The sequence below is a fragment of the Macaca mulatta genome, chromosome 3 (genome assembly GCF_049350105.2).
Source record: "Macaca mulatta isolate MMU2019108-1 chromosome 3, T2T-MMU8v2.0, whole genome shotgun sequence".
NCBI classification, from domain to species: domain Eukaryota; kingdom Metazoa; phylum Chordata; class Mammalia; order Primates; family Cercopithecidae; genus Macaca; species Macaca mulatta.
The window spans coordinates 131,904,265-132,180,467 of NC_133408.1; the positions used below are offsets into that span (position 1 = coordinate 131,904,265).

Below are 276,203 nucleotides of genomic sequence, written 5' to 3' on the forward strand. Positions count from 1 at the left end.
ATTGATAAAGGCTTGCCTAACTTGTTCCTTGGTTAAAGGAACAACTATTTTGTCTGGGTCATTACCACACAATTTTATTATCCGTAATCTTGCCTGACCAATTAATGTAGCTATTTGATCTAAGTACAATGTAAAAGTCTTAATTGTACTGTGAGAAAGAAATGACCACTCCACAAGATCAGTGTTTTGAATAATGATGCCTGTTGGAGAATGTGTAGTAGCAAAAATCAAAAGTTGGAGTGGGGCTAAAGGATCTATCCTATTTATTTGCGCTGACTGAATTTTTTCTTCCACTAATTTAATTTCTTTTGTTGCCTCTGGGGTTAATATTCTTTTACTATTTAAGTCTGGATCTCCTCTTAGGATAGAGAACAAATTTGACATGGCATAAGTAGGAATGCCTAGAGTTGGCCGAATCCAATTAATATCGCCTAACAATTTTTGAAAGTCATTTAATGTTTTTAAAGTATCTTTTCTTATTTCTATTTTTTGTGGCTTAATTTTTCTATTTTCTATCTGCATCCCTAAATAATGAAAAGGAGCAGAGGTTTGGATCTTATCCGATGCTATTGTTAGTCCTGCGTTGGCAACCTCTGCTTGCAGAAATGTGTAACAGTCAATTAATTTTTCTCTTGTTTCTGCAGCACATAAAATATCATCAATATAGTGAATGATATAACAATCTGAAAATTTGTCTCTAACTGGTTGAAGGACTTGACCTACGAAAGTTTGACAAATAGTTGGACTATTAAGCATTCCCTGAGGTAGTACTTTCCACTGAAACCTGGTGGCTGGTTCTTTATTATTTATGGCTGGTATAGTAAAGGCAAATTTTTCACAATCTTGCTCTGCCAGAGGAATGGTAAAAAAGCAATCCTTAAGATCAATTATAATTAAAGGCCAGTCTTTTGGGATCATGGCCGGAGAGGGCAATCCGGGTTGAAGAGGCCCCATGGGTTGAATTACAGCATTTACGGCTCTTAAGTCCATTAACATACGCCATTTGCCTGATTTTTTCTGAATTACAAATACAGGAGAATTCCAGGGTGAGAATGAAGGCTCAATGTGTCCTTTTTTTAATTGTTCCTTTGCTAATGAGTGTAAAGCCTCCAGTTTTTGCTTCGGTAGCGGCCACTGATTTACCCATACCGGTTTTTCTGTTTTCCAAGTTAATGGAATGGGTTTAGGAGGCGCTACAGTGGCCGCCCCTAAAAAGGATACCCTATTCCTTTTCTTTCTTGATTTTTCTTAGTCTCAATTGGGACTTTAATGCCATTTTCATTTTTTCCTAACCCCTTTTCTGGTATATATCCCATCTTAGTCATGATTTTTTGACTCGTGGGGCTGTATAATGGAGCAGGCATAATGATTTCCGCACCCCATTGCTGTAATAAATCTCGACCCCATAGATTAACAGGAATTGAAGTAATCATTGGCTGAACAGTACTTTCTTGATTATCTGGTCCTAAACAATGTAAAATCATTGTACTTTCGTACACTTCTGAAGCTGTGCCTACGCCGACAAGTCTTGTAACAGCCTTTTGTTTAGGCCAATTTTTTGGCCATTGATTTAAAGCAATGACAGAGATATCTGCTCCAGTGTCTACCAACCCTTCAAACTGTTTTCCTTGAATAATGGCCTTACACACAGGTCTGCTCTCAGAGACCAGATTTGCCCAATATGCAGCCTTTCCTGTTGGATCAGTGCTTCCGAACCCTCCTGTTCTTTTTATCTCACTGTTTCCAACTTTAATATAAGGTAGGAGTAATAATTGAGCAATCCTGTCTCCTGGACTGGCACTCCAAGGAATTGAGGAACTAATAACCAATTGAATTTCGCCTTTAAAGTCTGAATCAACCACACCAGTATGAATTTGAACTCCTTTTAGATTTAAACTTGATCTTCCTAAGATTAGTCCTACAGTCCCCTCAGGCAATGGGCCATATACCCCTGTGGGGATTTTTCGAGGAGGCTCCCCTGGAAGCAGAGAGACTGCTTGTATGGTGCATAAATCTACTGCTGCACTGCCGCTTGTGGCGGGGGATAATTGCTGTATTGTGATAACTGGCTTATTCCCTGAGACACTTGTGGCAGTGGGGGTTGTTGTTCCTGAAAACCCTGAGGAACAAAGGGCTGAATTTGGAATGCCCCAGTTTGTTGCGGGGCCTGAGGCTGGCCCCTCCTCTCGTTTCCCGACAGTGGTTGCCCATTTTTATCAAATTTAGAACGACATTGATCACCCCAATGTTTTCCCTTTTTACATCTTGGACATAGGCCAGGTGGCTCTTTATCTGTTCTTGTAGTAGCTTGAGTAGTTACATTTTGTTTATTTGAGACTAGGCAATTCTTTTTTAGATGACCAATTTGACCACAATTATAACATCTTCCCCCAAATGTTCTAACCTGTCCTCCTAAAGCAACTCCTGTGATTGCTTGAGCCATAAGCATAGCTTTATGCATAGCTCCTCCAATTCCATCGCAGGCCTTAACGTACTCTGAGATTACATCTGATCCTGCGGGAACCTTTCCTTTTAATGGCTTAATGGCTGATTGACAATCAGGATTGGCGTTTTCATATGCCATCAACTCCACTATGACCTTACGGGCATTCTCATCGGTAATTGACTTTTGAGCAGCATCTTGAAGTCTTGCTACAAAATCAGGGTAGGGCTCTTTAGAGCCTTGTCTTATTGTATTAAAGGAGGGGCAGGCGGTTCCTGGGTCTTGGATTTTCTCCCAGGCCCTAAGGCAGATAGCCCTGATTTGCTCAATGGCCTCATTTGGCATTATTACTTGTTGGTCAACAGTGCTCCAATTTTGACCTATTCCTAATAGTTGATCTGCATCTATGTCAATTGGAGGATTGGCAGTCCTATTTTTTCGGACCTGTACTTGTGCCCCATCAATCCACCAAGTCTTAAATTGTAAAAATTGAGAGGGTGAGAGTGAGGATTTTGCCAGAATCTCCCAATCATAAGGAATGAGTCTATGTCCATGAGCAATGGAATCTAATAATGTTCTCATGTAAGGAGAGTTGGGTCCATACTGTTTTACTCCTTCTTTCATTTCTTTTAGCATTTTTATAGAAAAAGACTTATATCTGGCTTCAGCTACGGGAAACTCTCCCTCTTGGGCCCCTTCTCCAGGTGGTCTTGCTTCTAATATTACTGGGAATTGCCACGCCTCAATATCTCCTTGTTTTCTTGCCTCATCAATAATTTTATGTAACGCACTACCCTGTGTACTAGGCGGTGCTGTAGGATTAAGTCTCATGGTGGGCGGCTGAGGATATGGCGACCTGCCCTGTGGCACTGGAAATGTTCCTGGCTGTCCATACGGATTTTCTGGGGGCTGCTGATACTGTAGTTCAGCTGGCGGCCAGTATTGATAGGCTACTGGCGGCTGGGTCTTATTTTCTACCGGCTGATATTGTGGACACTGTATTTGGATTGGCATTGCCATGACAGAAACTCTATCTTTTTCTATTTGATCTTCTTTTGGAGTTTGTACTTGTTTAACCTGCATTTGAGGTTGTAAAGTTACAGGCATCTGAGCTGCTGGAAGAGGAGTTGGCCATCGTGGTTTAGACTCTGATGGCTCTGCTAATTCTGGATTTTTTTCTTCTAATTTTAACGTTTCAGGATATACTACCTCCTGTAATTGATTATTGTCAACATTTTGCGTTGACCGAGCCATAGCCGGCTCTGATACACATTCACAGTGTGAACTTTCCTTTCCTTTCCAGGATTCTATCCCTGCCTCTTTTTCACAATCTACTGCACAGCTTTTAGGGACATCAGAAATTGGAACGCTATCTTCTTCTGTTTGAAATGGTTCTAAAGCTACTTTAATAATGACCCAATCATTCCATACTGTGAGCGGAATGATTTTACCTTCCCTGCTTGCTTGTTTTAATTCTTTGCCAATTTTTTCCCAATCTTTTAGATCTAAAGTTCCCTGTTCCGGAAACCATGGACAAAACTGCTCTATTGTTTGAAACAGCGTAATTAGATTTTTGGTAGAGACTTTAACTCCCCCTCTTTTTAAGAGAATTTTAATAAAGCTGCGATAAGAGGCATATTTACTCTTAGTTTGCCCCATTGTTACCCCAGGTTCTTCCGAGCGCACAAGCTTACCGCAAGGCTGACTGTAGACGTACTCGGGAGTCTTTCGTCGACTTGTCCTCAATGACCACGCTCCAGCGTACCTTCACCTTAGAGAAAAGCTTCCACGTTGGGCACCAGATGAAGGGGTGGCCTGCCCCTCCACACCTGTGGGTGTTTCTCGTAAGGTGGAACGAGAGACTTGAGAAAAGAAATAAGACACAGAGACAAAGTATAGAGAAAGAAAAGCGGGGGCCCAGGGGACCGGCGCTCAGCTTACAGAGGACCCACGCCGGCCCCGGTCTCTGAGTTCCCTTAGTATTTATTGATAATTATCTTTACCATCTTAAAGACAGGGGAGTGGCAGGACAATAGGGTTAAACAAAAAAAAGAGGAAATCGGCAGTAAGACATATGAACAAAAACCTCTGTGACATGAATAAGTTCAAAGGACAATGCTGTGCCTTGAGATGCATATGCAAACATCTCCATAAACCTTTTGGCAGCATAGTTTCAGTCTATCACATGGGGAGAAACCTTAGACAATACCTAGCTTATCTAGGAACAAAGTCACACCCTGCACGCCCAAAATCCATTAAACCTTGAGTTACCACAGCACATGTCTCTTGCAAGGACAAGGTTGGGGGTAGGGTCACAGACTAACAGCATCTCAAGTACAGAACAAAATGGAGTCTCTTATGTCTACTTCTTTCTATATAGACACAGTAACAGGCTGATCTCTTTCTTTTCCCCACAATTTTAACTGGGGTGAGATGATATCACAGTGTAGTTTTGATTTGCTTTTCTCTGATGATCAACGATGCTCATATGTCTCTTTGCCATTTGTGTACCTTCTTTTGAGAAATGTCTATTCAGATCTTTTGCTCATTTTTAAATTGGATTATGAGTTTTTTCCCTATAGGTTTGTTTGAATTTCTTATATATTCCAGTTATTAATCCCTTGTCAGATGGATAGTTTGCAGATATTTTCTACCATTCTGTGGGTGTCTCATCACTTTTTAGATTGTTTCCTATGCTCTAGAGAAGATTTTTAACTTGATATGATCCCATTTATACATTTTTGCTTTGGTTGACTGTGCTTATGGACTATTACTAAAAAAAAATCTTTGCCCAGTCCAGTGTCCTGGACAGTTTCCCCAATGCTTTCTTTGGGTAGTTTCTTAGTTTCATTTCTTAGATTTAAGTCTTTAGTCCACTTTGATTTGATTTTTGCATATGGTGAGAGATAGAGGTCTATATTCATTCTTCTGCCAATGGATATCAAGTTTTCCCAGATCATTTATTGAAAAGACTGTCCTTTCTCCAGTGTATGTTCTTGGCATTTTTGCTGAAAATGAGTTCCCTGTAGATGTATGGATTTATTTTTGGGTTCTCTATTCTATTCCAGTGCTGTATGTGGCCAGTTTTTTTTTTTTTGCCAGTATCATGTTGCTTTGGTTACTTTAGCTCTGTAGTATAATTTGAAGTCAGGTAATATGATTCCTCTAGTTATGTTCTTTTTGCTCAGGATAACTTTGGCCATTCTGGGTCTTTTGTGTTTCCATATGAATTTTAGGATTTTTTTTTTTATTTCTGTGAAGAATTTCATTGGTGTTTTGATAGAGATTGCATTAAATCTGTAGATTGCTTTAGGGACTATGGACATTTTAATAATATTGATTCTTCCGATCCATGAACATGGAGTATCTTTTCATTTTTTGGTGTCCTTTTCAATTTCTTGCATTGATGATTTGTAATACTTATTTTAGAGATCTTTCACTTCTTAAGTTACTTTTTAGGTGTTTGATTTTATTTGTAGCTCTCATAAATGGGATTGCTTTCTTGATTTCTTTTTCAGATTGTTTGCAGTTGGCATATAGAAATGTTACTGATTTTTGTATGTTGATTTTGTATGCTGCAACTTTACTGAATTTGTTTATCAATTCGAATAGTCTTTGGCAGGCCCTTTAGGTTTTCCCAAATATAAAATCATATCATCTGCAAACAAGGATAATTTGACTTCTTCCTTTCCAACTTGAATGTTCTTTATTTCTTTTTCTTGTCTGATTGCTCTAGCTAGGACTTCCAGTACTATGTTGAATAACAGTGGTGAAAGTGGGCATCCTAGTCTTGTTCCACATCTTAGAGGAAAGATTTTCAGTTATTCCCCATTCAGTATGATACTAGCCATGCATCTGTCACATATGGCTTTTTTGTGTGTTGAGGTATGTTTCTTCTATACCCAGTGTTTTGATGGTTTTTGTCATTAAGGGATGTTGAAATTTGTCAAATGCTTTTTCAGTATCAATTGAAATGATCATATAGTTTTTCTTCATTCTGTTGACACGATGTATCACATTGATTGATTTGTGTATGCTGAACCATCTTTCTTCCCTGGGAAAAATACCACTTGGTCGTGATGAATGATCTTTATAATGTGTTTTTTTAAGTCAGTTTGCTAGTATTTTGTTGAGGATTTTTTTTATCAATATTCATCAGTGATATTGGCCCGTAGTTTTTTTTTGTTTTTTGTTTTTAATGTGTCTTTGGTTTTGGTAGCAGGATAATACTGGCCTTGTAGAATGAGTTTGGAAGTATTCCTTCCTCATTATTTTTCAGGATAGTTTAATAGAATTGATATTAGGCATTCTTTAACTGCTTGGCAGAATTTAGCAGTGAAGCCATTGGGTCCCAAGGTTTTCTTTGCTGAGAGACTTTTTATTATGTCTTTGATCCCATTACTTATTATTGGTCTGTTCAGGTTTTGAATTTCTTTATGGTTCAATCTTGGTAGGTTTTGTCTGGGAACTTACCTATTTTTTTTCAGATTTTCCAATTTATTGGCATGTAGTTGCTCCTAGTAGCCAGTAATGATACTTTGAATTTCTATGTTATCAGTTGTAATATTGCCCTTTTCGTCTCTGATTTTGTTTGCTTGGATCTTCTTTTTTCTTAGTCTGGCTAAATGTTTGTCAATTTTGTTTATCTTTTCAAAAAGCTAATTTTTGTGTTTCATTAATCTTTTTTCATTGTTTTCTTCATCTCTGTTTCATTTATTTTTGTTCTCATCTTTATTATTTCTTTTCTTCTACTAATTTTTGGTTTGGTGTGCCCTTGTTTCTCTAGTTCTTTAAGATGCACCATTAGGTTACTTATTTGAAGTTTTTCCTTTTTTTGATGTAGGTACTTACAGCTTCAAACTTCCCTTAGTACTACTACTTTTGCTATATCCCATAGATTTTGGTATGTTGCGTTTCCATTTTCATTTGTTTAATAATTTTTTCAGTTTTCTTCTTAATTTCTTCATTGATCCATTAGTCTTTCAGGAGCATATTGTTTAATTTCTATGTGTTTGCACAGTTTCCAAAATTCCTGTTGTTATTGATTTCTAGTTGTATTCCATCATGGTCAGAGAAGATATTTAATATTATTTCAATGCTTTTGAATGTTTTAAGACTTATTTTGTGATCTAACATATGGTCTATCCTTGAATGATCCATATGCTGAGAAGAAAAATGTGTATTCTGCATCTGTTGGATGAAATGTTCTGCAACTATCTATTAGGTCCATTTGGTCTATAGTGCAGATTAAGTCCAATGTTTCTTTGCTAATTTTCTGTCTGGAAGTTCTGTTCAATGTTGAAAGTGGGGTGTTGAAGTCTTCAAGTATTATTGTATTAGGATCTATCTCTCTGTTCAGTTCTAAAAGATATGTGCTTGATATATCTGGATGCTCCAGTGTTGGGTGCATATATATTTACAATTGTTATATCCTCTTGCTGAATCAACCCCTTTATCATTATATAGTAACCTTGTTTCTTCTTATAGTTTTCGTCTTGAAATCTATTTTGTCTGGTACATGTATAGCTACTCCTCATCTTTTTTTTGTTTGTTTGTTTACATTGGCATGGAATATCTTTTTCCATCCCTTAATTTTCAGTCTATGTGTATCTTTATGGATTAAGTGTGTTTCTTGTGGGCAACAGATCATTTGGTCTTGCTTTGTTTTGTTTTTATCCATTCAGTGACTCTATGACTTTTGATTGGAGAGTTTAGGCCATTTATATTCAATGTTATTATTGATAAGTAAAGACTTACTTCTGCCATTTTATTATTTGTTTTCTGGTTGTTTTGTGGTCTTCTCTTTTTTCTTTCCTGTCTTCCTTTTAGTGAAGGTAGTTTTCTCTGAAGGTATGTTTTAATTTCTTGCTTTATATATTTTGTGTACCTGTTGTAGGTTTGTTGATTTGATGTTACTCTGGGGTTTGTAAATACTATCTTATAACCAATTATTTTAAGCTGATAACAACTTAACACTGTTTGCATAAACAAACAAGCAAAAAGAAAACTAAAAAAAAATCTTTACACCTTAAACTCATTCTCTGCTTTTTAATTTTTTGTTGTTTCTATTTATACGTTATTGTACTGCCTATGTCTTGAAAAAAAGATTTGTTCATCTTTTAGTCTTTCTACTTTAGATAAGAGTAGTTTACACATCACTTACATTGTCAAAATAGTCTGGGTTCTGTGTGTTAATTATTACTGTGAGTTTTGTAGCTTCAGGTGATCTTATTGCTCATTAACATCCTTTTCTTTCTGATTATAGTACTCCCTTCAGCATTTCTTGTGGGACAGGTTCAGTGTTGATGAAATCCCTCTTATGATTCCTTTGAATAAACTTTCTACCCATATTGCTCTCTCTACCTCCTTTTTAAGGCCAATAACTCTTAGATTTGACCTTTTGATGCTATTTTCTAGATCTTATAGTTGTGCTTCATTGTGTGTGTGTGTGTGTGTGTAGTTTTGTGTATTCACTGTGTATTTTCAAATAACTCACTAATCCTTTCTTCTGCTTGATCAATTCTGCTATTAAAAGACATCGATGCATAGTATGTCAATTGCATTTTTCAACTCTAGAATTTCTGCTTGATTCTTTTAAATTATTTCAATCTCTTTGTTAACTTTAACTGATAGAAATCTGAATTCCTTCTCTGTGTTATCTTGAATTTCTTTGAGTTTTCTCAAAACAGCTATTTTATTTATTTATTTATTACTTTAAGTTCCGGGAGATAAGTACAGAATGTGTAGGTTTGTTACATAGGTAGACGTATGCCATGGTGGTTTGCTGCACCTATCAACCCATCATTCTAGGTTTTAAGTCCTGCATGCATTAGCTGTTTGTCCTAATACACTCCCTCTCCTCACCTCCCACCCCTAATTGACCCTGGTGTGTGTTGTTCCCCTTCCTGTGTCCATATGTTCTCACTGTTCAACTCTGGCTTATGAGTGAGAATATGCAGTATTTAGTTTTCTGTCCCTGTGTTAGTTTGCTGAGAATGATGGCTTCCAGCTTCATCCATGTCCCTGCAAAGGACATGATCTCATTCCTTTTTATGGCTGTATAGTATTCCATGGTACATATGTACTACATTTTCTTTATCCAGTCTACTGTTGATGGGCATTTGGGTGGGTTCTATGTCTTTGCTATTGTAAATAGTGCTGCAATAAACATATGTGTGCATGTCTTTATAGTAGAATGATTTATATTTCTTTGGGTATATACCTAGTAATGGAATTGCTGGGTCAAATGGTATTTCTGGTTCTAGATCCTCGAGGAATCACCACACTGTCTTCCACGATGGTTGAACTAATTTATATTCTCACCAACAGTGTAAAGGTGTTCCTATTTCCCTTTCTTTTTAATAATCACTATTCAGACTGGTGTGAGATGGTATCTCATTGTGGTTTTTATTTGCATTTTCTCTAATGATCAGTGATGTTGAGCTTCTTTGTATATGTTTTTTGGCTGTGTAGATGTCTTCTTTGGAGAAGTGTCTGTTCATATCCTTTGCCAACATTTTTATGGGGTTATTTGTTTTTTGCTTGTAAATTTGTTTAAGTTCCTTGTAGAGTCTGGATATTTGACCTTTGCCAGATTCTATAGGTTACCTGTTAACTCTGATGATAGTTTCTTTTGCTGTGCAGAGCTCTTTAGTTTAATTAGATCCCATTTGTCAGTTTTGGCTTTTGTTGCAATTGCTTTTGGCATTTTCATCATGAAGTCTTTGCCCGTGCCTATGTTCTGAATGGTATTGCCTAGGTTTTCTTCTAGTGTTTTATGGTTTGGGGTTTTAAGTCTTTAATCCATCTTGAGTTAACTTTTGTATAAGTTGTAAGGAAGGAGTCCACTTTCAGTTTTCTGCATATGGCTAGCCAGTTTTCCCAGCACCATTTATTGAATAGGAAATCCTTTCCCCCATTGCTTGTTTTTGTCAGGTTTGTCAAAGATCAGATGGTTGTAGATGTGTGATGTTATTTCTGAGGTCTCTGTTCTGTTTCATTGGTCTATAGGTCAAAATAGCTATTTTGAATTCTCTCTCTGACAGGTCACATATCTCTTTCTTCAGTATTGTTCCCTGGTGACTTATTTAGTTCATTCAGTGAGGTCATGTTTTCCTGGATGGTATTGATACTTGTGGATATCTGTCAGTATATGGGCATTGAAGTGTTAGGTATTTATTTTGTTCTTTGCAGACTGAGCTTGTTTGTACCCATCTTTCTTGAGAGGGCTTTTCTAGGTGTTTGAAAGTACTTGGGTATTTTGATCTAAGCTGTATCTGCATTAGGGAGCATCCTTAGCCCAGTAACACTGTGGTTCTTACAGACTTATAGAGGTGCTGCCTTGATGGTCTTGGATAAGATCCAGAAAAATTATTACCAGGCAGAGACTCTTGTTCTCTTCTTTACTTTCTCCCAAACAAATTCTCTCTCTCTCTCTCTCTCTCTCTCTCTCTGTGTGTGTGTGTGTGTGTGTGTGTGTGTGTGTGCGCGCGCGCTGGACATCCTGGAGCTTGGGGTGGGATGACACAAGTTCCTCTGTGGCTACCACCACCGGGGCTGCACTGGGACAGACCTAAAATCAGCACAGTACTGCGTCTTGCTCAAGGCCTGATGTAGCCATTACCTGGCAACCAATGTTTGCTCAAGACCCTGGGGCTCTATAATCAGTTGGTAGTAAATCCAGCTAGGTTTGTGTCCTTCCCTTCAGGATGGTGAGTTCTCCCAGGCCCTGGGTGGGTTGAGAGGTGCAGTCTGAGAGCCAGAGACTGGAGTCAGAATTCTTAGAAATCTACTTGGTGTGCAGCTTGGTCGGCACTCAAACCACGAGACACATTCTTACCTCCCCTTTCCATAGGCAGAAGAGCCTCACCCGCTGGCCATCATCACCACAGGCCCGTGGGGAGTATTTCCAGGCTACTGCCACGGTTCACTTAAGGCCCAAAGGCTTTTCAATCAGCTTGTGGTGAAGGCTGCCCAGCCTGGAACTCATTATTTAGGGCAGTGGGCACCCTCTGATCATGGTGGGTACAGAAATGCCATAAAAGAGCCAAGACCTGGATCCAAAGAGCCTGCTTGGTGCTTTGACCTCTGTGACTGAATTGGTACCTAAGGTGCAATACAAAGTCTCCTTTACTTTTCCACCCACTTTTCTCAAGCAAAGAGTCTCTCGCCACAGCCACTATAGCTGGTAATGTGCTGGATCTCACCTAAAGCCAGCACATCTCAGAGTCCTACCCAAGGTCCATGTCCATGGCATACTATCTGGGTATCACTGATGGTTATTCAGGGCCCAAAGTCAGCAAGTAATGAGTCCTGCTAGGACTGGCTCCTTCCCTTCAAAGCAGTAGGTTCCCTTCTTGCCCAGGGTATGTCTAGAAATGTTGTCCAGGAGCTAGGGCCTGGGATGGGGGTCTCATGACTCTGACCAGTCCCCTACCCTACTGTGGCTAAGCTGGTAACCAAGATGCAAAACAAAGTCCTCTTTACTCTTCCCTCTCCTCTTCTCAAGCAGAAGGAAGGAATCTCTTTTGGAGCCATGAGCTATGCTGCCTGGGGTTGGGGGAAGGGTGGGGCAAGCCACTTCCTTAGCTGTCCCAGCTGATGTCTCAGTAGGTCATGTGCCTCCCCAAGTCCACTGGCTCTGAGATTTCTAGTTAGTACTAGAAATCACCTACGAGTTGCAGTCCTTGTGGCCTACACTGACTTTCAAGTTTATTTAGAGCCCCAAGGCATTTTAGCCCACAGTGATGAGGCTTGATGAAACTCAAATTCCGACCTCTGGGATGGGTGATTCCCCTCTGGCTAGGACTGATCTAAGTGCTCCCTCTGTGGGCAGGTATCAACTGAGTTCGGCCCAGCTTTGCTTTTTGCTGTGACAGGGAAGCACTGAGTTCAATGCAAAGTCTCACAATCTCTGAGCTCTCCGTCTCCCAAACACATAGCGTTTCTCTCTGCACAATGTGGACACTGCTGGGGGGATGAAGGGTGGCATTGGCAATTCAAGACTGTCTTTCCTACCTTCTTCAATGCCTCTTTCAGTGATATGAAGTTAAAACTAGGTACTATGAGTGTTCACCTGATTTTTGGCTTTTATGAACGTGCTTTTTGTGTATAGATAGTTGTTAAAATGTAGTGTTCTTGCAGAGGGGGACAATCAGTAGATCCTTCTATTCAGCCATCTTGCTCTCCTTCTCTAACTGTGGTAGTCTTGACTATATCTATCTGTGTAGATTTTCTAGTGGTTCTCTGAGTATTGCATTATATATAAATAACTTATCATACTTTACTGTTTTCATCGTTTTACCTGTTTGAGTGTAGTGTAGAAATCTTATCTCCCTTACATCCCTTTACTCTCTCTCATTCACTTATAATTGTCTTATGTATTTCCCTTACTAATATTTAGAACCACATCAGACAGTGATATAATTTTTGCTTCACGCATAAAAAATAATTTGGAAAACTCAATAGGAAGAGGAAAGTTTCTTGTATTTACCAATATTTTTCTTGACCGTGTTCTTTCTTCTAGATATTCTAAGTTTCTCCTGTTTATAATTTTCTATTTAGAGAACTTCCTTTAGTCATTCTTTTATTTTGAAAAACATTAGCTTTAGAATAACTTTAAGAGTTGGTAAATGTCAATAACCTTAAGCCTAGTGACCCTACTCTTGCTTATCCATTTCATCGTTGGTCTTGGCACCTTGCAGCCCTCCCTGTCCACCCAGTGGTTTTCATTACTCTTACAGAACACAAGAATTTCATTAGGCAATGTGACCTTGGAACTCTGAATGTGCCCATTAATCCACGCTGGCAGAAATGATGTAACATAGTGATTAATAGCAAATTCTTCTAACTACTTCTTGTCATGGTACCTTTGCAAGTCCACCCTGGTTTATGAAGGTATAAGGAAGAGTTTAGTGGAAAAGAGAGGAGATAGCTGAATCAGTATTACCCTTGTCTTCAACATCTTCATGAGTGCCTTTGGATGTGCTGGGCCAAATTACATGAATTTTATAATGAGCAAAATAAGAATGAAACCAAAAGGAAATAATATTTTTTAGAAGAAAGGTCAAAGGCAAAGCAAAATTTTTCTTTTTTAAGTCAAGCAATGCGAAAGTTTAAAAAAAAAAACTTTGGGAGAATTATAAGATGTAACATGGGTTGAGAGAAGTAAAGGCAGGAAAAATTAAGATCTATAAACTCTGAGAAGGTAGTTTGAGCAGAAGTAAAAACCATTAGTGACAGAAGTTTGGAAATGATTCAAGAGTAGTTAAGTGCAGCCAAGTGCAAACACAATAGTCAAATTTTCACTATCTTCAGACATGAAAATTTGGAGAATTGTTAGATAGCCACAAATATAATATAGTGGGGGAAAAGACCACAAAGCATATTTGGCAAGATACAAGTCAACAGGACAGAGAATAGAGTCCATCATAGCACCCTCTTTAGGAAAAACTGTTGCTAATTAATTTATATTTAAATATAATTTGAAAATACTTTGGTAGATGGAATTTGTTATTCTCTGTTGACTCTTACTTATAGGAAATTCTTTTTTTACAAACCTTTTTATGCTATAGTTCAAAAATATTGATCTATTCACTACACATTTATTGAGCCCGCTGGTGCTGTGGGAACTAGAAATGCAACAGGTACAGCTTCTGCCTAACAGTAGTCTTTCATAGGGATACACAATGAGAAGCCGCAGTCACATGGCCAGAGTTGGAATCCTAATTCCATTGTTCACTGTGTAAAATTCACTTTGATATCCCCACCTTGAAACTGAGAATAATAGTTCCTCACTTATTTACCTTGAACATGCTTCTTGTTTTGAGAATCAAATGAGATGATATATATGTGTGATAGGCTCTGTAAATTCATAAAATACTATATAATCTGAGTAATTTTTGTATTAGCCTTGTTTAAATCCTTCTTTATATGCCTAAAACTTTTTATCCTAAAACCTTAGCCCAGGTCCTTGCACATAGTAAGTGTGGGCAGCAATTATTGGATATTCCAGCGAATAAAATGAAAACATATTAATATTTTACTCTCACAGCTCTTACATGCTGCTGAGATGACAAGAGACAATAAGCATAATAAATTCATTAATTATATAGTATACTAGAAGGTGATAAATGCTGTGGAAGGGAAAATCAAAGTAGAATAAGAGGAACTGAGAGTCTGAGGGTACAAGGTCCAACTTGTAACTGAGAAGGGATTTTTAGGAGGTGAGAGTGTCCTCCATGTGAGTACTTTAGGGAGGATAATTTTGGACATGGGGAACAACTGGTACAAACACCCTGAGGTGGAGTGCTGCCTCTCTTGTTTGAGGAATATCCAAGAGGCCAGTGTGGCTGGAGTGGAGTTAGGCAGAGACAAAATAAATAAAAATGAGATCAGAGAGGTCATGGAGAGGGCACAGCACTGCAGACCATGACTGAGTGAATTGGGGGCCACCACAGAAATGTGAAGAGAAGAGTGACGTGATCTGATTCACATTTCAAAAGAATCATCCAGGCCACGCTTTTGACAATGGACAAAGGCAGAAGAGGAGGAAAGGACAGAGGCAGAGAGACAGTTAACAAGCTATTACAGAAAATCAGGTGAGACATAATAGTGACTTGCATATGGTGATAGAGCTGGAGGTGCGGGTAAAAGATCAGATTCTGGATATATTTTGAAAGTAAAGGCAACAGGATTTCTTGAGAGACTGATTATAGTGTGTCGAAGAAAGAGGAATGCAGGATGATTCCAATGTTTTTGTTGACAACTGTAAGGCTGGAACTGCCAACTGGAGGCAGAAGTTCACTGGTGGGCCCAGCTTGGGGAAAAGATCAAGATTAGGTTGGGCATGTTAAGTTTGAGATGTCTATTAAACATCCAGATAGAAATGTCAAAGATGCACTTGTGTTTAAGAGTCAGGAATACAAGAGGGAATTCTATGCTAGAAACAAAAAGTTGGAAATTATTCAATACAGATGGTACTTAAAGCTGTGTGACTGACTGACATGACAGAGGAGGTGAGAATAGACAGAGAAGTCCAAGGAACGAGCCTTGGACAACTCCAGTGTTAGGTAAGAAGTTGAAAAAAAAAGAGAGGCTGAGGAAGAATGATCAGGAAAGCACAGGAAAATCCAAGAAACATATGGTGTCCTGGAATCTATGTGAAAAAGGTATATTCAGAAAGACAGAGTGATAAATTTGTCAAATTCTTGAATTTGTCAGGTAAGGTAAGAACAGAGAGTTGATCTTTGGACTTAGCAAAGCAGAAGTTATCAGTGACTTTTATAAAAGTAGTTTCGGTAGTGTGAAAAGATCAAACTTCTGTTTAGAGTGGGTTTCAGAGAGAACAGAGGAGGAATTGAAGAAAGGAATAAACTTTGTCAAGTAGTTATCTGCAAAGGAAAAGAGGGAAATGTGATGGTAGCTGGCAGGGAAAGTGTGGTCAAGAGAGGTTTTTCGTTTGTTTTCCAGGATGGAAGAAATAACAGCATGTATGTAAGCTCACAGGAGGGACCCAGCAAGGATGGGGGAATGGATGATATAGGATAGAAAGGGAAGAATGGCTCCTTATGAAAGTGAGAGGGGATGGGATCTACAGGATGAACATGCAAACAAAGACTGGCTGCAGAGAGGGGCATGAATAGTTCATTTACAGAAACAGCAAAGGCATAGTGTTGGGTACAGATGCTGTTAAGTGGGCAAATATCATGGTGAGAGGTTATGGAGTTCCATTCTAAACACTTAAATTTCATCAGTGAAATAAGCACAGTAATTTAGCAGAATGTGAAGATGAAAAAGAACAGAATTTGAGAAAACAGAAGATACGAAATAATTATTAGAAAAGCAGGTGAGTGAATGAACTAAGAAAACATCTTATGACTATTGGGCAGTGAATGTTGGGATACACAGTGAATTTTTAAAAATCTTTGCCCTCATATGTCTTACATCCCACAGAGTGGGCAATAAATAATAAACATTATAAGTATGTTATGTATATATTATAGGGCCATTTAAGTTCATGGTGAGGAGAGTCAAATGGCTTTTTATTTGTCTTCAGACATGTTCTGCTGCATGGTGTAGGTTCACAGTAGCTCAGTAACTTGAATTAGCCAGGACTGTGGTTTTACTAAGCAAGCCTGGTAAAGAGAGAGGGCTAGAGGTTGTGGGTGTTTTCAGGCTGAGTTAAGAAAGGAGAGAGGACATGAAGGAGGTGAGGAACAGTAAAAAGGTGGTAAGATCAGTGGACTGAAGGATGCATTAAAGAATGACTGTTTAACTCTCTGATACATCTGACATATGTTCTCCATCTCCACTTCCCTGCTAGTCATAGTAGATAAGAATACTCCCTGGATTTGAATTCTAGTTCCATCAATTATAAGATCTTGATTCTGTTTTACTTTGTCTATCTCATTCCAAAACACATGTCCTTAATGACCATAGTTTGATAATGAGTTTTGATATTTATTTGGTAAGGCAAACCCATAAATAACTGACAATTTTTCAAGATAAAAGTGAAATAAATTTTCAGGAAAAAAAGAAGCTGAGAAAATTTGTCACAAACTAAAGAAAACATGAGAGACAGTAGATGAAAGAGTGCTCATTAGGTGAAAGGCAAATGATCCAAGAGGCTAGCTTTGAGATGTAGGAAGAAACAAAACGCAAAAAAATAATAAATGTCTTGATAAAGCTAAATAACTATCAACACATAAAGAAAAAATATTCCCATAAGAGTCATGAATATACAGAGAAAATTAAAGTACATGACAATGGCAGTGTAAAAGTTAGGGATGAATAAAAAAGAGATTTAAGAGTTCTAAAATCCTTGCATTGTCCTGGAAGAGGAAAAAGTACAATGATTAGTCAAAGATACATGTCATAATCCCTAGAAAGGAGACGATTATTAAACAGAAAATAAAAGAATACATCTTAATAATCTAATAGAAAGGAAATCTAAATGATAATATTAAACAGATCTAAAATAAGGCAAAAATGAGGATAAAAAAGAAAGATGGAACTAATGGGGCAAATAGAAAAAGTAAGATACTGTGGTAGGGCATTAATTCCAGTCTTACATCAATGCATAAGTATCTCAATATTCTACTGTAAAGGGAAAGTTAAGATTTCTTACAGCCTGAGTGTAATGGAGAAATCCAGCTTATCATAGTGCTTTAAATATTGTAAGTCTTCAACTTCTAGTTGATGAATAAATGATGAAATTATCAGTGATACTGCATTGTTATAAAATAAATATAAAAGGAGCTTCTAGAATTGGCTCTAATACAGGTAAAGAAGTAAACACAGCCATATAGGCATGGCTTCTCTGTCCCCACAAACACTCATTTGTCGTAGGGCCTCACTTCTGTCCTCACATGCAGAAAACATTTGATGACCTCTTCTTGCAGGGACAACTTTGTGAATGGGCTCAGACAGACCGGCAAATACACCTCATTGCCTCATAAGTGTTTTTATTTGTTTCAGTTTTTGTTCTGAACCTTCCTACTCCTTCAAGTATCTGCATTTACTTTCTCAAATTCTCTTTTATTGGAGACTGAAGAAACTGTCATCTCCTTACATGCTAATGAGTTTAATAATGTCCTCCAGTCACCACAAGCCTTCTTTCAAACTACACAATTCCAACTGCTTCAGTCTCAGAGTATCTTGAAATAATGATCTGACCACCTGTTAGACTCGTGAAGGGAAGGAATTTGGGTTGATTGAAGAAGATAATCCTCATGGTCATGGTAGACTGATATGGACAGAAAACATTTTAAGGAAAAATACTCAACTAAATTCATTTCTACTCCAGTATGCAGTTTCAAGTCAAGTTTCACCCTAGCTCCAGATGGCAGGCAGAGCAAGATGGAGAGGCATAGCACAAGTGAGGGGTGAGTGCGGGAGCTGCTGGCTCCTGTTCCAGTCTTTCTTCCTTGGCCTCACCTGAACTTTTACTATAATAATAGTCATCATTTATTAGGTGCCTCCCGTGTGCAGGACACTTTACACACAGTATCCCTAATCTTATTAACACCCTTATTTTATAAATTCAATGACTAAGTCAAGAGTTACATAACCTGGCCAGACAGCTAGTACATGGGAAAGGTGAGATTCACACCAGGGTCCACCCAGCATCTCTGCTTATACCATGCTCTGCTTTAAGGTTCTCTGAGAACTCACACAAGCCTTGGGCTAACAATGTGTTAACAGTACATAGCAGGAGCAAGGACCCACTGGTCATCCTGCTACCTGATCAGAAGGAAGGAAAGTTGTATTTGTTGAACACCTACTATGTTTTAGGCATAGTACTAGGTGCTTTTACCTAGAACTTAATTCACTTATCCTCAACTCATTTATTCCTCACAATAACCTGATAAGGGAGATGATTTTATCCTCATTTTACATATAAGGAAACAGGCCTAGAGAAATGAGCACAGTGTCCAAAGTCACATAGTTAATAAGATGTGAAACTCTGAGTTTGAAAGTCTCTGGTTTCAAAGCCATGAAATTTATCGCTGCCCATTTTAGACACTTCGTTTTGGGGACAGTGTGGAGGAATTAATCAGAAAGGATAAGAAAGTCATATTCAAATAGGTGGTAGGAGTAGAGACAATTCAATACAGAGAGAAGTCTTAGATGAGAGCAGTGAACCAGGGCACTGGACTGGGATTCAGGAGGCTTCCCCTAGACTCCAGTTCCACCGATGCAGCCTCAGGCAGGACTTCACCTCTCTGGGCATCGGTTTCTTCATATGTTAAACACACGGGGTTTTAATTAGGTGATCACTAAAGACCCCTGTAGCCCTAAAGCTCTGTGTCTCTAAGTGCTGAGAGGGCACCGACAGCATTCCTCCTCCCTAAGGAGCATAATGTGATGGTTCCGGCCGGCCCTGGCTGACTCTCGCCGTCACTGGAGATGACTGGGTTCAGTGCCACCCGGACCAGAACTGGGGATGCGGAAGCAAGAGGCGAGTCTACTGCTCTCTCTCGGTCCTGGGCCGCTCTGTGATTGTTGGGCGTCCGGAAACTGTCTCCCCTATGGGTTTAAAAAGAAAACTGAGCGCTCAGGGGGTGTGACAGTCATCTGCAGGGGCTTGGGTGGTCCATCAGGCGAGGCTCTCTCTCGGCACCCGAGGCTCCAGGCTGATCTCGGCCTTATCCGCCGCAGCTGGCGCGCCCGGGCTAGGGCTGGCGGGTCGCCAGGGTGGGCGGCGGCCCCACCCGTGCGCCCCGGCGGCGAGAGCAGCAGGCTGGGCCCCTGGCCCGCGCCTGGCCTGGGGAGAGAGACTGAGCGGGCGGCGGGAGCTGCTCCTGCCGGCCGGGGCCCTAGCCCTGGCTGCAGCGGGAGGCGTCTCCGGGCCGGATGCCCGTGGGGGGCGGGGGCGAGGCCGCGGCGAACAAAGTCCAGGCCCCTCTGCTGGAGCGTCCGCGCGCCGGGAGGTTCTGCCAGACACGCGCGAGGTCCGAGGTGAGAGAGTCCAGGGAGCGCGTGGCCGCGAGGGGAGACCCGGGACACGGGGCACGGGGCGGGAGTGGCGGGACCTTCACCCAGTGCCCCCGGGGCCTCGACCAGTGCGCGGGTGCACTTGGACCTGAGGCTGCGGTTTCTCCTCAGGCTGAGATGGATCTTGAGGCGGCAAGGAACGGAACAGCCCGGAGCCCCAGGAGCGCGGAGGGCGACTTGGAACTGGGCGTCAGCAGGTACATTCCCAGCAGCCACTGGCTTTTCCGTTACACGCGAATCAGCAGGACCAAGTTCACCCTTGGAAAGAAGTTGTAAAAATCGGTTGATGCCTTTGAAGACTTTTGTTTTGGAGGCTTCTTTGAAAGGTCTTGCATCCTTCTGACCTTGGAGCAAAAGTGTTACGTGGCCTCAAAGAATGTCACTGAGGCTCCTTTTGGAACAGATTCAGGAAGAAAAGGCTGCCTTGAAAAGTGCTCCCTTCCCTTTGTGCAGGGGGATTCAATGAATATCTGTGTTGTGTAGCATTCCTTGTATTACGTAACTCTTGAAACTTTTACAAATGACTTTAATATACATCACCTGGTTGTTCAGACCTATAGGGTGTCAGACATCTGCTGTTGATGGCTGTGCTTTTTGAACGAGGGTAGTGAAACAAAAACTCCCTCCCCTGCTGCCCATCCCCTGTTATGTCTCTTCCTCCTTGTCTTACCCCTCCCCCTCCTCTCATCGCCAGGCTTGTTTGTATTTCTCCTTTCTGGGAGAATCGGTGGGGAGGGGGAACTTCCGTACATCCGAATCAGTTTTGTTCAAGTGCTAGGGGGAAACAGCGCTTCCTTTGCCTTCGCGTCTTTCTCGGTTCCCCTGGCCCTTGTTAAACTCACTTCACAGGCTTTATGAACGGCGCAGAAGCTCCCAGTCAATGGCATGTGTCTTTGTTTCCTCTTTCACTGTGGGAATAGTGAATCATTTTCGCCTTTGGCCTGAAATAGTTTATGAGGCTATTACGGTCTCTGAGTTCATGCCAGGCTACCCAGAAATAATTGACCTGTGTCAAGTCATCACCCAGAGGGACAAATTTATCAGTTTCTGTAGTTTGTCCTCAAGCTGCTAGGGGCTTGATTAGCTAACTGAAAACATGCCTATCTGATGCTTAAACTGAAGCATTATTTTAGCCTGTTAACGTGTTTGTGCAGTGACCTTGCTGTATTTCTTCTAAGTACCATGGTATTTTTTCATAGAAAATTTAGTTTTGCCATATAGAATTGAAAAAGTGATAGATGGTGTTACTTCCAATGGAAGTACTTATACACGCAATAGAAAAATATGGTTTTCATCAGCTGGCTGTTTAGGCAGGGATTGACTGTGAGTCTATTAATAGATGGCATTTTCATGAAGAAGTCTATTTATGTATTGCACTGGCTTAACATTTGATGCATGTACAGAGGAGCTATTCCTACAAAAGGTGTAGTAACACTTCAGAACCCAGGAAAGTCCTCAGAGGGGAAGCCCACAGCTCCTGCTGGGAAGAAGAAAGCAGCTCAAAAGAGAAATACAGAAAGTTAACAATAAGTTAAGACCAGAAGATTACGAAATAAAATGTAATGAAACTAATTTTTATAAAAGCAGACCAAAGATAATATATTTAAAAGAAGTTAAGCCTGCTTCAATCAAATTAGTTTTATTCTTGTTCTATTTATGTTGTTATTGCCCATGGCACATTCTTTTGAACGTATTTAGTGGCAGATGTTTGTCCAGTGATTTTAGTCAATACTTTACATAATTGGGAATCATCTTATGAGTAAAACTTTATCATTTAACTGGAAAAATGTATCATATATATGTAAAAATCATCATATATATAAAAATCACACACACACATACACTCCCTCATGGATTTTATATTATAGTATGGAGGACAGACATAAATAATGCACATACTAAATAAGTAAGCCACAGCCAATGTTAGAAGGTAATTAATGCTATGGAAAAAAACATTAATCGAGGTTAAGTAGATCAGGAGTGCAAAAGGGGAGTACTTAGCAATTTTAAGTAGGATGGTTAGGGTAGATCTTATTTTAAAGGTAATATTTGAGCAAAGACTTGAAAGAAATGAGAGGAAACAGCTGTGTGGGTATCTAAGGGGAGAGCATTCCTGGAAAAGGTAACTGGCAGTGCAAAGACCCTGAGTTCTGAGTTGGGTACATGTTTGGTGAGTTCATCACAGCAGAGAGTCCAGGCTGGTTGGAGCAGAGTAAGCAGGTTTGGGAGTAGGGGTGTGGTAAGAGAGGAAACAAGCAAACAGATCATGTGGGGCCTCAGAGGTTAATGCAAGGATTTTGGCTTTTATTGTAAGAAAAAGGAAAGCCATTGTAGGTTTTTGAGCAAAGAAGTAATTTATGGCTTGCGTTTTGAAATGATTACTCTGACTGCTGGTTGAAGATAGACTGAAGCAGCATAGGTGGAAGTGGAGAGACTAGGCAGGAGGCTGTCCTACTGGGGACAGCAATGAAAGTAGTGATAAGTGGTTAAATTCTAGATGCACTTTGAATGTATCACCAACAAGATTCCCTGACACCACTCTCCACAATCCTTCAGAAGAATGGACATTCCTAATTTTAAATCAAGATTTTTTTTTTTTTTTTTTTTAGTTTTAGAAAACAAATTATTGACTTAGCAGACACTGTTAACATACTTTTCTTTCCTGTGTATGTGAGCTCTGTAAGGCAGGCTACCATTTCTTGTGTATCCATATATCCTTGTAGTACCTTGGACAGTTACTTTTGTACTTGCTGTGTTTGTTGAACTGAACAATTTTGACATTTTGTGAACATCACTCTTATATTTGAAAACATTATAATAGTTGAATATTGTAACTAAATATATTTATGTTCAATTGATTGTAAAACATTTTGTAACAGTTTTAAATTCAAGCAATTATATTTTTTACAGCAACCAAAAAAGGAAAAAAACGAAGAAAGTGAAATTGATTGGAGTATTAACATTGGTAAGCTGTGAAATGTTAAATGTGAATAATCCTACCTTTTATTCAGATTTGATGTATTGAATCAATTACCTTTAAAGCAAATAACTTTAAGATTGTCCAGCTAGGCGAGTTGACTCACACTTGTAATCCCAGCTCTTTGGGAGGCTGAGGTGGGAGGGTTGCTTGAGCCTAAGAGTTTGAGACCAGCCTGGACAACATAGTGAGATCTCATCTCTACAAAATAATAAAAATAAAAATCTTTTAAAAATAGCCATATGTCATGGCATGAGCCTATAGTCCCAGCTACTTGGGAGGCTGAGGCAGGAGGGTCTTAGGAGTCTGAGGCTGCAGTGAGCTATGATCACACCACTGCACTCCAGCCTGGGTGGCAGAGCGAGGCCCTGTCTCAAAAACAACAAAAAAAAAACTGTCTGCAGGCAGCAATAAATTGTCCTTGCTGCACCTGTGCTAAGTTTGGCTTATTATAGTCAGTGACCCACATTCTCAAGATGGATGATTTTTTAAAAAGTAGAGACAGGCTGGCGATGACACAGGGCAGAGCTAACTGGTGTGCAAGCAAAGTGAAAATGTGTTAGTAGCACAATGCAAACTAAACAAAATTTCAGGAAATTGCATTTCTGCATTTGCTTCACAAACACCCACCCTAAATTTAGCTTTAAATAAGCTTACATATCAAGAAAGTAATCGTTAAGTAAATTTTAATTTAAGGAATCTACATTCACATTTGGCTTCCAAAAATTGGCTAAATAGGGGATAACTATTAGGGATTCTGATTATGCTTAAAACAGTTTTCGGTGCTTTTCTGTTGGTACAAGACAAGACAATATTTTTTGAAGAAGTCTCCTAATCTGGTTTTCATTTGAAATATGTCTTACAGAGGCAGCTCAAGAAAGCATTTGCCCATTTTTGGTAAATATGATGTGTTTCAAACTGTGACAGCCATTAATTTGATAGCAAAGAAGTTAGAATTGTCGTGTCAGCTGAAATCCAACTTAGTAATTAAATGGATAAAAAGACACCAAAACCTCCACACTCTCAAACTCTGCTGCGTACTTCTCATGTAACCACGAAGCCCCCATTCATTGTCTTCCCTCCTCTTTTTTTATTTGTTTGTTTAAAAAGGCTCAGTAAGGGCAATTAAAAAAATTACTGCTTTGGAGAATAAATTGTTTATCAAATGAAAGCTGGTTTTAATGCATAGGTTTTAAATCTGCCTCCTACAGAAAATAAAATCCTATAAACCTTAATGTAGAAACAGAAATTTTCATTTGAATTTAAAAGTTTTAGCTTAAGTTAAATTTAAATTTAATCTTTATTTTCACCTCTTAATCGATATCTTAATAGATATTTTTTGTTGAGGATAAAGTTGTGCTCTAACAGGAGTTAGAAATATATTATTTTGTGTAAAATCACTGAAAACAAACCTAGGTTTACTTAGGATGTTGCTGTGAAATTCACTTCATTTTACATTTATGCTTAGAGGCTGTAAAATTGTATTCAGTTAATATGAAAACATTTAAAATGCTTTTTAATGTTAACAACCTGACCCTGTGCTTTTAACTGTAGCTGACAGACCCAAGTGTTCTGTTTTCCTTTTCCCGGAACCATTAAAAATGAACCTTTGGGACACTGGTCCCTTTGTGGCAATTTTAGGGACCCAGCTCCATTGGCTCTTGATTTTACCTGCTCCCATTGTTTTATACAAGTTCTGCCTGGCTTCTGACCCTTTGTCTCTTTCAGTTCCCTTGCTTGCCCTGCGTGTTTGATGATGGAGTTTGCCCCGTCCCTGAAACCTTGCCTGAACTCCTGGAACTCTTTGAGAACGGTTACACACATACCCACTTTCCACCATGTGCCTCTAACCTCAGCCTCGCCCGGGTTATTGATGCAGTTTGACCTAGCTTCAGCCCTCAAAGGCTCCACTGTGCCAAGCCTGACTCATCACCCACTCTCCCAATAACTGTTCCTTGTCCCCAAAAGGGGCTGGGGAGGGGGGAATGGGCAGAGTAAAGCATTTTAAAAGAGAGGAGAGAAACAAAAAACAAGACAGGAAACTATAGAAATGGAAACATAAGAGGAGGAAAATGTAGTCTAGAAGGCAAAGGAGGAAAGAAGAACAAAGAGAAAGAGTACCGTAAATGGGTCAATCAAAAACAGAAAGAAAAGGTGAGAAATGGAAGAGGACTAATAAGACAGTAACAAAGTCCTTTGAAGTGTTAGGACACTGATCTGCTGGTTAGTTCTTGGGGGTTGTGCACTTCACTGTGACAACTGGTATCACCCTTCCCCTCTGTAGGTAGTACTGTGTCCAAGATTCTTGGTGTGGCTCACCAGCATAGGCCTTCTATCTCTCTCTAACTTCCTCTCCCACACTTTGTACTGTGCCCTTCAGGAATTCCACTGCTAGGGGTTACTTAAGCATTCCATCTAGTTTCTAGTTACCTTCTTGTTATAAGCCTAATTCTTCCTACTTCTTCTACACTCGCCGATTCTTCTCCAGGGAACTCCCTCTTACCTTCAAGGTTCTGCATATTTGGCAGGTGACACTGGTGACAAATAAATTTTTACAAAAGGTTCTACATAAGGATCTCTATGAGCAAGACTTCCCTAAGGTGCACATATAGACACACTGTAATGTTTGTTGTGCTTCACTACTGAGTTGCCTTTTTAAAGCTAAGTTAAACCTTTTAAAGGGATCTTATGTCAAAACTCAGAGCATCTATTTTCCCCTATTTTAAATTCTCCCTCTGAAATATTCTGAATGCTTTTTTAAAGGAGGTGGTGTGTATGTGTGTGTGTGTCTGTGTGTGTGTGTGTGTCTGTGTGTGTGCGTGTTTAAACTTAATGTCTTTTCCTAGCCATTCTTTATTACTGCAGGAGCTCTGGGAGATCAAATAATATTTCTTAAACCTTTATCCCTTCTGATTGTATTGTAATTATTTATTCAAATCAGATACTGATTAACCATAATTAGATTGATTTCTTCACAGAACACAAAATAAACAGAATCATGAAATTAAGGCGTTAATGATTTGAAGACCTCCTTTTCTAAGACATTCATTTGCAACTCTTAAAAAAGTACTGACTTTAAATAAAAATCCAAAGAACATATAATTAGGGAAGAGGAGAAATTCCATTCCACAGCTAAGTATTATTTTATTTCCTTTTTTTAGTTTCGATACTCTGATTGGCAGGATAAATTGTTTATGTCGCTTGGTACCATCATGGCCATAGCTCATGGATCAGGTCTCCCCCTCATGATGATAGTGTTTGGAGAGATGACTGACAAATTTGTTGATACTGCAGGAAACTTCTCCTTTCCAGGTAAGCATTTCTTTACCTTTTAAAAAAATCCATAGCATTTCTTTAACTGGGTAAACATTTGGAAGTTGATTTTGCTATTCATTACCATCTTACTTAATGATTTGGATATCTGGATGACGCCAGATATCATAGAAGGAGTTGTAAAATTCTCAGAAAATTGTTCAAATACTCATTTAAATTTAAAGAAATACATGTATTTTTGTTTGACTTTTAATACAGGTGAAGCTTCTAAATAAAGTAAAGAAGTCACTCTACTTGAGAACAGTGGAAATGTAATGAGTGTATATCTATGCAGTATCCATCCTATTAGTAATTGCTGATGAGTTTCAAAACACATCAGTTAAACATGGCAGTACTTCTGAGCTGTATTTAGCTTGCAGATCTGTTTCTGGGTTTTCTTTTCTTCTCTCCCCTTCACCTTAAAAAAATTATACCCATTTCTGTCTCTAATTTTGGATCAACCAGATTGACTGGAACTTGAGATGGCACTTCACTAAAGAGTGAATGGATTCAAAATGTCCCTTGGAATTCACCCAAAGGACTATAATTACTGAAGAGCCAAAAGAGTCCCATAAGTTAATGTTATCAATAAGAGAGGCCCTGACAATAGCATTAGAGTGGGGTTCCAATAGACGTACTTATTTTCATAGTAACCAAATTCAACATAGAAATGAAGATTTTCATGCTTTCTACCAAGCCTGAAGCCTCTTTTCTCTAACAGACCTTTGGGCACTGGGCTGGAGAAGACTGAGTGAAACTTTACTGTTGCACAGATGGTAGAATATTTTCAAAACACTGGTAAAGGAAAGGCAGCTTTCTTAGCAAAGATATCTAAGACAAATTATCATTTAGACGGCATTGAATGAGAATTTACAATGTTCACTGACTGAAAACTACATATTTAGTTACTATTGTAGGCCTTACGTGTAAGTTCCTAAGAGAATAGGATTGCTTAATTAATACAACAGAATATGTTTACATAAATATTCATAAATATTAATGCCTTTTAAAAATCTGATAAAAGCATCCTTTGAATATTTAAAGCAAACTCCTATAAAAAGTTTGTTTATTTATTCTCAAGTAATATTGTCTCTGAAAAAATACCTCTTCATAATAAAAATAACAGAAATGGTGATTTTTCATTGTGCTTACTATGTGCTAGGTCCTATGCTGAGCACTTTACATACATTATTCCACTTTACCCTCACAAGAAAAATACTACACAGTAGGTAATGTTATCTTCTGTGATACATGTTAAAACCAAGGCTTGGAGAGGGCAAATAACTTGTCCATAGTTACACTGCTGGTGGATGTTAGGACAGAATTCAAACACAGGTCATTCTGCCATCCAAACCATGCTCATTGTCATATATATTATAGGGTCAATATAGATGATTAGGAAAAAAAGTGCTTGGGAAAGTTTTAAATGGGTTGCTTATTTGTGACTAGTGACCAAAAGTTTAACATAAACACTATGAAGTTGTGATAGGACAGATAGTTTAAAAAGTCTTTAAAGAGGCCGGGCACAGTGGTTCATGCCTTTGGGAGACCGAGGTGGCGGATCACCTGAGTTTGGGAGTTCAAGACCAGCCTGACCAATGTGGAGAAACCCCATCTCTACTAAAAATACAAAAGTAGCCAGGCATAGTGTCTCATGCCTGTAGTCCCAGCTACTCTGGAAGCTGAGGCAGGAGAACCGCTTGAACCCAGGGGGCAGAGGTGGCGGTGGGCCAAGATCGCGCCATTGCACCCCAGCCTGGGCAACAAGAGCAAAATGCCGTCTCAAGAAAAAAAAAAAAAAGTCTTTAAAGAAATGGGAGAGTAGGAATTTTCTATTGTCTATTTGTTTTCCTAGAAAATCTATAGATCTACAACATATTAATTTTATATACATATAGAGCAGGATGATGCCCATATTAAGACACCTCAGTTAAAAATCTATTTCTCATGGAATACTACACATCTATAAAAAATACAAAATCACGAGCTACTCAGGAAGCTGAGGCAGGAGAATTGCTTGAACCCAGGAAGTGGAGGTTGTAGTGAGCCAAGATCGTGCCACTGCACTCCAGCCTGGGCGACAGTGCAGGACCTTTCTAAAAAAAAACAAAAACAAAAACAAAATTGTGTCCTTTTCAGCAACATGAATACAGCTGGAGGCAATTATCCTAAGCAAATTAACACAATAACAGAAAACCAAATACTGCATATTCTCACTTATAAGTGGGAGCTAAGTATTGGGTACACATGGACATAAAGATGAGAACAATAGACACTGAGATCTACTAGAGAGGGAGGGAGGGCAGCAAGGGTTGAAAAACCAAACACTAGGTACTATGCTTACTACCTGGGTGACGGGATCATTCATATCCCAAACCTCAGCATCACACAATATGCCCATGTAACAGACCTGCACATATACTCCCTGAATCTAAAATAAAAATTGAAATTATTTTAAAAAGAAGAAAGAAATGCAGACTCCCAGGCCACATCCTGGACCCACTGAATTAGCAATGGTATTTTAGCAAGACCTTTCCTTCCCCACAGTGAATCAGAGATGCATTTATGCATATTAATGTTCAAGGGTCTATTAAGTGGTCTGACCTGCCAGATGGGGAGCTGGGTTTCTCACTCATCCCTTTAGTAGCAGGACAATGACGCCATAGGAACTTACACCAGCTGTCTTTGATTTCCATCTTATTTCATCTGGAAAAAAAAAAATCAAAGAAACTACAAAGACGCTTCTCCAGCTCCTGAATTGTCAGCATCATATTTCCACTGCCCCTACTTTGAAATTATCTTTGAGTTTCACATTTCCTGATTTTCAAACCATAAAGCACCATTTATTAGAGCACCAATAGAATATTTTTGTGGAATAAGACCCAACTTTATCTGTTCATGTATGGTCTAGCACCTCTTTTCAAGTGTTGCAGATATTATCTCTTGGTGACTCACATTAGCCTTCCAGTGAAGCACTTGTATGTCCATAAAATATCTGTGAAATAATATAGAGAAACTGGTGATTACTTCTAGGGAGAGAAAGTGAGTGGCTTTGAAAATGGGTGGCTGTGATGTCTCCCTGTATTCTCACTTGTAACTTTTGACATATACACCTTTACCAAGAAAAAATAAATTTAAAGTAATTTTTTTTTAAAAAAATGGCTTCTACACGTGGTTAAAAATATCAGATTAACAGATGAATGGAAAAATAAAATATGGTAGATACATATAATGGAATATCATTCAGGTTTTTGAAGGGAAATAACTTCTGACACATGCTACGTCATAGATGAACCTTGAGGACATGATGCTAAATGAAATAAGACACTCAAAAAAAAGATAAATACTGTTTGATTCTACTTTTATGAGGTATCTAGAGTAAAATTCATAGGAACGCAAGTGGAATGGTGGTTAGTAGGGGTTGTGGGGAGGGACAGTAGGGAGCTGTTGTTTAATGGGTATAGAGTTTCACTTTTGCGAGATGAAAAAGTTCTGGAGGTTGGCTGGACAACAGTGTGAATATACTTAACAGTACTGAACTGTACACTTAAAAATAGTTAAGATGGTAAATTTTATGTAACATATCACAATTAAAATTTTTAAAGTCAGATTAAAGCAATGCAATTCACTTATCACAGATCATTTCTCTTTTGGACCAACTTTATTAGTTCTGTTTTTGTTTTTACTAATACCAGAATAATTCCCAACTTTCTTACTTGGAGAACTTTTCTTGTTTTTTTTTTTTTCTTTTTTAACTTGTGCCTAATTATGAAACTGAATGGCTTTGTAGCTGGACATGGCAGAGAGGTGCCAAATTCAAGGTCTCTCTGGGGAATGGCACAAGCAAGTCACTTACAGACCTGTGGTTGACGCAGAGATAAACTCATGAGAGTTGCCAACTTTGTTTTGGTAGCCTCTGAATTATAAACACTCCTGTTATGACACTTGGTACCCTGTAGCCATGTTTCTCGTTAGGCTTACTGGATGGATTTAGATTGGAAAGTTCCTCAAATGTTATGAATTTCCAACATCCACTCTTTGGTCGTTTGTAAAAATAATATTCTCATACCTCTTTGAAGACAATGAAATCTTTAAAGGATACTTACTCTAAATCCAGACTGCTTATTGATGTGTTGAGAGTTGTAGAGTTTAGCAAAAATCATGGGGATTGGGAACAGATAGAGTGAGTACTTAGCTGAGGTTCCAGCTTATCTCATAGAGATGTTTACTTAGTCTATTCTTTAGAATTGTTGGATGCTTGGACAACCAGACTTAATAGGAGTCAAATGAGAAGGGCATGTTAGAAGAAAAAAAGGTTTATGTTACAAGAGGGTCTGACAATGACTTATTGTGAGCAAAGCCCGTCCTTGTCAACAGAATAAAGCTACTCCATGACAGGGTTGTTCCCTCACAATGAGTCAGTTGTGCAGAAACTATGCACACAACATTCTGTATCCAAAACATTAAGGACAGAGTTGGAGAAAACAGTTTTTCTGCAGAGTGTCAAGGACTTGATATCTTTTATGCTGTCTCTGTGACTGTAATAATCTAGAAAATTCTGTGGGGGAAATAGCTGCATCCTGATTGTCCTTGCATTGCCTCTTGGTTGAGGGAAAAAATGCCATTTTGAGCCCCAAGGCACCTTCACTAATTGTCCATCGTGCCTAGGGTGCCTGAACAAACACCAGCTCTTTATTTTGAGATGAATAATTCTATGTGGTAAAAGAAGTCCTAGGCAACATTTAAAAATAACTAAAAGCATGTAATTGGATTGTTTGTAACACAAAGAAAGGAGAGATGCTTGAGGTGATGGAAACCTCTCCTTCTTCCCCTTCGAAGAAAAGGAAGTCTTGGGCAGATTCAGGAAAGGTGGACACTGACTTACTTTGAGACTCAAAAGTGAAAATGAAGACTATGTTTCCCTATCTAATCCTTAATGTATACACTGCTTATTCAGACCCTTCACCCATGAGCTGTGTGACCATGGGCAAGTCTCTTAACCTCTATAATCCTTACTGTTCTCACCTTTGAAAGGTAAGCATAAATTTACTGATAGAATTAAGTGAGATGATTTGTGTAAAGTGTCTGGAACATAGTAAATGATCAATAAATATTGGGAGAAACTAATTATAAGAACTTGGAAATGAAACAACCTACTCTGTTTCTTCATTTATAACATGTACAGGTTATATAGGTATTCTCTAAAATGAATAGGTAGCTTCAGGACTTCCCCAGTTCCTTACCATGGGAGGCATTCAGGTGGACTGGGGTGTAAGTTTTACATCCTGGCATATTAGAATCAACCAGGACACTTTTTCTTTTTTGAGACAGGGTCTTGCTCTGTTGCCCAGGCTAGAGTGCAGTGAAGTTATCATAACTCACTCCAGCCTTGAACTCCTGGGCTCAAGTAATCCTCCTGCCTCAGCCACCTGAGTAGCTGGGACTGCAGGCACCTGCCACCATGCCCGGCCAACTTTTTGTAGAGGTGGGTTTCACCACGTTGCCCAGGCTGGTCTCAAACTCCTGGCCTCAAGTGATCCTCCCACCTCAGCCTCCCAAACTGCTGTAATTACAGGTGTGAGCCACTGGGCCTGGCAGGAGGCACTTTTAAAAAATGTGATGCTTTGGACTCAACCAGAGATTCTGGCTGCATTGGGCTTGAGTGGAGCTGGGCATCTGTAATTCTTAAGCTCCCCATGTAATTCTAATGCACAGACAGCATTAAGAACCACCAAGCCAAATGACCATGTAGATATCGTTTATGAGACTGAAGCAGAATAGGTAGCATCTGACAAGACCAGGACTAGGCTCTTTTCAGATCTAGCATGCCGTGACTCTCCAGGCGACACACCAACATACATTTAGTTCACCTTTGTCCCAGGCAACAAAAAGTCTGAGTTTCCCCCGGGGATTCTGGGGCTCCTCAGGTTACTAACCCAGCACTAGATTTCCATTCTTAGGACTCTGAGAAAGGAGGGGGTCCAATCTGGAATGCTCATAGATTCTTTCCTAGGAGGGAGAGTCAATTTGAGTTGATATGTGTGTTAGTCCATTCTGTGTTGCTATGAAGGAATATCTGAGACTAGGTAATTTATAAAGAAAATGTGGTTTTTTGGCTCATGGTTTGGCAGGCTGTGAAAGTATGGTACCCACATCTGTTTGGAGCTTCTGGCGAAGCCTCAGGAAGCTTTTACTCAATGAGGGAAGGTGAATGGGGAGCAGATGTGTCATATGGAGAGAGAGGGAGCAGGAGGGAGAGGCCAGGCTCTTTTTAACGACTAGCTGTCACATGAACTGAGTGAGAACTCGCTCATTATCTCAGGGAGGGCACCAAGCCATTCATGTGGGATCTGTCCCGTTGACCGAAACACGTCCCATCAGGCCCCACCTCCAACACTGAGGATGAAATGTGAGATTCGGTGGGAACAAACATCCAAACCATATCAGTATCTTTATTGAGAGAATTTAAAAGTTTGAGGTAGGTGTTGAAAGAGAGGAAAAACTTATTTCAGATTTCACTCAATTTTTCAGTTCAGGGAAATGAAAAACCACAATGAGTTTTACAAATGCCACAGCTTTAGAATAACTTGTCTGCCTCTAGTTCCAAACACTATTATAATTTGCTCTATTTAAAACTTCAGGATGGAAATGAACACACAGAAATGAACTGATAAGATGAAAAGTAAAATAGGGCATGAATCTTCAAGGTTCTGATAGCTTATAAAGAGCTAGATTCATAATCAGAAATTTCACTGTGAACATCAGTAGAATTTATAATCCTGGGGGTTTTAAAAGTTATGCTGCAGTTGGGGCCAGATGCCTGGTAATTTATCCTGACAGTAGTTTGAGTTTTAAATAAATTTCAACCTTATCTTTCTTTGGAAAAAGATAAGGAGGATACACAGCACCATGAAAACATGACCCCTGGGCTATTTACACATGGCAAAGGAATAAAGAGACCAATTTCTCTCCTAGGACCATGGAAAATGAGAAATATGTACCCTGATGTATTTTCTCAACAATGCTGTGGTGATATTTTATCCTATTATTTTGTGAATGCAGTAGATGTCAGCTGTTTCTTATTTTTTCATTTGTGTTTTCTAAAAAGTAAAAATAAGTCATTATCACATGAATAAATCAGTACAGTATAGTGTTACGAGCATAGGCCAAATTGCCTGGGCTGACTTTCAGCTCTGCCACTTACTAGCTGTATGACATTAAGTAGGTTACTTTATTTATCTGTGCCTCCATTTCCTCTTTTATAAAATGGGGTTTGTAAAATAGTCTCACCTCATAAGATAATTCAATGAATTTACACACTTAAAATATTCAGAACAGTGCCTGGTATTTAATAAACGCTCAATAAACATCAACTATTATTAAAACATGAAAATCAGGAAAGATACATTGACATTTTATCAAATTAGCTCAAATTAATAGACAATAGATTTCTTTCCAATTAACGCTGCTTCAAAAATACTAGAATACAGCAGTGCTGGTAAACAAGAGGTAGAATGCAGGATATTCATTTATTGCCAGTGATCACTGACGTGCCTTTGAGCAACCAAGTTATCTTCCCTTTCTAGTTTTTCCTCCTTTGCGATGGATGAACTTAGCCTTTCCCTTACTTATGTCATATGAGTTGTGTAAAGAAAAAACACACAGATATAAAAATAAAATTTATTGAAGTACCTATAAAGTGCTTTGAGCCACCAAAAAAAAGTGCCTCTTAAATCCTGTGTTTTCTATTTTAAATATTTCTTAATCCCTTCTCTGTCTTCTGTGTGTCTTGTGGCTTCCTCGTCTCTTCAGTGGCTCCTCTATGCCTCCTTAGAAGGCTGCTTTGCTAAAGGCTGAGACTACCAGGATGGGGGAAAGACCTGGGAGGGCTTATCTTCCCTTTCTTGGCCCTTAATGTCCAGTACCTAAACCCTTGGGCTCTTTACTTGAGTAAAGTGAAAATAATGCACTTGAGTGTGCAAAGAAAAGAGTGTTTTTTAAAGAGAACCTTAACAACAGCATCTTCTAGCTTTCATACATTTAAATTAACAGATTTTTTAAAACCTGGCAATGACTATAATAGTTTGATCTTTTAACATGTTTTATTTTATTTTTTAATTTAGTGAACTTTTCATTGTCGCTGCTAAATCCAGGCAAAATTCTGGAAGAAGAAATGACTAGGTAACTCATATATATGGTGTACTTTTTTAAAGTTTCATTTGAAAATAATTTCAAATTATAGAATTATAAGAATATACAAATAACATGTACTCTTTACCCAGATTCACCTATTGTTATCATTTTTTGCCCCCAAATCCTAATTTAAATTAAGATGCACACATCATGGCCTTTTACTGCAGTATGACTCCTAAGAATAAGGATATTTTCTTACATAATCACGGTACAGCCATTAGCTTCAGTAAATTTCAATACTTTTATCTAATATAACATCAATATTCCAATTTTGTCATTTGATCCAATAATGCCATTTATGGCATTTTCTCCTCCTTCTAGTTTCTCAGTAGAAATCTCTAAAGCCTGTAAGCATGATGTTTGTATGTCTGCATAGCAGTGTTGCTGATTGTAACAAGTGCTGTCTGTACACTGAAAGGCCTGAAAGGTGTCTATCTGGAAGCAGTTTGTAAACTTAGATAATAAAAATTTGAAAGTATTGATATGTACTTATTATTTTTTAAAATACTAACTTTCTACTAATTTGGTAAAACCTTCATTCCAAATTAGTTTGAATTCATGACATTTTACCATGTCATTTTTAAAAAATATTTCAAATTCTGACAAATAGGAACAGAGTTTTTGGTCCTTTGTATAAAGAATGTGGAAAAACCAGTATGGAAAGGATGATTTCACATGTTCAATCTGCTTATTACTATATATGCAATATGTAAATAGTAGTGAACTTTTCAGTACAATAAGATATAATTTAAGAAAAGAAAAAATGTAATGTCTGTTTGTTATAATGTATACAGTTTTTGTTATCAGTTTAGTAAATTGATTAATTTCCAGTTCTGAAAATTTCTCCTGAAAGAGATGAATAAAGGATGGTAGGGTGGGGGCAGTGGCTCACGCCTGTAATCCCAGCACTTTGAGAGGCCAAGGTGGGCAGATCACCTGAGGTCAGGAGTTTGAGACCAGCCTGGCCAACATGGTGAAACCCCATCTCCACTAAAAATACAAAAATTAGCTGGGCATGGTGGTGCATGCCTGTAATCCCAGCTACTCGGGAGGCTGAGGCAGGAGAATCACTTGGATCCAGGAGGCGGAGGTTGCAGTGAGCTGAGATAGTGCCACTGCACTCCAGCCTAGGTGACAGAGTGAGACTCAGTCTCAAAAGAAAAGAAAAGAAAAGAAAAAAGAAAAGGAAAGAAAAACAAAGGTATTTAATAGAGCCTTTCTTTTTTTTTTTTTCCAGATATGCATATTACTACTCAGGATTGGGTGCTGGAGTTCTTGTTGCTGCCTATATACAAGTTTCATTTTGGACTTTGGCAGCTGGTCGACAGATCAGGAAAATTAGGCAAAAGTTTTTTCATGCTGTTCTACGACAGGAAATAGGATGGTTTGACATCAACGACACCACTGAACTCAATACGCGGCTAACAGAGTAGGTACATTGTTAATGTCACACTTTCATACAGAAATTAATTACTATGTGAAAATTTGTAAAGGAAAGTTTTTAAATGAAAAATGTGACTAGACTGAGCATCTGACCTGTATTAGAAATTGATCATCTGGCAGCCATGTCTGGCAGCATCTGTAGCCTAGGCCATTGCATGTTGGCTTTCCCCCAAGGTGCACAGCAGGTTTATTTGAGGACTGAGCTCACATCTTATACTTGTTTATTTCTCATGGAACTTTCTACTGCAGGACCTGACAGGTGCTAGACTCTTAGTAAAGATGGTTGAATGAATGAATAGATGATTGAATTAATTTACAAAGAGACTTGCTTTAGCAATTGTCGACTCTTCACTTATTCAACAAATATTTGAGGGTGTTTAATGTGCTAAGTACCATTCTATGTGTTCATAATGTATCAGTGAACAAAGCACAGATCTCTGTTCTTTTGGTGCTTACATTCCATTAGGGGGAGATAGATGATAAACTTTCCTGACTGAGAGTCCTGGCAAGGGCATCCTGAGCAAATAAGTCAAAAAAAAAAAAAAAAAAAAAGAGGGAAGAGCAAGACATTTAGGGTCTTGTAAACCACAAAGACCTCAGCTTTCACCCAGTGAAATGGCAGCCGTTGGTAGTTTCTGAGCTGAGGAGTAACATGACCAGACTTGCATTTTCAAAGGATCACACTGTCTGCTGTGTTGAGAATAGACTGGGATGAGAATAGGGACAAGGGTAGAAGCAAAGATCTTTTCCCTGTTACTTCCCTATAATAAGAAATGCAGTAATCCTTCCCTATTACTGTTGCTTATTATTGTTGCAATGTTCTTCTTAATTCTTGCTTTTAAACAGATAGATTTATATGCTCAAAATGTTAATGCTTCTCTCATAGGATTGACTCATTTAATAGTATCAACTTTAATGATACTAACTTATTAGAAGCATTGATTAATCCTGAATTTCTTCCTTTGTGCGGTGTTTAGGTGGGGAAGATGTTATTCAAGAGGCTAAGACTCTCAAAGAGACTTGCAGTCAGTGAACAAATTTTACTTGTCTATGTGTTTGTTGGATGTCTACTTCATCTTTCTAACTGAAACCTCCTGCCTGTAACCACTTAGGTGTGATCTTTTTTAGTGACATCTCCAAAATCAGTGAAGGAATTGGTGACAAGGTTGGAATGTTCTTTCAAGCAGTAGCCACGTTTTTTGCAGGATTCATAGTGGGATTCATCAAAGGATGGAAGCTCACCCTTGTGATAATGGCCATCAGCCCTATTCTGGGACTCTCTGCAGCCGTTTGGGCAAAGGTATGTTTGAAAGCTGGCCATTTTTGTGTGTGTTAACCCCTGCACACAGTTATCTTTAATATGCAGAAGTCTCATACTTGTACCTGTGCAGGTCTGCATTAAATGTCAGTTGAAACTACATCCAGTAACATGGTGTTAATATGGTGCTTTAGTAAGGAAATTAATTTTTAACATAATTCAAAATGTCACAGCCTGGGTGTGGTGACTCATTCCTATATCTCAGCACTTTGGGAGGCCAAGGTGGGTAGATCACTCGAGGTCAGGAGTTCAAGACCAGCCTGGCCAACATGGCAAAACCCTGTCTCTACTAAAAATATGAAAAACTAGCCTTGCATGGTGGTGCATGCCTGTAATCCCAGCTACTCGGGAGGCTGAGACAGGAGAATCGCTGAACCCAGGAGATGGAGGTTGCAGTGAGCCACGATCATGCCACTTCACTCCAGCTTGGGTGACAGAGTAAGACTTCATCTCAAAATAATAATAATAATAATAATAAAAGAATTCACAGTTCTTACTTCAGTTACCCTTAGTTAAGGAAGTGCAACTTTAAAATATAACATTACCTTCAAATTATTGCATGAACATAAAAATTTTAAATAGAGTTTGGATTTGTTCTATTTATTTTAATTATTACCTGTTATGGGTAAGTGGCACTCTGCCAGTTTTGCCTTGCAATAAAATACACAAAATGTATTCTGCTTCAGTCAACACTTCAGAGTCGAGAAATTTTACTGGCAATTTTTGCTCATCCTGGGGTTGATGATTTACATAGTGAACTACTTGTATCTCTTTTGTTTTTATTTTTCCTTTGCTTTTCTCCTGAAACGTCTTGTTTGGCTATCTTATTATTCAGCAGAATGCCCATGAGGAGGTCTGGAAGTATTGTTTTTATAGTGATTAAAAATTGTGACACAAGGCCAAGGTGGGTGGATCACGAGGTCAGGAGATTGAGACCATCCTGGCTAACACAGTGAAACCCCGTCTCTACTAAAAATACAAAGAATTAGCCAGGCATGGTGGTGTGCACTTGTAGTCCCAGCTACTCGGGAGGCTGAGGCAGGAGAATTGCTTGAAAACGGGAGGCGGAGGTTGCAGTGAGCCAAGACCGTGCCACTGCATTCCAGCTTGGGCAACAGAGTGGGACTCTGTCTCAGAAAAAAATGTGACACAATAAAGGAAAGAATGGTAAATCCTTTCAAAGCAGTAAAGCTTTATTTTACCTTATAACTAACAGAGAAAAACAGTAGATGTGGAACTTGACAGTGTTCCCAAGAATGCTATTAAGAGAATTATGTGTGGATTTTCTTTTTTCCTGAGTACTCTTTAGGAGCCTATCACCTGGGTGGGTCAGATATAGCCTTTGAGGGATGTGGACGCAGTCATTGGATCTAGAACACTGGCATTTGCTATGTGACTTTAATATTTGGTAAAGGAGAGGGTTTGAGAAGAAAAAGTAGGTTAAAGAGTTGACCAGAGTGCCTTTAAACTTTTCTCCCTATACAAAAGTGATCACTGTTTCTTTTCTGTCCAGATACTCTCAGCATTTAGTGACAAAGAACTAGCTGCTTATGCAAAAGCAGGCGCCGTGGCAGAAGAGGCTCTGGGGGCCATCAGGACTGTGATAGCTTTCGGGGGCCAGAACAAAGAGCTGGAAAGGTCAGGAAGGTTCTTTAGCCACTGGTTTAAAGAATGTGTTTTTACATTTCGTTGCTTCTTCTTTTGTGGTTTGTGTTTATTACCTTCCCTTTCCTAATATTAACCCTTCTCCCATAAATTATAAGCACCCTTTACTGATGGCTATAGTTGAATGTCAGACTCTAAAGCAAGGTTCTTAACTTTTTATGCTCCATGGACTCTTTTGGCTATGTGATAATACAGTGGACTCCCTTGTTTTTAAATGCATAAACCAAAATATGCTAGCCCTTTGGGGAGCCAAGGCAGGAGGAGAGCTGGAGTCCAAGAGTTCAAGACCAGCCTGGGCAACATAGTAAGACCCTGGCTCTGTTTTTTTTTTAATTAGCCGGGTGTGGTGGTGTTTTCCTGTGGTCCCAGCTACTCAGGAGGCTGAGGCAGGAGAATCACTTGAGCCCAGAATGTCAATGGTGCAGTGAGCTGAACTCCAGCCTGGATGATAGAGTAAGCCTCTGTCTCAAAAAAAATAAATAAATATATAAAAATTTAAAAAAAAAACAAAAACTAAATAAATAACCACTCCCCCCCAAAAAAACAAGTAGGATTACAAAGGAAAATAATTATATTAAAAATACTTATCAAAATATTTTTTATTTTTACTCCCTTAATGACTATGAACTGGAATATAGAAGAGAAAAACCTGAGAAAAGATTGACTTCCCAGTTATGGCCCAGAATTCTTTGTAGGGCCTTGTGGGTCCTCCATGACAATGAGGTAGGGCTTCCCAACCAGGCCTCTGGCTTTCAACTTTAATAATCCAGAATAAGCCTGGAAAATTGACCAGTGTCTGGGGGCATGTTGCAAACTCTTCTCTGAAAAAATTATCAAGGTATGATTGACATATGAAAAGCTGTGTATACATCTTTAATGTGTATATCTCAATGAGTTTGGGTATAAGCATACACCTATGAAAGAGGCTATTCTGCTCTACTTAAATGAAAAGAATTACTTAGGGTTTTATTTAAATAACATTATCCCCTACTATAGTTGAAGTATGATTCCATATAAAGCATTTTCTTCGGCTGTTCTATGGGACTCTTGATACCCAAAACTCTTGGATATAAAAATTCTCTGGAAATTCTCTAGCATTAAAAACAAAGTTTCCCTTACTCCCCCCATTTCATTTTCTACTTTTCTATTCCTTAATCCCTCTTCAAAGCCAACATGTTTCTGGTCCTCTAACCTCTTCCTTTTTTCTCTCTCACTGCTGTTTTCTGTACACAGTAGTCCACACAGACCCACACTAACCCTCAGTTGGACCTCTGGATGTCAGTGTAATCTGTGCCACTCCATTAGTCCCGGTAAGCGAGCCACCTAAGCAAAGGTAATTACAGTGTGTCCGCTGCTGTCACTGGAGCTGTGTGTCACACTGGGCAGACCCAAGTCTTCCTGCCACGCCTTGAGGCTCAGCCATGCAGGAGAAATCACAGTGCTGGCCATGGCCTGCTGGCTACCCCCAGAGATGCGGCTGTGCTCTATGAATGCAGCCCCCAACCAGAGAAAAGCACCCTGAAGAGCTGGGTGCTTTATGCAATAAAAAAAGACAAACTTTCTGGTGGCAGAGTATGTTTTTTAAAAAACTAATGAATTCTCATGTTTTATTTGGTTCAACACTAAAAGTGGTGTTGCTGTGGTTTTTTTGTGTGTTTTTTTGTTTTTTTTTGTTTTTGTCACAAAGAGAAATACCCTAATTTGTGTAATATTTTCCCCTTGAAGTGAAGTGTCATTGCATATCATCCATTGGATTTTTCTTTAAATTTCAGGGAGCCCAAATTAAATTTTACATACCCTCTGGGTCTAGCATGGAAAAGTAGATTTGATTTAACTTGATGAAAAAAATATTGTAATTTAACAGAATCATTCTAGATATTTTAAACTTTATATCAAATGCCAGCAGCCAGTAATAATGCATTTGAATTATGATTCAAAGATATGATAGTAATAGAATGAGCAAAACTCAGGAAGAGATAAAAATTGAACACAATGATACTAATATAATAGTAAGAGAAATGATCAGGCTTGCTAACTATGAACCAGCTACTGTACCACTTTCTATAATTATCTATCAACCTCACAATTATCTTGCAAATTAGGCATTATTAAATCCATTTTACATATGATGAATTAAAGTCTGGAAAATTGAATAAGAACTCATATTGCATAAGTAGTGACTACCTTATAACCTGTACCTACCTTGACAGATGAAGGTCACCCTGATTTTTAAAAGAGTCAAAGAGAGAAGCCTATGTTTATGTACAACAACATGTAAAATTTTCATCCCTCACCCAGTGGGCAATAGAGGGAGGATTTTCTTTTCTCCAGAGAGAAGACATTGACCAGAATTAAGAATCTAACTGTTTATGAGTTCTGGTAGTGTTTACAGTCAATTCTGGTTTGACTTGGTTTCTCTCATTCCCTCTTAATGCTGACTTGTGATGTTGCCGTGAAGGTGATGGAGAAGCTCTTACATATCCCAGGATGAGCCCTCAATTCTGGAATAGCCACAGGAATGTTGGTTGGCCTGCAAGGGATGAAGGGAAATGGAGCCAGGCCAGTAAAGAGAAGGCTTGGATCTGTTCTAGGCCTGGCTGATCCTGGATTAGTTCAATTCCCAAAGAGCTGGGTCTCACCATGGGTTCATTACCTTGACTGATTTTGTTACTTAAACCTCCAACTATATAGGAGCTGAGTGTGACTCAGATTGTGGATTGTTATTCTTAATTATAACGTTTTCCCTCTCATTTTTCTGGTAGGTATCAGAAACATTTAGAAAATGCCAAAGAGATTGGAATTAAAAAAGCTATTTCAGCAAACATTTCCATGGGTATTGCCTTCCTGTTAATATACGCGTCATATGCACTGGCCTTCTGGTATGGATCTACTCTAGTCATATCAAAAGAATATACTATTGGAAATGCAATGACAGTAAGTAGTTCTCCTAACATTTATGAAGAATATGAAAATCTTATTTCTCCATCTACCTTCTCTTCTCTTTGATATCCCTCCTTTGTGAAAGATGAGCATGATTATAGGTTTTTGTTTTTGGTGAATCTTTCCGCTGTCCAGTGGGCAGGGCTGACTTCTAGAATATACAAGTCATAATTATGAGTGTGGATAAGAAAATAGCATGTGGTTAGACCATTTGTGAAACATATACAATGTATAAAAGGAAATTAAAATGGGATGAATTTACGAATAAACAAATATGGATGGGAGCCATCCTCCCTCTGCCACTGAGTTTTATTATATAAGAAAGTAAGCATCATTATTATAGAATAGGTCATTACACAAGAGAATTTACATTTGTAGCACTTAAAACAATCAGCTCTCTGAAATACAAGAAGAGAGGTTATGTTAGTTTATTTTTCTTATTTATCAAAATGAAGATAGCTTCATTTTATGATTATTAAAATAATATATACTAATTTTACAAAGGATTAGGATACAGAATTTTTAAAATTAAAATTACTTACAATCTAATAATTTATATTCTCTTGATGATAATTTTTGGCATATATCTTCCAGGTCATTATATATATACATACATACATATTATTCTCTTTCAAAACTGGGATCATACTATGTATACCTTTTTGTAACCACATTTGTGAACTACCATTATTTTGTGACCATCTTTCTATATCGGAGACTCGAACAATATGTAACTATTTAAATAGAAATCTTTTAAAATCTTTACTTCCCTGTCTTACTAAAGTGAGGATACTGAGCATAATTTGGCCCTTTGATGATGACTTGGGGTCATTATGAAAGTGAATATTTTCAGAATGCTTTATGCAGTGGTATATTCAGACTTCATTGAAGGGTTGTGGGTGTTTGACTTGGTGAGCCCTCATTAATGCTGAGTCTAGTTTTTGTCACTTCTATCTTCTCTCTGGCAGTCGGTTTGGAAGCTTGACACCCTTTCTTCACTTCTTCATTTACTATTGATGTTTTATGAAGAAGGGAGGTTGAATCCTGACTCTACCATTCACCTTTGGTGATGAGTTGGTCCTCTCTGGCCTTAATTTCCTCATTTGTAGTATGTGGACAATGACACCTATCCTGTAGGGCTGAGAGTGCTATCCCCAGAGGGAGCCCAAGCAAAGCCCTCTGCATAAGGGGCAGGGACTCTATTGCATTAACCTTATAACATCTATTATGGTCAACATTATTTTTCTTTCTTATTGGTCTTTATCTGTATTGCAGAAGGGGGATAGATATTTAACTGATATTTGAGTTATGGGTACATGAAGTGTTATTGTGTTTTGAGAAAAGCCAAATTATATGTAGAAGTTTTACCATGCCCTGAGAGAAAAAAATAATTTATCTTCACTAACGTCTTTCTCAGTTAAGTTATGCTAATAATCTGGATTCCTGAAGCTATATTCTGAGCTTCTTTATATCAATTCATTTTCCTAGTGAAAAAATACTGTGAAGGTAAATGTGTTAAGTTTTGTATGCTATAGTACAGAATAACTGTGTAAAGGAATTGCTAACCAGTGCACACTGGAGTGATTTTACATTTTATGATGTGGAAACTGCTTTTAAGTTAAAAATCTTCTAAAAATATATGTGACATGGTGCTTTTTAGGAGCATTACATGGGGCCAAAATCTGTCATGTTTTATATTGAACCATCTATGTAATTCCATACATAGTTAGAGAAAATCATATAGGTTGGAATAATAATACTGATTGAAAATGTTTCTCTCTGGTGGCATTTGTGAATGAGTCAATGAAATAGGTTTGAAAAATCTTTTTAACTCTATATATTCAGGAGAACAACAGGTAGTGTGAGAAAATAGAAACATTCAGGCAATAAAATGCTATATTAGCCTTGCAAATGTTGCTCTTCTGCGAAAAAAATTAAAGGATAAACCTAAACTTAGTCCTTTATGTAGTATGTTACATATAAATCACATTTTAGATAATAATGAATGCCAGAATGTGACTTAAGCTTTTCCTCATGTTATTTTGCTCAGGTTTTTTTTTCAATCCTAATTGGAGCTTTCAGTGTTGGTCAGGCTGCCCCATGTATTGATGCTTTTGCCAATGCAAGAGGAGCAGCATATGTGATCTTTGATATTATTGATAATGTAAGTCATTTATTATTTTAATGCCAAAAGAAGTCTTTGAGCTTGTATAATTAAATCTGGCTTTAGGTTGCATATTTTTGAATCAATTACATTGAATAAGTTGTACTGACTAAAGTGACATTTAATTATATGAAATGAATGACCTGTTAGTAATAAATGAAAGAAAATACCTCTTATTAATATTTTAAAATGTATCTTTAGATAATATAATAATACTGATCTCATTTTGGAGAAGTACATCTGCACTAGTGCAGAGCAAAGATGTTTCTCTTCATAGTTTTTAATCTTGATTTTCACTTTCATGTTGTAGCCAGACTGAGAATCTTACAATTTCTATATAGGATGGGGGATAGATAAATTATTGGTCGGGCCAAAACTGACAGTATATTTTGCTGTGGGTTGGCCCTCTCCAAAAAATTATCACCGCATGTTTGGTATGATTTTAAATAAGCTACATTAAATAAGTTAAAACTGACTACAGTGAAAAAGAAAAAGTTTGACATAAAAAAGTATGTCACTGCATTCAAATATTGCAAAGTAGATAACTGAAATTTGATCATTTAATCTAAGCAACATTTCCTTTTTCATTGATCCAAGTCATGAGAAAATTTCTCAGTTTCTGATTGTATTAAAAGTTGGCATTATTTCTAAATAACTGCTATAATCAATCATAACTGCTATAATCAATCATTCAATCTTCTCAGTTCAATCTATTACATTTATTATTTAGGAATGAGCTAATTTTCACTAAATGCTGAAATACTTGGCTATAATATATATCAATTATTATATTTTTGTTATTGCACTTGTATAAATATGCATATCTGACCATTTAGAAAATTTATGAGGATATGCCAAAAGCTTAAAGGGAAATATTATATGAAATGAGATGAATATCTCTTATGTACTCTTCAGGAAAAGACTATTTTCTGAAAAGGAGTATTTCTTTAAAGAGCACACATAGATATACACACAATCTTCATCTTGGGTTTTTCTGATATATAGGGGATTGTGACATTTCAGGTCCTATTTTTGGAATTTGCTGAATCATATTCCTTAAAAATGCAACTTGTTTGTACTATGATGGAATAGTCATTAAATTTTGTTTTATTTAGAATCCTAAAATTGACGGTTTTTCAGAGAGAGGACACAAACCAGACAGCCTCAAAGGGAATTTGGAGTTCAATGATGTTCACTTTTCTTACCCTTCTCGAGCTAACGTCAAGGTACTGCAAGTAATATTTATAGGAATTCCTAACTGAGGTTGATTGTTGAATCATTTTAAAGAATAAAGTCTCTATTATTTTGATACTTATGTGCCTTTTCCTTTGGGGGTTATATTCCCTTATTTGATTTTTTTTTTTCAACTTTCAAACTGAATTGAACTATTCCCATTTTAGGGCTTTGTTGTGAAGTGTGTTCTTTTTTCTCATTTCCCTTACAGATCTTGAAGGGCCTCAACCTGAAGGTGCAGAGTGGGCAGACGGTGGCCCTGGTTGGAAGCAGTGGCTGTGGGAAGAGTACAACGGTCCAGCTGATACAGAGGCTCTATGACCCTGACGAGGGCACGGTAAGTGGGAAGAACCAAGCTTTCCAGAGTGGGAAGCTGGATACAAATTGGCCCTTTGAGATTGGTTTTTCAGTAACAAATTTGCATGTGAATCCAGTTTTGGTAAAGAGCCTACAAAATGGCAATGCCTATGGATAATGCCTTCACACCGTTGGGCTGGTTTCACAAATGTATTAAATGAAAGTCATAAAAGCTGTGGAAGCTGGACAAAGCTCTCCTCTGTTCTGACTAAGCTTTCATAACACATTAAATTACTGCAAAGCAGTCTACAAAACACTGAGAGGATTACTTTCAACGAGTTATTGGGTTTGGTCAAACATATTCCATATAGCAATTGTTGGCAACAATTGATGACAGTTAGGGTCACCACATATTTTAGGACAGCAATTAAATTCATCCAAGACAGTTGAGTTTTCTTAAACTTTGGAATATCAAAGGGGGAAAGTGGAATGATCTCTTAAGAAACTAGTCTCTTGAGAAATTTCTGGAAACACAGGGACAGTAATAGCCTAGGGTATGTTTTTTGCTGTTTAAAAGTTTTGTTATAAATTTGAATTTACAGAAAATTTAAACTAGAGAACTCACAGATCCTTCACCCAGATTTAGATTGTTTATATTTTGACCCACTTGCTTTATCATCTTCTCTTTCTCCGTGTGTGTGTGTGTGTGTATGTGTGTGTATGTGTATTATGTATACCCTTATACTTCAGAATATATTTTCTAAAAAGGACATTCTCTTAGATAACCACAAAACAATGATAAAAATCAGTAAATTTAACATTAATGCAATACAAGTCCACAAACTATATTCAGAATTTCCTCATTTGTCCCAACTTTAGAGCATTGAGTTTATCTGATATTAAAATGGATTATAATTCAATAATTCTGAAAACAGAAGATTATAAGGTAAAAAGTAAAAATAATGACATGCCAAAACCAAAAATCATAAAAAGGCATTGGGAAGAACAGAGATCTCCAGAATTAATATATGATTTTCTATAATATGTGGAACTATTTATTTAATTAAAGAAAATTAATGTTATTAGAAAAATCTGATATTACTATGGGGGAACATAGGCCCATTCTCATTTACTCTGGGTTGGTTCAAGTGTAAATATTTTATTTTTTAAAAAGAACCTAGTAAAATACCAACCATTGAGGATTTAAATTATTATTGAAACAATTCACATTTTTAAAGAAAACATATGTTAACAGAAAAAAAGATCTTCAGAAATTCTGTAACTCAGAGATATTCACTGTGAACATCATGATTTAATAATTTTCTTACCACTGAAATAATGGAAAAAGTGCCCAGTGGTATAATTGATTAATTCAGTTGTTCCTGAAGCCTCTTTCCAATAAAAACTGATAAAACTATGATAAAAGAAAGCAATAAAGGCCTGACATGGTGGCTAATGCTTGTGATCTCAGCACTTTGGGAGGTTGAGGTGGGAGGTTCTCTGGAGGCCAGGAATTTGAGATCATCCTGGGCAACTAATGAGAATCTGTCTCTACAAAATATTTTTTTAAATAGCCAAGCCTGGTGGTGTGCACCCATAGTCCTACTTGGGAGGCTGAGGCAGGAGGATCACTTGAGTCCAGGAGTTCAAGGCTGCAGTGAGCTATTGTTGCACCAATGGTTGCACTACTATGCTCCTCCAAAGCCTGGGTGACACAATGAGACTCTGTCTCTAAAATTAAAAAGGAAAAAAATAAAGTAATAAATTGGAGCAAAAGATTTATTATATATGGAAAAAGTATTATATTTATTATTGCAGAAGTTAATATGAATATATGAAGGCAACCTTGCTCATTATGAACATGTGACTGTCTGGAATATAAACGGATTTGTAAAAAGTTTCAAGAAATGGTCAACTTTACTTATAAATATATACAAATGAAAACAGATATAAGCTATCACCTCATACCTATTAATTGGAAGAAAACAGATTAAAATGATAAAACCCAGTGCTAGTAAATTACAATGAAACAGATATATTTATATATTCCTGTTGACATTGTAAATTATTAAAATGTTTTAAGAGAATTATTTAGCCTTTTATCAACAAGCAACAAATGTCAGCAAATGCAGTCATGGTACATGTAAGCAATTGTCAAGGGAGAAAAAATAAATCATAATCTTCAACTTAGTAATTTTCTACTCTTGCAATAAATATTGAAGGAAGCCAAATATTGAAAGGATTGGAAATAAAGTAAATTATAGTATGTAAAAAATAGCAAAACATCACCTGTGCGCAGTGGCTCACGCCTGTAATCCCAGCACTTTGGGAGGCCAAGGCGGGCAGATCACCAGGTCAGGAGATCAAGATCATCCTGGCTAATACGGTGAAACCCCATCTCTACTAAAAATGCAAAAAATTAGCTGGGTGTGGTGGTTGGTGCCTGTAGTCCCAGCTACTCGGGAGGCTGAGGCAGTAGAATGGCGTGAACCCAGGAGGTGGAGCTTGCAGTGAGCAGAGATGGCGCCACTGCACTCCAGCCTGTGCAACAGAGCAAGACTCCATCTCAAAAAATAAAAAATAAATAGCAAAATATCATAATGCCATCAAAATTATATGTAGACCAGGAAGGTAAGTATGCATTTTTATTTAAATTTAATATTGGAACATAAAAATAATGGTATGCAAAAAACAAAAACCCAAAATAGTTTATGACAAATAATCCTTCCATGAAAAAAACTGTATATATGAAAATAAATATCAGGAGAGAGCAGAAGATTTTTATTTTTGTTCTTGCATATTGGTGTTTATTTCTAATTATTATTTCTAAACACTGAACTAAGTTAAATATTAGGTAGGATGTTTTTCATAAATGGTCCTGATACTTCAGCTATTAGATGGTTAAATACCTAATATGAAATATTTCTTTCTTTCAGATTAACATTGATGGGCAGGATATTAGGAACTTTAATGTGAGCTATCTGAGGGAAATCATTGGTGTGGTGAGTCAGGAGCCAGTGCTGTTTTCCACCACAATTGCTGAAAATATTCGTTACGGCCGTGGAAATGTAACCATGGATGAGATAAAGAAAGCTGTCAAAGAGGCCAATGCCTATGAATTTATCATGAAATTACCACAGGTAAAACCTCTGATAATGTAGTTGTCCTTGAAATTAGAATTTCACCTCACAGGACTGAGTTTGTTCTTCAAAGGTTTAGCTAATAATGTTTGAGATGCATGATTGTCCAACTTTGCTAGGTAAGTCCCCTGAATGACTCAGTTAGGGGTTAAAGGATTATAGCCTGGTAGATGAGTAATATAAAATTTTATACAGAATATGTCAGTTTTTTATAATTCAGAATTCATTTATCTTATCATACTTTATGATACATTAAAATAGTTAAGACAAAGCTCCATGTTGTTTTTATGTAGTTCTATAGAATTCCTAGCCTTTTTAAATTTAAGTTACTTCAAGAGCTGATCCATGTTTTCTGTGGTAGAAATTTGACACCCTGGTTGGAGAGAGAGGGGCCCAGCTGAGTGGTGGGCAGAAACAGAGGATCGCCATTGCACGTGCCCTGGTTCGCAACCCCAAGATCCTCCTGCTGGACGAGGCCACGTCAGCGTTGGACACGGAAAGCGAAGCTGAGGTACAGGCAGCTCTGGATAAGGTCAGTAGACCCTAAACAGCTGAAGGACCACCACATTGAAACCTATTAAAAATTCTTGCCAATGCTTCCAGAGCCTGGATTGAGAAACAGTAACATAAGGGCAAATGAAGCTACCTTGTGGAGCTGTATTGATTTCTCCTTTCTGTCAGGTTACATTGTCTTCAGAGAGAGGTGAATGATACTGACTTGTTCTGACCATGGTGCAGTGAGCCCAGATCCAGGTCTGTGCAACAAGCCATTTAGTTTTGTTTATTTCTTGCACATGGGCTATTGCAAGACTACTTCTGACCAAAAGTAGTCAAATTAAAAAAAAAAAAAATATATATATATATATATATATATATATATTTATATATAATATATTTAAATCTGGTTACCCAGACACTGGTCCAGCTGCAAACTAATTCAAAATATTCACCCTATTTTGTAGGCACATAATCTTTATCTATTCATGTAGGTGACCAGGTACTTTTCTGGAAATAAAGTTCAACTCTGTACTTCTCTAAGCATATAAATAAGCAATTCATTTTAAGGGTGCTGAGTTCATCTGTCTAGTTCAGATATTTCTAAGTCTCTCATTAGCATCTTTACTAAGTTGAAGTATCACAGAAAGGACCTTATCTTAGTACACTTTTGGGGTAATGCTGATGTCATCTGTATTAACAACACAATGTAAATACCAGAGTCAGAGGACACCATAGAAATTAGTTTCAAACACATAAATATCATAAATATATTTGATTTAAGACAGTTTAGTAATAACATGTGTAAGTTCCTTAAGGAATTCTATCGGAACCACCTCTTACAATTTAAGAGACAAGCTGCATGAACCTTATTTCCTCAGGAAAATTTATATGTGAATCCTAAGTTAACAGAACTCCCTTGTATGCTGTAAACTGTAGTTAGTTAATGCTTCATGGTTTATCAGCTTAATATCTTGACTCTTTTCGTTGTATTTTAAGACAGGGTCTTGCTCTGTCACCCAGGCTGGAGTGCAGTGGTATGATCACAGCTCCCTGCAACCTCCACCTCCTGGTCTCAAGCCATCCTTCCACCTCAGCCTTCTGAGTAGCTGGTACTACAGGTGTGCGCCACCACACCTAGCTAATTTTCGTATTTTTGGTAGAGATGAGTTTTTGCCATGTTGCCCAGGCTGGTCCCAAACTCCTGAGTTCAAGTGATCATCCTGCCTCAACCTCCCAAAGTGCTAGGATTATAGACATGAGCCACTGCACCCAACCAATATATTGACTTACTTTATATAATTTAATAATGATTAATAAGACAATAATAATTATTCCTTACAAATTCTTGCACTGAATTATATTGCTTTTGTGTATATTAAATCACGATATGAAGGAGTCAAAATACAATGCATATGAGATTGGTATATGGCTGGTTATTCTGAAGTTACTTAAAGCAGGACATTATAAAGTAATACATGCATAAGTTAAACTATTAATTCTAACTTAAAAATATAATTAGACATTCATGTATTGACATAGACTTTTTAGAGTAGAGTCGGGTAGAATGAGAGATATATTTACCAAAAAATCAAAAACAAGGAAGAGTCCTATTCAGCCCTGGAGTCTAGGTTCCAATCATTTCCAGGATACAGATATTCAATATACAATATTAGTTCTTGCTGTGCTAAAATAATAGAATTATTGGAGATGACCAGTATGTATTGCTTTTCATAATATGACCTCTGCCAGAAAAACTGTGATCTCACAAGTTTCAGTATGTATTTGGACAAGTCACTTCATTCAATTTTAGCAGTTTCTTTGTGTTCCATAGGATCATAGCACACTCCTTAGTTGATAACCTTTTATATATTTACTTTAAAAATAGCTGATGAACCACTCATAACTTTATAAAGTCTCCAAGAAAAGCTATTAGCAGCTTAGGGTAATGGTTAAGGGCGCAGGCTTTGATGCTAGGCTGGGGTTGGAGTCCTGGCTCTGTTCTTTTCTAGCTGTGTCCTTGGGCACATTAACTAACCTCTCTAAGCCTGAGACATGTCTAAAGTAATGGGGGAAGAGGGGACAGAAATAGTATCATAGGATTATTTAAAGAATAACCAAGATACTACATGTAAATTTATTAGCACATGCCTAGCACATAGGAAACACTTGATATTGTTGGCTGCTGCTATTATTATGGTGATTACCATTACAAAGATTATTATTATTATTATTTTGGTTGTTAAATTGGTTACCTATTGCTACGTAACAAACCATCGTGAATCCAGGCTTAAAACACTTCCATGTATTGGCTGAGTAGATCCCCTGTTCTTCCCACCTGAGCACATGGCTGCATTTACCTGGAGGGCTGGCTTCATTAAAATGGTCCATGGTGGCCTCACTCACATGCTGGCTGTTGGCTGGCCATCTCAGTTCTCCATGTGACTTCTCACACTCATACAATAGGCTGACCTGGCTTCCTTACATGAAAGTTTCAGGGCAGTGTACCCAGAGAGCAAAGACCAATGCGTGAAGTGTCCAGAGGACTAGACTCCAGAACTCATCTTGTTGGTCACAGCAAGTCACAGGCTAGCCCAGATTTGAGGAGAGATAATAGACTGTGCCTCTTAATGGGTGAGCAGTAAAAAATCTGTGACCATATTCAATCTTCTAAAGCATGCCCTCTGTCACAATTATTTACATTTCTTCCATATGCAAAAGAAGATCACCTCTTCCTCAGACTGTCAAAATTTTGATACAGTGATAGCATCTGGCTCAAAGACCAGTGTCTGAAGATGTGCATGTGGTCTAATACAGATGAGGGTCTTCATTTTCAGCTCATCTTGACCCAGAGACCTATGAAAAAGACAAGTTATCATCAACACATACTCTCAACATAGAGTTGCGGTGCAGGGACAGGATAATCATAGCAGATACTCATTCAAACAGGAAGCTCATAGCAGTCCTTGGCCACAGCGATTCTGACATGCAGCCAATTATCCCACTACTCCAGGGAAATGGAATGTTTCTTGATTAAGGCCCGATTCTGTTCCCCGGGAGTGGGTTCCCTAGTCTATTGTTCTCTTTAGTTCCAGGGTCTTTTACCTTCCCTCTGAGAGGGCTTTCCTTTTTTATAAGAAATGGTCTGTGTCTGCAGCTGAGTGGCTTTCTTAGCATGTTTCTGCCCATAGAAATTTAGGGCCCTTTTCCTTTTGTACTTTTTTCAGTCTCTTTTAGACTAAGCTGAAGGACTCTTTTAAAGACTTTGTGAGTTTACTTAGAATTTAGCTGTCATTTACTCAAGCCCCAGAAGTTATGCCTATATATTTTATTTTGAGACAGGCCCCTCTCTTCTTTTTTTATTTTTATTTTTTATTTTTATTTTTTATTATTATTATACTTTAAGTTCTAGGGTACATGTGCATAACGTGAAGGTTTGTTACATATGTATACTTGTGCCATGTTGCTGTGCTGCACCCATCAACTCGTCAGCACCCATCAACTCGTCATTTACATCAGGTATAACTCCCAATGCAATCCCTCCCCCCTCCCCCCTCCCCCCTCCCCATGATAGGCCCCGGTGTGTGATGTTCCCCTTCCCGAGTCCAAGTGATCTCATTGTTCAGTTCCCACCTATGAGTGAGAACATGCGGTGTTTGGTTTTCTGTTCTTGTGATAGTTTGCTGAGAATGATGGTTTCCAGCGGCATCCATGTCCCTACAAAGGACACAAACTCATCCTTTTTTATGGCTGGATAGTATTCCATGGTGTATATGTGCCACATTTTATCAGGCCCCTCTCTTCTTTGGGCTGCAAGTGAATCTGCCATCAGAAAACTCTTAAAGAGTTTTTAAGGCTTTGTGTGTGTGTGTGTGTGTGTGTGTGTTTGTAGCTGAAAGTGTCTACTAGGCTCTGCCTAAAATCTTTCAGAGATTTTTGCTAAAAATCTTACACCCACACACTGATTTTTGCCCTAATTTCACTGGATGACTAACAACTTCACTTTCCAACTGAGTACTGGGGTCTGCTATATTGTCTTTAAATTCTCCTTGTAACCAAGTAGCTCATTCTTTAGCTGATCATTCTCTTCCCAAATCTCATTGTACACAGCTAGGGGAATCCACTTGTCTCTCCTAGAGATGTCTGGAATCTCCTCAGCCAGATGTACAGATTCATTAAATAAAATGTCTTTCTTCCTAGTCACTGCAGGAAATATTTTTGTCAAGTTTTCCAAGGTTACATAATGAAGATACTCCTTTTCTATCCTCTTTACTCTCCTTTCAGTCTCCACTAACAATATTATGACCTTCCTTTCAACCACCACCTACCACTCAATCCCAAAGCCAATGTCACATGCTTTAGGTTTTTGTTACAGCAGCATCCCAGTGTAATTACTAATTTCCGTACCAGTTGTTTTAAGCCAAGAATTTAGTGGCTTAAAATACAAACTTGTATTGCCCACAAATTTGTGGGTTGGTAAAGTGGTTTTTCTGTTGGTTTTGCCTAGTCTTACGTCAGCTCAGGGTCACCTGGGCTGGAATGTTCAAGGTGGCTTCACTCACGTGCCTGGCAGTTGGGGATAGCTGTTGCCTAAGGCAGGTTGCTTTTCCTCTCCGAAGTCAGTTATCCTCTAGGAGGCTAGAGAAACTTCCTTTCACTGCGGTTCCAGGGTGACATCTGAAGATGGCAAACAGACGAGCTGTGTGAGATCGCTTGAGGCCTGGGCTCCAGAAATTGTAGAAATCAATTTCTTTACATTTTCTTTGTCAAAACAAGTTACAGGGCCTGCCCAGATTTGAGGAGGCAGAGAAATTGACTCCACCTCTGTACAGCAGAAGCCACAAAGTGTTTGTGGCCATATTAATCCGCCATAGTTGCTATGAACATAGTTCATAATCTACACTAATTGGCTCCACACTGCAAGGTAACTATGCTAATATTTTTACAGACAATAAACCATACCTTTAAAGATAAACCCTTTATGACTATATCCCCAAAGATGATACCAATCAGTCAGTTAGCCAGTCACTCTAATTTACAAGCCAACTTTCTTTTTAATGATGAAAAGTTGAATTTCATAAATTGTAGTCTTGCTTCTGAGGACCATAAGGATATATCACTATTATATCTACTGTTATTTCTACCCAATTACCCATCCTGGAAGAATAATATTTTTCTTTTGTGGATCCTTATACATTGATCAGTTCTTCCTTGTGTGGCACCAGCTTACTGTAGTTAGCTACTTATTTTTATGCCACCCCCAGGAGGTAGAATTAATAAAAAGATTCATATTTGAATCTCTACAGCAGCCCAGTGCCTTGCAGATAGTAGAGGCTAAATATTTACTAAATTGAATATGATGGTCCAGCTCATTGAGAAAATATGTCTACATTAAAATAATATTTCTTTTTTGAGACAGAGTCTCGCTCTGTCTCCAGGCTGGAGTGCAGTGGTGTGATCTTGGCTCACTGCAACCTCCGCTTCCCAGGTTCAGGCAATTCTCCTGCCTCAGCCTCCTGGGTGTCTGGGACTACAGGCACATGCCACCACACCCAGCTAATTTCTGTATTTTTAGTAGAGATGGGGTTTTCCCATGTTGGCCAGGATGGTCTCAATCTCCTGACCTGATCCGCCCGCCTCGGCCTCCCAAAGTGCTGGGATTACAGGCATGAGCCACAGCGCCCGGCCCTAAAATAAATTTTAATAGTGATGACCATATTAGCTTTTGACTCTACAGATAGCAACTATTTGTCAAAATAATTAAAATGCTATTAAATATAAGATCTTGAAGAAAGATATAACAGCAGATTTGGTATTTTGACTCTTTTAAAGAAAGTCAATACAGTTTCATACCTACACGCACACTCCTGATCATGGCATTATCATACAAGAACAGGAAAAGAAACAAAATGGTGGCTGGGCACAGTGGCTCACCCCTGTAATCCCACCACTTTGGGAGGCTGAGGCGGGCAGATCATGAGGTCAGGAGATTGAGACCATCCTGGCCAACAAGGTGAAACCCCGTCTCTACTAAAATACAAAAAAAAAAAAAAAAAAAATTAGCTGAGCATGGTGGCGGACACCTGTAGTCCCAGCTGCTCAGGAGGCTGAGGCAGGATAATCGCTTGAACCCAGGAGGCGGAGGTTGCAGTGAACCAAGATCACACAACTGCATTCCAGCCTGGCAACAGAGCAAGAATCCATCTCAAAAAAAATAAAAATAAAAAAAGAACCAAATTGGTGATGCTGTGGTGATTTTTATAAAAAGATTCCAAAAGGTTTCATTTTGATGCTGTTTTACCAAAGTTCCAGAAAGGCTAGTAGATTAGTCCTCCCTTTGTTTAGGCCCGCCTTTCATCCCTGCACATCCCAAATTAGTCTAAGGTCTAAATTTCATAATAGTTGGTGTACCTAAATCTAGGATATTTATTTGCCAATGTCCTGTCATCATCAGGATGTCTGGGAGCTCTGGAAAAAAAAACTCTTTTGTGTGTGTCAAAGCTCTACTTTGGCCAACTTCTCTTGGTCAAAGGTGACAGTTGCTTACTTTTAAATTGATGAACACATACTTTATTTCTTTCACATAGCAATCATTCACTCATGCATCTGATTCCAATTCCTTTGTGTATATATGTTGACATATCATCAATCTATTATCATCATCATGATAATATAGTCATTGTTAGCAATTTATTCATCACTATTAGCATTGTGAATATAATTACAGTAATCAAATTATTTCTTATATGCTTTATTATATATGGACTAAACCCAGCTTCCATATAAGTAAATATTTGTGAGTGCTTCTTTGGGGCTTATATACTAAAAATGAAAGAATAGTCTTAAATGTTGTCCAAGAGAGCTGTGTTCTAGCCTCTCTCTCTTTTCAGTGATTTTTCTCTTTTATATTTACTTAAAAACAATTGATTCATCTGGATTTATTTTAATGTAAGGACTAAAATAGAAATAGCACATTACTTTATTAAGTGGCTACACAATTGTCCCAATACCATTTATTGTATAATTCACCTTTTCTCCACCAATAGGTAGTACCGTATTTATTATAATTAAATTCTTAAATGGTTTATGTCTATTTCTGGGCTCTCCATTTGGTTCTGTTGATCAAATTACCCATTCACATGCTGGTTTTCCCTAGATTTTACTATTTTAATTGCTGTAGCTTTTTATGTACTAATATCTGTTCGAGATATTTCCTTCTCATTATTCCTCTCATTGACTTCTTTTTCAGAATTTTCATGGCTATCTTAAAAAAATTGATATACAAATCACATGCCATAAAACTCACCCCTTAAGAATATACAATTTCAGGGTTTTTAGAATATTCACAAGGTTGTGCAACCATCACCACTATCGAATTTCAGAACATTTACACCACTTCATTAAGAAACCAGTCACCCTGCATTCCACCCTCACTCTAGCCCTTGGCAACCATGAATCTACCTTCTGTCTCTATGAATTTGCCTATTCTTAGATATCTCACATAAATAAAATCATACCATGTGTCATCTTTTGTGACTGGCTTCTTTCACTTAGCACAATGTTTTCAAAGTTCATCTATGTTGTGATGTGAATCAAAATGCATTCTATTTTATGGCCTAACAATATTCCATTGTATGGATATACCACATTTTTTTATGTTTGCCAATTGATGAATATTTGGATTGTTTCCACTTTTTGCCTATTATGAATCTAGCCTCTCATTTTTAATTTATATGTTAACCATTTAGGTGAATTAGGCTATTCTCTAATAACCATCCTAATGATGTGGTTTGATTGTCTCAGAGTAGGACTGATCTTAAGCTATTGGGTAAAAGGGCTAATGAGTGTCAGAAAGAGTAGCTATTACTAATGACATAATATCAATACTTTTATTGGCATTATCTAGGATTTAAATGCCCATTTATAAATCCACCAAGCAAACATATGAGGCCACTAAACTAGTTAGACAGGTGATTTGTAGATTTTAGCATGCATAAAAATCACCTAGCGCACTTGTTAAAGAGCAAAGTTACTTGCCTTACTCCAAAGATTATGCTTTGGATGGTTTTGAACCATAATTTTAACAGTCCTGATCCCAAGGTACATTTTCACCTAAACTGCCTGCTTTCAGTTCATCAGAATCAGTTACGATCAGGTTCCTAAAAAGGGACCCTACAGCAGTGCTCTGGAAAAGGCTGTCACTTGGCAACAACTTCCCTAAAATATTTCTGGTAATGTCTCTAGCATTCCATATAACTTAGAGCTAGGGATTCTCAGACAAGTGTGAGCACACTGAAGAAGGATCAAACCCCTGTTTTTCTTAAGTAAACACTGACACTACCATGGGTTTCTGGAGAAATCATCCATCCTGCTACTGAAGGGGTTAGCCACTTGTCTGGTCCCAAACTCAAGTCTGACTTTAATTTTGCGTCAAGAGTGATGCCTTTGCCATAATCACACAAAGATCTGGAGTATAAACTACTCTCTAATCATCTACAAACAGCATTCGTCCAAGTGCTTAACTGTGCATGTTAATTGACAGTGTGCCAATATTGTAACCCTGATGCATCACATTTTTGTTCTTTTAGGCCAGAGAAGGCCGGACCACCATTGTGATAGCACACCGACTGTCTACGGTCCGAAATGCAGATGTCATTGCTGGGTTTGAGGATGGAGTAATTGTGGAGCAAGGAAGCCACAGCGAACTGATGAAGAAGGAAGGGGTGTACTTCAAACTTGTCAACATGCAGGTACTTGCTTTTCAGGAATTTTTTCTGCTATTTGCTCCTCAATATAGTGTTCTTTAAATAATAAAATATGATCCAATGATTGCTATACTGAGCAAGAAGAAACTTCGATGAGATGCCTAAAAGTGTGTATCTGAGACTTTAAATCAGAATCTGTAAAGAGGTGGCAGGTGAGAAAATAGGGGAAAGGGCCAAAAACATCATGGATATATTCCTTAGGACAGAGATTCCTAATTACCTGGGGAATATGATCAAACTAAAAGGTCCTTTCTACCAAAATGGAATGATCAGAGTTTTGGGAGTCAGAGGATGAGAGAAGTGTTTCACACTTGTCTGAGGAGTCCTGGCTCTGAATTATATGGAATGCTAGAGACTTTACCAGAGACATTTTAGGGAAGTCATTGACAAGTGACAGCCTTTTCCAGAGCACTGCTGTAGGGTTCCTTTTAACGAGCCAGGATCTCTAGTGGTTGAGGGAGGTCTCGTGTGATCTAAAATTGTTTCCCAGATGATCCTAATAAGACCATCATCAAGATTCATGGCTCTAGGAAGTGAATAGTTTGTCTTTTAAAAGGAAAGAGCAGGCTGGGTGCAGTGGCTCATGCCTGTAATCCCAGCACTTTGGGAGGCCGAGGTGGGCAGATCACCTGAGGTCAGGAGTTCGAGACGAACCTGGCCAACATTGTGAAACCCCGTCTCTACTAAAAATACAAAAATTAGCTGGGCATGGTGGCGTATGCCTGTAGTCCCAGGTGCTTGGGAGGCTGAGGCAGGAGAATCACTTGAATTCAGGAGGTGGAGATTGCAATGAGCTGAGACCACACCACTGTACTCCAGCCTGGGTGACAGAGTGAGACTCCATCTCAGGGAAGAGAGAGAAAGAAAGAGAGAGAGAGAGAGAAGGAAGGAAGGAAGGAAGGAAGGAAGGAAGGAAGGAAGGAAGGAAGGAAGGAAGGAAGGAAGGAAGGAAGGAGCATTCATTCACTGTAGTTCCTAAAACAGGTTATATTGATAACTACTGGTTTTTCTTCTTATTAAGACATGTTATTATACTCAGTCACTTGAGCAACATTGCAGAATAAATAACCTAAAAATATTTTATTCTATGAACAGATTCTGTTTGTGAAAGTATATACATTTGCTTTGATACAACTGTGATTAGTATGTACACACATAGTTTTGTTCTTTTGTCTTAACATTTCAGATATATGTCATCCACATACTATTATTTTAATGGGTGCTCAGAAGTTCATTTTATTAATGTGTGAAATTAGTCATTTTTCTAAAGTTAGATATTTGGTCTGTTTCCAGTATTTCTCTATTCTTAATTTTGCCATTGTGAGCACAAGTAGATCAAAAAAAGTTGTCAAAATTTTGCCTTGTTTTCTGACAAGTAACTTAACTCTTCTGAGCCTTTGTTTCTACATTTGGAATACCAAACCTACCATGAGAGGTTGCTATAAGTTTATAAAAATAAACATCTGAATATTTGTGTACCAAAAAAAAAACCCACTGAAATGTTTAAAAGGGTAGATTTTGTGATATGCTAATTATATTTCAAACAAGCTGTTTTTCTTTTTTTAAAAAAAATTAGATGGTGATAAATGGTGGTTACTAAAACTTGCAAATTCCCCCAAATGAAAATACCAAATGTAATGACGAAAAGTTTTATAACTCAGGCTTGCATTTGCCAGAGAGTGTTCTCCAGTAGGAGGGAATCAATCACGGTGTCTTTGCCGAATGCTACCATATGGTCTAGCCACCATAAAGGATCTTTGTCATTTCACTAGTTAGGAATGCATAAAATGTTACTTTAAATCCATTTTAGTTTTCATTTCATGAATGGTTACCAAGGGTCTGTGATTTTGCCCATAATGACATGTTGAATCCTCAAGTGAGATAACCACTTGGCTGTCCTATTGCCATAAGCTCTGTAAGAATGATCTCTGCTTCCATCAGGACTTGGATTGGGAGACTGCTAAAGAGATACAGACAGCTCTCACCTTTGTATATCATATTCCCAAGCTTACTTTCTTAGGAAAAGTTTTACATTTGAAGACTGAACAATGATAGAAATCTGGCATGATAGAAATCTGTCACCAACTAGGCAACAGCTTTGAGCAAGTCATTTAACCAAATTGGGTTTTGGTATCCTCACTTGCTAAATGAGCATGAGCTTGAAGTAAGATGACCTCTGATATTTCTACCAGCTCTGGCATTCTGTGATTCTCAGCCCCTTTGAATGGTTCCACCTGGTACTCCCAAATTTCACATTTCTGATTTGAGTTTTGCCCTCCCACTTACTTGGTAAGGCTGGAGAGATGAGGGAAAGACCCATTGTGAGCCTGAGAGTCAGCAGATGCTCAAACTAATGCAGTACTCTTTTCTCAAGTCTCAAAGACCAACCTGGTTTTCATTCAACCTTGTTTTGGTGTTGTTTCTAAGAAGTGTCACTGCTTTTCCATTAGGTAGACTGTTGGCTCTTAGTTGTTTCTCTTAAGTGTATCTTAATTTTTTTCTGATTATAAAGTAATGCATTCTTTTAAAAAATCAAGCATTTTTAAAAAATCCAAACATGTACATTTTAGAAACTTGAAAGTCATCATAAGCCAAATCCCTACAAATAGCCGCTGATAGCCATTTCATATTTATTTTTCATCTTTGCCAGTTTAAAGAGTTAAACAGTATCTTCAAATTTAACTATTTATAAGATTGAGCTTATTTTCACATTTTTATTGGCCATTTATATTTTTCTTCCTCTGTGAAAGTATTTGTTCCTGTATTAGGACATTTTTCTGTTGTGTTGTTCCTAATATTCTTATTGATTTGTAAGAACTCTTTACATAAAAAGGAAATACACTCTTCTCTTACATGTATTGGAGAGATTTTTTTTTTCCTGCTTCGTTCCTTTCAATTTCACTTTGTTATATTTGGCTACTATAAAGAAGCTTTAAAATTGTATGTAATTAGGTTGTCAGTTTTTTCCTCCATGTCTTCAGGATTTGAGGTTGTTCTTTGAAAGGATATTCACCCCATTTCCTTTCAGAATTTATTGTTCTGCTTTTTACAATTAAATCTTTGAGACATCTGAAGTATATCTGGGTGGAAGAAATGAGGGCTACTGGTTTTAAATAGATACTTTTTAACACCTGGTGGAAAAGTGGCTATCTTGGCTTGGAGCTTGATGACTTTCAGCTGAAGCACCCAACACCAAGTGAGTGTTTTAGGTAAGGCACAGAAAAAATATTATGAAAGAGAAAGGTAATGTTCATTTGGTCATAGAAGGAAGCTAAAATCTGAATGGGCTTATTGGAAGAACTGTCCGTTGAGATGGACCTCTTGATAGCATCGATGAGATTACAAAAAGAGGAAAAGTTCCGGGGAAGTATTCATGAGAGGTGGTCCGGTTTGACTTGCCATGAGCTAGATTTTTGGGAATCCAGGCTTGGGCAGGTACTGGGAAGCTGGGGATGATTTTGAGCTGCCCTTTAGGAAAATAAAGCTGGTAGCAGTGTGGGAACAGATGGCAGTGAGAATGCAAGGGATAAGTTACAAAGTTTGTAGCCTAGATTGGTTTTTGTTGAGAGATGGTATAAAATTGATTCAGTAATGAGCAAATAAGGAAGTCCACCAAGCAGAACATATCATTGCAATGCGGTTCAAGGCAATATATAAGCACATGGGCAGTGTTCTGTCAGATGTTGAATGAGCAACTGGAAGAGATCATAATTGGCTAAGAGATCATAATTGGCTATTGTAGGTACAGTAAGGCACTAGCCATAGGATTGGGTTCAGGGCAAGACTTGAAGGGAGGAGCAAGAACAAGACACTACTACAAGGACTAAGACCCTGAACCAACCATTAAGATGTGTAGTTGGACATAGATGAAGCAAATAGGGAAGCAGACCAAAGTCCAACTCCAGCAGGGCTTGATGTTCCCTCACCCTTACTAGGCAGTGAACTAAAAGTCCTTAGATGACCACTCCCCATCCCCATTCCCATTAAAAAGAGAGTTGATCTCACAGTCAGCAATGAGGCTGAGCCTGCATGTTGGGTCACGTGGGTCAAGGTGTGCGTCAGAGCAGGACTGTGAGGAAGGAAGATGACCATATTCAGCCAGTCAAGGAAGACAGTTTTACCTCCCTAGTGATCAGGCTCTTTGATTCAGCTTTCCTTGTTTGTAGCTTTAAAAACAAACCCTTGATAGCGTTTCCATGTACTCCTCTTCCCTTTCTTGGTGGCCATGACTTGTTCCCTGGATTACTGCATATTGAGTAAATTCCTGTATACTTTCTGGATTATGAAAAATGTGTCTTTAAATTTTTAGAAAATATTCTTATACTCCAATTTTCTTATTGTTCAAATTGAATTTAACTTTTCTATAGTTCTTTATAGGTTTTTAGTTATTCTTGATTGAGAAGCAGTTAGGAAATCTGAAAAGCTTGATACATGTAATATTCCAAATTGCTTTATGATTCTAAACTTGGAGGTTACGTCCATTTGGACACACACACACACACACATACACATACACTTTAATGTCTTGATATTCTTTCAGATATCAGGTAGCCAGACCCAGTCAGAAGAATTTGAACTAAATGATGAAAAGGCTGCCACTGGAATGGCCCCAAATGGCTGGAAATCTCGCCTATTTAGGCATTCTACTCAGAAACACCTTAAAAATTCACAAATGTGTCAGAATAGCCTTGATGTGGAAATCGATGGACTTGTAAGTTGTTTTTCACTTAGATTAAGTCTTTTACTTTGTAGTTTTGCTACAATTGTTGAAATTCTTAGCCTTGCAAATATTTTTTAGGCACAGATGACTGCAACTATGAGCCATACTCTTTGTAAAGAAAAAAAATTCAAATTTTAAATGTATTTGACAATGAATTGAAATCAGTTCCAATTATAAATGGATTTTCAAGGAAAAAAAATCCAGAAATGTAGTCTTTGTGCTGAGAGGCTTAATATTAAAATTGAATTTGACATTCATCTTTGAGGTCCAGAGATAATAAGACTGGTCCAAAACGAGAGGCCCTGATATTTGCATACTCGATTGGGTAGGATTACATTTGATTATCTTTATTAGGAAACCCAGAATAGCATCCGTTTAAGCAAATAAGAGCTTTTATTTCTGTTTCACATACCAAAATCTTAGAGGTGAAAAACTCAGGGCTAGAACGGTAGCTCCACAGTCCCCATAGACACAAGCTCCCTTCATCTTTATCTGCACTACCCTGGCATCAGGTTTCCATCCTCAGGGTCACTTATGATCTAATGTGGCTCCTGAAGCCCTACCTATCACATCTGTGGTCCAAGCAACAGGAAGAAACAAAGAGGTTTTCCAGAATTCCCATATAATACTATTACTTATAAGTCATTGGTCATAATTCAATCACATGGCCATACTTAGCATGAGTATGGAAAATTCAATTTTTTTTGGTTTTTTGCGGTATGCATTGACACTCTAAATTAGATTGGAATTATCTTACTTAGAAAAAGAGGAGAATGGTGAGAAATAGCAACGTTGGATTTAGAAGATTATTAATTCCAGTTAACAATTTTATTTATTTATTTATTTATTTTTAATGTTATTTTTTGAGACAGGGTCTTGCTGTGTTGCCCAGGCTGAAGCACAGTGGTACAATCGCAGCTCACTGCAACCTCTACTTCCTGGGGTCAACTGATTGTCCCACTTTAGCCTCCTGAGTAGCCGGGACTACAGGTGTGTGCCACCACACCTGGTTAATTTTTTTGTGCTTTTTGTAGAGACAAGGTTTTACCATGTTGCCCAGGCTGGAACAAATAATTTTATTACAGAGAGGGAATCCATTCCAAAAAAAGATTTCCTTATTTCAAGATATAGTTTTGAGATATTTTGATGTTGTTTGTTGACGAATGCTGAGTTTATTTTTACTCCTGTGTTGGCCTGAGAAAACTAATACTACCAAGAATGGAGTGTATCTGTTTTTATCTGTGTAGGCTATTACTGCAGAAATTACAAGGCCTCTTTTAGAGGTCTTAATCTTGGTATATTTATAGAAAGAAGAATAACAATTGTACCATTTTGGAGCTTCATTATTATAAGTAAGATAAGCAATTTCTCCTCTTTTGGCTATGGAATTATCCACTTTTCATTTCCTCATTTATTTTGAGAGTTATTTTACTCTCTCTTTAAACTCCAGTATTTCACAGGAGCACGTCTCTTGAAGAAATGAACATAGAAGAGGGGGAGGCAGGAAATGCTGCAATCAACAACATTGTCCCAAGTACCATCATAGGGAGAAAACAACGTGCCAAAGGAGAGGGAGAGATTAAGTCTGATTAGAGGGACCTGGGTAGACCTGTTTGTGTGCTGAAGAGCAGTAATCCAAGAAAAAGATTCATTCATTATGCTGGAGATAGGGACTTAAAGATAAAGTTAACTAGAGAGAAAAAAAAAAAAACCCTGAAATACAGAAAAAATGAGTAATTTGTAAGAAGAAGGCTGAATAGAACCCACTTCTATATTCTCTGTTTTTTAGAGATATAAATATAACCTTTCTCAGCGACCTCAAGCTTTTGGGATTCCATAGTCACCTATGTCTCAAGTTTAATGTTAAACTGCTTCTATCATCAGAACATTCTTTATGAGACCTAAATCCTGCATGCTTGGTCGGACATTTAATTAAACATTTGCTGAGAATCTTATATGTGCCAGGAATTGGATACTTTCTAGGAATATAAAGATATAATATTTACGTTTAAAAAAAGGTTACATACTAGAAATGGAGATATGTAAACAAAAAAATCACAAACAAGCTAAGCTATGAAATAAGAGAACTCTGCACAGGGAAAAGTGTGATAAGAGAAAAGGAATGTAATTAATTTGGTTTTGTGAGTTGAAAACATGGCACAGAAAAGGCAGGGTTTTGGGGTGAGGAGGCCAAGCCCATGTTCTCCAGTTAGTAATGGTTTCCTACATTTGCAAAGATGTTTATCCATCTACTCAGGTGTATTGTCTCATTTGACCCTGATATCATCCCTGTTAGAGAGGCAGGACTGTGTCATAATATATGAGAAAACTGCAGCTCAGCTCATGTGGCCCAGCCATGACTGTCACACCAACACAGTGTAGTGTAACTCCAGAGCTGGATGCCAAGGTGTTTGTGCCCAGAGCCTGCTACCTCACAGTCTGCTGAGGCCAGAATAGGGACGGGCTAAGCACACCATGAAGGTTGCTTCTTGGCCGAACAACCTATACTCAGCTTATGATGTGTAATCAGTAAACATTGTTAACATGTTATAATATACTGTCCTACTTTCTAGTAGTTTGCTTGTCATTCTCTGCACCTAGTTTGCAGGTCCCTTGAGGGCAATGGCCATGCCTTTTCTATGTCTGCGGACTCTGGTAACTGTTGCGTCATCACCAGTTTGCCCTGATGTTTGTATGTTCTAGGAAGCAAATGTGCCACCAGTGTCTTTTCTGAAGGTTCTGAAACTGAATAAAACAGAATGGCCCTACTTCGTCGTGGGAACAGTATGTGCCATTGCCAATGGGGGGCTTCAGCCGGCATTTTCAGTCATATTCTCAGAGATCATAGAGGTAAGTTTGCAAACATCCCATAACAGCCTGAATTAAATCAGTTCATCAGCTGCTGCTTCTCCCAACCTCACTAACTGGCTCCATTCTGGGATTAAGCAGCCTTAAATTAAACTAAGCCAAAGTCCTTAAATCCCTTTTGAGAAAAGCTGTGAGGGAAAAGATAAGTAGCCTTTGAATCACTCTAAGTTATGATATTAATGAAATTATAAAATGTAAAATCAATGAAGAAGGCATTCTAATGAGCTCTCTTCATTTGGTGAAACTGGTGTCAGATAATGATCCCCAATCTGTTTGTGTAGAGAAGCTGGTACACGTTGCACAGTGAGGTGGGGAGAGAGTGGAGCAGAGAGGGGTTAAAGTCATAGAGTTTAGTAAGAGTCCAGGCACTGGGTATAGACTGGCCTTACCACTCAATAGCTCTCGGTACCTCAGTTTCTTCATCTATACAATAAATCTACCTCATAACATGGCTGAGGATTAAGAGATTATATAGGTAACTATCTGGAAAGCATTTAAGAGTGTGTGCCTTGTAGTAAGTATTCAAAAAGCAATAGCCACCCCATTTTAGCAATCCTTCCAAGGCTTGAGGAGTCCAAGACTAAGAACGAAAACATACTAGTCAATCATTCAATTAATTGGGGGATATTTAAAGGAAGTTATCACAGATATAAACCCTCCATCAATTCCATGAAATCCAGAATTCGTATTCTACAATTTTAGTCAACCTCTAACATTATTGGAGAGACTTTGTTGTTGAGGATAAATAATTCTCCATCATGTTACGAGTTTATTATTTTGTGATGTTGAGCATTGATCCACAATTAAGACCACAAGCCAAAAAATAAATAAATTAGAAAGGATCCTCCTCCACATCTTTTAAAGTTTCAAAACAAAGCAAGCTCTGGCTCTCTTGCAATTCAAGGCAATGTAGACTATATATTTTGGGGCATCTATCTGCCTAGTGCTTCTCCAGGCACTGGAGATACAGTGGTACAGAAATAAACCAAGTCATGTCCTCAAACAGCATGGTTTCTGTTGGGGAAGATATGCAACAGACAAACAAAAAAATAATCCCACAAACATGTAACGTGTTGAGGGATAACAAGTGTTTTAAAAGATGGGTAGGGTAATAGAGAGGGGTTAGCTGGGGGTGCTGTTTCAGATAGAATGCTCAGGAGAGGCCCCTCTGGGTAGAAGCCTGATGGAATGAGAAGTGGAGGGCTGGGGCAGGGAGGAATCAGAGGGAGAAGGGGACATATAGGAAGAGGAACAAATGCTAAAATGTGCAGCCACTCACAGTCCATATGCAGTATGTCAACCTATGTTAATAACCATGCAGTCAGAAAGTAGAATAGAGATTACCCGGAGCTGGGAGGAAGGAGGGAATGGGGAGTCATTGTAATGGTATCAAGTTTGAGAAGTTTGGGAAGGTGAAAAGTTCCATAGATGGATAGTGGTGAAGGTTGCACAACAATGTGACTATACTTAATGCCACTGAATTATACACTTAAAAATGGTTAAAATGGTAAATTTTGTGTTATGTATATTTTATCACAATTACCAAAACCCTACATATTTGAAGCCTAGTTTTAAACATGTGACAGTCAAGCCACTATTTATGGAAGGAATGAACAAGGATCAATCATGTAATCCAAGTGGGCATTTTAAATATTCTTTTGTAGATTTTTGGACCAGGCGACGATGCAGTGAAGCAGCAGAAGTGCAACATGTTCTCTTTGCTTTTCTTATGTCTGGGAATTATTTCTTTTTTTACTTTCTTCCTTCAGGTAGGTACCCATGATTTGCCTTTCTCATCAAGTTTATAATTTAATTAGAGAAGTTAAATTAAACCTAATGGAGCGTCCAAATTCTTACAGTGAAATAAATTGCAAACACAAGTGGCATAAGGCTCTGCTGGAGGGTAGACTCCTTATCAGGGGGAACTGTGACTTCCCTGTGTCCTAATTATATTACATTACGAGTTTGCCCTCAGCAAACATTCATTACCAAGGAAAAAGAGACCTCAGTTTACTGCAGAGCATAAGAGTAACTTAAATTCAACAGGTTGCGAACTGGGAAAGTACAGTCCAATAGCATTCTCTTTCCTGTTGTTACTCTTTATAGAATAACAAGTAACTTCTCTGATCTTTTCCTACTTAACTGATGAACTATTTGAAAGAACACAATATTTTGCATTCTAATATTGTAGACCTGGCCAAAATAAACTAGTCAAACTCTCTAATTATACTTTTCTACCTAGTTAGACTTCTCTCTAATTTCTTTTGTCTCTTTAACCCAGTGGGCACCACATAGGCCTTTCAAATATAATACAATCCAGTCAGCAAAATAGTGTTTCCTTGTCGTGCCAGCATGCTTCTCTTTTATTATTGTTGAACCAATGGCAAAAATAAACCAAGCTTTTTATTTAGAAATCATTGCCCTACTAGACACAACTCAATGATCAATCCAGCCCCAATCCCTGGGATGCTAGGCAGTGCAGCTAGAAAAACGTGTTTCAGGGGCTGCAGGAACGGTGGGCTGATGCACAGAACTGTATTGCCTGTAGCAATCTGCCAGCAAATGGAGGGGGAGGGCAGGCTGGTCCTGGACACGGAACACCTGGAGCCTATTCACGAGGTGCACTGATCACCCATCCCCCTGGCTTAGTAAACAGTTCTGATGTGCACTCCCCCACGTGCCCTCGGCACGGCTACCCCAACACTCACGCTGTGGCTGGAGACACACACATCCCAGAAGTCAGCCCACTTCTGGACATCTGGACTCCTCTCCAGTTTGGGTGTGGTAATTAGAAAGAAGGAAATTGTCCCAAAGAGGCTGGAGAAGGAAGAGTACCCTGATTGTTCCCCAATTTGAGTGCAGGTGGAGCTGTGACCAGGCACCAGCATACTCATTTGGATCTTATTTTTAAGGACATCCTTCCTCTACACTGCACGAGCCAAAATGAATTCCTGTGTAGAACTTTGTTACTTCTGTATTTAACTGCTTTACTGGAAGTAGTAGGAACATTCCAACTGAATGTTGTAGTTACACACAGTATCTTTGTCACTGAGATGTTGCCTTTCAAAGTTTTGAAAAATAAACTTATTTAGAATGGTTTAGAAGTCAGGACTGGACACCTTTAAGATTTTTGGTCTTTGATTCTAATGCATACTAATGATTTTGCAGTACATGAATTTGACATGGGAGCTTTGAATTCATATTTTGTCCTGGACTTTTGTTATTTAAATAGATGATTAACATACAAATAATATAAAATCAATGTGAATATATGCACCTGTGTCAGAATACTAGGAACTGTTACCCACACAGGAAGTGGGTTTGGTCACTTGGTGGGTTTCAATCCAATGACCACATCAAGGAGGATTTAGCAAAGGAATTTTATAACTTGTCACAAGTGAGGAGCTCACAGGGCATAGTTCCCAAAGCAGTATCTCCCCAAGCTGGAGGCTGGGTCAGGTTTTATAAGCATATGGTAATGAAGTGTGATCTGATTGGATCTTGCAATGAGGTGATGCCAGGAAGCGCCATCTGACAGGATCCTGCCATGGGCTGATGTCAGAGTTCGATCTGATTGAATCCTGCATCCTGCATTGTGGTGTCTGCTTCTTCATTCAGTCCCTGATTCTTGGTTTGGAGCACTTAGGTTCCCGCTATGGTTGCATGTTTGATTCATCTGGGGTTGCTCAGGTTATTAACATGACTTGAGGGTCTGTGGCAACTGTAAAACAACTCATAACTTTGCCACATAAAAGTTGAACAGGATTGGTCTGGTGCAATTACATACATAAAGATCAAAAGAGACCATAGCCTTTTTTCTCAACCAGGGTTTCACGTTTGGGAAAGCTGGCGAGATCCTCACCAGGAGACTACGGTCAATGGCTTTTAAAGCAATGCTAAGACAGGTAGGAGTGTGCGCTGGAAATGCCTTCTGGTTTTTCACATTTCTTCCATATTAAGCTTCTTACTGTTCTTATTGCTATGTTGATAGGCATGTTTTCCACCCATGGAATTCATGCAAGGATGGGGCAGAGTCCTGCAAATTGTCCTGGTCCTTCAAGAGCTAAAGACCTCTCATGATTTATTTTTCACAGAAATAGGCTTTGTTTGGGTAGCTTTGGCTTATTCTGTAAATATCTCTCTCCATGTAGACACTATCATTTCAAAGACCTGTATCTCTTTTCTGGATCCTGTGCAGGCCCTGGTGAGTCCATTGAGACTCCAGGATGTCTTTAAACCAAGAAAAAGCTAGTTGGTAGCATTTAATCTCATGTACCACAATCTACCATACTAACTGTAGGTATTCTCAAATGTTAATAATTGTTTTGTTTATTTCTTATTTGAGGTCTATTTTCACATTAATTCATGTGTTGGTTTATTCAAACATTACTTATCGTGTACCAGACAGTGTGCTGGTGGCTGGTACTGTACAATCCATTATTTGCTCTCCTGGTAAGTTCACATTCTAGTGCATGACAGAGGAAAATGTGCAAACATGAATTATCTATTTTTATAGAAAATGCCTAAGAGAGGGCCAGAATATTATCCATTCAATTGACAGGAACTGATTACATTTCTTTTCACAAACGGGCACATAGTAGGGAGTATATTCTAATTAAATCTGTTTACAAATCCTATTTCAGTATCTCCTAAACTCTTGCTATGCAGGAAAAATTATTTTATGTGAAGGTAAAAGATGCCATGGATGAGTAGCTTACAATTAAAATCAAGTCTCAGACACGCTTCTTTTTTAACCTGCGGCTAACTGGATATAAGACACACTTTTAAATCAGTGTTTTTTTTTTTTTTTTTTTTAAATCAAACAAAAGCTTGGTGAGAAACCAGGGCTTATTTTCTCCTGCCTAGAATCTATCAGAACAAGATGCCCAAGACAGCTCCACCACCCTTTATGAGAGACAACACCATATCAGGGCAGAAGTGTCCATAGTGAAAGACGTGATGGTTGGGTGAATGGAATGCCCACCAGCCTCCCAGCCTTGGGCGGAGCTGGCAAAGAGCATGGCAGCCATCTGGGTGAGCCCTGCTCCCCTAGACCAGAGATGGTCTCCCTGCTACCACAGAGCAGTCAGGAAGCTGGGTTCTGCCAGATTCTGGGGGAGTGTGCTCAGAGCAAGGCCAGGGACTACACTGCATTTGAGGTCTCCCCTAAATTTCCTCAGCCTTGGAGCTTTGGGAGGCTTTGTCTGGTTTTCTTTGCTTGTTTTAATTTTGAACTAATATAAAGGTATATTTTATGCCATAGGACATGAGCTGGTTTGATGACCATAAAAACAGTACTGGTGCACTTTCTACAAGACTTGCCACGGATGCTGCCCAAGTCCAAGGAGTATGTAGACTGCACTCTACTTGGATTTTTTTACAAACATGGTTTTAGATAAGCATATAGCATACCCAGACTTGTTAAGATGCTTCCAGCTAGAAATAGCAGAAAGCTCAAATCAAAACTGCTGTAAACAATAAGCAGAAGATTAAACTTCAGGGTTGGTTGACCCACTGCCCCTCCAGATTTAATCCAGAATCCAGGTTCCCATCATTGGCTTTGGCTTTATCCCAAGGCTGATTCCCTGAAGTCACAGGATGGCTGCTAATAGTAAGTAGAACTACAAGCTTCCTTATTTCCCATCCAGTGAAAGAGAGCACACACCTCTACCTCAACCACCAAACAAAACCCTTTGCTGAAATCTAATTTGGGTCACATGCCCCACCCTGAACCACTAGCTGTCTCCAGGGGACAGTGGTGTTCTGAGTGGCCTACGTCCCCACCCCTGTAGCTGAGGTGGGTTACTTTGCAGCTCACTGCTTCCACACAACAGGAGAAGGAGGAATGGATGCAGAGAGCCGACGGTAATGTCACTACAGCCACCTTTGTTTTCTGAGCAGTGAGCAGTACAACACTAATTCATCCTTATATGTGCTTTGTGGTGGATTGTCTCTTAGGACACGTACCCTTTGTAACAACAGATGGTCTCTGGGAGTGTATAAATTTCCCTTTTACACTTTTGAAGCAAATGGTCTTTAAAATTACCCAGGTACATTGGAGTTAGTTTCCTCTTTGAACATTGCATCTATGAAAAAATACATGCACCCCCAGTGCCCATCCACAAAGCAGAGAAGTTGATTATTTGGTTGTAGAATGTTGGTTCAGGTGGGCAGGAGAGGAATGAGAGTGTAAAGGCACAATGAAGAAAAGTCTGCAGAGCCTCGTGAGTTAAGCACAGGTGTCGTGGGTTTACTGTAATGAAAGTAAGCCAGTGTAGCTCAGGCACAGAACCCACTCATCATTCTGACCAAGAGGCTAAGGCTGGAGCGCATGCATTGGAGCTTAAAACTTTCTCTGTGCTTTTTCTCTTCCAGGCCACAGGAACTAGGTTGGCTTTAATTGCACAGAATATAGCTAACCTTGGAACTGGTATTATCATATCATTTATCTACGGTTGGCAGTTAACCCTATTGCTATTAGCAGTTGTTCCAATTATTGCTGTATCAGGAATTGTTGAAATGAAATTGTTGGCTGGAAATGCCAAAAGAGATAAAAAAGAACTGGAAGCTGCTGGAAAGGTAGGTCAAATAAGGTTTTAATTGGTGTAAGTGTTGTTTTTAGACGTGTTTTATTTGAATTATTTATCATGATATGCAGGCTTTAAAAATTAAATGTGCTCACTACAACTAATAATTGTCAATTGTGTATGAAATATTTTACTGTATTAATGTCTAGAACTTAAATATAAGGTGATTCACATAAAACTTTCAGCCTATAGAAAGCAGTTAACATAGTTATGATAAAGAACTTCTGAATATTCAAAGTGCATTTCATTTTACTTCATATCCCAATGCTACTGTTTGGACAAATGTCATCCCTGTTTCAGAAACATTCATACAGAAGACTGTAAGTGAATTGTTCAGGGTCAGACATGTGCTGGTATTTAAGAGATCCTCTTCTTCTTGGCTGTGATTTCTATAATTAAGGTGGCAGCCACCAGATGGCAGTAATGCCTCAATTTTGTGGTTCGCACTATAATGGCTCTTGGGCTTAACATTTACTTGAGCCTTACTATGTGCCAGTTATTGTGCTACGTATTTATATGCACCAATTTATTACATTTTCACAATAATCCTATAAGGCAGGCACTATTGTTATCCCAATCTCAGAAATGCAGAACCTGAGATTCAAACAGAAGTTAGAGATTTGGCTGGGATTTAAGTTCAGGTCTAGTTTCAAAGTTCTTATCTCTACTATATGGTCGCTTTATATGTGTTTAAGTGTGTTTAAATCTACACATAAACATTTTATTTACATGTACGTGCACTTAAATGTTCAAATGTAGATTATACTCATGAACATTTTAGTCTGATTTATGTTATTATCCTTTATTGAAACATGAGGAAGTGAAGCAGATGATAAATATAAATTGTGATATAGTTTTTATAGCATTGCACTTTACAAAGCCCTTTTATGAACATTACTGCAACTGACCTTCACTAGTTATGAGAAATGGAACAGACAGTATCTCTATAGGGAAGAAGGTGTCAGAGACTAGGTGAGTGACTAGCTTCAGAGGTACCATATTAAGGGGGAAGATTAACATTTGGACCAACCGTGTTCCCACTAAACCAGTTATGTCTGGTGAAATCCTTTCCTGTCCTCTTGTAACCGGCGTCAGCTGCTGCTGTGTGCAGTGTTAGGTGTAATAGTATCTCCAGGTTTCCATCAGAATGCACTCTCCTCATTTTCATCCTGCATCCTCTCCAGGACTTGGAGCTTGCTAGGACAATATGTGGTTCCCAGGAGTTGGGAACCCCTGGGTGTCCAGAGTTCTTGAAGATTCTCTTGGCTGCTGACTGTGGGTACTTTAGGGCATCATTTCCTTTACTTCTGAGCATCTCAACTAACTGTTGAAGAAACACTGTGTAGCTCTGTTTCCTCCCCTGCCCCTCAATCCTGCTTCTTTCCACATTTCCTATGGGAGAATGGTCAGTTGGATGGAATGAAAATCAACTTTTCTTAGACAAGTTAACATGATAGAAAACATCTTGAATCTAGTTAATAGTCTTAACTCCATTAATTGTTAGAATTTTGTCAGAGTAAAGCAGGTAGAACTGAGCAGTATTGAAACAAAACAAAATCTTGCGTTATTAGCCTTGGTCTTGCTACTCAGTGTGTGAGGCTGGAGAAGATGCCCAACTTCTCTGGTCCTCACGCTGCACTTTAGTAAAATGAGAAATTGTACCAGATACTGTCCCAAGTTCCTTCCAGCTAAAACCCTGTTATTCTAGGGATCAGAGATTGAATAACTCAGACTGGCCAGTTTAATTTTTTTTAGTAGCTACTTTGACCTACTAGGGCTTTTAAAAATACGAAAGATTAAAAAATTTTTAAATGTTAGTATCAGCAGTTCAATCATAGTTCAATATTGTTTACTCAGCACTTGATTGAGAGTGAGAGTCAGAAAGAAGGTTCTAGAAAAACCCTAAATCACTGTTTATTTAAAAAGAAATGCTCTCATTTACCTGGGTACAGTTTCATCATTGTTAAAGGACAACAGAGTTTGAGGTATTCCCATCCCAATTTTCCAAAAAGGGCTTGGTAGTGAGAGTGTTGGTTGCTGGGCAGGGAGTGGGGAGGGAAGACTGCCTCATAACCGTCTTGATCCAGGCCCTGTCTGGTCACTGAGATTAAGGGCCCTCTGTGCCTGAGCTAACCCGCAAAGCAGTTGACCCATGACTAGAATGTCAAGAGAAGTGTCAAGTCATTACTGGTTTCTCCTTGTGTAAATTACACAGCAGGGGTAGCAGAATAGCATAATGGCTTAGGAACGTGGACTCCACATCAGATAGCCTGGGTTGGAATTCTTGCTTTGCTACTTATTAACTTTAGAACTTAAGGCAATTCAGTTAACTTCTCTGTGCCTCGGTTCTCTCATCTGTGTAAATAGGAATACTATTTACCTTTCAGGGTTGTGACGCTAAATGAGATCATATCGGTGAATGAGGTAATACTTGGACATAGTAAAAGCTCAGTAATTTTTCTCTATTCTCGTAATAGCTATCTGTTATATCTTTATTACAAATGAAAAATCTATGGTTATTTAGTCTCAAGCATCAAATATCTTCCTTTTAGCTCATTACAGAAGCTAAGAACTGAGGTAAAAAAAGTCTTAAAGCTGTTAAAAGCCTAAAATTAAGATCTTATGCTCTGTGTGCTGATGGTTTAGATGACTCAACTACAGAACTATGATTTCGACTAAATAGCTAAGTCACAGACTGAACATTTGTCAAGGGTGGTTTGGCTATAAGAATCAGAAAACTTCTCTGGCTGGTTTGGGTAAAAGCGATTTGATGTAAGTACACTTCGAAGTACAGGAAATACAGGCAGTTTGTGTTTAACTGGCTCTTAGAGCCACAGGCTCTAATATCTGAATCTTCCTATATACCTATTCCATTCCTCAGATGCTATATATTCAGACCAGCTTCTTACACATACCCAATGTGACATCAGCCTCTGAAGCCACAGGGCCTCGCAGTTCAAACTTGTATCCAGGGCCAGGAAACCAAATCTGATTGACCCAGATTAGTCAGATGTCTGCCTCTGATTTAACCACAGATTTAAAGCATGCTCATGTTGTTTACAATTGGGATCTCCTTCCCATTGTGAGTGGACAGCTTTTATAAGAAGTTATACTCAGGGAGGAAATAATTGGCAGCTCCAATAGGCCCTTAGAAATCACAGCCTAATCCTTTCTTCTAGGACTCTGCCCTGCGAAGAAAGTCAGGCCACAAAGGGGTTGTGACTAAGGCCAGTCATGTAACTGTCTGGTGGCAGGCTGGGAATAGAACCAGACCCTTGGTTCCCAGGTCACAGTTCTTGCCCTAAGCTGATCAGCCTTCCTGGGCATACAAAGACTTGCCTACCATACTTAGCAGAACCAGAAGTACCAGTTTTGTCATAAAGCTAGTCTTGAACATATTATACCTTTTGTTTTTAATGTAAAGAAAATTAAAGCCTATCAAAATAACCTTCAGGGTGCTTTTGACAGAGCCCTAGGGCTTATTTTTCATTATTTCAGAAGTAAAAACACCACTTTTAATGAAGGTCTATTCTGTGTTACAGATTGCAACAGAGGCAATAGAAAATATTAGGACAGTTGTGTCTTTGACCCAGGAAAGAAAATTTGAATCAATGTATGCTGAAAAATTGTACGGACCTTACAGGTAATGAACCATATGATTCCTGCTAAGAACCTAGTGCTTTCCTAAGGCTGAATTATTATCCCTTATAAAAGATAATAAAAGCTCTGCTGCTCCAAACAATGATATGACTATAAGGGTGACCTTTTTTCAATAATTCTATCACTGAAAATAAGTAACTTTTTGATATGACTGGGACACAGAATTATATTTTTTACATCTTATGCAAACAATAAGAATAGGTCTCCAAGAGGTAAAAGATATAGAGAATTGCACAGTCGTTGGTCATCAGTGCAGGCAACAGAAATAACCTATCTGGGTGACTTAGAACAAACATTCCTTTAAGGAAATGCTCAAATCTTCCTTTGCAGTGTGTAGACTGAACCCAAAGTGAGACTTGCTATTGAGTATGTTCCAGAGGAAAGTATTTCATTTGTTCTCTGAATGAGGACCAGATCCAGCCTACTCTGAAGATAAAGAAACACAGCCTATTTCAGTGGTTTATAGTTGAGCAATTCAAGAAACTCCTAATGGCACCATTTGCCACTCATTTCCACCGCAGCCTGATTTTATAAATGAGTATGTTTTAACACAAACAAAGTTGAACACAACTTAGATTACAATTTTGCAGACTGGAACAGTAGTTCTGAACACTTGCAAATTTGAACAGATATCTTCAAAAGTCTGAATTGATGCCATCTCCTCAGTTATGCACACTTCATATGACACTAAAGAACATGCAGCTACATCTTTGTGTCCATTTGATGTTGGACATATAAACATGTATGCACCATTAATGATAACCTATTTTGAACTTCAAGGAGGGTTAAGGAAGAATAGAAAGCTGAAGCTAATTATGAACTTGGTTATAATTTAAAGATTCAATATTATCACAAATTGCTCAGTTAAGTTTTGTAACACCATGTTCACAGCATGTAAGTTAAACCATCCAAATTAGTAATACTTTGAATTTTTCCTTTTGCCAAAAATGCCCTCATATTTGAGAGTAACTCAATTATAGTTCTTTTGGAGGATTCAGAAGCCAATAAAGTATAGCATGAGGTCAAATTAGAAACTGTACAAAATAAATTATATACAGGGGCTGGCAGGATCTAGCTTGGGAAAGGACTTCTGGTGTATATCTATGTAAACTTCAGGGACTCAACTTTTGTGAATCTGAAACATGAATTTTAACCTAACAGAGTACAACTAGTTACAGGAAACAACATAATAGTAGTAAATCACATTCAGATAATTCAAACTTAAATTCAGATCCTGACGTTTTAGGCATTTTTGAAACAACAGCTATGCTTACATAATAGGAGTTGAACATTGGAGTCATCAGATATTAATATGTAATAACAGTTATCATTTGAGGAACCGCTATGAACTAGGCACTGAGCTAGACATTTATATGGTTTTTAATTGTCAAAACAATTCTGCATTACAGTGATTATTTCCATTGTATAAATGTTTAGAGAAGTTATCATTTACCCAAACTAATATAACTGGAGGTGGAACTTAAACCTGGTTGGCCAGACTTAGAAGCTGTGCTCTTTCCACTACACAGCGCTAACGGAGGCTGAAGAGATGGTTACGAGTATACTGATTTGCTTTTCAGGAATTCCGTGCAGAAGGCACACATCTATGGAATTACTTTTAGTATCTCACAAGCATTTATGTATTTTTCCTATGCCGGTTGTTTTCGATTTGGTGCGTATCTCATTGTGAATGGACATATGCGCTTCAGAGATGTTATTCTGTAAGTAGTTTTAAAAATATTAAGATTATTCTATAGTAAGGTTTTAGTAGGTTTATGCAAAAGTTTAGAGTAGGAAAAAAACGACTCCTGTGTCCAAAGATGAGGTCAGGGATTTAAATCTACCATCCTGGTGGGCACAGAGATCTGATCTTGTTAATACTCCAAGTGCAGTTTCATTTTGTGGACTACAATAAAGCTTATGAAAATGATCAGAAAGCACAGTTTTAGTTGCACATATAACCCTGGTCAGGATGATGCAAATTTTCTCATTATGGAATATAGGCAGAAAAAAATCATAATTAGAAAGTTGCTGGTGACCATGGACTCAAAACAGGGTTATATAGCTTACTATTATCTACAACCAAAACATGGCCTGGAAAACGAGATGGGAATACTCGATGGAAGTCTGGCAAAGGCACTCTCTCCCTAACCAGGCCTGAGATGAGATGGCCCTGCCAACATTTGCCTCTCAGCTTCTCCTTTTTCCTTGGTTTCCAAGGCAAACTACTGGTCTGTTTGATGCCTTCTTTTCATAATGTGCTCAGTACATTCCATTAGGCTGCAATCTAGGCTTGAAAGAGGGAAGCCACTCTTTTTAAGATCATTTAGTATGTTTCTGCTCTGGTGGGATGATTTTAAAGCAGTGGTGAACGGCCATTTTTGAAACAGGGTCAAGACAAAAAAGCAAAAGTGTATAAGAGCTAGTATTTTTTTTTTCCTCCAAAATTAAAATTACCATGAAAAAATGTATCTGTATAATCTTTGTATCAGGTTCCCAGCAGGAAACAAATGGCACAGCAAATGGGTTAATTGATGAGTTTGCTAAAGGGTCTATTTACAAAGGCCTGGGAAGTGTAAGGTAAGCAGTACCCAAGAAGGAAGTTAACACCCCAGCAATACCCAGCTAGAAACTGCTACCACCCTAAGCCTAAAGGCAAGAGGAAGGAAAGGTTGCCGGAACTCAGCATAGGTGCTTTCTGTGGTCTCTGATGGAGGGACAGCAACTGCACAAGCAATCTGACAGGAAAGAAGCCAAAGAAACACATACCCTGGCCTCACTCTTCCAGCCTCCCTATCCTCTGCTGTGCCTTCCATTGGCCAAACCCTGTGAAACCAGAGGACCAGAAAACCTTTTGATTCCGTTCATGACAGTTGGAATCCCCAGACATGGAGTAGGGAGATAGAAGGTAGAGATGGGTAAAAAGTGAGGAGTGATTTTGGGGGACAAATGGAACTAGCAGCTGGGGATTACAACTTAGAGTACAACTATTGTATAAAAAATATTGAGAACGTTTCTGAAAGTTGAAAACCGTTGGAAAGTTACATTAATCCTGCTTCCTTTCTTTTTTAAAATCATTGAAATGTTAAATTATGGAAACCTGGAAGACAGCTTTTTACTCTTTCATGCTAAAACTAAATAACAGGCAGTACAGGGAAGCTATGCAGCCACATGTGGGTTGTTCATCACTATTTTAAAACTTAGTTTTTGGCGACTAACCTTTTCATCATATTTAAAGGCAAGCCTTACTATACCTCTCATCCCAGCCCCTAGGTACTAAAAACCCATTTTTAATGTCTTAGCTTGAGAAGTTTGGGAGGTGAAAGCTTAAAGTTCTCTATTATTACTAGAGAACTCCCACTCCTTTCTCTGGGATAGTGCTAGTATCAAAAGTAAATTATTTTGTGAAGTTGTAGATCTCAGAATCTTTAGCCCTTCCTAAAAGTTGTCATAATCAATATCCATCCTTTAAAGAGCATATAATTAGAAAATAGAACTTTAGTTTAAGGTAACCTTTTTTTTCAGAGTGCTGTCAATAGTTATTTTAACTTTTATTTTAGGTTCAGGGGTACATATGCAGGTCTGTTAATACAGGCACACTCATGTCGTGGGGGTTTGGTGGTCATCAAACCCAGGTACTAAGCATAATAACTGATAGCATAGTTAATTTAACTGTAAACAAAAAGCTATTTCTAGTAAAGGCTTATTTTCCCTAACAAAAATTCTTTACAGTGATGATGATTATTATTTGTGTGGTAGTATAGAAGAAACCACAAACTGGAAGTCAGTCAGGGCCGGAGCTTTATTAGAAAAAGCTTACTTGGAACTGATCAAGGCCCTTACACACTTTGTGCTTCAATTCCCTCAACTCTAAAAAGAGTATAACCAGCAACTAAAATTAGCTGAGCTCACAAATCAGATTCAGTTATAAGCCTCTTCTTGAAAGTAAAAACCTTTGGAAAGTCATAGTAGTCCTAAGAAATTAGGGGCTCCTATGCAAAGGGAAGTCAGAAAGCAAGTCGAGAAAAGGCAAACCCTCACGAAGTGGATCTTGCCCCTCTCCTAGATTTATCTTGTTACTAGAATTTTATGGAAATGTATGTCAGGGAGAAAGGGGATGATTAAGGAGTAAAGAGGAAAAATATTGGTAAGCTCTATGCCTTTAGACTTTCAAACATCATGGAGTTAATTATATAATCTAATGTTTGAATTCCTCTCCTTCTGTCTAGGGTGTTTTCTGCAATTGTGTTTGGTGCAGTGGCTCTAGGACATGCCAGTTCATTTGCTCCAGACTATGCTAAAGCTAAGCTGTCTGCAGCCCACTTATTCATGCTGTTTGAAAGACAACCTTTGATTGACAACTACAGTGAAGAGGGGCTGAAGCCTGTAAGTTCTCTGATGCCTGATCAATTTTTCCCTAACACTTGCTGTCTGCTAGATTATAGCTACAGGATAAGTTTGTGATGATTACACCAACATGTGTTTAATTTAATTTGTAATATTTATATAGCTAATATTTGGGCAACTTGACTGGCATTTAAAAACTTTATAGGTGGTTCAAGGATCCTGAAGTTTAGCACATCAAAATAAAAAAAAAAAGGAAAACCAGATATATTAGAACTGAATAGTTTCCACAAAAATTTAGTCATTTCTACATAAAGGTATAATTCTGCCATGTTAACGCAATTAGCAATTTGACTTTAGTCACTTTTTATAATGGTTAAGTATAATTGGTAAGAAGGCAGTTCATTCACAATGAGAGTAATAATCCTATGCTTTATTATCTACAATGGTAACTTAAACTCACATCTGAGTGTTCTTTGTATGAAACAAGATGCTACACATTGTCATATACAAGCAGCTGTGCAGGTAAAGAGACTGGGACTTACACAGTCTTTCCAGGACTTTCCCAGGTATTTCATGTTCTGATAAAATTGCTGTGCCCAGTAAGTGAGATAAAGAAAGTGAACTTAAGAAACTGCCAGGGTTTGCCATCAGGGCTGTCCACTGAAACTTTAGGTAGAAACTGTTGCTAAATTTCCAAGTCTTTAGAGCCTTTTGGACACTGGCTTGATTCCAGCTTCAGAATCAGCAGTTGGGAAAGCTAAATCAATATCTTAAAGAAATCAGAAACTGAGTTAGATAACAACTCATGGTAATGACTTTTTGTCTAATCTCACCTGTACCTTTATCTCTCACCTTCATTTCACATCATAATAACTTGCTATCAATATTAACTGGCACCAGAACTATACCAAATATGAATTTTATATTTCTCTACTACGGTCTTTGGTAAAGTTTCCTTGAAATAATATTTCTTATTCCGATAATTATCAGTCCAATTATAATAGCAACATTTAAACATTTATTCAGGATAAATTTGAAGGAAATATAACATTTAATGAAGTCGTGTTCAACTATCCCACCCGACCAAACGTGCCAGTGCTTCAGGGGCTGAGCCTGGAGGTGAAGAAAGGCCAGACATTGGCCCTGGTGGGCAGCAGTGGCTGTGGGAAGAGCACAGTGGTCCAGCTCCTGGAGCGGTTCTATGACCCCTTGGCGGGGACAGTGGTGAGCACATTTCCTTAGTAACTTGATTGAAGGCTATATTTTAATTGGCCCAACCAATATTGTCATAATGGAAAATATTGGACAAATGTAGACCCAGAATCCTGTTTGATACAATGACCACATTCTATAAACCCCAAACTGGCACCATATCCGAGAAATATATGGGGACAATAGGACAGAATGTCTGGAATTCAGTCTAGTTCAGAAAATACTGAATATAAAGTTAATTTTTACCCTGCCATGGACCTTTCCAGTCAGCCTGATTTTTCTAAGCAAACACTGACTTACTGGCTTATAAAGGTGAACCACAAACTCCTGCCCAAATTCAAAGTTGACTTCCAAAACAAGGTGCTACCTGCTTATTGCCTCCCTACTGCTTTCAGTTTTTCCACCTTCTCTTATCTTGAATTCTAGGCTCTTGAACTTTGACTTTGATCCTCAACCTCCAGCTCTTTCATATTTGGCTTTTGTCATTGATTTTCTAGCATGTAGCCCTCTGGCTCTCTTCCTTGAGTGAAGACCAACTCTTACCAATAATGCTTGTATCTGCCATAACCTTGGGACGGCACCCATGACCAAGCCCTGGGAGCCTGTCCCCATTAGACAGTCACCAAAGTGTTAAGCCTTGTTTGAGTTGTTTTATTAATAGTTGTTAAGCCTAAATCAGCCTTGTGAAGCCTAAATCGGCCTTGTTAAGCCTAATTTAGTTGTTTCTCTCTGGAAATCTTATGCGTTGCTATTATAACTATTCTGCAGGTAACATAGGCAAACCAGTTCACCAAAACTCTGTAAATGTGAAGTGCTGATACTATGGTGGGAATTTTTTTCTTTATTGAGATCAAGACTAGCTGGGCTTGTGTCTAGTCCTTTGCCTGTAACCTTTACCTTACAGAAGGCTGTATTTTCAAGTACATATTACAGCACTTCCCTAGGAGCACCATGCCTCCTGCCTATAGCAAGTAAAACAAAAACAAAACCATCACTGCCAGCAAAAATAATTCTCCCACAGACACTGCCCTTTGTAACTTGTCCATTTTCCATTGGATTCTTGTCCTTAGTGCTATCAGAGAGGTGGGGGAAAGTTAAGGCTAGTAGTTTTCAGGGAAAAGAGAGGTAGAGGTAGGACCAGAGTCAACCAACTTTTGGAATCTGGGGGCCATGCTTCTGATCAGCTTTTTCACTGGTATGTGTGGGGGAGGGGAAAATCAAGTCAAGTTGAAGGGTTACGATTATTCTGGGGACAGCAGACCTGAGTGGGACACCTTGATGCAGGCTTCTTTAAGGCAGAGTAGGACACAGATGGCTGGAGGAGGGCAGACAAGGACAAAGCGAAGTGTGAAAAAAGAGGGTCAAATGTGCTACCATTTTGCCAGTTAGACCAAGATAGGGATGGCTTAATCACCATAAAAATCATCATGTTGGCCATGCTGGCCTCAATAGTATAAGTCTTGGAGGGTTGTTGTTTTGCAGCTGCTGATGCCCTCATGCAACAATCCTTCAAATGGACAATCTAGTAACTTTTTAGTTTTTTTCTTTTTTAAACCCTCCTTATAGTTTGTGGACTTTGGTTTTCAGCTTCTCGATGGTCAAGAAGCAAAGAAACTCAATGTCCAGTGGCTCAGAGCTCAACTCGGAATCGTGTCTCAGGAGCCCATCCTATTTGACTGCAGCATTGCCGAGAATATTGCCTATGGAGACAACAGCCGGGTTGTATCACAGGATGAAATTGTGAGTGCAGCCAAAGCTGCCAACATACATCCTTTCATCGAGACGTTACCCCATGTAAGTTAACGGGTAACTTCTTAGCTGGAATCAGAAGAGACTATTTTTTATCCCCCAAACAATTACCAAAGTTATGCCAACAAAATCTTGTAACCAAATATGTTGATTTTACTAACATTAACAACTTGGACAAGGCACTTGACTTCAGGATACCAAGCTTCCTTATTTGTAAATGGGAATACATCATGCCTACCTCATACAAATGGAGTGAGAAGCTGAAAACTACCATACTTCAGGTTGCAGACTGGTGATTGAGGGCTGCATTTAGACTGCAGTCATGTTTGATTTAGACCTATGGTACTTTTAAAACAATTATAGTTTTTATTTTGAAATAATTATAGATTTATATGTAGTCGTAAGGAATACAGAGATCTTACGTACCCTTTACCTAGTTTCTGCCAATGACAATATCTTGCAAAGCTGGTATACAGTGTCACAAGCAGGATACTGATATTGATACACTCCACCGATCTTATTCAGACTTACCTTGTAGACTTCCCTTGTTTTACTTGCATTCATTTGCATAAGGATTTAGTACTGGGCAGCTGTATTGCAGATGTGGATTCATAGATCCACTAATTAAGATACAGAACACTGGTGCAGTGGCTCATACCTGTAATCCCAGCACTTTGGGAGGCCAAGGTGGGTGGATCACGAGGACAGGAGATCGAGACCATCCTGGCCAACATGGTGAGACCCTGTCTCTACTAAAAACACAAAAATTAACCAGGCGTGCTGACGGCTGCCTGTAGTTGCAGCTACTCAGGAGGCTGAGGCAGGAGAATTACTTGAACCTGAGAGACAGAGGTTGCAGTGAGCCGAGATCCCACCATTGCACTCCAGCCTGGGCAACAGAGTGAGACTCTGTCTCAACAAAAAAAAAAAAAAAAAAAGGATACAGAACATTCCCATCTCCATAAAGATCCCTCATCTTGCCCTTTTAGAGCCATGCATACATCCCTTCCTCCCACCCTCACTCCTCCCAAACTCTGGCAAACACCAATCTGTTCTCTGTTTGTATAATTTTATATCTTAAAAATGTTTTATAAAAATATATACAGTATGTAAACTTTTGGGATATCTTTTGTCATTCAGCTAATTCCCTGAAGTTGTGTGTATTCATAGGCATTGCTTTTTATTACTGAATAGTATTCCACAGTATGGAGGTACCACAGTTTAACCACTCACCTGTTGAAGGATAGCTGGGTTATTTCCTGTTTCTGGCTATTGCAAATAAAGCTGCTATAAATACTTGTATACAGGTTTCTGTATGAATTCAAGTTTTTATTTCTTTGGGATAAAGACCCAGGAGTGGAGTTGTGGAGCAGTATGGCAATTTCATGTTTAGTTTATAAGCCACTGCTCAACTCTCTTCCAGAGTGGCCATCCCATTTTACATTCCTACCAGCATGTCTAAGTAATGCAGTTTCTCTGAACCTTTGCCAGCATTTACTGTTGTCATTAGTTTTTATTTTTACCATTCTGATAGGAGTGTAGTGATACATCACTGTGGCTTTAATATGCATTTCCCAATGGCCAATTATGTTGAACATAGTTTTTTATATGTTTATTTGCCATCTATATATCCTCTTTGGTGAAATGTCTCCATGTTGTTTGCCCATATTCTAATCGGATATTTTTCTTTTACTGCTGAGTTTTGGGAAGCTTTTTGTTTTTGTTTTTTTTTAACATATTGTAATTACTGTTGGATATGTAGTTTGTAAATGTTTTCTCCCAGTCTGTACCTTGTTTATTCATCCTATAAGAGGATCTTTTGCAGACCAAAAGTTTTACTTTTGATGAGGTCCAATTTATCAATTCTTCCTTGTATGGATTATGCTTTCAGTGTCAAGTCTAAGAACTCGTTGCTTAGCCCTAGGACCAAAATATTTTCTGCATTTTTTTTCTAAAAGTTTCATAGCTTTATGTTTTAAATTTCAGTCCATGGCAATTTTGAGTCCACTTTAAACATGTGTAGCCCCAGAAGGATGGCTTGAGGTCCCTAAAAGTGATGGTAGGGACAATTCATTTTATGGCATTCTTCCAGCATTCGAGGTTCCACTGGGTTACACTGACGTTGAGCTTAATTATTTTTGCTTTTAGTTTCTGCTATAGTTAGAAATCACTCACACCTACAAATAAAATTTTAAAAACATTTCATTTTGGTTAGTCTTACCAACCTTTAATGCACAGGCATTGACCTGAATCAAATATTGGATTTGATTGTGAATAGAAAAATTTACAGCTTCAGCTCTGAATATGAGTGACCACTGGACTTTAGGAAATTAATTCATATGATATACATCACTGTATAAGCCCTGCAAACTGAACTGACTCAATTTACCTCTCTATTCATGTTCTTTCTCAGCCTAGAATGTTATCTCAAAATCTAGCTCCCCAAACTTCTCTAAAAAGTTTCTTTCATTTATTTCCCCTTTTTTTCCTCCTTCCACCCTGTCTCCACAACAACTTCTATCTCCCTCTTCTGGTCTTTCATAGTGTGCTGTGTATACTACTACAGTCATGTGTTACATAACATTTTGGTCAATGACAGACTGCATATACCACAGTGGTTCCCATAAGATTATAATGGAGCTGAAAAATTCCTATTGCCTAGTGACATAGCTATTATAATATCATAGTGCAACACAAAATTCATGTGTTTGTGGTGATGCTAGCATAACAAAGCCACTGCGCTGCCAGTTGTATAAAAGTATAGCACATACTACTCTGTACAGTGCATAATACTTGATAATGACAACAAATGACTTATTGATTCATATATCTGTTATACTATTTGTTGTTAGAGTATACTCCTCCTATTTTAAAGAAAGTTAATTATAAGATAGCCTTAGGCAGGTCCTTCAGGAGGTATTCCATTAGGCAGGCATTACTATTATAGGAGATGATGGCAGCTCTGTGTGTATTATTGCTCCTGAAGGCCTTTCAGTGGGACAAAACATGGAGGTAGAAGACAGTGATATTGATTATCTCGATCTTGCATAGACCTAGGCTAATGTATGTTTGTATCTTAGTTTATAACATAAAAGTGTGAAAAGTAAAAAATAAAAAATTAATTTTTTTGAGACATCTGCTCTGTTGCCTAGGCTGGAGTACAGTGGGATGATCATGGCTCACCGCAACCTCTGCCTCCTGGGCTCAAGTGATCCTCCCATGTCAGCCTCCAGAGTAGCTGGGACAGGTGCATGCCACCACGCCCAGCTAATTTTTTGTATTTTTGGTAGAGATGGGGTTTCACCATGTTGCCCAGGCTGGTCTCGAACTCCTGACCTCAAGTGATTCACTTGCCTCAGCCTCCCGAAGTGCTGGATTATAGGCATGAACCAGTGTGCCTAGCCATAAAAAATTTTAGACTGAAAACTTATAGAATAAGGACATAAAGAAAGAATCTTTGCGAAACTGTACAATCAATGTGTTTTTAAGCTAAGTGTTATTACAAAAGAGTCCAAAGGTTTGACAAATTTAAAAGTTCATGCCTGTAGTCTTAGCACTTTGGGAGGCTGAGATGAGAGGATTACTTGAGGCAAGCCCAGCCTGGGCAACATAGGGAGATCTAGTTTCTACAAAAACAAAAACAAAAACAAAATTAGCCAGGCTTGGTGGCACACTCTTGTAGTCTCAGCTACTTGAGAGGGATTGCTTGAGCCCCAGAGTCCAATGTTGCAGTGAGCTATGATCACACCACGGCACTCTGGCCTGGGTGAAAGAACAAAACCCGATCTCTAAAATAATAATAATAATTTAAAAATCTATAAAGTAAAAAAGTCAAAGTAAGCTAAGGTTAATTTATTGTTAAAAATTATAAAATTTAGTGTAGCCTAAGTGTACAGTGTTCATAAAGTCTACAGTAGTACACAGTAAGGCCTTCACATTCCACTCACCAGTCACTTACTGACTCACTCAGGCAACTTCCAGTCCTGCAAGCTCCATTCATGGTAAGTGCCCTATACAGGTGTACCATTTTTTAATCTTTTATACTGTATTTTTACTGTTCCTTTTCTATGTTTAGATACACAAATACTTACCATTGTGTTACAACTGCCAGTATTCAGTACAGTTACATGCTGTATAGGTTTGTAGCCTAGGAGCAACTGGCCATACCACATTGTCTAAGTGTATATAGTATGTGATACCATTTAGGTTTGTGTAAATACTGTACAATGTTTGTACAACAATAACATTGTCTAATAATGCAGTTTTCAGAACATATCCCAGTCATTAAGCAATGCATCATTGTAATTCGGTCCTTACTTGACCTTACATTGAATGATTTATATGTATAGTTTTTCTCTGTAGATTATAAATTCCTTTAGGGCAGGAACAAAGCTGAATTCATTTTCATATTTTTCACAGTTCATAGCATAGCATGCACTCAGTAAATATTTAAGGGAATAAATAAGTTTGAAAGAATACACTAGTATCTACATGGATCATATGAACATTTGAAATTTAAAAAAAGACTTTGAAAGTATTCATATTTAACCTTTACAGGACTCCAGTGACATCAGATTAACTGGCATTATAACAGTAGGAACTCGAAAATTTGCTCAACTTTCTATTGTAGAATACCATTGAGAATTAAAGTCACTAGTTTTCTAGTTTGATTTTAAAAATAAACACTTTGTTAAGTTGAAATGTTATAGAAACTGTTATTGACTCTAAATGTTTTTCTTATAAATAGAACTGTCAACTGTTAAGCAACAGTTCATTCAACATCTTTATAACTTGGTTAACTTGCAGAAATATGAAACAAGAGTGGGAGATAAGGGGAGTCAGCTCTCAGGAGGTCAAAAACAGAGGATTGCTATTGCCCGAGCCCTCATCAGACAACCTCAAATCCTCCTGTTGGATGAAGCTACATCGGCTTTGGATACTGAAAGTGAAAAGGTGTGTGTGGCCTCCCAACTTATGTCCTATTCAATTTATGAAATAGAAGGGATTTTGTTGTCAACCATGAAAAAAAAAAAAAAAAAAACACAAGCACAGGGGGGAAAGCATGGAACTTTAGATAGTGAGTTTTTTTTAATTTTTATTTTTTTGAGACAGGGTCTCGCTCTGTTGCCTAGGCTGTAGTGCAGTGGCGCAATCTGGCTCAATGCAACCTCTGCCTCCCGGGTTCAAGCAATTCTCTTGCCTCAGCCTCCCAAGTAGCTGGGACTACAGGTGCCCACTACTATGCCCGGCTAATTTTTGTATTTTTAGTAGAGGCAAGGTTTCATTATGTTGGCCAGGCTGGTCTCGAATCCTAACCTTGTGATCTGCCTGCCTCGGCCTCCCGAAGTGCTGGGATTACAGGCGTGAGCCACCTTGCCTGGCCGATAGTGGTTATTTTGAAGTAATGGAATACTTTATTCCAAATTTTCTAAAATGATTATATATTTTATAAACAAAACATTCAAAAGAAAAAAGCTGCATAAATTACATTTTTAGCACATTAGGAATGAAAAACTGGAAAATACTCAAAAGGGAACTAGTTAAACAGAAGATTAGAAAATTTAAATACTTAAGAATTTTTTTACAGCATGGGAACCCATTTGCATTATATTTAAAAAGCAGAACATAACTATGTAGATTAAATGTTGATTATACAAAATACACATACATAAAGTTCAAAGATTCTAAGAGATTAGAAATTAAAAGTTTATTAGAATGGTAACATTTTCAAATTTACTTGAATGTTAAAACTAATTTATACAATTTTTATGATAAGGTGTCTGTCTGATTTATCAATAGCTTGTCCAAGAAGCCCTGGACAAAGCCAGAGAAGGCCGCACCTGCATTGTGATTGCTCACCGCCTGTCCACCATCCAGAATGCAGACTTAATAGTGGTGTTTCAGAATGGCAGAGTCAAGGAGCACGGTACACATCAGCAGCTGCTGGCACAGAAAGGCATCTATTTTTCAATGGTCAGTGTCCAGGTTGGGACACAGAACTTATGAACTTTTGCTACAGTATATTTTAAAAATAAATTCAAATTATTCTACAATTTTATCTGACTTGTAAAAGAAGTTTCTAGTTTGTCATCATAAAACATAGATATATCTCATTCTAGATCAATTTAGAAGATCCAATTTGGGGTTTATTACAGCATTTGAAATTTGAGAGTTAGAAGTGACACCTGTCTTGAAGTATTAAAACAACAGGCTGGCTCTCCCTAAGTTATTAGAAACATCCAGAAAAAGAACAAAATTCAAGATAAGTACAGGTGTAGAAATATAGAAGCCACAGACATAGGGAAATGGTCTTATGGTCCTGAATGGGTTGGGTAGACAGGATAGTTTGGGAATAATTTTCCCAAGTACAAAAGAAAAATAAATTGTTCAATAGCCTCATATCTCTTGGTAATTTTCTAAATAATTCTATTATGGAATCAAAGTTTTTTAAATGAATGAATTTCCAGCTTTATCATCGAAGACCAAGAGAAAATGAAATTGCCCCTATCTAGCTAACTCTGAAAGCACATATCAGTTCCATTAAGCAAGAAAGAGCCCTATCATTAAGTATCTCTTTAAAGTTTTAAACTCGTTAATTTAAAATGTACAATTATCAATATAATTTGAAACATCAAACATCAACGATACATGCTGAGTTTCTATAGCAACTATGTTCTCTTTTATAAATATACTACTTTCCCCAGAAAATCCGGTTTTCCTACAAGGAAAGTTATGTTTAATGGAAAGCCAAAAATATTCTAGACAACCCCTGGAAGCTAACCACACTGAAATGTTTCCGTATTTTTCCCTTTGTTTTCTCCACAATTTTCTGCAACAAATTAGTTCTTAGTGTCATATCAGGTTGTTAAATTCAGTAAATTATCCAAAGTTCTTCTAACTGTAATAAACCATATTACCAAAGAATTTTTCAAAGGTGACCACTGTGTGAGTGGATCAAATTTCAGATTAACCAAGACAAAAGTGAGGCAAAAAGTATATTACTGCAGTGACCCAAAGTAGTATTCAACCTATTCCTCTATAATGATTCCCAAACTTGCCTGGTCAGAATCATGGGGCATCTATTCCTAAACAAAATAATAGATTCAGTAGGTCTGGGTTGAGACCCAGGAATCTGTTTTTTAAAATGCACTCTAGATGATTATTCACGTCAGGCAAGTTAGGAAAAGTGGTGAGGTGTGATTGAGAGGGGGTTTCTGTGCAGGTGATGCAGTTTCCAAAATACCCCACTCATTACACATTATAGGTTGAGTATTCTTATCTAAAATGCTTGGGATCAGAAGTGTTTCATATGTCAGAATATTTGCATTATATTCACTGGCTGAGCATCCCAAGTCCAGAAATCCTAAATGTTCCAGTGAGCATTTCCTTATGTCAGCACTCAAAATGTTTTGGATTTTGGAGAATTTCTGGTGTTCAGATTTGGGATTCTTAACCTGTATTTAAACACCAACCAAATGATTCTAAATGCTCTTGCTGTCTAGTTTACAACCCTGCACTAGAGTGAGGGAAAAGGTTCTTAGTTCAGAGCTCATCTTCCTTTTCTATACCAACCATGAAGAAATGTATCAAATGTCACAGAAGCCAACTCTGAATGTTTTCACAGAGAAACAGTACTGGTGCTTTTCAGGACAGAGGCTGGCACAGTGTAAAGGGCTTAACTGTTAGTAATAAACCAGTCTTATCAAATTCAAAATATACATGTTTTTTAAAAGGGATGTATAGAATCAGTACACTGAGTATGATGTAATCTTTATATATATTAAAATGTCTGGCAGATTGCTATGGTGCCCAATAATCATGCCCTCTCTGCCCACTCTTTTACAAAGTGACTTTCTCTTATCAAGAGATTACTTTTTCCCCACTCCTTAAATCTGGACTTCCCTTGTGACTTGGTTTAATCAACAAAATGCAGCCAAGTGATGGCATGTGACTTCAGGGCCTAGGCCTCAAGGGACCTTCACCTCTCAGAACACTCTCTCTACCAAGTAAGGAAGCTCAATTTTGAATACTGGATGATGAGAGACCATGTCAGGAGAGAGAGTCACAGCCACCAAATTTGCAGATAGTGGGTGAGGTGATCTTAAACTTTCCAGCCTCAGTCCTGGCTGCCTGATGATTATAGCTGTATAAATAAACACAGGCAAGACCAGCAGAAGAACTGTCTAGCTATTATCAATCAACTGACAAAGTCATGAGAAACAATAAATGAATACAAGACACTAAGTTTTGGATGGTTAATTACACAGCAATATATAATCGAGGTCAAAAAGCACGAGAAAAGCAAACAGGAATGAATCATTTATTCAAACATAAAAAGCCATATAATTTTGGGAGTTTCATTTTTTGAGAGTAAAAACTACAAAATTGAACAGCGAGGAGGAAAAAGTTCTGATAATCTGATTCAACATTAGTCCTTTAAAAATCTAACAAGTTTAAATATAAGTGCTTTATTTTTATATTCACAAAACTAATTATAATACACCACAATGAATTTTGTTAGTTTTATGTGTGTGTGATAGAGGGTATACATCTCCATCTACTACCTAATTTGTCTGTTCGAAACAGTTCTTTTTCTTTTTTTTTTTTTTTTTTTTTTGAGACAGGGTCTCACTCTCTTGCCCAGGCTATAGCATAAGGGGCACCACCATCACAGCTCACTGCAGCCACAACCTCCTGGGCTCAACTGATCCTCCTGTCTCAACCTTCAAGTAGCTTGGTCTACAGGCACACATGCACTATCATACCCCACTAGTTTTTTGATCTTGTAGAGACAGGACCTTACCCTGTTGCCCAGGCTGGTCTCAAACTCCTAGCTTCAAGCAATACACTCCCACCTCGGCCTCCCAAAGTGCTAAGATTATAGGCATGAGCCACTGCACCCAGCCCAAAAGAGTTATTTTAGATCACCATTAAATTGTAGTGGTCTTTCCCATCAAACATAACAGGCTTGTAACCCTGTGGTGAACATAGAAGGCATTGATTTCAGGGAAATTAGCATAAAATAATGTAATTCATACCCTTTGGTAGCTAAAAACATTAAAGTGCTTGAAAGATGGACTCTACACTGATGTCCAGAGAGAGGATTTATAACCCATGTAAGTACCAACAAAAATACTTAAAAATTAGAGTAAGATTTGCATTGTTAAAATTTATAGATTTGGATTGTTGAGGCTTAAATACTGCATAGTTCTATATTCACTATGTCATAATTTGCATTGCTGCTGCATCAGAGGAGCTTAAAAATATTTCTACCTCCTATGGCAGAATAAATTTAGAGAGCATGATTCCACTATTTTCTACATTTAACAAGTTTTCTTAACTTGTTAAAGGAATGTTAGGAAGTTAACATTCCTTCCCATCTCATATTACCAACTCACTCCCAGCACCCAGCTTAATGATATGTTTTGGTAAGTGCTTAATAGATGATTCATCTCTAAAGATGAGTAGTGTTCATCAGCTGTATCATATCATAAAAAGCACAAAAAGTCAGCTGAACTAGCTTTTCGGCATCAGTCTCGGGACAGGATTTCCAGGCTGAACAGGCCACAACAAACCTGTGAAGCATAAATAATGATTAATGATTACACAAAAGGCTCCAAATAGTGATGGTGAATACAACCAGGACTTTATTTCATCTGGATATTCATACATGAAATGTGAAGTCTTGCTGACATTAGGTAAATGTAACCTGACACAACTGAAGGTAAAGCCATATCTGTAGATAATGCTAAGGAACACCTCATTCATTAGATGACGAGAGCCTAGGGACAAAGGGGAACAAATTAGCTAGAGCTCTGAAGTGCTCTGAAGTTAGGTCTTACTACGTTTAAAACAGAACAAAAAACCTCCTTCCTAGAAAATCCTTCCTAAAGTGCTACTGGAATGAGTTGGAATATAAATTCATGCTACAGTTTTTAATGAAATTTAAACTGCTTTTAAAGAGTATAGTACTTGAAGAAAGTTTGAAAAAAAAAAAACGGGAGGGAAGGATAATAGGTGAGAAAGGCTATTTCTAGAAGAGTCAAAAAGAGAAACTCTTGGGATCAAGTCAGGCCTTCTACCATCTTTCTCGAGATACTCCTAATAGGAAATCCCAGATCTGGCAAGTGAGAAAAGTGGCCCCGGGAAGCTTGAAATAAATAGGAGAGAAGCCTGCCTTAGAGCTAGTCTTCCATTTTACAGAGAGAAGTTTCCATAGCAAAATATGAATTAGGCTCAAAATTAAAATGTGCAATGTAATGCTTCTGGAAAACTACGCAATTTTCACATCACTTAAAAAAGAGTAAATTATGTCTTCAACATGTGCTTTAAATTAAGCAAAAAGAAATAAAAATAAGAACATGCTCTGGCCCAGTATATAATTATGAAACCAATGTCTGAGTGGATTATATTTGCAGAAAGATAATACAGAAACCTTTAGGAAGTCCTGCCTTGTTTTCACCTAGTGATTCATGATCACGAATCATTCTCCAGCTACACTGGGCATGGAATTCCCAGATATTTAGCAGCATCTAAACATGTTTCTCTCCACAGATGAACCGTTCTTATTCAAGTGTCAATTTTTTAAAACAATTTATCTTTCTAAATTATAAAGAACAGCCTTTCTTACATGTACAGACAATTCATGAAAGGAACACAATGCCAAAAACAATAAAAAAAAGTTTTACTTCATAGGTAAACAAGTAATTTATGTTATTTTTTGCCAGCAAATGGGTAAAGACTTTTTTTTGAGAAAGACTCTCGCTCTGTTGCCCAGGCTGGAGTGCAGTGGCACGATCTCAGCTCACTGCAACCTCCATCTCCCAGTGTGAAGCAATTCTCATGCCTCAGGTTCCCAAGTAACTTGGACTACAGTTGTGTGCCACCACACCAGCGAATTTTTGTATTTTTAGTAGCGATGGGGTTTCACCATGTTGGCCAGACTGGTCTTGAACTCCTGGCCTCAAGTGATCCACCCACCTTGGCCTCCCAAAGTGCTGGGATTACGGGCATGAGCCACCATGCCTAGCCTAAAGAATTTTTATAATAACTAGAGCTGGCAATGGTGTGATGAAATGAGAAAGGATACATTTATAACCTTATACATTATTTGTAATGATGGAAAAACAAAATAGTAGAGAAGCAGTTAGGATAAATCATAGGAATCCTAAGACTGGAAATTATACAATCATCAAAATATCGCAAAGTATACTTAAAGGCATTGCAAACTGCTTGAAATAATAAGAACGAAATTCACAAAAAAGGACACAAATATTTACAGTGTAAATATACAATCTACATACATTATAAGTTGGGAGCATCATATAATTATAGTCTTATGCCATGTAATGGAAATGTAGATAACTTTGTTCTTATGTATTTTTTATATTTAACTTTTTTTTTTTTACAATCAGTGTGTAATACATTTAAAATGCAATGGTCTTATCTTGGGGTAGAAGAGATAAAAGGAGAGGCAGGGGAGGCAGGCACACTCAGTGTAACTTTATGTAAATACATTGTAATTTCTATTTTTTTGCTTTTTCATTTCTCTGAAAATGTTTCTATATTGTACCAACCCTTGCCCCACTTGCTTTAGTTTCAATGCTCCTATCACAGAAGGGTCCAGTGCATGTCATAAAAGCCATCAAAAACAGTCTTGAATAATCAGAACACTTCTGTGAGATTATTTAACAACAGTTCTGGCACTGCTTCTACTATGTCTTCCTCCTCGTCATTTGGCTCTGGTTCAGAAGCACTCATCTCCTTCAAGTCACCTTCTGTTAATTTCTGTGGTGTGGTGACTAATAGTGCTTGATTTTTAAAAATTTTTAATAGAGATGAAGTCTTACTATATTGCTCAGGATGGTCTCAAACTCCTGGTCTCAAGCAATCTTCCCACCTTGGCCTTCCAAACTGCTGGAAATACAGGCATGAGCCACCGAACCTGGCCCAACATCCATACCTTGAAACCCTTCACCTTCCCCCGCCTTTTTTTTTTTTTTTTGGCCATATCCACAATCTGTTACATGATTTCCTAGACTGACTCTGTCGCAAATCCTGTGAAATCATGTACATCTGGACATAGTTTTCTCTAGCAGAAATTTATTGTTTTGGGCTTGACTGCTTTCATGACTTCTTCTATAACAACAATGGCATCTTCAGTGGTGTAATCCTTCCAGACTTTCATGATGCTCTCTTCCATTGGGGTAAAAGACAATCCTTGGTGACCATCCTTTCTATTGAGTCCTGCATGTAATGAGCCTTATAGGTCCTTATGACCCCCGATCTAGAGCCTGAATTAGAGACATGTCTGGGGGTAAGTAGACCAAAGACCTTGACACTTTGGGTGTTTAAATCATGACGTTCTGGGTGGCCAGTGTCACTGTTCAAAATCAAAACAACTTTAAAAGGCAGTCTCTGGCCGGGCACGGTGGATCACACCTGTAATCCCAGCACTTTGGGAGGCCAAGGCGGGCGGATCACGAGGTCAGGAGATTGAGACCATCCTAACACGGTGAAACCCCGTCTCTACTAAAAATACAAAAAAATTAGCCGGGTGTGGTGGCAGGCGCCTGTAGTCTCAGCTACTCGGGAGGCTGAGGCAGGAGAATGGCGTGAACCCAGGAGGCAGAGCTTGCAGTGAGCCGAGATCGTGCCACTTCACTCCAGCCTGGGGGACAGGGCAAGACTCCGTCTCAAAACAAAAACAAAAACAAAAACAAAAACACAGTCCCTTACTGACTAGGTACTTCCTGACTTCAGTGACAAAGCATCAAAGAAACCAATCCAGAAAAAAAGGTTATCATTGTCCAGGCCTTCTTGTAAACTACCAGCTGATGTTTATCTTTTCCCTTCAAGGCTCAAAGTTAACAGCTTTACAGACAAAGGCAGTCCTGATCATAAACCCTACTGCATTTGCACAAAACAGTAGTGTTGGCCTATCCCTTTCTGCCTTAAAGCCTGATGCTTGCTTCTTGTGATGGTTAATACTGAGTGTCAACTTGATTTGATTGAAAGATGCAAAGTATTGATCCTGGGTGTGTCTGAGACAGTGTTGTCAAAGGAGATTAACATTTGAGTCAGTGGGCTGGGAAAGGCAGACCCACCCTTTGTCTGGGAGGACACCATCTAATCAGCTGCCAGTGCAGCCAGAATATAAAGCAGGCAGAAAAACGTGAAAAGACTAGACTGGCTTAGCCTCCCAGCCTACATCTTTCTCCTGTGCTAGACGCTTCCTGCCCTTGAACATTAGACTCTAACTTCTCCAGCTGTGGGACTCAGATTGGCTTCCTTGCTCCTCAGCTTGCAGCTGGCCTATTGTGGGACCTTGTGATCATGTGATTTAATGCTTCTTATATACTTCTTATATATATCCTATTAGTTCTGTCCCTGTAGAGAACCCTGACTAATACACTTCTCTTATGAACAAATGTCCTTTGTGGCATTTTTTTTTTCCAGAATAGGGCACATTTGTCTGCATTAAAAACCTGTTCAGGCAGATATCCTTTCTCCTCAGTGATTTTCTTAATGGTGTCTGGGAACTTGTCTGCTGCCTCTACTTCTCCTGTTATCTTGACATTTTTAAAGCCAAACCTCTTTCTAAAATTATCAAACTATCCTTTGCTGGCATTAAATTCTCCAGCTTTAGATCCTTCACCTTCCTTTAAAGTTGTCATATAGTAACTTTGCTTTTTCTAGAATCATAGTAGAGTCCATAGGTATGGCTTTTTATAGCAATCCTGTACCCACAAAAAAAGCTGCATTTTAAATTGGAGATCAAAAGGTATTTTGCAAAAAGGGCAAAGTTTTAATGCCTGCCGGTGTAGCTGCAGCAACAGCTTCACAAATTTCCTTTTTTTTTTTTAATGGTACTCATACTAGATTTATTTATGTTGAAATGATGGGCAAATGCAGCTACAGATCTCAATCTATCATACTTATCAAGCAATCAACTCTTTATTGTAATATCATGACTTTTCTCTGCTTCTTGGGAGCACTTCCAGTATTACTAGAAGCACTACATATGGGTCCCATGGTATTATTCAATGTTTATAATACTGTACTACCCACAATGAAAAATACATGAGAATAGAACCACGAAAGATCACTTTTTGTGATCCACTAAAGAGACAAACTGCTTATGCAGAGATGACTAGCATTATATAACATCTTAAGGAGATACTTGCAACTAATCTTTAGCTTACCACAATAGCAACATGAGGTGACTACAAAATTATTATAGTAGTACAGTATGTACCACAATTAATTTTATGCAATTATGACTGAAAACTGCATCTTTACATTTGTTTACATTTCTCTCGACTCCAAATGGCCCCACATAAAGTCTATAAGGGCTTCTGTTCATACATTTTGAAAAATTTTAATTTTTTATAGTAGATTTGTATATATTTTATGGTAGTAAATGATGAAATAGATGAGTATCTTTATATATTTTATGCATTCATGAATACTTTAGTTTTTGGATATTTCTAAGCTACACAGTTTTGAGTTTTTTTCAAATTATCTCAATCTCTAAAAAATTTTCTCATTTATTTAAAATCTGCATATAAGTGTATCCATGCAGTTCAAACCCATGTTGTTTGAGGGTCAATTGTATGAGAAACTGAAATATGTCATGCATATTACCATTCCAATTTTTCACATTCTATCCGCAGTGCCTCCAAGCCTTCCCTCTTCTTATTCACATAGTGCTAAACGTAGCCACATAATTTTTACGAAACCAACTATGCTTTGAAAGGTCCCCTGTAAAGAGACTGCCAGACTATAAATAAGGACCTTACAAGCCTTGCTATCACTTTCATTTTATTTTGTTTTCCACCACTCTTTTTTATACTGGGTTTTGATCTTTTCGTTCTCATTCTTTCCATAAACATAAGTCAGACTCCACACAGCCCAAATGAACTGCATCTGAATTGGTAAAACATGTTTTAAAAAGTATAATTTACCCAATCTCTTTTCTCTATCTCATTAATATTGTCTATGACTACATGAACCACCATATATTTAAACATTTTATCTGAGCTTACTATAAAATACCTTGTACAAACCAAATATGTTCACGGGTATACTGATTTTGAGGATGATGATATGATTGCTGAATCGACCTGAAACAGTGTTCTGCATAAAAACACCTAAGGGACTGATCTGACAAGTGTCTCAAAAGCAGGACAGAGAAACATGAATATGCATTAAATGCCTAAGTGGAAAAAACAGATACTTATGTAGCAAGTGACAGATGGCAATATAAGAATCACCGTGTAGGAAAGGCATTTAAATAACAAAAGTAATACCTTTCTTACTCTATAGCACTGTACAAATAAAAAAGAGAAGCCTCACCTGTCATCTCTGATGTGGTAGAAAAATCCATAACCATTGTGTACCATGGGAACTACCACTCCCTGGACTCGTAAATAGCCAACCAGACTTGTTGAGAGAACAAAATTTCCACCTCCTCCGCTGTGTGGCACAATAAAAGGACATTTTACTAGGCCTACAGATGCTTATATTGTTTCTAAAACGCATTTAACATATAAAAAAATTGATGAAGTTGTTAAATACTACACTATATTACCTTTTGGAAAAAAGTGGGTCCGTAAAGAGTTCTGGAACAGGAAGACCTTCCTCTTTCGCTATGAGTAAGAGACCTAAAAGGTGACGATCAAATCCTGCAATGAAATCCCAAATCTAAAGTTAGAAAAAAATTTTTCACCATGAGAGATTTTTTAGTCAGAAAAATTTTAACATAAGTACCTTTTCCAGCTGAACAATCTTTCATCATTTTATTATGCTTTGCAAAAGCTTGTAACATCTTTTGCTGCCGCTCATGAAGCTGTATTAAAAACCGAGAGACACTTCAATAACACACTGTGCAAAACCCAACTAGAAAAAAATCCTAAGCTCATTGTAATTAGGATTTGGGTAATTTGGCAGAGGAAAGAAGATTTCTAGGAAGATCTATAATACATACTGCTATATCTTTCCCTCAGTTATTCTATCGCCTGTTCTTCCCTGTATGTCCTACTTCTTATTTCTTTCCTGGAATAGGAAACTATGAACTTGTGGGCAGCACTGAAGTGACATTAACAAGTATAAAGATAGAAGCAAGATTTCAAAAATGGAAGCATAACTAAACAAATGACAATAAAACAGTTCTATAAAATTAAGATACAGGCACTCATATATAACCACATCTAGCAAAACTAAAGAAACAAATATAATACTAAAATAACAGTGAGAAGGAAATTTGCTGTTGTCTAAATGCTTCAAAAAAAAGAGTATGAAACAAAGCATACAACTGTCCTGGTTCCAGTATATGAAACAAGAATCTGTGATTTCAAAAACATTCAACCATATCAAGAAAACCTTCCTTTTTAATGGCACCTTGGAACTTCTGCACTTTATTAGTGTTGTTCTAAAGGTAAATAAGAAGTCCTGAAATACCTAAAGTACTGAAGACGCTTTGCCTAGAAATTAACACAAACGGGGTCCTTTTCCCGCCTTCCCTGTTTCTTAGTCTTTCCAAGAAGTACACACTTAACTGGTGAATGAACAAATGCTTTAAAAACCTCAAAAAGATGTCTCAAAGTATTTTAATGATCCAGGAAAACTGAAGCAAAGAAATTAGTTACTCAAAGACCACAGTTCCTTTAGAACAATTAAACAAATCTTGTGCGTTTTTTCTTTTCCAATACTCACACTGACAGAAGGATCCTGCATGGACTGGCACCACCTGACTGCTTCAACTGTGCATGACCGCATAGTCTCTGTACGGCCATGATAAAAATATCTTGTCATAGCTGTTTCATAGCAACAACCAGGGCTACAAGAAAAAATTAAAAGAGTGTATCATAAGAAATAAAATGTTCTAATATCATTACAGATATAGTTGCCTAATAAAGCTAGCTTTGTTCAGAGAGTAAGCCCTTTAACACAGATAGGTTGGAGACTTTCAATAAAAAAGAGGCTATTTTCAATACCAAAGAGCAAAAAGTACTCTGATAATGTGGACTGTTTCAAAGGCATGGCTGCTGTCAGGTATACACTACAGCCTCTAAGATGGCCCCTGTCATTCCTGCCTCCTGGTATTTATGCTCTGCTGTAACCCCTCACTTTTGAGCGCAGGCTAGACAGTGACTTGCATCTAATGGAAAGAGTACAGCACAAGAGATGGGATATCACATCTGAAATTAGGTTACAAAGAGAGGTCTCTCTTGTTCTCTTATTTCTCATCTGAAGAAAGTCAGCTGCCATGCTGAGGCTGCCCGATGGAGAGCCCTAGTGGCAGAAAACTGAGGACGGCCCTCTGGACAACAGCTAGGGAGGAACCAAATCCTATTAGTTCCCGTGGGTGAGGTGAGAAGTGGACCTACCCTCAGGAGAGCAGATGACAACAGCCTTGGCTGATACTGACTACAACCTCATGAAAAACCTTAATTAAGTCAGAGGTACTCAACTAAGCTGTATCACAAAAAAAATGACCCACAACATTGTGATATAAAATTACTGATCCATAAAATATGTGATATAAAAAATGCATGTGTTTTAAGCCACTACATTTTGGGGTAATTTATTATACAGAAATAGGTAACACAGAGTCCTTGACCTTTAGTGCCTCCATATAGAACACGAAGGACTAGAATAAAGTAGAAGTATAATTTAAGAAGTTCCCCAAAGTGATATCTGTTTTCCTGGGTTGGAGAATGATATAGCAATTTTAGGTATAAAACTCTCTTACTTTCTTGTTGGTTAGAATTTGGAGTCAAAGAGATCAAATAAAGTGAGAGGGAAAAGTCTGTGATGTGGGTACTAAGAGGACTCAAACAGTTTTCAAGTCTCTTCAGTGTTTCTGTCTCTGGAGTGAAATGGTATCTCTTCAAAGTGTGAAGGAGAAAGTGTGAATAATATTTTTAAATAGCACTGAAATAACATTCTTGCAGGAAAACAAAAATAAAAGCAGTAAAAATTAGTAACAAAATATTACCACTGTAACCTCAAATGAAATAATGCATCTTAGCAATGATCTTCAATGACTATTAAAATGTTAGGTAAAGAAATTCAGGGAGCAAACTTTTTATAATAGATGCTGGCTGACAAGTAAACACACCTCAATCTTAAACTATGGAGTAGAAAACAAAGAGCATTAACTATTTATTATTGTAAAACATAACCAAAATAAGAAGTGATGCTTATTATCAATCCTCTAGCTCTGACTACCAGTTTATAAGACATACAGGAGACTGAGCAACATGTTAAATATCAACATGGGACTACAATCAGGAAAATTCAGAAAACTCTACAGGATAAATGACCCAGTTTCTTCATCAAATCAAATACAGTAAGAGAAAGGTAGGAAAAAGATTCCTATATTTAAAAAGGACTTAAGAGGCGTATCAATCAAATGCAATGTGTAAAATTTATTTGGAACCTCATTTGAACATATCTTCTGTATAAAAAAAAATACTATGTGAAATTTCCAACGCCAGCTATGATGAGCTAGTTTGTAGCAAGGCAGTCTTAATGCTAGGAACAAAAACAAAAACTGGACTCAAAAAACATCTATTTGAAGGCTTTGCAGAATTTTTTTTTATTATACTTTTAAGTTCTGGGATACATGTGCAGAATGTGCAGGTTCATTACATAGGTATACATGTGCCATGTTGGTTTGCTGCACCCATCAACCCATCATCTACATTAGGCATTTCTCCTAATGCCATCCCTCCCCTAGGTCCCCACCCCATGACAGCCCCCAGTGTGTGATGTTCTCCTTCCTGTGTCCATGTATTCTCATTGTTCAACTCCCACTTATGAGTGAGAACATGCGGTGTTTGGTTTTCTGTTCCTGTGTTAGTTTGTTAAGAATGATGGTTTCCAGCTTCATCCATGTCCCTGCAAAGGACATGAACTCATCCTCTTTTATGCTGCATAGTATTCCATGGCATATATGCGCCACATTTTCTTTATCTAGTCTACCATTGATGGGCACTTGAGTTGGTTCCAAGTCTTTGCTATTGTGAAAAGTGCTGCAATATACATATGTGTGCATGTATCTTTATAGTAGAATGATTTATAATCCTTTGGGTATATACTGGGATTGCTGGATCAAATGGTATTTCTGGTTCCAGATCCTTGAGGAATTGCCACACTGTCTTCCACAACGGTTGAACTAATTTACGCTCCCACCAACAGTGTAAAAGTATTCCTATTTCTCCACATGCTCTCCAGCATCTGTTGTTTCCTGACTTTTTAATGATCACCATTCTAACTGGCATGAGATGGTATCTCATTGTGATTTTGATTTGCATTTCTCTAATGACCAATGATGATCAGCTTTTTTTCATGTTTGTTGGCTACATAAATGTCTTCTTTCGAGAAGTGTCTGTTCCTATCTTTCACCCACTTTTTGGTACGGTTGTTTTTTTCTTGTAAATTTATTTAAGTTCCCTGTAGATTCTGGATATTAGCCCTTTGTCAGGTGGTTAGATTGCAAAATTTTTCTCCCATTCTGTAGGTTGCCTGTTCACTCTGATGGTAGTTTCATTTGTTGTGCAGAAGCTCTTTAGTTTAATTAGACCCCATTTGTCAATTTTGGCCTTTGTTGCCATTGATTTTGGTGTTCTAGTCATGAAGTCTTTGCCCATGCCTATGTCCTGAATGGTATTGCCTAGGTTTTCTTATAGAGTTTTTATGGGTTTAGGTCTTACATTTAAGTCTTTAATCCATCTTGAGTTAATTTTTGTATAAGGTGTAAGGAAGGGGTCCAGTTTCAGTTTTCTGCAATGGATAGCCAGTTTTCCCAACACCATTTATTAAATAGGAAATTCTTTCCCCATTGCTTGTTTTTCTCAGGTTTGTTACAGATCAGATGGTTGTAGATATGTGGCATTATTTCTGAGGCCTCTATTCTGTTGCATTGGTCTATATATCTGTGTTGGTACCAGTACCATGCTATTTGGTTACTGTAGCCTTGTAGTATAGTTTGAAGTCAGGCAGCATGATGCCTCCAGCTTTTTTCTTTTTGCTTAGGATTGTTTTGGCTATACAGGCTCTTTTTTGGTTCCATATGAAATTTAAAGTAGTTTTTATTTTAATTCTGTGAAGAAAGTCAGTGGTAGATTGATGGAGATAGCATTGAATCTATAAATTAATTTGGGCAACTGTTAAAGCAGCCAGAATATGAGGGCCAAGATCTGGAGAGAAGAGCAGCTCTTTGAAGTGAGGTACCTTGGAGTCTTGGCTCCAGGCCTGCTTGTCTGTGTAGTCTTGGAGGAAGTCCCATCTGTTTAGGGACCTGGAAGGTATCACACCTACCTGCTCCCCAGGAATAGACCCACCAAAACTGTGCATTTGACTGTGGACACAGAAGCAGCCCTTTAACCCAGCTCCAGTCCTACTCAATGGTAGTCCTAGAGACAGTCCCATCTGTCCAGAGACCAGGCAGGAGCCATGCCAACCTGTATTCTCATAACAGCCTGCTGACTATCTAATACATAAGCAGTCCCATGACTTGGCTGCAGCCCCACTCAACTGTAGCTCTGGAGGCAGTCCTGTCCACCCAGGGACCAGGCAGGAGAAAGTCCTTACCTGCTGAAACAAGTCCATAAAAACTGGAAGTGACTTATTTAAATGCATAGACATCAACACAGGACTACAAGGATAGGCAAGCCTGACTCCACTGAAGAAAACTAATAAAGAAATCAAAATGGCATACTAAAAAATTCAATAAAAAGAGTAGTAATAGAGTAATTAAGGAACAAAAACAATATAAGACCTAAAGTGATATGTTTTATTATCAGTTATATGTTTTATTATCTTATCAGTAATTATTTCAAATGTAAATAATTTCAAATGTAACTCTCCAATCAAAGAAAGAGATTGGTAGACTGGACTGAAAAAGCCTGAAAAAACATGGATCCATCTACAGGCATACCTCACAGATATGGCAAGCTCAGTTCCAGATCATCGCAGTAAAGTGAATATTGCAATAAAAAGAGTAACACAAATTTTTTGGTTTCCCAGTATATACAAAAGTTGTATTTACATGATACTGTAGTCTATCAAGTGTAAAATTCAATATGTGTAAAAGCCTATTGGTTCTGCTTTTCTGAAGAACTCCAATACAGATCCTTACCTTACACCATATACAAAAATTAACTCAAAAATGGGTCAAAGACCTAAAGTAATAGCTAAAATTATAAAAATATTAGAGGAAAACACAGGGAAAAGACTTCATGACACTGAATTTGGCAATGATTTCCTGTGTATGACATCAAAAGCACAAGCAACAATAGAAAAAAATAGATGAACTTCATAAAAACTTAAAATTTTGTACATCAAAGGATACTATTATGACAGCAAAAAAAGACAACCACCTACAAGGAGGAGCTGGTACCATTCCTTCTGAAACTATTCCAATCAATAGAAAAAGAGGGAATCTTCCCTAACTGATTTTATGAGGCCAACATCATCCTGATACCAAAGCCTGGCAGAGACACAACAAAATAAGAGAATTTTAGACCAATATCCCTGATGAACTTCGAGGCAAAAATCCTCAATAAAATACTGGCAAACTAAATCCGCAGCATATCAAAAAGCTTATCTACCAGGATCAAGTGGGCTTCATCCCTGGGATGCAAGGCTGGTTCAACATATGCAAATCAATAAACGTAATCCAGCATATAAACAGAACCAGAGACAAAAACCACATGATTATCTCAATAGATGCAGAAAAGGCCTCTGATAAAATTCAACAGTGCTTCATGCCAAAAACTCTCAATAAATTCGGTATTGATGGAACGTAGCTCAAAATAATAAGAGCTATTTATGACAAACCCACAGCCAATATCATACTGAATGGGCAAAAACTGGAAGCATTCCCTTTGAAAACTGGCACAAGACAGGTATGCCCTCTCTCACCACTCCTATTCAACATAGTGTTGGAAGTTCTGGCCAGGGCAGTCAGGCAGGAGAAAGAAATAAAGGGTATTCAATTAGGAAAAAAGAAGTCAGATTGTCCCTATTTGCAGATGACATGATTGTATATTTAGAAAACCCCATCGTCTCAGCCCAAAATCTCCTTAAGCTGATAAGCAACTTAAGCAAAGTCTCAGGATACGAAATCAATGTGCAAAAATCACAAGCATTCTTATACACCAATAACAGACAAACAGAGAGCCAAATCATAAGTGAACTCCCATTCACAATTGCTTCAAACAGAATAAAATACCTAGGAATCCAACTTACAAGTGATGTGAAGGACCTCTTCAAGGAGAACTACAAATCACTGCTCAATGAAATAAAAGAGGACACAAACAAACGGAAGAGCATTCCATGCTTATGGATAGGAAGAATCAATATCATGAAAATGGCCATACTGCCCAAGGTAATTTATAGATTCAATGCCATCCCCATTAAGCTACCAATGACTTTCTTCATAGAATTGGAAAAAACTACTTTAAATTTCATATGGAACCAAAAAAAAAAAAAAAAAAAGCCTGCATAGCCAAGACAATCCTAAGCCAAAAGAAAAAAGCTGGAGGCATCATGCTACCTGATTTCAAACTATACTACAAGGCTACAGTAACCAAAACAGTATGGTACTGGTACCAAACCAGAGATATAGACCAATGAACAGAGCCCTCAGAAATAACACCACACATCTACAACCATCTGATCTTTGACCAACCTCACAAAAACAAGAAATGGGGAAAGGATTCCCTATTTAAGAAATGGTGCTTGGAAAACTGGCTAGCCATAGGTAGAAAGCTGAAACTGGATCCCTTCTTAGACCTTATACAAAAATTAATTCAAGATGGATTAGAGACTTAAATGTTAGACCTAAAACCATAAAAACCCTAGAAGATAACCTAGGCAATACCATTCAGGACATAGGCATGGGCAAGGACTTTATGTCTAAAACACCAAAAGCAATGACAACAAAAGCCAACATTGACAAATGGGGTCTAATTAAACTAAAGAGCATCTGCACAGCAAAAGAAACTACCATCTGAGTGAACAGGCAACCTATAGACTGGGAGAAAATTTTTGCAATCTACTCAACTGACAAAGGGCTAATATCCGGAACCTACAAATAACTCAAACAAATTTACAAGAAAAAAACAAACAACCCCATCAAAAATTGGGCAAAGGATATGAACAGACACTTCTCAAAAAAAGACATTTATGCAGCCAACAGACACATGAAAAAATGTTCATCATCACTCGCCATCAAAGAAATGCAAATCAAAACCACAATGAGAAACCATCTCACACCAGTTAGAATGGTGATCATTAAAAAGTCAGGAAACAACAGGTGCTGGAAAGGATGTGGAGAAATAGGAACACTTTTACACTGTTGGTGGGACTGTAAACTACTTCAACCATTGTAGAAGACAGTGTGGCGATTTCTCAAGGATCTAGAACTAGAAATACCATTTGACCCTGCGATCCCATTACTGGGTATATACCCAAAGGATCATAAATCATGCTGCTATAAAGACACATGCACACGTATGTTTATTGCAGCACTATTCACAATAGCAAAGACTTGGAACCAACCCAAATGTCCATCAATGACAGACTGGATTAAAAAAATGTGGTACACATACACCATGGAATACTATGCAGCCATAAAAAAGGATGAGTTCCTGTCCTTTGTAGGGATATGGATGCAGCTGGAAACCATCATTTTCAGCAAACTATCGCGAGAACAGAAAACCAAACACCGCATGTTCTCACTCATAGGAGGGAACTGAACAATGAGAACACTTGGACACAGGAAGGGGAACATCACACACCGGGACCTGTCGTGAGGTGGGGGGAGGGGAGAGGAAATAGCATTAGGAGATATACGTAATGTAAATGACGAGTTAATGGGTGCAGCACACCAATATGGCACACGTATTATGTAACAAACCTGCATGTTGTGCACATGTACCCTAGAACTTAAAGTATAATAAAAAAAAAAAGACAACCCGCACAATGGGTGAAAATATTTGCAAGTCATATATGTGATGAGGGTTTCATATCTAGAAAACATAAAGAACTTCTACAATTCTCAAACAAAAAGAGAAACAACCCAATTAACAAACATGTGAAAGACTTGAATAGACATTTTACCAAAGAAGATAAATAAATGACCAATGAAAAAGCATGAAAAGATACTCAACATCATAAGTCGTTACAGAATTATAAATCAAAACCACAAGGAGTTATGCCACTTCACAAATGACTAGGAGAGTTATAATTTTTTTTAAATGGGAAAATAAGTGTTGGCAAGGACATTGAAATGTACAATGTTACAGCTACCATGGAAAATATTTTGCAGTTCCTCAGTTCCTCAAAAAGTTAAAGAATTATCATACAAACCAGCAATTCCACTCCTCAAAAGACTTGAAAATGGGGACTGAAACAGATACTTGCATATAAATGATCATAGCAGCATTATTCACAATAGCCCAAAGGTGGAAACAACATAAGTATCTATCAACAAATGAATGGATAAACAAAATGTGGTGTACATCCAATAATGGAATGTTATTTGGCCATAAATAGGAATGATGTTTTGATTCTACAACATGGATGAACCTTGAGAATATTATCCTAGGTGAAATAAACCAGACACAAAAGGATAAGTAAGATTCCACTTATTCGAAATATCTAGATCAGGCAAATTCATAGAGACAAAGAGAATAGAGGTAACCAGGAACTGAGGAATGGGAAAGTTATTGCTGACGGGGCACAGAATTTCTGTTTGTGGTGATGAAAAAATTTTGAAAATAGTGGTGAAAACTGTAAAACATTATGAATGTAATTAATGCCACTGTATTATATACTTAAAAATGTTTAAAATGGCAAATTTTGTTATATATATTTTATCACATTAAAAATTAATTGTTTAACAAATATATTAAAGGGGATTGTGTTTATAACACATGTAGAAGTACAATGTATGACAGCAGCACAAAGAATAGGAGAAGGAAATGGAGGCATTCTATTTTAAGGTTCTTACATCATACTTAAAATGGAAAATATTATTTGACTGTGTAGAGTATGATTTTTAAAAAAGTATTTTGTAAACCCTAGTGCAACTACAGTTATCTGTGAACAACGAAGGTTTAAACTGTGTGGGTCCACTTAAATGGGAATTTTCTTCCACTGCTGCTACCCCTGAGAAAGCAAGACCAAACCCTCATCTTCCTACTCCTCCTCTGCCTAACTCAAGGTGAAGATGAGGCTACAGACCTTTATGATGAGCCACTTAATGAACAGTAAATATATTTTCTCCTCCTTATGATTTTCTTTTTCTTTTTTCTTTTTTTTGAGACAAAGTCTTCCTCTGTCGCCCAGGCTGAAGTGCAGTGGCATGATCTCGGCTCACTACAACATCTACCTCCTGGGTTCAAGCAATTCTCCTGTCTCAGCCTCCCGAGTAGCTGGAATTACAGGTATGCACCACAATACCCAAATTTTTGTATTTGCCATAGAGATGGGGTTTTACCATGTTGGCCAGGCTAGTCTCGAACTCCTGACCTCAAGTGATATGCCTGCCTCAGCCTCCCAAAGTGCTGAGATTACACAGGTGTCAGCCACCACGCCCAGCCTCCTCATGATTTTCTTAACAAAATTTTCCTTTCTCTAGTTTACTTTTTTGTAAGAATACAATATATAATACATACAAAATGTGTGTTAATTGTTTATGTTATTGGTAAGACTTCTGATCAATAGTAGGCTATTAGTAATTTTGGGGGAGTCAAAATTCACACTTGGACTTTCTAATGCACTGGGGGCTTGGGGACCCCTAACCTCCAAGATGTTGAAGGGTCAATTGTACAAAAAAAAAGAAGTATAGTTGATGTTGGAAATAAAATGAAGCAATTTTTTTAAAGCTCTAAAAATTCAAAAGAGAAAGAAAAAAGAACAGATGGGATAACTAGAAAATAGAGAGTAAGATGGTAGACTTAAACACAAATTTAGATAATTATACTGAATTTAATGATCTAAATAACATATTTAAAGACAGATATTCTCAGACTTGATAAAAAAGCAAAACTGAGAGGAGTCATGTTACCACAATGGCAGAGTAGAAGCAATCTGGCTTTACTCTTCCCCACAGAAAACCAAAACAACTATCCAGTACCAATTACCCTCACGAGCATCCCAGAAACCAAAACGGAGGCTGTGATGATCCTGGGGGGCCAGAGAAAAGCAAAAAACTTCAAGCAGAAGGTTAGAGAAACAGACTACTCCATCCACAACACCCCGCCCTCAAGCTGCTGGGCCGCATGTGGAAAAACTCCCATGGACTCACAATACTACACTGAAAGAAGTCAGATAAAGGCAGACAGACATCTTTATCTCCATGTTGGGTTCTTTCACAGAAAAATCATTCCTGCTTCAACCTAAGGGAAGCATCTTTGCCTATAGGGTAAAAAAAAAAATCCTAAAGGCAGCCAAAGACAATGGGTAGAGACGGGGTTAGCAATCCCCAATGAACAAAACTCAGTGATACTCTTCATCTCAGCCAAAAAAGACACCAAACCAGAGAGGCTGTTCAGCAGTATCATGGTTTGGAAGCATGCTCCATGAGTCCATGAGGCTATGAAGCCCTAGCCAGCCTTCCCACGCTGCCAGGGTATCCTTTTGTTGTAGACACTCCCAGTCCACAACAGTAAGCATTCTGAACTTTTACAAGAGCTGCAAAAGTTAATTTTTTGACAAGATAAACAATATTGACAAACCTGTAGGTAGAATAAGGAAAAAAGAAAAGACTCAAATAAATTAATTCAGAGATGAAATGAGATATGGTAACCAATACCACAGAAATATAAAGGATCATTAGACACTATTATGAGTAACTATATACCAACAAATTGGAAAACCTAGAAGGAATGGATAAATTCCTGGACACATACAACCTAAGATTGAAATATAAAGACACAGAAAACCTAAACAGACCAATAACAAGTAATGTGATTGAAGCAATAAAAAGTCTCCCATCAAGAAAAAGCTTAGGACCTGATGGCTTCACTGCTGAATTCTAATAAACATTTTAAAAAAGAACTAATACCAATTATACTCAAACTATTCCAAAAACGTGAAGAGGACAGAATATTTTCAATCTCATTCTATGAAGACAGCATTATCCTAATACCAAAACCAGAAAAGGACACAACTAAAGAAGTAAACTACAGAGCAGTATCCCTCCCAGATGAACACAGATACAGAAATCCTCAACAAAATACTAGCAGACTGAACTTAATAGCACATTAAAAAGATCATTCACCATGATTAGGTGGGATTCAGATGGTTCAACATATGCAAATTAATAAGCATGATACATCACATCAACAGAATAAAGGACAAAAACCATATCATCATTTCAATAGATGCTGAAAAAGCATTTGATAAAATTAAACATACCTTCATGATAAAAAAAAATTTCAACAAACTCAGTAAAGAAGAAATATACATCAAAACAATAAAAGCCACATATGACAAATCCAGAGCTGGCCGGGCGCGGTGGCTCAAGCCTGTAATCCCAGCAGTTTGCGAGGCCGAGACGGGCGGATCATGAGGTCAGGAGATCGAGACCATCCTGGCTAACAAGGTGAAACCCCATCTCTACTAAAAATACAAAAAATTAGCCGGGCGTGGTGGCAGGCGCTTGTAGTCCCAGCTACTCGGGAGGCTGAGGCAGGAGAATGGCGTGAACCCGGGAGCTGGAGCTTGCAGTGAGCTGAGATTGCGCCACTGCACTCCAGCCTGGGCCACAGAGCCAGACTCGGTCTCAAAAAAAACAAAAACAAAAACAAAAAACAGACAAATCCAGAGCTAACGTCATACTGAACATGGAAAAATTGCAAGACTTTCCTCTAAGATCTAGAACATGACAAAGATGCCTACTTTCACCACTTTTTTGCAACATAGTGTTGGAAGTCCTACTCAAAGCAATTAGAAAAGAGAATGAAATAAAGAGCGCTCAAATTACAAAGGAAAAAGTCAAATTGTCCTGTCTGCAGATGACATGATCTAATACTTAAGACACCAACAAACAGCCATTAGACTGATAAACAAATTCAGTAAAGTTGCAAGATATAAAATCAACATATTAAAATCAGTAGCATTTCTATATGCCAAAAGCAAACAATCTGAAAAGCAAATTAAGAAAGCAATCCCATTTACAACAGCTACAAAGAATATAAAATACCTAGGAATCAACTGAACCAAAAAAGTAAAAAAAAAAAAATCTATACAAGGAAAACTATAAGACACTGATGAAAGAGGGAGGACACCAAAAAATGGAAAGACAGCCCATGTTCATGAATTAGAAGAATTAATATTGTTAAAATGTCCATCCTACCCAAAGCAACCTACAGATTCAATGCAATTCCTATCAAAATACCAATGATATTCTTCACAAAAATAGCAGGAAAAAATCCAAAAATTCATATGGAACCACAAAAGACCCAGAATAGTCAATGTAATCTCAGGGGGAAAAAAAAAAAAAAAAAAAAAAAAAAAAAGCTTGAGGCATCGTATTACCTAACTTCAAAATATACCACAAAACTATAGTAAACAAAACAGCATGTTACTGGCATAAAAACAGACATATACAGATCAGTGGAACAGAATAGAGAACCCAGAAATAAATCCAAGTATTTACAGGCATCTCCTTTTCAGCAAAGGCACATTAGAGAAAGGACAGGCTCTTCAATAAATGGCTCTGTGAAAACTGGATATCCATATGCAGAAGAAAGAAACTAGACCACTATCTCTCACCAGGTACAAAATTCAAATCAAAATGGATTAAAGCTTAAATATAAGACCTGAAACTATAAAACTACTAAAAGAAAACATTGGGGAAGTTCTCTAAGACACTGAACTGGGTAAATATTTCTTGAGTAATACCCCACAAGCATGGAAGCTAAAGCACAAATGGACAAATGGGATCATATGAAGTTAAAAAGCTTCTGCACTGCAGAGGAAACAATCAGCAAAGTGAAGAGGCAACCCCCAGAATGGCAGAAAATATCTGCAAACTATCCATCTCATAAAAAATTAATAATCAGAATATATAAGGAACTTTTATCTGACTTAAAATGGACAAATAATCTTTTGTTGTTGTTGTTGTTAGACAGTGTCTTGCTCTGTCACCCAGGCTGGAGTTGCTGTGGTACGGTCTCAGCTCACTGCAACCTCCACCTCCCAGGTTCAACGGATTCTCGCGCCTCAGCCTCCTGAGTAGCTGGAGTTACAGACATGTGCCCCCACATCAGGCTAATTTTTGTATTTTTAGTAGAGACAGGGTTTCACTATGTTGGCCAGGCTGGTCTCAAATTCCTGACCTCAGGTGATCTGCCCACCTCGGCCTCCCAAATAGCTGGGATTACAGGTGTGAGTCACTGCACCTGGTGACAAATGATCTTAATAGACATTTCTCAAAAGAAGACATACAGTCAACAAGTATATGAAAAATGCTCAACATCACTAATCATCAGGGAAATGCAAATTAAAACTACAATGAGACATCACTTCACCCCAGTTAAAAATGACTTTTATCAAAAAGATAGGCAATAACAGATGCTAGCAAGGATGTGGAGAAAAGGGAACCCTCATACACTATTGGTGGAAAGTAAATTAGTACAGCCACTATGGCGAACAGTCTGAAAGTGCCTCACAAAACTAAAAAAATAGAACTACTCTACCATCTGATGATCCCACTGCTAGGTATATATCCAAGAGAAAGGAAATCAATATATCAAAGAGATATCTGCACTCCAATGTTTATTGCAGCATTATTTACAATAGTCAAGATATAGAATCAACCTAAGTGTCCATCAACAGATGTATGGATAAAGAAAATGTGGGCCGGGAGTGGTGGCTCACACCTCTAATTCCAGCATTTTGGGAGGCCAAGGCACGCAGATCACCTGAGCTCAGGAGTTCGAGACCAGCCTGGCCAACATGGCGAAACTCCATCTCTACTAAAACTATAAAAATTAGCCAGGCATGGTAATGGGCACCTGTAATCCCAGCTACTCAGGCAGGGAGAATTGCTTGAACCCAGGAGGCGGAGGTTGCAGTGAACCAAGACTACACTACTGCACTCCAGCCTGGGCAACAGAGCAAGACTCTGACTCAAAAAAAAAAGAAAGAAAGAAAATGTGATATATATATATATATATACACACACACACATATATACACACACACATATGTATATACACATATATATATATACACATACAATGGAATATTACTCAGCCACAATGTAAAAAAAAGAATGAAATCTCTTTATTTGCAGCAACATGGGTAAGGCCGGATGACTTTTTGTTAATGAAATAAGCCAGAAATACAAAGACAAATATTGCAGGTTCTCACCTATATATGGGAGTTTAAAAAATTGATCTCATGGAGATAGACAGTAAAATGGTGGTTAATAGAGATTGGGATGAATGTGGGGAGAGGAGAATGAAGAAAAGCTAGCTAATGGGTATAATGGTACAGTTAGATGGAATAACTTCTAGTGTTCGATAGCACAGTAGGTTGACTATAGTTAACAATAATTTGCTGTATATTTCAAAATACCTAGAAGAGAAGACTTGGAACATTCCCTACACAAAGACATAATAAATGGTTGAGGCAGTGGATATCCCAATTACCGTGATTTGACCATTACACATTTTATGCATGTATCAAAAAAAACACATGTACCTGATAAGTATGTTCAATTATAACTTATTTATCAATGAAAAAGCAAGACTGAGGAACTTCCACTTCCTCTTAGGATGTATGAAGTCACAACATTAATGTCACATCTAAAAATGAGTAAAGGCTGGATAATTTATAAAATCACAACTTTTCATGAACCCATCAGAAAACTGACGTTGCAAGAAAACCAAGCGATCTGAATGCCAAAGAATGACCAATCCTCTTTCAGATGAGAATAGACACTTCAAAAGTCATCAAGTGGATACTGTGATAAAGTAACAAGGAAAAACTATGAAACCACCACAGATCAGAAATCTAATAATCTATTGATAGAAGTACAAATAGGACACAGTACCAGCTGGGAAAAAAGTGAGCAAAAACACTGAGGAGTTAGGATGAAACAGCTACAAAAAAGATATACCCTTGGACTTCAAGAGTGTGAAAATAGAAACTGAATGGTCCTTACCGTCCATGAAGTCTGTAATAGGCCAGCTGAAGTGCAAGCTGAATAAATGTATCCGGGTGAAGCATCTTGTTCTTGGTTAGCTTTTTGCCGAAAGATGTAAAGGCATAAGCCGCAATCTGTAGATCAGATGCCTAACAAGAAGAATTAAATGAGAACAGTGAAAAATCATCTAAGGAGAATACACCAAAGAGAACCAAATTATCACCTGCATTAAAGTAATCACCAGACATAAAGAATTAAAGGTGTTAAAGGCACAATTTTTAAATTTTTGTGCAGACATGCTTGGATGACAGCCAAATTTTTACACATGGTTGTTAAAAGAAAAAATCATGATTATTTAAGAGAAAAGTGAAAAATATACCTCCCTGAGATACTGAGCTTTAGCTTGGCTGATGTCATTTAATACTTTCTCATCCACAGTGAAAATAAGCTCTTCTGGAAGTGGTATATCTCGTACCTTCTCTGAACCCTGAAAATAGGAACAACTTAAAATATTTTATCTATAAAATTATTAGGAGAAAAAAGATGAAATACTTATTCAAACTTACCTTCCATCTTCCTTCATTCTGAAAAATTTTCTCATCCACATAATAACTGATGTTCACCATAACCATTGCATCAAAAGGGGCATGCTACAATGAGAACACACAAGATTTCTGAATACTTTATGTCAACTTAAAACTTGACCCAGTATTTTATTTTCACTTTGTGTCTATTCTTAACAGATAATAAAGCATAGAGTCTTCAAATGCCTCACCTCCTGATGATAAGATATAGGATTCCCTATGGTTCAGTAACTGCTGTATTTTATTTTTTGGAAAAAAAATTGTTTAAATTTGGAAGCACCTGGTAGGGCTCCTGGTGGGGCTTGGGGTCATGAGGGTGTATAGTGTATAAAGTAACATATAAACAATCTAGATAAACTAATTGCTATTTTTACTAGAAGTCAAAGCAAGTGTATATATGCAATACGAAGATGTTCTGGAATTGTAAGAACGGGGTGGAAAAGCAGTTGGGGATGGCAGCCTATCTGAAAGCATTTGGGATGGGCATGAACTTCTTTAGGTAAGGACTTAGGCCACTTAGTGAATATTAGAAAGCATAACCATTTTGTGTTTTTTATACATATAAGGGTCCCGATGTGATAATTCTCAGTTTAGGAAATGTGGGAAAGATAGGCTAGGTGTTACAGGGGTGTTTCAGGTTTGCCAGGTATATTCAGAGAAAGAAATTGCAGTTAGTGAATTTTCCCATCATTTATATTGAAGAACAAAGTTTTTGCCCGCATTTTCCCCATGTTCCTTAGATGAGAGTTACATCAGATGGTTCCTTGTGACTGTCACTACTTTACATTAGACACAGATATCATTCATGATCTGAACATGACACTGAGAGCTTGGGAGGGAAAGAAGGGAAGTCTCAAGATATGGGCCCAGTTTCAGAGGAGTAATTAGGTGTCTTAAATGTCACCCTAACGCTATAGCTCTGTAGCCTGTATCATGGCCCAGTGGAGCCTATAAACACAATTTATTGTTACCAGGCAACAACTACATCAGGAAAGGCTTTTGAGGGAGGTCAGTATAAGATGCCTGAGCAGTTTATCTGCCAGCAACAGCACACATGACAAGACTCACAGGTCACTGACAAACCCATTTGCTAACAGTATCTCACAACTGTGTGGTACTTTACAATTTTACAAAGAATTTTCAGATATTATCACATATACTGTTTCATTTAAGACATTTTACAACTATTTTACTGGAGCCAGTAGGAAATAGCAAGAATGAAGGATGTCTCTTTGAGTTATAATTCTAAGCACCCATCTCCTAATGGAAACCTAATAATCTCAAAAAAGTTAGAAAACATATAAAATTCCAATGCTATCCTGATGCTTTATTTGTTCACATAATTTTTGTCTTTCATTTCTTGCACTTACACAGAGGCAATATGTGTTGACAAAGTGTTTAAGAATGTAGGCTTTGGTTCTGAATTCAAACTACTTCCTAGTTGTGCAATAGTAAGAAAGTTACTTTGCTTTCTAATTAAACTGCCTCATTTCTCAGTAGAGATAATGCATACATACCTACAGATCCTGTGAAAAATGATTTTTATGCCACTTATACTGTACTTACTAAGGATCTGGCTCACAGCAATAATTAGTAACTACTGTTATTATTAACTAAAGTTTTTACGTGCTTCTGTGCACCCTCTGCAAAGCCTTACAATAAAGCCTACAATATAGAGAAGACAACATAGTTGACTTCAGGATTATAAAACATGAGGGAAATGGAATTAATATAATCACAAAAGAACATATTCAAACAATTATAATTATGGAACAGCAACATGGCTTGAGGGTAAAATAGCTTTATTTTACAGTACATATACTTAGTGTTTTTTTCTTTTCTTTTTTTTTTTTTGAGATAAGGTCTTATTCTGTTGCCTGGGTGGGAGTGCAGTGGTACAACCATGGCTCACTGCAACCTGGACCTCCTAGGCTCAAGTGATCCTCCCACCTCAGCCTCCCAAGTAGTTGGGAGTATAGGTATGCATTACTATGCCCAGCTCATTTTTTATTTTTTGTAGAGATGGGGGTCTCACTATGTTGCCCAAGCTGGTGTTGAACTGCTGGAATCAAATCCTCCCACCTTGGTCTCCCAAAGTGCTGGGATTATAGGCATAAGCTCCCATGTCTGGCCTACAGCATATGTATTTCACTAATGATGATTTACAAACGTTAAACTGCACTGTCTATAATCATCTTAGGTTAGAAGGGAAACCTCCATGGAATTTAACGCAAATTATCAGGTGGAGATAATCAGATCAATTTTATAAATATATGCATGTTAATGCACACACATAAAACATGTCCACACACTATAGAAAAGCACCTCAGTTGTGCTGAGAGATATGCTCATTATGAGCCCAGTATTCTTTATTCAGAGACAGACAATATTATCAAAATTATTTTCATCCTGAATTTGTGTGAACAGCAGGATACCAGTGCTATTAGTAAAAATCAGTTTAGCAAAAGGTGTTTTTTGGTGGGCTTAGGAATGAGCGACGGAAAGCAAGATGAGTTACTCTTGATGAGATTGATTTACTCTTATGTAACAATATAACATCCAATTTGAACAATTTAACATATAATGAAACACAACTCTCAAATGAGAATACTAGGTAAAAGCTAGAAAAGTATAACTGCGAGTTACATATATAACAATAGGTCAATCAAACTATTTAAATCAGGGAAGAAAGTGGTCAGAGGGGGAAAAGTGTCATGAGTATTAAGGTCAGTTTCAGAATCAGTAGACAGGAAAATACTGTTAAGAGAAAAGAGGCAGTGTCAAAATATGTATGAGGAGGGTAACCAACTGCAGCAGACAGGTCAAAGAGAAATCAAGGGAAGAAGCCAGGGGGCAGTTGACCACCTTACAAAGGGTAGTTTGCAAGGAATGGTAAGGTCATAAACCAGACTGAGGAATGTCAAGGAGAATCAAATGAGGAGCTGAAGAGACAAAAGCTGAGGCAATTAACAAGAACTATTCTGTCAACAGTAGACTCAAAGGAAGAGTAAAGAGAACATCTTCAAAATGACTCGTGGCAACTTTTCACTGTAGCTCTGATGAGATATTCCAACAGACATTCACTTTCAGTACCTATTAACCAATCCGCCTTGTTCTGAAATAACAGCTACTTTATTGTTCTTTAGGCAACCAAACACCACTTTGTAATGGTTTGAATGAGACTGATTCTACCCACTAGATTCCAAGGTTGGGCATGTGACCCAGGCCAAGCTCATCCAAGCACCTGATTCCCCAGGATGGGGGCATGAATCACACAGGCCAATCACAACTGATGAGGATTATTCCAGGAACTTTGCCGGAACCATTGGAAGAAAAGAAGCTGACTATTTCCTTTGGGAGTCAATAAGTTATGAAGAAAGCTATGAAGACATGAGACTGTTGGTACAACAATCATATTGGGCAGTCTACCTAAATATGAAGCCAAACAAAGGAAAGCAGCACTAAAAAATGGGAAGAGATTTCCAATGAAAGTATTTGAACACTGAAGTCAGCTTTACCCAAATTTAGCTACATCCCTTGCCAACAAATATCTTCTTAAGTTAATGCCAGTTTGATTTAGGTTTCTATCACCTAAACCTGAATACGGATTAATACAACTACTGAACCCTATTTTTTTTCTTTTTTTTTTTTTTTTTTTTTTGAGACAGAGTCTCAGTCTGTTGCCCAGGCTGAGCAGGTGATTGACCCAGTCACTGCTCACTGCACCCTCAACCTCCCAGGTTCAAGCGATCCTCCTACCTCAGCCTCCCAAGTAGCTGGGACCACAGGCGCACACCACCATGTGAGGCTAATTTCTGTATTTTTTGTAGAGATGGGGTTTCATGACATTGCCCAGGCCAGTCTCCATCTCCTGGGCTCAAGTGATTCACCTGCCTTGGCCTCCCAAAGTGCTGGGATTACAGGTATAAGCCATCAGGCCCAGCCCTAAACCCCTTTATAAAAAATTTTCTTGGTTCATAGACCTCCTGAATGCCTATCAGACAGTTAGTAGGCAGAGCTAGTAAAGACATCCATGGGAGGGGAACAGAGGAGAAACAAGAAAAGTTGTTTTGGTTTTTTTTTTTATGAAAATGGTCAAAAATGGTAGTAACTGCCATTTTAATATCCACAGCCTAAATAGTGTTCCAAAGATCATGTGTCATTTTAGGAAAATAGTTACCTAGTTACTAGGTGAATCTTAAACTCTATAAATATATCCAAATGCATTGCTCTGTGCATAGAACACATACATAATGCCATATAATACCTTTTGAAATAGGTATTCTCAGCAAGCAGATAATACTGGGTTTTAAGAGCTTACACTACATAAATACTATATGCAAATTCCATTTTGCAGATATAGTACTAACAAACTGTTGGCCTTACTACAGAAGAAAATAACTTGTCCTATACTCTACTTTCACTGAGAATTCATAACTAAACTTTTCACCAAAGTGCCATAAAACTAAATTAGTATTCACTTACACTGTTCCCCAGCACAAGTATTTATGGCTTATTGCCACTAATTTAACCTAAAAGATCAGAAGAGAAAAAAATTTCAGTAGTTTACTTACATCACAATTACAGCCAAATACTCCATTAGAAAAGGAAATCAAGTTATAGGATTTGTCACCCCAGCGTACTGTTGGATCTCCAATAAGGATGGCTGCAATAATCTAAAATAAATTTAATTTTTCCAAATTAAAAGGGTTTAATATTGGTTTGTGAGAATTCATATCTTAAACATATATATCACTTCACCATTCCTCTTCAGGTCAACCAAATTTAATAAAATGATAATATAGTTATACTCGAGAGAGTAATTCTGGCCCTGACTTTAGGGGTTTCTCAAAATCTCAAATCAAGAAAATCCTACCAGAAAAGAAAATGCTGGTACAATATTCATGAATGTTTACAGAACATAGAATTGAGAGGAGAAGGCTTTGTAACTTGAATAGGATAAAAGATCTTGATAAAAGTTTAGTCATTAAAGTCTAGTTAGGAGGAAATATTTTAAGAATTCATTTCCTACTAAACCTGTTTTTCAAACTGTATACTTTGGCCTATTAATGAATCGTGAAATCAATTCAGTGCATCACAATCAATATTCCTTATAAAAAAGAATAAAATAGACTGGAAATATCAGTGTACCTCACAGATAATAAAAGTAGTTAGTGTTCTGTGAAACTCCTATTTTATATATGTGTTTGCATGCATACACACATGTACATATAGTGGGCTGCAATCTAAATGTGTTTGTAACTAAAAATTGTGGTCAAAAAAGTCTCAACAACACTGCATTAAAATACGTTCTTCCTTAAAAAGAAGTCTGGTGATTCTCCAAAAACAACAACAACAACAAAAAAAAAACCTCTTTCCTTGCTACAAGGTTTTTCAATCCTTGATATTCTTTTCCTATTATTTAATACCAATTAATGCATTATAAAATAATTTAAGTATTTTCAAAAGACTATGAGATTTCTAATACAATTACTACCTTTTATTATTTCTTGGGAAACTGAAATGTCACCCTGGGAGTGGCAGGGGAGCATAAAATAAGGCCATATTTACCCTTAACGTCACTGACATCGATGTGTTCAGTAATTAACCAAATGATAAAATAAATGATTTACAAGGGTGACATAATTCTTAGGAGAGATACTCCCAGCTATGGTGTCAAGATACACTAGTGCAGGTTATGATTAGGTTCTCGTTTCACCTTTGGCAAGAAAAGTTCATTAACCTAGAGGTCCGCGTAAAACAGAAGATAGTTAAGTACCTCAGAATAATCCTCTGGTGTTACATGTGGACTGTCATCCTCCATGGAATATACCAGTAAACTACTCTGAATTTTTTCTAACAAGGCCAAGTTCTCTGCATCAAGACCAATCAGATACTCTCGTGCCTAAAGGGCAAGGAGATGATGATCAAATATTACAACTGAAATACAATACATCAGAAGAGTTTGTTAGAGAAAAGCTTCGTTAAGAAAAATGTAAATCAGAACCTTAGCCCATCGAGTTCGCTCCTCACTAGTTAATGCTGCAATCCCAGGTCCATCAGGTTCACTATGGCACTTCTTGTGGATATATGTCAGTTGTCTTATGGAAGATGAAAAGAAGATTCAAAAACAGTACAGGCAGAAAGTAACTACTTTGGCCTTTAAAAGGTCATAATATTGATCAATATTTAAATGTTTGGATATATTACCCAAAGAAACCACTTACGATGCCAATAGATTTCCCATAGCACATATTTTTAAGTGATTGTGTTCTATTAATACCCAAAACATATTTGACAATAATTTAATTTCAGTAAATAAATTTAGTTATTGGCTAAATTTAGTTCAGCTGATATATACTTTTGAAATGTGCATGCACTTCTAGGTTACAAGTAAATATCCTTTTTACTGTAAATATTCTGACAATAGAGAACTTGAAAAATATCCTGGTAATCAATTTCACAAATACCATGTACATCTTATCCAACTAAAAACTATGTGCATATATATTTAACCAGAGGACTTACTGTATACTCAATTAATACCTGTGTTTTACCAAAAAAAAAAAATAGAAATACCATGTAATCAGTTTTAAGTATTTTCATATGTGCCAATTTGTTACTTCTAATCATTATATTTTTAAAGAATCTACTAGCTAAGGATAAACTACTTCCCCTCCATAGTATTTTATGCTCCCAGATTGATGAGTTTCATGTATCTTTAAACATACAGCAGATAAATAACTGGGTTCTCCCATAAAGAAATTTTCATCAGTCAAAAATCCACAGAGTTTTAATTTAGCTCTACTTCTTCATGGCACATGTTAAGAAATTACTTCAATTTAAAAGCTTTCAAGGTTTTCTCAGGAAGTGAGCTAATGTAGCTTAATAAATGGTCAAAAAACAACACTAGTAGCCATCAGCTCTGACTTCATCATTCAAAACTGGAATTCATCATTTATCTACCGATTTGCATACTCTCCTCTGTTTGTTCATTATATCTGTAACACTGATAAAGAAATAATTTTCTTGCTGAAAAATCCCCCCCTTTTTATTTGCAAGTTAATGGTGTCCTGAGGAACAGAATAAGGGTTTCTTCACCAATCTGCATCTATAGCGAGAGTAACTTGCCTTGCCTCTCTTCCTGCTTACTTGTCTTTAGTAGCTACTGATTTTACTCCAATTATGAATAAACTTTTGCAGTTTGTGGTTACTAGCATAAACTCTGAATTTCTAAATAAAATCAACCTGTTTCTCTCTATATGGTACTTGTTGCTACCTTTCCCTTATCAACTACCTCAAAGCACCAGTTTTGACTATGAAACTTTTTCTTCCTCCCTGAAATGATCATTTTCATGTTCATTTTACAAGGTGGTCATTATTACGGATAAATTACAAAGGAAAGTGTGTTAAACCTGAAATGACATTTTAAGTGTGATAATAAAAGGTCACATAACTGCCCAAATCGTCACCATTAAGAGATGCAGATTTGGTAACAAGATAATCCCTCTTTTCCTTTAACTTGGCTAACTATGCAACTGTTTTTCAGCTACACATCTAATTTTTTATATTTCAAAGCACAAAGATTTGTATTAAAAATATCTGCATTACAGAATCATATATTTTTAAAAATATTCTATACGCCACACAATCTGGCTTTTTCTTCATCGCTTTCCGTTCACTCTTTAATTTACTGTCCTCGATTTTTGTTCTCCAGTGATCATCTTGAAACTGCTCTTCTGAAAGTCACCAATAATGTCCATTAAGGAAACCCAGTAGCTTTATCTAAGTCTAGTTTTCCTCATTATAGAATTTTGACACTCAGGAATGAATGTTAAAATTATCTTCTTACTTGAGTTTTTCACACGGTTCCATTGTGGTCTCCGTATCTCACTGCAGTCTTTTTCATTGACCATTTGTTCTCCTTACACTGCTGAATGTGTCTTTTCCCAAATTTCTGTCACTGGCCTTTCCAAGCTCCTCTTGTAAGTTTCTCCCTCGGTAATCTCATCTACTTCTTTAATAGTTTCAACTATCACTTTTATGTAAGAGGCAACCAACTCTTTAACTTCAACACCATTTTCCCTCTCAATTTCTGTTACCAAAGTTCCAAAGTTCCAAAAGCTTGTTGGATATCTCTACTTCAATTACTGCCAACATTTCCAACTAAATGTACATTTAAACATTATCTCCCCCCTTTCCCACAATTTTTTTTAAAAGATGTTAAAAGATAACGTATGTGTAAATCTTCATGTCCTCAGATTAGGCAATGGTTTCTCAGATACAATACCAGAAGCACATGTAACAACAACAAAAAAAGACAAAATTGGATTTTGTCAAAATGAAAAATATTGTGCATCAAAAGAGGCCATCAAAAAAGTGAAAAGCCAAGCCTAGGAGATATAATTTGCTAAATTATATATCTGTAAAAAGACTTATATCTAAAGAACTATTACAGTTCAATAATAAAAAGACAACCTCATTTAAAAATTGGCCAAGTAACTGATTAGATATCTCTCCAAGGAAGATATGTACAAATGGCCAAAAGGTATGTGAAAAAATCTTCAACATCATTATCAAATATAAACTACAACGAGATCCCACTTTACCCTTACTAGCGTGGCTACAATAAAAAAGGCAGACAATAAGTGTTGGTGAAGATGTGGAGAAACTGGAACCCTAATATACTGCGCCATTTTGGAAAACTCTCTGGTAGTTTCTCAATAGTTAAACATAGAATTACCATATGACCTGGCAATTCTACTCCTAAAATATACCCAAGAGAAATGAAAACATACATTTACATGAAAACCTGTACACAATATTCAAGGAAGCATTATGAATAATTTACTATTTGTCTATTATTCATAATAGACAAAAAGTAGAAACAACTCAAATGTCCATCAACTGATGAATAGTTAATAAAATGTGGCATATCTGTAAAATAGAATGTTATTCAGCAATAAAAAGGAATAAAGCATTCATACATGCCAAAACATGGATGAACCTTGAAAAAATTATGCTAAGTGAAAGAAGCCACACACAAAAGCCTACATGTTGTAAGACGCCATTCCTATATTAATGAAATGTATAAAATAGGCACATTTATAGAGGCAGAAAGTAGACTGGTGGTTGTCAGAACTTTTGGGGTTTTTTTAAGGCAAAAACAGAAATCTAGATGTTTATGTAAAATTTCATGATTTTTAAACAGTGATTCAAATTCTGCTGTCCAAGCAAAATAGGTCACAGGCTGAATGTAGCCCATAAAGCATATGTGTTCAATTTCTGGAAGAGTGGCTTTGAATAATCCAATTATAAGCCTGATCTAATAATTATGTGTCAAATTTAAAACACACTAACTAAAACATGTAATGGGAAGACACATAAATATTATCCAAGATATAAAAGCAAATGATTAAAAAGATAAATCTGCCTAAATCAAAATTAAGATTGGACAATTTCCAAAATTTGCTTCAAGTTAACTGGAAGAAAATGTTTGCAACACACATAATCTATAAAGGATTAATGTGGAGACCATATAAATAATTGCTATAAATCAATCAGAATAAAGTAAAATAGCCAATAGAAAAATAGGCCAAAGTAACTCACAGAAAACACAAATAAGTGGCCTATAAAACATACAAAAATGCTCAACTTCACTTGTAATGAGGGATATGTAAATTCAAACAACAATGAAAACCATTTTTCACCTGTCAGTTCACTAGATATAGCTTTTTTTTTTTTTTTTTTTGAGACAGGGTCTTGGTCTGTCACCCAAGGCTGGAGTGCAGTGGCATGATCACAGCTCACTGTGGCCTCAACCTCCTGGGCTCAAGTAATCTTCCCACCCCAGCCTTCCAAGTAGCTGGGAGCACTCCCAAGTAGCACTATCATGTCCAGCTAATCAGGGTAGAGACAGGGTCCCCCTGTGTTGCCCAGGCTGGTATTCAACTCCTGACCTTATGTCATCCTCCAGCCTCAGTCTCCCAAAATGTTGCAATTACAGGCATGAGCCACTGTGTCCCCCCGCCACCAGATGTTTTAAGTTTAATAGTACCATGTCAACAATGATTAGAAGTGGGTGTCGTCATATAAAATACTGGCAGAAAAAACAATGCCACTGTGGATGACAATTTGACTTAGTCAAAAATTTTAAATGTATACATCAGATGATGTGAACATTTCACTTCTAATATCAAACTGTAGATATTTTATCCAAATACACAAAGAGGCATGTTTGAATATGTTAATTATTTGTTATAGCAACAAATGGAAACAACTTTAATGTTATATCATAGAGAAATGGTCACATCAACTATAATATATCCATTTGATGGAATTATATGTAATAGTTTAAAAGAATAAGGTAGATGTATTTGTACCAATAGAAAAGATTACATTTATTGTTGATTAAAAGAAGCTAGTGAGAAAAATAACACTATTTTTTAAATGTGCAACTACCCCTGTGCCTCATGTCAAACACAAAAATCAGTTAACTCCAGGAAGTCTATAAATACAAATGTAAAAGGCAAAACAAAATTCTAGAACATAAGAAATTATCTTCTTGGCAATGAGTTAGGGAAAAATTTTTTAAAACAGAACACAAAATGTATCATCTGTATGGTAAAGATTAAAAGATTAATAAACTGGACTACATTCAATTAAGAACTTCTGTTCACCAGGAAGATGTGTTTAATAGAACAAAAGATCAGTTATAAACATCTTCTATTCTGTGTATTGCAACACACACGACCAAGTAAGAACTCTTACCCAGAATGTATAAAGAACTCCTACAACACTCACACACTAGTAGACATAACTACTTTGGAAAACTGGCATTATCTATTGAAGCTGAACATACACATACCCTATGACTTGGCAAATTCTCTCCTGGGTGTTTTCCAGACAGAAATACATGCATGTGTACACCAAAAGACTTACACAAGGATTTTCACAGCAGCCTTTTAAAAATAATAATGCAAACTGTAAACAACCTAAATGACTGCCCCTGGGAAGGAGTGAAAGTATGGAAGAGGGATGAGGGGAATCTTCATGTTCTAGTTTTTAGAATATTAGAAATGTTCTAATTTTTGACCTGGGTGCAGGTTACATGAGTATTTAGCTGTACATTTCTGTGTGCAGTTTTGTACATGTTTGCAATATTTATTTAAAATAATTTAAGTTATAAATACATATATATACCCAACAATTAGAAAACAATTAGAGCAACTGATCATCTGTTAATAATATTAAAATACTGTTTATTTGGCTGGGTGTGGTGGCTCACGCCTGTAATCTCAGCACTTTGGGAGGCCGAGGTGGGTGGATCACTAGGTCAGGAGATCGAGACCATCCTGGCTAACACGGTGAAACCCTGCCTCTACCAAAAAAAAATACAAAAAATTAGCCGGGCATGGTGGCGGGCACCTGTAGTCCCAGCTACTCGGGAGGCTGAGGCAAGAGAATGGGGTGAACCTGGGAGGTGGAGCTTGCAGTGAGCTGAGATCGCGCCACTGTACTCCAGCCTGGGCGATGAGCAAGACTCTGTCTCAAAAATAATAATAATAATAATAATAATAATCCATGGGAAAGTAAGGGAAAGGGCAAAAGAGGTATAGTTGAAATAGCACTGACTATGAGTTTATAACTGTTGATGCTAGGAGTTGGTAACTGTTGAAGTTAGGAGATGTGTACACAGGAGTTGTCATTATATAATTCCCTATACATTTTGAAATTTTCCATAATATACTTTAAAACATACACATAGAAAATGTATACCATATGTATGTACATATATAATATATATTATATATGTATTTTTTAAGCTAGGTATGCATGTAAATTCATTGCAACAGGCATGGAAAGATGGAACACACTAAACAAGTAACAGTGATTAATTCTGAGGCAGGGAATGGAATTGGTAATATATGTAATGTTTTCCTTTTCTCCAAGTGAACATATTTATATATGTCTAGTAAAATTTAAAAACAATTTAAATTAAAAGTACAAATAGACTTTTTTTTTAAAAAGCAAGTATAAAATTCTTATTTTTCAGCTTACTATCACCTTGAAAGGCAATTCTAAACATGTATATTTTAATTCAAGCAACACCATAAGACCTAATGAGACTCAAGAAAGTAGTCTGAAAACCTGAGAAGTTCTGGCGGGGTGACCAAACATCCTTCATGTATTACATCAAAGACAAAAGCTCGGCCTCGACACAGCACTACAATGTGGTTTGGGGAACGCCCTTCACTCTCTGGAAACAGAAACAGAAAACACAAGACTCAAATCTAATGCTAAACAGGAGTAAAGTTGCATATATCCAATAGAAGAGAAGTAGGTATTCTTCCAATATTTTAATCATATAGTCATCAAATATGTCACATAACAAAAACAATGTATTAATGGAATTGCAGTTACTATGATATAAATACATACTCCTGACACTTGTTCCATGTGAGACATCTAGCAATCCATGAGTTTCAAATACCCTGAAAACCATACAAATCCCAAACTACTACAGACCTTTCTAGATTTATTTAGAAACAGAAATGGGAAGGGGAGAAGGAGACCAGTGGAATCTTGAAGGAGAGCCATTTGAATTAACAGGTTTCTCTTTTGGATTATTTTAATGTTAATTACTCATCAGGTAATTTAATTACAGCAATATCTAGCTACGATAACTCAATAAAATAATTTTCAGTAGAGAAGGATCCAGTATGCCTGAGTAGCAAAGGAAAAGAATTTTGTCCAGTCTGGTAACATCTGGTAAGCCACTGACAATGGATTATCTCTGATTTCTTTGGCACGCCTTAACTCCCCAAGTACTATTTGTTTGCTGTAAACCTCAAATTATTGTTATACAGCCCCATCTTTAGGTACTTGTCCTTTTGCCAAGGATCTTCTTGTATGATCCCTGCCCCACCTTCTAAGAAAAGAAAACGGAAAAAGAGGAAGAAAGAGAAGACATACACTGCCGCTTGAAGGAAATATACTGGTGTGTATTATTTATGGGTCAGTATTAAGTGCTTTACATACATTATCTCATGAAATATTTTCATCAACTATGAGGAAGAACAGTCTCCTGATAACATTACTCTTTTTTCTCTTATACCTATTTCCTCAAGACCTAGAGGGTGAGGTATGTATTTTCCTTGTTCCTCATGGCTACCTCCAAACCATTTCTTCTTTCTTCCCCTTCAAAAACCTCCAGATCCTTTTATCTCTACTACCACTACTCTTTTATTGCTGTCCTCTCCTGACCACACCCCTTTCAAAGTTTAGGGCTGGGAAAGAAAAAAGAAAATAAACCTGATGCCAAATTAATCAATAAATGGTTGGAAAGGGTGAGGGTGGCAGAAGGGTGCTACCTCAGGATAAACCTGGGGGATATTTGAGCAGAAAACTGAATGAAGTGAGAAAAGTATGCCACGGAAATACCCGCAGAAGAGTGTTTCAGGCAGAGGGAACAGCAAGCACAAAGGCATCAGAATAAACATGAGTTGATCTGCTTAAAGGAAAACAAGGTCAGTGCAGCTGTGGCACAGAGAAAAGGGTAGAGTGGTAGATAAGGTTGAGACCCGATTACACTGGCCTCAGAAAGTGGTTTCCAGTATGATGGGAAGGAAATCAATGGACGGTTTTAAGCAGGGGAGTGATAATGTGATCTAACTAAAAAGATCACTCCAGCTGCTACATGGAGAACAGATTATAAGGGTGAAGAGAAGGTATGGCAAATTAGGAAGTGATTAAAGTGGTCCAGGTGAGAACAATCTACGAGAGACGGGATGGTGGCTTCGACTGGGGCCTGATACTTGAAGGAGACAAGAGGCGAATTGTTTTCCTTTTAAGATGGAAGATATTACAGATTGGAACAATCGAGTAAAGAAAGAAAACTGATAAGCAGCAGGGAGAGAGGATAATGCAAAAGCAAGGTCCCTGACTAGGCAAGAGGAACTGGGACTCAGCACAGATATAGAAGAGTTGTCCTTAGGAGTCAGAGGAGTTAATCTATTTTTCAAAAAGAAAAGAAAAGTATATGAATTTGCAGTAACATATTACACGGGGGTAGGGAATGGGCAAATATTTGAATTAGTATATTTACACTGGTTGCAAAAACAAGTTACTACTGACTTAGTAGCTTAAAACAACACAAATGTATTATCTTACAGGTCTAAGGACCAGAAATCTGAAATGCGGCTTACTGGGCTAAAATGAAGGTGCCGTCAGGGCTGTGTTCCTTCTAGAGGCTCTAGAAGAAAATTGGTTTCCTTCCTTTCTCCAGCTTTTAGAGGCTATCCACATTCCTTGGGCTCATGAATCCCTTCTTCCATCTTCAAGGCCATGAAGGGAAGATCATAACCTTCTCATATTGCCATCTCTTTGGTTCTCTCCTTTGTCTCCCTCTTCCATGTATAAGGACCCCTGTGATTATACACTTTGGGCACATGTGAATAATCCAGGATAATGTCCCCATTTCAAGGCCAACTAACTAGCAACCTGAATTCCTCTTTACCATGTAACCTAACATATTAACAATTTCAGGAATTTGAAAGTAGACATCTATGGGGGACCATTATTCTGCCCAGCACTGGAAGGCTGGTAAATGTCATCATGGGAAGAAAGCTCATATTTCTTGAGAAGAAGAAGAGTTTGTAAGCTAAAAAGGAGGGAGAAAGGCATAAAACAGTCTTCTCTGGAAGAGAAAGAATAAGCTAACCAAGGAAGATAGTACAGTAGTGCTGGAGGCCAACTTGAGATTTAACTGAGATCATTAAGTGAGGTGTTGCGGTTTTCTCTGGCCAAGTAAATTGCTAGAGTAGGTATCTTTGATATGTCGAGAAAAGACAAATTAAATTTTAAACTATGTTTAGGTTTTACCACATTAGTACTGAGGAGGGGTGACAAAGATTTGAATGTGTATGCCTGGGAGTAATGATGGTGAAGAACGAGAAAGAAGCGAAGAGTTGGGGAAGTAGGAATGGAGCCGTGAAGAGCAGTAGCATCATTAAACTGTAAATCACAATGTGGCCAAAGGAACAGCTGAGTTGGAGTACTGAAAGATGTAGTTTCCTAGAGCTATAAACTGAAGGAAATGAGAGCCTATGGATTGTCTGCAACTGAAAGCTAAAATCATCAAGAATGTGACTGAGATAGTAATGGAAAGAAAGACAGGCACTGGAGCTAAAGCAATCAATAGATGAAGGGGAATGGGCAGGAGGTAAGTCACTGCAACAAGGTAGTGGTGATATAACCTGAAGGCATTTTTTCCCCAAAAAGGCTAAAATTGTTAAGGAAGAAGGGAAAACAGAAAGGGCAAAGGGAAACAAAAAGGATACCAATACCTCCCACAGGCCCTGTAGTGCTATGTAAAAGAAAAAGAAAAATCCCCCTTGAGAGGGTACAGGGGAAGTAGTAAGCTTAATGAATAATCAAGCTTTAGTAACATCTTTCAGAGAAAAGGTTGAGGATATAATGGATTTTGCTGATCATGAGCTCCAGAAAGTACAGCAGAATGGTTTAGGGAAGTCGTGAGGGTATATCGGAGCAATGAGAAATTTGGATCAAATTAGACCATGCACAAATCCATGAATCCAGTTGACAAGGGATAACATGAACAGTCTGGGTTTTTTGTGTAAATGTGATAGAGAGAGATGAAAGGTATGACTGAATTAGTCTCAATGGTCTCTTGGGCGTAGGTAAAAACAAATACATAAACAACAACAGGCTGGGTGCTGCGGCTCACACGTGTAATCCCAACACTTTAGGGGCTGAAGCGGGCAGATTGCTTGAGTTCAGGAGTTCGAGACCAGCCTGGGCAACATGGCAAAACCCGGTCTCCACAAAAAATACAAAAATTAGCCAGGTGTGGTGGCATGTGCCTGGTCCCAGCTACTCAGGAGGCTGAAGTGGGAGGACTGCCAGAGCCCAGGAGGTCGAGGTTGCAGTGAGCCGTAATCGCACCTGCATTCCACCCTGGGTGACAGACCAAAAAAAAAAAAAAAAAAAGACAAGCAAAAAACAAAAAACTAGTTCTAATTATAGCCTGCTTATTGAGACTAACCTCAGTGGCTTAAATGCTGCCCATCCTATCAACACTCATTTTTTCAATTTTCTCTCTTTTTTTTTTCTTTTATTTTTTTGAGATGGAGTCTCACTCTGTTGCCCAGGCCAGAGTGCAGTGGCATGATCTCAGCTCACTGCAACCTCCTATTCATGAACTCAAGTGATTCTCCTGCCTCAGGTTCCCGCGTAGCTGGGACTACAGGTGTGAGCCACTGTGCCCAGCTAAATTTTCTGTATTTTTAGTAGAGATGGGGTTTCACCATGTTGGCCAGGCTATTCCCAAATTCCTGACCTCAGGTGATCTGCCCACCTAGGCCTCCCAAAGTGCTGGGACTACAGGCATGAGCCACCAGGCCTGGCCCAATTTTCACTTTACTCAGGATAGATTCAATGGTCCCAAATTATTTCGCCGTTGCAAAAAGCTTTCATCCTTCAGCCCCTCTTCCTTTGCACCTGCCCCTCCTGCCCCTCACTGATGCTGAAGAAAAAACCACAACATGTCATCTCATCTAACTTTAAATGCATGAACACACATCTCAAATGGGCACTCAGCAGTGTTCAGTAACTCCATTATTTCCACAGCATGTTTATTTTTCCCACTTTCCAAAAAGAATATTTCAAACCTCCTTTTTCTTCAAATCTTCCATCCCAGTTGATGACCTCAGTTTTTATTTCACTAAAAACATAAGCAATACAAAGTACCTCCTCATCTTCCTACAGCAAAACTGGCCAATCTGTTTGCTTCTAGATTCACAGTTCCTGCATTCCCTCCTATTGCCTCTCTTCTTTGATCCTGTCAAAGACTAACCCTCTACCTTTCTGCTCTTGATCCTCTTGCCTTTTACCTTCTCAATGACTTTGGCTCCTTATCATCTCCCCTGCAAGATTATTTTTCCTCCTCTCCTGTATCAATGCCTATGATGTAATACCACAATCTTAAAAAAATTATTTTTCATCTCCCAGTGCACATCAAAACTTTTCTTGCAAGCATTATTTCCAAATGTTACCACCACTTCATCAATCTGCTTTTGTCTCTTCCAGCTGGGCTTCCCTCTTCAACTTTCACTAAAACTGCATTTTAAATGCAAACCAAACACTTTACCTTGGTTTATAAAGTACCGTATGATCTACCTTCTAGTCACCTTTCCAATCTGCCCATCCATCTCCCTCCTGTGTACCCTGCTCCATCCGTACTGCCCTTTGAATCTGCTAAATTTATTCCTGCCCAGGGCATTCTGCCCTTAACACACACAAAAAAATAACAACAACAAAAAAAGTGAACTAAACAAAAGAAAGCCAAAAAACTCTGCAGGTTCATCTTATCATTCAGATCCTTGGAGAGGCCTTCCCTGACTATCTAATATAAAACAGCCATGTAGTTACTTATCTTATTTGAACACTCTGTATACTATTTGCCATGAATTCTGATTTTTTTTCATGTCTACCTCACACTTTATCCCTATCTCTACATGTCTTCACATGTAAGCCCCAAAATATAATAACCATGTCAGCTTCAATCAACATGTCAAGAGATGCATTATTAATGAATCCCCATTCTACAAACTATAACTCAAAAGAGTCACCTTATCTAAGGATATACCTACGAAGTGATAAAGACAATTCAAAACTAGGTCTATTGATATTAGTTCTTAACTAGTATGCATATTTGCTTTTTTTGCTATTACTCTTCTTACATTGATTTTATCTTGTTCATCTTTTACATTAAACTTCAGACCATGAATAACTCAGTTTCTCTAATCCTTTAATTGTTTCACTGGTAACATCAAGGTAAATATATGTGGGCTTGAGGACATTAAATATCTCAAGCATGTAAGTAAGTTTACAAAGAAGAGTTGAATTCCACATGAAAGTAAGCTCATATCCCTCATACTATGAGCATGATTGGCTATAAATATTTTACTTTTAAATATCATTTTATGTAAGAAAAAAAATCCATTCATAATTATACTCTTCAGTAAGTGTAAACTGAGAAAAAAAACAGTTACCCCGGCAGATATTTCCATTTCAAGATAAGCTAGGACACCAAGCAGAAACTGCCATAAACTGCCAGTTTAAAAAAAAAATTGATGAGTCAATCTGAACTCATGTGTCTCTAAGAAGAGTGACTCCAAGCCAGGCATGGTGGCCCACGCCTGTAATCTCAGCACTTCTGGAGGTTGAGGCGGACAGACTGCTCAAGCCCAGAAGTTCGAGACCAGCCTGGGCATCATGGTGAAACTCCATCTCTACAAAAAATACACAATTAGCCAGGTGTGGCAGTGCCTGCCTATAGTCCCAGCCACTCGTGAGACTGAGGCAAGAGGACCACTTGTGTCCAAGAGGTGGAGGTTGCAGTGAGCTGAGATCGCAACCTGGTCAACAGAGTGAGACCCTGTCTCAAAAAAAATAAAACAATAAAAAAAAGGAAGAGTGACTCCAGGCTTTTACCTCATATAAGGTGGAGGGACAAGCAGACTCACAGGGAGACTGTGGCATGATGAGCACATATAAGCAAACACTTAAAAAGACAATTCAGGTAATAAAAAATGACGGTAGAAAGAGAAGCAAGAGAAGCATCCAGATCGTATGTTTCAGGATTTTCTTAATACTCTGATTCTACTCTTCAACTAAACTTTAAACTTTCAAATGATGGAATATAAGCATCAGGTTTGTGCTGAACCATGTAAGACACATTTAGAAAATCCATTGCCATAAATCATATCTGAACTAATCAGAATGATTCAAATATAAGGCTCACAGAAAACCTTTCTTTGTCAAAGTCCCAATAGTAATATTCTTCAAAAGTGTATGTTCCATCACATCATAGTAGGCTACCCAAATTCCAGTGCCTTTACTAAAAAAGATACCTGAATTATTACTTACCGGTCCTAAAATAATTCATAATTGAGTCTCTAGTAATTCCTGGAACCTTGCAGGTAGAAAATAGCATTCGGAATTGATTCATATCTAGAGGAGTATTTCCAACTTTATGAACAGGCACTTTTTCTCTATTAAAAAAAAAGGATTTTGACCAAGAAGTCATTATAAAATTTAAAAACCAGCCACAACTGAAGTATTCATCCCCAAATAAGTAAATTAAGCTTCTCAACATTTTGCTACCTAAGACTTCAGGTAAGCTTGTTACTAAATTCACACGTCTCCTTACTTTCTTAATAGCTGCCAGTAGTTCAAGCTGTGCCAAAGAATTATACTTCCTCTTTCCAACTGAGTCCCTTCCTTTGGAGGCCAGTAGTGTTCAAAATGAGCTGCAGGACCCGCAAAGTTGACATTCAATTGTGATGGTATACGAACATCCAGATAGGCAACATTCAGCCACCACTCTTCCAGCTAAAAGAAATTGAGAACATCACCTTAATGTTCTTCATAATACATGAATGTGTCACTACTGGGAATTTTAAAAAGCAAGCTACATTTGTTCTTTAATTATTCTTCAACATTTAAAAACATGTTTTTTGGCCGGGTGAGGTGACTCACACCTATAATCCCAGCACTTTGGGAGGCCAAGGCAACATAGAGAGACCCTGTCTCTACAAAAAAAAAAAAAAAAAAATTTAATTAGCTGGGCCTGCATGTAGTCTTAGCTACTCAAGAGGCTGAGGCAGGAGGATCACCTGAGCCCAGGAGTTCAAGGGTGCAGTGAGCTATGATTGTACCGCTGCACTCCAGCCTTGGTAACAGAGAAAGACCCTGTCTCAAAAATAAATAAATAAAAACATGTTTTCTTGCTTTAAATCATCGTACGTATTGAGAAATGTTATTGTGATAATTTCTTTTCAGCAGGGAGCTATAGGATCTTAGGTATTATTTGGTTTAACTACACTATCAAAAACAAGTAGCAAGAAAGCACCAAAAGATACCTTCAGACATATTATTGTATTGTAGACACAAGTATGCAACAAAGTACATAGGTGTTTCTTCAGAGTACTTGGGGCATAATAGATAATCAATAAATCCTTACCTAATCATAACAATTATTAAGGTATTAACAATTTTCCTTTTCCAAACAGAAACTGAAATACTAAATCAGAAATATAAAAACTGGCTGGGCATAGTGGCTCACACCTGTAATTCCAGCACTTTGGGAGGCAGAGGCGGGCAGATCACTTGAGGCCAGGAATTTAAGACCAGCCTGGCCAACATGGCAAAACCCCATCTCTACAAAAAATACAAAAATCAGTTGGGTGTGGTAGTGCGCACCTGTAATTACAGCTACATAGGAGGCTGAGGCACGAGAATAGCTTGAACCCGGGAGGCAGAGGTTGCAGTGAGCCGAGATTGCACCACTGCACTTAAGCCTGGGCAACAGAACCAGACTCTGTCTCCAAAAAGTAAATACATGAAAGAAAGAAAGAAAGAAAAGAAATAAATAAAAGTTTTCAGTAGGCTTCAAAGTAATTTAGATTTTTCACAAACACTGTTTTCTATGTATCCCTCTTTCACAATATGCAATTGAATTCCATGTATAAGTAAGTACATCTTATCAAATTACCTAGAGTATTTTTGAAGAAAGTGATGTTATAAACTATACTCAGTAATTCAGAAAGAGACATAAACAAAAAAGACACAGATAAAACAACAACTTCTTTACCTTTGCCCCACTTTAATTAAAATAACTCAAGGCTCAAAATTGAGAACAAAGGAATCCGGAAGTGTGAAATTTTATTATTCCATCACAGATATCAATGGTTCATCAAAAAAAAAATCAGCTTGCTTTTTATTTCTAAAACTAAATGATAGGTACAATAATTATTTCTAGACCAAGGCAATGCTTTTTAATTATAAAACCTTATCCTCTGATTCATAATAGAGAATAACAGAAATGGTTGAGCTGAAGAAGTTAAAGAATTTTGAGGAAAATTATTGAGACCTTCAATAAATATTATACTAGCTTCTTCCTTCCTCAATTTATCTAACTGAAATATACAATATACGTAACCATTCTCCACTCTGATTTTTAATGATTCCCTTTCTCCATTGTACTACTAAAATATTTCTATGTCACCTACGTGACATGTCCATTTTAGAGTTTCAGATTTTTCCAGCTAGTCACCTGGACAAAATGTTTTTCTTAAGCATAGTCTACAGATCACCTGCAGCCAAACCACATGAAGTGATTGTTAAAATAAGAATCTCTGGGCCTCAATTCCAGACATGTGAATCAGAATCACTTATCCCAGCAAATCTGCATTTTAACAAGTTCCCGAATCCACCCACTGAAAACTCCCAAAGTTAAGTGATTTATTCCTTCTTTCGGATTATGAAAATGACAGTATTAAACTGTAAAAATTTTTACAGCAATAATTTAAAATAAAAACTATGTACTTTTTATTTATCATTCTTTAAACATCATCAATTATTCAATTGTAACAACAAATACCCAATTTCTTTTTCCTTTTGCCCTTTCAAGCAATTTCTGGTGCAATTTTTCTCCAATCCCACTTTGAAATTTTTGAACTATTTCTTCAGTTTTCCTATATTCTTCTTCATTTGCAAATGGTTTCACTAGAAAGGAAAAATACATATTAAGGTATTTAGACCAAGTACCACCAACTCACCTCTATTATTACTAACTTACACAAATCTTAAGACTTGGATATGTAAAACACAGTACTGTACTAAATATCAGAGCAGAACAATAAAATTAAGAGTTGACAACATGAAAGTGGCAGAAAAGAAACAAATAAAAGATTTGGAAATCCTTGCTTAAGAGAGTGGGATTAGCAAGTTGGGAGGGAGCCAGGGAGATGGGGCAAAGGACTACATTTTTCATCACAAGACTATTTACACTATTTGGCTTTTCAAACTGTGGAAAAATTAACATAAAGAGAGAAAAAAAACTTTGGATTTTTAAGGACATGGTTGACTCGAAAAACATGAGTTTGAACTGCACAGGTCCATTTATACCTAATAAAATGAGTGTGCTTGCCTCTCCTGTCCCTACTTCCACCTCCTCTACCACCTCTGAGACAAGAAGACCAGTCCTTCCTCTTCCTCCACATACTCAAAATGAAAACCATCAGAATGAAAACTTTTATGATGATCCACTTCCACTTAATGGATAATAAATATACTTTTCTCTTCCTTATCATTTTTAATAACATTTGCTTTAACTTAAATAATGCAGAAAATAATACATATAACATAAAAATATCGGTTAATCAACTGTTTATGTTATTGGTAAGGCTTCTGGTCAATAGTAGGCTATTAGCAGTTCAGAACTTGAGGAGTCAAAAGTTGTACTTGGATTTTCTAATACACATGGGTCAGCACCGCCAGCCCTGCATTGTTCAAGAGTCACCTATACTTTATTGCAAGTCTAGATGAAGAAGCAATTAAACCTTCAACTTCTAACAGTGTTGTTAAGGAAGCAGGAGCTTAGGAGAGCCAGAGTAATGCCATTTTAATTTCAGCTCCATCTGCAGACTAACAAGGTACAATTCCTTGCTGGTCGTGACCCACATTCAGAAGATATTTACAGTTGAGTGAACAGCCTATAGATATCTACAAGGACACACTCCTAAACAGCAGAAAGTCCAGGTGTCCCAATACCCACAACAATATATGTTTTCAAGATAATTACAGTTATGCTTGGATGTATTCACACACTAAAATGTCAAGGATAGTTTTATTTAAATCAATAGAATAATAAATTGTGTCATGTTGTCTGCTCACCCTCATGTAGACGTAGCTTAGTTTAGTCTTTACATAGATAAGGGCTCTATATAAGAAACACTTAAAATAAGTATGGTGCATTCCTTTGCTTGCCCTCTGAGGATGCCCTACTCCACAATGGAGTAGCTTTCAATAAGCTGTCTCTTCTCACTGCCCTCTGCAACTCACCTTGAATTCCTTCCCGTGTGAGATCCAAGCACCCTCTTAGGGTCTGGATCAAGACCCCTTATGTGGTAACATCTTCTGGTGACTACAAAGGGACATTAGGACGAGATCCCATGCTGAGGAAATTCAGCTGGCACAGCACTAATTGGCCACCTCTGACAAGTGGGGTCTGTCTTGGCATCCTATCAAGGATAGTATTTCTAGCCCAATGGGATTAGAGTCTGAAGGGTATAATATTTGGGTTAGAGTCCCAGACCAATAGGGTGAGAGTCCCTGGGGTATAATAAAAATTAAAGTAGCCTTGCAAGATGTATGCCAATATATGCTTTGCACTAATCCACTTTGTCCCCTTTGCCAGATATGGGAAAGCTACAGTTCTCATCATTTCCCAGATTGTTGCCTTTGCTTTACTGCAGCCTTACAGTGGCCCCTATGACCAGCCCAGAGGTTACTGCATTCACTTTCCACACTTGCCTTTTGTCCATCACCTTTTCGTTTGCTTTGTCATGTCTCAGGATAGCATGGGAAACCTGAAGACTTACAAGATTTGTTCTTGATATATATATTTTGAGATAGAGTCTCGCTCTGTTGCCCAGGCTGGAGTGCAATGGTACAATCTTGGCTCACAGCAACCTCTGCCTCCCAGGTTCAGGCAATTCTCCTGCCTCAGCCTCCCAAGTAGCTAGAATTACAGGCGCCCACCACCACGCCTAGCTAATTTTTGTATTTTTAGTAGACACAGGGTTTCACCATGTTGGCCAGGCTGGTCTCGAACTCCTGACCTTAGGTGATCTGCCCGCTTTGGCCTCCCAAAGTACTGGGATTACAGATGTTAGCAACTGTGTCCAGCCTGTTCTTGCTATATCATAACCATTGCAGGACTTAGTTGCTTTTACACCCCACGTTAAAATAGGCAGAAATCTTTATCTGCTTGCCCCTGTGGAGTCCCATTCTCTTGTCTGAAGTTTCAGCCTGTTAGCATTCAGGTGGTTACTTTTGCCCTGCAGCTATGAAATTAAATTGAGTCTTCTAAAGCTCTCTATTTTTCTCTTCTTTTCTGCCTGATTTGAATCTATTATTATTAGACTACTAGTATTGAAATAAAACTTGCTGTTTAGGTTACTTGGAGATTTTGTTTTTCTTCTACAGTTCAACCAGAACTGTAAAAGAAATATACATGTTAGAAACTCATCCAAAACTGAAAAACAAAATGTGAAAAGGCAAAACAAACAAACAAACAAAAACAAAAACAAAAACAAAACCCCTTAAACTTCCATGAAGACTACTTTACCCAAAATTTTGATCCATGGCTTTCCTGGAGTGACTCACTGGATGTCTGGGTCATTTCCAATTAAGAAATGTTTATAATATGGGAAACATGTTTCTAAAATTTTGGCAGCTTGGGCAACATGGTGAAACCCCATCTCTATAAAAGATACAAAAATTAAGAGGGCATGGTGGCACCTGCCTGCAGTCCCAGCTACTCGGGAGGCTAAGGTTGGAGGATCACCTGAGCCTGGAGGTCAAGGCTGCAGTGACCCGTGACTGCACCACTGTACTCCAGCCTGGGTGACAGTGAGAACTCATCTCAGAAAAATAAAATAAAGTAAAATAAAATTGTGGAATGATTTTATCTATAAAATGCTAACATCTGACAAACAATTCTAGGTTTCTTGCTTCCTAAGTTTTTGGATTCATGTATAGGTGAGTGCTCTTTGTTGTCTCTTCCTTTCCCTTTGTTATCCCTTTTCCTTTTTGCAATATACTTTGCAATATACTCAGCCTTCTAAGCCCCAGGAGACACAGGAATACTCATATTCCCCAGGTTGAGGTTAGAGGCCCCACCCAGAGTTGGATAACCTATTTGAGTCTCAAAGTTGTATTTGCCAGTACCTACTGTTTCTTAGTCGGCTGTATATTTGCTGTCTGTGCCTCTCTAGTGACAGATGTCACCCTGTGCTTGCATGCCCTGAAGTTTAAACCTATTATTTTTTCTGGTTTTGATGATTTTCATTCTCTGGGTTATTTAATTCAGCATCTCTCAATTGAGGGAAGCGAACATTCTCCCAGTTGAAAAATCATAATAATTTTATATAATTTAGAGCTAATTTAAAATTTACCTATGAAAGAAGGTAAAAAGGAACAAGTAGGGAGAGAGAAATGTGAAGAAAGTTGTGAATATAAAAATGTATTTTTGGCTGGGCCCAGTGGCTCATGTCTGCAATACCAGCATGTTGGGAGGCTAAGGCAGGTAGATCACTTGAGGCCAGAAGTTCAAGACCAGCCTGGGCAAGATGGCAAAGCTCCATTTCTACAAAAAATACAAAAATTAGCCTGGTGTGGTAGTACATGTCTATAATCCCAGCTACTTGGGAGGCTGAGGTGGGAGGATCACTTGAGCCCGGAATGTCAAGGCTGCAATGAGCCATGAATTTGCCACTGCACTCTAGCCTGGGCAAGAAAGCGAGGCCCTGTCTCAAAAAAAGTAATAATAACGTATTTTTGGTAAGAAAGGTTATACAGAAGAGAATACTTTTGCATGAAAAAGAATCTTGTATGGTAAATTTTTGTCCTAAAGTAAAATGACTGATTAGGAAAGAAAGAAGTTAAGAACAAGTCAGAAAGTCCAAGCATGTCATAGACGGTTTGTGTAAGTCATGATAAGATTTGTGAAGGGGAATTCATGAAAGGAATTTTGTATGTGATTAAATTGGTTACAGTGAAAAGAAAATCATTTATAAATAAGTCTTTCTAAATTTTGGTCCCTGATATTAAAACAAGATTTTCTTAAGGTATTAATCTGCTCTTAATAAAATTACAAGAAATTTTACTTTTACTTTTATAAACTGTTTCTTTTAAAAAGTCTCAGAATCATATCCCAAAAGTTCAACTTTTACTGTATCTCACTGCTTATTGCTTTTTTGAGGTCTGAGAGAATTCTTTCCTTCAGCTTTGTCATCAGCTTTTTTTTTTCCTCCAGTTCTAATTTTACTGTTGTTATGACCTAATGCTAAAATATTTTATCTTGAAGGTCTAGAAAAGCAATGTTTACCTCTAGTATAACTTGATTCTGTACTTTTGGCTTTTTAAAATGTATCTAAATTTTCAATGTAATCAAAAAACTAATGCTGTTCCTAAGAGTGAGGTAATCCTATGCTATACTCATAATGTTGAACATACTCTTCCTGGGTCCAGTTAAATTCAAGCACTTTTTTCATCAGGTTTGATGTCCAGGTTATCTAAATGGGCTTCCCATAAGGAGAAGTAGTCACACTGCAGAATTTTTTTTTGCCTTTTTGGTAACTGTCTTAAGAAACAAGATTTTATAATTTCTGTGCTGTCTTTATTAGTTTTTTTGTTGCTAAAACAACTAAGATTTAAAAGGGTTAAGGTTTTTACATCATGTAGCCTTCTGTATTGCTTCTAAAGCATTTTCATTATCACTTTGGCTAAATGAGTAACTATTATTTTACAATGACCTCTGCTTCTGTTTTGAGCAAGTGTTTTCAGCCTTTTAACATGTTTAATAAACATCCTCAAAATCAAAATCCTAAATTAAGTCTCTGACTTAGTCTTATTGCTGGATTTATAAAAGCTATAAAAATTAATTACTATAAGACTGTAGAATCTTTTTACAGCTTTTAGTCAGACCATGAACTCCATTATCACCATAATATAGTTTGGATGTCCCCTCCAAATCTCATGTTGAGATGTAACGCCCAGTGTTGGAGGTGGGGCCTGGTGTGAGGTGGCTGGATCATGGGAGCAGAACCCTCATGAATGGCTTGGGCTGTCTCCTTGGTGACAAGTGAGCCCTCAGTCTGATTTCACACTATATCTGGTTGTTTAAAAGTGTGTGGCAACTCTTCCTCCCTGTCACTCTCTCTTTCTTGCTCCTGTTTTCACCATGTGAAGTGCCTGCTCCTGCTTCACCTCCTGCCATGATTGTAAGGTTCCCAAGGACTTTCCAGAAGCAGATGCCAGCACTATGCTTCCTGTACATCCTGCAGAACTGAGAGCCAATTAAACCTCTTTTTTGAAAATAAATTACCCAGTCTCAGGTATTTCTTTATATCAATGCAAAAACGGCTTAACACATACTACTTCCAGCCTGATAATTACATATACTGGAAAAAAATCAGTTAAAGGGCCAGGCGTAGTGGCTCACACCTGTAATCCCAGCACTTTGGGAGGCAGGGGCAGGTGGATCACTTGAGGTCAGGAGTTTGAGACTAGCCTGGCCAACTTGGTAAAACCCCATCTCTACTAAAACTACAAAAAGTTAGCTGGGCATGGTGGTGCATGACTGTAATCCCAGCTACTCAGGATGCTAAATTGGGAGAATTGCTTAAGCCCAGGGGACGGAGGTTGCAGTGAGCCAAGATTGCACCAGTGCACTCCAGCCTGGATGACAGAACAAGACCATGTTTCAAAAAAAAATAAAAAGAAAAGAAAAAAAAATCCATTAAAGGACTCCCTCTAGTTCCTTAAAAGGGTCCTTATCAAGTGCTATTAACTAATCCTTGTGCCTTAAAGTTACAGGGCTTTGACTCCTGGGTACATATAGCTCATCTAAAGAAGCTACTGACTCCTGCCAGTATCTGATAGCAAGCTGAAACTAATCAAAGCCTTGTCTTTAGACCTGGACAATCAAAGTAAACTGTTTTCATGAGACCTACAGACAGAGACATAGAGACAGACCTGTATTCAAAACATTAAAATTCATCTAATAATTTTGTGTATATCTGAATATAATTTTTCTATGCCTTGATATTAAATAATTTAAGTATTTGGCTACATATGGGCTTCCTTTCCTGTCATTCTCAAAACTAGGTGGGGCTTATGACATTTTTGTTTAAAACATTAATTCCTTATGTTTTGTTTTCCTCCATAATTTGAAACTATTTAGTCCTTCTAGGCCCAGAGACTACCACATGAGATTGCAAGGGCTTGTTGTGGGGAATAAAATCAATTCAGGCCCTCCAAATCAAGGTCAGGCAAACTGCCTCTAAAGCTGAGCAAAATGCTTGTATTTTATATGGCTAACTGCTACAAGTCAAGATTAAAATAGCTTAATGGATAGAATTTATAAATAAGTAAATTTTGTAACCTTGCCATTTGGCTTCTGGCTCTTATGTTGCTTAAAAGGGGTTTTAAGGTTAATGAGTGCCTGCCCACCTCCATTCCCATCTGGCCTAGAATGTTGAATTGGCCATAAGTCTTTTGTTTAAGCCCCTTGGCCATAGAGGTCCCACCAAGAGACATGATGGACCCAGGGTAGGTAGCACACCACCCTGACATCGATATTGGACAAAATAAGAGCTTGGCCATTGATGGCATACCTTGACAAAAAAAGGGGGGACTATAAACTAAAATAAGTAAATTTTAAAAAGTTCTAAGCCCTTTCCCAACAAAATGGGCCCTCTTCTTGGCCAAAGGGCATCTAAAACACCTGAAAAACTAGTTTGGGCCATGAGGGGAAGCAGGGAGACTGGACATGCTTTGCTACATCTTTCGTCTTCTTGGAATTCAGTCATAACTGACTAGCTTAGCATTAAAATAGAAATCATAAGATTGACAAAACAGACCCTTTATGGCAATAAAACACCAAATTATAAATAGGATCTAAGATCACGTCAGGCAAGGGTTAAGTCTCCATCGCAGGGTTAAACAGTCATATGTTACATGCATGTTTGTTCAATATTCATGTGTTAGAACCACATCCATAAATATTCATAACTCTGCTGTTCAACCAGGAGACTTAGTCGTATTAAAGACTTGGAAAGAAGGACCTCCTACAGACAACTTTCTCCAAAGTGGAAAGGACCCTATCAAGTGCTTCTAAGTACCTCTAGTGGAGTTAAGCTTAAGGGAGTACACACTTGGGTACATTCATCCAAAATTAAACCTGCCTCTCGTAAAGTCCCAGAGGCATTCAACGTGGTGACCACTGTTCTAGCATACTCTTGTGAGCCAATAAAGAATCCTGTGGCTTCTCTTCAAAAAAAGAATCCATCCAGTAGATAAGCACTACTCTCAAAATGAAATTACTGGTTTTAATATTAAACGTGATCTATTATAATATTGGAGCTAATTTGTTTACAGAATGGGCACAAACTATGGCCTCCCTTATAAACCAGAAAAACTGTTGGGTATGCAGTGAATTACCTCTTTCATCACCCTCAGGCTTACCTTGGCATATCCAATAGGCTAATTTAAGCCACCTCAATGAATGGTTTATAATAGATAAATACTTTCCTTTTCTAATGTATCAAAAAGACACCAGCCACTATCCTTCCTTTCCTCTACTGAAACAAACAAACAAAAAAACACCTTTTTCAATTATTCTGCAGACAACTACATAACATCCCCACTTTAGGCTATACCATTTTTGATGGGTTTAGTTGATTAATGGCTACCCAAATTCAGGTGACAGGTAAAGCACTCTTATGCCTTGAGAGACATGACACCACCCACTCCCAGGCTGAAACCTACAACGTGGGGTGGTTGCCACCCAACAATGCAATCAGACTCTGGTCTTAACTAATCAAATGTGGACAGAATGGCAAAATAAATCTCTAAGATTGGGTGCCCATCCTTCACCTTGGGGATGATTATGGGCACATGGGTCTCACAATTGGCTATACCTATCTTACAAATGGACTGGACAATGTACTAGGGATCACTACCTTGTATGACATATCGTTATACATCTAAATTCCTTCCTCACCAACTGAAAACCAGTCAAGGCCCATCATAGATGATGACAAAACAGGTTCCTTTGTGGTTTTATCCTATGGCCATATTCTCTCCTCAAGCAGCAGTTATATATATTGAATCACAAATAAAGACCCTAGCAAAACATACTGGTGCAGCTTTCAATGACACTCATCAGGCTATCACCCTCCTGACAGAAGAAACTTCCCAAATAAAACCAGTGGCCTTGCAAAACCATACGGCCTTATATATTTTTTAACTGCAGCCAAGGGAGGAACTTGTGCCTTGAACAAAACTGAGTATTATATTGTGTTCCTGATTACTTCCATAATCCATCCCAGGACATGAGTTCTCTGGAAACTTGTATTTGGCAATGGATTCCCTGTCTTATGACCCTATAACAGCAGGGTTTCATGAGCTCTGCAGCACTTGGAAAGCATTTCTTTTCATTATGCTTGGTATTATAATATTCATTATTATTAGTTATTGTGCTTTTTACTTCTGTTGTGCTTATTGTACAGGGCTGCAAGATAAAATAGCTTAGCAGCTGTTTCACCTATTTACTAACCTAGTATATTAACTTTCTAGAAACGACTGGGACATCATGCAAGCAAGGAGCTCCCTGACTCCCTGAAGAGGCTTACTGCACACTATTATGAGAAGACCCTGTTCCAACAATCAACATCCACTGCCTCCCAGAAGGAGTTATAAAAGGACAACCTTCACCCTTTATCTCCCCTTAAGGTTAAGTGTTCTTTCATAAGTAGAGGGGGAAATATTGGGGAAGCAGGAGCCCAGGAGAGCCAGAGTAACACCATTTTAAATTCAGCTCCATCTTGAGACTAGCAAGGCACCTTCCTTGTCAGTCACGACCCAGTCATAAGATAGTTACAGTTGAGGAAACAGCCTAAAGATACTCACAATGACACACTCCTACAACAGTGGAAAGTCCAGATGTCTCAATACCCATAACAATATATGTTTTCGAGATAACATTATTCTTTGACATATTCATGCACTAAAATGTCAAGGATTGTTTTCTTTAAATCAATAGAATAATAAATTTTGTCATGCTGTCTGCTCAACCTCACATAGACACAGCTTAGTCTTTACATAGATTAGACCCCTATGTAAGAAAAACTTAAAGACCGTCTGCTTGCTTTCTGAGGATGCCCTACTCTAAAATGGAGAAGCTTTCAATAAATTTTCAATAAGCTTTCAATATACTAAAAGATTATTAACATACCTGATTCAAGGTATTTTTTTAATGATTCTTTGAGTGAAGGAACAGGCAGTGATGGAAGAGAATCCTGGTACTGAAATGTTCGTTCTTCAGTTGATTTAGCCAATTGATTTTCCATGATAAAATCACAGTAGGAAAACTAAAGAAAAGAGAGATAGCCCTCACAACTTCAATCTCATAGATAGTCTTATGTATCCTAGGTACAATTCACAATTCACTAAACCAGTATTTAGGGACCACAGCATATCTAGGACTTGGTACCAGTTATTATGAAATTTATAAATCTGTCAGATAGAGAAAATTAACTTAAAAAGAATGTGTAGACTCAAAGTGCTAGAAGTAAAGAGTGATCAATGAGACTGGTATAATTAGTTACCATTTATTGAACACCTAGCATTTGCCAGGTACTCCAGTTTGCATTACAGAAAATATGTGTTAGCTCCCTAACTTTTACGTTATCTCTGAAAGGTGGCATTGTTTGCCATTTTACATATGAATATACCAAAACTCAGAAATGTAGTAACTTACCTAAGGTCAAACTCAGGACTCAAACCCAGATCTCTTAAGACTACAATCTTTCCCCTATACAAAACAACATGACAGAAGGTGAGGGAACGTGCAGTAAATCTTAGTGGATAGATAATACTTGATGTATAGAAAAGGATTATGCATTGATACAGAAAACATTGGGGCGCAAAGTACAAAGAGGTGTGGAAGTGTCCAACTGTAGAATTAAAGATTATTATAGAATACATAAACCATATGACAAGCTGCTTTAATTGTACAGGTGGTATGAGGCCTACACAGAATGGTCTCAAGTGTTCCAAAGCAACCATGAACATATTGACACATGTATTCATTGTTATCAAAGAAATCTAACCCAAAATGTGAATAAGGTGTACAAATGCTAAATAAAAAATGAGATTTATCAAAGCCTTTGCAAATTATCATATATTAATTATATTAAATAATGTTATATATTAAATATAATTATATATTAAAATAGCAACTGAGAAATCAAAGAATGTTAATATTGAATTCAAATTTCCTACTCTTTCAAAAACTACTTTTTAAAACTGATAGCAACGCTAAACAAAATATTCCACTCATATAAGGTTACAGAATTGAACACTATCAAAAACATGGAGACAGCAGAGACTGTTTTCTGCTAATACCTTTTTTCCTCTGCTTTAACAGAATCGAGTTTCAGCCATGCATACAGCCCCCAGTTACATCTTTCCCACCCTCTCTTGAAGCTCAGTGTGGCTTTGTGATGACCTTGTGTGTGTCACTTCCAGGTCACGCTCCCAAAAAGGAATAATGCATGTGTTCTCCCTGCACTTTCCCTCCTTTTCACTACCTGCTAGGTAGTGACAAACTAAACAGCACTGTGGCCCCATTTATGGAAGTCATGTATGAAGGATGTCAGAATCTCCCCACTAGTCCTGGACTCCTACCTGTAGCTGTATGGAAAAAAAAAAAAAAAAAAACTTCTATTTTATTCACACCATTGTATTTTGGGCTTTCTTTTGTAGGGAGAAGAGCTTAGCCTGTACCACCAATATAAAGAGATAATTTGAAAATGAGAAATAATAATTAACTCAAAGTTCTTTAGCTTCTTGCTGTCTATTGACTTTGGCTGCACACCATTTTGACCATCCATAAACATGGGTTTGGACCTAATGGAAATGTAGATCTGGATCCAAGTATAGACTCTGCCACTTTCTAGCCAAGTGCCCCTAGGGCAACTAACTTTAAGTGAATTTCCTTATCTTAGAGTGGTTAATCATACAATTCAATAAAGTCAGAATTTGTTTTCAATGCCTGTGAAAGCACATTATAAAAACAAAATAATCCTGCCTGAAACCACCATATTGTGGTAGGCACAATTACTATGAATGACCCCCAAGATTCCACCCCTGCTAATCCCCAGAACCTGCAAATATGGTGAGATCATTACTCCTGTGACTGTGATATTCTCTACAGAACTGACCTTAAAATAGGGAAATTATCCAAGTGGAACTAATCTAATCACTTAAGTCCATAAGAGCAGAGAGCTTTCTCTGGCCAGTGGCAGACAAGTAAGACTGCTTTAATGCTTGAGAAGGATTTGTGGTGTCTTTGAAGATGCAGATGGCCTTAAAGAACTGAAAGAGGCTCACGCTGACATACAGTAAGGATATGGAGATGTCAGTGTGAATTTTGTCAACAACCTGAAATAGCCTAGAGGTGGATTCTCTCCTAGAGCCTCCAGAAAAGAACTCATATCTACAGAAACCTTGGTTTCTGTTTTGTGAAATTCTAAGCCAAGAACTCAGCTAAGCCCACCCAAACTTCACATCTACAGAAGCTATGAGATAATACATTTGTGTTGTTTTAATTGTTGCATTTGTGGTAATTGGTTAAAGCAACAATAGAAGACTAGTACACCCACACAGAGAAGATAAGCTATTCTGTTTACCTCTGTGCCACTTAATAGACTCTATAGAAAACTGGAAGCAAGGGTATTAGTTTCATACCAACTATAGTGCTTAATCCACCAACCGGTACACATTAAAAATATAAATTATCGGATTCTTTCTTGAAGAGTTTTCTTGAATTCTCAACCACAAAGATTAAATTACACAATATAGTTCCAATAGCACTAAGAAAATGATTATGCTAGATTTAATTAGAATGGACTTTCTGGGGGCAATGAAATATGAATTCACCGAAAGTGGAAAAGAACCACGAACAATAAGTGAAGGAATTGTCACATACCGGTACACCAAGAAGATGAACTGCTTAAAACTGCCAGGAGCCTGCTGCAACAATTGTTTTGGGATCACAGGGAACTAAACTAAGTTGGTGACTGTGGGAAGAAAGAAACAAGCTTAACAAACATTTAAGAGGGAAAAAGAAATGAACAAGCCAGTGAAAGAAGGTAGAATGCAGACAACCTAGGAGTTGGGAGTTCCCAAGACAAACTTTTTGTGAATCGCTGCAAACACACGCAAATAGTCCACCTGCTAGAGAGCAGGAGTAAATGATTATACAATTAACTAGGTTTCAGACAGTACACCTTCCATTAGACCTTTTCAGTGGCCGGGTAACAGGTTCGTCCAGAGTGGCAAAGGGTGGAAGCAAGAGCAGAGGGCAATGAGAGCTCGGAGGCTCCTCCCACCAACCCAAGGGCAACTCTGTACTCCAGAGGCCATCCAAGTGAGAGAAATCCAAGCACCACAACAGAGCAGCCCCGCGGCCCAACCTTGGGGGTACCCCTCAGACCCCAGCAGCCGAGATGCTTGATGACACTACTCCCCCGCCAAATCTAGGCACCTTTGCGGTTCTGCACGACTTAAGTCTGTTCTGCACGACTTAACTTTCCCCTGCCCCCGAGTTGAAGGATTAGGGAAGGGAGGGAGTGCTGCTTCAGAGGGCCTCTCCGTCCTCACCGCCGGCGCCTCGCCGCCTCTGCCGCAGCCTCAGCCTACAGCAGCGCCGGCTCGCTCCCCCTTGGGCCTCAAAGATGCGGGAATTGGACGGAAAGCTGCTAGGGTACCGCCCCTCATTAGCCGGGGAACTGGATTGGACAGAAAGTCGCGAGGGTCCCGCCCCGCACTTACCGGGGAACGGGAGTGGACGGACAGCTGCAAGAGTCCCGCCCCGTGCCTGAGGTCGGGGGCGGGCCGGGCTTGCGCGGAAGTGGGACGCGACCCTGCCTCTAGTGGGCGTCTTGGGTCCCGGCTCTATTTTGGACTGCTGGCCTGGGAAAGGCTCCTCGAGTGCCAAATGAGCGGTCCTAACTGCGGGGCTGCAGCTTCCTGCATGATGCTGGGGAACTTGGCGCCTGACCCAGGATATAGAAGGCACTCTGGGCAGGCCGCGCTCCGCCCACGAAGGTACCCAACCCTCTGGGATAGATGCAGGAACCGATGGCTAGGACCCATTTTCACCTAACTTGTCGCCCCAGCTCTGGCTTACCACACGCTCCTCCCTATTCCCAGTGAGCTGCTTTTTGCAGCACCAGACAAACACTTACACAAGTGCTTTGTAAAGGAATCTTATTGTCCACCCCGTGTCTTGGCAAAAGAACAGTGATCACACGGATTCCTACTTAGGCTCTTTCCTTTCATCTTCGGAGGCAGAGTTTGCCCAACTCAGGTATGCCGCAGCACACTACATCATCTCGGGTCTCCTTGCCCTTCAGCAGCTCTTCCTTGCTACCCAAGGTATTTGAATACCCCAGGGATGCTTACCCTGCAAGCTTAGGGGCCTATCCGATGTCTTTTACTGTTGTGCCAAGAAATGCAATCTTTAACCAGAGTGGAGCTACCCAAGTTCTAGAAGATCATAATGTGATTAACTTAGTTTCACAGATTAATTCATTTCGCTTTTATCTTCTGAAATAAAATATACTGTTTCATTTTTAATTTTAAATACACTTTCATTTTTTTGTGGAAGGAAAGACCAAATGTTTACACTGACTCTGAACTAGTTATCAAACATAAAGATTTAGATTTCAAATTAAGATGTCATGACAGGCCCCATTTCTTTGTCTGTCATTTCTAACTCCTTTAGCAGTAAAGTTTGACCTGAATGGAACTGAGGCTATGTGTAACTGAATGTTCATTTGGTGTAAATATTCATAAGTTTTCTACAGAAATATTGTGTTTGATTACAGTACAGCTTTGTGGAAGTGCTGCATAATATATGGCAGACGTACTATTCTAAGAAAAGTTCTGAATTTTGAAACATATCTAGCCAAAAAGACTTTAAATAAAGGATTAGGAATTTGTAGTTGTAATTTCTGAAGGTGTGATAAATAACTTTTTCTTTCATATATAAGTGCGATGCTCTGGATAATGTTAAAGTTTGCTTACAAGATAAAGTTCCTAAATTGAGTAACTAAAAACTACTCAGAAACCTTCGTTGTACTTTTTTTCTCCTATTTAGTGAGTTTTGGCATCTCTAAAAGTTTATGCATGTTTAATGCCTGTTGATGCATACAATTTAGAACCATTTCGCTGCACTCTTTTTCCTACCCTTGTTGTTTATTTCAATGGAAACAAGATGTTTCTGTAAAGATTCCTGAATTCTTGGATAAACAAAAAGTTGTGGGAGTGAAAAAATGAATGGAACACAGATTTGAGTATGTAGACAAAAATCTTTTAAAATATGTTATACTGATAAGCATATGTACCCCAAATCACCAAAAAACAGGTATTTTAAAATAATTTATGTTTGGCTTCAAAATATGTGATATATATTTTAATGATAGATTCCAAATTATGTTGCATTCAGGTTAAACTTGAACAAGTTTGCATTTCTTAGAGTGGAGTGGGAGATATTGACTGGTAAGGAAGATGTTTTAGACACTTGAAGTATTTCTGATAGCAAGAAGTTGTTCCAAGATTAAAAATTGACTATGAGTTGGCCGGACGCAGTGGCTCACGCCTGTAATTCCAGCACTTTGGGAGGCCGAGGTGGGCGGATCATGAGGTCAGGAGATCGAGACCATCCTGGCTAACATGGTGAAACCCCGTCTCTACTAAAAAAAAAATGCAAAAAATTAGCCGGTCGCGGTGGCGGGCGCCTGTAGTCCCAGCTACTCGGGAGGCTGAGGCAGGAGAATGGCGTGACCCCGGGAGGCGGAGCTTGCAGTGAGCCAAGATGGCGCCACTGCACTTCCAGCCTGGGCAGCAGAGCGAGACTCCGTCTCAAAAACAAAAACAAAAAAAAACAAAACAAGCAAACAAAAAAAAATTGACTATAAGTCAAAATAATTTTCTGGAGGAAAATTTGTAAGTGGTACAAGTGGTGATAATTTTTTAAGTTGCCATTAAAAAATATTTTATTTTTGTTCTTCTGTAGTTCTTACTCAGCATACCACAAACTGCAGAAGCCTTTATAGATAAGTCTAGATAAATTTCACCATTAAAAAGTATTAAAATGCTAGACTAAGAAGTTCATATTTCAATCTGCATAACTGGCTTCCTGATAAGATTTGTGACCCTAATAAGTAAGGAGATACGGTAAATAGCCCTAATCTTTGGGAGATCTGTAACCTCATTTCATCCTGGTGTATAAAATGAAAATGTTGAAGAAATAATTTTGTGATGTTTCTTCTTTTTAATGGGGGGGCAGTAGAAATATGGTCATTTTGGTAAGTAGCCAACAGCAGATTAAAGTACACTGGTCGCAAAGAGGTCAATGTAGCATTAAAAATGAACTCCACTGCCAACAGCAAATGAACAGTGTTTGATACAAAAGATCTCTTTTTAGTACTAATCATTGATTTGGGGTTGCTTTTGATGATATTTACTGTATATGAAAAGTTGCCACCAAAATCTGAGGGGAAGAGTTAACTATGATGTTTTTACATCTCAGAAAAAAATGCCTTCTTACTAAACAAAATATAACATTTAAAACTTTTGTTAACATCTTTGTTGAAATATAATTTACATACCATAAAGCTCTGCCATTTAAAGTCCATAAATCAATGGTTTTACTATATTCACAGGGTTATGCAGTCACCATAATCTAATTTTAGAACATTTGGTTTAAATATTTAAAAAGATTATTTTCTTCTTACTCAAATCTCTGTTCCATTCATTTTTTTTTCAGTCCCACAACTTTTTCTGTATCCAAAAATCCAGGCATCTTTACAGGAATATTTTGTTTCCATTGAAATAAATAACAAGACTAGGAAAAGAGTGAAGCAAAGTGGCTCTAAATTCTGTGCTACCAACAGGCATTAAACATGATTCATCAACTGATGAATGGATAAACCACTTTTTGTTTGTCCATTCATCAGTTCATGGACATTTAGGTTGTTTCTACCTTTTGTCTATTTAAATAATGCTACTATAAACATTTGTGTACAAGCTTTGTGTAAACAGGCTTTCAATTATCTTAGTATTTTAGGAGTGGAGTTGTTGGGTCATATGTTAACTCTATGTTTAACATTTTCAAAAACTGTCAAACTTATTTCCAAAGGAACTGTACTGTTTTTACATATCTGCCAGCAATATATGAGTTTCAATTTCTCTGTGCATTTAGTTACAATAACAATATAACAGCCCTCGTTACTGTACTTTAAAAAAATTATAGCCCTTCTAATGAGTGTAAAGTGGTGTCTTGTGGTTTTTATTTACATTTTTTTGTGAAGACTAAGAGTGTTGAGTATTTTTTCACGTGCTTATTGGCCATTTATATATCCTCTTTGGAGAAATGTCTATTAAGATCCTTTTCCCATTTTTTAATTAATGCACATATTTTAAAATTATATTAAAATTAGGCAATGGTCTGACCATAAAAAGGCTGCTTATAGAATACTGTTATGTTAAACTTCACTTACAGGATGTTAAATCCTTAAAACTGAGATTTTCCCCAGAAAAAGATTAATGGAAACGTCAGTTGCTTTTCAGACTTAATGCTGCTTCAAAAGATGGTTTTACACAAATAATTTTTAAAAACTTTAGCACACAATGAATCGTTTTTAGTTTGGTATGGGTCCACATTTCAGCATTTAGTAGTGGTCCTGAACAGAAGGTGAAAAACACAGCAATTTTCCAGGATGTCAAGTCTGCCAATTTCAGCGATCTGCTGTGTACCCCTATTTCTTTCTTAATCCCTGCTGAGGATCTTGAGAAGCAGGAGAAGCACCAAAACCAAGGCATGCACTGTATCCAAGGTTCTTTTTGTTCCAGTTGTCGAATTCCAAACTAGACCCCAGTGGATTGCAAGGATGACCAAATGAGAGCCCTGTTTAAAACTTCTTCAATTTTTAAAAGCAAAAGCAATTACAAGAAAATAAAACAATGCAGAGGGATCATGTATGCTTACAAGTGTCTTCATGTGGTCTTTCTCCAGGTTTCACCACCAAGGACTCTGAGAGCTGGCAGGTCTGAGTAACCCTGGTAACCATTCTCTTCACCTTATCAAAACCTGAGCTAAAACCAATGCATCAGCTGATGATGACAGCTGGCAGGGCTGATGACCCAATATTCATTTCCCAGGCTGGTGGAGAGTGAGTAAATGAGATTCTAAAACTAAACAAGGGAGGTCAGAAACTCTTTCCAACCTTACCTGATGGCTTCTGGCCAAAGCAAGGAAGTGTCTTGGAAGGTGTTGGTTGGTGATGGTGTGAAAAGACACTTGAGGAGGAAGGAAGAAAAAGCAGCACCCCGTGATAAAGGCGGGGGAGAGAAGATATGGGGAAATCCCTGAATTCCTCACCAAAGGCCAATCTCAGAGAGTAGTGGAGGGGTTACAATCTATGCTTTGGCCAAGGGAGGAAGCAGAGGAGGGGGGGGTTAGGATGATGGCTTGAAGAGGCATCATTTAGGACTTAAAGAAACCAGGGGTGCAGGTAAAGCATCCCACACACTAAGCAGTAGTCCCACAGGCTGCGACCTGAAACCTTCACATCTACTCTTAACAAGCCCCCCAGGCTAGAGGGCTATTGCAAGGGGAGAAGGCAGAGACCCCAGACCATGTAATCAACAGCAAGGTGATTGTGTGATGTGTCTTTTCACAGTTGAGTTATTAATAGATGTGCCGCACCAGCTATAATGGGAATCAATTTAAATATACTTTTTTGATCCCAGACGTTCAACTACGTGGACAGTAGTTACATTTAGCACAACTTACATGTTTCAAATGGACAAAAAATTAATATCATTTACACTATCTTAAGATAAATTTACTTTGAATGGGAGCGTCCTTTCCAGAATGTTGATATCTATAAGATGTATCCGGAAAATGTACTACTGTGGAAAATGAGGACTGCTTAAATCGAAAGGAGAAGGGCCTGTGGTTTTTCTTTTTGATTAACTGCTGTAACACTGTCCTTCAGGCAGCTGAGGGAGTTTCATATTTTATTTAGACATCATTAGGCACTGAAGCTCTTGCAGGACAACTTTGATACTATATGAATTCTGTCATTTTGCTAGCACTGATATGGCTCTTGGGTTTACCACTCCATTAGAACTATTAACTCCATTCATATTAATTTTTGTTACAAATCTTACAAAGGGGGGTGCTTCTGGGTATTTAGGTCCACATTCTATTTTAAGCCTGCATATTTGGTTTTCATAAATTGCTCTTGGAGGCCCAATTATCATCCCCGTTCATCTTTTAAGTGTTGTGTCTTCGTCACCTTCTAGACCCCAGCTAATTGTGCCATTTTCTATTCCTTTCTGACCTTCTTCAAGTTATTCCAACAGTTGGAAATTGCAAAGGACTTTTACTCCTGAGCCCGTGGTGGCTGCTATCTTGCATTGCTGTCGCTCCTCTTTACAACCCATTTTTAATTGGATTATGAGTTGTAAAGTTTCTTTATATAGTCTAGATATGAGTCCTTTGTCAGATATATGATTTGCAAATGTTTTCCTCGCCTTATTTGGGTTGTCTTTTCACTTTCTTGATAGTGTCCTTTGAAGCACAAAAAGTCTTTCATTTTGATGATCCCAACAAATCAATCTTCTCTTTTATCACTTGTGATTTTGATGCTGTATCTAAGAAATCATTGCCTAATCTAAGTTTGCAAAGATTTACTTCTGTATTTTCTTCAGTTTTCTAGTATTTGCTTGTACACTTATGCCTATAATCCAATTTAAGTTACTTTTTGTGTATTGTATGAAGTAAGAGTACAAATTCTTCTTTTGTGTGTGGAAATCCAGTTTGTTCCAGCATCATTTGATGAAAAGACTATGTTATTTGTCCATTGAACTGCTGTGGCATTTTTGTCAAAAAAAAAAAAAAAAAATCAATGGACCACAAATGGTAGAGTTTACTTCTGAAGTCTTAATTCAATTTTATCTATCTATATATATCTGTTCTTATTCAATGCCACACTGTCTTGATTACTACAGATTTTTAGATTTGAAATCTGGAAGTCTGAGCCCTCCAACTTTATTTTTTTCAAGATTGTTTTGGTTACTTAGGATCCATTGCATTTTTCCAAGGTCATAATATTTGGGAATATAGCTAGGTATACCAGAGTATAATATTTAATTTTCATTTAGTACAGAAATATTGGCTTTTTATGTATGCTATGCTTCTGAGAAGCCAATCTAACCTAGTTAATGAACTGGAAGCCAATCTAACCTAGTTAATGAACTGGAAGTATCAATGTTCTTGTTTTTCCAGTATCACCCAGGCATATTTTCATCTACACAGTTATGAGAAATAAAGTATTAACAACTGTAAAGTTCAATATGAATATTTATTAATGACACTAGGTCTATAATCCATATATTGCATAATATTCATGTTAATGGTATCTAGGGATTTTTCCAAAATATAGCTATCCAAGAAAATAGGGGAAATTATGTTTATTTACCCTCAAAAAGAAACCAGTTTTATTCAGTTTAGTTTTAAATAACTACCCTATAGCTTACATAACAAATGCTGAAACATCAGTGGGTGAGGGTTGTGGGGGAAGAGGGCTGATCAACAGGCCATATGTTCCTAAGTAAATTATATTATCAATAATCTGATTTTGAAAATCATCCTAGAACATGGCCACCCATGGAATTGTGGGTGACCTGCCCAATTATACTGCATCTTGCTTGCTGTCATTTGAACCTGACCTTTTTGAATTTGGAGAATATTCTTCAATTTTTAATTAAGTTTTAATAATTAATATGGAAATGTACCACTAGCAGTTTAAATTTATAGCCTTTCAATTAGCATTCAGTACTTAGAGAAAAATGTCAGATGTTGAGTATGGCTTGCAATTTACCTTTCTAGTACAGTATTTTGTCTTTTTAGATTTGCATAGCATATTCCGATAAATGCCTATTAAAAATGAATATACGTTTTTTGAAGTATATTGAAACTCTTGTATTATTTAAAATACTTCTGGTGACTTAGCCATCATTCTGTTTTTTTCTTCTGTCCTTAAGCTATTAGAAGGCAGATCATAAACCAAACAGAGAGAACTCCATTATGGGTTTATACAGAAGAGATCATGTTATTCTGTGTTATTTTATCATGGCATCTTTAGTAGTTTGCAACTCCTCTGAGCTCTGGGATTTGTTTGTTTGTTTGTTGCGTATCATACCTGTGAGTAAAATTAAATGTTAAAACTTAACATTACCAAATACTTTTTAAAGGTCCTAGAGTAAGTATTCTTATATCACTCATGAGATGAGGTAAAGTCTCCCTAAACTCATGAAACTTTGAAAAATGGGAAGCACAAACAAAATTTGAATTTTCCTTTAGTATATGTCAAGATAATTTATATTTATGATGATCTGAAATGTTGCATGATGAACCCTCTGTAATGGCAAAGAGATATATAATTGTTCTACATAGTGTTAGAGTCACGTCATTTATTATAGTTTTATTCTTAACAATCCTTATATTACAAAGCAGAGGCACATGAAGCATGGTTTGTACAACCATCCCTAATATCAAGAAGCTGAAGGAGGACAAAGCCCACACTCCTAAATCAGTCTTTTCCCCCCTTCTAATATCATCCTTATTCTACCATGTCAAGTTCATCTAAAAACATATTATTAATATTTTAACATATGAGGGACTTGGGAGATATACTGTGTACAAATAAGATCTCAATTTTAGGGAAATTAGTTAAACACAAAAATTGTTTTCTTTATTTTCCTTCTAGTCACTGGTTACTTTTCTAACATAAACTCCTAAGGCTACTATAGTTTGAAGAGGTGGTTTTACTTTCTATTAGAGCCCAGATGGAACTACTCTTCCTACTGAAACTTCTCACAACCGCTGATATCCCCTATATTCCCACTTCCTGCCTAGCTTTTACTTTAGTTCTACACATTCAGTATCTTTAAAATGTCTCATATCAACTAGCATATTTATGAATTCCTTCCTCGAAATTCATAGGACTTCTAAATCCATCTCTTTTCTTTCCTGTTTGTTTTATTTTGGTTGCCTCTGGCCATATCAATTCAAGTGACCCTAAAGCTCATAGGACACATAGTAGGTATAGCCAGGCTCATGCTAGCAAAGTACAAAGCACTATGTTGAAAGCTCTTGGCAATAGAAAGCCATTGTAAGTTTGTAAGCTAGAAAATATTTTAGAAAGTATAGCAGAGGGAGGGAACAGCTGTAAAGAGATAGAAACACAGAAGAGTCTCAATCAGTATTTTAATTTTTTAGAAGAAATTTATTACTGAAGGGGTAAAAGCTTACTGCCTAGGAAGCACTCCTAGCACACTGCAGCATTCTTGCTATCGTTTCTGCATTGCAAAAGGCACGATAACAATACAGAAGTCTCTCTTTATGAGGATTGGCATGTTTCTGGGAAGTGTTTTGGTTGCTCTACTTCAGTTACTCCAGTGTCCTTTGAGCTCTGTCTCGGTGGAGTTGGAAGACAGCTCATCTTCATTTCTTGATTACTTTATATTCAGAAGTCATACAAAGTAGATATAAAAATATCAATTTACACAACGATAATTTAAGGATTTTCGTAGGAACAGCTACTCCAATATACTTACTAGACAGTTCTCTTAAGTCGCAGTCTGTCCATTGTTTGGAATATATGAGTCCATGTAATTACTACTTTTCAGGAAAATGAAAGGCACTGAAAGATACCTTTTCCCATATTTAGGAGGGTGAGTTTTATGAATGACTTTAAATATTATGCACTTAATGATTATGTTTATTACTTCGTACAAAATATTTTTGAGGGCCAGGTGCAGTGGCTCACGCCTGTAATCACAGCACTTTGGGAGCCCGAGGTGGGTGGATCACTTGAGCTCAGGAAGTCGAGACCAGCCTGGGCAACATAGCAAAACCTTGTCTCTGCAAAAAATTTTTAAAAAATTAGCCTTGTATAGTGGTGCACACCAGTAGCCCCAGCTATTTGGAAGGCTGATGTAGGAGGATCTCTTGAGCCTAGGAGGTCAAGGTTGCAGCGAGCCGTGATCATGCCACTGCACTCCCACCTGGGTGACAGAGTGAAACTTGGTCTCAATAATAATGTTTGAGAAATCATTCAATTTAAGCAGGTACTAAAGAAGAAATTCAGGGCTCTTCCTTACTGAAAGTTTTTCCCTGAGAAATAGAAATTTGGCACCTTTATGCAAAACTCCAAATGACTTATTATTAGGTCAATAAAAATAAAATAATGTTGAAGCACTAAGATTGTTAAAGAAGCTTAAAGATATTATTATCATATTAGTGTTTACACAATAGTGTATCAACTTTTATTCAACATTATCACCTTGCTTTTTGAGCAAATATATTTTGTATAAAGTATTGAGAATGTCTGAGGTGTTTCCTGTACCTCTTCTGGGTTCTCAGTCTTATCTTGGTGTATAAAACCATTCAGGCTTTAGGGGTATCATTTTTTTCCAGATGTAATTTTCCAGATGAGCCTATAATATTCTGGAATAAACAACAAACCATTGTTTATAAAATTTAGAAGAACCTTGATAAGCCTCAAGATTCCACAGCAGGACCATTGCAATTCAGATGACTGGTTGAGGCACGGTAACATAGAGTGCTGAAGGGGAAGTCTAGAAACTTAATTGTGTCGCTAAAAGACATGTGGTCTTGGGCTAATCATTTAGACCCTACTAGTTAGACCTCAGCGTTCTCTTGGAAATAAAATTATTGCTCTCTGTTCTCCAGAATCCCTACTTATTTTATAGCTCTCAGAAACTCCCCGTGAGCTTTACAAGGTGTCTCCGAGTTCATTGTGGCATTGTCTCCTGCAGGGCAGAAATCCCATGGAAAAGTGGAGTAGTCATGACAAGTGTGTGATTTACAATCCACCACAGGAAACTTGTAGGATTCCTTAGAAAACAAAGTGGGTTCCACCGTCTCTTGAGTCTGCTATTCCCTTTTAAGAAACCCTTCTTCTTCTTCTCCCTTTTTTCCTCTTCTCGGCAATTCACTAGCAATCCAGGCCGACTACACAACCTGTCTTCTCAAAGATCATTTTCACTGCCTGTCTTTTTCACAACCATTATGACCTCTTCTCAGCTGCAGTTTCACCCTGAGGCCTTGTGCAACTGAAGTTGTCTAACTGGGACAGTTAACTGTGCCTGGGCAACTTGATACACTGACCACAGGCTGCCTAATATTGTTTCCTTTTTAGCATTTTAACTACTTTGGACTCTGCTTTGGATTGCACAAGGTTCACTTCTTTTTCTTTTTGTTTAATAGAAGCTGCTGTGTGACTAGTTAAAGAGGTAAAAGGCCATACAAATAAGGATTTATTGAACACTGTTCCTTGCCCAGCATTATGTTAAATACAGATACAAATCAAGGAGATAATTCTGAATTTCCCAGTTTTCTGTTTCCATGGATATGGCAGCTCATAGAAGGTGAGAGTCCTTAGGTATACTTCATTGTATTTTATGGTGAAGCAAGGATACTGTGAAAAATAATCATAGACTGTCCAAGTATATAACTTCTATACACAATACATTTGACTTTCTGCTTGTATAAATATAAGTGCTGCACTTATGTATCTTTTTATTACTTATACAGTTCTCAATGCTATCCCTTGCATTAATATTTGCTTTTGAATAAAAATTCAACATATGGCACATATCATTTTAGTAGACATACATTGCGTGTCTCTAAGACAATGTCAAGCCAAAGTGGATGCAGCTTGAATTTTTATGTGTTAAAAAAACAGACTGGATAAGAGCTTTTACCTCTGAGTTATAAGAATATAGGATATTTTTATTTCTTTGCAACCGTCTGCATTTTCCAATGGCCTAACATGAATAATAATTTTATATAAATATATATGTATGTATGTAAGTATACATATAATTGTATATTTGTGAATATGCATATCCATATTTCTAACAGACCTCAGGATATCATAAATTTCTGCATCCTGCCTTCAAAAGTGTTATGTGCCATTATCTCTATAAGAGGTCAATCATCAGAATCCCAGTAATATTAAGTGACTTCTCTAGAATTATTTACCCAGGAAGTGATGAAAGAGAGATCAGAACCAAGATTTATCTAACTACTAGTCTTGTACTTTTCCTGTTTAAATGCAAATGACAGGTGGGATTTTGGGACTTCCCTTTCCTCCAGCAGTGTAGATGTGTGCTGCCTGCTTTTTGTTAAAACTGGCATTCCAGAACTTAAAGTGTGCAGTCCAGGTTTGTGTGTTTGTGTGTCTACTGTCCTTAGTCATTTTAAACATTTTTATCTTTTTTTTGTATATTGAAGAATGTCTTACAGAGTAAAATGCTTATATTAGACCTTATAAGCATTTTGGTACCTTAAAGGAAATATAACAAAAAACATTCGCAGTGGTTGCTTCTGGGTTATTGGGTAATATTTGTCTTCTCATTTACACTTTCCTATGATTTTTCTTATTTTCTATAATGAGTACTTCATAGTTTACCAAGCCATCAAAATTGATTTATTTATAGAAAGGAGATTGATATTTCTGAGTTCATGCTTTTTACTTTTTCTTCAAGTAAGGAAGAAGTTTTATTCAACAAAGCCAAATATATATATTTATGGTAAATAACATTATAAAGTGTTGCTTTTTAAAACAAAATCTATCACAGACTCCTTTAATAATCTGTTGGAAGTTATGAAACCTTTCCTTGGAAAAATACAAATATATGTAAAGCCACAAAATGTTATAAAGAATTTCTCGAGGTTCACAGACCCCTGAAGCTCATTAATTTAGACCTCCAGTATTGATGAAAGGATGGGCTACAATTTTTATCAGAATACTTGGGATGTTTGTATTAAATGCAGATTTCCAGCCTTGCCCTTGACTTCCTGAATTGGATGGGAAGAGTGGGGCCCAGGAATCTGCCCCTTCAATAAGATAGTCCTTCCCTACCCTCTAAGCAAATGGAATGCAAAGCAAGTAAGAAAATCTCAGGACCTACATGTCTAGAGGGCTCGTATTAAGAATCCTAAATAAGAATAACACAAACTAAAATGATAGAGAATGTCCAGTGCCAGTCCTTGAAATTAGGAGTCTGAGCAGGAGTTTGTTAGGTAAAGAATGGGAAAAGGGTGTGTCTAGCTGAGGAAAGGGCAGAGTTGAACAGGTGGAAGCATGGGCACAGTGGAAAGTATGGACTAATAACAAGTTTGCCTGGGAACCAAAAGTAATTAAATAAAGGCAGCTGAAAAGGCTTATACTTAATCACGATCCTACAGGAGTGGCATATAGCAGTCATGAGGCCAAAAATAGTGATGCCAGACTCGGGCTTGTATTGTCTTGGGAAACTAATATTTAAAGCAATCTCAATAACATGTAGCTGTTAAATTTCTCATTGTGAGAGTGGAATGGGATCCCATGGACAAGTATAGAAGTAGTATTTACCTGGAGAAAAGATAGAGGCACTCATGAGATCTTCGGACTATTCCAGAATTATAAAATGTTAAAAATAGAAGAGTCTTTATTTATTATCTCTTTCAACTTTCTCAATTAAAAAAGTAAAATTCTTTGGAGTTTATCAAATCTTGTTTATTACTATTTGAGTTATTAATTCCATAAAGTAAGATAACAAGTTAATACAGCCACCAAAAAGAACAAGATCATCTCCAAGATCATTTCCTTTGCAGGGATGTGGATAGAGCTGGAGGCCATTATCCTTAGTAAACTAACACAGGAACAGAAAACCAAATACCACATGTTCTCGCTTGTAAGTGGGAGCTAAATGATGAGAACATATGGACACATAGAGGGGAACAACACATACTGGGGCCTTTCAGAGAATGGCGGCGGGTAGCAGAGGAGTAATAACTGATGATATTAGGCTTAATACCTGTGTGATTAAATATTAATCTCTACAACAAACCCACATGACAGAAGTTTACCCATGTAACATACCTGAGCATGTACCCCTGAACTTAAAAGCATAAAAAAGTTATTATAATGCATATTTCCTTATGTTATGGTTGAAATGGCAAGTAATGATGTGATTTGCCTCCAGGGCACACACTGGCAGAGCTGAGTTAGGAAACAGTTTTATTACTTAATTGCTTCTTTTCAAAAACATTTTAGAGACAGAGCCTTGCTCTGTCACCAGGCTAGAATGCAGTGGCACAAACATAGCTCACTGCAGCCTTGAACTTCTGGCTCAAGTGATCCTCTCACCTCAGCCTCTTGAGTAGCTGGGACTACAGGCATGTGCCACCATACCTAGTTAATTAAAAAAAAAAAAAAAAATTGTAGAGCTGTGGTCTATGTCATCCACACTGTTCTTGAATCCCTAGCCTTAAGCAATCCTCCCACCTCAACCTCCCAAGGAGCTGAGATTACTGGCATGAGCCACCATGTCTGGCTAGATTACTTCTTAAATTACACCATGCCCAACCCAGATCAGCAATAATTGTGTGTTTGCACATTGTACTATGTATCTGTAAACCATCTTTGTTCAGATGTATGACAGTGAGAATGAGCATTGGGAAAGCTATAACAACAGGCTGAAGCCTAGTACCTGGCACCAGGAACGAGATAAACACCATGGTAGCCCTTTGGAAACACTGCAATTTGATAGCTCATGAGGAGAAAAGGAGTAATAGTCTACAGAACCATAAGTGTTTTCAGAAAATATGAAATCAATGAGTTGGATTTTATTTGTGGTAAATGAAACCTAGGCTTTGGAAATGACATTCAAGCATTAGGAATATTAGTAGTTCTAGATAAATGTCACAAGCCCATAAGCAAGTGAAAGTTTTTGTCCTGGTTAAATGCCCTAATATGGTACATTTTAATTTTCTTGTTTGTTCATCCATTCAACAATACTTATTGTTTCCGTCATGGTACTAAGAGCAAGAAATAAATTAAGAGAATAAGACTGAAATGCTTTCTAGTCTCATGGAACTCACAGGCTAGACAGGGAGATAGCTGTTAAAACAATGAAATACACAAATTTAAAATTAAAATGTTTCACATGCTCTTCCATCTATTTCAAAGACACTTCCCACCATCTCCACCTGGCAACAATTATTCATCCTTCAGCTCTCAGCTTAGATGTTATCTCTTTAGTCTTCCTTTACCACCAAATATAAATTAATATTTTATTTCACCTAACAAACATTTTTAAATGACTTTTACCCAAAAGAAAGGCAATAACCAATGCTGGCAAGGATGTGGAGATAATGGAACTCTTGTTCCTTGCTGGTGGGAATGTCAATTAATACAGCCACTATGGAGAATAGTATGGAGGTTCCTCAAATTAAAAATAGAAATACCATATGATCCAGCAATCCCACTGCTAGGTATATACTCAAAAGAAACGAAATCAGTTTATCAAAGAGATATCTGCATCCAATGTTTATTGCAGCACTATTCACAATAGCTAAGATTTGGAAGCAACTTAAATTGCTTCCTAAGTGCCCATCAACAAATGAATGGATTGAAAAATGTGGTACATGATGGAATACTATTTAGCCATAAAAAAGAATAGGATCCCATCATCTGCAAAAACATGGATGGAATTGGAATTGGAGGTCATTATGTTAAGGGAAATAAGCCTGGCACAGAAAGACAGACTTCTCATACTTTCAATTATTCATGGGAGCTGAAAATTAAAACAGTTGAACTTATAGAGATAGAAAGTAGAAGGACGGTTATCAGAGGCTGGGAAGGGTAGTAGGGGTGAGGGGGTAGTGAGGATGGTTAATGGGTACAAACATAGATAGGATGAAAAGTATCTAGTATTTGATAGCACAACAAGGTTACTACAGTCAACAAATAATACATTGTAAATTGAAAAATAACTAAAACAATATAATTGGAATGTTTGTAACACACACACAAAAAGATAAATGCTTGAGGTGTTTGATACCCCAGTTACCCTGATGTAATTTTTAGGCATTGAATGCCTGTATCAGAATTTCTCATGTATGCTACAAATTATAAGCACCTACTCACAAAAATTAAAAATAAAAAAATACCTACACAATGGGAAAACATATATTTTCTAATGATAGATAAAATAAGACATTTAAAATTAAAAGAGATTGATATATATAATCTGTTTTAATTTTGATATATAAAATAAGACATTTTATTTAAAATAAAGACATTTTATTTAAAATGTCTTATTTATATATAAAATAAGACATGATATATAAAATAAGACATTTAAAATTAAAACAGATACAAAACCACGGGCCAGTATCTGTCCATGGCCCATTAGGACCTGGGTCACACTGCAGGAGGTAAGCGGTGGAGCAAGTATTACTGCCTGAGCTCTGCCCCGTGGCAGAACAGTGGTTGTTTTAGATTCTCATAGGACTGCAAACGCTATTGTGAACTATGCGTGCAAGGTGTCTAGGTTGTGCACTCCTTATGAGAGAATCTAAAGCCTGATGATCTGAGGTGGAGCAGTTTCATCCTGAAACCATCCCCCCTAGTCCCCATCCATGGAAAAATTGTCTTCCAAAAAACTGGTTTTGGGTTCCCAAAAGATTGAGGACCACTGAAATAAGGCTCTAATATCTAGAGTATATTAAAAGAAACTCTTACAAATCAACAGCAAAAATACAAATAACCTGATTATAAAAATTGGCAAAGGAGTTAAAAAGACATTTCTCTAAAGAAGATAGACAAATGTCCGATAAGCAGATGAAAGAGGATCAATGTCATTTGTCACTAAGGGACTGCAAATCCAAACCACAATGAGATACCTCTTCATACCTACGATGGGTATTAGAAAAAGTAAAGTAAGTGTTAGAGAGGATGGTCTAGTTATAGATGTGAAGAAATTGGAATCCTTATTTATTGCTGGTGGGAAGTAAAATGGTGCAGCTTCTGTGGAAAAAAATGGGCAGTTCCTCAAAATGTTAACATAGAATTTATGGCCCAGGAATTCCACTCCTAGGTCTATACACCCAAGGAATTCAACAGGCACTCATACAAATCTTTGTACATAAATATCCATTGCAATACTAGTTACAATAGGCAACAGGTAGAAACAACCCAAATGACCATAAATTTTGGTATATCCATACAATGGAACATTATTCAGTCACAAAAGGGAGCAAAGTATTGATACATGCTACGACACGCATTTACCTTGTAAATAATACAAGAAGTAAAAGAAGCCAAACTCAAAAAGTCACATATTGTAAGATTCCATTTCTATGAAACACCTAAAGTAAGCAAATCCATAGGAACAGAAAACTGAAAGGAGAGTGGAATGGTGAGTGACTGCTAATGAGTATGCAGTTTCTTTTTAGATTAATTAAAATATTCCAGAATTAGATATTAGTGACTATTGGCCAAATTTGTGAATATGTTAATATATTTTTAAAACTACTGAATGTATAACCAAACAGGTAAATGCTATGATGTGTAAATTATATCTTAATTTCATAATGAAAAAATATTATTAAATATAGGCATCTGCAAAATTTTTGTTTCTTTTTCTTACAACATTCATATTTTTTAGTTTTAAAAATATAAGATAAAATAATTTCAAATTTAAACTGGCTAATTTCCAAACCCATATTTATAAACTATCTGAATTTATAGAAGGATGCAATTTCAACGGTAAATTTAATTTTATGGAAAAGAGAAAAATATTAGGAGAGTAAAACGATGTTCAAAAAATGGGGAAAAAAGCAGCCTATATATCTTAAAGAAAAAAGATAAGCCACATTTTACCGATTTTGAATCTGTAAAATACAGGTTTTGAATATTCTTGATTCAAGAGAGAACTAATTAATAAATTTTTTTTTAATTTTTTTTTTTTTTTGAGACAGTCTTGTTCTATTGCCCAGACTGAAGTACAGTGGCACCTTAGCCTGGAACTCCGTGGCCCCACCTGGAACCATAGGTATGCAAAACCACACACGGCTAATTTTTTAAATTCTTTTTTTTCTAAAACTTGCTTGCAGGACAAAACACAAATTTTAAAAATGTATTTTTTGTAGAAACAGGGTTTCCCTATCTTGCCCAGGCTGGTCTCAAACTCCTGGGCCCAAGTGATCCTCCTGCCTCAGCTTCCCAGTGCTGGGATTACAGGTGTGAGCCACAGTGCCTGGCCTTAACAGAAGTTTCTAAAACATCAAAAGGTGCATCTAAAACCAATCATTCATGAGCAGTTTTGCTGAACCTTTAGAATCCATGTTGGAACAAATTTTCATTTCAAAAGGAAGCTTAAATATAGAAGCAGCCAAGTCATTTTACCAAATATACTTCAGAAAGAGTATAGAAATCCTATTTCTAGGGAAACAGAATACTGAACTTAAATAAACATTTGTGTTCCAAAGGGCAGTCATAACTTAATGACTCTCCTTAAATGATTAACAAGAACGTTTAATTTAAAGTCAATCTGTTTACAACAGAGCCTTGAAATACATTTTTTTTTCTAACAAAACAGGGAAAAATGTTCACATAAATACTAACCTGAGCTGCCATTATGGTCTAGCAATAGAACACAATTCAAATGAATTACCATTGGTAGCCTAGTGAATTAAGTGAGAGAAAAAGTCCTCCCACATCTCCTGAAGAAGGAGAGCTTTAACAAACTTCACTAATTGGAATGAGAAAGACTAGAGAGACTTATATCGTTTATCTCTGTATATAACATTAATAGAAAAACACTAGCAACATGTAGTCAGTTACTTGAAATAGCCTATTTCTGTAACCATAAAACAGGTTCTTTCTGCCTACTGCACAAACAAAATCAACTCACAGAGACCATGGCATTACAGTAAAGAAAGACTTTGATGCTGGTGATGCCATGTCGGAGACAAAGTTATTACTCAAATCAATCTCATTCAAGGCTTTTAGGTGAGGGCTTTTCAAAGGTAGTTTGGTGGACAGGGGGCTAGGGTATAGCGAGTGCTGACTGGTTGGGTTGGAGATGAAATCATAGGGAGCAGAAGCTGTCCTCTTGCTCTGCGTCCTTTCTGAGTGGGGCCACAGGAGTGGTTGGCCAATCCAGGTAGAGCCACTGGTTGACAGACATGCCAAAAATCCTGAAAAAGAAAAAATCAAAAGGCCAAACTTACGTTCTACAATAGTGATGTTCTCTGCAGGAATAATTGGGGAAGTTGCATATTTTGTGACCTCCAGAATAATGGCTGGTTTATGTCTACACCTTAGCAGAATTCAGGCACCTCTGTCCTCCTAGCCTGGTGTTCTCTCATTAGCTTTACAAAGGCAGTTTTATTTTGGAGAAGGGCTATTATCGTTTAAACTATAAACTAAATGTCTCTCAAAGTTATCTTGACCTAAGCCCAGTAATAATTAAGGGCAGCTAAAGGCAAGGTGGGGGTTGGTTAAATCAGATCTCTTTCACTGCCATAATTTTCTCACTGCTATAATTTTTGCAAAAGCCATTCATTTTGACTTTCATCTAACTATTGAGCCTGATATCATAAATACATTAAACATTAGTGATTTCTGACAACATGATGATCATCAACATCTTAGTTCTCAAATGTCAGTGAGACTAAATAATGCTTCAATCCTATTGGTGTCACTGAGATTATAGAAAGGAAGAAACCAGTCAGGCAGGCAATTAGGGAGGGTCCTTGGTTGAATTCTTTCAAACAAAAGAACAGACTGCAGGCACAGATAAGAAAACTTGCACAGGGGGGCTTGCCTAAGATGTGCCCACAGCTGCACAGATAAGAAAGGCTAAACAGGTGACTTGCCCAGACAAGCCCACAATGGAAAATTCCATCCTCTGACACACGCACAGTTAAGGGAACAAAGCAATATGGAGTAACTCAAGCTAAGGGCCCAAATGTGCACTAGGAGGACAGGGTGGAGCTACCAGAAATTCATGCCTTATGCAGATGAGATGTCCAGCTATCATCATTTTCTTATAAAAGCCTTTGCATTCAACTGTAAAAACAGCAACCCTCTTCCAGGCCGCCTCTCAGTGGTGGAGAGCTTTCTTCTTTTGCTTATTAAACTTTTGCTCCAACCTCACCCTTTGTGTCCATGCTTGTTAATTCTCTTGATCCTGTGACAAAGAACTCTGGGTGATACCTCACAATGAGAGACTTCTACATTGTGGTGCATTGGCAAGACTAACATTTGGGTGCATTGGCTGGGAAAGAAAACATCAGAAGAATGAGTAGGAGTGGACCTCCGACTCTACTTTCATTTCTGAGGCTTTTCATCCTCATTTTTAAAAGTTAAACAAAACACTGGGCCCCTGTCAGCCAGTTAAAAGCTTTTAGAGTGACTGCCAGCCTTACAAGACTCAGGGGACAGGCTTGCTCTAGAGGACTTTGTCAATACCCGATTGCCCTCGTGTGGTGGGAATGTTGGCTCTGTTCCAATCCAGTTTCCTTTCACAGAGGACCTAGCCATCTATGGGGTTGGAAGTGAGAGACAGGACTAGCTGGATTTCCTAGGCCGACTAAGAATTCCTAAGCCTAGCTGGGGAAGGTGACTGCACCCACCTTTAAACACGGGCTTGTAACTCAGCTCACACCCAGACAATCAGGTAGTAAAGAGAGCTCTTTAAAATACCAATTAGGCTAAAAACAGGAGGTAAAGAAATAATCAAATTGAGAGACAGTACTAGCTGGATTTCCTAGGCCAACTAAGAATCCCTAAACCTAGCTGGGAAGGCGACTGCTTCCACCTTTAAACACAGGGCTTGCAACTTAGCTCACACACGACCAATCAGATAGTAAGAAAAGCTCACTAAAATGCTAATTAGGCAACAACAGGAGGTAAAGAAATAGCCAATCATCTGTTGCCTGAGAGCACAGCGGGAGGGACAATGATCAGGATATAAACCCAGGCATTCAAGCTGTCAACGGAAACCCCCTTTGGGTCCCCTCCCTTTGTATGGGAGCTCTGTTTTTCACTCTATTTCACTCTATTAAATCTTGCAACTGCACCCTTCTGGTCCGTGTTTGTTACGGTTCAAGCTGAGCTTTCACTCACCGTCCACCACTGCTGTTTGCTGCCATCGCAGACCCGCCGCTGACTTCCGTCTCTCTGGATCTGGCGGGTGTCCGCTGTGCTCCTGATCCAGTGAGGCACCCATTGCCACTCCCGATTGGGCTAAAGGCTTGCCATTGTTCCTGCATGGCTAAGTGCCCGGATTCGTCCTAATCAAGCTGAACACTAGTCACTGGGTTCCACGGTTCTCTTCTGTGATGCACGTCTTGTAATAGAGCTATAACACTCACCGCGTGGCCCGAGATTCCATTCCTTGGAATCTGTGAGGCCAAGAACCCCAGGTCAGAGAACACAAGGCTTGCCACCATCTTGGAAGTGGCCTGCCACCATCTTGGAAATGGCTTGCTACCATCTTGGGAGCTCTGTGAGCAAGGATCCCCTGGTAACAAAATCATCTATTGCCTGAGAGCACAGGGGGAGGGAGAATGATCGGGATATAAACCCAGGCATTCGAACCCGATCGGGCAACCCTTTGGGTCCCCTCCTGCTGTATGGGAGCTCTTTCATTCTATTAAATCTTGCAACTACACATTCTTCTGGTCTCAGCTCAAGCTGAGCTATTGCTCGCTGTCGCAGGCCTGCTGCTGACTTCCACCCCTCCGGATCCAGCAGGTTGTCTGCTGCGCTTCTGATCCAGTGAGGTGCCCATTGCCACTCCCGATCAGGCTAGAGGCTTGCCATTGTTCCTGCACAGCTAAGTGCCCGGGTTTGTCCTAATTGAGCTGAACAGTAGTCGCTAGGTTCCACAGTTCTCTTCCATGACTCATGGCTTCTAATAGAGCTGTAACACTCACTGCATGGCCCAAGGTTCCATTCCTTGGAATCTGTGAGGCCAAGAACCCCAGGTCAGAGAACAAAATGCTTGCTCTCATCTTGGGAGCCACCCACCACCATCTTGGGAGCTCTAAGAAGAAAGACCCCCGGGTAACAGGAGACTCTGGGACAACTGAAGACATCTGATAGAGGCTACACCTCAGTGTTACCTGAAGGCCTTTGGATTAATTCTGCCCCCCAACAGCCCATCAGAGTATTGGCACAAGAACTTCCAGAAAATCGCATTTCCTTCCTTTCTTTTCACAGCTATCATATCTGCTATCCCTTCTTTGCATGCTATATTAAGGGACTATTTAAAGCCTGGGGAGATAATCTTGTTGGATAAAGTTAGCAAGTGCCTTAGTAACCAGGAATGTAACTCAAAAAAATTGCTGCTTCTGTGATTTCCTTGAGATGGGGGAATTTCAATATTTCAGTCTAAACTTTCACCTATTAAGGGCTTTTTTGTCCCCTAATAATAGGCATTCATGGCACTGTATGAGAGGATATTTTACCCTGAGTGAATATCCTCCTTTCCATTTGGGTTGTTTTCTTCTCAGTGCAAGAGCTCAGAACTGCCCAGTGAGTTTAAGCAGTTCCTTTATAAGACAAATTAATTTTTTCTTGCTAGGAAGCATATTATGGGGACAGCCTATTAAATCCAAAACCTCTCTTTCTAACCTCTCCTTGAGAAAGCCAGTTTTTTTCCTAACATTTCAAACCCTACAGTGCCACCTAGCGGGATGGGATTTTTCTCTTTGGGGAGCCTTGTCAGCCCTTTGCCCCAAAACTCTAGTTCCCTGATTGCTTTCCCTCTTACATCCCTCTCCCAGTAATCAGTCCCCATGGCCTGTTTGTAATCAGAAAAACTCCCATTTCAGCAGCTGGGAGGAAGCTACCTTGGCAAGACAGATTTTAGCCTAAGTGCTATCATCATCAGAGGCAGGATGGCCAGTCAATTCTTATGTTCTTTTGAGGCATCTGTTCTGTATCCAGCTATATTGGCATCTAAGTGAGAAAGGAATCTTATGTTTAGAAGTCAATTGGTCCCATTCTCTAGGAATTCATAACTTTGCCTGGGTGGTAGTAAGAGGAAGTAAGGGATAGATTTAAGACACTCCTCCCATTAAAGGGCCTTGACCAAATTCAACTACCATACAGTCTCTTCTGAGCCCCTGGGGTACCCTCAGAGCCTTATGGGCCAACTGGATCTAGGAAATCAGCAGGGCAGAGAGCTAGGGCCTCACACAGGCAAACATGGCTACTCCTGCTGACTAGCTCCTCCAGATCCATGGGTGAAGGTCATGCTTGCATCCATGGGTGGCACATATGTTGGTTTCCAGGACCCAGAGGAGACGGGAGGGAAGAGGAGAATGGGGATGTCCTTTCTGTCTTTCTCTCCACTCTGGGTCACTCTGAAAGGAGGAAGGAGACTTCTTCTCCCCTTTTTCCTAGATAGGTAACAACCCATCTCCCCTTGAGTGCAGCCTGGATCTTCTTTAACCCTTAGACCCTAAAGTTCACTCTGGGAAAGCTCCAACATCACTCACATATAGAGGTCTTCCAGGATTTAAACTCTCCTGGAAGGATGTGATGCTACTCTTAAATCAAACCCTAACTGCTGCTGAGAAATAGGCAGCCCTACAGGTAGCAGAGAAATTCAGAGACAAACAGCATGTCTCCTATAGCTAGTCAAAAAAGAAAGCCAGTCAAAAAGGGAAAGAAGGTGAGAAAGATTCCATTTTGAGAGAAACTTCCATTTTCCTCATGAAACCCCAGGAATTAGAGGCAGGTAGGTCCCTCTCAAAATCTGTTTTTGTCCTCCAGCAATACCTAGAAACTGTATGCTTTCCTAGCCCTGCTCTTAAACAGCACCACCCAGAGGCCAATAATTCAATTAGGAGATTGATGAACAAAAATATCTAATAAATACTGAATCTGCTTCTGTTTGCTTTTGTAGTTATTTATGTGTTGTGTGCAATGCCTATAAAAAGAGCTCTGATTGACTTAAAGAAAAATAAGTGCTTAAATCAAATTTTTAAAGGAAATATAAAAGCTGTAATGCCTTTTAGTTCACATAACTTTAATCTTTAAGAAATAAAAATAGTTTTAAAAAATAATTGGTAAAATGCAGATGTCAAAATGTAAATAGGTGGCCTAAATCATGTAACTCAGATACTAGGTTTGCTAAATGTTTCAAGGTTGTAAACTGCCTCCTTTACAACTTGGTAAGGCCTGGGTACATCCAAAATTAACCCCACACTTAACTATGCTGGAAAAAGTCAGACGTTATCTGTGCCTAGTACATAATTAAGACAATGTACCAGTTTTACATTAAAGTTAAAAATTGCCAAGAGTTACCATTGTAACACGTAAATGAGACTACTGAAATTAGATTTACATGAAAGGTATGTAAGAACAGTAAAATGTGTTTGTGGTAAAAGACTGTAAAAAGACATAGAAATGTAAATCTTGCCTAGGGATAAAGGATTGTTTTAAAACCAATGTAAGGGTAAAATTTGGCTTTCTCTGCCTTGTACAAGATTTTCATGTAATAGTGAAAGATAATGAAAATTTTTAATTTGCCTTGCAGATAAACTGCCAAGGAGAAGAGTGAGAAGACAGGAGACAAACTGTTTGGAAAGCTAAATCTTCCCTCTTAATGAGTAAAGGTTTTTGCCTTGTCTTTAAGTTTCTGAGTCCTAATTTTGGCAAAACAAACAACTTATGGTAATCTGGAATCATATTTTGTAATATTAAGTGTTTTAAACCTCTAACATTTACTTCCCAAAATCAAACTTCAGTTCCAAAATTGTCTCTCTTGACCCCTAGCTTTTGGATGCTACAGAAGGCCCCTGAAGCATCCAGTAGAGAGGTAAACAGGATTATTTAACATGTTTAGGTACATGGGATTGGCCAAATGGTGTTTAATGATCTTCAGTTGTATTTTAGTGAATAATAATAATATATGTTCCAAAATTGTATGGGGTTTCTAAAATTCTAATGTCTGAGTATATGCTAGAAATCATAATTAAGGTTATTATGTTAAGTTATTGTAAACCACAGAAAGAATAAAATTTGTCAGTCATGTTCTTGACTAACTACCTTGGACATTTCACCATTCACAATCGTCTTGTTTTAATCCTCTTTAAAGGACCGTTTATTATCAGCTATAGGACTTTGACACATGCTCTCAAATGCAAGTTTCTGATAACTTTGGAGATTATGACATTAGAATAAAGGAAAAATGTACAGGACTCATGAAGAGCTAAAATATTCATGAATATCAAGCAAAAAAAGAGTTAACAAAATGGACTTTTTAACCTTTTTGCTTAAAATGTTGCTGATCCTTGTTTTGTTTTTCAGAGTCAAGGAAACTTATTTTAAGCTATTTGTAGCCTTTAATAATTATGTAAGTATATTACTGTAAACAGAATTCAGAGCATATTTGTTTCTCTCTGTCTGGTTCCTCTAGAACTTGGAAACTATTTGTGAGTATTCTTAACTTATGACAATATAATTCTTTGCATCAGCACAATGAGAATAATTTTCTTTTACAAGAGGACACAATTGGAGAAACTGGTTGTCTTGTCAAGGTTTTAACCGGAAGGCTGTGCTTCCCTTTAAGGAATCAAGCTTGACTTGCAGAGCCAATAAAAGCCCCTTGGGAAAACTGCTTCATACTTTGTCTACACAGCCCCCGAACAGAGTTCCTAACCTGTAGCGAGTAAAGAATGTCACTTTCTATAGGCCCAGGAACCCCATGTTCTTGGGATCTCAAGGAGAGAGGAATTTACCCAACTCATAGGTATTTGAGGGTACAAACCCATGGCTGGGCTCAACTTTAAAAAGCTCTATCTGAAATTCCTGTGGAACAGTTTCATCAAAGCCAATTTAAAAACCTAGATAAAAATAATTATTCTTGCTGCACTTTGTACAAATAATCAGGCCAAGTATAAAACTAAAGTTGATTTTCCAAAAACTCAGTCCTATCATGATTTGTTTTTTAACAAAAATAAGGAGTAGAGAGAGAAAAATTATGTTTCAAAACATATCATATGCTTGTCATTAATTTTAATCTCATTGGTTGTTTTTAAGTTCTTCCCTACATTTTAAACTAATCCTGCTTATTCCTATAAGCCAACCAGCAATCTCTGGCTGCAGCTCAGAAAGTACAAAAAGGGATGGGTGATGTACAAATCTGAATCAATATTCTAGTTCTTGGCAATTATCCTATAAATCCTGTCAGGTAATGGGAGTAAATATGGTGCCCATAACCCAGAGGTTTCTTTTGGAAAATAAAACCAAGGAAGTTAACTAAAGGCAAGCCCCTTGCACCCAAATCTTAGTGGGAATAACTGTGGCCACCAGTTATCTGTACATGTCAGCAGCCTTGGGATTTTTAAGCTGTCCTTATCCCCTGCTTGTTTCCTCTACTAACCCAAATTGTTTCTTCTTACCTAAAGACTATCAAACTCCAAATGGTAATGCAAATGAAACAATACATGGATGTGCCTTTCTTCCAGGAATCCTTAGACCAGTCCCAGGAGAAACCCTAACCACTGTTCCCCACACAGTGCCCCTTTCCAGCAGGAAGTAGCTAGAAGAATCATCACCCCATTCCCTCTAACAGCAGTTAGGGTCTCCACTCCTGAGGAAGGAAATAAGAGAAAGGTGAAACTGGTCAGGGAGGCAGTTAAAGTGGGTCCTTGGTTGAATTCTTTCAAACAAAAGAACACCCTGAAGGCACATATAAGGGAACTTGCACAGGACGGCTTGCCTAAGACATGGCCACAGCCACACAGATAAGAAAGGCTACACAGGTGACTTGCCCAGACATGCTCAGCAATGGGAAATTCTGCCCCCTGACACATACACAGTAAGGGGAACAAAGCAGTTTGGAGTACCTCAAGCTAAGGGCCCACATGTGCACTAGGAGGACAGGGTGGAGCTGTAGAAATTCATGCTCTATGCAGATGAAATGCCCAGCTATCATCAGTTTCTTATAAAAGCCTTTGCATTCAACTGTAAAAATGGCAGCTCTCTTCTGGGCCTCCTCTCAGTGGCAGAGAGCTTTTTTCTTTTGCTTATTAAACTTTTGCTCCAACCTCACCATTTGTGCCCATGCTTCTTAATTTTCTTAGTCCTGAGACAAGGAGCTCTGGGTGATACCTCAAAATGAGAGACTGCTACATTGCAGTGTACTGGCAAGACTGTAACATCCCTTAAAGGCAAAGAGAAAAAAATAATAAAGAAAAGAATTCAATTTTTCAAGAGATAGTGATAAGAAAGAAGGAGATGGAAGAAATGAAAATGAGTAAATGGAATGTCAGCAGCACTTTTCTCAAATGCCACTGAAGGGAAAATTCACAGAGAACCCCCATCTAGCAACTTTTAAGTATCCCCACTAAACCACTTTATGAAAAAACACCTCAATAAACGTACTTCAGCATATTAACCATGATGATTACTGAGTGGTAAAACCATGTGTGATTTCTTTCTTTCTACATTTCCATATTCACCATGTTTTCAAAAATAAGACATTTTATAAGTTAAAGCTATCAACAGATTGGGTAATATTTTTTCTTCTTTTTTTATTTTGAGATAGGGTCTTGCTCTGTTGCCCAGGCTGGAGTGCAGTGGTGCGATCTCGGATCACTGCAAGCTCCGCCTCCCGGGTTCACACCATTCTCCTGCCTCAGACTCCCGAGTAGCTGGGAATACAGGTGCCTGCCACCATGCCCAGCTAATTTTTTGAGTTTTTTAGTAGAGACGGGGTTTCACCGTGTTAGCCAGGATGGTCTTGATCTCCTGACCTCGTGATCCACCTCTCTCATCTTTTCTTAAATTATACTTTAAGTTCTGGGGTACACGTGCAGAACGTGCAGATTTGTTACATAGCCATACACATGCCATGGTGGTTTGCTGCACCCATCACCCCATCATCTACATTAGGTATTTCTCCTAATGCTATCCCTACCCTAGTCCCCCAACCCCCAACAGACCCCAGTGTGTCATGTTTCCATCCCTATATCCATGTGTTTGCATTGTTCAACACCCACTTATGAGTGAGAACATGTGGTTGGTTTTCTGCTCCTGTGTTAGTTTGTTGAGTATGATAGTTTCCAGCTTCATCCATGTCCCTGCAAAGGACATGAACTCATAATTTTTTATGGCTGCACAGTATTCCATGGTGTATATGTGCAACATTTTATTTATCTGGGCATTTGGGTTGGTTCCAAGTCTTTGCTATTATAAACAGTGCTGCAGTAAACATACATGTGCATGTGTCTTTATAATAGAATGATTTATAATCCTTTGGGTATAAACCCAGCAATGGGATTGCTGGGTCAAATGGTATTTCTGGTTCTACATCCTTGAAGAATCACCACACTGTTTTCCACAGTGGATGAACTAATTTACACTCCCACCAGCAGTGTAAAAGCATTCCTAATTCTCCATAGCCTCTCCAGCATCTGTTGTTTCCTGACTTTTTAATGATTGCCATTCTAACTGGCATGAGGTGATATCTCATTGTGGTTTTGATTTACATTTCTCTAATGACCAATGATAATGAGCTTCTTTTTATATGTTTGTTGGCTGCATAAAATTCTTATTTTGAGAAGTGTCTGTTCATATCCTTCACCCACTTTTTGATGGGGTTATTTTCCTTATAAATTTGTTTAAGTTCTTTGTAGATTCTGGATATTAGCCCTTTGTCAAATAAATAGATTGCAAACAGTTTCTTCCATTCTGTGGGTTGCCTGCTCACTCTGATGACAGCTTCTTTTGCTGTGAAAGTGCTATCATCACTCTGATGATAGCTTCTTTTGCTGTGAATGTGCTATCATCACTCTGATAATAGCTTCTTTTGCTCTTTAATTAGATCCCATTTGTCAATGTTGGCTTTTGTTGCCATTGCTTTTGGTGTTTTAGTCATGAAGTCTTTGCCCCTGCCTATGTCCTGAATGGTATTACCTAGGTTTTCTCCTAGGGTTTTTATGGTTTTATGTCTTACATTTAATTCTTTAATCCATCTTTAGTTAATTTTTGTATAAGGTGTAAGGAAAAAGTCCAGTTTCAATTTTCTGCATATGGCTAGCCAGTTTTCCCAGCACAATTTATTAAATAGGGAATCCTTTCCCCATTTGCTTGTTTTTGTCAGTTTTGTCAAAGATCAGATGGTTGAAGATGTGTGGTATTATTTCTGAAGCTTCTGTTCTGTTCTGTTGTTCTATATATCTGTTTTGGTACCAGTACCATGCTATGTTGGTTACTGTAGGCTTGTAGTATAGTTTGCAGTCAGGTAGCATGATGCCTCCAACTTTGTTCTTTTTGCTTAGGATTGTCTTGGCTATGTGGGCTCTTCTTCGGTTCCATATGAAATTTAAAGTAGTTTTTTGTAATTCTGTGAAGAAAGTCAATGGTAGCTTCATGGGGATAGCATTGAATCTATAAATTGCTTTGGGCAGTATGGCCATTTTCATGATACTGATTCTTCCTATCCATGAGCATGGAATGTTTTTCCATTTGTTTGTGTCCTCTCTTATTTCCTTGAGCACGAGTTTGTAGTTCTGCTTGAATAGGTCCATCACATCCCTTGAAAGTTGTATTCCTAGCTATTTTATTCTCTTTGTAGCAATTGTGAATGGGAGTTCACTCATGATTTGGCTCTCTGTTGGTCTATTATTGGTATATAGGAATGCTTGTGATTTTTGCATATTGATTTTGTATCCTGAGACTTCGCTGAAGTTGTTTATCAGGTTAAGGAGATTTTGGACTGAGATGGTGGGGTTTTGTAAATATACAATCATGTCATCTGCAGACAGAGACAATTTGACTTCCTCTTTTCTATTTGAATACCATTTATTTCTTTCTCTTGCCTGATTGCCCTGTCCAGAACTTCCAATACTATATTGAATATGAGTTGTGAAAGAGGGCATTCTTGTCTTGTAGTGGTTTTCAAAGGGAATGCTTCCAGCTTTTGCCCATTCAGTATGATATTGGCTGTGAATTAGTCATAAATAGCTCTTACTATTTTGAGATACGTTCCCTCAATACCTAGTTTATTGAGAGTTTTTAGTGTGAAGGGGTGTTGAATTTTATCAAAGGCCTTTTCTCCATCTATTGAGATAATCATGTGGTTTTTGTCATTGGTTCTGTTTATGTGATGGATTACATTTATTGATTTGTGTATGTTGAACCAGCCTTTCATCCCAGGAATGAAGCTGACTTTATTGTGGTGGATAAGATGTTGACGTGCTGCTGGATTTGGTTTGCCAGTATTTTATTGAGGATTTTCGCATCAATGTTTATCAGGGACATTGGTTTGAAGTTTTCTTTTTTTGTTGTGTCTCTGCCAGGTTTTGGTATCAGGATGATGCTGGCATCATAAAATGCGTTAGGGAGGAGTCCCTTTTTTTCTATTGTTTGAAATACTTTTGGAAGGAACAGTACCAGCTCCTCTTTGTACCTCTGGTAGAATTCGGCTGTGAATACATCTGGTCCTGGACTTTTTTGGTTGGTAGGCTATTAATTACTGCCTCAATTTCAGACTTGTTATTGGTCTATTCAGGGATTCGACATCTTCCTGGTTTAGACTTGGGAGGGTGTATGTGTCCAGGAATTTATCCATTTCTTCTAGATTTTCTAGTTTATTTATATAGAGGTGTTTATAATATTCTGTAATGGTGGTTTGTATTTCTGTGGGATCAGGGGTAATATCCCCTTTATCATTTTTTATTGCATCTGTTTGATTCCTCTGTATTTTCTTCTTTATTAGTCTGGCTAGTGTTCTATCTATTTTTTTGATCCTTCACAAAACCAGCTCCTAGATTTATCGATTATTTTGAAGGGTTTTTCATGTCTCTATCTCCTTCAGTTCTGCTCTGATCTTAGTTATTTCTTGTCTTCTGTTAGCTTTTGAACTTGTTTGCTCTTGCTTCTCTAGTTCTTTTCATTGTGATGTTAGGGTGTCGATTTTAGATCTTTCCTGCTTCCTCCTGTGGGCATTTAGTGCTATAAATTTCCCTCTGAACACTGCTTTAACTGTGTCCCAGAGATTCTGATACATTGTGTCTTTGTTCTCATTGGTTTCATACAGCTTATTTATTTCTGCTGTAATTTCGTTATTTATCCAGTAGTCATTCAGCAGCAGGCTGTTCAGTTTTCATGTAGTTGTGCAGTTTTGAGTGAGTTTCTTAATCCTGAGTGCTAATTTGATTGTACTGTGGTCTGAGAGACTGTTTGTTATGATTTTCATTCTTTTAGGTTTGCTAAGTAGTGTTTTACTCCCAATTATGTGGTCAATTTTAGAATAAGTGTGATGTGGTGCTGAGAAGAATGTATATTATGTCAATTTGGGGTGGAGAGTTCTGTAGATGTCTATTAGTTCCGCTCAGTCCAGAGCTGAGTTCAAGTCCTGAATATCCCTGTGAATTTTCTGTCTCATTGATCTGTTTATAATGGACAGTGAGATGTTAAAGTCTCCCACTATTGTTGTGTGGGAGTCTAAGTCTCTTTGTAGGTCTCTAAGGACTTGCTTTATGTATCTGGGTGCTCCTGTATTGGATGCATGTATATTTAGGATTGTTAGCTCTTCTTGTTACATTGATTCCTCTACCATTATGTAATGCCCTTGTCTCTTTTGATCTTTGTTGGTTTATAGTCTGTTTTATCAGAGACTAGGATTGCAACTGCTACTTTTTTTTTTTTTTTTTGCTTTCCGTTTGTTTGGTAAATATTCCTCCATCCCTTTATTTTGAGCCAATGCATGTCTTTGCACGTGAGATGGGTCTCCTGAATACAGCACACCAATGAGTTTTTACTCTTTATCCAATTTGCAAGTCTGTCTTTTAATTGGGGCATTTAGCCCATTTACATTTAAGGTTAATATTGTTATGTGTGAATTTGATCCTGTCATTATGATACTAGCTGGTTACTTTGTCTGTTAGTTGATGCAGTTTCTTCATAGTGTTGATGGTCTTTACAATTTGGTATGTTTTTGCAGTAGCTGGTACTGGTTGTTCCTTTCCATGTTTAGTGCTTCCTTCAGAATCTCTTGTAAGGCAGGCAACAAAGGTGACAAAATCTCTCATCATTTGCTTGTCTGTAAAGGATTTTATTTCTCCTTTGCTTATGAAGCTTAGTTTGGCTGGATATGAAATTCTGCATTGAAAATTATTTTATTTAAGAATGTTCAATATTGGCTTCCTTTTAGGGTTTCTGCAGATAAATCTGCTGTTAGTCTGATGGGCTTCCCTTTGTGGGTAACCCCACCTTTCTCTCTGGCTGCCCTTAACTTTTTTTCCTTCATTTCAACCTTGGTGAATCTGACTATTATGTGTGTTAGGGTTGCTCTTCTCAAGGAGTATCTTTGTGGTGTTCTCTGTATTTCCTGAATTTGAATGTTGGCCTGTCTTGCTAGGTTGGGGAAGTTCTGCTGGATAATATCCTGAAGAGTGTTTTCTAACCTGATTCCATTCTCCCCATCACTTTCAGGTACACCAGTCAAACGTAGGTTTGGTCTTTTTACATAGTCCCATATTTCTTGGAGAATTGGTCCATTCCTTTTCATTATTTTTTTTCTAATCTCGTCTTCACAGTTTATTTCATTAAGTTGTTCTTCAATCTCTGATATCCTTTCTTCCACTTGATTGATTCGGCTATTGATACTTGTGTATGCTTCACAAAGTTCTCATGCTTTGTTTTTCAGCTCCATCAGGTCATTTATTTTCTTCTCTACATTGGTTATTCTAGTTAGCAATTCCTCTAACCTTTTTTCAACCTTTCAACCTTTATTAAGTTTCTTGCATTGGGTTAGAACATGCTCCTTTAGCTCAGAGGAGTTTGTTGTTACCCACCTTCTGAAGCCTACTTCTGTCAATTTGTCCAATTCATTCTCCATCCAGTTTTGTTTCTTTGCTAGCAAGGTGTTGTGATCCTTTGGAAGAGAAGAGGCATTCTGGTTTTTGGAATTTTCAGCCTTTTTGCACTGGTTTCTCCCCATCTTTGTGGATTTATCTACCTTTGGTCTTTGATGTTGGCGACCTTTGTTTGGGGTTTCTGAGTGGGTGTCCTTTTTGTTGATGTTGATGTTATTCCTTTCTGTTTATTAGTTTTCTTCTAACAGCCAGGCTTCTCTGCTGCAGGTCTGCTAGAGTTTGCTGGAGGTCCACTCCAGACCCTGTTTGCTTGTATCACCAGCAGAGGCTTCACAACAGCAAACATTGCTGCCTGTTTCTTCCTCTGGAAGCTTTATCCCAGAGTAGCATTCATCAGATGCCATCTGGAGCTCTCCTGTATGAGGTGTCTTTTGGCCCCTGCTGGGAGGTATCTCCAGTCAGGAGACACAGGGTCAGGCATCCACTCAAGGAAGCAGTCTGGCCCTTAGCACAGCTGGAGCAATGTGCTGGAAGATCCACTGCACAGAGCTAGCAGGCAGGGACATTTAAGTCTGCTGAAGCTGTACCCACAGCTGCCCCTTCCCCCAGGTGCTCTGTCCTAGGGAGATGGGAGTTAAGCCCCTGACGGGGGCTGCTGCCTTTTTTTCAGAGATGCCCTGCCCAGAGAGGAAGAATCTAGAGAGGCAGTCTGGCCACAGCAGATTTGCCAAGCTGCAGTGGGCTCCACCCAGTTCAAACTTCCTGGCGGCTTTGTTCACACTGTGAGGGGGAAACCGCCTACTCAAGCCTCAGTAATGGTGGACGCTTCTCCCCCAACCAAGCTTGAACATCCCAGGTCGACTCCAGACTGCTATGCTCACAGTGAGAATTTCAAGCCGGTGGATCTTAGCTTGCTGGACTCCATGTAGGTGGGATCTGCTTAGCTAGACCACTTGACTCCCTGGCTTCAGCCCCCTTTCCAGGGGAGTGAATGGTTCTGTCTTGCTGGTGTTCCAGGTGCCACTGGTGTATGAAAAAAACTCCTGCAGTTAGCTCAGTGTCTGCCCAAATGGCTGCCCTGTTTTGTGCTTGAAACCCAGGTCCCTGGTGGCATGGGCACCCGAGGGAATCTCCTGGTCTATTGGTTGCACAGACTATGGGAAAAGCATAGTATCTGGGCCGGGGTGCACTGTTCCTCAAGGCACAGTCCCTCACAGCTTCCCTTGGCTAGGAGAGGGAGTTTCCCACCCCCTTACACTTCCCGGGCAAGGCAAGGCCCCACCCTGTTTTGTCACGCCTTCCATGGGCTGCACCCACTGTCTAATCAGTCCCAGTGAGATGAGCCGGGTACCTCATTTGGAAATGGAGAAATCAGCCACCTTCTGCATTGATCTCGCTGGGAGCTGCAGACCAAAGCTGCTCCTATTTGTCCATCTTGCCAGGACTCTTAGATTGAGCAATTTATAATAAACAGAAATGTATTGGCTCACAGTTCAGGAGACTGGGAAGTCCAATATCAAAATGTCAGAATCTAGTGAGGGCCTTCTTGTTGCATCCTAATGTGGTGGAAGTTTTCACATGGCAAGAGAAGGGGACCAAAATATCTCATATATAACAGCACTAATCCCACCTGTGAGGATGGATTCCTCATGGTCTAACCACCTCTTACAGGTACCACCTATTAATACTTTTACAATGGCAGTTAAATTTCAACATGAGCTTTGGATAGAACAAATATTTAAATCATAGCAGGATATTTCCAGATGGGATTAGCATTTGAGTTAGGAGGCTCAGTAGATTGCCCTCCCTTATGTGAATGGGAACCATCCAACCTGTTGAGGGCCTGAATAGAACAAAAGCCAGGGGAAGGAGGGGTTTGCCCCTTCCTAGCTGCCTGCTTGAGCTGGGACATCAGTCTTCTTCTGACCTTTTACTGAGATTTACATCCTCAGCTTTCCTGGGTCTCATGCCTTTGAAGTTCTGACTGGAATGATGCCATCAGCCTTCCTGTATCTCCAGCTGGCAGATGGCAGATCATGGGACTCAGCCTCCATAATTATGTGAGCCCATTCTTCATAATCTCTCTTTCTGTACTTATTGTATCAGTTTCTCTGAAGAACCTTGACTAACACAGCATTTTACCACAATTTATAAACATATAAAAAATTCCTTAAGTCATAAATTCTTTTTTCTGTCACAACCTCCTGTGCCTGCACTTTTACTACTCTTTCTTCCTGTAAATCTGTTTCTTGCCCTTGGATGTCCTACAGTCTGTTTTCTTCTCCCTCTTCCCTCACTTTAACCCCCAAGGAAAACAGAGGCTATCAAATCATGAATTCCTTCAACTTCTTTTCTCTGTTATCTCTGCATTCACCTATATGTTTACTAATTCTACATTTCTGCTTTTCATTGCAGAGGGAAAAATTATCCTGACCAGTCTAACCTATGCTATTGACGCTTTTATCTCCCATCTGCTAAGAGACCTTGCCCAACTGCTTATCTTCTCTTTCATCTCAACCCTTCTTTACTGGATTCTTTGCCTTATTTATAAAAATTGCCCTTTTCCTGAACATACTAAGACATAAACCAGAGACTTTCCATAGACTATGCTTCTCCCTCAAGAGATTTCTTTTTCCACCTGCAAATTTCTTGATAGAGACTGTTTCTATTTCTCTTCTACTCACCTTCCATGTACTCCACTGTGTTGCTAAAACAGTCCATGCAAATGTTACTAATGACCTCCATCATAACCACCAAAGTAAGTAGAATTCAGTGCCTCCTTCCCTTCCCAATTTACCTCTTTCTTGACCTCTCTGCAGTGTGTGAGACTGTTCACCATCTTCCCCGCATCTTTCCTCCACGATTTCCATGGTGCCACTTTCTCCCGTGTTCTGTCTTTAAACATTCCCACTTAAACCCTATTTTAGAGTTTTTTTGTGTGGATTCTTGACTGCTTTCTCCCTAGCTTCATGTTTAACCACTCACAAGATTCTGTCATTTGTCAGCTGAGATGTCCCTCGAATAGTTTATTTCTCTCCATTCACTGCCATGGATCCAGTCCAAGCCCTTCACCTGGTCCATGCCCCTTCCTCCTCCCAACCTGCATGAAAACCTGTCTGACCCTCCGCACTGCTCCTTGAGCTATCTAAGACCCATATCTGATCAAATCACTCCTTTGAATAAAAAAATTAATGGTTCTCCAGCAATCTTGGGGTAATGTTTAGGCTTTATAGTAGTCCTTACCTGCTTTTCACTCATTTCCATGACTGTGCCTTACCCTCAAGGCTTCCCTCGAAGCCTGGTAAGCACCTCCTTGTGCTTTAAAGCCAGATCAAACGTCTCTTCTAAAACACCTTTTCTAGTCTTCCCTTTTTCTCTTTCTCTCTCCCTCTTTCGCTGTTCTTAACAACCTGAAATACATATGTACAGAGCTCTTTGGGAGTACAGAGAGTCACTTCAGTATCTTCTTCATGCTAAATATTCTTACACATTTATCTTGATTGTTATGAATAACATTGCCAAATAAAATACAGGATGCTAGTTAAATTTGAATTTCAGATTAACAACAAATTGCTTTTTTAGCATAAATATATTCCATGCACTATCTGGGACATACCTTATACTACAAAAACTATCAAATTTAACTAGTTGTCCTAAAAATATATTTGTACTAAAAATAATTTGTTGGTTATATCTGAAATTCAGATTTAACTATGTGTCCTATAGTTTTGTTTGCAAAATCTTGCAATTCTAGTTATGAACAACATTGAAGGGTAGGTGAATAATCGCAATTTCACAGTTGATGAAACTGAATGGAACAAAGAGATAAATTCCCCAAAGTCACATAATTGAAAAAAAGGGCAGAGACATGATCTGAATCCAGATTTGATTCGTTGTCACCTCTTCAGTCTCAGTAACCATTAGCAATGTTGAGAAAATGATAGCACGGAGATGGAGGCATAATTTGTGGACCTGAGGATGGAGCTAGCCACCCCCACATTCCCTCTACAAATATAAATGGGCACTACGGAGGCACCCTGCTCACCCCTGCGCAGGCTTCCCCAACACATCTGCGAGTTTCCTCTGCATGAAAAAACCAGCTCCATACTTGACTTCATGTTTGTGTTGGTTTTTGAACTTGCTGAGACCTGTCTGACTCATGACTTGCCTTTCACTGTGGCTGTGTTCTCTGAGGTCTTACATCCAGCCTGTCCTTTAGATCTCAATACCTGGAAGGCCACCTCCACCCAAGCTTCTTGATAGCGTGGGAAGAGGGAGGTAAATGAGAGACCCCAAGACTGGGCTAGCTGGCTGCTGGCTGTTGAGACACTCCCAGCAGGGATTAATAGTATGAATATTAATACAAAGAATAGCTACCATTCATTGATACTTGATAGTATTAATACAAACAGCAGCTTCCCCATCCTTGCACTGCTGAATCTTTTATGTACATCATCACATGTAATCCTCTCAGCAGTCCTAGCAGACAATGCTATTATCCTCATTGTACAGGTTTAGGAAAGTGAGCAATGTGCCCCAAATCATCCATCAGAGCTAAAATTCCTGTCTAATTTGGCCTGCCCCCAAATCTCTGCTCCTACCTTTGATACACAGCTTTTCAGCTGTCCCAGAATGTCAGGAAACAACCCAGAGGTGTGGCTGCTGCCGCTTGCAGCTACTCCAGCTTTCTTGTACTTCAGAGAGCACAAGGAAGGTCAGGAATTTAAATGAGCTCCACTCTGCCTGGGCTTGCCATCCCTGCATGTGAAGAGGTTGCTGAAGAGAAGCAATCCTCACTCGTGTCATTGCAATTTTTCTTTCTTTTCTAATTAACCATAGGTGCCATGGGTAAAAGGTAAACCATCCACCAGTTTCCAAAGTGTCCTGTCCTCTAGGATAGGCTTTGTGCCTCTTACTGCCCCCAGGGTGAATGAATATGATCATTTATTTGGATTTTAGTGAGTAAAGCAAATACAATTTACTTATAAACAAGTGCTGCATCTAATTCTTTGGCAATTAAAGCACAAGATGAAACTTGTGTTCTGTCATGCCAAGGACTCCAGGACAAGTCACTCTAACTCCACATCAAATCAGGAAATAAGCGTAAATATTGTATTAAGAATGCAAAAAGAATTTAATTAGATTCATCCTCTTATTTAAGAGGTTGGAAACTTTTCTTCAGAAGAACGCCCTGGAAAGGGAAGTCCAAGGAATAAGGGATAGTGTTCAAAGATAATTACTGATATTAACATAAGACTTCCTAGAATTTATAGCTGTATTTTGAGGGAGTGCTTAGTAACAAATCTTTCCGTTTACGAATGTTTGTTGTCATGTTAAATTTATAAAGTGTCAAAAACCCATTTTAGAAAATGCTGGTCCAGACCCTTGCTACTCACTGTGGTCCAGGAACCAGTAGTATTGATGTCACCTGGGAGCTTATTAGACTCTAGGGCCTCACCCCAGAGCTACTGAATCAGAATCTTCAGTTTAACAAAATCCCCAGGTGATTTCTATGCAGTGGTCTAGACTGGCAAATAACAGCAGCTAGGAGTTTTGGTGGTCAGTGGAACCTAAAGTGATACTGAGGCCTATCCTGAAAGAAGTTACTGGGCAGGCAAGGGGAGCAGGTGGACTTTCTGTGGAGCGCATGGCCTGCAGCAAAAGGGTAGGTGGCACTTCCAGCTGGGCAGGGGACTCATATCTGTGGCAGCAATGCTCCGTTTTATTGAGTTCATTGTGCCTAGTGAAGGAAGCCTGGTGAAATAATTTAACCAGCTTCTGCAGATTCACTGCCCCATATAGTCTCAGATTCTGCAACTCAGAGGACAGGAGGTTTTCAGGGCTTTATTAAGTCTCTTCTTTGTATTGAATCACAGATGATTTAATGTTTATTAGCGATTCCCTCATTCCAAGCCCTTCTGCCTCATATTTTCTAGAATGTCCTAAATGCCTCTGGTCCACTAACAAAACCTTTCTATATTTTTCAGTACTGCTACAGATTTTGTGTGTGTATATGTGTAGACATGTACATGCGTGTGTATGCGTGTGTGCATATATATGTAAAATCATTGCAATATTATGGTTGTGAGAAAGGTGCTGATTTGCCTTTTTAAAGCCATACTTTCAGCCAATAAAACAACACAAACTTCCCTGAAATATTTCAACCCAAAATTTCATTTTCAGAAACCAGATTCCTATCTAAGTTATATAACTGACATTTAGAAGTGCTTATAAGTGAGCTTCTAAATGAAAAATAATGTTGAGTAATGGAAAATCTGGAATCCTTTATTTAAATTCAGCATCTTCTTCTGGGAAATAGTGATTATAATACTTACTGGTGGGTTGTAGTGAGATGCATAGTGAGATACATGGTATGTTGTTGTTGTTGTTGTTGTTGTTGTTTTGGAGACAGAGTCTCACTCTGTCGCCCAGGCTGCAGTGCAGTGGCATGATCTCGACTCACTGCAACCTCCACCTCCCGGGTTCAGGCAATTCTTGAACTCAGCCTCCCAAGTAGCCGGGACTACAGGCATCTGCCACCATGCCCAGCTAATTTTTGTATTTTAGTAGAGACGGGGTTTCACTGTGTTGCCCAGGCTGGCCTCAAACTCAGCTTGGCAACTCAAACTCAGCCAAGCTCAGGCAATCCACGCGCCTTAGCCTCCCAAAGTGCTGGGATTACAGGCATGAGCCACCACACCTGGCCAATATATGGTATGTTTTCTAAACTGATAAAATTATTAGAATCAGCATTCATTTATACCAGTGTAAACACAGCATTAGCCTCACTGAGTATCTACATATGAAACCAGTGAGAATCCAGGTTCCTGGCAAGGTACATCTGACTCTTCAAAGCAGCAGACCTTGACTCAACCTGAAGTTCTCAATTACACTAACTTCAAAGCTTATTTGTGACCATATATGATAAGGAGAGTTAAAAGTGAATGACCATAGAGGAGATAAGTGGGAGAACCCTTTTATAAAAGGGACAGTTGTCACCCATCTTGCCAAGAATGATGACAAGGAAGGATGGAATTTCCCACGATCCTAACAATTCACTGGACCCAGGGTCAACCCAAGCCAATAATACCAGAATTTCTTCATATTGTCCTGCCAAAGAGGATATTTTAGATGAATATGGAGCAGGCCTAGCCCAGACCTATTGCTTTCTGTGACAAGCTTTATATAGCCCAAGAGCTGTCGCCTCAGCTCCCCACCGTGGCCCCCTCACAAACTGTTTAGTTACCTTTTACTGCATAAAAATAAACTACCCTACACTTAGTGGCTTACTAGAACAAGTCATTATTTCTCAAGAATCTATGGTTTGATTGGGCCCTTCCAGACAATCCCATTCTCCAGCTTGGTTTTTCTTTTCGTTCTTTCTTTCTTTTTTTTTTTAAGATGTAGTCTAGCTCTGTTGCCCAGGCTTGAGTGTAGTGGCACAATCTGGGCTCACTGTAACTTTGACTTCCCAGGTTCAAGCAATTCTCCTGCCTCAGTCTCCCCAGTAGCTGGGATTATAGGTGCCTGCCACCATGCCTGGCTAATCTTTGTATTTTTAGTAGAGACAGAGTTTCACCATGTTGGCCACGCTAGTATCGAACTCCTGACCTCAGGTGATCTACCTGCCTTGGCCTCTCAAAGTGCTGGGATTACAGGTGTGAGCCACCGTGCCCAGCCTCAAGGGCAGTTTTTGTTTTTGTTTTTGAGAAGGAGTTTCACCCTTGTTGCTTAGTCTGCTCCCCTTCCTGGGTTCAAGTGATTCTCCTGCCTCAGCCTCCCAAGTAGCTGGGATTACAGGCATGTGCCACCACACCCACCTAATTTTGTATTTTTAGTAGAGACGGGGTTTTTCCATGTTGATCAGGCCGATCTCAAACTCCCTACCTCAGGTGATCCACCTGCCTCAGCCTCTCAAAGTGCTGGGATTACAGGCATGAGCCACCACGCCTGGCCTGGGTCAGTTTTTTAGTAATAGAGCTGCTGTCTGATCGCCACTTGTCCTTTCATAGTGCTTCATTTCTCGGGTGTTCTGAATTTCAGAGGCGATGATAATATCACCAACGAAAGACTGTGTAATCTGTAACCAACTTTACTACACAGCCATGAGTGACTAGAGGAAATGTCAATATAGGGGGAAATAAACTTAAGTTATATATTAATTAAAAATGTTCCCATTGTAGACTTTTTAAAAATAGTTAAGACTTTCCCTGGACACAATCCATCTCCCTTCAGCAAAAGGGTAGGTAGCACTTACTACCTTCTTCAGAAAGGTCTTGGTGTCCACTCTCTTCAGTAAGAGAATAAGTGGAGTTTCTTCAGTATCGCACAGTAGAAATCAAACCCTATCCTTCAGGAAACCCCTTAACAGAGATAAATGTATTTCCTATCCCTTCTCCAAGAGGCACCTTAAGACAATAACTTGCCATAAACAATTTCCCAAATCTTAACATAGAGTGAGGAGAGGAGCTTTGTCAGATTGGCTCCACTGGGACTTTGACACTCCAGGTCTCCTGGTATCCTTTGAGAAATCTCTACAGGTATGAAATGAGAATGTGTCTCTTCCTCATTCTTCCTGTAAGCTCCTAATGGATGTCTTCTCCCAGCCCCACATATACACCCTGTAAGGATAAACAGAGATGAAAGAGTCTAAGTTCATATGAGGAATGAGAGCCATTTCTCTAAGTTCAACCTCTCCAGCATATTTCTCTTCCCTCAACTGAGAGAGTGCTTCACTTTGCAGACCAGGATCCATTCTTCTTTGTTGATTTTCTGTTTCCAGGTCTTACCCAGAAACCTATTGTTTTAACATATATATATTTAAAATCAGACCCATTAGAGTGTCTTTCCAACAATAGGTAGTATAACTCTGACGGCTGCTTTTTAGCAACATAAACCCCAAGCAGAAGCACTGATTGTCAGTTTGCCTTTACTTTGAACAAACTCAAATTCTTGGAGACTAGTCTTTATAAGCAGTAGATGAGCAGTTTAAAGAATTAACTTCTGTCTGTCCAGAGCATACCCCAGAGGGGCTGTGTTGAGGAGCTGTGTTTTTCTTTCTGCATGTATAACTCTATATTTATGAAGGCTATTCATTGTGATCATTTTTCCCCCAGTGGAAGAGAATAATCTAAGGAAAAATGTGCCAAATACCTAGATAGCAATCAAATATACCTTTAGAGCCTGTTTCCTGCCTACCTCTGTGTAGTATTGCTTTCCCCCATCAGATCACCTGGTGAAGGCAGTCAGTCCCCATGGCTCCAGTCTCTGAAGCAGTCCCTTAAATGCCAAGTGTTGGCTTTACTTTTTCAAAACATTTTGACAGATTTCTTCTTGGAGACTAGATCTCTAGAACAACTTTATCCTGAAAGAAAGCAAGACATACATTGCCCCACACTCCCACTTTGAAAAGTTCCTAGCATATACACACATTTTGCTAAGAATCTTAAAATAACTGACTATAAGATGAATTAATTTTTAAATGACCTCAATAATTTAATCATAATTTGAATAGCAGATCAAATCTCATTTGGGTAATGACATGAGGAAAATATGTACTTGGCCACAGCCGGCTATTTGGTCTTAGATTTAAAATAAATGGATTTAGTGAGGAGCAGGGCTTTCCTTCCAGTACCAACTGTGATGGAGCGACACCTTCTGGCACACATGGAGTACTGCATGCTGGTGGGCTCCCCTTCTAGGAAGCCCTCTTCAAGAGATCTCAATCAACTCCGCTGACCCAAGTTCGGTTGCATCAAAAGGGTCAAATGTAGGCGACAGTGTTGGCTAGAGAGTTAATAATTTCCATTGCTCTCTTTACACATCATTCCTGGCTGGCCATTGGCCTTTTAGAAAAAAAAGCAGCCTCAAGTACCCAGTTCATCTAACATTATTAGAAGTATTGGCCACATCCACCCCACTCTTCACTCCCTGTCCCACCCGAAGGGAAACTTCACAGGACCAAAAAGTAAATGAAATCTTTGCAACAGGGATCAGTCCAGAGCTCACTTTGGGTGATACAGGTAACAGACCAGTTGTTAAAAAGGCATTTCATCTCATGTTATTCTGGTGGGCCCCAAGGCAATGGTGGCTGGGGGTGGAATGGGGGGGCGTGGAGAACACAAACACGATAATAGGATTCCTAATTTCAGAAGAGAAAAGCAGTGTATGGATACTTAAGTCTGTTCGTTTGCTAGGGCTGCCATTACAAAGTACCACAAACTAGGTGGCTTAAACAGTAGAAATGTCTTGTCTGACAGTCCTGGAGGCGAGAAGCCCCAGATCAAGGTGTCAGTAGGATTTTTCCCTCAGAGGGCTGTGCAGAAGAACCTGTTCTATGCCTCTCTGCCAATTTCTAGTGGTTTTCTGGAAATCTTTGGTGTTTCTTGGCTTGTGCAGATTTTTGCCTTCATCCTCCCTGTGTGTGTCTGTCTCAGTCATGGCATTCTTTTATAAAGACACCAGTCATATTGGATTAGGGGCCCACCGTACTCTAGTATGACCTCATCTCATCTAAGTATATCTGCAATGACAGATATCTTCCAAATAAAGCAACATTTGGAGGTACTGGGAGTTAGGACTTTCATATATGAATTTTGGGGGAGACACAATTCAACTCATAACATTAAGGAAATATTTTCTTGTTTAATCTCTTCTCCAAAAAGTACAATAACTGTCTATAAGAAATATGCATGTGCTTATTCTAATAGGCCTCATGCTTAAAGAACATGATGATATGCCAACAGGTTATACTGGAGAAAACATTGAGAAGTAAGTCAGGACACAAGCCCACAGTAGTCCTCAATACCTAGAGCAGCAGTGATTTTTGCCTTCTCCTGCAGTACAAGTGAGCACAGCATTGCTAAAAGCCTAGCCACATCCCTGGGACTCCTCCAGACTGAATGACACAGACTTGGGTGAAATACACAGTTGGAATGAGAATGGATTCAGGACTTATGACTGTTCCCTGTGGGTAGGGGCTGGCTGTCTGAAGGAGATGGTTGGGATTGATCTGGAAAGACCATGGACCACGCTCTTTGGGATGGGGGATACATAAAAGAACCCTCTCTGTGAAGGGCCCTCCAGGCTCTGATGCTATACCTGCAGGACTCTGGCAAAGTCCCAGTTAGAAAGGACTTTGTCCCTGTTTCTATGGTGTTAATCCCTTTGAAAATTTCCCTCACCTTTCAAAGAAAACGTGTATACACCTTACAGGAGTGCCTCAATGAGATGGAAGGAATCAGAAGGTCAGGGAAGGAGAGGCCGGAATTACTCATTTTATCACTAGCTCCAACAGAGAAGGGATATTAGCTGGTTAAGAGGACTATTTAATGCGTGGTGAGAAGTGCAGCCAGCAGTGACCTGGTAAGAGCAGTGGGGAAAACCATCTGATCCTACAGTGTGCTCAAGCCAAGAGGGACTGTAACACTATAATGTATATCTGCTTGTGCATACATATTAGAGAAAGCTGGGAAAAAGGGTTGACATCTGAGTTATAATTACAAGGAGAGTCTAGCCTGGAATAAATTACTGCCTTTTCCTGGAACCCTTATTTTCTAAAAGGTAGAGGGTGGCTTTCTTTTTTCTTTCTTTCTTTCTTTCTTTCTTTCTTTCTTTCTTTCTTTCTTTCTTTCTTTCTTTCTTTCTTTCTTTTTCTTTTATTATTACACTTTAAGTTCCAATATACACGTGCAGAACGTGCACTTTTGTTACATAGGTATACACATGCCATGGTGGTTTGCTGAACCCATCAACCGCATTAGGTACTTATCCTAAAGCTATCCCTCCTCTGGCCACCCACCCCCTGACAGGCCCTGGTGTGTGATGTTCCCCTCCCTGTGTCCATGTGTTCTCGTTGTTCAACTCTCACTTATGAGTGAGATCATGAGATAGTTTCTTTTCTGTTCCTGTGTGTGTTTGCTGAGAATGATGGTTTCAAGCTTCATCCATGTCCCTGCAGAGGACATGAACTCATCCTTTTCTGCATAGTATTTCCTGGTGTATATGTGCCACACTTTCTTCATCCAGTCTATCATTGACAGGCATTTGAGTTGGTTCCAAGTCTTTGCTATTGGGAATAGTGCTGCAATAAACATACGTGTGCATGTGTCTTTATAGTAGAATGATTAATAATCCTTTGAGTATATACCCAGTAATGGAGTTGCTGGGTCAAATGGTATTTCTGGTTCTAGATCCTTGATCTAAATCCCTGTCTTCCACAATGGTTGAACTAAGTTACAATCCCACCACGAGTGTAAAAGCATTCCTATCTCTCACCATCCTCTCCAGCATCTGTTGTTTCCTGACTTTTTAATGATTGCCATTCTAACTGGCATGAGATGGTATCTCATTGTGGTATGATTGGCATTTATCTAAATGACCAGTGGTGATGAACTTTTTAAAACATATTTGTTGGCTGCATAAATGTCTTATTTTGAGAAGTGTCTGTTCATATCCTTCACTCACTTTTTGATGGGGTTGTTTGTTTGTTTTCTTGTAAATTTGTTTAAGTTCTTTGTAGATTCTTGATATTAGCCCTTTGTTAGATGGATAGATTACAAAAATTTTCTTCCATTCTGTAGGTTGCCTGTTCACTCTGATGATAGTTCCTTTTGCTGTGCAGAAACTTTTTAGTATAATTAGATTCCATTTGTCAATTTTGGCTTGTGTTGCTATTGCTTTTGGTGTTTTAGTCATGAAGTCTTTGCCTATGCCTATGTCCTGAATGGTATTGCCTAGGTTTTCTTCTAGGGTTTTTATGGTTTCAAGTCTTATGTTTAATTCTGTGATCCATCTTGAGTTAATTTTTGTATAAGGTTTAAGGAAAAGGTCCAGTTTCAGTTTTCTGCATATGGCTAGCCAGTTTTCCCAGCTGGAAACTGTCAGGTTTAACAACAATAAATTCCCTATTTATTAAATAGGGAATCCTTTCCCCATTGCTTGTTTTTGTCAGGTTTGTTAAAGATCAGATGGTTGTAGTTGTGTGGCATTATTTCTGAGGCCTCTGTTCTGTTCCATTGGTCTATATGTCTGTTTTGGTATGGGTACCATGCTGTTTTTGTTACTATAGCCTTGTAGTATAGTTTGAAGTCAGGTGGCATGATGCCCCCAGCTTTGTTCTTTTTGCATAGGATGGTCTTGGCTATGCAGGTTCTTTTTTGGTTCCATATGAAGTTTAAAGCAGTTTTTTCCAATTTTGTGAAGAAAGTCATTGGTAGCTTATGGGTATAGCCTTGAATCTATAAATTACTGTGGGCAGTATGGCCATTTTCATGATGCTGATTCTTCCTATCCATGAGCATGGAATGTTGTTCTATTTGTTTGTGTCCTCTCTTATTTCCTTGAGCACTGGTTTGTAGTTCTCCCTGAAGAGATTCTTCACATCCTTTGAAAGTTGTATTCCTAGCTATTTTATTCTCTTTGTAGCAATTGTGAATGGGAGTTCACCCATGATTTGGCTCTCTGTTGGTCTATTATTGGTGTATAGGAATGCTTATAATTTTTGCATATTGATTTTGTATCCTGAGACTTCGCTGAAGTTGTTTATCAGGTTAAGGAGATTTTGGACTGAGATGGTGGGGTTTTGTAAATATACAATCATGTCATCTGCAAACAGAGAAAATTTGACTTCCTCTCTTCTTATTTGAATACCATTTATTTCTTTGTCTTGCCTGATTTCCCTGTCCAGAACTTCCAGTACTATATTGAATAGGAGTAGTGAGAGAGGGCATCCTTGTCTTGTGCCAGTTTTCAAAGGGACTGCTTCCAACAGTTGCCCATTCAGTATGATATTGGCTGTGGGTTTGTCATAAATAGCTCTTATTATTTTGAGATACATTCCCTCAATACCTAGTTTATTGAGAGTTTTCAGTGTGAAGGTTGTTGATTTTATCGAAGGCCTTTTCTGCATCTATTGAGATAATCATGTGGTTTTTGTCATTGGTTCTGCTTATGTGATGGATTATGTTTATTGATTTGCATTTGTTGGACCAGCCTTTCATCCCAGGGATGAAGCCAACTTGATCTTTGTGGATAAGCTTTTCGATGTGCTGCTGGATTTGGTTTGCCAGTATTTTATTGAGGATTTTCGCATCAATGTTAACCAGGGATATCGGCCTGAAATTTTCTTTTTTGTTGTGTCTCTGCCAGGTTTTGTTATCAAATGATACTGGTCTCATAAAATGAGTTAGGAAGGAGTCCCTCTTTTTCTATTGTTTGGAGTAGTTTCAGAAGGAATGATACCAGCTCTACTTTGTACCTCTGGTAGAGTTCAGCTGTGAATACATCTGGTCCTGGGATTTTTGGTTAGTAGGCTATTAATTACTGCCTCAATTTCAGAACTTGTTATTCGTCTATTCAGGGATTTGACGTCTTCCTGGTTTAGTGTTGGGAGGGTGTACATGTCCAGGAGTTTATCCATTTCTTTTAGATTTTCTGGTTTATTCCTGTGGAGGTGCTGATAGTATTCTCTGATGGTAGTTTGTATTTCTGTGGAATCAGTGGTGGCATCCCCTTTATCATTTTTTATTGAGTCTATTTGATTCTTCTATCTTTTCTTCTTTATTAGTCTGGCTAGCAGTCTTTCTATTCTGTTGAGCTTTTCAAAAAAACAGCTCCTGGATTCATTGACTTTTTTGAAGCTTTTTTTGTGTGTCTTTACCTCCTTCAGTTCTGCTCTGATCTTAGTTATTTCTTGCCTTCTGCTAGCTTTTGAATTTGTTTACTCTTGCTTCTCTAGTTCTTTTCATTGTGATGTTAGGGTGTCGATTTTAGATCTTTCCTGCTTTCTCCTGTGAGCATTTAGTGCTATAAATTTCCCTCTAAACACTGCTTTAACTGCGTACCAGAGATTCTGGTACATTGTGTCTTTGTTCTCATTGGTTTCATACAACTTATTTATTTCTGCTGTAATTTCGTTATTTACCCAGTAGTCATTCAGGAGCAGGCTGTTCATTTTTCATATAGTTGTGTGGTTTTGAGTGAGTTTCTTAATCCTGAGTTCTAATTTGATTGCACTGTGGTCTGAGAGACTGTTTGTTATGATTTTCGTTCTTTTGCATTTGCTAAGGAGTGTTTTACTTCCTATAATGTGATCAATTTTAGAATAAGTGTGATGTGGTGCTGAGAAAAATGTGTATTATGTCAATTTGGGGTGGAGAGTTCTGTAGATGTCTATTAGGTCTGCTTGGTGCAGAGCTGAGTTCAAGTCCTGAATATCCTTGTTAATTTTCTGTCTCATTGATCTGTTTAATATTGACAGTGGGGTATTAAAGTCTCCCACTATTATTGTGTGGGAGTCTAAGTCTCTTTATAGGTCTCTAAGAACTTACTTTATGAATCTGGATGCTCCTATATTGGGTGCATATATATTTAGGGTAGTTAGTGCTTCCTGTTACATTGATCCCTCTACCATTATGTAATGCCCTTCTTTGTCTCTTTTGATCTTTGTTGGTTTAAAGTCTCTTTTATCAGAGACTAGGATTGCAACCCCTGCTTTTTTTGCTTTCCATTTGCTTGGTAAATATTCCTCCATCCCTTTATTTTGAGCCTGTGTATATCTTTGCATGTGAGATGGAGCTCCTGAATACAGCATACCGATGGGTCTTGACCATTTATCCAATTTGCCAGTCTGTTATTTTTAATTGGAGTGCTTAGTCCATTTACATTTAAGGTTAATATTGTTATGTGTGAATTTAATCTTGTCATTACGATGTTAGTTGGTTGTTTTGCCAATTAGTTAATGCAGTTTCTTCATAGTGTTGATATTCTTCACAATTTGACATGTTTTTGCAGTGGCTGGTACTGGCTGTTCCTTTCCATGTTTAGTGCTTCCTTCAGGAGCTCTTATAAGGCAGGTCTGATGGTAACAAAACCTCTCAGCATTTGCTTCTCTGTAAAGGATTTTATTTCTCCTTTGCTAATGAAGCTTAGTGTGGCTGGATATGAAATTCTGGGTTGAAAATTCTTTTCTTTAAGAATGTCAAATATTGGCCCCCACTCTCTTCTGGCTTGTAGGGTTTCTGCTGAGAGATCTGCTGTTAGTCTGATGGGCTTCCCTTTGTGGGTAACTTAACCTTTCTCTTTGGCTGCCCTTAACATTTTTTTCCTTCACTTTAAACTTGGTGAATCTGATGATTATGTGTCTTGGGGTTGCTCTTCTTGAGGAGTATCTTTGTGATGTTCTCTGTATTTCCTGGGTTTGAATGTTGGCCTGTCTTTCTAGGTTGGGGAAGTTCTTCTGGATAATATCCTGAAGAGTATTTTCCAACTTGGTTCCATTCTTCACATCACTTTCAGGTACACCAATCAAACATAGGTTTGATCTTTTCACATAGTCCCATATTTTTTGGAGCCTTTGTTCATTTATTTTTATTTTTATTTTTATCTTTTCTCTAAACTTGTCTTCACGCTTTATTTCATTAAATTGATCTTCAATCTCTGATATCCTTTCTTCCACTTGATCGATTTGGCTATTGATACTTGTGTATGTTTCACGAAGTTCTCATGCTGTGTTTTTCCGCTCCATCAGGTCATTTGTGTTCTTCTCTAAACTGGTTATTCTAGTTAGCAATTCCTCTCTCCTGTTTTCAAGGTTTTAGCTTCCTTGCATTGAGTTAGAACATGCTCCTTTAGCTTGAAGGAGTTTGTTATTTCCCACCTTCTGAAGCCTACTTCTGTCAGTTCGTCAGACTCATTCTCCATCCTGTTTTGTTCCCTTGCTGGCGAAGAGTTGTGATCCTTTACCATATCCCAGTGGCACCTGGAACACCAGCATTCTGGTTTTTGGAATTTTCAGACTTTTTGTGCTGGTTTTTCCTCATCTTTGTAGATTTATCTACCATTGGCCTTTGATGTTGGTGAGGTTCAGATGAAGTTTCTGTGTGAATGTCCTTTTGGTTAATGTTGATGCTATTACTGTCTGTTTGTTAGTTTTTCTTCTAATAGTCAGGCCCCTTTGCTGCAGGTCTGCTGGAGTTTGCTGGAGGTCCGGTCCGTACCGTGTTTGCCTGTATCACCAGCAGAGGCTGCACAACAGCAAAGATTGTTGCCTGTTCCTTCCTCTGGAAGCTTCATCCCAGAGGGGCACCCACAGATGCCATCTGGAGCTCTCCTGTATGAGGTGTCTGTTGGCCTCTGCTGGGAGGTGTCTCCCAGTCAGTAGGCACGGGAGTCAGGGTCCCACTTGAGGAGGCAATCTCTCCCTTAGCAGAGGTCAAGAGCTGTGCTGGGAGATCCGTTGCTCTTTTCAGAGCCGACAGGCAGGAATGTTTAAGTCTGCTGAAGCTGCGCCCACAGTTGCCCCTTCCCCCAAGTGCTCTGTCCCAGGGTGATGGGAGTTTGATCTGTAAGCCCCTGACTGGGGCTCCTGCCTTTTTTTCACAGATGCCCTGCCCAGACAAGAGGAATCTAGAGAGGCAGTCTGGCTACCATGGCTTTGCCAAGCTGCGGTAGGCTCCACCTAGTTTGAACTTCCTGGCAGCTTTGTTTACACTGTGAGGGGAAAACCCCTTACTCAAGCCTCAGTAATGGCAGATGCTTCTCTCCCAACCAACCTTGAATGTCCCAGGTTGACTGCAGACTGCTGTGCTGGCAGTGAGAATTTCAAGCCAGTGAGTCTTAGCTTGCTGGGCCCCATGGGGGTGGGATCCACTGAGCTAGACCACTTGGCTCCCTGGCTTCAGCCCCCTTTCCAGGGGAGTGAATGGTTCTTTCTTGCTGGTGTTCCAGGTGCCACTGGGATATGAAAAAAAAACTCCTGCAGCTAGCTCGGTGTCTGCCCAAATGGCCGCCCAGTTTTGTGCTGGTAACCCAGGGCCATGTTGGCATAGGCACCCGAGGGAATCTCCTGGTCAGCAGGTTGTGAAGGCTGTGGGAGAAGCATCTGAGCTGGAGTGCACTGTTCCTCATGGCACAGTTCCTCATGGCTTCCCTTGGCTAGAGGAGGGATTTCCCCAACCGCTTGTGCTTCCTGGGTGAGGCAACATTCCACCCTGCTTTGGCTCGCCCTCCTGCTCTGTACCCACTGTCTAACCATTCCCAATGAGATGACCCGGGTACCTCAGTTGGAAATGCAGAAATTACCCACCTTCTGTGTTGATCTTGCTGGGAGCTGCAGACTGGAGTTGTTCCTATTTGGCCATCTTGCCAGCCACCAAGACTGAGGGTGGCTTTCTAAATAGGAGATATATGCCTTTCTGTTTATAAAAGGAAATAAGCCTTCTTCTGAATATTTTGTGGATGCCTCTCTCTAATTTGAATTTCTTTGTAATTTTAAAGTTAGAAAATGATTTCAGAAGGAAAAGAGTCACTGACTTTTGCAAAAATGTTTTCAAGTTCATCTTTGACAAAGGATTCCTCAAATTAGCACCTTTCTCATCAAAGAATAATAGTTAAAAAAAAGTCATAGAAATCATTTCTGGCAATTTAGTCTTGTTTTTGTACAGGGGCATTAAGTTCATAATTGTTGGTTTCAGTAGAGGAGTTAATGGAAGACAAACACTTTTTTTTAGAGGAAAATCTTTTTTATGATATAATAAAACAAGGCCAAACAAACAAAAAGCTCAACAAGCACAGAGCTCCACAGGTAAAACATGCAGACAGATGCAGCTGCCTCGACTGGCTCAGGTTCTAAGAGTGGGGCATTAGGACACCTCGCCCTCCATAATAGCAAGTGGTTTCATTTAAAAAGATCCCCAGATGAAAGCTGGAGGATTCTGAGGAAGGATGAGATGAAATAACAAGTCCTATGACCTGAACCAACTCTGTACAGCACCTTAAATTATGGAGACCTCATCTTCTGGTCCCAATCTTCCAGGTCTGACCCTTCAGTGTCCAAATAACAACCAACGCCTGCCTGGTGGGCAGCAACATGGAGTGTTAGTGCACAAGCACGCTGGACGCTGGAGAGCAGACACTGGGCGGTAGTCTTTAGGCTCAGCCTGTCACACATGTGCATTCTCAGAGCTCCCCAGACAACACCCTGCTGCTTTAAGACAAACACGTCTTAGCAGTTCTGGATAATGGATGGAGGGTAATGTAGAGTGTATTTGAAATTGAACATCTAGAAAATGTCAATAAAAGCATTACTGCCTCAACTATTCTCTCAATATATCCTTTTAAATCAAATGTTACATTTCCAAATCAAATTTCACACAATTACAAAATTTGACTCTTGGAAGTGTCTTTAGCAAACATTTCTGGTCTCCTTATTTTGCAAATGAGGAAAAAGTCTCAGAGAAGGGTTTGGCCTACATTCTGCCTCTAATTACTGGCTGCTTTAGTTAATGTCTCTAGAGCAGTGGTTCCTAAATATTAAGCGCATGAGAATCACCTGTAGGGCTCGTTAAAAATGCAGACTGCCAGGCCCCAACCCCAGAGTTTCTGGTTTAGTAGGTTTTGTTTAAGAATGAAGAATTTGCATCCCAGGCAATGCTGATGCTGTAGGTCTGGGGTCCCCGGATTGAGAACTGCTGTCCCAGAAATTGCAAGCATTTAGAAAAAGAAAATGGAAATTAAAGCTTTAGATTTTTTATTGTGTTGGATAGTCTCTTTGGGTTATAAGGACAGAAACTGGTAAGTTAACTTAGTTAATAAAAGCCTGTTGTGAAGCTGTAGAATATTGTATGAACTTAAGATATTTTGGGGGCTATAAGTAGACATTTCCTTTTTTTTTTTTTTTTTTAATATATATATATATGACAGAGTCTCACCATGTTGCCCAGGTTGGTCTTGAACTCCTAGGCTCAAACAGTCTTCTCATCTCAGCCATTGAGATATTTTTAAAAGGCAGAGGATGTGAACACAAAGACAGCACTGGAAAAACAAGTACTGCAGCTCAGCTAGGCTTCAAAATGTACTGTAGTTTAGAGCATAAAGTTTAATCATTCAGAATCCAATGAATGACTTAGTTGACACTTTGCTCCCAGTGGATGAATAAAATGTGTTTGCCATAATGAAATGGAAACTTTGACTACACAGTGAAGCCACCTGGGAAACTTAAACAAACAAATGGAGAAAAACAACCTGAAGCCTAGATTCCACGCCAGTGGTTCTGAAATAATTGATTTGTTGTATGGCCTGGACTTTGGTATTTTTAAAGCTCCCCAGGTGATTTTAATGTGCTTCACCATTAAGGTGACTCATTGCCTCTCTCTCATTCTGTGACATCCCAAAAGAATACAATAATTCTCCAATAACAGAGTCCAATGAAAAAGAAATTCATGAAATGCCTAAAAAGAATCCAAAATAATGATATTAAAGAAGCTCAGTGAGATATGAGCACACAGATAAATAATACAAAGAAATCAGACAAACAAGTCAGAATATAAATAAGAAACTAACCAGAGAGATAGATATATAACAAAAAAGAACCAAACAGAAATCCTGAAACTAAATAATTTAATGAAAGAAATAAAAAATACATTTATTTGATTCAGAAATGTAATCTCTGATTTGAAAGGATATATTAAGAGAATGATTAAGGCAGTAATGCTTTCATTGACATGTTTTAGATGTTCTTAATAAAGAACTTCAAAAATAGACTAGCTCAAACCAGAAAAAATTTCAGAATTTGAAGATGGTTCTTTTGAAATAACCCAGTCCGACAGGAAAAAAAAAAAAAAGAAATAAAAGAGAGGTGAAGGTTGAAAAACTACCTATTGGGTACAATGGTCACTATTTGAGTGATGGGTACACCAGAAGCCTGGTCCCCACCACTATGCAATATATCCATGTAACAAAGGTGCACGTGTATCTCTTGAATCTATAAAAATTTTAAAAATTAAAAAAAGCATGCTTACATTTGCCTTTTGTAGTCGTGTATGTAAAACCACATTATATGAAGAAATATAGACAAACATGTTTTAATAACATTCTCTTTTTAAATACTTTTTAAACTTTTATTTTAGTTTCAGGGGTGCATGTGAAGTTTTGTTATATAGGTAAACTGCATATCACAGCGGTTTGGTGTACAGATAATTACATCACTCAGGTAGTAAGCATAGTACCCGATAGGTATTTTATCTGATCCTCTCCTTCCTCCTTCCCTCTACCCTCAAGTAGGCCCCAGTGTCTATTGTTCCCTCCTAGATAAGTGTGTTCTTATTGTTTAGCTCCCACTTATAAATGAGAACATGTGGCATTTGTTTTTCTGCTCCTGTTTCAGTCTGCTTAGGATAATGGCCTCCAGCTCTATCCATGTTACTGCAAAGGACATGATCTCATTTGATCTCATTCTTTTTTATGACTGCGTAGTATTCCATGGTGTATATATACTGTATTTACTTTATGCAGTATACTGTTGATGGGCATTTAGGTTGATTTTATGTCTTTGCTATTGTGAACAGGGCTGCAATAAACATACACATGCATGTGTCTTTATGGTAGAATAATTTATATTCCTTTGAGTATATACCCAATAATGGGATTTCTGGGTCGAACGGAAATTATGTTTTTAGCTCTTTGAGGAATTGCCACACTGCTTTCCACAATGGCTGAACTAATTTACACTCTCACCAGCAGCCTATAAGCTTTTCATTTTTTTCCACAACATTGTGAGCATCTGTTATTTTTTGACTTCTTATTAATAGTCATTCTGGCTGGCATGAGATGGTTATCTCATTGTGGTTTTGATTTGCATTTGTGTAATGATTAGCAATGTTGAACAATCTTTCATATGCTTGCTGGCCACATGTATGTCTTCTTTTGAAAAGTGTCTGTTCATGTTGTTTACCTACTTTTTAATGGAGTTGGATGTTTTTTGCTTAAAAATCTCTTTAACTTCCTTACAAATTCTGAATATTAACCTTTTATCATATGCCTATGTTGCAAATATTTTCTCCCATTCTGTAGGTTATCTGTTTGTTCTGTCAATAGTTTATTTTGCTGTGCAGAAGCTTTTCCATTTAATGAGCTCCCATTTGTCGATTTCTGTTTTTGTTGCAATTGCTTTTGTTTTCTTCATTATGAAATCTTGGCCAAGTTCTAGGTCCAGAATGGTATTTCCTAGGTTATTGATATGATTTGGCTCTGTTTCTATCCAAATCTCATCTTGAATTGTACTTCCATATTTCCGGGTATTGTGGGAGGTACCTGGTGGGAGATAATTGAATCATGGGGGTGGTTTCTCCCAAACTGTTCCCATGGTAGTGAATAAGTCTCTCGAGATCTAATGGTTTTACAGGGGAAATCCCTTTCACTTGGCTCTCATTCTCTCTCTTGCTGCTGACATGTAAGAAGTGTCTTTTGCCTTCCACCATGATTGTGAGGCCTTCCCAGCCACATGAAACTGTAATCCATTAAAGCTCTTTCTTTTGTAAATTGCCCAGTCTCAGGTATGTCTTTATCAGCAGCATGAAAATGGACTAATACAGTAAATTGGTACCAGGAGTGAGGCACTGCTGAAAAGATACCTGAAAATGTGGAAGTGACTTTGGAACTTGGTAACAGGCCAAGGTTGGAACAGTTTGGAGGACTCAGAAGAAGACAGGAAAATGTGGGAGGGAAAGTTTGGAACTTTCTAGGGACTTGTTGAATGGCTCTGCTCAAAATGCTGATAGTGATATGGACAATAAGATCCAGGCTGAGGAGGTCTCAGGTGGAGATGAGGAACTTGTCGGGAACTGGAGCAAAGGTGACTCTTGTTATGTTTTAGCAAAGAGATTGGCAGCATTTTGCCCCTGCCCTAGAGATTTGTGGAACTTTGAACTTGGGATAGATGATTTAGGCGTATCTGGCAGAAGAAATTTCTAAGCAGCAAAGCATTCAAGAGGTGACTTGGCTACTGTTAAAGGCTTTCAGTTTTAAAAGGGAAATAGAACATAAAAGTTTGGAAAATTCCCAGCCTGAAAATGTGATAGAAAAGAAAATCCCATTTTCTGGGGAGAAATTCAAGCCGGCTGCAGAAATTTGCAAAAGTAACGAGGAGCCTAATGTTAATCCCCAAGACAATGGGAAAAATATCTCCAGGGCATGTCAGAGGTCTTCACAGCAGCCCCTCCTATCACAGGCCCAGAGACCTAGGAGGAAAAGATGGTTTCATGGGCTGAACCCAGGACTCCCTGCTCTGTGCAGCCTAGGGACTTGACACCCCATGTTCCAGCCACTTCGACCATGGCTAAAAGGGACCAAAGTACAGCTCAGCCTGCTGCTTCAGAGGGTGGAAGCCCCAAGCCTTGGCAGCTTTCATGTGGTGTTGAGCCTGTGGGTGCACAGAAGTCAATAATTGAGGTTTGGGAACCTCTGCCTATATTTCAGAGGATGTATGGAAACACCTGAATGCCTAGAGAGAAGTTTGCTGCAAGGCTGGGGCCCTCATGCAGAAGCTCCGCTAGGGCAGTGCAGAAGGGAAATGTGGGGTTGAAGCCCCCACACAGAGTTCCTACTATGGCACCACCTAGTGGAGCTGTGAGAAGAGGGCCACCATCTTCCAGGCCCCAGAATGGTAGGTCCACTGACAGCTTGCACCATTTGCCTGGAAAAGCCACAGACATTCAATGCCAGCTTGTAAAAGCAGCCAAGAGGGGACTCTAACATGCAAAGCCACAGGGTTGGAGCTGCCCAAGACCATGGGAGTCCACTTCTTGCATCAGCATGACCTGGATGTGAGATATGGACTCAAAGGACAACATTTTGGAGCTTTAAGATTTTACTGCCCTGCTGGATTTCAGACTTGCATGGGGCCTGTAACCTCTTTGTTTTGGTCAATTTCTCCCAGTTGGAACAGCTGTATTAACCCAATGTCTGTACCTTCATTGTATCTAGGAAGTAACTAACTTGCTTTTGATTTTACAGACTCATAGATGGAAGGAACATGCTTTGTCTCAGATGAGTCTGTGGACTATGGACTTTGGAGTTAATGCTGAAATGAGTTAAGACTCTAGGAAACTGTTGGGAAGGCATGATTGGTTTTGAAATGTGAGGACATGAGATTTGGGAGGAGTCAGGGGTGGAATGATACGGTTTGGCTCTGTGTCCCCATCCAAATATCAACTTGAATTCCCATAATTCCCACATGTTGTGGGAGGGACTCGGTGGGGGATAATTGAATCAGGGGAATAGTTTATCCCATACTGTTCTCATGGTAGTGAATAACTCTCATGAGATCTAATGGTTTTATAAGGGGACACCCCTTTCACTTGGCTCTCATTCTGTCTCTTGCTGCTGCCATGTAAGAAGTTCCTTTTACCTTCTGCCATAACTTTGAGGCCTCCCAAGCCACATGGAACTGTATGTCTATTTAAGCTCTTTCTTTTGTAAGTTGCCCAGTCTTGGGGATGCCTTTATCAGCAGCATGAAAACGGACTAATACAGTTATCTTCTAGGGTTTTTTTTTTTTTAATGGTTTTAGCTTTTATATTTAAGTCTTAAGTCCATCTTGAGCTGATTTTTGTATTCAGTTTAAGGTAAGGGTCCAATTTCAATTTTCTGCATATGGCTAGCCAGTGATCCCAGCACCATTTGTTGAATGAGGTATCTTTTCCCTATTGCTTGTTTTTGTCAACTTTGTCAAAGATCAGATGATTGTAGGTGTGCGGCATTATTTCTGAGATCTCTATTCTGTTCCATTGGTCTATGTGTCTGTGTTTGTATCAGTACTATGCTGTTTAGGTTACTGTAGCTCTGTAGTATAGTTTGAAGTTGGGTCATGTAACACTTCCTGCTTTTTCCTTTTTATTTAGAATTGCTCTTTTTAGGTTCCATGTAAAATTTAAAATCTTTTTTTCTAATTCTGTGAATAATGTCATTGGTAGTTTAAAAGGAATAGCACTGAATTTGTGAATCACTTTGGGCAGTATGGCTATTTTAACAACGTTAATTCTTCCTAACCATGAGCATGGAATGTTTTTTCATTTGTTTGTGTTGTATCTGGTTTCTTTGAGCAGTGTTTTATAACTATTGTTGTAGAGATCATTCACTTTCCTGGTTAGCTGTATTCTTAGGTTTTTGCTTTTTGTTTTTTGTTTTTCATGGCAGTTGTGAATGGAATTGCAATCCTGATTTGGCTCTCAGCTTGGATGTTGTTTGTATATAGGAATGTTACTGATGTTTGAATGTTGATTTTGCTTCCTAAAACTTTGCTGAAGTTGTTTGTCAGATCAAGGAGCTTTTGGGTAGAGACTGAAATCATCTTTGCAAAATTTTGGCAGTGATATAGTTTGGCTCTGTGTCCCCACCCAAATCTCATGTTGAATTGTAACTCCTACAATTCCCACATGTAATGAGAAAAGCCCGGTGGGAGGTGATTGAATTACGGGGGTGGGTCTTTCCTGCACTGCCCTCATGATAGTGAATGAGTCTCAAAGATCTAATGGTTTTAAAAAAAATAAGTTTGCCTGCAGAAGCTCTCTCTTTGCCTGCCATCATCCATTTAAGATGTGACTTGCTCCTCCTTGTTTTCCACCATGATTGTGAGGCTTCTCCAGCCACATAGAACTGTGTGTTATCCATTAAACTTGTTTCCTTAATAAATTGCCCAGTCTTGGGTATGTCTTTATCAGCAGCATGTAAATGAACTAATTCAGACAGTAAGAGAAATCTGACATGGCTGGCTTCAACTTGCTTATAAATCTCACAGGTTGGCTGTCTTTGCTTATTCCTAGGCGTGGACCAAGATAGCTTTAGTAGAAATTTAGTTTATAGTTTAAATGATAATAGCCCTTCCCCAAAACTAAGCTATTCTTGTATAACAAATGAAAGGCCACCTAGTTAGGGAAGATAAGAGAGGCTTGAATTCTAAATAATTGCCAACCATTATTCCAGAGGTCCATAAGATTTGCAATTTCCCAATTATTCTTGTAGATAATATCACCATTGTATACCTAAAAATTGATCTTTTAAGATGTCTTTTCAGGTTTTTGCATGTCTGACAACTGGACAGTCTCATCTGGACCCGCCAACCAGTCCTGTGGTCCCTACCCACAAACTGACTCAGCACAAGGTGAGAGCTTTGATTCCCTATGATTTCATCTCCAGCCCAACAATCAGCATGCTCCCTACCTTAGCCCCCTGCCCACCAAACTATATTTGAAAAACCCCTAACTTCCTATCCTTTGGAAAGACTGATTCGTGTAATTACTCCATCTCCCATCTGTCATTGGTGGCTTTGCATTTATTAAACTCTTTATTTACTGCAATGTCATAGTCTCATTGTATCAATTTCATTTGTGCAGCCAAAAGGAAGGACTCTGGGTGGTTATAAGACTATGGGGTTTTCTAGCTATAGAATCATGTTGACTGCAAACAGTGGTAGTTTGACTTCCTCTCTTCCTATATGGATGCTTTTTATTTCTTTCTCTTGCCTGATTGCTCTGGCCAAGAATTCCAATACTATGTTGAATGAGAGTGGTGAGACAGGACATTTTTGTCTTGTGCTTGCTGGTTTACAAGGCAAATGCTTTCAGCTTTTGCCCATTCAGTACTATGTTGGCTGTAGTTTTATCACAGATGGTTCTTATTATGAGACATGTTCCTTCAGTGCCTAGTTTTTTGAGGTTTTTTTTTTTAACACAAAGGAATGTTGAGTTTTATCAAAAGCCTTTTCTGCATCGATTGAGATAATCATGTGGTTTTTGTTTTTAGTTCTGTTTATGTGATGAATCACATTTATTGATTTTTGTGTATTAAACCAATTTTGCATTCCAGAAATAAAGCCTACTTGATAGTGTGGATTAGCTTTTTGATGTTCTGATGAATTAGGTTTGCTTGTATTTTGTTGAGGATTTTCGCAACTATATTCACTAAGGATATTGGCCTGAAGTTTTCTTTTCTTGTTGTGTATCCATTAGGTTTTGGAATCAATATGATGCTGGTCTCACAGAAAGAGTTGAGGAGGAGTCCCTCATTCTCAATTTTTAAAATAGTTTCAGTAGGAATGACACCAGCTCTTCTTTATACATCTGTAGAATTTCTTACTTGTTCGGTCTTGACAGGGTGTATGTGTCGAGGAATTTATCCATTTCTTCTAGATTTTCTAGTTTGTGTACATACAGGTGTTCATAATATTTCCTGATGGTTATTTGTATTTCTGTGGGGTAAGTGGTAATATCCCCTTTTTCATTTCTCATGTGTTTATTTGGATTTTTTCTCTTCTTTTTTATTAGTCTAGCTAGCGGTCTATTTTATTATTTTTTTCAAAAAACTCCTGGATTTATTGATCTTTTGAATTTTAAAATAAATTGTTAATTTCCTTCAGTTTAGCTCTAATTTTGGTTATCTCTTGTCTTCTGCTAGCTTTGGGGTTGATTTGCTCTTGCTTCCCTAGTTCGTCTACTTGTGATGTTAGGTTGTTAATATGAGATCTTTTTTGACTTTCTGATGTGGACATTTAGTGCTATAAACTTCCTTCTTAACATTGCCTTAATACTCTTAAACAGTGTCCCAGAGATTTTGGTATGTTGTATCTTTGTTCTCATTAGTTTCAATTTTTTAAATTTCCACCTTAACTTTATTGTTCACCCAAAAGTCACTCAAGAGCAGACAGTTTAATTCCCATGTTATTGTATGGTTTTCAGTGATTTTCCTAGTATTAATTTCCATTTTTATTGTGTTTTGCCCCGAGAGTGTAGTTGGTATAATTTTTTATTTGTTTGTTTGTTTTTGAGATGGAGTCTCGCTCTGTCACCCAGGCTGGAGTGCAGTGGTGTGATCTCGGCTCACTGCAAGCTCTGCCTCCTGGATTCACGCCATTCTCCTGCCTCAGCCTCCCAAGTGGCTGGGACTACAGGTGCCCACCACCACGCCTGGCCAATTTTTTATATTTTTAGTAGAGACGGGGTTTCACCATGTTAGCCAGGATGGTCTTGATCTCCTGACCTTGTGATCCGCCCACCTCGGCCTCCCAAAGTGCTGGGATTACAGGCGTGAGCCACCATGCCTGGCCAATTTTGATTTTTTTTGACTTTGCCAAGTATTGCTTTATGTCCTGTTGTGTGGCCAATTCTGGAGTATGTTCCATGTGGCAATGAGAAGAATGTATGTTCTGTTGTTTTGGGGTGGAAAATTCTGTAGATATCTATTAAGTCCATTTGTTCAAGTGTTGAGTACAGGTCCTGAATATCTTTGTTAATTTTCTCCCTCAATGATCTGTCTAATATGGTCAGTGGGGTGTCGAAGTCTCGCACTATTACTGTGTGGAAATTTAAGTCTCTTTGTAGGTCTCTAAGAACTTGCTTTAAGAATCTGTGTGCTCCTGTGTTGGGTGTGTATATATTTGGGATAGTCTGGTCTTCTTATTGAGTTGAATGTTTTACTATTATATAATGAATGCCTTTCTTTTATGTTTTAATCTTTGTTGGTTTAAAGTCTGTTTTGTCTGAAATTAGGATTGCAACCCATACTTTTTTCTGTTTTCTGTCATTGCATGTGAAATGGGTTTCTCTCTCTCTTTTTTTTTTTTTTTTTTTTTTTTTTTTGAGACAGAACCCCACTCTGTTGCCCAGGTTGGAGTGCAGTGGCATGATCTCTGCTCACTGCAGCCTCCATCTCCAACTCCAAGGTTCAAGGAATTCTCCCACCTTAGCCTCCTGAGTATCTGGGATTACAGGTGTGTGCCACCACTCCCGGCTGATTTTTGTATTTTTAGTAGAGATGGAATCTTGCCATGTTGGCCAGGCTGGTCTCAAACTCCCAACCTCAGGTGATCCACATGCCTTGGACTCCCAAAGTGCTGGGATTACAGATGTGAGCCACCACACCTGGCCCCCAAGATGGGTCTCTGGAAGACTGTGTAACACTAGGTCTTGCTTCTTTATCCAGCTTGCCACTCTGTGATTTTTAATTGGGGCATTTAACCCATTTACATTCAAGGTTAATATTAATCTGTGCAAGTTTGATTCTGTCATCATGTTGTTAGCTAGTTATTATGCATATCAGCTAGTGTGGTTGCTTTGATCAGCTAGTGTCACTGGTCTGTGTATTTAAGTGTGTTTTTGTAGCAGCTGGTAATGGTATTTCCTATTTAGTGCTCCTTTCAGGAGCACTTGTAGGGCAGATCTGGTGGTAATGAGTTTCTCAGCGTTTGCTTGTCTGATAAGGATTGTATTTCTCCTTCACTTATGAAACTTAGTTTGGCCAGATATAAAATTCTTGGCTTAAGACTCTTTTTTTCCCCTTAAAAACGTTGAACGTAGGCCCCCAATCTCTTTTGGCTTGTAGAGTTTCTGCTGAAAGGTCTACTTTTAGCCTGACAGGATTCCATTTGTAGATGATCTGCCCTTTTTCTCTAGCTTCCATTAACATTTTTTCTTTTATTTCAACCTTGGAGAATCTGATGAGTATGTTTCTTGGGGATGGTCTTCTTGCATAGCATCTTTCAGGGGTTCTCTGCATTTCCTGAATTTGAATGTTGACCTCTCTAGTGAAGTTTGGAAAGTTCTCATGGATTATATCTTGAAATATGTTTCCTAAGTTGCTTAGTTTCTCCCCTTCTCTTTCTGGAACACCAGTGAGTCATGGATTTTGTCTCTACATAATACCATATTTCTCAGGGGTTTTGTTCATTCCTTTGTTTTCAATTTTTTAAAAAAAATTTGTCCGACTCTCTTATTTCAGAAAGCCAGTCTTTAAACTCTGAGATTCTTTCCTCAGCTTTGTCCATTCTGCTGTTAATACTTGGCAATTACATGATGAAATTTTTGTAGCATGTTTTTCATCTCTATCAGGTTAGTTATGCTCTTTTTCACACTGGCTATTTTGTCTGTCAGCTCCTGTGTCATTTTATTATTATTCTTAGATTCCTTGAACTGAGTTTTGACATTCTCCTGAATTTTGATAATCTTCGTTGCTATCCAAATGAATTATATTTCTGACATTTCAGTCATCTCAGCCTGGTTAAGAACCCTTGCTGGAGAATTAGTGCAGTAATTTGGAGGAATGAGAGCATGCAGTCATTTGGAGGTATGAGGGCAATCTCCTACATGTGCCTTTTGAGTTGCCAGAGTTCTTCTGCTGGTTCCTTCTCATCTGTGTAGGTTGATGTTCCTTCTATTTTGAAGTTGCCATCTTTGGATGGATTTCTTTTTCTTCTTTCTTCTTTGATGTCCTTGGGGGTTAGATTATGGTATAGGGTAGGCTTGGTTGATTGGTTTTGACTCTAGTCTGCTCTTGGGTCTTGGAGGAGTCCCATCCAATTACTGTCCCATCTGTGCCAACATTTCTTCTTTTGAGTGTTCTGGTCTATGGGGCTCCATCAGGCAGGGGCCACAGTTGGCATACAAGATGTATCATTGCCAGATTGGCCTTAATCTGCTGTCTGTGTGCTTCCTGGAGAAACACAGGGTTGCACCTGCCCACAGAGTTCTGGAAAAAGTGGGACTGCTGGGTTGGAAGCTCTCACAGGTGTGGCCCATCTGACTGTGGGAGGTAGGGGTGGGTGGAATTGCCTACCCTGCAATCAAAGGGTATCCAGGGCAAAAGGGAGACTGTGCTTCTCTGCAATTTCAGGCAGAAGTAGGACTGCTGGGCCAGAAATTCTAGCAGGCATGGCTCACCTGGCTACCAGCAGTGGCAGTGGGTACAAACACCTGTCCTGCCACCTATATGCTTCGTGGGACAACAGGAGGCTGCATCTGCCACCTGAATTCCCATAGAAGTGAGACCACTGAATCAGAAGCTCTAGCAGGTGTTCCCTGCCTGGCTATCAGTGGCAGAGGTGTGGGGTCACGTGCCCTGCTGTCCAGGTGTTTACTGGGACAACAGGAAGCTGTGTCCTTTAGCCAAGCTCACACTGAAGTGGGGCCATTGAGCCAAAAACTCCATCAGGTGTGCCCTCCTGGCTACCAGTGGCAGGGGTGGGTGGGGTCACATGCTCTGCCATACACATGCTTCCCAGGACAACAAGCTGCTCCCTCTAGTTGAGCTCACACAGAAGTGGGGCTGCTGGGCTGAATGTTCTAGAAGGGATTGCCTGCCTAGGTGTCAATGGTGGTATAGATGGGGCCACGTGCTCTGCCATCTGGGTATTTCCTGTGACAATTGGCAACTGCACCCTCCAGTTGAGTTCACACAGAAACAAAGCCACTGGACCAGAATCTCTAGCAAGAGTTGTCTGCCTGGCTATCAATAGTGTGGTTGGGTGGATTCATGTACCCTGCCGTGTAGTTGTTTCCTGGGAGAGCAGGAAGCTGTGCCCTCTGCCAGAGTTCACCCAGAAGTGGCCTACTGAGCCAGAAGCTCTAGCAAGCATCAACTACCTGGTTATCAATAACAGAGGTGGGTAGGATCACATGCCCAGCTATCCAGGTGCTTCCCAGGACAGCAGGAAGCTGTGCCCTCTGGCTGGGTTCACACAAAAGTAGGGGTATTATCTGTTTTCACATTCCTGATAAAGACATACTCAAGACTGGGAAGAAAAAGAGGTTTAATTGGACTTAAAATTCCACAAGACTGGGGAGACATCAGAATCATAGTGGGAGGCGAAAGGCACTTCTTACATGGTGATGGCAAGAGAAAATGAGGAAGAAGCAGAAGCAGAAACCCCTAATAAACCCACAAGATCTCATGAGACTTATTCACTATCATGAGAATAGCATGAGAAACACTGATTCCAATGATTCAATTACCTCCCCCTGGGTCCCTCCCACAACATGTGGAAATTATGGCAGATAGACTTCAAGTTGAGATATGGGTGGGGAAACAGCCAAACCATATAATTCTGCTCCTGGCCCCTCCAAATTTCATGTAATCACATTTCAAAACCAATCATGCCTTCCCAACAGTCTCCCAAAGTCTTAACTCATTTCAGCATTAACCCAAAAGTCCACAGTTCATGGTCTCATCTGAGACAAAGCGAGTCCCTTTTGCCTATGAACCTGTAAAATCAAAAGCGAACTAGTTACTTCCTAATATGATGGGGGTAGAGTTATTGGGTAAATACAGCCATTCCAATGGAAGAAATTGGCCAAAACAAAGGGGTTACAGGGCCCATGCAAGTCCGAAATCCAGTAGGTCCATCAAATTTTAAATCTCAAAAGTGGGCAGGGCCTGGTGGCTCACTCCTGTAATCCCAGTATTTTGGGAGACTGAGGTGGGCAGATCACCTGAGGTCAGGAGTTCAAGACCAACTTGGCCAACATGATGAAACCCTATCTCTCAAAAATACAAAGATTAGCTGGGCATGATGATGGTGGGTGCCTATAATCCCAGCTATTCAAGAGGCTGAGGTCGGAGATTCACTTGAACACAGGAGGCAGATGTTGCAGTGAGCCGATATTGCACCACTGCACTTCAGCCTGGGTTACAGAGGGAGACACAGTATTAAAAAAAAAAAAGAAAGAAAAATCTGTTTTTTTGGGGGGCTGGCAAAATGGCTAAATAGGAACAGTTCAGGTTTGCAGCTTGCAGTGAGATCAGTACAGAAGGTGGGTGATTTCTGCATTTCCAACTGAGCTACCCTGCTCATCTCACTGGTTAGACAGTGGGTGCAGCCCATGGAGGGTGAGCCAAAGCAGGGTGGGGTGTCACCTCACCTGGGGAGCAAAAAGGGTCAGAGATCTCCATCCTTTAGCCAAGGGAAGCCGTGAGGGACTGTGCCATGAGGAATGGTGCACTCCAGCCCAGATACTATGCTGTTCCTATGGTCTTCACAACCCACACACCAGGAAATTCCCTCCAGTGCCTACACCACAAGGGCCCTGGATTTCAAGCACAAAACTGGGCAGCTGTTTGGGCAGACACCGAGCTAGCTGCAGGATTTTTTTTCATACCCCAGTGGCACCTGGAAAGCCAGCAAGACAGAACCATTCACTCCCCTGGAAAGGGGGCTGGAGCCAGGGAGCCAAGTGGTCTAGCTCAGCAGATCCCACCCGCATGGATCCCAGCAAGCTAAGACCCACTGGCTTGAAATTATTCCTGCCAGCACAGCAGTCTGAAGTCAACCTGGGATGCTCAAGCTTGATGAGGGTAGGGACATCTGCCATTACTGAGGCTTGAGTAGGCAGTTTTCCCCTCACAGTATAAACAATGCCACTGGGAAGTTTGAACTGGGTGGAGCCCACTGCAGGTCCGAGCCACTGAAGCCAGACTGCCTCTCTAGATTACTCCTCTCTGGGCAGGGCATCTCTGAAAGAAAGGCAGCAGCCCCAGTCTGGAGCTTATAGACCAAACTCCTATCTCCCATGGACAGAGAACCTAGGGGAAGGGGTGGCTGTGGGTACAGCTTCAGCAGACTTAAACACTCCTGTCTGCCAGCACTGAAAAGAGCAGCAGATCCCCCAGCACAGCACTCGAGCTCTGCTAAGGGACAGATTGCCTCCTCAAGTGGATCCCTGACCCCTGTGCCTCCTGACTGGGACACCTCCCAGCAGGGATCAACAGACACCTCATAGAGAAGAGCTCTGGCTGGCACCTGGCAGGTGCCCCTCTGGGATTAAGCTTCCAGAAACAGGAACAGGCAGCAATCTCTGCTGTTCTGCAGCCTCCACTGGTGAAATCTAGACAAACAGAGTCTGGAGTACACCTCCAGCGAACTCCAGCAGACCTGCAGCAGAGGGGCCTGACTGTTAGAAGCAAAACTAACAAACAGAAAGGAATAGCATCAATATCAACCAAAAGGACGTCCACACAGAAACTCCATCTGAACCTCACCAACATCAAAGACCAAAGATAAATCCACAGAGATAAGGAAAAACCAGCACAAAAAGGCTGAAAATTCCAAAATCCAGAACACTTCTCCTTCAAAGGATCACAACTCCTTACCAGCAAGGGAACAAAACTGGACGGAGAATGAGTTCGACGAATTGCCAGTAGTAGGCTTCAGAAGATGGCTAATAACAAACTCCTCTGAACTAAAGGAGCATGTTCTAACCCAATGCAAGGAAGCTGAGAACCTTGAAAAAAGGTAAGAGGAAATGCTAACTAGAATAACCAGTTTAGAGAAGAACATAAATGACCTGATCAAGCTGGGAAACACTCTTCAGGATATTATCCAGGAGAATTTCCCCAACTTAGCAAGACAGGCCAACATTCAAATTCAGGAAATACAGAGAACACCACAAAGATACTCTTCAAGAAGATCAACCCCAAGACACATAATAGTCAGATTTACCAGGGTTGAAATGAAGAAAAAAATGTTAAAGACAGCCAGAGAGAAAGGTCAAGTTACCCACAAAGGGAAACCCATCAGACTAACAGCAGATCTCTCTGCAGAAACCCTACAAACCAAAGAGAGTGGAGACCAATACTCAACATTCTTAAAGAGAATAATTTTCAACCTAGAATTTCATATCCAGTCAAACTAACTTCACAAGTGAAGGAGAAATAAAATTCTCTACAGACAAGCAAATGCTGAGTTTTGGCACCACCAGGCCTGCCTTACAAGAGATCCTGAAGGAATCTCTAAACATGAAAAGGAAAAATCAGTACCAGCCAGTGCAAAAACATACCAAATTGTAAAGACCATCAACATTATGAAAGGACTTCAATAATTAACTGCCAAAATAACCAGTTAGATCATAATGACAGGATCAAATTTACACATAACAATATTAACCTTAAATATAAACAGGCTAAATGCCCCAATTAAAAGACACAGACTGGCTAATTGGATAAACAGTCAAGACCCATCAGTATTTTGTATTCAAGGGAGACATCTCACATGCAAAGACACACATAGGCTCAAAATAAAGGGATGGAGGAATATTTACCAAGCAAATGGAAAGTAAAAAATAAATAAATAAATAAACAAATAAAGCAGGGGTTGCAATCTCCTCTCTGATAAAACAGACTTTAAACCAACAAAGATCAAAAAAGACAAAAAGGGCATTACATAATGGTAGAGGGATCAATGAAACAAGAAGAGCTCACCATCCTAAATATATATGCACCCAACACAGGAGCACCCAGATTCATAAAGTAAGTTCTTAGAGACCTACAAAGAGACTTAGACTCCCACACAATAATAGTGGGAGGCTTTAATACCCCACTGTCAGTATTAGACAGGTCAACAAGACAGAAAATTAACAAGGATATTCAGGACTTGAACCCAGCTCTTGACCAAGCAGACCTAATAGACATCTACAGAACTCTCCACCCCAATTTGACAGAATATACATTCTTCTCAGCCCCAAATCGCACTTATTTTAAAATTTACCACATAATTGGAAGTAAAACATTCCTCAGCAAACCCAAAATAACAGAAATCATAACAAACAGTCTCTCAAACCACAGTGCAATGAAATTAGAACTCAGGATTAAGAAATTCACTCAAAACTGCGCAACTATGTGGAAACTGAACAACTTACTCCTGAATGACTACTAAGTAAATAACAAAATGAAGGCAGAAATAAATAAGTTCTTTGAAACCAATGTGAACATGGATGCAACACACCGGAATATCTGGAACACAGCCACAGCAGTATTTAGAGGGAAATTTATAGCATGAAATACCCAGAGGAGAACGCAGGAAAGATCTAAAATGGACACCCTAACATCACAATTAAAAGAACAAAGAAGCAAGAAAAAGCAAATTCAAAAGCTAGCAGAAGATAATAACTAAGATCAGAGCAGAACAGAGATACAGATACGAAAAACCCTTCAAAAACAAATAATTGAATACAGGAGTTGGCTTTTTGAAAAGATCAACAAAATAGGTAGGCCACTAGCCAGACTAATAAAAAGGAAAAGAGAGAAGAATCAAATTGACTCAATAAAAAATGATCTAGAGGATATCACCACTGATCCCACAGAAATACAACCATCAGAGAATACTATGGAGAACTCTATGCAAATAAACTAGAAAATCTAGAAGAAATGGATATTTCTCGGACACATACACCCTCCGAACACTAAATCAGGAAGAAGTCGAATCCCAGAATAGACCAATAACAAGTTCTGAAAGTGGAGCAGTAATTAATAGCCTAGCAACCCAAAAAAGCTTAGGACAAGATGGATTCACAGCCGAATTCTACCAGAGGTACAAGGAGGATCTGTACCGTTTCTTCTGAAACTATTCCAAACAATAGGAAAAGAGTGAATCCTCCCTAACTCATTTTATGAGGCCAGCATCATCCTGACACCAAAACCTGGAAGAGACACTACCAAAAAAGAAAATTTCAGCCCAGTATCCCTGATGAACATCGATGTGAAAATCCTCAATAAGATACTAGCAAACCGAATCCAGCAGCACATGATAAAGCTTTTCCACCACAATCAAGTCGGTTTCATCCCTGGGATGCAAGGCTAGTTCAACATATACAAATCAATAAACATAATCCATCACATAAACAAAACCAGTGGAAAAAAACACATTATTATCTCAATACATGCAGAAAAAGTCTTTGATAAAATTCAACAATGCTCATGCTAAAAACTCTCAACAAACTAGGTATTGATGGAACATATCTCAAAATAATAAGAGCTATTTATGACAAACCCACAGCCAATATCATACCGAATGGGCAAAACCTGGAAGCATTCCCTTTGAACACGAGTGGAAGACAAGGATGCCCTCTCTCACCACTCCTATTCAACATAGTATTGGAAATCTGGCCAAGGCAATCAGGCAAGACAAAGAAATAAAGGGTATTCAAATAGGAAGAGAAGAAGTGAAATTGTATCTGTTTGCAATGACATAATTGTATATTTAGAAAACCCCATCATCTCAGCCCCAAATCTCCTTAAGCTGATAAGCAACTTCAGCAAAGTCTAGGATACAAAATCAATGTGCAAAAATCACAAGCATTCCTATACACCAATAACAGACAAACAGAGAGCCAAATCATGACTAAACTCCCATTCACAATTGCTACAAAGAGAATCCTCAAGGATCTAGTACAAGAAATACCATTTGACCCAGCAATTCCATTACTGGGTATATACCCAAAGGATTATAAATCATTCTACTATGAAGACACATGCACATGCATGTTCATTGCAGCACTGTTCACAATAGCAAAGGCTTGGAACCAACCCAAATGCCCACCAATGATAGACTTGATTGAGAAAATGTGACTCATATACACCATTGAATACTATGCAGCTATAAAATAGGATGAGTTCATGTCCTTCACAGGGACATGAATAAAACTGGAAAACATCATTCTCAGCAAACTAACACAGGAACAAAAAACCAAACACCACCTATTCTCATGCAAAAGTGGGAGTTGAACAATGAGAACAGGTGGACATAGGGAGGGAAACATCACACACTGGAGCCTGTCAGGGTGTGGGGGTCCAGGGTAGGGATAGCATTAGGAGCAATATCTAATGTAGATGACTGGTTGATGGATTCAGCAAACCACCATGGCACGTGTATACCTATGTAACAAACCTGCACATTCTGTACATTTATCCCAGAACTTAAAGTATTTTTTAAAAAAACTCCTTTGACTCCATGTCTCACATCCAGGTCATGCTGATGTAAGAGGTGGGTTCCCATGGTCTTGGGCAGCTCTAACCCTGTGGCTTTGCAGGGTACAGCCTCCCTCCTGGCTGTTTTCGTGGGCTGGTATTGAGTTTCTGAGGCTTTTCCAGGTGCAGTGTGCAAGGTGTCAGTGGATCTATCATTCTGGGATCTGGAGGATGGTGGCTCTTTTCTCATAGCTCCACTAGGCAGCGCCCCAGTAGGGACTCTGTGTGGGGGCTTCAACCACACATTTCCCTTCTGCACTGCCCTAACAGAAGTTCTCCATGAGGGCCCTGCCCCTGCAGCAAACTTTTTTCTGGGCATCCAGCATTTCCATACGTCATCTAAAATCTTGGCAGAGGTTCCCAAACCTTAATTTTGACTTCTGTGTACCTGCAAGGTCAACACCATGTGAAAGTTGCCAAGACTTGGGGCTTCCACCCACTGAAGCCAAAGCCCAAGCTGTACATTGGCCCCTTTCTGCCACAGCTGGAGCAGCTGGGATGCAGGGCACCAAGTCCCTAGGCTGCACACAGCACGGGGACCCTGGGATCAGCCCAGGAAACCACTTTTTCCTCCTGAGCCTCCAGGCCTGTGATGGGAGGGTCTGCCTTGAAGACCTCTGACATGCCCTGGAAACATTTTCCCCATGGTCTTGGTGATTAACATAGGCTCCTTGCTACTTACGCAAATTTCTGCAATGGGCTTTAATTTCTCCCCAGAAAATAGCTTTTTCTTTTTTATTGAATAGTCAGCCTGCAAATTTTCTGAACTTTTATGCTCTGTTTCCTTTTTAAAACTCAGTGTCCCTAACAGTACCCAAGTCACCTCTTGAATACTTTGCTGCTTAGAAATTTCTTCTGCCAGTTACCCTAAATCATCTCTCTCAAGTTCAAGATTCCACCAATCTCTAGGGCAGGGACAAAATGCTGCCAGTCTCTTTGCTAAAACATAACAAGGGTCACCTTTGCTCCAGTTCCTAAGTTCCTCATCTCCATCTGAGATCACCTCAGCCTGGACCTTATTGTCCAGATTGCTAACAACATTTTGGGCAAAGCCATTCAACAAGTCTCCAGGAAGTTCCAAACTTTTTCACATTTTCCTATCTTCTTCTGAGCCCTCCAAACTGTTCTAATTTCTTCCTGTTATCCACTTCCAAAGTCACTTTCACATTTTTGGGTATCTTTTCAGCAGCACCCCACTCTACTGGTATCAATTTACTATATTAGTCCATTTTCATGCTGCTGATAAAGACATACCTGAGACTGGGAAGAAAAACAGGTTTAACTGGACTTACAGTTCCACATGGGTGGGGAGGCCTCAGAATCATGGCGGGAGGCAAAGGGCATTTCTTACATGGCTGTGGCAAGAGAGAATGAGGAAGAAGCAAAGCTAAAACCCCTGATAAACTCATCAGATTTCGTAAGACTTATTCACTATCACGAGAATAGCATGAGAAAGACCAGCCCCCATGATTCAATTACCTCCCCCAGGGTCCCTCCCACAACACATGGTAATTATGGGAGATACAATTCAAGTTGAGATTTGGGTAGGGACACAGCCAAACCATATCAGTGGGACTACTGGGCTTGGAAGCTCTAACAAGCAATTGTTGGCCTGGCTACAAGTGGTGGGGGTGGGTGGAGTGGCTGGCCAATTTCAGGCTGAAACAGGACTCTTGGACTAGAAACTGGCACCAAGCCCTGTCTGGCAAGGGGGCATGGAGCAATGTTGCTGCTTCCAGTCACTGCAACTGTGGCACTAGTTCTGGTCTGCTCTGGTCCCAAGGGTTGTAGAGACCCCCTTGGACTTGAGCGTTTCCTCCAGAAAACATCTAGGTGGCTCTCTGCCTCAGTCTAGAAGTGCAATGGGGAGGTATGGAGGGGGGCCCCAGAAGGTTCTCCTGTTCCTAGTTTTTTACAGGTCCCTATGGAGAACACAAATCCCCCTGGGGGCTCTCACTCACTCACCCTTTGCTGTGTTAGAGAGGTTCTCCTGGCTCTGTGCTGGACCCAGACAGGTTGGTGCCCAACTTTGTTCCTCTGTGCTCACTGTGTTCCCCTGCTGCCTTGATGGATCCTGATGTGGTTCTTCAGATGATCAGCCTGCAGGGTCAGTGTTCACTAGGCCTTTTGTTTCCTCTCCATATGAGTTGCTCACATGAGCTTCTTTTAGTCTGCCATCTTGGCCTCTCCACATATTCTCACATTTACTTACAAAGGTGTTTCTCTGTGAAACTCTTCCATTCACTGAGAGAAAACATTTTACAATGCATCTTAGTAAAAGCATGCTTACATTTGTTTATTTTTGCTGGATTCCTTTACTTGGCCTATTAGAGTCCAATGGAGACATTAACAAGTTCTATTAACATGTTCTAAAAGTTAGATTTCAAAGGTATTTATTTGTCAGTCATTTTCATTCATCTAAAGAAAACAACTTATGATAAATCCTTAGGAAACCATGCTTATATTTGCCTTTTAGAGCTGCATATGTAATCCTGTATATTATAAACCAATGGAGAAAGAAACCTGTTCTATTAACATACTCTCAATGTTTAACAGATATTTCTCTGTCAAATTCTGCCATTCATTGAAAGAAAACAGTTTATGATGCATCTTAAAGAAAACGTGCTTATCTTTGCTATCAGTGCTGAATTTCTCTACTTGACCTATTAGCACCCAATGGAGAAAGAAACATGTCCTAATAACATATTTTCAGTGTTTTCTTATAAAGGTGTTTCTCTGTCAAACTCTGCCATTCACTGAAAGAAAAGAGTTTATGATGCATCTTAATTAAGGCATGGTTACATTTGCCATTTACTGTGGGATTTTGTTACTTGGCCTACATATTACTCTAGGTTCTCTAGAAGGACAGAATAATATATATTATACATATATATAATATATGAGTTTATATATATATATATATGAGTTTATTAAGTATTAACTCATGCAATCACAAGATATCTGTAGGCTGAGGAGCAAAGAGAGCCTGTCTGCAATCCAAAACTGAAGAACTTGGAGTTTAATGTTCGAGGGCAGTAAGCATCTAGCAAGGGAGAAAGATGTAGGCTGAGAGGCTAGGCCAGTCTCTCTTTTCACATTTTTCTGCCTGCTTATATTCTAGCTGTGCTGGCAACTGATTAGATTGTACCCACCCAGATTAAGGGTGGTTCTGCCTTTCCCAGTCCACTGACTCAAATGTTAAACTCCTTTGACAACACCTTCACAGACACACCCAGGATCAATACTTTGTTTCCTTCAATCCAATCAAGCTGCAACTCAGTATTAACCATCACAAATCCACCCCTTGTCAACCTGAAGTCATACATATCTCCTGAGATTACACATAATCTTCAAATAAAGACTAATAAGGTCATAATTACACCTAACATAATACAACTATCCTTTCCCCAATCCCCAACTGAAATACTATTACATAAAGTTAATAATACTTAAATGCTGATATGAAGTCAATAAATCTTATATCACATGACAACAAAGATGGAAATAAAATGAAGACCTTTTCTTAGTACAAGCGTATACATGCACAAACATGTTTTTAACAATAGAAAGAGGAAATACTAATGACAATTACAGACCTCATTTCTGCAGCTAGTCACATGGTCTTAGCTGGTATTGATGACTACCTTCTTCTACTACACATTCTGTATTCCCTTTGCCTTCAGCAAGCAACTCAGGTGATCCAGGGTTTTTCCTGGAGTAATGACCCAAACCTTCATTCCTGAAGGGTCTGTGTCATTTGTAGTCCATCCTGGATTGAGCTGTTGTAGTTTCCCATTGACTTTAATCACATGGCATGGTAATACTAAGAGACACCCTAATGGATCTCCTGTATTCCGTGCATACTCTTCCTTGCCTCCATTGTGAAGTAGTAGACTGCTTTCATCTTGATAGTCTGGGTCAATCACCCCAGCCAACATTGTAACTCCCCTCTTAGCCTGTTGACTTAGAGGTAGGAGGAGCCCAAAGGGTACAGGTGGCAGTCTTAACTTCCAGTTTAGTGGAATTATTATCGTGTCTCCTGGTGGCAGCATTCCTCCCTCTGGAACTAAGACCTCTAGGCCAGCAGAATGTAATTTTGTGGGAACAGGAAGCAAAAATTTTTCTAGTGATCACTAGGGTTGATGGTAAGTGGTGCCACTTCCACTTCCACTTCCACCCCTTGATTCCTGGACCTGTGAATCCATATATTAGACGCTGATTCAGAGCATACACAGCCTTCTGGAGAACTTTGTGCCAGTCCTGCAAAGTATTGTTACCTAGTTGGTGTTTTAGTTGTGACTTAAAAATAAAAATAAAAAGGCCATTCCACCATTCTATCAATCCAGCTGCTTCAGGACGATAGGGAACATGGTAGGACCATCAAGATCCATGAGCAATGAAAGAATGAAACAATACCACCTCTGAATGAGCCTAACTCATGAGCATGAGCCCACTGTTGCACTTCTTCAGCCATATAGTAAGTGCCTTGGTCAGAGGCAATGCTGTGTGGAATACCATGACAGTGGATAAGGCATTCCCTGAGTCCACAGATGGTAGTCTTGGCAGAAGCATTGTGTGCAGGATGAGCAAACCCATAGCTGGAGTAAGTGTCTATTCCAGTGAGGACAAACCTCTGCCCTTTCCACTATGGAAGAGTTCCAATACAGTCAACCTGCCACCAGGTAGCTAATCACCTCAAGGAATGGTGTCATATTGAGGGCTCACCGTTGGTCCTTTCTGCTGGCAAACTGGACACTCAGACTCAGCAGTGGCCATAGCCAGGTCAGCCTTGGTGAGAGGAAGTCCATGTTGCTGAGCCCATGTATAATGTCCATCCCTGCCGCCATGGCCACTTTGTTCATGGGCCCATTGGGAAATGACAGGGGTGGCTGGGGAAAGAGGTTGAGTAGTGTTCACAGAACAGCTCATCCTATCTACTTGATTGTTAAAATCCTCCTCTTCTGAGGTCACCCATTGGTGAGCACTCACACGGGATACAAATATCTTCACAGTTTTTGACCACTCAGAGAGGTTCATCCACATACCTCTTCTCCAAATTTCTTTGTCACCAATTTTCCAATCATGCTTCTTCCAAGTCCCTTACATCCAGCCAAGCCATTGGCTACAGCCCATGAATCAGTATGTAATTGTACATCTGGTCATTTCTCCTTCCATGAAAAATGCACAACAAGGTGCACTGCTCAAAGTTCTTCCCACTGGGAAGATTTCCCTTCACAGCCATCCTTCAGGGATGTCCTAGAAAGGGGCTATAGTGCTGCAGCTGTCCACTTCTGGGTTGTACCTACATATCGTGCAAAGCTATCTGTGAGCTAGGCCCTAGTCTTCTCTTCCTCTGTCAACTGATCATAGGGAACTCCCCATGAGGCCATCTGTGCAGGCTGGGGGATAGAAGGCAGGGTGGCAGGAGTGGAGACCGTAGGCATTTGAGCCACTTCCTCAGGTAACTTACTTGTGACTTCAGGACCTGCTTGAGCACAATCACATATAGCCACTTCCTTTTGATAATGGAATGTTGCTGTGCATGACCCACTTTATACTAGATGGGTCAGAAAGCACCCAGTTCATGATTGGCAGTTCAGGTCACATGGTGACTTGATGACCCATAGTGAAAGGTTCAGTTTCCACCAAATCCCAATAACAGGCCAAGAGCTGTCTCTCAAAAGGAGAGTAGTTATCTTCAGAAGATGGCAGGGCCTTGCTCCAAAATCCTAGAGGCCTGTGCTGTGATTCACCTATGGGAGCCTGACAAAGGCTCCAAATAGCATCCCTATCTGCCACTGACACCTCAAGCACCATTGGATCTGCTGGGTCATGTGGCCCAAGTGGCAGAGCAGCTTGTACAGCAGCAAGGACCTGTTGCAGAGCCTTCTCCTATTCTGGACTCCACTCAAAACTGGCAGCTTTTTGAGTCACTTGATAAATGGGCTGGAGCAACACACCTAAATGAAGAGTGTGTTGTCTCCAAAATCCAAATAGGTCCACTAGGCGTTGTGCCTCTTTTTTGGTGGTAGGAGGGGCCAAATGCAGCAACTTATCATTCACCTTAGAAGGAATATCTCAACAGCCCCCATACCACTGGACCCCTAGAAATTTTACTGAGGTAGAAGGTCCCTGAATTTTAGTTGGATGTATTCCCATCCTATGGCACACAAATGAGATTGAGATACACAGATATAGGAAGCTCAAAAATCTCCAAATTGACACAACCCAAAAAAAATCTTCTTTAAGACACATTATAGTCAAATTATCAAAAGTCAAAGACAAAGAATTCCCTAAACAGCAAGAGAAAGATATCTAGTCACATACAAGGGAACTCTCATCAGGTTAACAGTTTACTTCTTAGTGAAAACCTTACAGGCTCAGAAAGAATGGGAGATGTATTCAAAGTGCCGAAAGAAAACAACACTATCAGCCAAGAATACTACAACCAGCAAAATTATCATTCAAAAATGAAGAAGCAATAAAGTCTTTCCTAGGTTAGCAAAAACTGAGGGAATTCTTCACTACACTGGTCCTGTAAGAAATGCTTAAGGGATTACTATATCTGGGAGCCAAAGAAAAACATATATGATCATAATAACACACAAAAGTATAAAACTCATGGGTAGAGGAAGCATGCAAATAGGAAGAAAAAGGACTCAGATCAATCAATTTAGTTGATTGATCAAATCAATCAGCTCAGATCAATCAATATATTTGGTATTATGATCAAATATGTATGATCATAATAACACACAAAAGTATAAAACTTACTGGTAAAGCAGGCATGCAAATGAGGAAGAAAAATGACATCAGATGTTACCACTACAGAAAATCACACACCACAATGATAAACAATAAGAGAGAAAGACAGTAACAAAGGATATACAAAACAACCAGAAAACAATGAACAAAATAAAAGGAATAAGTTCTTTTTTTTTTAAATTAATTTATTTTTTATTATTATTATACTTTAAGTTCTAGGGTACATGTGCATAACGTGCAGGTTTGTTACATATGTATACTTGTGCCATGTTGCTGTGCTGCACCCATCAACTCGTCAGCACCAATCAACTCGTCATTTACATCAGGTATAACTCCCAATGCAATCCCTCCCCCCTCCCACCTCCCCCCTCCCCATGATAGGCCCCGGTGTGTGATGTTCCCCTTCCCGAGTCCAAGTGATCTCATTGTTCAGTTCCCACCTATGAGTGAGAACATGCAGTGTTTGGTTTTCTGTTCTTGTGATAGTTTGCTAAGAATGATGGTTTCCAGCTGCATCCATGTCCCTACAAAGGACACAAACTCATCCTTTTTTATGGCTGCGTAGTATTCCATGGTGTATATGTGCCACATTTTCTTAATCCAGTCTGTCACTGATAGACATTTGGGTTGATTCCAAGTCTTTGCTATTGTGAATAGTGCCGCAATAAACATACCTGTGCATGTGTCTTTATAGCAGCATGATTTATAATCCTTTGGGTATATACACAGTAATGGGATGGGTGGGTCATATGGTACATCTAGTTCTAGATCCTTGAGGAATCGCCATACTGTTTTCCATAATGGTTGAACTAGTTTACAATCCCACCAACAGTGTAAAAGTGTTCCTATTTCTCCACATCCTTTCCAGCACCTGTTGTTTCCTGACTTTTTAAAGATCGCCATTCTAACTGGTGTGAGATGGTATCTCATTGTGGTTTTGATTTGCATTTCTCTGATGGCCAGTGATGATGAGCATTTTTTCATGTGTCTGTTGGCTGTATGAATGTCTTCTTTTGAGAAATGTCTCTTCATATCCTTTGCCCACTTTTCGATGGGGCTGTTTGTTTTTTTCTTGTAAATTTGTTTGAGTTCTTTGTAGGTTCTGGATATTAGCCCTTTGTCAGATGAGCAGATTGCAAAAATTTTCTCCCATTCTGTAGGTTGCCTGTTCACTCTGATGGTAGCTTCTTTTGCTGTGCAGAAGCTCTTTAGTTTAATGAGATCCCATTTGTCAATTTTGGCTTTTGCTGCCGTTGCTTTTGGTGTTTTAGACATGAAGTCTTTGCCCATGCCTATGTCCTGAATGGTACTACCTAGGTTTTCCTCTAGGGTTTTTATGGTTTTAGTTCTAACATTTAAGTCTCTAATCCATCTTGAATTAATTTTCGTATAAGGAGTAAGGAAAGGATCCAGTTTCAGCTTTCTACTTATGGCTAGCCAATTTTCCCAGCACCATTTATTAAATAGGGAATCCTTTCCCCATTTCTTGTTTCTCTCAGGTTTGTCAAAGATCAGATGGCTGTAGATGTGTGGTATTATTTCTGAGGACTCTCTTCTGTTCCATTGGTCTATATCTATAAAAGGAATAAGTTCTCACACATTAATATGAGCCTTGAATATAAACAGATTAGATTTTCAACTTAAAATACAGAAAACTGGCTGAATGGATTTAAAAAATTAAATTTAATCCATTAAATTAAATGGAGTTTTAAAAAATGACCCAACTATATGCTGCCCACAAGAAACTCACTGTACTTGTAAAGACATGCAGACTGAAAATAAAGGGATGGAAAAAGATATTTCATACAAATGAAAAACCAAAAGTGAACAGGAGTAGCCATAATTATATCAAATAAAACAGACTTTAAGTCAAAAAGAGTAAAAAATCAAAAATGTCACTACAAAATGATAAAGCAATCAAAATCAGCAGGAGATAACAATTGTAAGTAAATATATGCACTCAACAACTGGGCACCCCTTATGTATATAGCAAATATTAGATTTAAATAAAGAGATTGGCTACAATGCAATAATAGTTGGGAACTTCAGCAACACACTCTCAGCACTAGACAAATTATCTAGCCTAAAAATTAACAAGAAACATTGAATTTAAACTTCACTTTAGAGCACAAGGGCCTAACAGACATGTACAAAACATTTACTCAAGAGCTGCAAAACATATATGATTCTTATCAGCATATGGAGTATTCGCCAGGATAGACCCTATTTTAGGCCACAAAACAAGTCTCAACAAATTTTAAGAAATTGAAGTCATCTCAATTATCTTCTCAGATCTCAGTGGAATAAAATTAAAAATCAATAACAAGAGGAACTTTGAAAACTGTACAAATTCATGGAAATTAAACAGTATGCTCCTGAATGACTGTTGAGTCAATGAAAATATTAAGAAAGACATAAAAAAACTTTTGTGAAAAAAATGAAAATGGAAATACAACATACCAAAGCCTATGGAATATAGCAAAACCAGAGCTAACATGGAAATTTATAGCAATAACACCTTTCACAACTGAGAAGATTTCAAATAAATGATCTAACAATGCACCTCAAGAAACAGACAAGCAAGAACAAACCAAACCTGAAGTTAGTAAAAGGAAAGAAATAAAAAATCAATGTAGAACTAAACAAAACAGGGGCAAAAAAAAAAAAAACCAAAAAAAAAAAACGAAAAAAAAATATAAATGTTCAATAAAATGAAAAGTTGGCTTTTTGAAAAGATAAAGTCAACAAGTGATATGGTTTGGCTGTGTCCTTACTCAAATCTCATGTTGAATTGTAATCCTCAGTGTTGGAGGAGGGGCCTGGTTGGAGGTGATTGAATCCTGTGGGCAGATTTCCCCTTGCTGTTCTTGTGAAAGAGTTCTCCCAAGAACTGCTTATTTAAAAGTATGTAGCACCTTGCCCTGCCTCCCATTCTCTAGTCATGTGAAGATGTGCCTGCTTCCCCTTCCCCTTCTGCCACCTGAGGCCTCCCCAGCCATGAGGAACTGTGAGTCAATTAAACCTATTTTCTTCATAAATTACCCAGTTTCAGGTATGTCTTTATAGCAGTGTAAGCATCAACTAATATAGAAAATTGGTACTGAGAAAATTGGGGCATTGCTATAAAGATACCTGAAAATGTGGAAGTGACTTTGGAACTGGGTAACAGGCAGAGGTTGGGACAATTTGGAGGGCTCAGAAGAAGACAACAAGATGAGGGAAAGTTTGGAACTTCCTAGACACTTGCTAAATTGTTGTGATCAAAATGTTAATAGTAATATGGATAATGAAGTCCAAGCTGAGGTGGTCTCAGGTGGAGATGAGGAACTTATTGGGAACTGGAGTAAAAGTCACTTTTGCTATGCTTTAGCAAAGAGACTGGTGGCATTGTGCCCCTGCTCTAGAGATCTGTTGAACTTTGATCTTGAGAGAGGTGATTTAGGGTATCTGGAAGAAGAAATTTCTTTCTTTCTTTTTTTTTTTTTTTTTTTTTTTTGAGACGGAGTTTTGCTCTTGTCACCCAGGCTGGAGTGCAATGGCACGATCTTGGCTCATTGCAACCTCCGCCTCCCAGGTTCAAGTGATTCCCCTGCCTCAGCCTCCCGAGTCACTGGGATTACAGGTGGCCACCACCATACCTAGCTAATATTTGTATTGTTAGTAGAGAAGGGGTTTCACCATGTTGGCCAGGTTGGTTTCAAACTCCTTACCTCAGGTAATCCACCTGCCTCAGCCTCCCAAATTACTGAGATTACAGGCATGAGCCACCACACCTGGCTTGGCAGAAGAAATTTCTAAGCAGCAAAGCTTTCCAGATGTGGCCTGGCTCCTTCTGAAGCCTAATCTCATCTATATAAACAAAGAAATGATCTGAAACTAACATATTTAAAACAGAAGCAGAGCATAAAAGTTTGGAAAAATGTGCAGCCAGACCATGTGATAGCAAAGAAAAACCCATTTTCTGGGGAGCAATTCAAACTGGCTATAGAAATTTACATAAGTAAAGAGGAGCCCAATGTTAACAGCCAAGACATTGGGGAAAATGCTTCCAAGGCATTTCAGAGACATTTGCAGCAGACCCTCCCATCACAGGCTTGGAGGCCAAGGGAGGAAAAATGGTTTCATCGGCCTGTCCCAGGGCTCCACTGCTCTGTGCAGCTTCAGGACATGGCACCCTGCATTGTGGTCACTCCACCAGCTGTGGCTAAAAGGGGTCAAGGTACAGCTCAGGCCTTTGCTTCAGAGGGTGCAAACCCCAAGCCTTGGTGGCTTCCACATGATGTTAAGCCTGCAGTTGGGTGCTGAGAGGGCAAGGGAGCCTCCACTTAGATTTCAGAGGATGTAAGGAAATGCCTGGATGTCCAGGTAGCAGTCTGCTGCAGGGGAAGAGACCTCATAGAGAATCTCTACTAGGGCAGTGTGGAGGGAAAATGTGAAGTTGGAGTGCCCACAGAGGGTTCCCACTGGGGCACTGCCTAGTGGAGGTGTGAGAAGAGGGCCACCATCCTCCAGACCCCAGAATGGTGGATCCATCTACTGCTTGCACTGTAAACCTGGAAAAGCCACAGGCACTCAATGCCAGTCCATGAAAGCAGCCATGGGAGATACACCCTGTAAAGCCACAGGGATGGAGATGCCCAAGGCCTTGGCAGCCCACCCCTTGCATCATTGTGGCCTGGATATGAGAATGGAGTCAAAAGAGATTTTTTGGAGCTTTAAGATTTAATGACTGCCTTACTTTGTGTTAGACTTGCATGGGGCCTGTAGCCCCTTCGTTTTGGTCAATTTCTCCCTTTTGGAAAGTATTTACCCAATGCCTGTACCTCCATTGTGTCTTGGAAGTAACTAACTTGTTTTGATTTTACAGGCTCACAGGCAGAAGGAACTAGCTTTGTCTCAGATGAGACTTTGGACTGTGGACTGGACTTTTGAGTTAATGCTGGAATGAGTTAAGACTTTTGGGGACCGTTGAGAAGGTATAGTTGTATTTTGAAATATGAGAAGGACATGAGATTTTGGATGGGCCAAAGGTGGAATGATATGGTTTGGCTGTGTCCCCACCCAAATCTCATGTTGAATTGAAATCCTCAATGTTGGAGGAAGGGCCTGGTGGGAAGTGATTAAATAATAAATGTGGACTTCTCCCTTGCTGTTCTTGTGATAGAGTTCTCCCAAGAACTGCTTGTTTAACAGTGTGTAGCACCTCTCCCCTCTCTCTCTATCTCTCTTCTCCAGCCATGTGAATATGTGCCTGCTTCCCCTTCACCTTCTGCCATGATTGTAAGTTTCCTGAGGCCTCCCCAGCCATGCAAAACTGTGAGTCTATTAAACCTCTTTTCTTCATAATCTCAGTTGTGTATTTATAGCAGTTTGAGAATGGAATAATACAATAAGGTACTAGCTAGACCAAAAAAAAGAAGAAAGAAGACCAAAATAGACAAAATTAGAAATGAAAAAGAAGACATTACAACTTATATCACAGAAATACAAAAATCATCAGAGACTATTACGAAAACTAACAAACTGAAAAACCCGGAAGACATGGATAAGTTCCTGGATATATACAACCTGCCAATATTGAATCAGAAATGAATAGGAAACCTAATCAGATCAATAATGAGTAACAATATTGAATCAGTAATTTAAAAGTTTTACAACAAAGGAAAGTCCCAGACCAAATGGCTTCACTGTCAAAATCTTACCAAACTTATAAAGAAGAACTAACACTGTTCTCCTCAAACTATTCAAAAAAAATTGAAGAGTAGAGAATTCTTCCTTTACTCTTCTACAAGGCCAGCATTACTCTGATATCAAAACCAAAGGCACAAAAAAGGAAAACTACAAGCCAATAACCCTGATAAACATAGACACAAAAAATCCCCCAAATAATGCCAGCAATCTGAATCCAAAAGCACATCAAAACAATAATACACCATGATCAAGTGGGTTTTCTTCCAGGGATGCAAGGATAGTTCAACATATGCAAATCAATAAATGTGATCCATCACATTAACAGAATAAAGGATTAAAACCACATGATAATTTCAATAGACACAGAAAAAGCATTTGATAAAATTCAACAACCCTTCATGATAAAACAAACTCCTAACAAACCAGATGTAGAAGGAAAATACCTCAACATAATAAAGACCAAATATGACAAACCCACAGCTAACATCATACTGAACGGGGAAAGGCTGAAAGTCTTTCCTTTAAGAACTGGAACAAGACAAGAATGCCCATCCCATTTTCACCACTCCTATTCAACATAGTCCGGAAGTATAGCCAGAGCAATTACTCAAGAGAAATAAATAAAAGACACCCCAACTGGAAAAGAGAAACTTAAACTATCCCTCGTTGCAGATGACATAATCTTGTATTTAGAAAAACCCAAAGACTCCACCAGGAAACTCTTAGATTCGATAAACAACTTAAATAAAGTTTAAGTATACAAAATCGACATACAATAGTCATAGCATTTCTATACAGTAATAATGAACTAAAAGAAAAAGAAATCAAGAAGGCAACCCCATTTACAATAGCTACCAAAAAAAAAAAAAAAACCCTAGGAATAAATTTCCCAAGAAAGTAAAAGGCTTCTACAAGGAAAACTACAAAACGCTGATGAAAGAAATTGAAGAGAACACAAAGCAATAGAAAGATATTTCATGCTCACGGACTAGAAAAAATAATATTGTTAAAATGACCATGCTATCAAAAGCAATCTGCAGATTCAATGTAATATCTATCAAAATACTAATGACATTTTTCACTTATAGAAAAAACAATCTTAAAATTCATATGGAACTAAAAAAGGGCCCAAATAGCCAAAGAAATTCTGAGCAATACGAACAAAGTTGGAAGCATCACATGCCCTGACTTTAAAGTATATCACAAGGTTATAGTGGTCAATATCAAGTAGCATGGTATTGGTATAAAAACAGGCACATAGACCAATGGAAGAGATAAAAGAACCTGGAAAAAATCCATGTATTTATAGCCAACTGATTTTTGATAATGGTGCCGAGAACATACGTTAGGGAAAGGACACTATCTTCAATAAATGGTGCTGGGAAAACTGGATATTCTTATGTAGAAGCATGAAACTAGGCCCCTATCTCCCACTACATACAAAAATCAATTCAGAATGGATTAAAGACTTAAATATAAGACCTTAAACTAACTACTAGAGGAAAACATAGGGGAAACACTCCAGGACATTGGTCTAAGCAAAGATTTTATAGCTAAGACCTCAAAACCACAGGCAATGAAAACAAAAGTGGATAAATGAGACTATATTAAATTAAATGCTTCTTCACAGCAAAGGAAGTAGTCAACATAGTAAAGAGACATCCTGTTGAATGGAACAAAATATTTGCAAACTATCCACCCAACAAGGAACTAATATCCAGAATATATAAGGAGGTCAAACAACTCAATAGCAAAAATTCAAATAATCCCATTAAAAAATAAAGCGAAAGATCTGAATAGACATTTCCCAAAAAAAGACACACAAATGGCCAACAGGTACATGAAAAAATGCACATCACTATTCATCAAGGAAATGCAAATCAAAACCACAATGAGATATCATCCTACCCCAGTTAGAATGGCTGTTATCAAACAAAACAAAACAAAACAAAACAAAACAGGTACTGACAAGGATGTGGAGAAGAGGGAACTCTTATATACTGTTGGTAGGAACATAAATTAATACAGCCATTATGGAAACAGTATGGCAATTTGTCAAAAACTAAAAAATAGAGCTACCGTATGATCCAGCAATTCTGTCCTGAGTATTTATCCAAAGGAAAGGAAATCAGTGTATTAAAGTGATACCTGCACCCCCATTTTTATTGCAGCACTGTTCACAATAGCAAAGATATGGAATCAACCAAGTGTCTATCAGTGGTTGAATAGATAAAGAAAATATGGTATATATACACAATGGAATATTATTCAGCCATGAAAAAAGAATAAAATTCTGTCATGTGCAGCAACATGGATGGAACTGGAGGTCATTATGTTAAGTGAAATAAACCAGGCATAGAAAGACAAATATTACATGTTCTCACTCACATGTGGGAGCTAAAAACGTTTATCTCATGGGGGTAGAAAGTATAATGGAGTTACCAGAGGCTGGGAAGGTTATGTGTAGGGGTAGGGAGATGAAGAAGAGATGTTTAATAGGTACACACATACAGTTAGATAGAAGGAATAAGTTCTAACGTTCGATAACAGACTAGGATGATTATAGTTAACAATAATGCATTATATATTACAAAATAGCAAGAGAGGAGGGCTTGAAATGTTTCCAATACATAGTAATGATCAATGCTCAAGGTGATGAATATCCTAAATACCCTGACTTGATCATTGACATTCTATGGATGTAATAGAATACCACGCATACTCCATAAATGTGCATAATTATTATGTATTAATAAAAATATGTAACCTAATTGTAAATTGTTGTACTTTAGTGTTTAATAATGGCTAGTTTAATCAACTGGATCATGGGATTCCTGAAAAATTAACAGTTGGCTCTCATATGTTGGTAGGAGCTAACTGAAGCTCATCACTAAAAGTGTGAGAATATTTCAGAAAGAAAGTGGCTTCCTAAGGTCAAATACTGCTTCAGGGGACAGAAGGGAAATTACGGTGGATAAAAAGAAAAGTACCTTATGTACTTTATAGTATTTTATGTCTTTATTTGAACTGTCATAAATGTGAGATGGTAAGGATTCATATTAATGCAGAATCCCTAATGTGATAAAATTGATTTTAAGTACACTACAAAGTCTTAAGGATTCAAGAGAAAAATAGCTCTGCCTCTAAAGTGGTTTGGCAGAAATGACTCACGGTTGAGTAAGTCCAGTATATATTGATCTACTTTAACAAACTTTCTGTCATGTCTATCTGTAACAATACCGTTTATTGTCAGTAACAATACCTTTTATTGTCACGTGCTACATGTTCTAAGCATAATTTCAATGGCCATTGATTTCCCAGAACTACTAAAATCTTTTGCCACACAGAAGTAATGTAGGTTGTATAGTTTATTATCTTCTAATTCCATTGAATATTTTGAACAAATTTAGAATTACAAAACTGAAAATGCAGTACTTGGCACCATCACTTTACTGTGGAGATATAAAGCACCAGGATTTCTATTATAATGAAAATTGTTCCTCTGACATTTGGAAAACAATTTAGCACTAGACAGAAAACGAGTAATTTTGAGGTGGCCAGTTCTTTAGTACTAGGATCTGCAATTCGCAGAAGCATGCTGGTTTCCTAACCAGCCTTAAAACTCTTCCTTTGTTATAACCTTTCTAATCTAGCACATCTTTTTTTCCTATATTTTTGAAACATATGAAATGAGGAGGAAGGAACCCTAAGCTCACATAATTGTTGGACCTGACATTAGTGTCACCAGGGAAATACACAAGCAAAATTAAAATATATCTAGGTCTTCATCAGTTGAATTTTGTAAAATTCAAAAAGGACTTTTGTGTGCTGAAAAACTACTTATCATTGCTTGTATTTAAATTAATATTAAATTTATTAAAGTCAAAAATGTTAAAACCTAGTTTTTTAAGGCATTGGGTTCAACTAAAAAATAATGATTTTCCATTTATAAATAAAATAATTTTAAATCTCTTAAGAAAAGTCAAACACTTTTTTTTTGTTTTTTGAGATGGAGTCTCACTCTGTTGCCCAGGCTGGAGTGTGGTGACACAGTCTCTGCTCACTGCAACCCCCACCTCCCAGATTCAAATTATTCTCCTGACTCAGCCTCCCAAGTAGCTAGGATTACAGGTGTGTGCCTCCATGCATGGCTAATTTTTTGTATTTTTAGTAGAGATGGGGTTTCACCATGCTGGCCAGGCTGGTCTCAAACTCCTGACCTCAAGATCTGCCTGCCTCGGCCTCCCAAAGTGCTGGGATTACAGGTGTGAGCCACTGTGCCTGGCCTCAAATACTCTTTAACTAATCTTCCCCTAACAGTTTAAATTCCCCTGAACAAATAACCTGTTTATAAACTTATTTAATTAAGTTAACTTAAGCCAGTAGTTCTCAAACGTCTAGAGAGTTTATTAAAACACAAACTGCTGGACTCCATCCCTACAGTTTCTGATATAGTAGGTCTGAGGTTAAATATGCACATTTAACACTTTTCCAGATGATGCTGATGCTACTGATATGGGAACCACACTTGGAGAATTACAACCTTTATCATTTAAAAGCAACAAGTACAGATATAATGTATCTGACCTTCTTGAACACTTCAAACATAGACTGAGGTAGCCAAACAAAACACATCAGCAAGATCATTCTTAGTGCTTATCTCTTGTAAATCAAATTCTCTTAAACATTCAGGATCAGTTTACAGATTTAATAAAATTCTACACATGCTAAATCCAAGTCACAAATGTAACATAAATTACACATTTCAGATAAAAATCACATGTTCAGAATATCAGATACTCTAACAAGTTAGCTTTTACAAACACCTTAAATAACAAAATATGCAGGGCTTATCACAATGAATACAAACTTTATATTAGAGTTAATGTCTAAGATGGGCTGAGGTTACTAGATAGAATATTTTGGACTGTGAAATAATTACTTATGTTAAGGAAATACTCAGAAACAAAAGCATTGAGAAAATAAAATGACTCTTACTTTCAAACTTCAGATTTAAAAAGAATTAGTTTACCGAAGCAAAAATACAGCAATACTCTAAAAGTTACCAAGGTTATTCTGTTCATGGCAGAAAAGCAAAATTTTTTCCCCTTCATTTGATTAGTATCTCCTAGAATTATCACTATCTGTAGAAGTCAGCTATGCAAATTTCAGGGTCACATTTATTTTTGTAAGAGAATCAGTTTCACCTATTGCTAAAGATAGTACCTTTTTAAAGTTTTTATTTTAAATAGCAAAGTACTTTTTTTTTTTTTTTTCCTGACTGTGGTATATGATGTTGCAGCAGGACAAGGGATAAGTTCATCTTCTTCACTTATTGAGCAGCAGTTGGATACCAGGACGTGAAACATGGGCACTACATATTTCCTGGGTAAATTTACCTGTGCTAGAAGTGAACATGCCAACCCATTTCCTACAGTTCGGAATGGCCAGCTAGGTAAAGGGGGACACTAAGGCTGCATTTAAGGTAGGTCTTAGCTATGCAAGTCTGCAACATCATAGATCTCTAAGCATCTTCCAGTTTCAATCATGTTAAGATTTTATCTGATTCTTACTCTTATCTTCTGATATAATTTCATAGATTCTATACTCCATACCTTTCAGATTGCTGCTAATTTCCTTCACCAAGGATTCAACTAATCTCTTTACTATCTGAGTGCTTTTACATTCTTTTCTTATTTAAAAAAAACTGGGTCTAGACTATTTATTCATAGTTTTTACTATATAAATCAAGAATCAAAACTCCGTGAATTTACTAAAAGAAATGAAACCATAAAGAAAATAGTTCAACATAGCAACAGCAAAACAATAATTAATCTTATTTTACCTCTTGGAAAAAATACTTCATTTGTAATATGATTTAAGAAATATTAATAAATCTATGTAAAATACAAGATTAAAATTTGAAAGTGTTTCTAATGCCTTAGTTGGCACTCTAATGCTCATTTGGCATTTTTTCTTAAAACATTTTAACATTCTAGGGGTCGTTACATTAAAAGGATTACAACAGTATTTCCAGGTAGATTAGAAAAGTTTGGTATTTAGGCATAGCAGGTAGGGTGCTCAGCACTGAATATGGTAACTGTGATCTTGTTTTAATGGTAAAGATTAAATATATACATATATATGCAGCTATTAATAAGCAAAAATGAAAACATCAATTAAATATATATCAAATAAAAGATATATCAATTGAAACACAAAGTTGTTTCTTATTAAAACGAGCAGGAGCTGTTAGATAAACTTGGTAGGGAGATTGAAGTTGTGTCTCTTTTGAATCAAAAGCTGAATATATTGAAAAAAGATATATATTAATAACATTTGCAATAATACTGAATTATGTCAGGCATAATCTGCTCATGAAATCTATTCCTTTTTTTATAGTTTCTTTTTATTTTATTATACTTTAAGTTCTGGGGTCCATGTGCAGAATGTACACTTTTGTTATATTGGTATAAACATGCCATGGTGGTTTGCTACACCCATCAACCCATTACCTACATTAGGTATTTCTCCTAATGCTATCCCTCCCCTAGGCCCCCAAACCCCAACAGGCCCCAGTGTGTGATGTTCTCTTCCCTATGTCCATGTGTTCTCATTGTTCAACTCCCACTTATGAGTGAGAACATGTAGTGTTTGGTTTTCTATCCTTGTGATAGTTTGCTGAGAATGATGGTTTCCAGCTTCATCCATGTCCCTGCAAAGGACATGAACTCATCCTGTTTTATACCTGTGTAGTATTCCATGGTGTATATGTGCCACATTTTCGGAATCCAGTCTATGATGGACATTTGGGTTGGTTCCAAGTCTTTGTTATTGTGAATAATACTGCAATAAACATACATGTGCATGTGTCTTTATAGTAGAATGGTTTATAATCCTTTGTGTATATACCCAGTAATGGGATCGCTAGGTCAAATGGTATATCTAGTTCTAGTTCCTTGAGGAATTGCCACACTGTCATCCACAATGGTTGAACTAATTTACGCTCTCACCAACACTGTAAAAGCGCTCCTATTTCTCCACATCCTCTGCAGCATCTGTTGTTTCCTGACTTTTTAATGATCCCCATTCTAACTGGTGTGATATGGTATCTCATTGTGGTTTTGATTTGCATTTCTCTAATGACCAGTGATCATTAGCATTTTTTTATGTGTCTGTTGGCTGCATAAATGTCTTCTTTTGAGAAGTGTCTATTCATGTACTTTGCCCACTTTTTGATGGGGTTGCTTGTTTTTTTCTTGTAAATTTGTTTAAGTTCTTTGTAGATTCTGAATATTACCCCTTTGTCAGATACATAGACTGTAAAAAATTTCTCCCATTCTATAGGTTGTGTGTTGACTCTGATGATAGTTTCTTTTGCTGTGCAGAAACTCTTTAGTTTAATTAGATCCCATTTGTCAATTTTGGCTTTTGTTGCCATTGCTTTTGGTGTTTTAGATATGAAGTCTTTGCCCATGCCTATGTCCTGAATGGTATTGCCCAGGTCTTCTTCTAGTATTTTTGTAGTCCTGGGTCTTACATTTAAGTCTTTGATCCATCTTAAAGTGATTTTTGTATAAGGTGTAAGGAAAGGGACCAGTTTCAGTTTTCTGCTTATGGCTAGCCAATTTTCTCAACACCATTTATTAAATATGGAATCCTTTCCCCATTGCTTGTGTCAGGTTTGTCAAAGATCAGATGGTTGTAGATGTGTGGTGTTATTTCTGAGGCCTCTGTTCTATTCCATTGTTTTGGTACCAGTGCCAAATTGGTACTGGTTCCAATCTGTTTTGGTACTAGTACCATGCTGTTTTGGTTACTGTAGCCTTATAGTATAGTTTGAAGTCAGGTAGCGTGATGCCTCCAGCTTTGTTCTTTTTTCTTATGATTGTCTTGCCTATGCAGGCTCTTTTTTGGTTCCATATGAAGTTTAAAGTAGTTTTTTCCAATTCTACTAAGAAAATCATTGGTATCTTGATGGAGATAGCATTGAATCTATAAATTACTTTGGGCAATATGGTCATTTTCATGATATTGATTCTTCCTATCCATAAGCATGAAATGTTTTTCCGTTTGTTTGTGTCCTCTCTTATTTTCTCGAGCAATGGTTTGTAGTTCTCTTTGAAGAGGTCCTTCACATACCTTGTAAGTTGTATTCCTACGTATTTTATTCTCTTTGTAGCAATTTTGAATGGGAGCTCACTCGTGATTTGGCTCTCCGTTTGTCTGTTATTGGTGTGTAGGAATGCTTGTGATTTTTGCACATTGATTTTGTGTCCTGAGACTTTGCTGAAGTTGCTTGTTAGCATAAGGAGATTTTGGGCTGAGATGATGGGGTTTTCTAAATATACAATCATGTCATCTGCAAACAGGGACAATTTCACTTCTTCACTTCCTATTTGAATACCTTTTATTTTCTTGTCTGGCCTGATTGCCCTGGCCAGAACTTCCAATACTATGTTGAACAGTAGTGAGAGAGGGCATCCTTGTCTTGTGCCAGTTTTCAAAGGGAATGCTTCCAGTTTTTGCCCGTTAAGTATGGTATTGGCTGTGGGTTTGTCATAAATAGCTCTTATTATTTTGAGATATGTTCCATTGATACCTAGTTTATTGAGAGTTTTCAGAATGAAGGGCTGTTGAATTTTGTCGAAGGTCTTTTCTGCATCTATTGAGATAATCATATGGTTTTTGTCATTGGTTCTGTTTATGTGATGGATTATGTTTATTGATTTCTATATGTTGAACTACCCTTGCATCCCAGGGATGAAGCTGACTTGATCATGGTGGATAAGCTTTATGTTGTGCTGCTGGATTTGCTTTGCCAGTATTTTATTGAGGATTTCGCATTGATGTTCATCAGGCATATTGGCCTGAAATTTCCTTTTTTTGTTGTTTCTCTGCCAGGTTTTGGTATCAGGATGATGCTGTCCTCATAAGATGGGTTACGGGGGTAGCTTCCAAGATGGCCGAATAGAAACAGCTCTGGTCTGCAGGTCCCAGCATGATCGACACAGAAGATGGGTGATTTCTGCATTTCCAACTGAGGTACACAGTTTATCTCATTGGGACTGGTTGGACAGTGGGTGCCACCCGCAGAGGGTGAGCTGAAGCAGGGTAGGGTGTCGCCTCACTTGGGAAGCACAAGGGGTCAGGGAAATTCCCTTTTCTGGCCAAGGGAAGCCATGACACACTGTACTTTGAGGAATGGTACACTCCTGTCCAAATACTGTGCTTTTCCCACGGTCTTAGCAACCAACAGACCAGGAGATTCCCTCCTGTACCTGGCTTGGAGGTCCCAAACCCGTGGAGCCTTGCTCACTGCTAGTGCAGCAGTCTGAGATTGACCTGTGACACTGCAGCCTGGCACGGGGAGGAGCATCCACCACTGCTGAGGCTTGAGTAGATAAACAAAGTGGCTGGGAAGCTTGAACTGGGCAGATCCCACTGCAACTCAGCAAGATCTAACAACTCTCTAGACTCCACCTCTGTGGGCAGGGCATAGCTGAACAAAAGACAGCAGACAACCTCTGCAGACTTACGTCCCTGTCTGACAGCTCTGAAGAGAGCAGTGGTTCTCCCAGCATGGTGTTTGAGCTCTGAGAATGGACAGACTGCCTTCTCAAGTGGGTCCCTGACACACATGTAGCCTGACTGGGAGACACCTCCCAGTAGGGGCCAACAGACACCTCATACAGGCAAGTGCCCCTCTGGGACAAAGCAACCAGAGGAAGGATCAGGCAGTAGTATTTTATGTTCTGAAATATTTGCTGTTCTGCAACCTCCACTGGTGATACCCAGGCAAACAGGGTCTGGGGTGGACCTCCAACAAACTCCAATAGACCTGCAGCTGAGGCGCCTGACTGTTGGAAGGAAAACTAACAAACAGAAAGGAATAGCATCAAAATTAACAAAAAAACATCCACACCAAAACCCCATCTGTAGGTCGCCAACATCAAAGACCAAAGGTAGATAAAACCACAAAGACAGGGAGAAACTAGAGCAGAAAAGTTGACAATTCCAAAAGCCAGAGCACCTCTTCTCCTCCAAAGGATCACAGCTCCTTGCCATCAATGAATCAAAACTGGATGGAAAAGAAGTTCACATGTTTACAGAAGTAGGCTTCAGAAGGTCAGTAATAATAAACTTCTCTGAACTAAAGGAGCATGTTTTAACCCAAAGCAAGGAAGCTAAAAACCTTGAAAAAAAGTTAGACAAATTGCTAACTAGAATAAACAGTGTAGAGACGACCTTAAATGACCTGATGGAGCTGAAAACCACAGCACGAGAACTTTGTGATGCATGCACAGCTTCAGTAGCCGATTCGATCAAGTGGAAGAAAGGATCTCAGAGACTGAAGATAAAATTAATGAAGTAAAGTGAGAAGACAAGATTAGAGAAAAAAGAGTGAAAAGAAAAGAAGAAAGCCTCCAAGAAATGTGGGACTATGTGAAAAGACCAAATCTACATTTGATTGGTGTACCCAAAAGTGATGGAGAGAATGGAACCAAGTTAGAAAACACTCTTCAGGATATCATCCAGGAGAACTTCCCCAACCTAGCAAGGCAGGTCAACATTCAAATTCAGGAAATACAGAGAACACCACAAAGATACTCCTTGAGAAGAGCAACCCCAATACACATAATTTTCAGATTCACCAAGGCTGAAATTAGGGAAAAAAATATTAAGGGCAGCAAGAGACAAAGGTCAGGTTACCCACAAAGGGAAGCCCATCAAACTAACAGCAGATCTCTCAGCAGAAGCCCTACAAGCCCAAAGAGAGCGGGGGCCAATATTCAACTTTCTTAAAGAAGAGAATTTGCAGCCCAGAATTTCATATCCAACAAAACTAAGCTTCATAAGGGAAGGAGAAATAAAATCCTTTACAGGCAAGCAAATGCTGAGAGATTTTGTCACCACCGGGCCCACCTTACAAGAGCTCCTGAAGGAAGCACTAAACATGGAAAGCAACAACCAGTACCAGCCACTGCAAAAACATGCCAAATTGTAAACACATCAATGCTACTAAGAAACTGCATCAATTAATGGGCAAAATAACTAGCTAACATCATAATGACAGGATCAAATTCATACATAACAATATTAATCTTAAATACAAGTGGGCTAAATGCCCAATTAAAAGACACAGACAGCCAAATTGGATAAAGAGTCAAGATGTCTCAGTGTGCTGCATTCAGGAGACACATCTCAAGGGCAGAGGCACACGTAGGCTCAAAATGAAGGGATGGAGGAAGATCTACCAAGCAAATGGAAAGCAAAATAAATGAATAAATAAAAGCAGGGGTTGCAATCTTAGTCTCCGATAAAACAGACTTTAAATCAACAAAGATCAAAAGAGACAAAGAAGGCCACTACATAATGGTAAAGGGATTAAGTCGACAAGAAGAGCTAACTATCCTAAATATATATGCACCCAATATAGGAGCACCGAGATTCATAAAGCAAGTACTTAGAGACCTACAAAGAGACTTAGACTCCCACACAATAATAGTGGGTGACTTTAACACCCCACTGTCAATATTAGACAGATCAACAAGACAGGAGGTTAACAAGGATATCCAGGACTTGAACTCAGCTCTGAACCAAGCAGACCTAATAGACATCTACAGAACTGTCCACCCCAAATCAACAGAATATACATTCTTCTCAGCTTCACATTGCATTTATTCTAAAATTGACCACACAATTGGAAGTAAAACATTCCTCAGCAAATGTAAAACAACAGAAATCACAACAAACTGTCTCTTAGACCACAGTGCAATCAAATTAGAACTCAGGATTAAGAAACTCACTCAAAACTGCACAACTACATGGAAACTGAACAACCTGCTCATGAATGACTACTGGAGAAATAACGAAATGAAGGCAGAAATAAAGATGTTCTTTGGAACCAATCAGAACGAAGACACAATGTACCAGAATCTCTGGAACACATTTAAAGCAGTGTGTAGAGGGAAATGTATAGCTCTAAATGCCCACAAGAGAAAGCAGGAAAGATTTAAAATTGTCACCCTAACATCACAATTAAAAGAACTAGAGAAGCGAGAGCAAACAAATTCAAAACCTAGCAGAAGGCAAGAAATAACTAAGATCAGAGGAAAACTGAAGGAGATAGAGACACAAAAAATCTTTCAAAAAAATCAATGAATCCAGGAGCTGTTTTTTTTTTCTTATAAAAGATCAACACAATAGATACACCACTAGCAAGACTAATAAAGAAAAAAAGAGAGAAGAATCAAATAGACAAAATAAAAAGTGATAAAGGGTATATCATCACCATCCCACAGGAATACAAACTATCATCAGAAAATACTATAAACACCCCTACACAAATAAACTAGAAAATCTGAAAGAAATGGATATTTCCTGGACACGTACACCCTCCCAAGACTAAACCAGGAAGAAGTTGAATCTCTCGATAGGCCAATAACAGGTTCTGAAATTGAGGCAATAATTAATAGCCTACCAACCAAATAAAGTCCAGGACCAGATGGATTCACAGCTGAATTCTACCAGAGGTACAAAGAGGAGCTGATATCATTCCTTCTGAAACTATTCCAAACATTAGACAAAGAGGGAATCCTTCCTAACTCATTTTATGAGGCCAGCATATCCTGATACCAAAGTCTGGCAGAGACACAACAAAAAAAGAGAATTTTAGACCAATATCCCTGATGAACATTGATGCTCAAATCCTCAATAAAATACTGGTAAAGTGAATCCAGCAGCACATCAAAAAACATATCCACCATGATCAAGTCGGCTTCATCCCTGGGATGCAAGGCTGGTTCAACATACACAAATCAATAAACGTAATCCATCACATAAACAGAACCAACAACAAAAACCACATGATTATTTCAATAGATGCAGAAAAGGCCTTTGACAAAATCAACAGTCAACAGCTCTTCATGCTAAACACTCTCAATAAACTAGGTATCAATGGAACATATCTCAAAGTAATAAGAGCTATTTATGACAAACCCACAGCTAATATCATACTTAACGGGAAAAAACTGGAAGCATTCCCTTTGAAAACCAGCACAAGACAAGGATGCCTTCTCTCACTACTGTTCAACATAGTATTGGAAGTTCTGGCCAGGGCAATCAGGCAAGACAAAGAAATGAAGAGTATTCAATATAATAGTTAGGAAAACAGGAAGTCAAATTGTTCCTTTTGCAGATGACATGATTGTATATTTAGAAAACCCCATTGTCTCAGTCCAAAATCTCCTTATGCTGATAAGCAACTTCAGCAAAGTCTCAGGAAGCAAAATCAATGTGCAAATATCACAAGCATTCCTATACACCAACAACAGATAGAGAGCCAAATCATGAGTGAATTCCCATTCACAATTGCTACAAAGAAAATAAAATACGTAGGAATACAACTTACAAGGGATGTGAAGGACCTCTTTAAGGAGAACTATGAACCATTGCTCAACGATATAAAAGAGGACACAAACAAACGGAAAAACATTTCATGCTCATGGATAGGAAGAATCAATATCATAAAAATGGCCATACTGCCCAAGGTGATTTATACATTCAGTGCCATCCCCATCGAGTTACCAATGGCTTTCTTCACAGAATTGGAAAAAACTACTTTAAAGTTTATATGGACAAAAAAGAGTCTGCATAGCCAAGACAATCCTAAGCCAAAAGAACAAAGCTGGAGGCATCACGCTACCTGACGTCAAACCATACTACAAGGCTATAGTAACCAAAACAACATGGTACTGGTACCAAAACAGATATATAGACCAATGGAACAGAACAGAGACCTCAGAAATAACACCACACATCTACAACCTTCTGATCTTTGGCAAATCTGACAAAAACAAGCACTGGGAAAGGATCCCCTATTTAATAAATGGTGCTTGGAAAACTGGCTAGCCATAGGTAGAAAGCTGAAACTGGATCCCTTCCTTACACCTTATGTAAAAATTAATTGAAGATGGATTAAAGACTTAAATGTAAGACCTAAAACTATAAAAACCCTAGAAGAAAACCTAGGCAATACCATTCAGGACATGGGCATGGTAAAGGACTTCATGACTAAAACACCAAAAGCAATGGCAACAAAAGCCAAAATTGACAAATGGGATCTAATTAAACTAAAGAGTTTCTGCACAGCAAAAGAAACTACCATCAGAGTCAACAGGCAACCTACAGAATGGGAGAAAGTTTTTGCAATCTACCCATCTGACAAAGGGCTATTATCCAGAATCTACAAAGAACTTAAACAAATTTACAAGAAAAAAACAAGCAACCCCATCAAAAAGTGAACAAAATATATGAACAGACACTTGTCAAAAGAAGACATTTATGCAGCCAACAGACACATAAAAAAATTCTCATCATCACTGGTCATCAGAGAAATGCAAATCAAAACCACAATGCGATACCATCTCACACCAATAAGAATGGCAATCATTAAAAAGTCAGGAAACAACAGATGCTGCAGAGGATGTGGAGAAATAGGAGCGCCTTTACAGTGTTGGTGGGAGTGTAAATTAGTTCAACCATTGTGGAAGACAGTGTGGCAATTCCTCAAGGAACTAGAACTAGAAATACTATTTGACCCAGTGATCCCATTACTGGGTATATACCCAAAGGACTATAAATCATTCTACTATAAAGACACATGCACATGTATGTTTATTGTGGCACTATCCACAATAGCAAAGACTTGGAATCAACCCAAATGTCCAGCAATGATAAACTGGATTAAGAAAATGTGGCACATATATACCATGGAATACTACACAGGTATAAAACAGGATGAGTTCATGTCCTTTGCAGGGACATGGATGAAGCTGGAAACCATTCTCAGCAAACTATCACAAGGATAGAAAACCAAACACCACATGTTCTCACTCATAGGTGGGAGTTGAACAATGAAAACACATGGACACAGGGCAGGGAACATCACATACCAGGGCCTCTTGGGGAGGGGGAGGGCTGGGGGAGGGATAGCATTAGGAGAAATACCTAATGTAAATATCGAGTTGGTGGGTGCAGCAAACCAACGTGGCACATGTATACCTATGTAACAAACCTGCATGTTGTGCACATGTACCCGAGAACGTAAAGTATAATTTAAAAAATATTTTTAAAATAACAAATAAAAATAAATAAATTGGGTTAGGGAGGATTTCCTCTTTTTCTATGGTTTGGAATAGTTTCAGAAGGAATGATACCAGCCACTCTTTGTACCTCTGATAGAATTCGGCTGTGAATCTGTCCGGTGCTGGACTTTTTTTGGTTGGTAGGCTATTAATTACTGCCTCAATTTCAGAACCTGTTATTGGTTTATTCAGGGATTTGACTTCCTCCAGGTTTAGACATTGGAGGGTGTATGTGTCCAGGAATTTATCTATTTCTTCCAGATTTTCTAGTTTATTTGCATAGAGGTGTTTATAGTATTCTCTGACAGCAGTTTGTATTTCTGTGGGATCAGTGGTGATATCCTCTATATCATTTTTTATTGCATCTATTTGATTCTTCTCTCTTTTCTTCTTTACTAGTCTGGCTAGAGGTCTATTTTGTTGATCTTATCTAAAAACGAGCACCTGGATTGATTGTTTTTTTTTTTTGAAGCGTTTTTTTGTGTCTCTATCTCCTTCAGTTTTCCTCTGATCTTAGTTATTTCTTGCCTTCTGCTAGGTTTTGAATTTGTTTGCTCTCGCTTCTCTAGTTCTTTTAATTGTGATGTTAGGGTGACAATTTTAAATCTTTCCTGCTTTCTCTTGTGGGCATTTAGAGCTATACATTTCCCTCTACACACTGCTTTAAATGTGTTCCAGAGATTCTGGTACATTGTGTCTTCGTTCTGATTGGTTCCAAAGAACATCTTTATTTCTGCCTTCATTTCGTTATTTCTCCAGTAGTCATTCATGAGCAGGTTGTTCAGTTTCCATGTAGTTGTGCGGTTTTGAGTGAGTTTCTTAATCCTGAGTTCTAATTTGATTGCACTGTGGTCTAAGAGACAGTTTGTTGTGATTTCTGTTCTTTTACATTTGCTGAGGAGTGTTTTACTTCCAATTGTGTGGTCAATTTTAGAATAAATGCAATGAGGTGCTGAGAAGAATGTATACTCTGTTGATTTGGGGTGGACAGTTCTGTAGATGTTTATTAGGTCCACTTGGTCCAGAGCTGAGTTCAAGTCCTGAATATCCTTGTTAATTTTCTGCCTCGTTGATCTGTCTAATATTGACAATGAGGTGTTAAAGTCACCCACTATTATTGTGTGGGAGTCTAAGTCTCTTTGTAGGTCTCCAAGAACTTCCTTTATGAATCTGAGTCCTCCTGTATTGGGTGTGTATATATTTAGGATAATTAACTCTTCTTGCTGCATTGATCCTTTTACCATTATCTAGTGGCCTCCTTTGTCTTTTTTGATCTTTGTTGGTTTACAGTTTGTTTTATCAGAGATTAGGATTGCAACTCCTGCATTTTTTTAAAATTTCCATTTGCTTGGTAAATTCTCCTCCATCCCTTTATTTTGAGCTTATGTATGTCTTTGCACATGAGATGTGTCTCCTGAATACAGTACACTGATGGGTCTTGACTCTTTATCCAATTTGGCAGTATGTGTCTTTTAATTGGGACATCATCCCATTTACATTTAAGGTTAATATTGTTATATGTGAATTTGATCCTGTGATTATGATGCTATCTGGTTATTTTGCCTGTTAGTTGATGCAAAGAGAAAAGATATATATGAATAACATTTGTAATAATACTGAATTATATCAGGCATAAACTGCTCATGAAATCCATTCTTGTTTTTAAAAACAGGCACTGTTTTTAGATTATGTAAATAACATAATTAACTATCAAATATTACTTTTTTAGGGAATTTAGAACAGAAGAAAATACAAAGTAACATTTTTTATTAGTTTTAAAGAAATCAGATGGCTCATGTCATCTAAGACAAAAATCCCTACCTTAGATCACCATCGAAGAATGAACCAAACCTTTAGATTTGAAATTCCCATTCATCAAACATATTTCTCTGCATGAGTTTTAACAATAATTGCATAAATGTATGATTTAAATCACTAACTTCACGAGAAAAAATATGTTCCACTTTTCTGCAATGAAGTTGGTTCCCAGATATTAAAGTGATGTTCTAGGCAGCTACATTCCTAAAATTGTGGAGTTGGAAAACATATTTCAGGAAAGGGTCTCTGTCTTAAAACTTAGAGAAAATGAATTAACATTGTCGTGTTCTCTTTGTTCAGTGAATGTTGACAGTATGAGTGAAGAACTAAAAATGGAAGCTGTAGATCAGTGATGCAATATAATACTGGAAACGGAACATCAGACTCTTAGAAAATCAAATTTATTATAAATATCTCTAAAACCCTTTTCTTGGGGCCAGGCATGGTGGCTCACACAATTCCACTACTTTGGGAGCCTGAGGTGGGAGGGTTGGTTGAGGCCAGGAGTTCAACCTGGGCAACATAGTGAGATCCCCATCCCTCCAAAAATAAAAATAAGAAATTATCTGGGCTTGATGGCAGGTGCCTGTAGTCCTAGCTACTTGGGAGGCTGAGGTGGGAGGATCAATTAAGCCCAGGAGTTTGAGGTTGCAGTGAGCTATGATGGTACCACTGCACTCCAACTTGGGTGACAGAGTGAGACCTGCCTCTAAAAAGTAAAATAAAATAAAGTAAAATATTTTTAAACAAAAAATTATGATATCTTTTCACGTTTAGAACATATCTTTGTGAATCACTTTTTTTCCATTTTAAATAAAACTAACTTTTGCCTCCAATTAAAGAATCCAAGGCAAAAATTTTATGATAGATACCAAACCCAAGACTGGCAGCTAGAAACAGAAGAAAAGGTATCAGATTTCCACTTCCAAATTTCAGTCATGAATTATAAAGGAATGTAATAACTAAGATATTTCCATTTCTCACAATCATATTTAAAATGTCTCCGACATAATACATGTATGCTGGGTCCATGTCTATAAGGATGTAAGCTTGTTTTCTCTTCCTGCTGCTCTTTCTAAACTCTGCTTTTTCCTTCCCCTACCCCCAAAATCAATGAATCTAACTTACTTAGAAGCCAACTTGTAAAGCAAAATTCTCCATATCCAAAAACCAGAGGCAACTCAGACCTCAGAAGAGGATGGAAGAGTGAAAAGAGAGACTAGCACAAGAGGGAGAGGAAAGAGTGGAGTGCCTGAGTTCTAGAAAGGGAGGGAAGAAGATGGTCCATTACAAGACCCAGGGAACAGTGTGGAAGGGGCTCTGTGCCCAGCAGGAGTAGAGTGAGTTCCATCAGTTGCCAGCCCATCAGACCACCATCCAATGAACCTGAGGGCAAAGCAAGCTGCCAGAACAAGGGCTGGACACTTGACTATCTTGTGAGGAGGAAGGGAGAATCTCATTTCTTCTTCTTCTTCTTCTTCTTTTTTTTTTTTTTTTTTTGAGATGGAGCCTCACTCTGTCACCCAGGCTGGAGTGCAGTGGCAAGATCTGGGCTCACTGCAAGCTCTGCCTCCTGCGTTCACGCCATTCTCCTGCCTCAGCCTCCTGAGTAGCTGGGACTACAGGTGCCCACCACCATGCCCGGCTAATTTTTGCATTTTTAGTGGAGATGGGGTTTGCCCATGTTAGCCAGGATGGTCTTGATTTACTGACCTCGTGATCTGCCCGCCTTGGCCTCCCAAAGTGCTGGGATTACAGGCATGTACCACCACGCCTGGCCTCTCACTTCTTAATAAGAACTGCACAGAACCCATTTGAAATTTCCCTAGTAGCCCAGCAGGGAGAGATACATTATTTCTACTTCAATACGTGACTGTGATATGGTGCACACTTTCACTACAGTCTGGTAAAAATAAATTAAATGTGAGTATAATTTTGGCAGTCAATAATTTTTCTTGTAGGTGTATGTAATTTGGCTTACCCTGTACCATTTTTGTTGATTTGAACTACTTGACTGTTTAGAGTCATACATTGCCAATTAAGTTATACCATATGATATGGTTTGGCTGTGTCCTATCCAAATCTTATCTTGAATTCCCACATGTTGTGGGAGGGACCTGGTGGGAGGTAATTAAATCATGGGGGCAGGTCTTTCCCTTGTTGTGCTCGTGATAGTGAGTAAGTCTCATGAGATCTGATGGTTATTATAAGGGGAAGTTTTCCTGCACAAGCTCTTTTTGCTTGCTGCCATCCATGTAAAACGTGATTTGCTCCTCCTTGTCTTCCACCATGATTGTGAGGCTTCCCCAGCCACGTGGAACTGTAAATCCAATTAAACCTCTTTCTTTTGCAAATTGCCCAGTCTTGGGTATGTATTTATAGCAGTGTGAAGAAAGATTAATACACATATGTTTAAAGAGAATTTATTTAATATAGATACATGCTATTCAGAAGTTGAGTATACTTTAAATGATCTTGAGTTAGATTTTTAAATTAGTTATTGCAATGTGATTACTTTGAGCTTTTCAATGACAAGAATTTTAAAAAATACTATGAGAAAGTATAACATATACTTTCTGTTATGGTCTTTCTGTTGATAATGCCAGAAAGACAAAAAACAAATGATTAATAGTGGTTGTCTGTGGAGGTGAGAATCAAACTAGGAAGAAGTAGGGCAGGGGATTATTGCATTTTTAGTGCGAGTCTTTCTCTACTATTTTAAAAAATTTAGGGTAACATGATAATTGGGTAGTTCATCATGCCATATCTCTAAATGTTCATTTTATTTAGTAAGAAAATAAATAATTTTCTACTTTTTCAAAGTTTCAACAAAAAAATCAACATCTTTCTAAATTTGGGAATTCAGCATTAAAAATTAATCTATAGATATTATACATACTTTACTTGATTTTAATAAATTATATAATATATAATACAGATAATATAACTTCATGTATTTTATTAAATTATATATTTAACCCAAATGACTAATATTCAATAATATATGTATTTAATAAATATGTTTTCTAAAAGTTGTTTTATTCTTAAACGTTTCTTTTAAATAGCTGGCTTTTAAAACTGTTCTTGTTTAATATTAATTGAATAAATTTGAATAGAGAGAATACTTCAGTTGTTGGGAGTGTGGTAGACAGTAATGGGAAGACATGTAGGAAGGCTTACTGTGAAATTTGTTTAAAGAAAGAAACATTCTCAGGAAGACAAAGGAGTCTAAAAGATTTTTACTCAAGTAATCATTTTTATACAAAGCTGTAAACTCACTTGGTCAGAATTTAGTGTCATTTTTTTCTTAGCTTCTTAATGATTGCTACCATTCACAGGTTGTTGCCCAACACAGTGCTATGCCCATTACATGCATTAAGTAATTACATGTGATTATGTGCATTTTATGTAAACACTCATATCATTGCTTGTGTTTTATTTCCATCTTACAGATGATGAAAAGGAAGATAAGAGACATCAGAAACTTGATTAAGGGTCCAAAGCTGTAAGTGGTGAAACAGGATGTAACGCTGGGTCTGTTTGGCTTCAAAGACCCTTCTCTCCACTATGCTGTCTCCTTGCCAGGGTCACCAGGATTTATTCTTGTGGGGAAGCCCAGAAGATCTAAAGTCCACCCTAGTTCTTTGGCCCTTTGCCAATCTTCTCTAAGAAGAGAAGTTTCCCTGCTTTCCAAGTGTAACTCCTCCATCTGAGCCCCTGATTGGAATTTCTTGTCACTTCACTGGGAGCTTTCTGCATGATGTTCTGATTCTCTTAGATTTTGTTATTCTCTCTTCCTGGATTCCTTCCCCTCAGTCTACACACATGCTTAAATTTCACCTATTGTACAAGAGCAAACATCCCACTCCCTTCCATGCCTGCTTCTCCCTCCTTAAGTCCTTACTGCCCCACCCCAACCACTCTTTTAAATGTACTTGGATAAGAACCTTGTCTTATTATTCTCTGGTTTGTAAGTAACTGGAACATAAAAACAATAACTACAATGATAAACTTCAGTTTTATAGGCTTTTACTAGATGCCAGGTGTTGTATAAAACACAGACATTATGATTTTATAGATGTTCGATAAACATGTTGAATTGGCAGGCTCCCTTCCCACATTCTTAGCTGTATGCCTCTCTCCTGATGCTCAGTGTCTGACAGTCACTCCGATGTGATTTGGCCAATGCGGTGGAGCCTTCTGCCCTCAGTGCCTGGCTCTTGGTAATCAAATAGGGGAAACAAAACTATTTCCCAGAACGTTTCTGCCGGTATTTACAGCTTTTGCTATGGGAACTATATGTTCCAGCATGTGTTGTGTGACTGAAAATAGCTTTCTGCCTAATTGTTTTCTGAAGGTCACAATCCCCAGATGAAGAAAGGGACTGATTCTTTTAAGATATTTATGCAAAAAACGTTTACTCCAAAGTATGAGTTAAAGAGTATAAATGGCACTTGGGGATACAAAGGTGAATAAGATATCGTGAGAAGGAATTTTAACAAGAGTAAATTGATGGGGTTGGCAATCAGAAAAATGGGAAAAGCACAATGGCTACCTCAAAAGACAGTGCCTGTGACTGGCCAATAGACTTTGACTTTCTGAAATGGAGAGCAAAACAGTGGCATAAAAACTAAAGACATTCCCTCTATTGAAAGCAGGCCAGTTTGCTCAGTTTCTGAAGTACAGAATGGGTTGTCTGCCAAATATGTCTTCAATTCAGTTCTAGTGGACTTAATAAACATTTCTCCCACATTCTGATAAACGTCCTGGTTATTAGTGAGTTTCTGAATCATCGTCTTCCTTGTCTTAATTGACATTATATTACTAAATCAACTGGGAAAGGATGGGTTATTGGTTACCTACACAGCATATAGTAAAATTAGGTTCATATTTCACATCAAACACATACATGAATTCCAGATGGATTAAAGATCTAAATGTGGAAAGCAAAATTAAAACATCTAGCATGAAGTATAGAAGAGAATATTTATAACCTTCAATAGAGTAATGCTTTCTAAACAAGACATGCAAAGAACAAACCATAAAGGGAAAGATTAATGGTGTCAAAATTAAAACTTTTGCACATCAAAAGATGCCTTTTAAAAATGAAAAGACAAACCATGGATAGGGAAAAGATATTCACTAATAGATTCACCGGCACCTATTACCAGTGAAAAATTGGTACCCAGGATATATAATAGAACTTCTACAAATCAGCAAGAAAAATGGTGAAGAAGTCAATAGGAAAATGGGCAAAGGTTTTGAATAGGTAAGTCACTAATGAGAAAACCCAAAAGCCAATAAATATCTGAAATGATGCTCAGTCTCCCTAGTAATCAGGTAAATGCAAATTAATACAATGAGATAGAATTTCATACCTGTAATATTAGCAAAAATAAAAACATCTCACAATACTGAGCATTGTTAAGGATGTGGAGCTGAAGTAACTTGGATGCATCACTAGTGGGAACATAAAACTGCAACTTCGCAGTGAGCCGAGATTGTGCCACTGCACTCCAGCCTGGGCAACAGAGCAAAACTCTGTCTCAAAATAACAGTAATAATAACTGTGCAACTTTGGAAATCCATCTGGCCATATCTAGTAAGTTAAAGGTGCTCTTGTCTTCCTGCCCTCTGTATGTAGCAAAGAAACTCCCAAGTGCGGTACAAAATTCAAAACCTAAATTTCCATGATTGTAAAAGTGAGTAAATGAATCTTTGTATATTTTCAAATAATAGAGAATTGTACAATATTAAAATAAATGAACTAGATGAGCACTATGTATCAACAGAGATGAAACTCAAAAATGCAATGTTAAGGGGAAAAGCAAGTTGTAGAAGAATGATAAAAGCATGCAAGGATATTATAAATTTCTGGGGTATGTGGGATGGAAATGGTATGGGGCAGAGATGCAAATGGGGCTTCAATGTTATATATTAAGTATATTTTATTTCTTTACAAAAATATGAAGCAAACGTGATAAAGCATTGGCAAAGCTGTGGGAGGTATATACTTAATGCATTAAATATTCACTTTAAAAGAAAAAATAAAAAGCTTTAGCATCTGACAGACCTGATTTCAGACTGTGGCTAAAGACTGGCTGTCACAGCTCTCCAAACTTAGGCAAGTTACTTACTTCTCTTAGTGTTAATTGCTTTACTACACATGTATGTTCTCATACTTGTCTGATAATTCATATATATATATATGTATATGGTGTTTTTCTTTTTTTTATTATACTTTAAGTTCTAGGGTACGTGTGCACAACGTGCAGGTTTGTTACATATGTATACATGTGCCATCTGATAATTCTTATATGTGAAGGATTTGTGGTTCTGATTCTAAGGTCTGGTGCCTGTTTTCTTGTTAGCTCTCATTCATGTTTGTTTGTGAGTATTGTGGTTTTTGACAGTGAGTTACAGTTTCTTGGAACTTTATGGAAATTCTTGGAAGCCCAAATTTAAGGTGTTTTCTTCCTTGGAGAACATATGTTTGTGTCTGCCGGATGCCTGAGGCCACTGCTAACTCAGAGCCACTTTAAATTCTTGCCCTGAGGGTTTTTCTTTTTCCAAAGTACTCTGATAGTGCTGTTTTGGGGCTGAGAACCTACTGAGAGAGTATTTTGTGGTTATAAATTCTCATAGATGTTTTTTCTGCTTCGCTCAGTATCAAGGTTTGAGGCAATCGGTTTTTTTGTGGCTCCCTGGGAAGCTGGCTATTTCTAACTTACATTACCACTGAACATGTGGCCCCAGGGGAGCTCAACTTAAACGTGGAAGAGTGGTGATCTCTCATACTCCCATCTTGTGTGGATTTGGGTTTTAGGTCCTGTCTGGTGCATCCATAGAAACCATTAAGAATAGAAGCTCAAGTTCATTTGGGTTAAATTAGAATCCTCAAAGTAAAACCTGGTTTCATTTCTCTGCTTAATTCTCTGATTCTTACTTTCACTTATTCTGCCTTTGAAAATTCCTCTTTCTTGACAACTCTTCATTGTATTTTTAACAGTTTTCTTCCCCTTTTGTTTAATCCAGCAATTTTTCTTTTTAAATTTTAGTTGTGTGTTTTCTAAAAATATTCTCATAGGAGAATTGAAGTAAAACTTTATGACTAAAAATAATTCTGTGTGGCTGCAAAACTCATGCCCCTAGCCATGCTAGTAGATTGCCTCGCACTGCACCAGACATTGAAAAGAAGGAAAAAGACAAAGGCATAACCTCCCTTTCCTCTTTTTTTTTTTTTTTTTTTTTAGACAGAGTCTCGCTCTGTCGCCAGACTGGAGTGCAGTGGTGCGATCTTGGCTCACTGCAACCTCCACCTCCCTGGTTCAAGTGATTCTCCTGCCTCAGCCTCCGGAGTAGCTGGGACTATAGGCGCCCGCCACCAGACCTGGCTAATTTTTGTATTTTTAGTAGAGACAGGTTTTCACCATGTTGGTCAGGATGGTCTCAATCTCTTGACCTCGTGATCCGCCCACCTCAGCCTCCCAAAGTGCTGGGATTACAGGCTTAAGCCACCGTACCTGGCTCATTTGTTCTTTTAAAATAATTCCATAATTTCTTTTAAACCACAAAGTTGGCAAAGTGTTGAAGCTAGGTGACAGGTACAATGGGGTTTATTATACTACACTGTCTAACTTTGTGTCTGAGAATTTTCACAATAAAAAATCATAAACAGAGAAAAAGAGAATCAGATGTTTAAGGCATTTGATCACAAAATGGCTCCCTTTCCCATTCCCTCAAAGTGTTGTCTGATCTCGGCTCTTATAGCCTCCAACCAAAATGTTGACCCCTTCTGCTCTCAGTACATATAAATATAGGAAAATAAAAATAAAAATTATAGTTTACCTGTAGCTATTATTTATTGTCTTTACTCTGCCTCAGGTGGCCCAGTAAGTAGGCATCATTAATATCTCCATTTATTGATGAGGAAACAGACACTTAACTAGGTTAAAAGTAATTTTTTGATAATGGTATACTCCATCATTGTTGGAGCCACTAACTAAAACCTTATGACTAAAAATCATTCTGTCTGGCTGCAAAACTCATGCCCCCCGCCATGCCAGTAGATTGCTTCCCACGGCACCATCCATTGAAAAGAAAGAAAAAGACAAAGGCATGAGCTCCCTTTCCTCCGTCTGGAACTTTTCATGTCTTGTCTTCCTTACAGCTCAGAAGAGGAGTTAGTTCTCCTTTCCCCTTCCCTATTCTGCATTTACACTGCCTGCAGTTTCCCAGGCTCTCTCCTCACCTCTCCCACCTTCTAGGCCTGATTCATCACTTCCTTTTAGGAATTTTCTATTGGCTATTCCAGCAACCATCTCTGTGGCCATATCTTTTTCATGCCCATAGCCAGTACCCAAAGCTAGGCACGGGGCCTTGAGTACTTTGATAACCTCCTAACCAGTTTCCTTCCTCTAATATCTTCTTTGTCCAGTGTAATCTGTGTTTCACACAGGTGAGTTACCCTAAAACATTGCATTGTGTTGACCTTGTTCAAAAACTTTTGATTCATCCTCGAACCTATGACTGGAATGACAAACTCATATCACAGAGGAGCCTCTCCTTGCCCCACACCTAACTCTTATCCCAGTGCATAGCACTAACAGACCATAGCACTCTCCTCTCACACTCAGTGTTCTTGAAAATCTCATCCAGCAGAGGTGCACATGAAGCCTTGAAGGTAAACTATGCTGTATAGTCAAGGCCTTCCCCATAAACCATTTCATTATTAGGGTGAAGTCTCACTGGAAATTTACAAGAACCTTCTGTTCTAGCTAAACTGCTCTATTCAGGGTCCCAAGAGCATGTGTGGCACTTTCTCACCTTGGCATCTGCCCTTTGTCCATGCCGTTTCTCTAACTTCATTTTTCACACCATCTTCTCTACCTACTGAACCCTCTCCCAACAAGGTCCAGCTCAGACTTCAACCTCTACAAATCCCCCTCGATTGCCTCAATTGGACATGCCCTTTCTCTCCTTTAAGCCCTTCCCTGTTGTCTGGTTCCCATCTTACTGTCTGGCAGTGACCACTTAGTAATCTGACTGTCTTTCTTACTGCATCTTTTTGTTTCTTAAACCCTGTAGCTCATAGAATGATGCAGTTGGGAGGATGTTATAAACATAATCTCATGTTCTTAACTTCCCAGGTAAGAAAACGAAAGTGCAGAGAGGTTAAGGGATTTACCCATGGCGACTCCATAAGTTAGAGCTGGCCTGGGCATAGAACATCAATTCCCAATGCCCCTTCTTAGCATTCTCCCCTCACTATGCATTTTCCCTCACCAGCTAAGGGCTAACTTCCTTGTGGGAATGACATGTCTTCTATCCTCTTTGTACATACTCTTCCCCCACACCATCCCCATGTCTGATATGCAGTAGGTACTTTATAAATGTTTGCTGCTGATGAGAAGGCAGTCCCATTTAGAATTACAATGTCTCAAATATGGAAATGATTTTTTTATTTGACAAGGGGAACATTTTAACATATAACCACCAGAGAGAGCAGTAATAATAAAGAAGTGCATTTAAATGTTCTTATGTAACTATCTAATTCTCAGAAGTGCAAAGGAAGGAAACCTTAAGGCCATTTTGAGACAGTAGGGAGAGATCAATCTGATGTCTTCCTTTTCCTGACTGCCAGATAATTCTGCTCAAAAATTCATTGCAGAAATCAGATGTGGAAACTGGAATATTCAATTCAACTAAATGTTTCCGGATCAATGATGTGTAGGACTTTGCACTTGGTCAGTGTAGAAGATTATAAAATGAGAGCCTCACAGGTTAGTTGGGAAATTGTCACATTGTAAAAGTTACTCTACATCAAGACACATTCTCAAGGGGGCCTACTGGTGGGTCAAACATAGATGACAAATGTATTAGTCTGTTTTCATGCTACTGATAAAGACATACTCAAGACTAAGAAGAAAAAGAGGTTTAATTGGATTTACACCCATGGCTGGTGAGGCCTCAGAATCATGGTGAGAGGCAAAATGCACCTCTTACATGGTGGCGGCAAGAGAAAATTAGGAAGAAGCAAAAGTGGAAACCCCTAATAAACTCATCAGATCTCATAAACTTATTCACTATCACGAGAATAGCATGGGAAAGACCAGCCCCTACGATCCAATTACCTCCCGCTGGGTCCTTCCCACAACGTGTGGAAATTCTGAGAGATACAATTAAGTTGAGATTTGGGTGGAGACACCGAGTCAAACCATATCATTCCACCCCTGGTTCCTCCAAATCTATGTCCACACATTTCAAAACCTATTATGCCTTCCCAATAGTCCCCAAAAGTCTTAACTTATTTCGGCATTAACCCAAAGTCCACATTCCAAAATCTCATCTAAGACAAGGCAAGTCCCTTTGTCCTTTGAGCCTGTAAAATCAAAGCAAGCTAGTTACTTCCTAGATACAATGGGGGTACAGGTATTGGGTAAAAACAGCCAAATGGGAGAAATTGGCTAAAGCAAAGGGGTTATAGGGCCCATGCAAGTCCAAAATACAGCAGGGCCATCAAATTTTAAAGCTCCAAAATGAATGATCTCTTTTAACTCCAGGTCTCACATACATGTCACGCTGATACAAGAGGTAGGTTCCTATGGTCTTGGGCAGCTCTGCCCCTGTGGCTTTGCAGTGTACAGCCTGCCTCCCAGTGGCTTTCATGGGCTGACATTGAGTGTGTGTGACTTTTCAGGTGAACAGTACAAGCTGTTGGTGAATCTAATATTCTGGGGTCTCAAGGATGGAGGCCCTCTTCTCACAGCTCCACTAGGCAGTGCCCCAGTAGGGACTCTGTGGAGGCTCTGACCCCACATTTCCCTTCTGCACTGCCCCCGCACAGGTTCTCCATGAGGGCCCCACCCCTGCAGCAAACTTCTGCTTGGCCATCCAGGCGTTTCCATAAATCTTCTGAAATCTAGGTGGAGGTTCCCAAACCTCAATTCTTGACTTCTGTGCACCCACAGACCCAACACCATGTGGTAGCTGCCAAAGCTTGGGGCTTGCACCCTCTGAAGTCTCAGCCCGAGCAGTACGTTGGCCCCTTTCTGCCATGGCTGGAGTGGCTGGGACACAGGGCACCAAGTACCTAGGCTGCATATAGCATGGGGACCCTGGGCCTGGCCCATGAAACCACTTTTTCACCCTGAGCTTCTGGGCCTATGATGGGAGGGGCTGCTATGAAAATCTCTGACACAGCCTGGAGACATTTTCCCCATGGTCTTGGGGATTCACATAGGCTCCTTGCTCCTTATGCAAATTTCTGCAGCTAGTTTGAATTTCTTCCCAGAAAGTGTGTTTTTCTTTTCTATCACATTGTCAGGCTGCAAATTTTCCAAACTTCTATGCTCTACTTTCCTTATAAAATGGAATTCCTTTAACAGTACCCAAGTCACCTCTTAAATGCTTTGATGCTTAGAAATTTCTTCTGCCAGGTACCCTAAATCATCTCTCTCAAGTTCAAAGTTCCACAAATCTCTCGGTGAGGCAAAATGCTAAATATAACAAGAGTCACCTTTGCTCCTGTTCCCAACAAGTTCCTCATCTCCATCTGTGACCACCTCAGCCAGGACTTTATTGTCCATGTCGCTATCAGCATTTTGGGCAAAGCCATTCAACAAGTCTCTAGAAAGTTCCAAACTTACTCACGTTTTCTTGTCTTCTTCTGAGCCCTCCAAACTGTTCTAACCTCTGCCTGTTATTCTGTTCCAAAGTCGCTTACACATTTTTGGGTATCTTTTCAGCAACACCACACTCTACTGGTACCAATTTCCTGTATTAGTCCATTTTTGTGACTGGGAAGAAAAAGAGGTTTAACTGGACTTACAGTTCTATGTGGCTGGGGAAGCCTCAGAATCATGGCGGGAGGTGAAAGGCATTTCGTACGTGGTGGCAGCAAGAGAAAACGAGGAAGAAGCAAAAGTGGAAACCCCTAATAAACTCATCAGATCTGGTGAGACTTACTCACTATCATGAGAAAAGCACAGGAAAGACCAGCCCCCATAATTCAATTACCTCCCCCTGGGTCCCTCCTATAACACGTGGGAATTCTGGGAGATAGAATTCAAGTTGAGATTTGGGTGGAGACACAGCCAAACTATATCAACAAATAAGCTTGAAAAATGTGAAAAATTGTTTTACATCACTAGTAAACAAAGACAAGCAAAATTTAAATAATATCATTCCTTGATGAAATTGGCAAAGCTTTTTTTGTTTTAAATCTAAAGATCCAGGGTTGCCTAGAGTTTGGGCTTTCAAACACTGGTGATAAAGGGTCCTTTACCCATCCTTCCTTGTGGCTAATTTAGCAAAAATTTTTAAAAACCTTAAAAATGTACTTACCATTATCCCTAGCAATTCTATTTTCACAAGTAGACTTAATGAAGTCCGCTTTCCAAAGATTTTGCTACAGAGATATTCATTGCATCAATATTTTTACTTATAATAGTGAAAAACTGGATACAACCTAAATAGTGATAATACCTAACATTTAATTGAGTATTTACCATACAGTGATCTGAGCACTTTAGATAAGTTAATTCATTCAAACCTCATAGACAACCCTATGAGGGAGGTACTATTGAGGCTATTATCATCTCCATTGGACAGATGAAGTAACCTGGTCACACACCCAGTAAATGGAAGAGTTTAAGCCAGCAGTGTACTTTAGAGCCTATGTTCTTAACCATTTCATTCTATTCCCTCTCCAAACTTTCTAATCTAAATAGCCAATGATAGGACAATTGTTAAAATTAGTAATGCTCAGTGTGTGTCTGTGTGTGTGTGTGTGTGAGAGAGAGAGAGAGAGAAAGAGAGAATGTGTATGTCAGATGGGAGAGAGAAGTGTTATGTGAGTGTTTCCAAATTACCTAGAGCCTCTCTTACTGGTAGGAATGTGTTATACAAGGAGAGAGAACCACTGGGTTACCTGAATTATAGTAAATTATACAAATACTATGTAATTATTAAAAATTATGATATATAGCTATATTGAATAGAACGGTATCTTTCAAATTCTTTTGACATTACCTATATTAAAAAATAAACATTTTACATCTCAATCTTGCCCATCCATAAAAGGCTGAACAGCTGGTTCCCTCTAATATAACTGTGTTAGTTGTTTACAATGGGTGTCTATGCCTGTTATGTCAGTTGTTAAATATTTTGAATATCACATATTTAGGTTGGTCCAAAAGCAATTGTGGTTTTTGCCACTCTTTAAACTGCAATTGCTTTTGCACCCAAAACATTTATAGGCACACGTGCGCGCACGCACACACACAGATACACACACACATCTAAAACAAAAGTTTCATGAAACAATACTGAATCTTTTTTTTTTTTTTTTTTTTTTTTTGAGACTGAGTCTCGCTCTGTTGCCCAGGTTGGAGCGCAGTGGCGCGATCTCAGCTCATTGCAAGCTCTGCCCCTCGAGTTCATGCCGTTCTCCTGCCTCAGCCTCCCCAGTATCTGGGACTACAGGCACCCGCCTCCACGCTCGGCATTTTTAATTTTTTTTTTTTTTTTGTATTTTTAGTAAAGACGCGGTTTCACTGTGTTATCCAAGATGGTCTCGATCTGCTGACCTCGCGATCTGCCCACCTCGCGATCTGCCCGCCTCGGACTCCCAAAGTGCTGGGATTACAGGCATGAGCAAACCGCGCCCGGCCGAAACAATACTCAATAAATGAGATGCACTCTTATGTTTTTCCATTTCATTATTAAAATTCTGGACCAAATATATTGTTGTCAACTTCTCGTTGATTTCATCATCCTAAATTAATGTACCCATAGTTTGAAAACAATCCTAGAAGCAAATTATGGCTCTTGTAATACTTAAAATGTCCACGAGAGGGCACCACAATTCTAGCCAGACACATGCTCTACCAAGGGAGCTCCACTGGAAAGGGCAGGAATGTTGTCCTTCGCAGGGCACAGCCCAACCAGGTAGCCACTCTCTATCTTGACCAATCACCTATCAAAAGGCCTGATGCAAAAAAACCTTGACGATAAAGAGGCTGTCAGGGTCCATCAGAGTCTCTGTGTCATGAATCTGAAATCGAACATGCAGAAAGATTTTATGTGGTTGACAGAGTAGGCAAAAGGTAAAAGTCCTTGAGATAAGGAGAGGCTAGAATGGTAATAATGGGTCATTTATAAGCTAAAGGTTTCAGTAAGCTGAGGTTATGGGAAAATAGAAGCTATGAATAAGCAAGAGATATAAGCAGGGGAAAGACACAGGGCTGGAAAGCCTGTTGACAGGAAGAGAGCAGCAATATGCATTACTATGTAATCACATTAATGGCAGAACCCTAGAGTTAGGCCCCAGACTCCTGCTGCTAGCATTCCAAGAGCTTCCAGGCTCTGTAAGGCCCAGTCAGATGGGTTCTCTTTCTAGATTTCGTGTGGATCCCTGTATTTCTTAGTGCGTTGGTAACATTAGAGTAAACTCTTCCTACCTTTGCTGACCTAGCAGCAGTTGAGTCTCTTCTGTTTATTCCTACAAAGAAGTCTAATTGGAAAGGAAAAAACAAGAAAAAAAATGTTTCCAGTATATTAATTTTAAAAGGCATATTAATATCACCTCTTTAAAATCTAATTTTGTTTTAAAATGTGTAATATAGTATGAAACCTGGAAGGATAGACATTAAGATATTAACAGAAGTTATAGCTGAATAATGTAATGTGGGTGTGATATTATGATATAAATGTGTTGCTTTTCATCCACAGTTCCTTGTTGCAGTCTTCTGTTATAGCCCTTGTTGCAATCTTCTGTTATATGTTGGGGCACTTTAGGCATCAGAAGCAGGCCTCAGGTATCGCTCTCAGACCTTTCCCTGCCTTCTTTTCAACTGCCCAAGGCAGGACTCTAATCGAATGTGGGTCAAAGACCATCATTCCAGAGTAGTCCTGCCCCATACCCTGGAGGAAAGCAAGCTTCACAGAGAGGCCATGAAGAAGCTGAGCAGGCCTTGCTGGGTTTCCCCACTGTCCCTCAGTATTAGATCACACTCTTTTTGTTCAATCGTGTTTTGGTTGTCCATGCTTCAATCATGTCTGTCCAGTGATGTCTTCATATAAGGCTCAAGAGGACAGGGTTGGGGGAGCTTCCACGTAGCTGAACATGGGTAGGCTGACAGGAAGGGTAACAAGACTTCCTCCGTGCGCTGGGAGAGTGGTACGCCCCAGCACCACGGGAGCAGAAACTCCTGCACTTGGGACTGTTTCAGACCTCACCCTGTATATCTCTTCATCTGGTTGTTTATTTGTATTCTTTAAAATATCCTTTGTAATAAACTGGTAAACATAAGCAAGTGTTTCCCTGAGTTCTGTCAGCTGCTTTAGCAAATTAACCAAACCCAAAGAGGGACTGTGGGAACTGCAGTTTGAAGCTGTTTGGTTAGAAGTTCCCAAGGCCCAGACTTGTGACTGGTGGGAAGGAGGGGTGGTCTTCCGGGTCTGAGCCCTCCACCTGTGGTTTCTGAGGCTATCTACAGACAGGGAGCGTTAGAACTAAAAGGAATTGGAGGACGCTCCCCTGCAGAACTGATTGCTTGCTTAGTGTGTGGAGACAAATATCGATATACGTGGTCACAGAAATCTTCTGTGTTCATTGTTGTGGTTGTGTGACAGCAGAGGAGAAAACAGTTTGAGTTTTTTCTACTCATGGTGGTCATGCTTTAACCTTTATTCACAAGTATTTTTTTTTAACAAAGTAAGCATACACTAATTGTTTTATGTTTTACAAGTTTTAAAGAGTTTCATTAAAAAGAAAGAAAATTCTAAAAACCAAAATCTCTTTAAAGATAACAGCACAGTTACTGAATGTTTCCAGAAGGATCACATGATTTGTGGTGGGATCAAGAGGACTTGCGAGGCAGAGATGTCTGTGAGGGAACTTTCTCCAAAGGGGCCACCTTGGGCAAAGTCAGAGAGGCCAGTGCCTCTCTAGAGGGAGGCTGACTGAAGCTGAAGCAAACAGCCCTCCATTAAAGGACACAAACTTCTGAATATATTTGGTGGAGATTGTTTTATTTGTTTGGCTTCTAAAAATTATGTAATAGTGATATTTTAAAAGAAATAATTTATATGTAAGTTATGAAATATAATACAAAAAAAAAATCCATTGCCCAAGCTTAAAACATAGAACACAACTAATACTTTTGAGACCCTCATACGCTCCTCCCTGAACCTATCATTCTCTCTTCCTTCCATAAGTAATTGTTACCACAATTCCGAATTTTGTGTTAACCTTTATCGTTTTATTCAAAATGTATGCGTCTTTGATAACAGCAACAGTTAATGTTATTCGAGTGCTTGCTTTTGGTTAGACACTATTCTAAATCCTTTACCTATTCACATGATTTGGGTATTTGTCTCTTCGAAATCTCATGTTGAAATGTGATTCCCAGTGTTGGAGGTGGGACCTGGTGGGTGGTGATTGGATCATGGGGGTGGATCCTTCCTGAATGGTTTAGCACCATCCCCTCAGTGATGAGTGAGTTTTCACTCAGTTCACAGGAGATCTGGTTGTTTAAAAGAGTCTGGGACCTCCCACTTTTTCTTGCTCCTACTCTCGCCATGTGATACTCCAGCTCCCCTGTTGCCTTCCACCATGATTGGAAGGTTCCTGAGGCCTCACCAGAAGCAGATGGTGGCACCATGCTTTGTGTACAGCCTGCAGAACCGTGTGCCAATTAAACTTCTTTTCTCTATAAAATTACCCAGTCTTGGCTGGGTGTGTTGGCTCATGCCTGTAATCCCAGCACTTTGGGAGGCCGAGGTGGGTGGATCACCTGAGGTCAGGAGTTCAAGACCAGCCTGACCAACATGGAGAAACCCCATCTCTACTAAAAATACAAAAAGCCAGGTGTGGTGGTACATGCCTGTAATCCCAGCTACTTGGGAGGCTGAGGCAGAAGAATTGCTTGAACCTGGGAGGCAGAGGTTGTGGTGAGCCAAGATTGTGCCACTGTATTCCAGCCTGGGCAACAAGAGTGAAACTTCGTCTCAAATAAATAAATAAATAAATAAATAAATAAATAAATAAAATGACCCAGTCTCAGGTATTCCTTTATGGAATGCAAAAATGCACTAATACACTTGTATTAACTCTAATTCTCATAGCAACCATATGAGGTAAATACTGTTATTAGCATCCCCCATTCAGTACATAGGGAAACTGAGGCACAGAGAAGTTAACTGACTTTCTCAGAATCACATAGTTCATAAGTGGCAGACCCTGGTTTCAAACACAGGCAGTCCAACTCATGCCCTTAACCATTAGCCATTTACCTCCTCTAAACAATATATAGGCATACTTCACTGTGCTTTACAGATATTGTATTTTTTACAAATTGAAGGTTTGTAGCCACCCTGCATCGAGCAAATCTATTGGTACCATTTTTCCCACTGTGTGTGCTCACTGCATGTCTCTGTACCACATTTTGGTATTTCTCACAATATTTCAAACTTTTTCACTTTTATTATATCTATCATGGTGATCTGTGATCAATGATTTTGGTGTTACTATTATAATTGCTTTAGGGTGCCACAAACAGCACTCATATAAGACAGTGAACTTAATCTATAAATGTGTGTGTTCTGATTGTTCCATCGACCAGCACTTTGCCCATTTGTCTCCATCTCCTCAGATTCTCTGAGACACAATGATGTTGAAATTAGGCCAGTTACTTCCCCCTCCAATGGCCTCTAGGTGTTCAAGTAGAAGGGAAGAGTCACATGTCTCTTTCTTTAGGGCAAAAGCTAGAAATGATTGAGCTTGGTGTGGTAGGCATGTCAGAAGTTGAGACTGGATGAAAGCTGGGCTTCTTGGATCAATTATCCAAGTTGTGAATGCAAAGGAAAAGTTCTTGAAGGAGATTAAAAGTGCTACTCCAGTGAACACATGAATGATAAGAAAGAAAGCCAGCCTTATTGCAGATGCGGAGAAAGTTTTAGTGGTCTGGATAGAAGATCCAACCAGCCACATTCCCTTAAGCCACGGCCTCATCCAGAGCCAGGCTCCAATTCTCTTCAGTTCTATGAAGGATGAGAGAGGTGAGGAAGCTGCTGAAGAAAAGTTTGAAGCCATCAGAGGTTGGTTTGTGAGGCTTACGTTCTCTGTACCATAAAAGTGCAAGGTAAAGGAGCAAGTGCTGATGTAGAAGCTGCAGCAACTTATCAAGAATATCTAGCTAAGATCATTGGTAGCTACGCTAAAAAGCAGATTTTTGGTGTAAATGAAATAATTTTCCATTTGAAGAAGGTGTCATCTAGAACTTCCATAGCCAAAGAGGAGAAACAAATGCCTGGCTGTAAAGCTTCAGTCTGTAAAGGACAGGCTGACTCCCTTGTTAATGCAGCTGGTGATTTTATGACAAGTTCACTTCGATGCTCATTTACCATTCTGAAAACCCTAGGGCCCTTAAGAATTATGCAAAATCTACTTTGCCTATGCTCTATAAATGGAACAACAAAGTCTGTGTGGCAGTACATCTGTTTACAGCATGGTTTCCTGAATATTTTAAGCCCACTGTTGAGATCTACTGCTTAAAAAAAAAAAAGACTCCTGTCTAAATATTACTGTTCATTGACAATGAACCTGGTCAAACAAGACTTCTGATGAGATATACAAAGAGATGAATGTTATTTTCATTAAAATACACCTCAATCCATGGTCTGCTGCTAACACAACATCCATTCTGCAGGCCACAGATTAAGGGATATTTTTGACTTTCAAGTCTTATTATTTAAGAAATACATTTTGTAAGGCTACAGCTGCCATAAATAATCCCTCTGGTGGATCTGTGCAAAGTCAATGAAAACCCTGCTCAAAAGGACTCATCATTTTATTCTATTTTATTATTTTTGCTCACACAGAAAGAAAGCATGGATTTATCATTTTAAATGCCATTCAGAATATTTGTGATTCATCGAGAGGAGGTCCAAAAATTGACATTAACAGGAGTTTGGAAGAAGTTGATTCCAACCTTCATGAATGATTTGGAGGCATTCAAGACTTTGATGGAGGAAGTAACTGCAGATATGGTGGAAATAGCAAGAGAACTAGAACTAGAAGGGGCATCTGAAGATGTGACTGAATTGCCACAATATCATGATCAATAAATGAGGAATTGCTTCTTATGGATGAGTAAAGTGTTTTCTTGAGATAGAATCTATTTCTGGTGAAGATGCTATAAACATTGTTGAAATGACAACACAGGATTTAAAATATTACATAAACTTAGTTGATAAAGCATTTGTAGAGTTTGAAAGGTTTGACTCCAGTTTTGAAAGACATTCTACTGTTGGTAAAATGCTATCAGATAGCATCGCATGCTTCAGAGAAATCTTTTGTAAAAGGCAGAGTCAATTGGTGTGGCAAACTTCATTATTGTTTTAGTTTTAGAAAGTGCTGCAGCCACCCCAACCTTTAGTACCACCACCCTGATCAGTCAGGAGCCATCAACATCGAGGTATGACAAGCAAAAAGATTACTGAAGATCACTGCAGGTTCAAATGATTGTTAGCATATTTTAGCAATACGGTAATTTAAAATCAAGGTATGTGCATTGTATTTGTAGATATAATGCTATTGCACATTTAATAGACTACTGTATAGCGTAACATAACTTTTATATGCATTAGGAAACCAAAATGTTTGTGTGTCTCATTTTATTGCAAAATTCATGAACTGAATCTTCAGTGTCTCTGAGGTATGTTTGCAATGCCATTCTACTTATTTTCTAATCACATACAAAGAGAATCAGTGTCTTAATTTTGTTTGCCAGAAGCATACCCTCAGATATGGACTATAATGCAAATGGTTGATTTGGGAAGTGGGCCACAAAAACGCAGTAGGGGAGCTGGGAACTGAGATGGGGGAGGAAATGAGGTCAGCTCAGGGTTGTTATCAAAGAAGTTACCACTGTGGGCAACTATATCTTAATCACATGCAGGAGCTCTGGGAGCCAGAGTAGAGTATATACCTTAGAGTTATCCCATCCATGGGGTAAAGGAGCTGGGGTATTTACACACATTACCTGTGATTCCCTGGCACTTCTGGCCTTCCATGCATGCAGGCAAAGTGATTTCAGCGAAGAGAAGTCCCTGGGCAAGGTGTTGCAGTTACTGGCAATTGGAAGTTGGATTGGCCTGTGCTGAAATGGTAGTGTCCAGTGGTATACAAGCAGGGTATTGCCAGTGTCTGCTACAAACTCCATGAGATTCTGCAACTTTATTTTTTGGTTGTTGTTCACCATTATGGTTGTGTGGTTTATCCTTGTTGGTATGTTGATATATATAACTGTGGTTCACTTATTTTTACTGCTGTATTCTATGGTATTAGTATGTTTCATCTATTTATTTGTTCTACCTGTTTATGGGCATTTGGGCTGTTTCTACCTTTTCGTTATTACAAACAATGCTCCCTTGCAGCTTCTTGCACAAGTCTCTTGGTATATTTGTGCAAAAGTTTCTCCTATACACCTAGGTTTAGAATTGTTGGAGGAGGAGATAATGCATTTTAAACTTTACTATATGATGAGTGGTTTTCCAGTTACACCCACACCACTAGCAAAGTGTGAGATTTTCTAATATTTTATATCTTTGCCAAAACATACTACTGTTAGACTTTTAATTTTTGCTAGTTTGGTAGGTGTAAAAGCAATCAACAAAGAAAGTTTTGGCCTAGTGTAGTGGCTCATGCCTGTAATCCCAGCACTTTGGGAGGCCAAGATAAGTAGATCGTTTGAGCCCAGAAGTTTGAGACCAGCCTGGGCAACATGGTAAAACCCCGTTTCTACAAAAAAAAAAAAAAAAAAAAAGAAAAGAAAAGAAAGAAAGAAAAACTTAGCCAGGCATGGTGGCACGTGCCTGTAATCCCAGCTAATTGAGAGGCTGAGGTGGGAGTATCACCTGAGCCTGGAAGGTTCAGGCCTGCTGTGATCTCACCACCACACTGCAGCCTGGGCAACAGAGTGAGACCCTGTCTCAAAAAAAAAAAAAAAAAGTTCTTCATCTTTTGGGAATATACATATATATTTTTTAAATTTAAAATGGGGTCCATTTCAATATTTGTTTCTGCCACTGCAACTTAAATTTTCTAAGAATAAAGATTGGATAATAATTCTTGGAGTTGTAACTATAAACGAATGAAATTGTTTTGCTCACGTAACTTGCCAACGGGTTCTAAGGTGAATACAAAAGAAGACTTTCAAGAGGGTGAGTGAGTGAATGTAGCAATTTGATTTAGGTGTATAGTCTAAGGATGACATTGAAGTATGACTAATGTTCTGGGGTCTATTAAAAATTCAGTGTTCTTATTTTTTAGGTAGGTTTCATACTATACAGATGATAGGTTCCCTACTCTGTATGCAATTATTCTCTTAAAACACTTTTCACTTTGAAACAAGTGGTTTTTCTAGGGGCTGTGCACAGGAGAAAACTTTGTTAACAAATTCTTGAAACATCTTTAGTGAAGGGAGAAGCAGTTCCCAGCAGAACAGTGGTAGTTTCCTGGGGCTGCTGAAACAAATTACCACAAACTAGCAGCTTCAAACAACAGACATTTATTTATTATCTCACAGTTCTGCAGGTTAGAAGTCTGAAATCAAAGTGTAGTCGTGGTTGGTTTCTTCAGGAAGTTCTGAGGGATAATCCTTTCCATGCTCCAATCTCAACCCCATCTTCACATGGTCTTCTCTGTGTGTCTCTATATGGTCACCTTCCCTTACAAGGGCACTAATCATTGGATTTAGGGACTACCCCAATCCAAGATGATCTCATCTTGAGATGCTTAACTACACCTGCAAAGAGCCTTCTCTCCAGATACGTTCACTGTCTTACTCAGGTCAGGCTGGTATAACAAATAACATAAATCAGGTGGCTTAAACAATGAACATTTATTCCTCACAGTACTGGGAGCTGGAAGTCCAAGATCAGGGTACCAGTATGGTTGGGTTCTGGTGAGGGACTTATTCCTGGCTTGCAGATTGCTGCCTTCTGGCTGTCACCTCACGTGGGAGAGAGACAGAGATCATCTCTTTCATATCTTTTCTTATAAGGGCACTAATCCCACTCAAGAAGGTTCTACCCTCGTGATCTAATTACCTCCTAAAGACCCCACCTTTAAATACCATCACACTTGGGATAGGGCTTCAACTTATAAATTTGGGGAGGACATAAACATTCAATCCAGAGCAGTTGACAAAGATTCTCTGCTTGGCCAAACTTTAGTCAGGCTCCTGACCCTTCTCCTAGGCTCATCGGTGCACTTCCTTGTAAAATCCAGTTGTAGAAAAGAACCCTGCTAAGTCAGGATAGCTAAAAACCCCTATCTTCAATATCTGATTATGCTCTGTAGCTGATCAGGTTCCTCCTCCTCCATCATTCCCCAGGTGATGTCTGATCACCCTGGTGTGTCTTCAGCAAGGACCTGGTTTAACAAGAATGCCCATCTTACTCCTGATGTTTCCTTTTAGTAATTTTCCATGCACTGAGCCCCACCTTACTCCTTGGCTATATATTCCCACTTGCCTATTCTGCATTCAGAGTTGAGCCAAATCTCTCTCCCCTGCTGTAAGACCCCATTGTAGCAGTTCCTATACCTATCATGATGTTTCTGGATAAAGTTTTCCTTCCTGTGCTTTAGCAAGTGTCGTTGATTTTTTTTTTTAACACAGTTACAGCCACAGGTTTTAGGTGGACATGTCTTTTGGGAGGCCACAATTCAACTCATTACAGGAGGCAACAGAAGACATGTAGGCAGGAGAAGTTAATTACATTAGATATTCAGAGGTGCTGGTTATCTCTTTCTTTAGGGTCTGAGATGGAAAAACACCATGTTGGGGGGTAGAGATGAAATCTCTTCCTTTGTATATTCTGAGACCTAATACCTTTTCCCTAATCTATTTATTTTCCTTCCTAATCACCTCAGTAACAGATGTCTTCAGTGCAGGGATTGTCAAGGAACTCAGCCAAGGGATAGTGATGCCAATGTTTTCACTGGGGAGAACGCAAATGACTCTCTAAGAAGGAAAAATGTGTACTGTTGCAAGGGCAGATTGCAAGACAATTTCTTTGTCGTGGTTGCTATTTATTTACTTTTTCCTTGCAATCTTGATGTTTTTCTTTAGGAAAAAATAAAGCCTCTCAAAAGTTCTTCCTTGGAGAGAGAAACACATTAGACAAACTTATTCTGTGATGTTCTGTTTATTTAATCTAAAATGTCAGAAGTCATGATGACAAAATGTTTTCATTCTTGTTTTTGTTTGATTAATTTTTCTGCATTATTTATTTGTTTGTTTTTAGAGAAAATGTCACAGGATCCTTGGGTTGTTGCTTTGCCAGCTGGAAACCTCTGTGGCCAGCAGCGCCTTCTGCCTGAGTATTGCTGGCACTGCTGGGCTGTTCTGCCCCCTCAGCCTGGCAGGCTGCTCTCGGCTGGCACTACTGGCCCAGATCCCACACCTGCCAAAGGCGAGCCAGGTGTGGAACAGTGAGGGATGTGTGGGTGAACAAACATAGGGTCTGGCCACCACACACAGCCAGGGACACTGGCTGCTGCAGTGGGTTGGCGGCTCCATGAGAGGTTGTGACTGGACCAGATGTATAATATATAGCTTCCACTGTGGGTACCTGTGTCTGGACAAGGGGAATGCTGTGGCACCCAGAAGCTTGGAGACATTAGGGACTGGAGAGCCCCAAAGAGGGTGTCACAGCCCTGGCTCAGGGAGCACCCTAGGTCTGGGTTCCCTGAAGGGCCACAGCTCCTCTCCTTCTCATCTTAGGCAACATGGTGAGTGAGGACGGGGGTGTGTTTCAGCCCTGTTTGTATTACAGCTCTTTCAGTCCCGCCATTCAGTCCCTCTCGAGTTCTTGTCTCATGTACAGGAAGAATGAGGTACACAGACAACTGGAGGGTGAGCAAGGCGGAGAGGAGCTTCTTGAGCAACAAAACAGCTCTTAGGAGACCCGAAGTGGGTAGCAGCTCCTTTCTGCAGGCAGGTTGTCTGGACATCTGTCCAGCGCTCAGTGGAGAGCAGACCCAGAGTGGCTAGCTCCTTTCTGCTGGCAGGTCATCCTGGCATCTGTGTAGCCCCCAGCAGAGAGGAGATCTAGACGGGGTAGCTCCTATCCACAGTCAGATCATCCTGATGTCTGTTCAGCTCTCAGCGGAGAGGATATCCACAGTGGGTAGCTCCATTCCTCTGGCAGGTCACCCCAAGGAGTGTCCAGCTCTCACTCCAGTTGGCTGACTCCACTGGAACTGACAGCCCAGCCCTCATGCTTCACGCCATCCTTGACTTGAGGGTGGGGCTTCACTGGGGACCACCTCTTTCCACACAGGAGCCTGTCTGCCTCCTGCCTCCATCAATCATGTTGTCCACAGTGCTCAGTCTGTTTGTAAGGAGGGGAGCTTCCAGGCCTGTTCTGAGCTCCCCTTGGTGGCCCCCATCAGCCTCCCTCCTGTGCTGGTAGGCACCCAAAGTCTAGAGGGGTCCAAGGTGGCAGGGGGCTAGCATGTTAGCACCACCCTGAGTACACGCACACCTGGCTAGGTCATGACAGTGCCTGGGCTGGGCCTCAACTTTGCTCCAAAATCAGAGAGGGTGCTAGGAACAGGGAAAGACCAGGCAGCAGGAGCAGGCACTTCCCAGCCTGTGGTGGAAGGGGGGCTTCCTTGGTCCCCAAGAGTTCAGATATGCTCAGGTCCACAGCTGCAGCTGGGCAGCTGCAGTTGCACCCAGGAGGGCAGGGCTCCTGCCCCAACAACTGAGAAAGGGGCTGGGCTCCCCACTAGTTACCTGCAGCCCGATAACCTCTGCCGCTGCAGCAGACGTCTTTGCAGTGGGTGCTCCAGACTGGCTGCTGCAGTGGGTTGGCGGCTCCATGAGAGTAAGACCTGCCATCAACAAGGTCTTACTCTGTTACCCAGGCTGGAATGAAGTGGTGTGATCACAGCTCATTTGAACTCCTGGGTTCGAGTGATCCTCCCAGCTTAGCCTCCCAAGCAGCCAAGGCTATAGGTGTGCATCATGCCTAGTTAGTGGGGTCTCCCTATGTTGCCCAGGTGGTCTCCAAGCACTTGGGCTCAAGATGGGGTCCCCCTCTGTTGTCTAGGCTGGTCTCAAACACTTGGGCTCAAGTGATCCTCCTGCCTTGGTCTTCCAAAGCACTGGGATTGTAGGCATGCACCACCACACCCTGCCCATATTTTTACACTTGAAAGGTTAAATTGATATATTGCCCATTATTAGAAAGAGATGTCATAGATATGTTAAGCAATATTATTAACTTCTTCAGATATTTATTTTTCACTGTGAAGCTGGATGTTTAAGCAATAAGATTGTATTTCTGTCTAGTCTTCCTTAAAAAATTAGAGTGGCATTATTCTAAGAAAAGAAGTGTTATTACCCCCACTGTTATGTCTATTTAGAGAACAACTTAAATAGTATGGGAAAGTCACCTACAGCAAGGCTGGCAGGTTTAAGCTTGAATGTGTACAGTGTTTGTGTCATGCTATGTTTAAAATTATCACAGAGAAAATACCTTTGTGAAAAAGGTGTTAAACCACCACTCCATCCAAAACATAAAGGCCAGTAATACCATTATATGAAAAACGGCTATAACTGTCCTGCATCTGTGAACTACCTTTACATTTACTTTGTTTTTTCTTTTTCCCCTTTAACGTTAGGCCTCTCTCGTGGTGAAATAGTCACATGATGGCAGTCTCAGAGAGGTTTGAAAAACTACTCCACTGTGCCTATTTTACAATGAAGAAATGGAAACTCCTAAGGCTAACTAATAACCAAAAAAAAAAAAAAAAAGCCAGGGTATGGTACACACGTTTCCTAAAGGTATGCCTGAATTTTAAATAATTGACTCAAAATTATTATCAGTAATATTCTACATTTTGAATGAAATAACAAAATAGCAATGGTATTATTACTTTTTCCTAAGTTTTCTTAAGAAATATAGTTTAAAACCTGAAAAATTATTTACCTGTCCTTAAATATTTTCAAATTCCTGACTCATGAAATTAATTAGTTAAAAATAATACACATGTGAAACATCGAAAAGTTATTGTAGGAACTTCAGGAAATTGTTTATCTGCTCAAGAATCTATTTGCTCATATTTGAGAGGATTGACTTAATGAATGTATTTCTCTAATTTCTCTGGGCAAATTTTGTACTTTCAAATTGAGAACAGTGTTTCAGCAATGTATGCCGCTAGACCAGTGCTGCAGATTTTATCTGCTTCAGTAGCACTGCCAAGTCAATTATTAAAACATCTAAAAATTACCTCTTATCCACTGTGGCTTATTCCAGTGAATAGCAATTTAGAGTAAAAATCTATTTCACGGCTGGGTGTGGTGGCTCACGCCTATAATCCCAGCTCTCAGGGAGGCAGAGGTAGGAGGAGAGCTTGAGCCCAGAAGTTTGAGACTGCCTGGGCAATACGAGACCCCATTCTCTCGATGATACCCTATTCTCCACAAAAAGAAAAAAAAAAGAAAGAAAAGTCTATTTCACCTATTACATCTCATTTAATTCCCACAACACCTCTTGAGAGAAGAAATTTTGTTTATTAGTGGACATAAGAGACAGACTCTGAGATTTGCTCAAGGACACAGGTCTCACTACATAGTAGCCTTATTTAAAAATAGAGAACTCTCAATAATGTCTATAGTTTAGATCAAGCTTGTCCAACCCGTGGCCAATGGGCTGCATGCAGTCCAAGATGGCTTTGAATGTGGCCCAATGCAAATTCACAAACTTTCTTAAAACATTATTAGCTTTTTTTTTGTGTGTGTGTTTTTTAGCTCATCAGCTATCATCAGTGTTACTGTATTTATGTGTGGCCAATGATAATTCTTCTTCTTCCAATGTGGCCTATGGAAGCCAAAATATTGGACACTCCTGGTTAGATAATAGTATTGTACCAATGCTACTTTTTTTTAGTTTTGTTAAATGTACCATGGTTTTATATCGATAAGATGTTAATGTTAGGGAAGCTGGGTGAAGGGTATACCCCGTACTCTCTCTCTGTCTTCAACTTTTATGTAAATTTAGAAATCAATTCTTTCTTTCTTTCTCTTTCTTTCTTTCTCTTTCTTTCTTTCTTTCTTTCTTTCTTTCTTTCTTTCTTTCTTTCTTTCTTTCTTTCTTTCTTTCTTTCTTCTTTCCATTTTTCTTTCTCTCTCTTCTCCCTCCCTCTTCTTCCTTTCTTTCCTCTCTTTCTCTTTCTTTTTCTTTCTTTCTTTCTTTCTTTCTTTCTTTCTTTCTTTCTTTCTTTCTTTCTTTCTTTCTTTCTTTTCTTTCTCTCTCTCTCTCCTCCCTCTTCTTTATTTCCCCTTCCTTCCTTTCTTCTTTCTTTTCTTCTCTCTCTTTTCCTTCCTTCCTTCCTTCCTTCCTTCCTTCCTTCCTTCCTTCCTTCCTTCCTTCCTTCCTTCCTTCCTTCCTTCTTTCCTCCCTCCCTCCCTCCCTCCCTCCCTCCCTTCTTTCTTTCCTTATTTTGACAAGTTGCTGCTCTGTCACCCAGGTTGGAGTGCAGGGTGTGATCATAGCACACTGCAACCTTGAATTCCTGGTCTCAAGCCATCCTCCCACCTCAGCCTCCCCAGTACAGTGACTACAAGCATGTGCCATCAAGCCTGCCCTTACTATGTTGCCAGGGCTGGTCTTGAACTCCTGGCCTCAAGCAATCCTCCTGCTCAGCCTCCCAAAGTGCCAGGATTACAGGCATGAGCCACCATGCCTGGTGCAAAAGTATAAAAATTTAAAAATAGATCCTCTAATTATTTCACAGTGTATTCACATTTTATTTTATTATGTTATTTTACAGGGGCACGGTCTTACTCTGTCACTCAAATTGGAGTGTAGTCTTGCAATCACGGCTCACTGCAGCCCTGACATACCAGGCTCAAGTGATCCACTTTGGGCTCAAGTGATCCTCCCACCTCAGCCTACTGAATAGCTGGGACTACATGTATGTGCCACCATGCCCAACTAATGTATTAGCATTTTAGATCAGTCAGGGTAGAATATAATCTTTCTTTTTACAGATGAGGAAATTGGTACTGACACTGACTTTCCCCAGCTCAGACCAGGCTCAAGTCTCCCAGTTATGGAGGTGGTTGTTACATAGCACCTGCCTGATATGCAAGGGGTATGTAGAAAGCTCATCCTTCTATTCAAAAAGTT

General features: G+C 38.8%; 3 protein-coding genes, 2 long non-coding RNA genes and 1 pseudogene across 29 annotated transcripts; 3 read left to right on the forward strand and 3 right to left on the reverse strand.

Annotated features, from left to right (window-relative positions):
• Nucleotides 1-302: 302 nt before the first annotated feature.
• Nucleotides 303-4,855, reverse strand: LOC144339897 (endogenous retrovirus group K member 24 Gag polyprotein-like). The gene has a single exon (XM_077997097.1). The coding sequence runs from the start codon at nt 4,100-4,102 to the stop codon at nt 2,015-2,017; it is 2,088 nt and encodes a 695-aa protein (XP_077853223.1). The 5' UTR covers nt 4,103-4,855; the 3' UTR covers nt 303-2,014.
• A 14,585-nt stretch (nt 4,856-19,440) lies between these two features.
• ABCB4 (ATP binding cassette subfamily B member 4) lies at nt 19,441-89,082 on the forward strand. 9 transcript variants are annotated; one of them, XM_015134156.3, is made up of 28 exons: nt 19,441-19,903; nt 20,051-20,136; nt 22,850-22,904; nt 26,078-26,228; nt 34,352-34,409; nt 35,659-35,850; nt 36,993-37,164; nt 38,696-38,820; nt 41,610-41,781; nt 43,838-43,951; nt 45,067-45,177; nt 45,396-45,521; nt 48,418-48,621; nt 48,983-49,153; nt 57,705-57,866; nt 62,422-62,592; nt 65,305-65,451; nt 67,134-67,238; nt 69,297-69,374; nt 70,733-70,816; nt 71,845-72,048; nt 75,599-75,699; nt 77,297-77,437; nt 79,946-80,102; nt 81,090-81,287; nt 82,863-83,069; nt 87,831-87,977; nt 88,824-89,082. In XM_015134156.3, the coding sequence occupies exons 1-28, from the start codon at nt 19,799-19,801 to the stop codon at nt 89,028-89,030; spliced, it is 3,951 nt and encodes a 1,316-aa protein (XP_014989642.3). In that variant the 5' UTR covers nt 19,441-19,798; the 3' UTR covers nt 89,031-89,082. The 9 variants fall into 9 exon arrangements, with proteins under 9 accessions (XP_014989642.3, XP_014989644.3, XP_014989643.3 ...); XM_077997099.1 differs by having other exon boundaries at nt 19,631-19,903; nt 37,070-37,164; XM_015134158.3 differs by lacking the exon at nt 81,090-81,287.
• A 2,245-nt stretch (nt 89,083-91,327) lies between these two features.
• Nucleotides 91,328-149,190, reverse strand: CROT (carnitine O-octanoyltransferase). 17 transcript variants are annotated; one of them, XM_028846117.2, is made up of 19 exons: nt 149,106-149,190; nt 148,432-148,522; nt 146,200-146,253; nt 145,675-145,810; nt 136,252-136,376; nt 134,020-134,201; nt 133,737-133,861; nt 126,936-127,044; nt 120,793-120,886; nt 120,565-120,690; nt 119,360-119,461; nt 114,768-114,851; nt 114,581-114,688; nt 114,220-114,350; nt 99,741-99,864; nt 98,796-98,874; nt 98,617-98,710; nt 98,382-98,501; nt 91,328-92,599 (listed from the first exon to the last, which is right to left on the reverse strand). In XM_028846117.2, the coding sequence occupies exons 4-19, from the start codon at nt 145,787-145,789 to the stop codon at nt 92,479-92,481; spliced, it is 1,839 nt and encodes a 612-aa protein (XP_028701950.1). In that variant the 5' UTR covers nt 145,790-145,810; nt 146,200-146,253; nt 148,432-148,522; nt 149,106-149,190; the 3' UTR covers nt 91,328-92,478. The 17 variants fall into 17 exon arrangements, with proteins under 17 accessions (XP_028701950.1, XP_028701948.1, XP_077853229.1 ...); XM_028846115.2 differs by having other exon boundaries at nt 148,990-149,190; XM_077997103.1 differs by having other exon boundaries at nt 148,939-149,190.
• Nucleotides 149,191-154,349: 5,159 nt separating this feature from the next.
• LOC100430176 (ubiquitin-conjugating enzyme E2 variant 1 pseudogene) lies at nt 154,350-154,915 on the reverse strand (annotated as a pseudogene).
• Nucleotides 154,916-172,067: 17,152 nt separating this feature from the next.
• Nucleotides 172,068-173,030, forward strand: LOC144339898 (uncharacterized). The gene is made up of 2 exons (XR_013415474.1): nt 172,068-172,136; nt 172,938-173,030. It is a non-coding gene; the product is annotated as an uncharacterized LOC144339898 (long non-coding RNA).
• A 34,029-nt stretch (nt 173,031-207,059) lies between these two features.
• Nucleotides 207,060-252,753, forward strand: LOC144339899 (uncharacterized). Its single transcript, XR_013415475.1, has 3 exons — nt 207,060-207,163; nt 239,929-240,069; nt 251,444-252,753. It is a non-coding gene; the product is annotated as an uncharacterized LOC144339899 (long non-coding RNA).
• The last annotated feature ends 23,450 nt before the right edge of the window (nt 252,754-276,203 follow it).

What these genes read in the sequence shown, in the direction of transcription:
- LOC144339897 (XM_077997097.1), bottom strand. Translation starts at nt 4,102, where the DNA reads ATGGGGCAAACTAAGAGTAAATATGCCTCTTATCGCAGCTTTATTAAA.
- ABCB4 (XM_015134156.3), top strand. Translation starts at nt 19,799, where the DNA reads ATGCCCGTGGGGGGCGGGGGCGAGGCCGCGGCGAACAAAGTCCAGGCC. An exon ending in ATGACCCTGACGAGGGCACG is followed by an intron (nt 45,522 to 48,417) that starts GTAAGTGGGAAG and finishes TCTTTCTTTCAG; the next exon opens with ATTAACATTGATGGGCAGGA. An exon ending in TACAGGCAGCTCTGGATAAG is followed by an intron (nt 49,154 to 57,704) that starts GTCAGTAGACCC and finishes TTGTTCTTTTAG; the next exon opens with GCCAGAGAAGGCCGGACCAC.
- CROT (XM_077997105.1), bottom strand. Translation starts at nt 145,789, where the DNA reads ATGGAAAATCAATTGGCTAAATCAACTGAAGAACGAACATTTCAGTAC. An exon ending in TATGAATTATTTTAGGACCG is followed by an intron (nt 127,045 to 133,736) that starts GTAAGTAATAAT and finishes TTCTGTTTCCAG; the next exon opens with AGAGTGAAGGGCGTTCCCCA. An exon ending in CACCAGAGGATTATTCTGAG is followed by an intron (nt 119,462 to 120,564) that starts GTACTTAACTAT and finishes AATTTATTTTAG; the next exon opens with ATTATTGCAGCCATCCTTAT.